General features: G+C 40.3%; 1 protein-coding gene and 1 long non-coding RNA gene across 4 annotated transcripts; both read right to left on the bottom strand.

The window, feature by feature from the left end:
* Positions 1-44,956: 44,956 nt before the first annotated feature.
* LOC134609198 (uncharacterized) lies at positions 44,957-47,034 on the bottom strand. The gene is made up of 2 exons (XR_010090788.1): positions 46,800-47,034; positions 44,957-46,758 (listed from the first exon to the last, which is right to left on the bottom strand). It is a non-coding gene; the product is annotated as an uncharacterized LOC134609198 (long non-coding RNA).
* Positions 47,035-52,797: 5,763 nt separating this feature from the next.
* On the bottom strand, positions 52,798-286,076 carry ADCYAP1R1 (ADCYAP receptor type I). 3 transcript variants are annotated; one of them, XM_063452737.1, is made up of 16 exons: positions 285,729-286,076; positions 235,147-235,312; positions 202,691-202,793; positions 156,607-156,714; positions 130,411-130,443; positions 114,118-114,156; positions 112,214-112,317; positions 111,542-111,639; positions 107,440-107,572; positions 105,378-105,531; positions 86,317-86,377; positions 84,348-84,417; positions 83,455-83,546; positions 57,409-57,538; positions 57,271-57,312; positions 52,798-54,101 (listed from the first exon to the last, which is right to left on the bottom strand). In XM_063452737.1, exons 2-16 carry the CDS (start codon positions 235,195-235,197, stop codon positions 53,874-53,876), a joined length of 1,446 nt encoding a protein of 481 aa, XP_063308807.1. In that variant the 5' UTR covers positions 235,198-235,312; positions 285,729-286,076; the 3' UTR covers positions 52,798-53,873. The 3 variants fall into 3 exon arrangements, with proteins under 3 accessions (XP_063308807.1, XP_063308809.1, XP_063308808.1); XM_063452739.1 differs by having other exon boundaries at positions 52,798-54,088; XM_063452738.1 differs by lacking the exon at positions 285,729-286,076 and adding an exon at positions 284,643-284,722.
* Positions 286,077-288,358: the final 2,282 nt, after the last annotated feature.

Raw genomic sequence — 288,358 nt, 5'->3', positions numbered from 1 at the left:
CTAGTTTTAATTTCACGATTTTTGCAATTCAAAAGAAGAATACAAGGGTGGGAAATAAATGGGTTCATTTTTGTGTTAAGTTGTCATATTGTTGTTTTGCATTATTGGGATGTTTTGTGCTGAATATGTGGGAAGAGTAGTGGCATTTGGATAACTGCAATAAAGCTAAAGGTTAAACGATTTGTAATTAATTGTTGAGTATAAAATAAATGTATTTAGTGCCATCTGATAGAGTACTGCAGCTGTGTGTAAGAGATAAAAATTGCTGCTAAGACATACAAAAGACTATTGATTAAATGGGATAGTTCTGCAGACTAAAAAGCTAATTTTAATCGGTCTCGCGTAGCAGATCCGTTATACGTGTGTGCTAGTATTTAAAAGTATGATTTATCACACTAATTAATACACTGCCTTGAATTATTTTTCATTTTATTTTTAATTATTTGAATTAAGTATTCGAATTTCTACATTCCGCTGTATTATCACATGGATTAAAAAAGATATGTATCATTTAATATATGTGTTAACATGTAATATTTTGCTGGGGAAAAAAATATTGCCTGTGAGTACGCACAATGTAACACAAAGTCATGCTAGCCCATAATATGTGTTACTCGTGATTATCATAAATTACACAAAGCAAAACAGAATAAAATCAAATAAATCTTCATTAAAAAAAGCTTATGGATAACATAACATAACATAACTGGAGGGCAAGTGCCCCTTTTAGCAAATTAATTCTAGTTATATTGGGTCCCAAGAGAGAATGACAACATTTATATATGTTTTGGTGTTAGTCTCGCCACGGAAAGTTTTCAAGTTTTATACAGATACCACTGGTCATACAGTGCACTTGTTTTTAAAGGGACACTATAGTCACCTGAACAACTTTAGCTCAATGAAGCAGTTTTGGTGTATAGAACATGCCCCTGCAGCTTCACTGCTCAATCCTCTGCCATTTAGGAGTTAAATCCCTTTGTTTATGAACCCTAGTCACACCTCCCTGCATGTGACTTGCACAGCCTTCCATAAACACTTCCTGTAAAGAGAGCCCTATTTAGGCTTTCTTTATTGCAAGTTCTGTTTAATTAAGATTTTCTTATCCCCTGCTATGTTAATAGCTTGCTAGACCCTGCAAGAGCCTCCGGTATGTGATTAAAGTTCAATTTAGAGATTGAGATACAATTATTTAAGGTAAATTACATGTTTGAAAGTGAAACCAGTTTTTTTTTTTTTCATGCAGGCTCTGTCAATCATAGCCAGGGGAGGTGTGGCTAGGGCTGCATAAACAGAAACAAAGTGATTTAACTCCTAAATGACAGTGAATTGAGCAGTGAAATTGCAGGGGAATGATCTATACACTAAAACTGATTCATTTAGCTAAAGTAATTTAGGTGACTATAGTGTTCCTTTAAATAAATGTTCGGGTTCCTTGTTGGATGCCAAAAAACAGCCTCTGCCCAAAAAGACACAAAATACACACTGTCATTCACCCATTTTGCAAACACATAGGTCGTAACAAGGAGGATGGGGAGGAGATTATTATTATTATTTTATTACTTATATAGCGCCAGGAAATTCCGTAGTTGCAGGTAAACACATTTTTAGGTCTTAGTTATAGACAAGGATTTTTTTTATTAATTGCAACTTTGTGACAAGGGGAGATTGCGATGCCAAGATATGATCGCCATTCAAGGAAGTTTTGGTGATATGGTCCAGGAGATCGGAAAAACCCTTAATCCCACCCATCAGTGTGCCAGAAGAAATGGAAGCAGAGGACATGGAAACCCAATGGCCCCTATCCCATGTAGTTACTCTTCTCAATGTATTTACCGTTAAACCCTACATCCTAATTTATATTATCCTCCATTTACACAGTATTATAAGTATTTATTAAGCACAACTTTTGTATGTTCTGTACCCGACTGCCAGCAAGAGAAAAGTGACCCTTATATTCTATTTATCCTAAGTACAATGTTATTCTTTATACTCTAACAGGTACTCAATTTTCTGAAAATAGTCTCTGTATTAAATTGAACAGACAGCATATGAAAATATAGCTATCAATATTATTATACCAAATTATTAAAATCTCAAGGGGGTTCCAAAAAGGAATGTGTTTCTTTAGATAACAGTAGGGTAATTTATTATCCAATTCAGAAATTAATTAAGTCGGCATTGTGCTTATTTTCCCAAGTCACCCAGAAAATAGCAGAAAACACAGAATTCAAGCAATATAGTAATAATAACCATGATTTTGAAATGTCTGCTTTTTATTGCGTAGCTATTTTAATTTGCTGGAGAGCGGATTTACAGTGCTTTTACTGAAGTAAGCTATTACCAGATTACAGCAGGATCAATTTTATGATAACCTCGGTGCAGACAGAGTGACTTTCACATATAGAGAAATCATTTGTTTCAGTTTTTATTTTTTAAAACTGAAGAGGGAACCCAATATGTCTAAAAATATTTTTTTATATATTCTGTGATGGCTAAAATTCCATTATACGACACACTTTTAGGAAAATGGATCACATGTTGAACATGTTTTTTCTTAGTTGTCTAGAAGTTTTATTTCCCTGAAAGATGAACAGTAATGATTTTGCCTGCTTACATTAAAGAAAATGTTGACTCTCCCAGTCAGTGAACTCAGACAAAACTGATTGCTAATGTAAAAAGCAGAACTTCTGCCACAGGAGGTACATTTAATATTGGCCCATTTAAAAACAGTTTGACAGTGGTTATCTTCTATCTGGAAACCCCAGTCTGGCCTCCTTTTATCCCACCTCCTTTCTTTCTCTCTCCCCTCTCTCTCCTTCGTCTCTTCTCCCTCTTTTCTCTCTCTTGTACTCCTACTTTCTTCTTTCCTCCCTTCTATCTAAGCTGTTCTATTCTCGAGTGTACGTTATATGGTGGCCCACTTCATGACACTGGAGGACATTTCTCTAAAAGAACAAATCCTGCGAATGGCAAGACATAGAGGTACAATTACCTTTGATGGCCAAGCTATACACATGTATCAAGACCTGTCCTGCTTTACCCTGCAAGTTAGGTGAGCCCTGTGGCCTGGTATCTCAGCTCTGTGAACACTTGGTTTGCCCTACTGTTGGGGCTATCCTTTGTCACTTTCAACCTGCCAAAGCAACTTCATGTATGTGATCCAGTGACTTTCTGACATCACAGAGTTCACCCCTGCCCTGGGTTTCCCAGTGCAAGACCGGCTTCCTCCATCAGCTCTCAGTCCTACATGCACTACTATAGCACCAGCTGGGACAACACTATGAGCCTGGCCCATTAGTTTGTAAAAGATCCAGCTTATTCTGAGTTTGGGAAGTTTAATTTTAAGGCTCCACCATCACCTGGACCTTATCCTTCTTATCCCCAAACTGTCTGAATAATTGTAGCATGGTCCACATATTAGGACTTCCTGGAAGACAGGATCAGTTAAAAGAGCTGATCAGGAGGACCTGCCCGTACAATTTGTGATTGGCTGAATTTATAGCTATTCGCAATGTGTCACTGAGCCTCAATCCAGTGAGATTTTTCAATTAATCCAAATTATTTCAACTCCCATAATTCTCTAATCTACTATTCTACATGGGTTTGTGTCAGCATTGATACACAAGGTTATGGGAGGACTATGGTTGGCTTGCTGCACACTTGCTGATTTGGAGAGAGTTCAGAGCAAAAGGGACAAATCCTGATGTCTTTGAAAAGAAAAAGAAAAACAGAAACTTTATTATAGATATGTTTTTTGTTTGTTTTTTTAAACACATTTAATCGCAATATCTACATAATGGATAAAACAAATGTCTTTAAACATAATTTAAAAATAAAATATATTTTATAATCTAAAAATGAAAAATAAAACTGCTGTGGGGTCAATTTGATAAATTGACACATCTGATGAATTCAAAACATTTTTGGGGGGGTAATTTAGATGTGTTTTGGACTGAATGTTCTTATTGCTTCTCAGCCATTTCGTTAATAAACCATTAATTACGGTATAGTATACATTTTGAGCTGTGGAATAGTGACGCAAAATGAACACACAGAGCACATTAGGTTGCATTAAATCTGCCAACACAGAGAATCTGACCACAGTTAAACATGCCTAAAGGCTATATCATATTGTTTTAGATGGGTCATAGCAGTGTTAAGATAACTAAAGAACACTCATATAGATCTAATAGCATTATCTACCATTTCTGTTTATTTTCGAATCACCTAGAATGGCTAAGTATTATTATACTGTTCTAAATTAGAGATTCAACATTCTAGGGCATTCTAAAAAGTTGAAAGCAAAGTTATAGGACGGGTTAAGCAAAGTTAAACTGATTCATTTAAAGGGGCACTACAGACCCTAATACACTTCTGCTTGTTGAAGTGTTTTATGTGTGAAGATTGTATCCTCTCTTTTCTTTCTACAAAAAGTGTACTTTTATAGATTAACCCCTTAAGGACCAAACTTCTGGAATAAAAGGGAATCATGACATGTCATGTGTCCTTAAGGGGTTAAGCTTGCATCCTATTTTTCCTTTTACAATAAATATTGGCACTTTTAAAAATATCACTTACACTCTCCATCCCCCCCCCCCCCCCCCCCCACCCTCACCCCTCCGCCCTTCCCATCTGTCAATCAGACATCCAGTCCTGTTAATTCCTGGTTTAGTTAGCTCAGTGGAACTAAACTCAAGAGGCAGTAATTGCCCAGAGCATCTGCCTTGCAAAGACTCCTCATTGAGCTGCATTGGGAAGTCTGCGATTGGACAGCCACAGGTAGTCAGGGCGGGGTCAGAAGGGGAGGGCTTGTAAAGGCAGCAGACAGTTGGATGTTCTAAAAAGCGCTACAGAAATAAAGTGTGCACAGTCTTATCTCCTCAAGTACATGGCTTCAGATTGTGATGTTTTTTTTTTACTATGACAAACAAGAAGATACCACAAGAAACAGTGAACAGTAAAATCTACAAACAGTGCCACCTACTGACCGAACTGTATATAACACTTGATATATATATATATATATATATATTTTAAACAATTTCCATATGATCCAGCGCACTCTCCTATTTACTAAACAGCAACTTCAATGTTGACAGATTTTATTAGTTTGTAAAAGTTTTTTTTAAAACACCTAATCTAGGCAAAAAAAATAATGGGGATTTAGTTACATTATATGATCATACATTGCATAAGCCTGCCACAACGTCAATGTACCCCATCTTTGGCAGGTCCTACTCTCACATTCTAATGTCTGAACATTGAAGTTGCTGTTTAGTAGATAGGAGAGTGCGCTGGATCTTGTGTATTGTTTATTGTATAAATGGCCCCCAGCAGCACCCCATTTAAGCATGTTTAGGTGAGTGCAACCATCCCCCCATGTTTCCTATATATATTTGGGAGTCTAGCCAACTCCTTGGTTTTGCACCCCTCCCTGTTACAGGTGCCTCATCTCAGGTCCCTATTTAGCCTTGTACTGCAGAGAGCCTCAGATGGAATTTTTTCCCAAGTAAGTGGGTTAATCTCATAAGAGCAGACATTAGACTGTGAGAGTAGGACCTGCCAAAGATGGGGTACATTGACGTTGTGGCAGGCTTATGCAATGTATGATCATATAATGTAACTAATGTAAGTTTAAAAAAACTTTTACAAACTAATAAAATCTGTCAACATTGAAGTTGCTGTTTAGTAGATAGGAGAGTGCGCTGGATCTTGTGTATTGTTTATTGTATAATATGGCCCCCAGCAGCACCCCATTTAAGCATGTTTAGGTGAGTGCAACCATCCCCCCATGTTTCCTATATATATATATATACGTACATACCTTTTTAAAACGTAGCTTGTTACAATAGGGCTTCTCATTCATTCCTCCTTTTTAAAAATTATTTATAGTTCGGGTAACCTTCCATTCTCCATTTTAAACTATTTCTTCAATGTTTTCAATGTTAATATTTTTTCCACATTCTATTATATAGAAGACAGATATCTTTTTTTAGTAGTCGTTTAAATGTTTTATACTTCCATTAAGATGTAGCTTTCTAAAGCAGCACAGATATAAGCAGTTTCCTCTGAATTGAGAAAAACAAGTTAATATTTTCAAGGAATAATCTATTGATGAATTGAACGTGTTTGCTGAAATCAAATTCCTCCGAGCTAAACCTCCTAATTAGAAAAGATGGATAAGGATGTAATGTTAATAAATCACGACTAATTATCCCGTGCATTACAAGTGTCAACCCCGCTTACAAAACAAGTAAACATACTTCTGCAAAATGTTCTTATCTCTGCTACATACGGCATTCAATTAATTCGATCTGAATAAACAGCATCATTAATTGTTCATGATATGCAAGTTGCCTAGAAAGTTAAATTATACTACAAAAAAAAAAGCAGCACTGCAGGATTGTTTGTTAGAGTATGGAGAGCCGTGGTCCATTAGCAAAAAAAAGAAATAGAAATGAACATTCCCCTTTAAGACTTGCCTAGATTGGGGTACTTTGATGCAGTGTTGGTTATAGTACAAGATGGAATTAGATATATTTTCACTTGAGGCAGACATTTTAAGTTGCATTAAAATGTTTAAAACTGTATTTTCATTTTTTTGTATCTGAAGTCTAAATAAATATTTTGGATGATTTTATGAATATTTTGGCAGGAGCAATAGTCGTGCATATCATAATGTTTGCTAATTTTTTTTCTTCTCTCTCTAAAATAGCACTAACCAAAACATTCCTTATTTAACCACACGTCCTAGCCCCAGCTCTCTTACCTCCCTGTCGCAATGGGTGAGAAGGGCAGAAGTGTGTCTGCCAGAAACCATGTATGTACGTAGTGGGGAATCGCGATGCAGCCTAGAACAAAATCTAACCCCATTAAACCCCCCAGTAACGACAGACCACTTAGTATGGATGAAACAGGCCACAGCATTTATTATCACAAACTAAATTACTGCATAACACATCCATAACTTTATTTATTAAATCTCTTCTTTTCTGTAACCAAAACATTAGACATAAATAAGCATAAATTAACATATATACATATATAACTCAACACATAGTGTTATACAGTGACCCAACCGTCCTTGCCAATAAAAACCTGGAGTGGTTCCTAATCACCACTCCCTCTCACCTCCCCCCTCATAATAAAAATCATATATTTCCAATGCCTACCATCAGCCGACCTTATCCACGCTCGATGGGCACGAGACCTCATGCAACCTAAAGTTTAACCTTTGGAGCAGGGGAGGTTTGAGACCTTAAAAAACTTGTTCATCTCATTCCATATACTTAAACGCAACCTCAAACTCAATTGGCAAGGACATACCCCTGGCTAGCTGCGACGAAATATACTATAGGGTGGGCGGGAGGGAAGCTGTTTGCTGGCCCGAATCCCAAGTGGCACTGAGGTAAGACCTCCCCCACACTGTCTTACACAGAACATAATCCCACCCACAGACTCTTTCCCAACCAATCCTATGCATCTATCCCCACACTCCTACATGTAGAAAAGACACAAAAGACACAAAAATGTACATACATACAAGTGGTCCCAGTATTGAGGTAGTAGATATAAACCTTAAAAGGATAAAAATGGAAACAATAGTGCAATATGCCAATGTATAATAGTACAATAGTGTAATAATTTAAAAAGCCAGTAGGAGGACCAACTCACACTTTCCAGAGCTGCTAAGAGCTCTGCTGAATAGCGCCTGGACGGTATAATCCCCGTCTAAGGATATGGTGGTGGTATCTGGTATCCGAGGCTCCACAGACGTATATACAATAAAAGCACAAAGAGAATCCAATAGTGTATTATGTATATATAAATAAGTAAAAGGCAAAGGGTAAATCCCCTACTTACAATTTCCAGAGCACTAAACCTGCTCCGGTGGTGAGTGCTTGTGGTGGTATAATCCCCACCAAGGAATATAAGCAGGATCCAAGGTGCACAGGAATGAGAGGTAGATCAAGAGCTGGAAACAAACTGCAATTTTATTATTAAAATAAAAAAACTTTGAATATAAAATCTCCAGTAAAAATTACAGACTTCTTCTTGCAGACTTCTTGACCCACTTAACGCGTTTCGCCCAAATGGGGGCTTCTTCAGAAGTATAGATACAGTATAGTTACATCTATGTACTATAGATACAGTATAGTACATCTATACTTCTGAAGAAGCCCCCATTTGGGCGAAACGCGTTAAGTGGATCAAGAAGTCTGGACTTTGCATTTTGGACTTTGTAATTTTTACTGGAGATTTTATATTCAAAGATTTTTTTATTTTAATAATAAAATTGCAGTTTGTTTCCAGCTCTTGATCTACCTCTCATTCCTGTGCACCTTGGATCCTGCTTATATCCCTTGGTGGGGATTATACCACCACAAGCACTCACCACCAGAGCAGGTTTAGTGCTCTGGAAATTGTAAGTAGGGGATTTACCCTTTGCCTTTTACTTATTTATATATACATAATACACTATTGGATTCTCTTTGTGCTTTTATTGTATATACGTCTGTGGAGCCTCGGATGCCAGATACCACCACCATATCCTTAGACGGGGATTATACCGTCCAGGCGCTATTCAGCAGAGCTCTTAGCAGATCTGGAAAGTGTGAGTTGGTCCTCTTACTGGCTTTTTAAATTATTACACTATTGTACTATTATACATTGGCATATTGCACTATTGTTTCCATTTTTATCCTTTTAAGGTTTATATCTACTACCTCAATACTGGGACCACTTGTATGTATGTACATTTTTGTTTAAATTATCTCCTATTATCGTGTGGCGCAGTTTACCACTTTGTTTTTGCACTCTTACATGTGCCCTTGTCCGCTTAGCTGCGCTATCTCCCCAGGGCCTATTTCGCTGATCTACATTATTGTGTATGGACAATTCTGATGTAGCCAGCTGATATAGGGCACAATGAACACAACGTATCATCAGAGAGTTTGTAGAGCTATTTCCTTTATCCTGCACAGTGGAATGCCTTGAGTTATTCTGCAAATCACAAACTCTGATTGGCTACTGGCATCACATCAATGCAGCCTTACGTATGGTAACTGTCATTAAGAAATTATAAAAAAAAAACAAAAAAAAAAACTGATGCAATAAATATTCTTACTGCAAAAAAATCCTTTCCTTTGCCTTAGACTAAATCTCCTTTCTTTCAGTCTAAATGTGTGAGCTTGTGTCCTACGTATAGTCTTATTTATGACAAACCAAACAATGGTATTGGACTTGAATACATTTGCATAATGCTATCATGTGACCTCAGAGACGCTGTTTTTCTAAACTCAAAAGAGTTTGAATTTGTTAACTTTTCTTCATAACTAAAACATGTTTTTCTAATGCCATAAAATCTTTCTTCAAAACAAGTGCCCAAAATTGCACAGAATATTATTCAAGTCTGCTATAAAAACACAATCCAGTCTGTATCTGTCATGATTCCAAAAATGGTATGCTTGTCCCGGGTAAAAATAAAAGTGAAAGAATAATGTATACTAGCATTGAAAGTGAGAAAATAAACATATTCTATCATGATGCCAGCAAAGGCAGTTCTGGAGGAATCTCAACAAAACTCAAAAAAATCCTTGATCTCGCTGAACCTTATGCTTGGCTACCATCTACAGGTTTCATATTTAAAATTGGGGTAAACGCTAGTGTTAGGGTTGGGACAGTCTTGTGGCAGGCGTAGATTTTCTTTAATCTTAGGGTAGCATTGAGATATACGTGTCTTGGTTATTTCCTGCTGATTTTCCTTGTTTAAACCCTTTCTCTAAGAAGATAAAACATATTTCTCTTACTAAGGTTTCCATGATATGGAATTACTGGCATGGAACAAGCCCTTAATACTCTACTTCTAAGATGGGTTCAAGTCAGATGGCAGATCTGATCCTAATCTGCATAGCATTCAACATCATGCCGGCTAATATACTGCATCCTCTAAGGATGACACTATATTCTCAAATAAAAGTGACATAAAGACCACCCTAGGAGTCTTTAAAAACTACTCACAGCAGATATTGGAATTCTCAAAACAGAGATCCAAACAATAGGAAACTGAGTTACTACAATGAAAAGGGACATAAGTGCCATTCAATTCCAGCAGATGGGATAAACCTCCCATATCAGCTTCCTTCGAAGTCCTTGAGACACTATTCAGACTAGATTGTCAAGGGATTTGAACGATTGATCAGTAGAATCCCTGTTTTGTGTGTGCTCTGAAAAACAAGTTCGATGTGTATTGTTCATGAAAGTATGCTATTCTATATCACATTTTAATAAAAAGAATATATAACTTTTTTTTGAAAGGCAGAAACAAATAATTTAAATAAATATCAATTTGTAGCCTTTTGTCATGTTCCTGGGCTCCTGATAAACACTATAGTCCTCTATATGTGACACATTTCCTTCTCACATGTCACAGTCCTCTTATATACGCTAGGATTCCCCCAAAATCAAATTAGCTAGCACCAAAACTGTAAAGTTACACCATTCTTGGTATAGTCCCATTGTGCCATTCTGTCACATCACTCCTTATATTATTACATAGAGCCCGTATTTTTCATGTGCCCCTATTTATTACCAGATGTATCACAACGCCGCCCCATTTATATTGCCAGAATATTGATTTTCAGCAAAACTGAAGGAATCCAATTTCCCCAAAATATTTGGATGGATCAATAAATAATTCTAAACTATATTTTAAAACTTGGGGTAAATGGTGACCTTCCGTCTGTATGAGCAACATAGCAGTGCAAAAACGCTGAACCATTTCCTTATTTTAAACAGTGATCGCAGAGTTTATGCCAGAGTTTGGACTTTAGCTAAAAGATTCCTAAATGGATGTTTCCCTTGGTGGAACATTAACAGTCTGATTTGACTGATACTGTAATCCTATAGCAAGGGTGAATTTGGTGTTAGTAGTACACACATATAACTGCTGCCATTGAACCTACGCTGACCTCACTAAGTGTCACTAGAGCCATGTCTTGTTCATGCACTGATTGCTACTGGAAACATCCCTGGACAGCACTCGCCATCACTAGGAACATGAATTCTCCGGAGACACATTGTAAATCTGAATTCTTTTCACTAAAGACATACCCTGGTCCACTTTATAGAGACATTCCTATTCAGTGCCGGCAGTCAATGGATAAATACAATTATCCGACCCTGATTAAACTGTAACTTAATGGTGTGATTAAAAAAAAAAAATAGTAAACTCAATTATTACGTATTGGGAATGGGAATGTATAGTCACCATTACAGACAGTGGACTATGAGCAGGCTAACGGTAACTCACATCTACTTTAAGCTACTCTTTAAAATGTCACATGACATTTAGAAAAGATAGAGGGTCACTCTAACCAGAAAAAAAAAAACGTGTTTTACTGAAAAACTGATTTTTGTTACAGTAACCCTTACTGTGCCGTTCCTTCCCACCTCAAAACAAAATCAAAAAGCTAAACCTTACCTCCATTTCAGCACCAAGGCCAAGCACGTTCTTCCAGTAACCCATTCCTTCTTCTTCTTTAGCAGAGGAGAAGGAATGTCCCAGAGGAGAGGGGAGGACATGGACAGTATGGAGGTGGTACCATGTCGCTAATGGTCTTCTGTCGCTAGCATGCTGATGACAAACATCCAATATGCACAGAATGAACATTAGCTAGCCCAGAATTTAAGTTACTTTTATGATGCTGCCAGAGGTTGTGCTATATCTTCAGCAGAAAATGACTTGATCTCTGTATGAGCAGCATTTCATAGTGAAATGTTGGTCATACAGACTCCACGCACAATGTCCACTTCAAATCACTGAAGTGGTGCTGGTGCCTGGAATAGCCATTTAACAGAAGAACATTAACTCTGTCCAGGGAATTCCATAGTAAAACAGCCACTTATAGAAAAGCCCAGCACTTACCATCATTTTTATTTGATATTTTTATTAGTGAGGGTCAAAACAGAAATATCAAAGAAGAGCGTGATGCTCTATCGCTTGTAAGTAGTTTTAGTATTGGTTTTATTGTGGTTTCACAGTCTATACTATCGGTGCTCCACTTATCTTTCACATATATGCGACTGGAAAGAGGATTCCCAGGATTCTTCTGCACATCCCAGAGAGAGAATTGTCCTGCTTAACACTGATTATTTTATCCTTGAGAAGCTCAGTGAAATGTGAGTGAATCGATATATAGTATTGGTACCCCTTTGTGTGTTTGTAATACACCATTATATATTCTTGTTTGTTTATATTTATGTTATAACTCATCTGAGAAGTGCCTTTTCAAGATTCTGCATACCCCACTCATCACTAGCTATATTGAGATTGGTGAAGCTCTATTAAGTGTGAGTGCGCATTTATTGCTATTAGCTTACTATTCATCCTTTTCATTTTTTTATACTGCACTATAATCAGCATTTTTCATTTTTCAATGCACCTTCGTGCACCTTTCCTTATTTTTTTCTTTTCATACCGTCTCTCTCTCTCTCTCTCTCTCTTTATATATATATTTGTGTGTGTGTCTGCCTGTCTGTTATTGTCTCATATATGATCTACTTTTTATATTTTTATCATCAGTGACATCATTGAAAATGCCTGCTGCAACTAGAAGTTTATTGAAAGTTTAGAGGCATTGGCTTTCCCAAGTTCAAACAGTAGTTTGTATGAGTCAGAGAAAGCAAAATGTGGAATAGAGCTGCCAAGTTATAATACAGCCAGAACCACAGCTCTCCCCCAAGGGATCTCATAGTATGCTTCTTACAGCTGCCTTGATTGAGGAATTCACCTGGAAGCTTCTGAGTCCCTAGTCACCAGCAGCAATGTGTTACAAAGCCTGAAATGAAAAGAGAGAGCTGCCCTTTTGCATGAATGGAGCGCTTTTCACAATCGTTTTAGCACTGGCTGCATACATTAAATATATATCTACATATATATAGACACGTAAGCATGCATAGCAAATCTCACCAGGGTTCATTTTATAAAAAGCAAAGATTAACCATACATAAAGGACATTTAACTATTGATCGAGCAAACTGAAACGTATTGACTTATTTTCAAATTATCCACTAAATTTCACTTATAAAATACAAAGTAAAAAATTGAGACCCAGAATTCCGGCTTGGGGCTCAGTGATATCCATGCATAAATAAACAATGTCACGCTATTTAGGTTTAACTAGAAAATGATCAACTAAACGTGATGAAAACAGGATTTCAATGGAGAATAGAGATATTAGTGTCTGCACACACTTTGTGCATGCCCATGAATTGACATATAGATAGATAGACTTACAGATTAATGGAAGGATGCAATATCTATCTGTCTGTCCGTCCGTCTGTCCATCCTTCTGCCTGTCTGTTGGTCTGTCTGTTTGTTTGTCTGTCTGTCTATCATCCATTAATAATTTTATATGTCTGTCTGTTTTACTGTTTGTCTGTTTGTCTGTTTACCAAAAACCACCATTAGTCATGACTATGTAGTTTGTGATGAATAATGTTGATTTTTAATAAATAATACAGTTAATACAGCCCAACCCTTCTCCAGTGATATTCCTCCCCTTCATCGCAGGTAGAAGGATTTCAGAGAGGATAGAAAAAGTGGACGATAGGGAGATGTAACTCTATTAGTCATCTGTCACCAGCATGCTTTGTGTTCTGAGGACCGATGCCAAATATGCACAAAATTGACAGTAGCCAGCCTGGAACTATTGTTCAGAGGTTGAGTTTCAGCAAAGCGCTTTAACTCTGTATGTGCAGAATTTACTGGAACACTGTGTAGATGGACTCCGAGCGCCATGACAATTGCAAATCACTGAAGTGGTTGTGGTGCTTGGAATATCCCTTTAGGATGACGGCCATACTATGTGAGCTGTAAAAAGAAACAACAGGTAGAAAATTATGAACTTGAGTAAAATACATTTTGAAGGGGTAAAATCATTTTAGGAAAAGTGAAAATAGAAGTAGATTTTACATTTTTCTACTAAAAATTGATACCATCAACACCGATCACTATTGAGAATTTCCTTTCTTTCTTCGGATCCTTCTCGAGGTATCTGGAACATTTATGGTTTTATTAAAGAACAACACATGAAAATATATAGCACAAATACCAATAAACACAGAACAAATGTTTATTCAACAAAAGGTCTGGTAGGTAAGCAGGGGTTCGTTTAATAAAATGTCTGAACTCAGGATAAAAGTCTGTGGCACAGAAAGGCTGGAGGGGAACACAGGAATAAAACATGAGAGAGGTGTTGGAATACTTGCAAGAAGAGGTGAAAAAAAGGCTTTTTGGGGGATGGGTAATAAACGCATGAAAGCCTGGAACATAAACCTGGTTTATCACTAATTTCGATTTCTGCTGCTATGTTTGTTACAGGACGAGCGATGTCCTGGGCAGTCATGCACAGCACAAAGTAATCAGCGTGCAAACTGGAATATTTGCATTTCCAAACCCTGCTGTGAATGGGTCTCCTTTAAAAAATTAGAACGTGTGCAGGTTTTGTCTGAAAAACAGTTTTCCTGGTTTCTAAGGTAACTTCAGTTTAAAAAAAAATACCCATTCCCACCGATAAAGAAATTAGCGTTTTAGCCTAGTGGTTGTTTTGATGATAACATATACTATTTGATTAGTTAGTCGTAATTACATCCATTCAAATCGACAAGTAATGGGATCATAAGTGAATTTAAAAAAAAAATAGAAAATGATTGGGCTATTGTTAGCAAGAAAAAATAGTTCCACTTGAATCAAAGTAGTATTTTTATATTATATATTCAAGATGTAGCATTTTTATATTTTACATATATACAATGTATATCTTAATTGAACAATGTATGACTATAGACATCAAGTGGAAAGATTGGATCATTTATGTAAGCTTGATTACGAGCGGTACAAAAAAACTGCAGGATCAACAGCGCTCTCTAGTGGAATATGCAAAAAATGTCAGTAAGTAATTATAATTGTTTTACAACTGTTTAACACAAAAAAAAGGTTTTATTTACTAAAATGACAATTTAAAGTTAATTTCAAATTGTAGGCCAGAGTAGATGAGCTGAATTTTTTTTTTTTGTTGTGACTATTTTAATCTCAAATTTAAAAGTCTCTTTGAAATTTCATTTTTGAGAATAAGCCGGAAAAGATGTTCTTAAAATTAAAGAGGAATCCCATAATACAGAAAGAAAAAGCTAGAGTAAAGCTGACATATGTTAACGTGTTTTAGTGTTGAAGAAAAGAGTAAAAAAATATAGGGCCCTGTGTCAATTTACACGTTTTAAGTTACATGTGCTTGCAAATACCAGTGAAGATAATAGAACAATTTCATAGTACATTGGCACACTCTAGTGGTAGTAAATATAACACAATTATAAATCCTCTTCACTTGATTCAGTAATTGGTAATGGCATCAGTATTACCAATTCAGTACAAAACAATGTGAAAATCCTTATTTAGGGGGGGGGCATGGCCAACCACCAAGCTGTATGGAAGCTCACTAGCGGAGCTTAGCCCTGAACAGGACAAAATCCCACTATTAGGAGGGCATAACCACTCAGTTGGGGAACCAAAAGAGGTCCCACACATCCCAGATGCAATCTGGAAGAAATCCATCAGGAAAATCCGGGTCAGAAATTTGGATGATCTCCATGGGGTATCCTATGACAGCATCATGGTGCCCGCACTTACCCAGGAAGGTCTCTTGCCCCTGAGCCCAACACTCGGCTTCTTAACATCAAAAGATACAGAGTTATGAGACTTACTGAAATATCTTCACTCCAAGGAAGATCTGGCATATATGTTATGAAAGTTTGTTGCCACATTTCAGGGAAAATTGGACAGCACAGGAGCGGATATTCACCATTTTGGGGGCCGGGGACCGCCATAGAGAGCTTGAGGATGACAGAGATCTCTTGATTTAACAGGTACAACAACTAACTATTATACTTGAGGCTCATGTCACTATGTTCAGTATTATCCAGAGATCTCTTGATGATCTAGACAACCGTGGATGACACAACAGCCTCAGAATACAAGAGTAAGGTAGAGGGATGGGATCTATAGAGAACTTACCTTTGTTTCTACAACAATTGTTTAACCTACTTATTAAGAAACCCACAAATCTAGTGGAATTTGACCCAGCACACAGGTCTTTTAGACCTAAAGGTACGATTAAAGATGCCTCTAGAGATGTCAAATAGAGATTACATTACTAGAAGAAATTCTACACTGTTTGAGGGACACTACACCCCCTTTACTGTTTTATGGGAACAGTATAAGTACAAGTATTCGCGGACTTATCCTTGCACACCTTAAAGGCAAGAACTTTAAAACCCATTAAAGAACACCTTTGGACCCATAACATAAAATATATATGGGGCTTCACTGTAATTTCAAACACAAAGGCAAGCAGCATTCCTTTGCCACAATATACAGTGTCAACTTATTGTTAAAAGCTGTGACTGCCGGTCACTTCTATCACAGATATCCTACCATCCCCTCATGCCCCCACTTCTAAGCTACCCCAAAGGTAAAAATTGTAACAACTACAAAAACTATAACAACTACAAAAAACACACAGATACACACACTGACACACAGATTCACACACTGGCTTCCCCGGGGACTTATGTTCTGAGTCGGCTGTCTTAGCCATTGGGTACTCCAGGGCTGTTTCCAATGTGGATGGGTCAATGTGGCTGTACTGTCGGGTAACTTGCTTCCTATTTTTATTATTTCTGATACTCATCTAAATTACAGGGATTTTTTTTTCCCTTGCAATTTTATTTATAATGCTACTGGGTACACAGTATACTGCATACAATTTTTTTTGGTTCCCTATATTTATCCTGCTTGCTACTTTCTATAAATTTGTTCCCCAAAGTGGTCTACGTGGTCTGCAACAATCTCTAGGTAGGTGGTGTTATGAACGCACCCTACTTCAAGAGTGTGTGAGACGTAGTTGTGTTGGTGAAAGGGTTAAAGTTCACTAATTGTCTGCACTAGACTGGAAATAATGATAAAATCCCCCTTAACACCACCCACACTTAAGCATAATAATATAAGTATTACTATTTTAACACTGACACAACCAAGGCAATTTATAAATGGGGTGCCTTGGTCCCCCAGGTAACTTAATAATAAAAACCAACCAAATATAACACAATATTTAAGCAATTGCAAAACACTAATTAGTCTCTTCAGATAACGTGATTGTTTACCAGACAAAGGCAGAACTTAACAAAGGAAAATTTATTATGAGCAAAAAATTGTCACAGTGCATACAAAACTATAGATTATAATCAAATGAGTTACACCAGCAACAGACAAAAACAAAAGGGATAAACTAATAGAAGTGCTAACCACTTAGTCAGGCTTTCAAAGTAAAACTTCTGCCCAGGGGGTATCTGGTAAGAAAGGTGGTGACTCACTTAGAATTAGATTTTGGCCCCCAAGCAAGTACAAGTACACATCTCAGTATCATTGGATATATACCCTGTGGATTACCATGCCTCGACCAGAGGTGGAGTTAAGGCGTATCTATAGAGACAATAAGTGACCACCCCCTTGTGTCCCAGACCCACATCAATCCAAATAGAAACTTTTCCTTCTATCTCCTCTTTTGTACTTGCCACAGAAATAATAGTTGCCTCTATGAATTTGTTACCATTTCTCCATTCCATAGCTATGTCACACTTCTTATTCATGACCCAATATAGCAGACATCCCAATCCCTTCCCCGATGGTTAAGTTATGCCAATCATGTTTGGGCTTGTTTAGAAGATGGCGCTTTTCCCATTCCAAATATAATAAAAATGAGGCTTAATTATTATTCTGTCGATACATATTAATGTTTCTTTTGGATATTATACTTGAACACAAGGCTAATGATTATTAACATTTCCAATAAATTAACTCATCAATTAAGAGGCAGAGACCATATGGCTGAAGGCAGTTAGTTTACATTGGAACTAGACTTCCAGGCCACTTATGTGTGACTTCTCAAACCTTACAGAGCCATTGATTAATCAAAGGATCAATCCATGTTGTAAACCATCTGACTCCTTTCACATTCCTATGCAATTTACATTATCCCTTCTGTCATCTGACCTTGAAAGCCAGGACCCATTCCCAGCAAAACATTGCCCAGAGCATAACAGTGCCCCCACTGGCCTTTCTTCTTCCCATAATGCATCATGTTGCCATCTTTTCCCCTGGTAAATGACACACATCAACCTGATGTAAAAGAAATATGATTCATCAGATAAGGAAATGTTCTTATATCACTGCATGGTCCAATTCTGATGCTCACACCACTTTTGAAGGCTTTTTTTGCTATGGAGGGGGGTCATCATGGGTACTGTATACGGTTTACAGCTACGCAGTTCCATACGTAGCAAACTGCAATGCACTGTGTGTTCTGACACCTGTCAATCATGGCCAGCATTACCTTTTCAGTAATTTGACCTACAGTAGCTCTTCCGTATAATCAGATTACATAGGCTTGCCTATGCTTACCATTTGCATCACTCAGCCTTATGAGCTCAACAAAGAACCACACTTGTGCCTCATAATTCCACTTTATACATGGATTCCTTAGAGTATGTGTCAGGATCGGGACAGGGATCCAACACGCAGAGTACAAACAGTAGCCAGATACGTATACCGGACCTTAGAATGGCCGGACTAACGTAAGTAGTACAGTATAGAATGGTCAAAGACAAGCCGAGGTCGAGGGTAACAGAAGACAGGTAAGCGAGAGACAAGCCGAATCAAGGGATAATAGAATACACAAGCACTGAGTGATTAGAACAAGATAGAACCACGACAGGGCAATGAGCTAATGAAAGAAGCTCTGTTAAATACCCTGTTCAGAGCAGTAACCACGCCTCCGAGGCGTCCTGATTGGTCCTGCAGCAATTAAGTGACAGGTCGTTCCGGAGGAGCGTCCTGATGACAACTTCCTGCCTAGATGCTGTAAAAGGCAGTCACTCCCTCGCGGCCGGCCTTGCATGACCGGATAGACCGTGGAGAAGGGAGCCATCAGGCCGTCTGGATGGAGGAACAGCTAAGTCTCTACCTCTTTCAGAGGTAGAGACCACAGGTACCCTGACAGTACCCCCCCTCTCAGATATGCCCACCGGGCGGAATACACCAGGGCGAGAAGGGAATCGAGAGTGAAACGCCCTGCGGAGACGGGGAGCATGCACCTCCTCCTGAGGTACCCAACTTCTCTCCTCAGGACCATAACCCTTCCAATCGACCAGATATTGCAGTTTCCCCCGGGAGATTCGAGAATCAACGATGGAATTGACCTCATACTCCTCTTGACCCTCCACCTGAACTGAGCGGGGAGGGTCGATCGTGGAGGAGAACCTGTTACATATTAATGGTTTTAGCAAGGAAACATGAAATGAATTAGGAATGCGTAAGGCATTAGGCAACGCTAAACGATACGCAACTGGGTTAATTTGAGACAGTACCCTGTACGGTCCAATATATCGAGGAGCAAATTTCATGGACGGCACTTTTAACCGAATGTTTCTAGTACTTAACCATACTCTATCGCCTGGAACAAACACCGGTGCTGCCCTTCTACGTTTGTCAGCGTGTTTTTTAACCAGCGTAGAATTGTGCAGAAGGATTTGTCGAGTTCGATCCCACAACTTTCTTAAATTGGCAACATGAACATCCACCGACGGTATCCCTTGAGAATAAGACTCAGAAGGAAGGATGGAAGGATGAAAGCCATAATTCAAGAAAAAAGGGCTAGAATGCGTAGAATCACAAATGAGATTGTTATGTGCAAACTCCGCCCAAGGAATCAAACCGACCCAATCGTCCTGGTGTTCTGAAACGAAACAACGTAAATATTGTTCAACTTTTTGGTTAGTGCGTTCAGCAGCTCCATTGGACTGAGGATGATAGGCAGAGGAGAAATTCAATTTGATGCCTAGTTGGAAGCAGAATGATCTCCAAAAACGGGAAACTAATTGGGAGCCTCTGTCAGAGACAATTTGGGAAGGTATCCCATGCAAACGGAAAATCTCCCTGGCGAATATCTCCGCTAACTCGGGCGAAGATGGGAGTTTAGGTAAGGGAATGAAGTGAGCCATTTTAGTAAATCTGTCTACCACAGTGAGGATGACAGTCTGCTTTTTAGAGATAGGCAAATCAACAATGAAGTCCATTGCCAGGCAGGACCAAGGCTTTTCAGGAACCTCTAAAGGGTGCAGAAATCCGCATGGAAGCGAATGGGGTAGCTTGGTCTTGGTACAAACTTCACATGCCCCGATTAATTCTTTAATATCCTTGCGTAAGTCAGGCCACCAAAAATCTTTAGAGACCAGCGCATAAGTCTTGCGGATGCCTGGATGCCCAGCCACCTTGCTGTTATGGAGACAGCGTAGCACCTCCAATTGGAGAGCGGCAGGAACGAAGTGTCGATCCCCAGGGGTCTGTCTGGGTGCCAAATGCTGAAACTTCATGATCTCAGAAAGCAATGGAGAGTGAATCCTGAGATTCGTGTTCGCGATGATATTCGCCTTAGGAACTATGGAGGACAGAAGTGGTTCAGTTATAGTGGATGGTTCATATTGACGAGACAAAGCATCGGCTTTAGAGTTCTTAGAACCAGGTCTATACGTAAGTACATAATTAAAGTGAGTGAGGAACAAGGCCCAGCGAGCCTGCCTGGCGGACAAGCGCTTAGCCTCCCCAATATAAGACAAGTTCTTATGATCCGTTAGAATAGTAACAGGGTGTAGTGTCCCTTCCAGTAAATGTCTCCACTCCTTTAAAGCCTTAATGACCGCTAACAGTTCCCTCTCCCCGATGTCATATCTGCTCTCAGGCCCAGAAAATGTTTTAGAGAAGAAACCACAAGGGTGTAACGGTTTATCCACCCCTAACCTTTGAGACAGAACAGCCCCAACTCCTGTCTCAGAAGCATCGACCTCGAGCAAGAAAGGCAGAGTCGTATCAGGATGAACTAGAATGGGAGCTGTGGCAAAAAGTTCCTTGAGAGTCTTAAAAGCACCAAGAGCTTCCTCAGACCAGAACTTAGTATCAGCCCCTTGTTTGGTCATATTGGTAATAGGCGCAATGATAGAGGAGTAACCCTTAATGAAGCGCCTATAGTAGTTGGAAAAACCAATAAACCTTTGGATAGCCTTGAGTCCTTTGGGCAAAGGCCAGTCTAAAATAGATTGGAGTTTACCAGGATCCATTTTAAAACCTTCCCCAGAAATCACGTACCCAAGAAAGTCTACCTGAGACTGATCAAAACTGCACTTCTCCAATTTGCAGTATAGACCATGTTGCAGAAGTTTGTGTAACACCTTTCTGACCTGTCTATGGTGAGTCTCAATCTCCTTAGAGTGTATTAGTATCTCGTCCAGGTAAACAATAACACAATCATGCTGAAACTCCCTAAGTACCTCATTAATCAAATCCTGAAATACTGCAGGAGCATTGTGTGGCGAACCTAGCCACTTCTGAACTATATTCATCACAGGTTGTCCGTAGGCTGACTGCATAATGTGTACCGTTAAATGTATATGTGTTGTATTATGGCCGTTCGCATGCTGGCAGCCGTCCGCTGCCAGCATACAAAGCATTCGTACGACGAAACACGGCTATCTTGGCCGTTCACCGTACGAATGTGGGCTCCCCAGGTCGACCACCCATTCACAGGTCGTGTGGCACCAATTAACCGATTGCAACATTGTTGCAATCGGTAATTAAGGGCTCTCCTAGGTGGCCGTTGTTCGACTACCGACCATGCGGCGGTCGGCCATCTTGGATCCTTTGTCTCTGCAGCGGTGTTCGGTCGTCGAGAGCCTGGAACTGAAAACGGCTACTCAATGATCCGAACACCGCTGGACTTCCAGAGCGTTCGGGAGTTCCGCGTTCGGTACATTATGTTCCCCGTACTTATTCGGTACTTTTAAACTAACTTCAATGTTTAAATGTATTCTGTGCGGCGTTCGGTTAGTTCAGCTGGGATCAGAGCGGTATTCTCACAAAGTATGCGCTTCGACCCCAGCTACCTACCGAACGTTCGGTTATTCCAAAGTACCGAATATTGTGTGAATTATGTATTTTAAAGCAAATTGTCAGTTTTGCTGCACAAGGGGATAACCCACTTAATCGTCCATTTTAGTGGGAGTATCCTTCTCGTGCAGCAATGCCTGCTGGGAAAGTCATATTGCATGATGGGAGAAATCCCCTGGATTTACTGTATGGAAACCCCTTGCATGGGGAACTGTATAAATATGCCAGCTGTGAATAAAGCCAGTTAGTTGACTCCCAAACTGTGTTTCGTCCGGTTATTGGGAGGATTGGGGATATTGCCGTGCTTTCTACTCTGACTGTGGATTTCCTGAGGATACCAACGGATATCGTGTATTATTATACTGCATTCCGTTACACATTGCATAGTCCAAATGGCATAACAGGTATTCGTAATGGCCATACCGGGTATTGAATGCCGTCATCCACTCGTGACCTTGCTGGATTCTCACCAAATTGTAAGCCCCTCTGAGATCTAACTTGGTGAAGATTTTGGAGCCCTTAAGACGATCAAATAACTCGGTAATCAGTGGGATAGGATAGGCATTTCTGACAGTTATTTTATTCAAGCCTCGGTAATCGATACAAGGTCTCAGCGTGCCATCCTTCTTCTTAATGAAAAAGAACCCCGCCCCGGCCGGAGAAGAAGACCTCCTGATGAATCCCTTTTTTAAATTCTCCTGAATATACTCTTCTAGAACCGAGTTTTCCTGAACAGACAAAGGATATACATGGCCCCTCGGAGGCATAGTCCCGGGTAGAAGCTTAATTTTACAGTCAAATGACCTGTGTGGTGGCAAAGAATCGGCATTCTTCTTGTCAAACACTGCCCTTAAGTCTAGGTAAAGGTCTGGTATTTGTCTTTCTGTGGACTGAGTAGGATTCTCCTGTATGTTAATATTAGCTAATGGAGAAACCTTGCACAAACACCGATCCTGGCAGCCCTGGCCCCACGAGAGTATCTCCCCTAACTCCCAATCGATAATAGGGTTATGTTCTTTCAACCATGGATACCCCAGAACTATGGGAACGGACGGAGACGAAATGAGCAGAAGAGATAACTTCTCCACGTGTAGGATACCAACATTTAAATCAATGGGTATGGTCTCACGAAAGATAACAGGGTCTAGTAGTAGTCTACCATCTATGGCCTCAACGGCCAAGGGTGTCTCCCTTAGCTGGGATGGGAAATTGTTTTTACTAGCAAAGGCTTGGTCGATAAAATTCTCAGCAGCACCGGAATCTATCAAAGCCATAGCCCTTACTACTTCCCTCCCGCAAGTTAAGGAAACTGGTAGCAGAAGCCTGTGATCTTTATAATTAGGAGTAGAGGACAATATAGAAACACCCAAGGCCTGTCCTCTAGAGAGACTTAGGTGCAAGCGTTTCCCGGGCGGTTAGAACAGTTCGAGAGTAAATGACCCTTAGCTCCACAATACATACACAAACCCTCTCTTCTCCTGTACTGTCTTTCCTCCTCAGAGAGGCGGGTATACCCTATCTGCATAGGTTCAGGAAGCAAAGATACCGTGGAGTCAGGACTTGGAAAAGCGGGGGCTAACCTAAAAGAAGGTCTCCGGTTCCTCTCTCGAGTGTTCTGTCTCTCTCTTAAACGTTCATCTATACGAGAGATGAACGAAATTAAATCCTCTAAATTCTCGGGGAGTTCTCTGGTAGCAACCTCATCAAGGATTACTTCAGATAAGCCATTCAAAAATACATCCATATACGCCTGCTCATTCCACTTGACCTCTGACGCCAGAGACCTGAACTCTAGTGCATAATCCACCAGTGTTCGATTCTCCTGTTTCAGACGCAACAGTAATCTGGCTGCATTAACCTTTCTACCTGGAGGGTCAAATGTTCTTCTAAAAGCAGCTACAAAGGCGTTATAGTTATAAACTAATGGGTTATCGTTCTCCCATAATGGGTTGGCCCATCTCAGAGCTTTCTCAATAAGTAGGGTGATAATAAATCCTACCTTTGCCCTATCTGTAGGATAAGAGCGAGGTTGCAATTCAAAGTGGATACTAATTTGGTTTAAGAAACCACAACACTTCTCAGGAGCCCCACCATAGCGTACTGGGGGGGTAATGCGAGAAGAAGCACCCACTGTGGCTACCTCTAGACCTGAACCGACAGGAGAAACAGGGGTATTACGTATCTCCTCTGGTGGGTTATTGGCACGAGATAATAGAGCCTGTAGCGCAAGCGCCATCTGATCCATTCTGTTATCCATGGCCTCAAACCTAGGATCAGGAGAAGCCAGCTGACTGTTTGTACTTGCAGGATCCATTGGCCCTGTCGTAATGTCAGGATCGGGACAGGGATCCAACACGCAGAGTACAAACAGTAGCCAGATACGTATACCGGACCTTAGAATGGCCGGACTAACGTAAGTAGTACAGTATAGAATGGTCAAAGACAAGCCGAGGTCGAGGGTAACAGAAGACAGGTAAGCGAGAGACAAGCCGAATCAAGGGATAATAGAATACACAAGCACTGAGTGACTAGAACAAGATAGAACCACGACAGGGCAATGAGCTAATGAAAGAAGCTCTGTTAAATACCCTGTTCAGAGCAGTAACCACGCCTCCGAGGCGTCCTGCTTGGTCCTGCAGCAATTGAGTGACAGGTCGTTCCGGAGGAGTGTTCTGATGACAACTTCCTGCCTAGATGCTGTAAAAGGCAGTCACTCCCTCGCGGCCGGCCTTGCATGACCGGATAGACCGTGGAGAAGGGAGCCATCAGGCCGTCTGGATGGAGGAACAGCTAAGTCTCTACCTCTTTCAGAGGTAGAGACCACAGGTACCCTGACAGTATGTGTCTGCTGTATACAACAGCTTTGAAACACAACTCAGGAGGAGCAAAGCCAGTGAACCACTCATGGAGTACATTTGCATATGCCTACCCAGAATCCCTTGCAGTAGTGAGAGCACTGTTAAAGTGGGATTTATGTGGGAAAAGGAAGTCTTATGGCTTGACTGGTGTGTGTATTTGTGTTTAGCAATGCATTAACTATCCACTTACGTCAGCTGGAAGGGCTTTTCATCCACACTTTTTTCCCCACCACTGTGGTGGTATGCACTATATATATATAGTTCTATAATAATGTAGTCACATTTACTTGAGCAGTAAAATATTGGCTTTAGTCACAAATGTTGTGTGTTTCTTTCCCAGGTAGCACTCTCCCTAATCAATGTGGTCCATCATGGAAAGAAACCACACTTGTGTAACATACTTATAGTGTATAATGACTTTAAATCCCACAATCCTCCTGCTCACATTGTAAGGAGCCCAATTACACTATTCCTATTTCTGTTCTTTCCACCTGTGTTGGAAGTGGAGTGCTTCCTGTGCGAGATTCAAAATCTTTTACAGCTCAAATAAATGTGAGTTGTTATGCTATAATATATTTACATCCCCTCCATAAAGCTGTATTTGTTTGTTTAAAAAATTCTCCAGGTATGGCCCTCCACATTTTTAGTTTTCACCTTCACTTATTATTTTTTAATTCATGAAAATGCACCCAGACCATTTCATTTTAATGAAGAGTATGTACACCAGCTTCCTAATACTCACAAAACTTACCTTTAAAACCCTTGCAGGGGTGGGGAGTAGATACATAAGTAGGTAGGGCAACACTGTAGCATTAGGAGTACATTCTTGTATTTCTAATTCTATGGTGTTCCGTTAATTACTTGGCTGCTTCTATTAGCTTTAAGTAGAGCACGAACTACCTTTGCATCCTTTCCTTCTGTCCTTCAGAAACCGTCCAACATCAGATGCATGTTTCCAATGTTTTTTAACACTGTGAACCCGAGCTGACATCCACAATTCGCAAGAACTGGAATACATTGTCATCAGATCCATCTCTTCCTGAGATTTTCCGTCAAAAACCTATGATTTGAAGAATTTGAAGGATCTACTGGTTCAGACTGACCCACGACACTGTTATAGTCCAGTCCAGAAAGAAAACACCAACCTTGGGTGTGTGAGGTGTTTGGGATGCGTGACGTGTGGTCATCTAATCCCTTCCAAAACCTTCACACACCCATATACTGGCAAGATATACAAAATCAAACAATGTATTCACTGCCGGACTGATTTTGTTATCTATAAACTAACGTGCCCATGTGGTCTCAATAACGTAGGCAAAAGGAGGAGACAGAGGGAAACTCTTATTACAAGGAGTTATTACTGGATTTGCCAGTTGGGAACCCTGTCGCCGAGGGGCCTGAATGAAAAGTGCTCATTCATAGCCCTTTTGTAGGGATTCTCCCTCTGTAAGACTCAGCGTCAATATTTGCAAACCTTGTATAAGTGTCTTATTTATAATTTTCCTTTTGATATTCCTGTCTGAGATTGCCATATAGTCTCTCGGGCCCATGTTCTACTGATGTGCAATTATTTTTATTTATAGAATATTTTTTTCATATAATTTTTCTTTTTTCTTTTTTCTACTGTTGACTATCTTTCTTAAATGTTTTTTTTTTAATTCTTTATTTTTGCGTGCATGAGAGTTATATATATGGTACAACATATGCATCACATGAGAGTATAGCAGATTACAACTTTAGATGTTTGATGCATTCAGCCGGTTTCAGCACAATTTTTTGTTACTTGTATGAAATCCTAGGTATAGTGTGTAGTTTTGTAGGAGTGTAGTTGAGTTAGTCATTTGTGGGTTTGTTACCTAGGTGTTGGATTGGTGGTGGATGCCTGGGCCCATCTAAGCTGTTATCTTGTTGAGTGAGGTTATAGCGCGTTGCAGGGGCCTGGGTTGGTTCATTGAGTGTTGTGTCGTCGGTCGGTAAGTCGCATGAGTAGCCCTAGTGATTGTTTCTACGCCCCGTGTGGGTTTAATGAGCCAGTGTCAGTTGAGACTACTAGTGAGGGGTGGTGGCCCTAACCATGGGGCTGTCGGGGGGGTAGGTGTCGTCTTGAGCTGCGGTTTTGTGTACTGGTGGTGCAGTTGCGCGTCTGCTAGTATCCGCTAGTCTGTGATAAACAGGTGTATTAAACTTTGAGGTTATAGTGCGTGGAGGGTGGGGAGAAAACAGAATGCATTAAACCTTAAACATGGCGAAGTAGTGTCGCCTTTGAGCGGACAGGAGCAAGAGACTTCTCCCCCCCCTGTCCGTCAGGTGGCTTGTGCATTGGTTCTCTGTCTTCTCGGCACAAATGTTTCTGAGGTTGCCGGGTTCCAGTCATGGGTTATGCCCTGGGCGTGCAGGTTCTGTAGGCCCAATCTTGTGAGGAGTTCAGGGGCCTCAGTCCCAGAGGTGAGTTTATGTGTTGCCCCCTGGTGGGTGACAAGTAAGGAGCGTGGGTTTCCCCACCTGTATGGTATTACCGCTGTGCGCAGTTGGCTAGTGAGTTCAGTAAGTGATTTCCTCCATTGGAGGGTGGCTTTGGATAAGTCCTGGTAAAAGGTCAGTTGGGCTTCCTCAAAATCAAGCGGGGTCTTGCCCTTGATCGCGCTCATGATGTGCCCATTATCTTGGGGTAGGGCGCAGCGAATGATGACTCCAACCTCCCTCCCAGCATCCATTTTCGATTCATTCTGAAGCTGCATGCTTAGTGAGAGGAGGGAAAGTTTAGCTGCTGCTGATTAGATAGGGAAATTGATAGCTAGGCTAGGGTATTCAGTGTCCACTACAATCCTGAAGGACTCATCAGATCTCTGCTGTAAGGACAGCACCCCAAAAAGCCCTTTTTAGGGCTATAACATCAGGCTGCTTTTTTTTTTTTTTTTTTTCCTGTGTAATGTAATTGCAGGTGCCTGCCTGCCAGCTTCTGTGTGAGGTTCACATTGGATACTGTGCCTACTTGCCCAGTGCCACCACTCATATCTGTTTTTACAATAGGTTAAGCTTTAGATTTTAAAGAAATAATTTGTTTTCACTGTAATAGAAGAGCAGTTGCCTGCCTGCCAGCTTCTGTGTCAGGTTGGATGCCTTGCCCATTTGCACAGTCAGTGCCACCACTCATATCTGTTTTAACAATAGGTTAAGCTTTAGATTTAAAAGAAATAATTTTTTGTCACTGTAATAGAAGAGCAGTTGCCTGCCTGCCAGCTTCTGTGTCAGGTTGGATGCCTTGCCCATTTGCACAGTCAGTGCCACCACTCATATCTGTTTTAACAATAGGTTAAGCTTTAGATTTAAAAGAAATATTTTTTTTTCACTGTAATAGAAGAGCAGTTGCCTGCCTGCCAGCTTCTGTGTCAGGTTGGATGCCTTGCCCATTTGCACAGTCAGTGCCACCACTCATATCTGTTTTTACAATAGGTTAAGCTTTAGATTTTAAATAAATATATTTTTTTCACTGTAATAGAAGAGCAGTTGCCTGCCTGCCAGCTTCTGTGTCAGGTTGGATGCCTTGCCCATTTACACAGTCAGTGCCACCACTCATATCTGTTTTAACAATAGGTTAAGCTTTAGATTTAAAAGAAATAATTTTTTTTCACTGTAATAGAAGAGCAGTTGCCTGCCTGCCAGCTTCTGTGTCAGGTTGGATGCCTTGCCCATTTGCAGAGTCAGTGCCACCACTCATATCTGTTTTTACAATAGGTTAAGCTTTAGATTTTAAATAAATATATTTTTTCACTGTAATAGAAGAGCAGTTGCCTGCCTGCCAGCTTCTGTGTCAGGTTGGATGCCATGCCCATTTGCACAGTCAGTGCCACCACTCATATCTGTTTTTACAATAGGTTAAGCTTTAGATTTTAAAGAAATATTTTTTTTTCACTGTAATAGAAGAGCAGTTGCCTGCCTGCCAGCTTCTGTGTCAGGTTGGATGCCTTGCCCATTTGCACAGTCAGTGCCACCACTCATATCTGTTTTTACAATAGGTTAAGCTTTAGATTTAAAAGAAATAATTAGTTTTCACTGTAATAGAAGAGCAGTTAGTTGTCTGCAAGCGTCTGGGTGTCAGGCCTACTTCAGCGTGTGCTCTGCAGACCTGTGCCAGCGTGCTTTGACAGTTGCCAATCATATCTGGTGTCTCTTTAGCATGCTTTTACAAAGAAAAAAGGTTTCCAGTGTAAGCTAATAGCAGCCAGTCAGTGTCCTTCAAGCGGCTCTGTCAGGCCTTCCTTCAGCGTGTGCCCTGCACAACCCTGCCAGCGTACTTTGACAGTTGCCACTCATATCTGGTGTCTCTATAGCGTGCTTTTACAACCAAAATTTTGTTTCCACTGTAATAGAAGAGCAGTTGCCTGCCTGCCAGCTTCTGTGTGAGGTTCACAGTGGATACTGTGCCCTCTTGCCCAGTGCCACCACTCATATCTGTTTTTACAATAGCTTAAGCTTTAGATTTAAAAGAAATATTTTTTTTTCACTGTAATAGAAGAGCAGTTAGTTGTCTGCAAGAGTCTGGGTGTCAGGCCTACTTCAGCGTGTGCTCTGCAGACCTGTGCCAGCGTGCTTTGACAGTTGCCAATCATATTTGGTGTCTCTTTAGCGTGCTTTTACAAAGAAAAAAGGTTTCTAGTGTAAGCTAATAGCAGCCAGTCAGTGTCCTTCATGCGGCTCTGTCAGTCCTTCCTTCAGCGTTTGCTCTCCAGAACTGTTCCAGTGCACATTGCCAATCATATCTGGTGTCTCTATAGCGTGCTTTTACAAAGAAAAAAGGTTTCTAGTGTAAGCTAATAGCAGCCAGTCAGTGTCCTTCAAGCGGCTCTGTCAGTCCTTCCTTCAGCGTGTGCTCTCCAGAACTGTTCCAGTGCACATTGCCAATCATATCTGGTGTCTCTATAGCGTGCTTTTAAAAACAAAATTTTTTTTCACTGTTATAGATTGAATAGCAGTTACTTGTCTTCAAGCGGGTGTGTCAGGCCTACAGTGTGTGCTCTGCAGAACTGTTCAAGTGCACATTGCCAATCATATCTGGTGTCTCTATAGCGTGCTTTTACAAAGAAAAAAGGTTTCTAGTGTAAGCTAATAGCAGCCAGTCAGTGTCCTTCAAGCGGCTCTGTCAGTCCTTCCTTCAGCGTGTGCTCTCCAGAACTGTTCCAGTGCACATTGCCAATCATATCTGGTGTCTCTATAGCGTGCTTTTGAAACCAAAATTTGTTTTTCACTGTTATAGATTGAATAGCAGTTACTTGTCTTCAAGCGGGTGTGTCAGGCCTACAGTGTGTGCTCTGCAGAACTGTTCAAGTGCACATTGCCAATCATATCTGGTGTCTCTATAGCGTGCTTTTACAAAGAAAAAAGGTTTCTAGTGTAAGCTAATAGCAGCCAGTCAGTGTCCTTCAAGCGGCTCTGTCAGTCCTTCCTTCAGCGTGTGCTCTCCAGAACTGTTCCAGTGCACATTGCCAATCATATCTGGTGTCTCTATAGCGTGCTTTTAAAACCAAAATTTGTTTTTCACTGTTATAGATTGAATAGCAGTTACTTGTCTTCAAGCGGGTGTGTCAGGCCTACAGTGTGTGCTCTGCAGAACTGTTACAGTTCACATTGCCAATCATATCTGGTCTCACAGTAGCTTGCACGCATAGTACCACTAATCCCCAAAAAAATGACAGGCAGAGGCAGGCCACCCCGCAGGGGCCGTCGCGGTCGTGGTGCTGTGATTCCCTTTTGCCCTAGAATAATGCCCAGTTTTCAGAAGCCACGTACCCTGAACTTGAAAAGTTCTGAGGACATAGTTGACTGGCTAACACAGGACACCCAATCTTGTACAGCCTCCACTCGGAACCTTGACGCACCATCCTCCTCCAGCTTAGCTTCAGGCACCTCTCAAGATACCACTCACCCGCCTGCCGCCACCACCAAAACTAGCACCACAGCCGCTTTACTTGGTATGTCAGAGGAGTTATTCACACACCCGTTTGAAGAAATGAGTGATGCGCAACCATTATTGCTAGAGGATGTAGATAACAGGGATATGTCTCAGGCAGGCAGCATTAAACACATGGAGGTACGGTGTGATGATGATGATGTTGTACCCGCTGCTGCTTCCTTTTCTGAGTTGTCAGATACAAGCGAAGCGGTTGATGATGACGATGCGTCCATGGATGTCACGTGGGTGCCCGCTCGGCAAGAAGAAGAACAGGGCGAAAGTTCAGATGGGGAGACAGAGAGTTGGAGGAGACGAGTTGGAAGCAGGGGGGGTCGTCGCAAGGAGCTTGTGGCACAGTCAGGCAGCATGCATTGGCACCCGGGGTCAGCCCGACAGCACGCCAATCAACGCATGCTGTGTCCACCACCAGAATGCCGTCATTGCAGAGCTCAGCAGTGTGGCATTTTTTGTGTGTGTCTGCCTCGGACAACAGCGATGCCATTTGCAACCTGTGCCAAAGGCAACTGAGTCGTGGGAGGTCCAACACCCACCTAGGTACAACTGCTTTGCGTAGGCACATGATCTCACATCACAAACGCCTATGGGATCAACACATGAGTACAAGCAGCACGCCTACTCTAAGCCGCCATCCTCCTCCTGGTCTAGCATCTTCAGCCACGTCAACCACTGCTGTCCTTCTTGCCCCCTCTCAACCATCCGCCACTCCGTCTCCCGCCTTGAGCAGTTCCCGCTCATCTGCCCACAGTCATGTGTCTGTCACCAGCGTAAGAAGCCAATGTCACCAAGTCACCCCCTTGCCCAGCGTCTGACAGCTGGCTTGTCCGAACTATTAGCCCGCCAGCTTTTACCATACAATCTGGTTGAGTCTGAGGGGTTCAAAAAAATTGTAGCTATTGGGACACCGCAGTGGAAGGTACCCGGCCGGAATTTCTTTTCACAAAAGGCAATCCCCAACTTGTACTCGATTGTGCAAAAGGAAGTCATGGCATGTCTGGCACACAGTGTTGGGGCAAGGGTCCATCTGACCACTGATGACCACTGATACCTGGTCTGCAAAGCATGGTCAGGGCAGGTATATCACCTGCACTGCGCATTGGGTAAACCTGCTGACGGCTGACAAACAAGGAATGCGTGGCATTGCAGAGGAGTTGGTGACACCGCCACGAATTGCAGGCAGTCCTGCTGCCACCTCCTCTACTCCTCCTACTCCATCCTCTTCCATAACCTCCTCGGCTGAGTCCTCTTGTGCTGCTGCATCTTGCTCCACATCAACGGCACCCCCCAGCTCCCCAGGTACTATTCCACATCCCGGATACGGCAGTGTCACGCCGTCTTGGGTTTGACTTGCTTGAAAGCAGAGAGTCACACCGGACAAGCACTCCTGTCCGCCCTGAACGCACAGGTGGAAAAGTGGCTGACTCCGCAGCAACTGGATATCGGCAAAGTGGTGTGTGACAACGGAAAAAATTTGATAGCGGCATTGAAGTTGGGCAAGTTGACACATGTGCCGTGAATGGCACATGTGTGTAATCTGATCGTACAACGCTTTGTGCATAAGTACACAGGCTTACAGGACGTCCTCTGAAGCAGGCCATGAAGGTGTGTGGCCATTTCAGGCGTTCCTACACGGCCATGGCTCACTTTGCCGATATCCAGCGGCGAAACAACATGCCAGTGAGGAGCTTGATTTGCGACAGCCCTACACGTTGGAATTCCACACTCCTAATGTTCGACCGCCTGCTCCAACAAGAAAAAGCTGTTAATGAATATTTGTATGACCGGGGTGCTAGGACAGCCTCTGGGGAGCTGGGAATTTTTTATCCACGTTACTGGACGCTCATGCGCAATGCCTGTAGGCTCATGCGTCCTTTTGAGGAGGTGACAAACCTAGTCAGTCGCAACGAAGGCACCATCAGCGACATCATACCATTTGTTTTCTTCCTGGAGCGTGCCCTGCGAAGAGTGCTGGATCAGGCTGTAGATGAGCGTGAAGAGGAAGAGGAAGAGTTGTGGTCACCATCACCACCAGAAACAGCCTTATCAGCATCGCTTGCTGGACCTGCGGCAACGCTGGAAGAGGATTGTGAGGAAGAGGAGTCAGAGGAGGATTGTAGCTTTGAGGAGGAGGAGGAGGAGCAAGAGCACACACAACAGGCATCCCAGGGTGCTCGTTGTCACCTATCTGGTACCCGTGGTGTTGTACGTGGCTGGGGGGAAGAACATACCTTCAATGACATCAGTGAGGAGGAGGAACGGGAAATGAGTAGCTCGGCATCCAACCTTGTGCAAATGGGGTCTTTCATGCTGTCCTGCCTGTTGAGGGACCCTCGTATAAAAAGGCTGAAGAAGAACGACCTGTACTAGGTGTCCACGCTACTAGACCCCCGGTATAAGCAGAAAGTGGCGGAAATGTTACCGAATTACAACAAGTCGGAAAGGATGCAGCATTTGCAAAATAAATTAAAAAGTATGCTTTACACAGCGTATAAGGGTGATGTCACAGCACAACGGGAATCTAACAGGGGGAGAGGTGGAAGTCATCCTCCTCCTCCTCCCACGACCACGCCGGCAAGGACAGGACGCTTTAAAGACGTGTTGTTGATGCAGGACATGCGGACCTTTTTAAGTCCTATGCATCGCCACAGCCCTTCGGGATCCACCCTCAGAGAGCGACTCGACCGACAGGTAGCAGACTACCTCGCCTTAACTGCAGATATCGACACTCTGAGGAGCGATGAACCCCTTGACTACTGGGTGTGCAGGCTTGACCTGTGGCCTGAGCTATCCCAATTTGCGATAGAACTTCTGGCCTGCCCCGCTTCAAGTGTCCTGTCAGAAAGGACCTTCAGTGCAGCAGGAGGTATTGTCACTGAGAAGAGAAGTCGCCTAGGTCAAAAAAGTCTAGATTACCTCACCTTTATTAAGATGAATGAGGGATGGATCCCGAAGGGACTGACACTGGGCGATACATTCGATTAAAAAAGGCCTGATGAGATGAGCTGCCTTGGGCTAAAAATGGTCCACACGCTGCTGTATTTTAGCTCTGAATGACGTTTGACTTGCGTGACTTATCCGCCACCAACTAGGGTTCAAGCCGCCATGTTTTAGGGCACTTTCTGCCTGTGAAACAAACATCAATTTTTCTGGCCGCTGCTACAGCAGCGGCTGCAACAATACCAAATTTTTCAGGCATGTGTACATGCCTAATTTTTAGGCCCACTGGTGCAGCACTGTGGCTTCAAAAACCAAACCAAAAAAAAATCCTCCAAGATGGCACCAATATACCAGTGGTCTAAGCATCTTCCCACCTTGGCCTAAAAAGGGGAGGTGATTCAACAATTAAAAATCTCTGCCATTTACACGTCCACTGATAGGAGACGCGGAAGGTATTAAACTGATATGAACAATACTAAACTCACCACTCCTATCTGGTGGCACATTAGCTTGCCCGCGCAGTTCAAGTAAGAGGACCGACCAAGCATCTTCTTCCATCTCCCTGTTACATAAATCAATGCCATATCCATAGAAATTGTACATAATATCCAGGAGAGTTTTACAGGGCCAAATCTTGTCGCCTGTTGAAGAGGTGACCTTGCTCGGGTCCCAGGTGTGCGGTTCCTAAAATGGCTGCCATATACATGTCCACTGATAGGAGACGCGGAAGGTATTAAACTGATATGAACATTTAATAAACTCACCACTCCGAGTGCTGTTATTTATTTAATTTTTTTGTGGTGAGACTTTACAGGACAGAGTGCTTCTCCACGGGACATGTTAACTCACGGGCAGCTGGCTCATCAAGGAACCAGAGCAGCTTGAACGAGGTGACCTTGCTCGGGTCCCAGGTGTGCGGTCCCTAAAATGGCTGCCATATACACGTCCACTGATAGGAGACGCAGAAGGTATTAAACTGATATGAACAATACTCCACTCCTATCAGTAGGTCCGTCCCATTGTGATTTATGCCCCCCACCCACCGCGCAGGGATGGGGGCCGGGGGGGAGGAAAGTAGGCCCCCCCATTGTGATTTATGGCCCCCACCCACCGCGCAGGGGTTGGGGAGGACAGTAGCTCCCCCCAGTGTGTATCATGGGCTTTGAGGACAGGTGTCAATCCATACCTGCCAAGTGACCCTATGTAGGGGGAACAGTCCCTATTCTGCTCTGTGTCAGTGTGTATCATGGTCTCTGTGGACGGGGAACAGTCTCTATTCTGCTCTGTGTCAGTGTGTATCATGGTCTCTGTGGACAGGGAACAGTCTCTATTCTGCTCTGTGTCAGTGTGTATCAGGGGCTTTGAGGACAGGTGTCAATCCATATCTGCCAAGTGACCCTATGTAGGGGGAACAGTCCCTATTCTGCTCTGTGTCAGTGTGTATCAGGGGTTTTGAGGACAGGTGTCAATCCATATCTGCCAAGTGACCCTATGTAGGGGGATCAGTCTCTATTCTGCTCTGTGTCAGTGTGTATCAGGGGTTTTGAGGACAGGTGTCAATCCATATCTGCCAAGTGACCCTATGTAGGGGGAACAGTCCCTATTCTGCTCTGTGTCAGTGTGTATCAGGGGTTTTGAGAACAGGTGTCAATCCATATCTGCCAAGTGACCCTATGTAGGGGGAACAGTCTCTATTCTGCTCTGTGTCAGTGTGTATCAGGGGTTTTGAGGACAGGTGTCAATCCATATCTGCCAAGTGACCCTATGTAGGGGGAACAGTCTCTATTCTGCTCTGTGTCAGTGTGTATCAGTGATTTGACTATCTTTATTCAGATTCAAAAATTACAATTCCAGGAAAAATTTAACAAACATTTACAAGAACATGTTATGCACATCATAGAAACAACGTGAACCTCTTTAAAGCCACAAACTTAAGACAAAAAGTACGTACACACAATGTGTAAGGGTTTGAAAGAATATTCTGAATCCTTACATGTTTACTTTATCGTTTGTTTGATTTTTGTGAACCATATATAAACTACAAGCAGCGTGAAAACTCAAGTGGCCATGCTGATCAAATTAAATAGTATGCTTTACACAGCGTATAAGGGTGATGTCACAGCACAACGGGAATCTAACAGGGGAAGAGGTGAAAGTCATCCTCCCCCTCCCACGACCCCGCCATATCTGCCAAGTGACCCTATGTAGGGGTAACAGTCTCTACTCTGCTCTGTGTCAGTGTGTATCATGGTCTCTGAGGACGGGGAACAGTCTCTATTCTGCTCTGTGTCAGTGTGTATCAGGGGCTTTGAGGACAGGTGTCAATGTTAGGTGATTTCTGCCCTTTATTGATTAAAAGCAGACTCTGCATCAACTGTGTAATTTTCCATGGAAGTTTTGCCATGGATCCCACTCCGGCATGCCACAGTCCAGGTGTTAGTCCCCTTGAAACAACTTTTCCATCACTTTTGTGGCCAGAAAGAGTCCCTGTTTGTTTTAAAATTCGCCTGCCCATTGAAGTCAATGGCGGTTCGCGCGGTTCGCCGGTTCGCGAACATTTGAGGAAGTTCGCGTTCGCCATTCGCGAACCGAAAATTTCGGGTTCGCGACAACACTAGTGGCCAATTAACGTTGCCTGCCGGCTTCCCACGGCTCTGGGGAGGTTAAGAAAGGGATGTTTGTTCAGTAGATAGAATCTACCGAACGGCTGTGCAGAAAGGAAGGAATACATCTTTCTGCACAGTAAAATTAACCGTTTAACTGCCGGTCCATAATCCAAAGGCAGCAGGCGGGAAACCAGGCTTCTCCAGTTCACAGTCGCGAGGTTGGTTTCACCACACTTCTCCCCTTTACCAACTAGACTAACAGGGTATCTGACCTCCTACCGGTCCGTGCCCTGGTTAGTCCGGCAACCCACCCACAAAACAGAAACAGCAGTACAGCCCACGCACAATAACTAGTTACTACACCTGGGTAAAGTAGCAACTTGTCCATGTCCAGGTGCCTCACAACGGCTGTGCGGGGAACTGGTAGACTGCCTTGGTGGGTTGCTGAGTGGGCAGAGACCAGCGGTACTCTGCCCTGGTGCCAGCGCTACCACGGAAGTAGCCTGGTTGGAGCCTGGTTGTGGGAGGGGGAGACCGACTGTCTCCCCTTTGGATACATCGCTCTGTGGCTGGGGGACTGGACAGACCATCCCTACCCCTTGTGCTGCAAGTGCAGAGACTACGGTCCAATCTGCACAGTTGTGGGCCTTAACATCTCCCCTTGGTGGGTTAGGCTGCCGCTGGAGAGAGGGTGTAACAAGCTCCTCTCTCTGAACTGTAGACTGCCGCTGGGGAGAAGGGGTAACCCGCTCCTCTCCCTGACACTCCTCTCCCACTGTCTCCCCTTTCAATATTTTGTCCTGCGGCTGGGGTGTGACACTGACGGTCTCTGCTCCCTGTAGGACACTCTGCCGCTGGGGAGGAAGGATGGCACCTTCCGCTCCCTGGGGTACACACTGCTGCTGGGGAGGAAGGACGGCACCTTCAGCTCCCTGAGTAACCACTGCCGCTGGGGAGGAAGGACAACACCTTCAGCTCCCTGGGGTACACACTGCCGCTTAGGAGGAAGGACGACACCTTCAGCTCCCTGGGGTACACACTGCTGCTGGGGAGGAAGGACAACACCTTCAGCTCCCTGGGGTACACACTGCCGCTGGGAAGGAAGGAAAACACCTTCAGCTCCCTGGGATACACACTGCCGCTGGGGAGGAAGGACAACACCTTCAGCTCCCTGGGGTACACACTGCCACTGGGGAGGAAGGACAACATCTTCAGCTCCCTAGGATACACACTGCCGCTGGGGAGGAAGGACAGCACCTTCAGCTCCCTGGGGTACACACTGCCGCTGGGGAGGAAGGACAACACCTTCAGCTCCCTGGGGTACACACTGCCGCTGGGGATGAAGGACAACACCTTCAATTCCCTGGGGTACACACATCTGATGGGGAGGAAGGACAACACCTTCAGCTCCCTGGGATACACACTGCCGCTGGGGAGGAAGGACGACACCTTCAGCTCCCTAGGGTACACACTGCCGCTGGGGAGGAAGGACAACACCTTCAGCTCCCTGGGGTACACACTGCCGCTGGGGAGGGATTTCAACACCTTCAGCTCCCTGGGATACACACTGCTGCTGGGGAGGAAGGACAACACCGTCAGCTCCCTGGGGTACACACTGCCGCTGGGGAGGAAGGACAACACCATCAGCTCCCTGGGATACATACTGCTGCTGGGGAGGAAGGACGGCACCTTCAGCTCCCTGGGGTACGCACTGCCGCTGGGGAGGAAGGACAACACCTTCTGCTCCCTGGGGCACACACTGCCACTGGGGAGGAAGGACCACACCTTCAGCTCCCTGGGCTACACACTGCCGCTGGGGAGGAAGGACGGCACCTTCAGCTCCCTGGGGTATACACTGCCGCTGGGGAGGAAGGACGACACGCTTCTCTCCCTGCAACTTGCTCGGCCACTGGGGTCTCTCCCAACCTGCCAACTTACGTGCCCGCCCTGCTCCGACCTGCAGGTACTCTTCTACCTGTCTACTCATGAGCTGCACGTATTTCTCCGGGGGTTTCGGTCCAAGGAAAATCAGCCGTGATCTCAGCTCTTTGTCAAACTCCTCCTGCGTGTAGCTGGGTGCCATGCTTGTTCTCCTGAAGTTGGTTCCTTTGTAGATAGGGGCGCTGTACGGGTACTGGCGTTGCCTTCAATTTGTAATCCAAGGAATGGTGTTGCCTGTAGCTGTCTTTCTGGGTTGTGTAAATGATCCCGTCGCTTGCCACCAATTGTAACGGACCGTTTCGCTCTCAAGAGGATAAAAAACGTTTAGGCGATAATCCCCTTTCAGATAGACCAGCAGCTACTGCAATCACCGACCTCCCAAACTCCAAACTGCATGAATCCCCCAACTCCCGAACAGGAAACACACGAACCCTGGAAGCAGCCGAACAGGAAAAGCTATACAAACAGCTTACACTCCTGGCAATCGGCATACAGTCAAATTCCCCCCAAGAATGAGATGACACTTCACTTTGAGGGTTAAGCAGGAACTCCCTGATTTATTCACACAACTGTCTTATAAAGGATTCTCCCATGCAAGGGAGGGATTTACAACAATTACACAATACACCAATAACACATGAGTTACCTCCCACAATGCCTCACAATCCCTCCCCTCTGGCCTGGAGATAATTGGGGAAGGAATCTTATTATCTCCAAGGACAGAGGCAAAACTCCATTACCCACATGGCAGACAAAAAGACAGTAAAATACCTAAAATTGCATACTGATACATTTAGTACCTAAAACACACATTTCTACATATCCCCAGATAGCTTAGATCTGAGCACACATTATTAGGTGAATGGCACTCAGATCACACAAATACAGTTTAATTGCCATGGAGCCAAAGTCTTTAATTACACGAATAGGCTCCATGGCATAGCTATCTGGGTTAAAACATTCCCCCAACATAAAATACAGAGTTTACATACATTCGTTAGATCGGTACGAATTGGAACCGGGGGCTGGAGGCTCAGCGGTGCTTAGCTGACACAGTGTCCGGGATTGGCGCATGAAAGCCGGGCAGAAAAGCGCTGGCTGCCCGGGGAGCTCCGGAACACCGCCATCGTGTGGCGGCTAGGTGTAACCGCGACCACCCAGTAACAGTCAATTAAGCTGCGGTTAACCGCAGCTACTGGGTGGTCAATTGCCGGCACACGCGCGTTAAGCCGCGGTTAACCGCGGCTTCAGGGAGGTAGATGGAGGACACACGTCAGCTTCTGGGTGGCCAATTAACGTTGCCTGCCGGCTTCCCACAGCTCTGGGGAGGCTAAGAAAGGGCTGTTTGTTCGGTAGATAGAATCTACCAAACGGCTGTGCAGAAAGGAAGGAATAAATCTTTCTGCACAGTAAAATTAACCGTTTAACTGCCGGTCCATAATCCAAAGGCAGCAGGCGGGCAACCAGGCTTCTCCAGTTCACAGTGGCGAGGTTGGTTTCGCCACATATATATATATATTATAATTTGTTTACTACGCTTCACATGTTCTTGTTCTATAATGTTGTGTAGAGGGAATTAAGTATGGAAACTTAGAAGAGATGCAGGGAAACAAAAATGTGTATGAACTGACTGACTATAAAATAGTTAACACTCACTTTGCACACTGTGTAAATGCTCTCATTGTTTCTATGTCTCTAACAGTATTGCATGCGCCCTTTCTACTACATGCACTACATCCACCTCTTTCTCTGTCCCAGGCTGCACACAAAGAGCTCTGCCAACTAGTAAGAAAGGAAGGAGAGGAGCAGGCAGTGAGTCCTGAAGGAGAGGACTCAGAGTTTGTAGTTAGTGAGAGAGGGAAGTTTAGAGCTGTGGGGCTTGTAAGACAGACAGATAGACATGAGTTTGAGAAATGAACCTCAGAGCATAGGGCATGGGTAGACAACATTTTAGCAGCACTGTATCAAACAGGATGCTATTCCACCATCTTGCTCAGGTTCTCTGGTGTCCTGCATTTGGGGACACTAGCAAACTGCCCTGAAGAACCCCAGTGCGAGGGAATTAATAGATGTGCTAGGGTTGTGCTTCAGCAACACTCTCTGCATGGTCTTGAAGGCAGGGGGGCAGCCAGACAGCAATAACTACCACCCTCTCCTTTTCTGTACTGACCTGCCACTTTTTTTAAATAGCCTGTAACTTCTATAGATGGGCCCACCCATTATGGGTGTCGCTAGTGGTGCAGGTCACATCAATGGCATTGTCACCTCAGGCTTCCGATTCCCCTGTCCCGATTGTTGGCAAGTATGATTTCCTGAATGCACATAATTGTTTGGCAGCACACGAATATGATGCCCTGCAGTATTTAGATTTTATATGCTGTTCGATTCCTAGTCGATTTATCAATACATACTACTGGCCAGCACTTACCATATGTGGGCTTTCAGTTTCTATAAGTGTATGTATCCTGGTGGAGATGGCAATCCTATAAGGACTTTGAAAGACTCTGCCTCCATTCTCACACACTCTAGAATCAGATTTACTCACCTTGTGCCACCCACTACGATTTAAACGTCAGGGCCCTTAGGTTGCAGCAGGATTCGGTTAGATGACAGCATTACAGTGTACTCCATCAGACCTTCCATTTTATTTATTGCAGTTATGGGAGTCAGTAAAAAGACACATGTTCCTTGTTTGTGTTTGTAAATATAAATGCTGTTTATGAATATACCAGCACATCAAAGAATAAAATGCAAACAAAAAAAAAAAAAACAAGCAAAAATTACACATTTTTAAATTGTATTTATCTGCTATTTGTAAGGTGCTCCTATTTATAGCAAAAACGTATCAGTTCTGCTGCTTCTGTCATTTTGCCATTCACTAATAAATACCAGTTTTAATCACGCCATGTCTCTTCTCTCCCTCCATTCTTTCTCAGGGCTCTTTTCTTTCAATTTACTCTCCAGTTTTCCAGTTCCCTTTCATCTTTTCTTCCACCTGTTCATTTTTCTTTCCTCGATAAAGTTCTTATTGCTCCATTTTCACTCATCCATATTTGTGACAATACCTCAGCAATGTAGCTCACCGTTTTTACTCCCTTAGCTTATAACTTCTACTCCTATTTTTTTTTTTCCATTTATCTCTGTCTCAATCTCTCTTTCTCTTTCCCATTTTTTTTCTCTCTTTTCTCTCTTGTAATACCATTCCTCTTTTCACTGGTCTCAGAATTTAATTTTTGGCCATTTTTCCGGCAGTGTATATGATTTTAACCCATAGATGTGGATTGCACATTTTATTAATGTGACTGATGTTAGAATTGAGCCCCATCATCCCATCACTTTTTTCCTGATGTTAGTTATCACAAGAACCTTTCTCTTACTTTGTTAAAATATCTAGAATCAGAAATTAATTAGGCATGTTTTGATCAGAGGACAAAGTTACTTAAAGGGATACCTCAGATCCCATGTATTTCATTTTACAAAGATTTTAATAGAAATTGGCACTTTTATAAATTAACCTTACACTCCCCTGGATGTCAATTAGACAACGAGTTCTGTTACTTCCTGGTTGTTTAGCTCGGTGTAACTAAACTTAAAAGGCAGGTAATTGTTCAGAGCACCTTCTTATTAAGCTGCATTGGAAAGACTCTGATTGGACAGTCAACTAAAGTCTGGGCTGGGGAGAAGAGGATGGCTTGCAAAGGCTGCAGATATAAATCTGCAGCCTTTGTTTTATATATATATATATATCCCCAAAGAAAAATACATAATTAAATGCATACATGTTTTCAAGAGACAGAATTTGCCCAGATCACCTGCCTTTCAAAGAATTATCATTGATGTGCATTAGGAAGTCTATGATTGGACAGTCACAGCAAGCCTGGGAGGGTTAGAAGGAGAGGGCTTGCAAAGGCTGCAGACAAGAAAACTGCAGATTTTGCAAAATGTTTTTTAGATATAACCCCATGAAAAAAATGCATAATTAAATGACAGTAATTTGTATTTTGTTTGGAATTGGGCAGTGGAGCGTCCCTATAAGTATGTTGAACTGGAATCAATTCAACAATGCACAGGGAAATTTATATTTCTCCAGGGGAATCTAGAATAAATAGGAATTCTATTTAAAGAACATGGCCAATAAATAGTGTGTATATTACTATATTCTTATACTTTACTTTTAATTAAACAAATTCTTTCTCAGTAGCGTTGTGCATAACTACCTATTTCCCGAGTAACTCAAGCCACCATTCTAACACATTCTGGTAATCAAAATCTAAATTTCGCTCCCATCTCTTCTCACCAACCATTCAATTCTTCGGCCGAGAGATTATTTCACCATCTGCCAATACAAAGTGACACAATGAAGGAGAGGTTCAGTAGACACACATTGTTACATACATTGTTTATTCTTTAATGTTTATTTATTTCATGTTTATTTTTCATTTCAGTTTATTTTCTCTGTTGCCTGCTAAGGAGGTTGAGGTTACAGCTGTTATTGCTTGCCAAAGTGTATGTGATGATACTGTTAATCAAGGAAGACCGGGCAAGGAACATCAAGGTATCCACCTGTCAGCCATCAATCCCAGGAGATCCACTGAGCAGATTATATTAGCATATTTGCTTTATTCTCCATCAAGAGAGGTTTTTGTCATGCCATTGTAGACAGCCTAGGAAAGATACAGCTGCTATTTATGTTAAGCCTGAAAAAGCATTGTCTCTTTTTATCATCTTTTTATCAGTTCTATTCATTTCAAGTCTTTTTATAATTTTCTCTCAAATGGACAGTCTATCCACGACAAATTGTGTTGCATTGTGATTGGATTAACTTTTGCAATGCCAGTTGAAATTCTCCTAAAAGTTAACTGTTCACTTTTTACCCCCACCACCCCCCTCCCAATATTCCCATTGGGACACTCCCGACTTTGGGGTTCTGTCCCTTGATCACGATTTTGTTTCCTTGTGTCCCACATTCAAGGACACCAAGGAACATTCCACAGGCAGCACAGTGCAAGAGCAACAATATATGCTGCTGTGAATGCACACTAGGACCCTGCAGAGAGCGATTCAGCAGTCTATCCTGATCTCACACCCCCTTTCTATTCTCCCCATCCAGACTATAAAACAGGTTCTGTTACTTCCTGGTTTGTTCAGCTCAGTGGAGCTAAAACCGTGAGAGGTTTGAAAAAGTGGTTTAATACAACTGCATAGACACAGAAACTAAGAAACTTGCATGTTCACATTCTGCAATGACATTCATGCTTCCTACCCAAAAAAATCAATTAAATGGTTCTGTCCCTCTGTATTGTCAACAGGATTGATGGATGGATGTCCTGGTAATATATATATATATATATATATATATATATATATATATATATATATATATATTTTTTTTTTTTTATTATTATTATTTTTATTTATTTTTAAAAACAACTTGGAATAAAGTATTTTGTCATTTTCTGGTATCCCACGTCTATGTAGGTGTAGCTTTGATACATTTCTAATCTTTCCTTGTAATTAAAAATAGTTTTGCATTTACATTCAACCAAAACTATAGAATAATAAAATGCAGGAATACTTTTCTGTGGCATTTAAAACAACCACAACTTTAAATTAATTTAAAATAATAAATAAAAGTGAAGCATACTACAAAACAACTATTAATTCTACAGTATAAATGTAAAAGCTCTACCCCCGCCTAGATAATGAAGAATCCATTGTTATTAGATAGACATTTATTTCGTGTCCAGGGAGACACAGGGTTGATTTTTGTTTTCATCAGGCAGAGCAGGTACCTGTCTAGAGGTGCAAGTCCACTTGGGGCACCTGTTATTAGCCCTTCTAATGTGCCTTTTGGGAGTTTAAGTGTGGTTGGTGGGGAGATGAGTACTAGGAGCTTGGCCAGTGTCCTCTGTACCTCAGTCAGCCTTCAATGCTCAATAGCAGACCTGCAGGAACAGTTATAGAGGGTAAAACTTGGTGCTGTCCCAGATCCTTCATTAGCTGTGTGTGAGGCTGGACAGGAAGTAGAAGAGATAATTTTCCCATCTGCCCACTAACAGCCTTGCAGGAGATGCCTTGCAGGAGAAGCAGGGACAGCATTGAGTGATGCACACTGTATAACAGCTTCTGATTCTCTGTTGGAAATTATAGGAGGGTGACTGAACATTCAAACTCCCAGGTTTATCTTTTAAAACCTAAACACCCTCTGTAACCCAATACTAAATTTAACTCCCCTTTAACCCTAAACCCAATTATCCAAAACACCCATTATACGTCAACTGTTAACACGCTCAAGCATTTAATCATCTTAACACTCTATGCAATCTAGCTCTATAATTAACCCCTTTCTAACCTTAAACCTACCTTTATCCACAAAGAGAGCATTCATTCTAAATATGTAAGATGAAGAAGATGACTCAATTGTCATTGTGTATTACTGTAAAAGAAAAACTTCAAGTGATGTAATGTATTAATGATTTCTGACTGCATGATGAAAATAAAGACAAAGACACTTTTCTTTTTAACAATTTACACCGGATTTATAGTTAGCAAACACTCTTTAGTAAGTTGACAATTTCTGTAACAAAAGAAATTTATTTTTTAACCCCAATGGCAATATTTATTTCAATATCTCAAAAGTTAAAAGGATGGTTTACATAAATTAGAATAAACAACGTTCCCTCACATTTTATAAAATGATTTGTGATATTACATTAAGAAGCAATGTATGTTAAGTTACAATACGATTCACTTTATCTAATCTTCTACTTTATCATAAATTTCTACGGAACATAAGAATTCATAAGTCTACAAGACTCTAGATACCGCTGTCAAAATTGAAAGAAGGAAAAAAAAACGAAAGCACTAGCTGTTCACTAGATTTGTTTTTTTTATCAAAAAATGAAAATTAAAAAAAGCACGTTAGTATAATAAAAAGAAAAAGACAATATAGAGCACAACATACTTTTAAAAAACGAGATCTAACTATATTAAAGTACAATATACATTTAATTCAACTGTTCTTTCTAGTACAAAAAACACATAACTTTACACTACAACATCTTTAGACAGCAGAGCATGCTGAACACGTCTAAGTTAATTTGGCATTGACTACTGTACAAGACATCGCAACAAAAGGACTTGGCACATTATTTTTAAAGCTGTAGCTATCTTACGGACATCTAAAAGTCATTGGGTCAATGGCACAGGTGTTTACATGTTTTGGAACACTTTAAAAATGCAAATAATTTATGATAAATCTGTAGTTGCAATAAGGCACTCCAAATGTTGGGTTTCCGTTAGAGATAAGCAAAATGTCTATGCTATAATTCACACTTTCTAAATATTTTTAAATGGGGGGCAAAGGGGGAAGGTCTGACCTCACTTGGAAGACACATTGCTCCAGAACTTCCAAGCTCTTGATGTACTTTTAACATAAAAGATCCTAAAATCAACTCATAAACACTGACAAACAATACAAACAATGGTTTTAAATGAGAAACCTCCAATGAGCACCATGGCTGAGAAGATCTCCAATAACACTACTACTAATTTCGAAAAGGAGGACTATTTTAGCATTCCAGCTCAGGAGACAGCTGTTCTCCTTCTTTACAAGCTAAGAATCCCCAAAACAAGACTCCAATCAAATATTCCACTCCTTATTCTGACACTACCTATATGCTTTCATCTGGCAGACACAGTTCATGTAGCGACAATTTACATTGGGAGAGCAGGCCAAAATGGCAGTACTTTAGCACAGTGTATTAGAGGCTTTGATTGAAACTGATCAGTAGAACCCACAAACAAACACTGACAGGTGGTTTCCCATCTCACCCTTACATTCTCATGGATGATATCTTCTGAAGGTCCTATTTCTTTCCTCCCTTCAAAACATGACATAGAAACCCCTCCATACCATCCAGAGTTCAGGAGGACAAGATCATTTACTCAATGGGTCCTGTCATTACAAACTTCAAGGTACCTACTAGACAAGGCACTGATCATTTACCAGTTAATGCAGGAACCTTTCTAACATGTTGACTGAGCAAAAATTCAGATTCCACACATTAAATTTTTTTCAATGAAGAGCCAACCCACGTGATGACTGTCGAGTCTCAGATGTCTCAAATATCCTGTTTGGCATTGGATGACTACGAGACTCTAATAAAGGTGACGAAGGTCTCGATTTAATAAGCAAATGATATAATACTGTAAGAAAGCTTTCTGAATGACATCTACAAAAATACCTGTAGATTTTGAAGGTGACTTCTGTATATACAGAATTTGGGTAGTTTTTCTAACAGTATTGAATCATTTAGAAAATATACTAAATTGAGGCTTAAATCTTTAATATTTTGCAAGCTCTTATCATCACAATTTTGCATTTATTTGTCTCTTTTTATCATTACTTAGTTTATTGTAATTACCTTCTTTACAAAGACATTGGGCTGAATTTATCTTCCTCATGCATTTAAGGTGTATTCATATTTAGTAAGGGGAAATTAGATTTTGGCTGTTAAAATATTAGTTTATAAAGTGAATCCATTGTCTACAGATTGAATATTCGCTAAAAAATGAATAGTCAAATCATCTATTGTATTTCAAGTATTTTTAATGGGCATCTGAAAAGATACACATTTTTAAAAAATATTGGATTCAACCAGATACAATCTCCAAATTATAATTGTTCAATGATTAGGAAATATACCCATATTCCAATCAATGCTAAGGTTGAAATAATAAACATATTATTTTTGAAAAAAAATTATTACACCGTCATAAAGCAAAACTTTCAAAATATATCCAAATGTATGAAATGTATACAAAATCTCCGTTCTATCACAAAAGCTTAAAACATTCTAATTTCCTATGAGTGACCCATTTTACAAGCAATAAACATGTTTCACATTGCATCAAGCATAAATAATACAATCAATATAACTAATATTTTATTGTTATACATGATTTGTATTTTTGGATTTTTTAAATTTATTTTTTTATGTATTGACACATGATGTCACTTTCATATATTGTTTTTCAGTATTATAATTATTATAATTAGAAAGAGATTATGTTTTATGGATGATCAAAAAGTCAAAATTCATAATATTGTTTCTTAGTTTACTTATCAAACATTTTCTAACAGAAAAAAACGAGAGTTTCAGCAAGCTACAAAACATAGGCTACATTAGACTAATTATCTCCAGTCAATTTTCATCTTGACGCAGCTCGACTTTATTAAAAAAAATATATATAAACTATTGGTGTCTAAAAGAAAATGTATATTTTATTATTCTTGAAAATAAAATATTACATGCTATATGGACTCTTTGAAGGAGATGCATCAACTCAAAATAGATGCTGCTCTGGGTGCAATGTGATGGACCTTGTTTAGTGCGTTGCCTATGAATAGGTTTTGTGCAATGCATATGTGTAAATACCTATTTTTATTGATCTATTGGCTTACTCTCAGCCACACTTATCTGACCAAAGGCTATAGAGGGAACTGGACCTTGAAGCCCTTTCATGAAGTCAATGCTATGTCCAGGCACCAGACATTGTCCACTGTCTCAGATTGTTTCAGAATTTTGGAAAAGTTTAAAAATTTTACTTGACATATGTTCAACATTTACTAGGGTTTATTGAACACTCATGCACATTAAATATTTAACTGTTCTTCAAATGCAAATTAATACAACCTAAGAACCATTTTGGTGTTTCTTTAGACCATGGTATTTTCTAGCACTGTCGCTTCAACCTTGCGAAAGTTAATTCACGGTCAGCTCAAAATACTGGCATTCAATAACAAGTGAACATCTAAAGGAGGGACCTATTTATTCACTGAATAGTAAATTGGGTGGCTTGCAAGCTATTATGAAAATAGCCTCATTAAATAAAAAGTTATCATTTTAAAAGTATCACTTTGAATCAAAAGCTAGCTGTCAACGCATGACAAATGACCATTTAGTGAATGAACCACAGAGTAAAAAATTCATATAAAAGTAATAATTTTGTGTATTTAAATTATCTTTCATCAAATGGTATTTCATATAATATTATACATAGTTGCTGTAGCATTAACAATAATTTGTGTGGTTTGTGAAAGTAATTTTAGACAAAGTCATATATTGACTTTATATATTCCAACCAATAATATTTCTTCTCCTTTCCACTTATGCCATCAACTCTCATCATTACAGGTAAATTGAAGTTACATTTTCTCTTCATTTACTGTACATTATGTTTCTTACTTTTTTCTCTATATGATTTTATGCATGTAAGGCAACATTAAACTGTACAATTTGTGTTAAAATGCTGTCGTTTTGGGGGTCTGGAACAAATTAATCAAATTTACACTAATTCTTATTGGAAATGTTGATTCGAATCTCGAACAGCTTTCTGGAATGGATTAAGTTATTTTTCCGAGGTTCCATTTCAATGTGTGATCACGGCAGAATATTAAATTACATTGTGATTAGAAGCTGTCATAATCAAGGGACCAAAGCTACTTAAAGAAAATTCATTGTGGAAACAAAAAGGTGACCTACAAATTTCATACTATTTTGTACTATTTAGTAGACTTGTGCACAGTGTAAAAATTTGGCTCAACCAAATACATTTTTCCCAATTTGTATTTAGTTCAGAAAGTTTGACACTTGTTTATTTGACAGTTCAACTTGTCAGAATATCGCGCATAAAAACTTTTTGGGAAAACAACTTGGACTAACAAAAAAAGAAAGCAAAAATGGCGAATCAGTGTATCACATAATATATACACTGATCAGCCACAACATTAAATTCACCTGCCTAATATTGTGTCTCCCTCCTGCTGCCAAAACAGCTCAATGTGTCGAGGCACGGACTCCACAAGACTTCTGAACATGTCCTGTTATATCTGGCATTAATACATTAGCAGCAGATCTTTTAAGTCCTGCAAGTTGCAAGGTGGTGTCTCCATAAATCAGATTTGTCCCAACTGAGATCTCAGGAATGTGGAGGCCACGGAAACACCTTAAATCTTTGTCATGTTCCAAAATCAATTCCTGAACAATTTTCACAGTGTGGAAGGGTGCATCACCCTGCTGATAGAGGCCACTGCCACCAGGGAACACTATTACCACAAAGGGGTCTACATGGTCTGCAACAATATCTAGGTTGGTGGTACATCTCAAAGTAACATCCACATAAATGCCAGGACACATGGTTGCCCAACATATCACTGCATCTGCTGGCCTGCTTTCTTCCCATAGTGTATTCTGCCGCCATCTCTTCCACAGGTAAACAATGCACATTCACCCAGCCATGCACCTGAAGAAAATATGATTCATCAGACTTGGCGACCTTCTTCCGTTGCTCCATGGTCCAGTTCTGACAATCACATCCCCATTGAAGGTGCTAATGAAGGTGGACAGGAGTCATCATGGGCACTCTGACAGTTATGTGGCTACGCACCCCCATAAGCAGCAAAACTGCAATTCCTGTTTGTTCTGACACCTTTCTATCATGGCCAGCATTATGTGTTTCAGCAATTTGAGTTAAACTACCTTGTGATCAGACCAACCAGGTGAGCTAGCCTTTACTACCCACGTGCTTCAATAAGTCTAGTGCACCCATGACACTGACACCGGTTATCCTTTCATGGATCACTTTTAGTCGGTACTAACCACTGCATACCTGAAACACCCAACAAGACTTGCCATCTTGGAGATGCTCTGACCCAGTTGTCTAGCCTGCACTATTTGGCTCTTGTCAAAGTCCCTCAGACCTTTTTGCTTGCCCATTTTTCCTGCTTCCAACACATGAAATATAAACACTGACTGTTCACTTGCTGCCTAGTATATCCCACCCCTTGACAGGTGCCATTGTAACTATATAATCAATGTTATTCACTTATTCAGCTGCTTATTCAGCTGTCAGTTGTTTTAATGTTGTGGCAGATTACACAACAATTAATATTTAGTATATATTGTGCAGTATATGGATAGGCACATTTTCCCACCATTTGGTTCACAGATCAAGTGAGAAACAGTAACCAATAGAGGGGAAAACAGGAGGGTCAGTAATAAAATCTATATTTATATAATAAATATATAATATATAAATATAGATTTTATTATACTGCGCCTCCTTTTGCCCTTTATTGGTCAATTCTCATACCTGTCAATAAAATCAACATTTAGTGGTTGACCTTCTCCTGACCTGCCTAAAGTCGGATGAATAGCAAACGGCTAAAACCAAATGCATACGTCTATTATTTAGCTAAAAGTGTTACAGTTTTCCTATAATTCTATTTAACGTGGATCAAAGTTAAAATTGCCGGCAAATATATTTTAGAGTAATACCGTTATCACATTTTTTAAAAAGGTGTTTCCTTCACAAAAGGCTTGTGTTTAGAGCTTTCTCCTTAGGAATATGTAATTTGAATAGATTTTGTTCTGCATAGGCCTTTTTAAATTATATAATTAGGTGAGGTTTATACAAATGTCTCAAACAGAAAACTAGGACGGAGTGTGTCAATCACCATGGAAACCAACAGAGTCATCAAAAATAATCATTAAGTGTCAATGGTGATTGCTTATCTTTTAGAATTATGACATTAATGATAGTTTTAGAAGATCTCCTAGAGAGCCTAAGAGTTATTTACATATTTAGGGCTATTTACAAAGAACATTTAAAGAATTAAACATTAAGCTATCACCATGACAACCAAAGGAATGTCACCACTGATTTCTCCATTTGTAATACTTTGCCTAACATGTATCATAAAAAGGAGTACGTGATTCAATGTTCACATCAAGACATGAAATAAGCTTTCTTTTTCAAATCTTTCAAATGAGTGAGAAAGATGAATAAATGTAAATAACATCTACATCTAAATATAATGTAATAAAATCTAAAATTTGTACACATGTGATTTAAGTTACAAAAGTATAAAATAATACCTGTATATTGCTCTAAAATATAATGATGCTAAAATGACGAGAATGGTATAAGCTGCCCAAATGTTCTCAATTATTTTAAATATGAATATGTGATAAGAAAAAAAAAAAAAAAAAATATATATATATATATATATATATATATATATAGCCTGTTATATTGTACTGTATATGTGTTTTGTTTTTTTAGTTAAAGTCAGTGGGAAATTCCGTAAATTAATCTAGAGATCGATAAATAGTAATTAATTGACTCTACCAAGGGTGACCATTGACATCCATTTTGATGTTAAAGTGGATCTCAGATCCAAGGCTGGTAAAGTATTATGGCAAATTTAATTTCACAAAAGCTGTAAAACTACCCAATGGTCCATACCTAGTTCTCCAAACCGAATATCCAAGTTTTAGGAATTTCTCTTCTAATAGGTCTAACAATAACTGGACTGTTAGTTTATGGACTGTTAATGTTTTTATATAGATTCAGAACCACAAGATAAGAATTAACTTTGCTAAGTAAAAATGTTGACATATTATTTAAGCATCTTTCCGGGCAGTGTTTTATACTTCTTAACGTATTTAAAGTTGCAAACAAGAGTGAAGGGTCACTTTATTTAAGATATGACATGGATGTAAAAAAACAAACAAAAAAAAAACAAGCTTTTGTTTCTATAACTTAAGTTATGAAAAGGCACTTGAGGGACCTTTGCTGTTTAAATGAAAACATTGTACAACAGTTATGGATGCCTTGTAGGTCTATAACTGCTGTCCGACTACATCATTGATATTCTTTACCACGTGCTCGTTGGCTGGTACTCAAGTATAATCCAACAATAGCTTCAATGCAACAGAGTGACCACTCTTATTTCAGAAAGTTATGGAAAATCAAGTGTCGATATATAGATGACATTCAGTTCTCTCATAGCAGAAACATATTTTTGAGTGACTTTTGATACTTTTACCAGGCATTAGGTTGGAATATTAAAAAATGTGATCATAAGCACCTGTAATATGTCAACGGAAAATGTACATTCACCTGCAAAGTTTTATACAAAGAAATTAATCATAGTATAACTCTGTCAGTGCAAAACAAGTTGAACTACAGGATTACACTATAAACGACACTATTGATACCTTGCACATTAAAGAAAAATGTTTTATATACTGAAACAAATACTGTATGTCAAAATGGCTCATAATATCAGGATGCATATTATTATTATCTATTTCTTTCAATGTCTAAAAAAAAATGTATGATTTTTTTACATAAAAAATATATGAACTATACACATTCTGCATTTAATATACACATTCTGCATTTAAATAGGCTGTGCCTTGGTTATGACATTCACAAAAATAACTATCATTATTTTTATTTTTTACATTAAAAGAACCAACGGCATGGCATGTTTTATCGTACTTCTCTCTCAACGTAGAGTTTTTATTATTATATACCAACGTATACTTAATTAAAAAATAAGTAAAGTTATTTATAGATGTATAAGTCTCCAGTATCTATATTATTATTTTTATATTTAGTATTTAAAACTAAACTTGATTTACTAGTGTTGATATGGTCTTTATGCATTGCATAAAGTCTTTTCAGAGTTAATTGACATCATAGTAGTTTGGCATACGAAAATATGTACTTGTTACTCTGAATACAAGGCAAAGTAGAGTAGAACTGTCACAAAATAGGCATTCATATATTTTCTAAATTGGTTAAAAATATTAATTAATGGTATACTGGTATTCTAACACATCTCATGAACCTTCCAGTTTTTTACATTGTCACAAACAAAAAGACTATAGCAACAAAAAAATTACCCGTGTAAGCTATATGCTTACGCTAATGCTTACGTAACCACACAAACCAAAAATTGTATCAAGATACAAAGATTAGGTTTTGATAAGGTAAGTTAACATCAAACTCTGTGCAGGAGTTCCTGCAGCCATCCATATAGTCAGTGCAACTATGTACATGTTTTGTATTTAGTCGGTTATTGACATTTAAATTGATTTATACAGTAACATTCAGTCTAATGAAAACAAAGTATGTATTCGGTAAAATATAAAATACAATTTCCTTTCTAAGGATAAAATATTGAGTACAAGCTGCCACACTAATGACTTTGTAAACAAATATTAGTATATATGCACGTCATTCCTCCGACAAACTATAATGCTAATCAAGTGCTTCAAAAACGTTCTTGTAATGGAACGTTACCATTTTTCTTTTGTTTTCATGATAATTTGATGCAAAACGAGAAGCGGTTATTGTTACACAGTGATATTTTCCATGGATGCATACAATGTACCTAGATGATGAAGAATGATTCTAATAGGTAACTAAAGTTGTTGTTATTTGCCATGAATTCATGGACAAGGTCAACATCGATGTGACTGATTTTCCTTGGAGTGAGTTAAAAGATGTTCTCTGTAACAAAACGTTTTCCCTCTTTGATTCTTAAACTTAACATCTTAAAACTTTTTTTTTGTTTTTCCTGCTTGCTTTAGAATGAAAAGTAAAACAAACAAAAGAAACAAAAAAAAAAGAAAAGAAATAAAAAGTGATATTCAGTGTGTTTTAGCAGTAGGGGGGCTCATGTCACCAGATTCTCTGCATTTATGCTCGACATCCTGATCTGTGAACTGCTCTTGCTCAGAATGGACAGTTGTGTCCCCCCGTTCACACCGCTGCTCGCCAACGATGGGTGACGATGCTTGAAATCCACAGCAAAATACCGGTTGACTTTCCAACTCCGCCACTTTCTCTTTATTTCTGATTGCACCTTTAGGGAGAAACTTTAAAAGGTCATTTTTTTATGTACTTTGCTGTTATGGCACATGTTGGTCAAAATCACAAATTAATACAATTCCTGGCATTTTTTTAGTTAGAAACATGCAAAGCAAATGCACTCCTCACAACAATTGGGAGGGGATTTTTGTGAGAGGTTGGACAGGGCACTGAGGGGGCATCATTAGTGATACCCATAATGGGAGGACTGGGAGGGCCAGCTAGGCTGTCTGGCTTGCCCTCAGCCTGCAGAAACATTCAGGGAGCACTGCTGACGTACTCTTTGCATGGTTCTAGTGCCCAGAGCGCTGCTTGAGCACATCTAATGATTGTCCGCTCTGTGTTGCCCGGGGACAGTTCCCTGGTGTCCCCAGATATGGGACACCATGGAATTAAAGCAAGACTGTTTGGAGGCTTGCAAATGCGTGCAGTGCTATGAATCCAATTCACTACTTACTGTGTCACTGAAATGATTATGTAAATCAGTAGTGTATTTGGATAAAAAATACCTATCATTATAAGAGATAAGCAATTTGATTTGTGTAACTTTTATATTTTGTTTTCTATATTCAACCCGAAATGGAAAAAAGAAGAATTTAATCTGTTTGAATGTTTGATGTTAGAAACAGAGATTGGCAAAAATAATATTCATATTTAGGAGCACTAGCGAAAAATGTAAGTTTCTGTGTTTTTGCCACGTGGTGCTCATGCACTTTGCATAGAAGAGTACATAGATAAATATTTCCATCTCGTTGTTTCATTTTTCAGAGAGGGCAAAGCTGGCAAAATCTTCTTTCAATTATTGTAACTAAAAAAGTGGCCTTCAAATTAAAAATAAATACAAATCACATGTCCCTCAGTAGTTGAGACATTTCCAGTAGTTTTTACCACTTAACAGCACGTTTTAATTATTTTCATTTTAATAGTCAATTAAAACTAGTAATGTTCATGTACAACAATTTTATCTAAACTCATAGTTTAGGCTTGATTGATTGTTTTGGCATTCTAACTACAGGAAGAATCTCTCATACATGCCACTAAATCTCTCATCTACCACAAGCAGAGTTTGCCTATGTCCACTTATTTTATTGCTAGACTCTTTCATTCATTTGAGAATCACCAAGAGTTATCTGCATTCTGTTTTGTTATGGAATGGAAATTGTAGTTTAGTTCACATTTAACAATATTGAAAAGCATGTTTGTTGATTTATGCGGAGGTATTGAAAATGCTTGTTGGTTCCAATGTAATGTAAAACATAAAGTGTCACAATGAAATACAACTAAACATGTCAAGTTCTATGTTTTACCCCTGGATTCTATATACCATGTCCCAAATTCTTAACTAGATTCTGTATTAGAAAGATAGCTTGATTCCTGCTTTGTGAATATAATTTTAGTTTAGATAGTTTAACAGTACAAATGGGTATCTTTTGAAGTGCAATACACTCAATACATATACTCATTCCTAAATACTCTAAAGGTTTTTATGTTAAAATATAAATATTAATAAAAGTATATATAGACATTGTGTTATTGCTATTTTGTTTTTAGTTCAAAAACTGCTAGTTTGTGACATCACAGGAAGTGAGGTGAGGTTATGAAGCAACGTCAGAGATATGTATGGACGGTAAGATATAAAAAAAAATAATATATATGAATGCAGCGTTTTTATTTTAATTTGCATGAGTGAGCAAACAGCAAAATGTTTACGACAGATGAGAATACACATGCCACCGATTTAATGTTTTTGCCTAAGCGTTTCAAACGATTTAATTTTTTTGGATAAACTTTTAAATGCATTTAATATTCAGACAAATGTTTTAATATTTTGATTTATTTTTACATATTCATATTTTTATATATATATATCATATTTTTGATATTTTGACATTCTGAAAAATAACTTTAAAAGTTTATCCAAAAATATGAAATCCTTTGTAAAGCGTATTTATGCATGTGTGCAAGATGACCAAACAACAACAACATATGTGTGAGAACAAAATGATCACATATGTATGTGTTGGACTATAATGAGATCATTAGATATGCACAAGATCACATCTATATACATAAAATATTCAGCAAAAATGAATTGAGTTGAAGTTAATATAGTGAACGGTAACTATGGAATAAAATGATCTCCTACTTTTGTTATGCATTACACAAATTATGCACCCCAAAAAAAACTAAAACATTTAATGCATTTAATTATTATTATTTTTTTAAAATTTTCCCTTTTTAGTGTTTAATAGGTTTGACAGCTGTCCTTTATCAGGATTAAACTCTAATACCATACAGCATTACAAAAGAGTTTATCTACAAGAGCAGTTCCACCAATTAGAACCAGATGTTGCTCTGAGAGTGTCTGAGTACGGCTTAGCACTTTCTCCTGGGAGCAAAGTCAATAAGTGGTGGGTCTGGCAAAATTACCACCGGCAACTCAGAACTCTTGGTCCAGGCTGCTGATTGGCCACTTTGTGGGGATGGCTTATAGCTATATAATTTGTATAAATTGCTGCAATTCTAAGACAATCTCAGAGTTGAGAGTAGACTTAGGATGCTCTAAATCACCATCACTTCTGCCATTAAGCAAAAAGTGACCCTTTACGCTAAAGATCATAGATGTTGTTTCAGGTGATTCAAAGATTCAAAGAGAAGGATCAGACCGTCAGGTGTAGCCTAATCATTTTTCCCCAAAGTTAGGGGCAAGACGCTTGTTGCTCTATTGCTCATGTATGAACATCTCGTTTTCCTAACTGTGAAAACTCTGTGCATATATTAATGGGAACTGTACAACTATGTGCTTCTATCTCCTATCTTCTTGAAGTCAATGGTGTGGAAATATGCTGCTGAAAAATTTCTGGGCTTTCGTTTTTCAAAAGAAGTGCATCCAGTATGAAAAAAATAGCTGGATGTTTTGTTTCTCTGCTCACTGCTTTGTGAGATGCATTTTTGTACTTTTATGATCTAAGATGCCCCTTTAATTAAAGTGTAGTGGGAAAAAAAGCACGTTGATTACAGATTCATGAGTCCTTCTGAAGAGAGAGCTCGCAATAGTGTAGAAATAATAAAACGTTCTTATGTTAACAGCATGAGCTTGAGATGAATAATTATGATTTCAACATGAAAACATAAAGGAAAAAACATAAAAAAAAGCAAAGATTAAAGATATCTTACCTCTCCATTTAGGAAACAATAGAGAATCGCAACAACAAAGCCCTAGGCAAAAAAGAAAAAGAAAAATATTATTATATTTTTTTAACATTTAAAATACACACTTTATTTTAGTAATGTTTTATAGCTGCAAATAGTTACCTGGAAAGACCCGAGACCCAACTCAAACACCAGCCTCTCCCGCTTGCTAACATTTTCGGGTGAAAAGGCGAAGACAGTATAGTGGATTCCAAATAACGGTATAAGCAGCAATGTGGATCGAGCGAGTCTCCTGCAATGGAATTGAGGTGAGAGCTGGTTAAATTTTTAATAGTATATGTTAGCAATGTATAACTCCAGTAAGATATATCCCGTATAATTAGCTATGTCTATTTTTATTCTATTTTCATTTCTTCTGGAGCAATACTGTACGATTATATGTTAAACAAAAAATAAAAAAGAAGAAGAGAAAACAAACAAAAAAATACTGCTTACATAAGTATTCCCTGTCCTCTAAAATCTCCCTGATAGCCAAAACAGAAGGAATACCTTCGTCATAAAAAAGCATTTTGCCCTAGCTAGCAAAGGACCATGGAGTTCAGAGTTACAATAACACAAAAACAGAGATAAGTAGAATGTAAGATAATGTTTTAACTTTTTGATAACCCTAGGGAGTGCATTTAGATCATTAAGGAAGTGGATGCTTTATCACACCATTATCAAAATAGCAAGAGAATTCCTTAGAATGAAAGAGTATTTACAAAATACACAATTTGGGCCAAATGTAATAGGAACAATAAGTTCTAAGTTCTAAGCATTTTATGGGGCTCACAATGACCCGTACTATCCCACAGGTGCTGCTCTCCCTTCTCCATTCTTCTCGTTCTATGTGTAGCAGCCAGGGCCACTTTATACAGGTTATATGTGTTAACAGTAAGCAGGATCAGCAGCTACGTGGATCATGTAACATGACTCAAAGTGGATTCCTGCTCAATGCAGATTCTTACATGGAGTTTGGATATTAGTGTGCCCCAGGACACCATAATGCATAGGCCCTTGTCGTGGAGACAAAATAATTACTGGTAAAGAGACTAGTGTTAGTGATATAGAACATTATTAGCTAATTCCTGGCATTCATTGCCACAATCTGCTTATAGAGCTGGGCATGAAAAGGCTGGACATGAAAAGTGGGTGATTAAAACTGAATAAAGTGGGAAAAAGAACAGGTAGGAGCGTGTGGACTGGCAAAGAGAATAGACAGAGCATGTGGACTGGCAAAGAGAAATGATGGTTTTGCAAAAAGAAAGAATGAGATTAGACAACTAATGCCAATTGGTGCATAAAGAAGGGTGATGGCAAAGAGAACGGGGACTGACAGGAAAGGAGAGTGGTCTAAAAGAAGTCATCAAAACAAAACAGGGAGTATTGGCATAAAGATGGGAACCTAGACTAAACACAGTGTGTACATATTAGGGATAGACTGTCAGAGAAAAATAGTAATTAACTAAAGAGATAAGGGGTGCCTAACAGGGGTGTTTCTAGGTTCCGGAAACACATGGGACTTCGCCCAAAGGTTATTCTCAGTGATACCTGCACTAACACAGAGGTGGAGATATGTCTTGACGCATCCCGACCTTGCAATGTTATGTCACCTCCTCTGTACCATCTAACCGTGTGCTTCTGATGTTCTCCAGGATGTAAATGAAAGCATGGATAGTGTGAAGGACTACTTAGTGAAACATATATCTAAACTGCAATTCATTATTCGTGGAATGTACTTTTAACATACTTTTCGTGGAATTGTTATGTACCAAGTGTCTTGTGTTTAAGAACAATCTGACCGCAATGCCCCCATACTCATAGATAAGAAGAATACGCAAGCTGTTACGTTATGCTCTCGATTACCAGTTATTGATTACGTAGACACTGTTCTGTTTTTTGCACAAAACCCTTTGCTCTCCCATTAAATTGCAGAAATCAACTTACACGGACAACCTGTGTCTGCGTGTCTGATTTCCTGAGCGCTCGATATTCTCTAATCTGGAAACCTTGAAGTATATTATTCAGGTCTTTTCCCTGACAGTAGACACGCACATGCTGCACATCCAGGTATTCAACATGCTATCCTGCCATGCTACAGAGGTATTAGAGGGGTGTGCAGCAAATTTATGTTTTTTAAAACCCCTTCTGACAGTATACAGTAATTGGTGGCTGTTTTGAGAAGCAGCTGCCTAAAGTAAAATTTAAAAAAATAAATAAATAAAATAATAAACACTAATAATATCTTTCTGCCCCTTCCATCAACTGTAGAGATCAAAGACCCAAACCCACGTCTTCAGCCCCCAAAGTCTCCCAAGACACATCTGTACTGGCAAAAAGAGTGTATTGTAACAAAGAAAGATAATTGGTTAAATATGAGGCAATGCTGGCACAGTTAATCAGATTTTGCACAATATGTCATATTATCATGTGATATAAAGTAGTATAATTTTAGAACATTTTTATTAGTCCTGATAACAGAATGATGTTTGAATATTCAGTATGACAGCTTCACATACAGTAAGGGAAAAAAGTATTTGATCCCCTGCTGATTTTGAACATTTGCCAACTGACAAAGAAATGATCAGTCTATAATTTTATGTCAAAAAAGTTATAAATTGATTTGCATGTCAATGAATGAAATAAGTATTTGATCCCCTATCAATCAGCAATATTTCTGGCCCCCAGGTGTCTTTTATACAGGTAACGAGCTGAGAATAGGAGCACTCTCTAACCGGTATAAAAGACACCTGTCCACAGAAGCAATCAATCAGATTTCAAACTCTCCACCATGGCCAAGACCAAAGAGCTGTCCAAGGATATCAAGGACAAGATTGTAGACTTACACAAGGCTGGAATGGGCTACAAGACCATCGCCAAGCAGCTTGGCGAGAAGGTGACAACAGTTGGTGCGATTATTCGCAAATGGAAGAAACACAAAATAACTGTCAGTCTCCCTCAGTCTGGTGCTCCATGCAAGATCTCACATCGTGGAGTTTCAGTAATCATGAGAATGGTGAGGAATCAGCCCAGAACTACACAGGAGGATCTTGTTAATAATCTCAAGGCAGCTGGGACCATAGTCACCAAGAAAACACACTACGCCGTGAAGGACTGAAATCCTTCAGCCCCCACAAGGTCCCACTGCTCAAGAAAGCACATGTACAGGCCTGTCTGAAGTTTGCCAATGAACAGCTGAATGATTTAGAGGAGAACTGGGTGAAAGTGTTGTGGTCAGATAAGACCAAAATCGAGCTGTTTGGCATCAACTCAACTCGTCATGTTTGGAGGAGGAGGAATGCTGCCTATGACCCCAAGAACACCATCCCTACCATCAAACAGGGAGGTGGAAACATTATGCTTTGGGGGGGGGGGAGGTCTGCTAAGGGGACAGGACAACTGCACCAAATCAAAGGGATGATGGAAGGGGCCATGTACCGTCAAATCTTGGATGAGAACCTCCTTCCCTCAGCCAGGGCATTGAAAATGGGTCATGGATGGGTATTCAAGCATGACAATGACCCAAAACACACAGCCAAGGCAACAAAGGAGTGGCTCAAGAAGAAGCACATTAAGGTCTTGGAGTGGCCTAGCCAGTCTCTAGACCTTAATCCCATAGAAAATCTGTGGAGGTAGCTGAAGGTTTGAGTTGCCAAACGTCAGCCTCGAAACCTTAAGGACTTGTAGAGGATCTGTGACAAAATCCCTCCTGAGATGTGTGCAAACCTGGTGGCCAACTACAAGAAACATTTGACCTCACCCAGGTTTTGCCACCAAGTACTAAGTCAGAGGGGTTAAATACTTATTTCACTCATTGATATGCAAGCCAATGTACAACTTTTTGACATGTGTTTTTCAGGATATTTTGTGTTGTTGTTATTCTGTCTCTCACTGTTAAAATACACCCGCCATTAAAATTATACACTGATCATATCTTTGGCAGTGGGGAAACGTTCATAATCAGCATGTGATCAAATACTTTTTTTCCCTGCATATCCTGTTGAGGCCAAACTCAATTAGTCATTATTCAGATTTCAGATCATAGAACCCTGTGCTAGTAGTGCTTCGCACGGGGCAAAATGTTGGTAAAGCAACAAATATTATCTAGGTATGAAAAAAAATAACTACTATAATTCAACATACACTGAACAAAATTATAACTGCAGCACTTTTGTTTTTACCCCCATTTTTCATGAGCTGAACTCAAAGACTTTCGGCAACAATCGGTTTGCATAACCAAAGCATTTCTGCACAAACTGTCAGAAACCATCTCAGGGAAGCTCATCTGCATGCTCGTCATCCTTATCAGGGTCTAGACCTTACTGCAGTTCATCGTCGTAACCGACTTGAGTGGGCAAATACTCACATTCAATGGAATCTGGCACTTTGGAGAGGTGTTCTCTTCACGGATGAAACACAGTTTTCACTGTACCGGGCAGATGGCAGTCAGAGTGTATGGCGTAGTGTGGGTGAGCTGTTTGCTGATATGTTTATGATATGGGCAGGCATATATGATGGACAACGAACACAGGTGCATTTTATTGATGGCAATTTGAATGCACAGAGATACCGTGACAAGATCCTGAGGCCCATTGTTGTGCCATTCATCCACGACCATCACCTCATTTTGCAGCATGATAATGCACGGCCCCATGTTGCAAGGATCTGTACCTAATTCCTGGAGGCTGAAAACATCCCAGTTCTTGCATGGCCAGCATACTCACCGGACATGACACCCATTAAGCATGTTTGGGATGTTTTGGATCGGCGTATATGACTACGTGTTCCAGGTCCTGCCAATATCCAGCAACTTCGCATAGCCATTGAAGAAGAGTGGAGCAACATTCCACAGGCCACAATCAACAACCTGATCAACTCTATGTGAAGGAGATGTGTTGCACTGTGTGAGGCAAATGGTGGTCACACCAGGTACTGATTGGTTTTCAGACCCCCCCAGACCTCCCCAATACAGTAAAACTGCACATTTTAGAGTGGCCTTTTATTGTGGCCAGCCTACGGCACACCTGTGCAATAATCATGCTGTCTAATCAGCATCTTGATATGCCACACCTGTGAGGTTGATGGATTATCTCGGCAATGAAGAAGTGCTCACTAACACAGATTTGTGAACAATATTTGAGAGAAATAGGCCTTTTGTGTACATAGAAAAAGTCTTAGATCTTTGAGTTCAGCTCATGAAAAATTTGGGCAAAAACAAAATGTTGCGTTTATAATCATGTGTATATATATATATATATGACTGGTCATCCATGTGAAAATTATTATTTAACTTTTTCACATATTGAAAAAATTAGAATTCACCATCTACATTCGAAGCTTTAATTGGTAACACAAAATAATTGAAATTAACTCACTTTTTCATGCAAAAGGCATTTATTTCTAGAGATAAAAGTAAGCTTTTTTTTGCAACTTTAGACTTTCAGAGATTTTTGAAGCCGTGCCTTCTGTACAGTGAAATAGGTCTGTTGTGGCAACACACTGTTGTAGTGGTTGTCATCAGCAGTGAACGGGCATCTTGCTAATTTACACAAACATAATACATAGGATTCCTGCAAAAGAATCTGCTTCTGTCAACTAAAAATTTAAATTCAGAAGTAAATTCACCATGAGAAGGAAATGATCACACATACAAGGTGCAAAGCAACATAGCATTAACTGCATAGCCAATACTGTGTCTTGTTCCCAGAGGAGCTTGAAAATCATAATGATGTCCAACCCATCTGAACAACAAAACTCTTTTCAATCGGGAATTACCAATAACAAGCAGTGATATTTTGTAGCATGAAAACATCTACTAGTTGCAAACATTAACACTCATTTTAATGAACAGTGGCTTGTGGGTAAATCGTAAGAATGGCATTGGAAATGATCCCATAGTGTGTTCATTCCAGCTTATTGCACCCCATATAACTTTCAGTACTTTACTTTCTGCTCCTTGTTATGGCATAGAAGCAAACCTATCAGCCTTCTCACACAAAGATCGGCATCTCACTCAGAGACCCATCCTTCCAGCAAACCTAGCAGCCTTCTCACACAAAGCTCGGCATCTCACTCAGAGACGCATCCTTCCAGTAAACCTAGCATCCTTCCCACACAAATCTCGGCATCTCACTCAGAGACGCATCCTTCCAGTAAACTTAGCTGCCTTCTCACACAAAGCTCGGCATCTCACTCAGAGACCCATCCTTCCAGTAAACCTAGCATCCTTCCCACACAAAGCTCAGCATCTCACTCAGAGACGCATCCTTCCAGTAAACCTAGCAGCCTTCTCACACGAAGCTCGGCATCTCACTCAGAGACCCATCCTTCCAGTAACCCTAGCAGCCTTCTCACATGAAGCTCGGCATCTCACTCAGAGATGCATCCTTCCAGCAAACCTAGCAACCTTCTCACACAAAGCTCGGCATCTCACTCAGAGACGCATCCTTCCAGCAAACCTAGCAGCCTTCTCACACAAAGCTCGGCATCTCACTCAGAGACGCATCCTTCCAGCAAACCTAGCAGCCTTCTCACACAAAGCTCGGCATCTCACTCAGAGACACATCCTTCCAGCAAACCTAGCAGCCTTCTCACACAAAGCTCGGCATCTCACTCAGAGACGCATTCTTCCAGTAAATCTAGCAGCCTTCTCACACAAAGCTCGGCATCTCACTCAAAGACCCATCCTTCCAGTAAACCTGGCAGCCTTCTCACACGAAGCTTGGCATCAGAGACCCATCCTTCCAGTAAACCTAGCAGCTTTCTCACACGAAGCTCGGCATCTCATTCAGAGATGCATCCTTCCAGCGAACCTAGCATCCTTCCCACACAAAGCTCAGCATCTCACTCAGAGACGCATCCTTCCACTAAACCTAGCAGCCTTCTCACACAAAGATTGGCATCTCACTCAGAGACGCATCCTTCCAGTAAACCTAGCAGCCTTCTCACACGAAGCTCGGCATCTCACTCAGAGACGCATGCATCCAGAAAGAATTCATAAATATTACCAACATGGAGTCACTGAAATGAGCTGCGTTTTTGTACCAGGAAACAACCATGTCTGTAATACAGTGCTAATGTTTACTTGCTCACTTTGTATTTGTTTCAATATATGACCCTGTATTGTATTTAATGTGTATTTCTGAACATACCCAAAAACAAAAAGTTCCTAAACAGTATTTGTGTTTTTTCTGGTTATATACATATATCATTATTTGCATAATTTATAAAAGTAAGTGTAAGGTCAGAAATTTTGTTATTTATACATTAACATCTCTGGAATGTAACTAGTAGAGTATAATCTATATGTTATATTACATTATCTTTTAACATGCTTGAATAATAACATTGAGGGAGATATATCACAGGAGACTGAATGGATTAATCTACACCAATCGTAATTTGTGCATTATATGTTTTTGCTGATTGAAGAATATATTCTAATATTCCCCCTCATATAAACTGAGCTACAGAAGGTAATTTTTCATGTAGAACTAACCATTTTAGAACCAGTGCTATGACAGCACAGGATTTACCCATGTTATTTGCCATCCAATCCTAGAATATTCATCTTTTCACACCTAGGGATCACGAATGAGCCACAAAGACCAAATAATTATCTGACCACATTCCAGTCCACGGTTTCCCAGAATTAACCAGTTACAAGGTTTCCTAGAGAACATTGCCCAGAGCAAAAACACTGCCTCCGCCAACCTGACTTCTTCCTACAGTGCATCCTGCTCCCATCTCTTCCTCAGGTAAAAGACATACAACCGGCCATCCGCCGGATCTAAAATAAACCGTGATTCGTCAGACCAGGAAATCTTCTTCCATTGCTCCATGGTCCAATTCCGATGCCTTTGTCCCATTGAAGGTGCTTTCAACAATGGACAGGAGTCATCATGGGGACTCTGACTGGTTTGCAGCCCCATATGCAGCATACGGTGATGCACTGTGTGTTATGACACCTTTCTATCATGGCCAGCATTACATGGCCAGCATTTTCAGCAACAGTAGCTCTTTTGTGTGATCGGACCAGATGGGCTTGCTTGCATCAATGAAGCTTGGGTGCCCTTGACCACAACAACAGGCCACTGGTTCTCCTTCCTTGCACCACTTTTGGTAAATACTAACCACTGTATTCAGGGAACACCCCAAAAAACTTGCTATTTTGTAGAGGCTCTCAACCAGTAGTCTAGTTGGCCATTGTCAAAGTCACTCAGAACTTTTCACTTGCTTATTTTTCTGGCTTCCAAAACATGAAATTCAAGAACTGACTGTTAACTTACTGCCTAATATATCCCACCCTTTGACAGCTGCCATTGTAACGATCTAATCAATGTTATTAACTTCACCTGTCAGTGGTTTTACTGTTGTGCCTGATCAATGTATACAGTTGTAATCAAAGTTATTTAACCCCCATTGAAAAATTTTTATTTGCTGATGTATACATATAAAACGCATATACATAAATAGATAATTACATGGCTAACATATTAACATATACATAACTTGACACACACCAACCTATTAACAACATGTTAAATATGTAATAATATATATGCACATATTAGAACACACACCTAAACACAAACTCACACATACATCATATACTTGATACTGATTTGATTTTCCCTGCTGGTGCATTGAGGAGATGGAGAAAGGCTCAATGTCCAGTCTTTTGTATCTAGTGTTGAAGAAACAATAGATCCATACACCAGTCAGCACAGCGTTCCCTCCTGCCCTCGGCCCATTGCAAATTAACAGGCAGTAGGTAATGTAATATAATTTCATATCCCAATATCTGTTCCCTGTCCTAACACTAATATATGGTAGGGGCTCCAACAGGTGGCCAGCTCACCCCATCCAAAATGATGGCAGGCACAGGGAATTGTGACATGATACATATAATACATAAAACACTCCAATCACATGAAGCACATACATCTTGCTGAAGTGCCCTATGTGTGAAAAGTGTGTCCTATTTTTTATTTTATAAAAGTGTTGATTTCAATAGAAATCAGCATTTTTAAAAATGAACCTTGTTACACCTTCCAGCCTGTCATTTACACATTCGGTCATGTTAGTTCCGGGCTGTTTAGCTCTGTGGAAGCAGGTCATTGCACAGAGTACCTGTCTTGCAAAGACTTCTCAATTAGTTTTAATACAGACTATGATAGGAGAGACACAGAAAGTCTGGGCTGGGGAAGAAGAGGAGGGCTACAGTAGCTGCAGATATAGCAAGCCAAGATTTCATATGCTCTCAAAGATAACATACAATTCAGACTACATGCATATTTTCTTTGGAGTTTTACTGGCTAAATTGTTATTCTTATTTTGTAATAGAATATTCCTTTAATTAAAAGTTTAATCATCAGCAGTCACTGATTTTTCTAACACAATGGAAGAACAATTGAAAAAAAAAGTGAACAATCGAAAAGAAAGTGCTCAGCACAGACTGCATCAGAATTTGCTCCACCAATGGAACGTGTATCATTGATAGAACGTGCAGAACAAAGTTCCAAAGTTTTCAATTCCTTCACATGGAAATCCCAAGCAGGATTTTCCCAATGCAGACTACAGAGACATGCTTGTATCCTTAAAGGATAGTGTAATTATGAACAAATTCACAGCTTCTTGGCCAATTTAAACCCTGAAGTAATGAATTGCTCTTGTAAGATCCATCCTGGCACATAACTAAAGGTGTAAACGATGGTCACAAAAAGGACACATACGCCTTTATTATAGACTGTCACATAAAACAGCTTTATGTGTCAATACAAAACCCATGTCTTCCCATCAGGAAGACAGTTCAGAGGTCCTTGTTATTGAGCAGTGGACCTCACTGAGTCCTTGTTATTGAGCAGTGGACCTCACTACATTCTGTAGTGGAAGGAGAGAACATATGTTCTTCACGGTTTCAATAGATCTTCCCTCAACATGGAACATGTTAGATTTAGGTGTGTGAATTATTTTGAAGATGAAGAACAAACCAAGGTGGACGGAGATCATTTAGGTTGTCTAAGGATGATACTACAGAAACAATGAGTTACTAAAGTACATAATCTTCCTCACTTCTTGATGGATTTTGTGATGATGAAATAACACTGTAACCAGTGCAATAAATTGTGATGTTACAATATGCCATATTCACTAAATACGCTGTTATAGTCAAATGGGCTGTAATAATACCATTGGCTGTAGTGGCTATAGTGCTTAGAGTTTTCCTTTATGCAAGTTGTTAAAGCCAAAAATACTGTGTATTCCTTATTATTTTGTAGAACCTAATCTTACTTTAACTTGTTACCGAAACAGTGACACAAAATATTTTTGTGAAACTGGTACAAGTAAATATGGTTGTCAAACCCACCATAGTGCTTGATACACCATATTAAATTTCATGTTTAAATTGGATTGGGTGTGGGGTGTCTCAGTTTTTTAGTTCTTGGAAACCCATCATAAGGCTCTAATTCACATAACCTGTCAATTAACAATAGTTTTTTGGAACTGACTTTTACCAAAGATTTTATCTTATTTGCTGATTTTGATTTATTGTTTCTAAATGAATTGAATAGAATTGTACATATTTATTAGGGCATTTGGCACCATAACTTCAACGCCCATCATGTCATTATCTTTCTTTTAAAATAATAACATGTTTGGGGTAAAAATGTAAATAACTACATGATCGATTATACTTTTCACAATATAAAGACTGTAAATGCGCTCATGTATATGATAATTCATTATAATTACAGAATATCTTACATTTTACAAATTAAAAAATTAAAGACAATACATATACCTGTTATTGGTGCACACAAAGTGTAAGAATCTCACATTTAAATGTATAATTTTTTTTTTTAAAGATGATATGAGTATATAAACATCAGGGTGCAATTTAATGGAAGGTGTTTCAATGAATTTGTTATTTTCAGGATGTACAATCATAAGGAGTTTGGATGAATTATCCAAATATAGGAGAACAAAAGTCTCTATACATTGGAGAAAGCCTGTGAGCTGCGTCTCTTATTGTGGTCCATGGCTCGTCTTGTTTATATGACTCAGGGCTCATATTTTTCGCATAGTCCACGGCTTATATTGCTTCATGGTCCATGTGTTAATTAGTTTATATGGTTCATGGCTTTTATTGTTTATATGGTCTGAGTCTCTTACTTTTTATATGATCCGTGTCTCATATTGTTTGTATATTCCAGGGCTCATACTGTTTTTATGCTCCGGGTCCCATATCATTTATATGCTCATGGTTCCATATCGTTTGCATGTTCCAATGGCTTGTATTGTTTATATGATCCAGGTCCCATATTATTTATATGGCCTGGGTCTCTAACTTATTATATGATCCAAGTCTCATATTGTTTATATGCTCCAGGTCTCAAATCGTTTATTTGCTCCAGGTCTCATATCGTTAGTATGCTCTAGGTTTCATATCGTTTATATGGTCCAATGGCTCGTATTGTTTATATGATCCAGGTCCCATATTATATATATATGGTTTGGGTCTCTTACTTTGTATATGATCCATGTCTCATATTGTTTAAATGCTCCAGGTCTCATATAGTTTAAATGGCCCAGGTCTCATATCGTTTATATGGGCCAGGTCTCATTGTCTATATTGCTCTATATGTGTATTTGATCCGAGTCTCATATTTTATATGGTCCAGGGATCATATTTTTTAAATGTCTCAGGGCTCATATTGTGTTTACTATCCAGGGCTCATATTATGCCTATGGTCCATGGCTCAGAGCTCTTATTGTCCATGGGTTTAGTAACTTTCATATATGCTAGCCTTTACAATGGTTGTGACTATTTTGACATACTTTTCCCAATGTTGCCATTATCAGGCTCTTCTGATTACAGTAAAGATGTGGCTTCACCATGTTCTGTTGTTGATCTGCTTCTCTTACTCCTCTAGATAAACATTCTCAGATACAAATATTAACTACCTCTTGCTGAGCTTTTCACATCATGTTCAGTCATTGTCTTGACTTCTTGATATCTGTTGTCATGGCCTTTAGTTTGTCGAATCATCACTAAGTTGACGGGAAAATTTATACTTGAGAAGAAAAGCATCTCTCTTCTACAACTAGGTAGCCATGAAAGACATACATGATCCTTTGTTTAGTTTGTGAAGGGAAGTTTCTTGTTTTTTTGCTGAAAATTTCTTTCAGAGAAGTAGGAGTGTAAATCTTGAAGGAGTGATACTTCTGAGACTGAGCAAGGATTGATGGACCTTGATTTGCAGAAGTAGATCGTAATATTCCAGCTGGGTCATTATCCACCATGGTTACACCAGTCATATGACCTATCCAATAGAGAAGCTCACCCCATTTTATTCTGTTATTTAAAAAGTAATTCTTCAGGGCTCTTTTAAACCTCATATTTTACCCCCCTCAGTATGGAATGTTTAAGCAAGATGCATACCCAGTAGCATCAAGAGGTGCCACTGACCTGACAGCAGATGCATGCTTGCTCCAAGTTCCTTTGGGTTCTGCTGCTGCTTGACCAGTCTTCTCGCCTGCCCTCTGGTGAATTCCCAATACAGATGCAAGGGGTGAGGGGCTAAGGAGCAAAGAGCAGTGCGTGTGAGAGGTATAAAAAGAATGACCCTTGGAGCAGAGGCTAATGTACGGTAAAACAATTAAATGTATATATATATAGGAAAGATGACAACACACTCACAATAAGGAGAGCTACTAAGAACGTTGCATTATATTTAATTATTTCTTGTTTTGTGAGATTCCATTGATTAGGTTGGATGTTATCTGGTGCTTGGTCTCTGTTGCATTATAAAGTATAATGTGTATGAGTGCGGAAAATCTTTTCTACAACAGATTTTCCAACAATTTGTTACAGGCCATAATGTCTAATTAATTTAATGGTTTGAATCATTTCTGTAATTATTTCTACTTTATAATAAACAGGTACTTTCAATATGTTAGTTTAGTCCTTATATTCCCAATGATACTAGAGAAAGACAAAAAGTCTCAGTGTATTTTGGGATGAAGTTTGGAATACTTACCTTTTTTCACTCTTTTAAGTTCCCTCGATGGACATGATGTCCTCGTTAGTTTCATGCCAAATTCTTCAATGTTTTCAAGTTATGGCAAATTCACTTAAAGTGATCTTCGTTCAGTACCATTAGGGTCAGCCGTGGCTCAGAAGATGCTCCAGGCTAGGTTTTAAATGTTACGTTGCCAGCAAATTCTAGGCAGAGAGGTATGAGAAAAACAAGCTGACCACAAAACTCTGTGACATGTTTGTTACAATTCCTCTTCTTTCATGGATTTAGTAATGCAAGATGCTCTATATTTGCTGATGTATCCTATTTCCCAGAGATTTACATTATCAAGTGTAGAGCATTCCAAAAAGAGAAAAGAGGGTTTTGAGTTAGCCTAAATCATCATCTCAATGTATTTCCTTTCATTAAATGTTTTCTTGGGTCAAATACCATGCTTGAAGGTGAACAGAAACTGCCAGTTCTCTGGGTAAGCAAATTATCCCTGCTTCCAGGTGATTCAATGTAGATAAGGACTATTGAGAGATGTCATAGTTGGTTTATTTTTTTATTGTTGATGACGTTACTGTAGAAGGACCACTAGTAACTGTAAATCTTTAAGGAAAATATACATGCAGTACAAAGCAATGATGTGCAAGGCGTCTATATCCCGCTAATTATGTATTTTTTTACATAATAAAGTATTATGTTGGATGAGCCATTTATCGAGATTTCCTGACTCACAGGATGGCCAGACACGTTTTCTATGAACTCCTTCCAGCGCAAGCTTTACCTCAGCTAAAACTGCACATAAATAGAGGCTTATCATGCAGAATTCAGTGCAGCAGGCATCTCTACCAAAGGGACACTGAGGATTTGGAACTAATTGTTTTTGCTAATATATTCTACTATCTGCCGGAGACCACTTGGTGGATCAAAGATGGCCACCGCATCAAAGCCTCCATACAGCGAGCGGACCCTGAGCCTGGATTGGGTGCAGTGCTTTAAGGCCAAATTAAAGGGACACTATAGTCACCAGATCAACTACAGCTGTAGTAGTTGTTCTGGTGATTATAATAGCTCCCTACAGGCATGTTTATGTAAACACTTCCTTTTCAGAGAAAACAGTGTTTACTTTGCCTCTAGGGACACCTCCAAGTGGCCACTTCTTAAATGGCCACTGGAGGTGCTTCCTGTCTCAGTGCTGCACAGTAGGCAGCCCTGCCATTCAGCGTCCCCACGCTCTGCATGGAGACTCTGAATTTATCTCATAAAGATGCATGGATTCAATGCATCTCTGTGAGGAGGTTCTGATTGGCCAAAATGGCGAGATCCTGACGCAGTGGCATTGGTGTGGAAAATGGAGGCAGGTGCCTAAAAAACTGTATCGTCCCCAATGGCCCGGTCATACTGAGAGCTTCTACCATCCTAAGACAACCAATCGGCATGGGACATCCCCATGCTCATCGCCTACACCCTCGGATATCCCTTACCCATCGTAATATGATGAAGCCTAGCAGCGGACTCCAGGATCAGCGAGAGATGTGTGAGGTAGCTAAGCTGGATTGTACTTCGGCTCAGGGCTGGTAGGGTATAGTTAGGTGAGTCATCTGTGATCACTCTCCCTGGGTCATTGTGCATTATTTGTCGGGCACTGGCTGAGCTTAATTGCTAACAAAACGTTTGTTATATAATGTGATGCAGGCTATGATTTCACCTATTCTTTTCTTACCCAGTGATATTTGTTTCACACTATATAGGGCTAAATGCAGCAACGTTATAATAATTCATATCCCAGTGGTTTTTCATGTTATAGCATGGATACACTCCTGGACATGATTGTAATATTGAGCACACAAACTCTTGTTTATTACACCTGTGTCCACCACACTCACGCTAAGTTTCTCAGATATAGTTCAGTTTTTTCTAATGTTAGGACACGTCTGACTACTCTGCTGAAGCATTACTCAACATAGCCAAGAAAGGCCTATCTTGCTTCTCTTATTATATATTGCCTCAGAAAAATGTGCAATGTTATAAAATGCCATACAATCGTTATTCTATGTATTTTGTAATGCTTGCTTGAGCTATTGTGGCATTGCAAGCATGTCTGTATTATTAAAGCACAGCTATAATAAAGAGTTTGAAATAATTGTGTTTTCTGGAGAAGTTTATTTAACATAGTTGGATAGGACTTATAAGGCCACGTTTTATGATCAACTTAATAGGATTCTTTACAAAGCTAGACTATTGCGTCTACATGTGTCATGCAGATTGTTTTTTTCTTTAGCATTTTAGGTAGGTACATTGCTAATTTTGCAGTGCCCACTATCAGCATGTTTTCACACACTTTATACAAACTATTAATATTTGCAGGGAATATCTACGCATTTATGTTACTTATAACCACTAATACTGTGTCCATTCTATGCAGGATAAACATGCCTATTGGCTTAAAGAACATAGTTCAATATCCTCTGTTTGTAATAATATTCCACCATCGCAGTTACCTTCCTAAAACAATGTAATATTAAATATATAACGTGAGAAAAGCAGGGGAATCAGTACATGATAAAAAAAGGCTGAGCTTCATAGACCCAGAGGGATACAGTATAGATAATGTTAATATATAACACGGTATAAATGGTTGGAGATATTCATGTATTTGCCATACGTGCCAAAAGTGAAATTTGCATTAGTTTTTTTTTTTCAACTCAATATTTCAATTTGCATTGATATTAAATGTATAATTGTTTTAGCAACTGTTTTGTCATCTCAAATGAGATAAAAAAAAACACAGGAATCACAACAAAATGAGCACACAACACATCAAAAAACAAACATTTTTAAAAGGTCCAGCATTTCAGCATCAAAGGAGCTAAAAGAAGAGCTAGAAATGTTTATACTATATCCTGTAAAAACAAAACAAGACAAGTATTTTGCATTTCATTTTAACACATGGTGACAACATACATAAAAAGACACACGAACAACATAAACTGCGGGACATTATGAAACTACATATTAATGACACCTTTAGTGTCCATGGCGGAATTAATAAAACATGGTTAATCTTCTATCATAATGGGAAACATGTATCCTATTCCCTAACATTACTAGTGTTTATATTATTCATTACTCGTTTCTCTGTGTCGTCACTGGATTACGGTCATTGCAAGATTTTGACCTGCAATGTAGAATAGAAGGAAACACATGTCCTATAAGGTGTTTCTAGGCTGGGTTTCATTAGATTGTGTTCATTTTTTTTAGCTCGTCAGATGTGCTGTAACTAAAGTCCACCACACCCAGCTTTCCCTATGAATCTATCTGTGCGATATTTACCCCAATCACAATAACAACCTCTCCCTATTTAGGAGGGACAGTCCCTATGTTGGGCCCAAGACCCTCTGTCTCTCTTTTATTTCAAGGAGCTCCATATTGTTGGTGTGTCAGAGCTCCACAGCAATAATACTCCCAGTAATGTGTCTGAGTGTATAACAGAGCTTCACAGTAATAATACTCCCAGTAATGTGTCTGAGTGTATAACAGAGCTCCATATTAATAATACTCCCAGTAATGTGTCTGAGTGTATAACAGAGCTCCACAGCAATAATACTCCCAGTAATGTGACTGAGTGTATAACAGAGCTCCACAGCAATAATACTCCCAGTAATGTGTCTGAGTGAATAACAGAGCCCCACAGCAATAATACTCCCAGTAATGTGTCTGAGTGTATAACAGAGCTCCACAGCAATAATACTCCCAGTAATGTGTCTGACTGTATAACAGAGCTCCACAGCAATAATACTCCCAGTAATGTGTCTGAGTGTATAACAGAGCTCCACAGCAATAATACTCCCAGTAATGTGTCTGAGTGTATAACAGAGTTCCACAGCAATAATACTCCCAGTAATGTGACTGAGTGTATAACAGAGCTCCACAGCAATAATACTCCCAGTAATGTGCCTGAGTGTATAACAGAGCTCCACAGCAATAATACTCCCAGTAATGTGCCTGAGTGTATAAAAGAGCTCCACAGCAATAATACTCCCAGTAATGTGTCTGAGTGTATAACAGAGCTCCACAGCAATAATACTCCCAGTAATGTGTCTGAGTGTATAACAGAGCTCCACAGTAATAATACTCCCAGTAATGTGCCTGAGTGTATAACAGAGCTCCACAGCAATAATACTCACAGTAATGTGTCTGACTGTATAACAGAGCTCCATATTAATAATACTCCCAGTAATGTGTCTGAGTGTATAACAGAGCTCCACAGCAATAATACTCCCAGTAATGTGTCTGAGTGTATAACAGAGCTCCACAGCAATAATACTCCCAGTAATGTGTCTGAGTGTATAACAGAGCTCCACAGCAATAATACTCCCAGTAATGTGTCTGAGTGTATAACAGAGCTCCACAGCAATAATACTCCCAGTAATGTGTCTGAGTGTATAACAGAGCTCCACAGCAATAATACTCCCAGTAATGTGCCTGAGTGTATAAAAGAGCTCCACAGCAATAATACTCCCAGTAATGTGTCTGAGTGTATAACAGAGCTCCACAGCAATAATACTCCCAGTAATGTGTCTGAGTGTATAACAGAGCTCCACAGCAATAATACTCCCAGTAATGTGTCTGAGTGTATAACAGAGCTCCACATTAATAATACTCCCAGTAATGTGTCTGAGTGTATAACAGAGCTCCACAGCAATAATACTCCCAGTAATGTGTCTGAGTGTATAACAGAGCTCCACAGCAATAATACTCCCAGTAATGTGTCTGAGTGTATAACACAGCTCCACAGTAATAATACTCCCAGTAATGTGCCTGAGTGTATAACAGAGCTCCACAGCAATAATACTCACAGTAATGTGTCTGAGTGTATAACAGAGCTCCACAGCAATAATACTCCCAGTAACGTGTCTGAGTGTATAACAGAGCTCCACAGCAATAATACTCCCAGTAATGTGTCTGAGTGTATAACAGAGCTCCACAGCAATAATACTCCCAGTAATGTGTATGAGTGTATAACAGAGCTCCACAGCAATAATACTCCCAGTAATGTGTCTGAGTGTATAACAGAGCTCCACAGCAATAATACTCCCAGTAATGTGTCTGAGTGTATAACAGAGCTCCACAGCAATAATACTCCCAGTAATGTGTCTGAGTGTATAACAGAGCTCCACAGCAATAATACTCCCAGTAATGTGTCTGAGTGTATAACAGAGCTCCACAGCAATAATACTCTCAGTAATGTGTCTGAGTGTATAACAGAGCTCCACAGCAATAATACTCCCAATAATGTGTCTGAGTGTATAACAGAGCTCCACAGCAATAATACTCCCAGTAATGTGTCTTTAACCCCTTAAGGACACATGACATGTGTGACATGTCATGATTCCCTTTTATTACAGAAGCTTGGTCCTTAAGGGGTTAAACTACAATACATGTGTTTAAAATGCAGTCCATGTAAATAAGATTCATTGCTTTTGTTCTAAGCATATTAACTGCATAAATTGTTAGTACATTATATGGACAAAAGTATTGGGACACCTGACCATTGCACCAACAGGAACTTAACAGCTTCCACTCCTATGGGAAGGGTTTCCACAAGATTTTGGATAGTTTCTTTGGGAATTGTTGCCCATTATCCAATAGAGCATTAGTGAGGTCCCACACTGATGTTGGACGTGAAGTCCTGGCTTGCAACCGCCCTTCCAGTTCATCCTAAAGGTATTCAGTGAGGTTTAGGTCAGGGCTCTGTGTGGGCCAGTCAAGTTCTTCCACACCAAACTGATCCAACCATGTCTTTATGGACCTTACTTTGTGCACTGGGGCACAGTAATGCTGGAATAGAAAAGGGTCTTCCCCAAACTGTTTCCACAAAGTTGGAAGTACAGCATGGTCCAAAATGTCTTGGTATGCTAGGCATTAAGATTTCCCTTCACTGAAAGTAATACCTGAAAAATAGCCCCATATGATTATCCCCCCGCCACCAAACTTTACAGTTGGCACAATGCAGTCAGGCAGATAACATTCTCCTGGCATTCACCAAACCCAAACTCGACCATCAGACTGCCAAATGGCGAAGCGTGATGTCACTCCACAGAACACATCTCCACTGCTCCAGAGTCTAGTGACGTGTTGCTATCCACCACTAGATCCAACGCTTGGCATTGTACTTGGTGATGTGAGGCTTGCATGCAGCTGCTCGGCCATGGAAATCCATGCCATTAAGCTCCTGCTGAGCAGTTTCCACTTTTCAGTAATACCACTTACAGTTGGCCATTGAATATGTAGCAGGGATGAAATTTCACGAATGATGCATTTCTTCAGAATACCCATTTTTTTTCACAAATCTTTCTAAATTCAGACTGCGTGGCCAGGTGCTTGATTTTATACACCTGAGACATTGGGTCTGATTGAAACACCTTAAATCAATTATTAAGAGGTGTGTCCCGATACTTTTATCCGTATAGTGTAAGTCACCTAACATTCCTCAGAACAGCACTGCTCCTCAATCGCCTAAAATGAAAGTGTCCCTCTTTGAAATGTTAAGACGTAAGACAGCATGTTCTACAAAGGGTCTCTGAGATGTACATCCAATGCTATTGTCACTCAGGTAACTATCACAAAAAATCCTTTTTATAATTGAGTATCGAGTCTAAGCAACCGATGACCACATATAAAGATCAATAAGGATTAATATTTAGTTACATGAAAACAAAAATCAAATCTTCTGCAGTTCTGTACTAGACTTCTGCTTTAAATGCCACTTGAAATGCCCCATTATATAGAGCAAAAGGGTTTGTTTAAAAAAATATTTAAATGAACAATACGAATAATAATATCTAATCAATCATTTTTGGTTCTCTAAATATTCATATGTTGTCAATGTCTCCTGACCTACCTTTCATATATATTTCAAGATCCTTATATGTTTCAATGTGTTGTATGTTTATATTTGTATATAAATTGTAATATTGGTGTCAATTCATCGCAGGTCATAGTGGATTAAAGGAATAAGCTCCCTATAATAGCTCTTAAAGCATAACAGCATTTTTACTATTAAATGGGAATTTTATTATGTTTCTAATTGTTATTTTTTTTTCACACACAACATTGATATATCATGCAATAAGAAGCCCCGGGTCTTACATACATAGATGACAAGTAAATATTTGGATCATGCTTCACAAACACAGGAATGCCACAGAAGCAGGTACACTTACAGTGTAATGACGGACAGTTCAGACATCTTGAAAGAGTGCTGTCTAGCCCTCTTTGTCTTACAGTAGCATTTCTGAAAAAAGCTGCTGAACATGACAAAATGAGCATATTTCAGCTTTGTATGAGGCTGGCATTCAGGCTATTTAACACAATTCACAGGACATAATACAGCATGGACATCTCATCAGACAATGGACATTAATAATCATGAACATACACTTGACACAACAAGAAGTGATGGTGCAGCAGTATTGTATCATTAGACATGAAAAAAGGGGAATATCAAGTAGCCCAGATGGCTAGTTACACCCAACAGCAAATAGATAATCAATGTTCCTTAAAGCAGACTTACATGAAACTCCACAATAGAAAGGGTTAGGAAGGATAATATACAAATATAAGACCCTGGACTGTTATACTTAGTGGTAACAGTGGATATTACAAGGTTCACATTGCATATTATTGTACATGATAAAACAAAAACAGGGGTAGTTAGAAAGCTCACAATTGATTAAAAAACAACAAAACAAAATAAAACACAATTGAAACATACTAGGGTAATTTAGAATGTAAATTTTAGACATCGTTCACTAAATATATTAAAAATGTAACCAAACGGCATCTGATTTTATTAGGAAATCAAAGCTGCAAATCAGAGCCTGTCAGGATCCTTTCCATTGTCCCAAAAAATAGCTCTCTTGATGTAAAATGACTCAAATCATGAACAATCATATTGTTCTCCTGTGATATCACACCAAGCTATGGTATCAATTGGATCTATCCAGCAAATTACATTAGGCTAATCCAGATACAATTACCAAGTTAGATTTACTGTTTTCTATGTGGTGACTTTTTTAAAAATTTTGTTTAAGGAAAATAATAATTGTTTTTGTAGAGGATGCACATCTGTTATTTTATTTATTGAATTTTTAACTATTCGCTCACTATATGTAAGCTCATTTGAGCAGGGTCCTCTTCAACCTATCGTTCCCGTAAGTTTTTTGTAATTGTCCTATTTATAGTTAAATCCCCTCTCTCATAATATTGTAAAGCGCTACGGAATCTGTTGGCACTATATAAATGGCAATAATAATAATAATAATAATAATGTGGAATCTCCAAATCGGCCTCCGACTGTGCCACCTCGAAATATTTCGTGCTGACCGAATGTCAGAAGGAACTATATCTATTTTTAGTATGCACTGAATTGTACCAAAGATATTGAAGTGTATATTGAAAATTGTAAACAAATTAACTAAAACAATTAACATTCCCAGGAAGGAAAGGTGAAGCACAACATATGGTTTCATTTTCTGATACATTAGAAAGTTTAAACAATTTTGAATATCAGCTCAAGAAAATGTGACTTTATTGTGTCCAGATATTGATTAACTGATGCTGTTCATCAACAAATGATGTGCACCCTATAACCAATCCTCGGCAATCAATGACTAATCACACATCAATACTTTAATTAAGGTTTAATCAAAGTGAAACACCATGAACAAGATACACCCACAAATAAATTCTATCAATGATACCTAATCAAATTCTGTTCTACGGCGAGGGCATTACACATCTCTAGACCAGTGTTTCCCAACCCAGTCCTCAAGGCACACCTACCAGTCCAGGATTTAAGGATTACCCAGTTTTGTCTAAGGTGTTTTTTCTTTTTTTTTCTAAAAACACCTTAGACAAAACTGGGTAATCCTTAAATCCTGGACTGGTAGGTGTGCCTTGAGGACTGCGTTGGGAAACACTGCTCTAGACTATATTTTATTCTCTTCATGTGGTTGCATCAGGGAAAAGTGGGGAAGGGGTTATGTAATTGTTACCCTCATCCACAAACATGCCAGGGTTCAAGTGAAAAAAACCTTTTAATATATTATTATTACTACCCGTGAATTATTTTTTTTTATACATCTGTAAAATATTTGAAATCTTTCAGTCTAGAGGATGAAAGGCTGGGTCACCTCAATATAATTGAGATAAAACATTTGAAAATTAAGATATTTTAAATTGAAATAACATTAAAATAAAGGACAGCTTATTTATGATCAGGTAAAAGAAAGAATCACATTGTTAAGTTAGCAACTGCTGGTTGCTGATAGTGCCAGAATTATTCCTATTTAAAGCAAAAAGGATACTATCAAACATCTATGGTATACGTGGCAACAGGAATTAAAGTTTTTATTGAGAGATAAAAGTCAAGAGCCACCGTTACAATCTAATGAATTACAGGTTCAAAAAAGAGATCTCATAGACAACTGAAATAATAGATTGAAATAGTCAACTAGGATTCTAAACGTTGCTACATACAAAGAAAAAACAAAATATCAATTAATCAAAAAAAAGTGAGATGCCTTACTCTTATAATGTTTAATATGTGCTCTGTATTTGCCTTTCAGGATGTTATATTAGAGTGCTATTTGTGACGCTATGCTGGAATAATCCACAGTACACATAATTCAATAGAATTGCCACATGGTGGCACTGTTATACCTACATTTTTTATATCAACATTATAATATTACACTGGGTTTTATAATTACTTATAAAATCTAACTCAATTAATCAATTATGTAGCAAACTATTTACAAATATACATATTTTTCTTGTATCTTAAAAGTGACCCAGACATCATAAATGTGATAAATATGTAAGGAAAAAAAATATAATTGAAAGCTTTAATTGCCTTTATCTGTAAATAGAATTTGCTAACTTTGACTTTAGACATATATTATAAGAAAGATTGTGAGCAAGAGTTATGGGAATACAATAGTGACAGTCACCACGATGATCTATTGTTGACACCTTGAACTACAAAGTAGCCATATTATAATTTCTCAGGATGGCAGAAACAATTTGAAAACACCGTTAAAGGAACACTATAGTCACCTAGCCCGCTTCATCTCAATGAAGTGGTCTGGGTGCAGTGATGCTGTCATTTTAACCCTGCAATGTAAAACATTGACGTTTTTACAAACTCATTACAGGGTTAAATCTACCTCTAGTGGCTGTCTTCATCCCAGCCACTGGAGGTGCTTCCTCCTCTATACAGAGTAAAACTCTGACTGTGAATCAAATGATGCTAATAGAAGCATTTGATTGGAGGAGCACGGCCTCTGGTTGTGTATGCGTAGATCCAAACTATTGCTGTTTTATGAGAAGCAAATGACAGGAGGAGATTATGAAGCTGATGGTGGAAGCTGATTAGGAGGAAATGAGGTAAGGAATATTTATTTAACTTTCATTTTCATATGCAAAGGGGTGTGGGCAGGAGGGATCCTGTAGTCCCAAAATATATCCAACAAATGATTGCTATTTCCAGAGCTATAAGTTCCCTTTGATATAAGTGGACAATATGACTAGTGTAAGCAATACAAATATTGCAAAGGAAAACATACTTTCTGGACACTGAATCAAAGTGTAGTAAAATGTGAGATAAAAACTGCATTGCAGAGGAGAACGGCAAAACCCCCAAAAATGGCGAGAGAAGGCAAAGTTTAACGATGTATCATGTTATCTGCCAAGAGGAGCAAAGAACCCCCGTTCTTATCCCAAACCTTGATACATATCAGTCATATAGATTTATAATAATGCAGTATTTAAATAAACAATATTCATGTCCCGTGTGTACACCATGTGAAAGCTACAAACAGCAATCATTTGTATACCATTGTCTTGTATAATATATCAGTATGTCAGTGTCCCTAAAATATAACCATAATGCCAGCCATGTACACTTTTACAATCATGTTTCCATATACAAGCAGCCTTAAAGGGACACTACAGTCAACAAAAACTGAAGCGGTTTTAGTGTATAGATCATGCCCTTGCAGTCTTACTGCTCAATTCTCTGCAATTTAGGTCTTAAATCATTTTGTTTCTGTTTATGCAGCCCTAGCCATACCTTCCCTGGCTGTGACAGACAGCCTGAACAAAAAAAAAGTTGAATTTTCAATCAGATGTTAACTTGATTTAGACGTTTTTATCTCCTGCTTTGCAAATTTTACTTTAATCACACACAGGAGGCTTCTGCAGGCTTTAGAAGAAAATGTATCAAGCAAAAAACAAAATACAAAACCACCGGTGTTTAAGTGATTTGTGCAAGAAATGAAATAAAATAACTTAACTTCTAGGTACACAGCTTCCCAAGGTTACCTCCCAGTTGATAAACATACAACATAAATGTACAGAAGATAGGTTATTTAGGGATCCTCCTTATGTAGTACCCAGCAGTGATCACATAAGGAGGAACCTTAACCCCCCCCCCCCCTTCAACATCGTGGGGAGGCATCTATAAAACACTCTGATCATCTGGAATTTGTGAGTGTAATATAGCACCATAACATACAATAATTCCAGACAATATTGCACCATGTTTTATCCTTTATTTTAGGTACATGAGCAGGATCCCTAAATAACCTATCTTCTGTACATTTAGAAGAAAATGAACAGAGCAGGATATGAGAATTTATAAATTAACCAGAATGTGCAATAAAGGAAGTTTAAACATTAGAGCTCTCTTTTTCAGGAAGTGTTTAAGAAAGTAGTTTAAGTCACAGGCATAAACAAAGTGATTTAACTCTTACATGTCTGTGAATTGAGCAGTGAGACTACATGGGGATGATCAATACACCAAAACTGCTTTATTAAGCTAAAGTTGCTTTGGTGCCTATAGTGTCTTTTTAAGAATTTGCTGCATTAAAACACTGAAGGCAAGTCTTATTTTTTCTATTGCACCAAATATGTTCCATCCTTAAAATGTTCAAAATCTCTCACTCTCTTTCTTGAATCTTCAATCACGCAACTTTCACTCCCATCCTATTTCACTACTGAATCGCAACCCTGCCTTACCCATATACCTCTCCAAGCTTCTTGAATAGTGGGTGCACTGTAAACATTAATAGTTTTTAATAGAGAACTTTGTTTAAGTTTCCTGATTCTTGCATGCTACTTGACCATCCACCATCTGATTTTTGCTTTTCTAACTAATGAAACAACTGTAGGAAAAATAATGATTTCGCTGCTACTAAATCAAAAGATGTCATTCTAAAATATGAACATTCTTTACTGAATCTCTGAGTAAAATGCTGACAGTTAATGTAATTTAATAAAGCCTTCACAAGCTTGTCCAGCATTATTTGACTCATTTCTGGTTAACATCGTCCTCATTATTTTGTCAGTACATTCTGTCCTGTCACATCACCCCCACTCCTTGTTACAGATTTCAACTGAAATATCTCAAAAGCCAATGTTCATTTTACAGGTAGTCTCTTTATGACCACATAACTTGATTTGAATTCCAATAGACCTTAAAGTTGCTGAAAACTCTCCTTTGTCATTTTCTATTTCGGTCGGTTTTGCCACCATCCATCTTTCGGCACCTGTGCACTGCCCTCTCTTCTACTTCTCAGATTTTGACAATATCCAATCCTGATACCTACATGTAAACCGCACAGCTCACATTCACTCTTATTCCCACAAGATACAACCAAAACGACTGCTCGTACACTTATTATATCTCATCTCAATTGCTGTAAGCACCAGTTATTGGCTTGCCATATGCACATCTCCCCTTGTAAAGTCAACAGTAAATGCTGCTATCAGGCCTGTGTTCCATACCTGTTGTTCATCTAACAACTACTACCTGTCAACCATGGCTACCACCATCCTTATATACTCAATGTATAATCCTGGTAAAAGCTCTACAGCTGTACTCTACCACTAAGTAAACACAAGCCTTCATTGTCCCTTTTCTTCTCCAAAATCTCTGACTGCGTTGCCTTTATCAACTTTTCATTTTACAAAGATAACTTTTCTATTATCAGTAACTCCCACTGTCCATGTTACTAGGGAGTTTATCCTCACGTTATGCACATGTTGTTTTCTTTCATTAAGATGATATACTTACAGATAAATGCTGGATTCATTGCCCCCTATATCAGGCGACTGAAGCTTTTGAACGAGGATAATGATGATCCCAACGAACAGCACAAAGTTGATCTGTAGAAAAACATATGAAGATCTTAGTGTTTTCCTAGAAATGGACAGATTGTGATTTTCTTTAAGTATGAGCTGAGGTAAAGACTGGGTTACTACTTAACTTAAACTACTAAACTCATTTTTCCTTAGAAGAATGAAAATCTACAATCTCCTTCCAGGAGATGAACTTGCAATCCCGAGGTTTGAACAGTCTTAACTTTCTTTTAGAGTGAAATATTGACTGTTATTGTAAGGCCTGAATTCATTCTTCTGGATACGCTTCTCAAATGAGTTGATATTTCTGGATAAACATTTAAAATGATTTATAATATTTTGAAAAATATGTTGACATTTTTTGGTATATTGATATATTTCTATATGTGATATATTTTTTATATTTTAATATTTTGACGTATATTTTTTTTTAGGTTTATCCATAAATATTAAATTAGAATTTTTACACTACTCATTAGCATTGATATATGTATCTACAGCTTTCTTTAAGGAAAACAAAATTGTAACTTTCATCTCAACAAATTTAATTTCTAACGGTTTGGTAAGTTACATTTCTCAATTAATGTCTTCTTCTAGAAAATTTATTTGACAGGGCATCAAAAAAATGTAATTATTGGTTTATTATCAGCATTCCATATTGGTTAATGTAGTCTTTCAAAATAGCAATAGTTGGTTTGTTCATTCTAACAATCTTATCATTCAAAAAGTACATTTACCAACATACATATTTAATTAATGCAATTAAACTTAACTTGTTATCTACCAATTAATTTTACATCGCTTAGGAGTGGTCTTAATTCAACTTACCATAATTGAAACAATAACGGGACCCTTAATCACCCACCACAAAGCAGTTTTGTTATTCATATCCCAGCAGCTAAAAAAAATAAAAAATAAAAAAAAGAATAGAATGGAAAAGTAAAGAAAGTTGATATAAATGTGTTTTATTCAATATGATAAAATGGATGAGCATATAAGTACATGATACAAATACATTTTAATTTGGTTATATGTAAAATGTTATTTAATCTACAAAAACTAGAGAGTAGTCAAACTCACATGCTCCTAAAAATAACATATAACAATAACATGTACCAAATAGGATGGAAACATTCAGAAGGGCCAGCATTCTATCTTAAGCTACGGACATGAAGTGCCCCATCTGACCTGACTCTGGGCAAGCCAACAGCCCATCTAGCGACCTCTGTTCCAAATTAAAACAAGGTGAAAAATGATTTAAGCAGATAAAAAAAAAAAATGTTTTAAATAATTTGTTTAGGACTCAAAATGAATAAAGAGTCAAAATCAGTCATTAAGTGTCAGTTTTATTAAATGTTCATTCTCTCCATGCTCTATTGAGATTCTTTTATGCTCACTCTTATTTAAAATATTGACACTTTTTTTTTGTTTGAGTATATTTTTTTTGTATGGAGTATAGTTTTCTCTTTTGTCTATAGGCATCAATAAAATAAAATGTTATGAAAAAACATCTTACATAAATATTTGATACATATGAGACATATATTTGTATATATATATATATATATATATATATATATATATATATATATATATATATATATATATATATATATAAATTTGTGGTCAGGGACAATAAGCTGAGTTATAGTAGTGGCATTGTAAGTCAGTTGTGTTGTGCCGAAAACGACGTTCGAGTAGGCCTATAAAAGAGGGCCCACCAAAATTGAATGGCTTGATAAAGGTGGGTGGGCGGAACCAGGCAGTATTGGGCCAGAAGAAAAGGAGGCCTGTGTATAAGGCCGGGAAATCCCTCCCACAAGTACAAGCTCCACCTACAGATTCATCCTTTATATATATATATATATATATATATATATATATATATTTAATACTATGTTAAACAAAAATCTGCACACCAGTCAAGCCACAAGACTTGCGTTTCACACAGAAATCACAAATTTGCAGTGATGTTACTACCGCAAAGGGTTCTGGGTGGGGATATGCAAATTAGTTTAACAAAGAATCACATTTTTGCCTCATTCCATTTTAAACATGGATTCCTTTGAGTCTGTGTTTGCTGTATACAACAGCTTTGAAACACAGCTTGGGAAAAGATGCAAAGCCAGTGAACCGCTCATGGACAGTTGTTTCATTGTTAATGCAACTCATCAGCATGAGGTTGGTTACTGGTTTGCTATTGAGGCTTGGTAGTGCTAGGGAAGCAACAACCAAAAACAATGAAACAGCTGTCCACGAGTGGTTCACTGGCTTTGCATCTTTTCCTAAGTTGTGTTTCAAAGCTGTTGTATACAGACATTAGGCTGATAGAGCAGACATTAGGCTGTTAGATTAGGACCTAGAGAAGGACTCCTTGGTTTTTCACCCCTCCCTGTCACAGGTGCCTCATCCCAGGGCCCAATTGAGCCTTGTTCTGCAGAGAGCCCCAGATGGATTTTTTTTCCCAGGTAAGTGGATTAGTCTCATAAGAGCAGACATTAGGCTGTTCGAGTAGGACCTGCCAAAGATGGGGTAACTAAATGGGTAACTAAAACCCCATAATTTTTGCCTAGATGCGGTGTTTTTAAAAATAACTAATAAATTGAAGTTGCTGTTTAGTGGATAGGTGAGTGCACTGGATCTTGTGTATTGTGTATATATATATATACACACACACACAAACACTATCGTGTTACTAAGTTAGCGATCTGAATTTAATAGAGGTACACAATGCATTTTATCTGGGTGGTTTATTGTTCAGTAGTATTAATAACAATGAAACTAATTATAAACATACCCCAAATTATCAAAATGAAGTCTTAGCACAGCCCATATCGTGACACAGATCAGTGGTGTACCTGGAAACAAAAAAGTAAAGATCTTTAGCGTCTTAAAACAAACACATATTAACATAAGAAAATTATAATATCCTGCTAAAGTTCCAGTCACTTTGACTCTGGTTTCCTTTTGTTAAAATAACAATACAGTATATTACATGTCAAGTAGTACATATTATAGTTGTCATGGTAATTTAAATGACATCATGTATGTAACCAAAGAGCTGACAAATTTACATCGGGATCACATGAGTTTGCTTCAAAATCTACGTAATAAAATAAATAAAATATGTGTTTACTGAGGAGTCCCCAAAAAGGGTTCATCCAAATCATAATATGTGCATTGGCACAAAAAACTATTCTCTAACCTCAAAAACTTCCCATGTTTATGAGTATATTTCTTACACCATTTGTAGAAGGCTGACTCAAGAAAATCAAAGATAAATAGTCTAGGGTTCTTTTCTCGTATTAAAAAAGCCCTATAAAATAATGATAATATACAGCAAAAATGTCAGATTAAACTTATTCTAGGATTGATAGGTTTATACAATTTTATATTTGAGACTAATAAAGATTAGTTTATTAAGTTTAAATATTTTTGTAACAAATACGTGAATTCAGAAATCTAAGACACCATTTCAAAAATAAATTTGGCAAGGTTTTGGTAAAGTAGTTGATAGAAAAATGTCATGTTTAATGGAAATTTAGATAGACAAAGGGAAGAGTCAAACATTAAGAAGATCAGACAAGGTATTTAAATAACAATTATTATTATTCAGTCGGGAGAGAGACATACGACGTAATTGACGCCAACGTCGGGAGGCGGGGCTAGGACTAGCGGTAAAATCCTGACACCTTCTCCCAGCTATTGCAAGTTTTGAGCGGGGAACCTCCAAGTGTTGCTGGATTCTGAAACCAGGTGGCGTGGAGTGAGGAAGCAGCAGCCGGTAGTGTCCACGTGGTGGAGTGGAGCAGCTGCTGGATGCTGAGTGAGAGAGCCCAGTGGTCTCAAACACTGCAGCACTCACACCCAAGAAACTCGGAGGGGGAAGCAGACACGTGGACGCTGAAAGAGTGGCGTGGAGTGAGGAAGCAGCAGCCGGTAGTGTCCACGTGGTGGAGTAGAGCAGCTGTTGGACACTGAACAAGAGCGTCCTGTAAACTCAAACAACGCAGCACTCAAACCTAAGAAAACCGGAGGGGGAAGCAGATACGCAACTAGATTCAGATAAGTGTTTAAAATAGTTTCCCAATTACTGATAAGAAGAGTTATAGGGACAGGTCGAGGGGAAAATGGAGAGGACAGAGAAGAGTAGGGTATGAGAGCCGACCCTTTTTAAACTATTATAATACCCTGTGTAAGCGCACCTTAACTAAATAAGGGTTAGAAGACATCCTATGATGTATGCTTAATCTCTGATACAGGTAAGATTTCTGAAAATATCAGTGGAAAATACAGTGGTTAATCTGAATACAATACCAGAAGTAAAAGCTTACTAGCAACTTATAACAACTGATAATAACATTGGATCGCTTTGTTTTTGTTTGTTTTTGTTTTTTGCAACATGGCTACCAAATCCCAGGATGAGAAGAAAAGGAAAGAGAAGAAAGATATGAATCCAGATAAAAGGCTTCTGTTTTTTTTTCTCCAACTCAAAAATCACAGTTAAGTACTGACAATTTAGAAGATCTACCCAGTGTACATACGGCAGATGTCACAGAGGTGCCGGTCCAACTGACACTAACTAAAGAACTACTGATGAGCTGTTTGGCGACGCACTCAGATACAATTAGAAATGTTATGGCAGCTAGTACTTCTGCACTTAAGCAAGAAATAAAAAGCATACATGACAAATTAGCCATAATGGAAATCAACATGCTTAAATTAGAAACTCAATACAATCAGCTGCAAGAATCTTCCATGGCATTAACCAATAAAATCAATATACTGGAAAAGAAACTTCACGATTTAGCAGATCGTTGCAGAAGAGCAGATATTAGAATCAGAGGAATTCAAGAGACCATCAATAGCCTTAATTTAAGTAGTTTCTTACAAGAATATTTTGGCTCTTTATTACCAGACAGAGAAACGCATGACTATTTGATGAACCGTTTCCATCGACTACCCAGGCCTTATAAAGTACCAGAGTCTTCTCCCAAAGATGTAATAGTGAAATTACACCACTACCATACAAATGTGAGAATCGTGACTGCAGTGAGAAATAACCCACCTCAAAAACCTGAGCATATTCCAAGACTTGTCTTACCACACTAGAACATGGAGAAGCAATTTTAAACCATTCTTAAATAACCTGAGACAACAAAATATCCTTTATAGATGGGGATTCCCCACAACGCTTAGCGTCATGTGGAACGGCAAAATGGAAAGTTTCGATTCACCGGAAAAGTTGACATCCTGGATAAAAGCTTCCAAAATTTTATGAATAAATATTCAAAAGAGAGAAGAAAAGAAGCAATTATATGAGAATAAAAGAAAATGGAGAAGAGGTGAGAAATGTAGTAATTTTAATTCAAATTTATTTATTTATGTATTTTTGATCCTTTGTGTTTTACATACTAAAATAAGACACAAAATGTTATTACATAGTGGGCAGATATCTATATGTTTGTTTTATTTATAAGTGCATAGCTTGATATTTTTTGGCTAAAAAGTCACACAAAGTAGTAATTAGAAGAATGCAATTGTGATTTTTTTTTGTGTGCTGATGACAGTTGGCTATAAATGTAACTCAATATCGTTATGTTTGAACTTAGTGAAACTTAAAGCACTCACAATTTGATGTTGGGTAAAGAATGTGCTTAGCAGGGTGATATAAAGTATATGCCTTTAAATCCTCTTTCAAAGTAAAAAATTATCATTTATTTATTTTTATTTATTTTTGTGTGTCTTTTACAGGGTTATTAAAGATAAAATACTCAAGACAGAGAAGATAATTTTTCAATCCTTCTCTCTCAAGATCTCTCCTATATTAATGCCTTGCAGCATACTTCTATTTCTACCTTGTGTCCCAATTTGGGACACAAAAACCAGGTTGGGATTGATTCAATTTGAACGAGAGGCCTCACCATTCTTGTATGTTAGATAAGACATATTATTTAGGTCTAGTATGTATGTTTATATGTTTAATTCCGATTGTTGTTATTGTAAGCACACTGCAGAAGGGCCTTGTTTTTTTTGTTCTTTAATTTAAAAGATGGTTAAATTATATCAGTTAATACCCAGGGTCTGAATTCACCATATAAAAGATCATTGGTATACATTTTTCTGTCAAAAGAAAAAGTAAAGGTGGGTTTTATTCAAGAAACCCATTGGAGAAATTATGAAAAAATTAAATGGGGAGGCACTCAGTTCCCCATCATTATACAAGATTCTTTAAAAGATAGAATGAAACGGGCGTTGATATTGTTTTTGCCCATTCTGTAAAATTGGAAATTGTATATCAATATATAGATCCAGACGGTAGATATTTGATAGCTATATGCAAAATGAATGAGATCACGTACACAATGGTTAATATATATCTCCCAAATCATTCCCTGGTTACAACATTGAACAAAATATTGGAACAAGTTGAGTCATTAAACACTGGACTATGCTTAAAAGCAGGAGATTTTAACTGTGTGCTAGATCCTTGCAGAGATAGGAAACTACCTGAGCATCAAACTCTTGATAGGAAACGTTTCGAGACAGCTAAATCTTTAACTGATAGTATGAATAAATTTGATTGTTTCAACATAAGGAGATGTCTACACCCAGATGAAAGAGAATATACTCATTTTTTGAGAGTTCTTATTCTTGTATTGATATAGTTTGGGGCAATTCTGTCTCTCTTGAAAACATAGAATCTATTAGAATATTAGAGAATACATGGTCAGACCATAACATTATTGTCTAGTCCATGAAAGATCAATGGTGGATTAATAACAGAAGTACATGGAGTATCAATGGCTTTCTCTTGTCCAATTCAAAGAATTTAACATATCTAAAAAATCAAATATAATTTTTTTTTTAAAGAAAACAAGCCACAAGATACTTCATATGCTATCAATTGGTGTGCTTTCAAATCGACCCTAAGAGGTAACTTGATCAGTCTAAATTCACATCTTAGAAATAATAATAATAAGTTGAACTGTCGACTTTATATTCTGAACTAGAAAAAGCCTCTAGAAGAAATAAGGACTCTCCATCAAAAACTAACTTAGAATCCATAAAGAATATTCAGAAACAAATTAACAAAATAATTTTAGAACGAAATGCTAAAATTATGGAGAGGTTAAGAGTGAAGTCATACGCAGAAATTGAGAGACAGGACTGAATCAAATAAAATCACTAGATTAGTAGCTTATAATGTTATACACTTGACCTCTAAATCAATAGGCCAATGCTTTAATTCATACTATGGGAAGCTTTATGATCTGCATCTACCTAATCTTGATATTGAAACCTACTTAGATAATATGTCCATTCCGTCAATTTCAGTAAATCAAAAACATATTATAAATCAACCTATAACAGTGGAGGAATCGATTTCTAAATTAAAGAGTAAAAAAACACCTGCCCAGATGGGTATTCAAATCTATTTTATAAGACTTTCAAGGAGCTATTAAGTGTACATTTAGCAGACACATTTAATCAAATTGTTCTACAAGGCTCCTTCCCTCAGGAAATGTTGAGAGTGAATATTTTGCCCATTTTTAAAATAGGGAAAGACCCAACCAAAGTAGAAAGTTATAGACCAATATCATTGATAAATGGGGATGTCAAAATATATTCTGCGTTTTAGCTAACAGATTGAAGGAAACCCTAAACACTATTATCAACCAAGATCCAATTGGATTTGTTCCAGATCACACCTCCACAGATAACACCAGACAAATTTTGGATAATTTAGATTGCGCAAATATGAAACAAATCCCTTTGGTACTGATGGCAGTGGATGTCGAGAAGGCTTTTGACAGGGTCGGTTGAGAGTTTTTGAGCATTTTTATTTTAAAGTTTGGAATTCAGGGATGGATGCATCGGGCAATCCTATCATTCTATTCTTGTCCTGCAGCTATAACGATTGGACCAAATATTTGCTCTTAATGGTTCACCTTACATAAAAAGACCAGACAGGGTTGCCCGCTGTCTCCAATCATATACCTTATTACAATGGAAATCCTAGCCATCAATATAAGACAGAATGAGGGCATTAAAAGCCTAGCAATAAAACACAAAAACCTTAAACTGAATCTGTATGCAGACGACCTGCTGATGACCCTAACCGACCCTGTTAATTCGCTGGAAAACTCTATGAAGGAGATAGAGAGTTATAGCGCTGTTTCTAACTATAGAATTAATGTAAATAAGTCAATTCTTATGGACATTAATGTAAGTAATAAGGATAAGAACTATATTAAAAAATGATGACATCATATGGGCAAAAGAATTGTTCACGTACTTAGGTATAGAGCTCACACAAGATCTAGCAAATACAGTGCAGAATATTTTTTTAAATATCTCAAAGCTATGAATCTATCGTTAGAAAAATGAAAAAATATACAAGTTACTTGGTGGGGGAGAATGTATCTGATTAACACTTATATTCTACCGAATTGGTCCTACGTATTCCGTATGCTTCCTTTAAAAATACCTAAACCATGGTTAGACATGATCCAAAATAATTTTTCAATCTTTATTTGGAAAGTGGAAAGACAAAGAATTACTTGAGAGAATAGGCGATTTATGCCCCATAAATTGAAAGGGACACTGTAGTCAGCAGGTCATTAGAGCTTAAGGCTGCAGCTGCAGGCTTTCCAATTTAAATGCTGCCTTTTCAGAGAAAAGGCAGTGCATTACATTGATGCCTAGTAACACCTCTAATGGCTGTCACTCAGACGACCATTAGAGGTTCTTCCTGTTACAGTGCTGCACAGTGTGCAGCACCTATGTTCAGCATTTCCACGCTCTTCATGAAGATGCTAAGTGGTGCAGTGTGGCATTTTGCTGCACATGCGCAATAATCTCCCAATGCTTTGCTAAGTTACCTGGCACCTAAAAATTGAACAGATAACTATAGCGTTAGTAATACGTTTGTTAGGTCAGTGTGTTTTCTATAAATTCAAGCTCTATGAGAGACAGGAGTCTATACAATTTTCTATGGATTTCTAAGGAAAAGATGAGTTTGAAACTATTTTAATAAGTGATGTTAAAAAAAATCCTCAGACTATACTGAACATTTACACTTCCACCCTATGTTTCTTACCTCACCAATAAGATCCTGTTAGTTGGTAGACTAATTAATTGACTATATCCCAGACCCACTGTCTATTGTGTTAGCAGCAAGCTTGTGTTTGTGACACATATTATGTAGAGGGACTGGCAAATAAAGTTTAACTCAAAAACTTTGCTTGCTTTCACAAGGGTATTCTCACAATTTATCACCTAAATTAAATATACAATTCATGATGAGGAAGCTTACATACTACCAACTTGACACCAATGCAAAGTGACATTATAGAATCGTCTAGTGTTACATCAATAAGAATATTCAATTAGCAGGATTTACTTCTCGAAATGTTTGAAGTTTCTACAAAGGCACTAACATAAAAGTGAATACTTCTTGCTTTTATTTCACAGCAATGTGGAATGAGTTCAAAAATCAACTGGAGGTTAAATAAACTCTGCTGCTTTAAATCAAATCTACAGTCCTTTCAAATGAACAGATCATAGCATCATTCTACGTGGGAGAAATCTTTAATCCCACAAATGTCATGTTATATGCAACACCAGGTTATTATTAGTCCACTTCCTCTCCATCCCTGTCTTTTTACTGGCAAACTATAATTTTTGCTTTATCTTTCATTGCATGATTGCAACTTTATGTTTTATTACCGCTCACTGTTCTGGCTGTGTTGCCTTGTGTCTCTGGTTGTCCCATTGTTTCGTGTCAAATTGTTTAGCAGTACAAAAACCCAGATATCTGTGGCCCCTGGAGATGGAGCCTCCTCAATTTTATTCCGTAGGCGGTATTTACATTTCAGCATTGTCATTGTCAATTCCGCCCAAACAGGATGGCAGTAAATGCCATCATAGTATCTAATGTAAACAGGTTTTTGATTCGGTATCCAGTGATGAATCTGTTGAATATACTGAGAGCTCGGCTGTATGAATGTTTGTTGTTAGCTCAAGGTGCTGTTTGTGCCAGTATTCTCCCATGTGCCATTAGTATTGCTAGTCCAGGATGAGTTCCTGGAAGAGCAGTGATCTGTTTGGGATTCTCTTGGCTGTGGGATGCTCTTGATAGAAACCCTGTTGGTTGGAACGAGAGAGGGCATCAGCTGCTGTGTTATGATTGCCTGGTATATGTTTACAGATCAGGTGAAAGTGTTGTGTTGCTGCCAACCACGTGAGTCTCCTAACAAGACTCATGATTGTCAGGGTACAGGATCTTCCTTTGTGAATTATTTCACATGCCACCGTGTTGTCTGTGTAGCATTTTATAGTCTTTCCCTTCCACTGGTGGCCCCACACTAGAGCTGCTGCCACTATCGGTTAGATTTCGAACAGGGCAGTGGTACTCTTGAATGATGGCAGAGTTGCTGTCTCTATTGGCCATATGTCACTGAACCATTCGTCACTTAAAATGGCTGCAAACCCTGAGTGGGCTGCTGCCGCTGTTCTTAAAACCAGGGAGTTTTCTGTTAAAGGTGGGATGAACATGTTGACCCCGTTCCAGTGCGCCAAGAATTGGCTCCATATGGTCAAATCTGCCCTAGCCTGTCAATCCAGTGTGATTGTACTGTTGTCGTGTGGTAGGTTTGGTAGTAGACTAAGTAGTCTTGAAATAAACGTGCAACCTTGTGGGATTATCTTCATGGCAAAGTTCAGAGAACCCAGGAGAGATTGCAGGTCTTTCCGAGAAGTGGTCCCTCTGATGAGGAACAATTTGACCTCTGCCTTGATTCTCTGAACTTTGTCGCTGGGGAGACTAGCTTGCATCGCAATTGAGTCTAGACATATCCCTAGAAACGTCAGTTTGGTGGCAGGACCTACAATTTTCTCAGCCACTACCGGCACCCCTAATGTGGAAAATAGCGTTACTGTCTTGGCTATACTCTGAGGCATGGTACTGGGGTTTTCTACTGTCAGAAAGTCATCCAAGTAATGTACTAGGACTGGACAGCAGCTGACATTCAACAGGAGCCAGCACAATGTTTCTGCAAAAAGATCGAATAGTTTGGGGCTACTCTTGGCCCCGAAAGTTAACCAGCTGGCAAAATAATAAAGACCATTCAATTTTATTCCATGCAAATGCCACAGTGATGAATGTATCGTAAGCAGCTTTAGGGCATTGGAAATGTTGGTTTTGCCAAGCCAAGCCGCTACCCCAGCCTTCAAGATTGCCTGTATGGCATTGTCTACCGTGGCATATTGCAATGAAAATTCCTCAGAATGTATCAGTTAGTTTAGGCTTGGTACAACAACAGAATGTGGAGCAGACAGGTCGATTATCAATTGTTTATTTTATTGTTATATTTTCCGGTTGCAATACCCAAGGGGTTGGTTCGCCAACATGTGAACGGTGAAATTTTAAATGGCCCAAGCATGAAGCCTTTCTCTACTTCTGTTCGTAACAGGTTGTCTACTATAGTTGGTTCTATAATGGCTGATTGTAGGTTGTTACACTCGAGTGTGCCTGTTGGTAGTGCGATTAAGCCTGTGTGGAACCCCTCTGTGAAACCTGTGATTAGGGATTGTACTAAATCCTGTGAAGGGTGAGAGTTAAGGTAAAAAGCCAAAGTCCAGTTGACCTGGACTTCGGTCAGTCATTTCCTGGGGAAGAGGCAGTTTGGGCACATGGTCTTAGCGTGGGCTCAGTAACAGATGGAGCAGACATGCAACAACCTGCAGGCTAGGGGTGGTGTATCTGGTGTTGGGTAAACTGGGCTCTTTGGAACACAAATTGGTAAAGTGAGAGTTTGAAGAGCAAATTGCACAAGCCGGTGGTACTAGCCCGGAAGAGTGGTGACAGAACAATTCAGTGTTCATGTGACTCCAATCTATGCTGATGTTGAACTGCACAAAGGTTGCCGCTGCCTTGCCTCAAAAAATAATTTGTGATAATCGTAAAAATTGGTACTACCGTACTTGTTCCCCGGATCTACCAACTTGTGCATGTACAAGTCCAGTTACTCTCTACGTTGGGGAAAATTGAAGCATATTACGTCTCTATATAACTCGAAGGCTAGTACAAAGTCTGGTATGGTCAACTTTTTACCTAACCTAGGATCTTTGGCTTTGAACACCACTGACAGGTCACCGTAGTTGTACATCTTCTTTTCTACTATGTCTTGTGATGTAATCAGTAATGACATGAGGTTTACGTCCTTTCCCTCCAATATGTCTTTCTTGATGTTGGGAGGGACCATATGTGCTGGTGTGATGATATGTGTAGCGGAACCCTGTGAATTCTGTGTACCTGTGACATTACCCTGTGAGAAAGTTTGGTCGATGATTTGTGTAGGAGGGATATCTGGGGGACACATGGTAGCTGGTGCTGGAGATTCCAACTTTTCCATTCTTTGGTTCAAATTATTGATGGATGCCAGCATGGCTGTCATTGTGGTCTGAATCCCTGTAAGGGTGTCATTAATGTTATCTTGAGTATTGGACCCTGGCTGTGGATTATCTGTACTTGTCATCATAATTCCGTATAACTCTGCCTTCCTGGTGGTGACAGGATAAGGTATCCCCCTACGCCTCAGTTCTGCAGTGATCTTTGGAAACAGGGGCTTGAAAGGTCTTGATTCTCGCCTGATGTAGGGGCTGTAGTTGGAGTGCTGGGTAGGGAGAAGTCCTCTGTTTGGTTTGACACGTAAGACACGCTATAATGAAATTTAAATGTGAGACTTATCCCGAAATGGTTATTTGTGACTTGTGTTAACTGGCGTCTCTAAAAATGCCGGGTGGTGAAGAACTTAACTACTTGTGAGATGGTGAGGCCCTTCTTATGCCAAGTGGCTGATAGAGGCGCTGTCTATAATTTGGCCCTGTGCTGTGCCATTAAAACGGAGGCAGGGTGTAGGCCTCTGGGGAATTTGATAAGCGATAAAAGGATAAGGAAAGTGACATCATTTCTAAACCGCTTAGCAGAGTGTTGCGAGACTATAGCTATGATTTGGACCCATGGGCGAAAATACCTCTATGTGAGGATGGGTGTTGGTCTTGCACAAACTTCTACAGTACCTTAACCTGTATACGGGGCCATTCCAGTACCCTAACTGTCCGTTAACGATGCTTGAAGTAAAAGGTATGAGGGATATAGCATACCTGTTAACTTATTGTTTTTTTTGAGTGGGTCTTATGGCTTGACAGGATGTGTGATTTTATTAGTATGTACCACCTGTTGATAACCAAGACTATGGTTGGTAACTTCACCCTGAATGTGTGAGCGTTTAATATTAGTTCAAAGTGATACATACCTGGGTAAACCGATTCTCCTCTTAAGAGGTTGTATGTATGGTTGGGTTACTTCTGGACCTATAAAGAAAAAGGGGAAAGTAACCGCACCCAAAGATTATGTACCAATCTGGTGGGCGCGGTTACTTTCCCCTTTTTCTTTATACTCTACTATCTACAAGGTCTGGGAATCCTTGTACTAGTTACTGCAGCCCAGTTGCATCCTGTACTATACTGTAGTGAGCGCCTATTATCGTTTCTTTTTACTTCTGGACCTAGCAGATTAAGGGGGTGAAATTAAGCTTATGTTTAATTTTTGAGTAATTAGGTGTGGTAGAAATATATGATTGACTATTTGTACTTGGTAAGTAGATTGTTTGTACGTATCAAATTCTATGAGCTGTGTGCAAACGTTTGATGTAACCTTGTAATTGCCCTCCTAGTATGTTTGTGTGGTTACGTATGTTTGTTTTTTTATTTGATTTATTGTAACATTGTAATATGTCTTTTACGTAATAGAGCAAAGTATGCTTGTAGCTGTAGTACTATGTTGGTTTACGTGAATATATAGGTTGTTCTATTTAAAGTTATTCTGTTAGTGTGGATAATTTACGTAACTTTTGAAAATGTGTGTAGCTTACTCTAATGGCAGTGTTCTGTAGATGCCAAAAATAGGTATAATAGGGAATTTAACTTACTGGTCTGTATTTTTGGTACAGGTCGCGTATTCAGGTAAATGCGAGTGTACCCGTTTAAATAAGAACTGACGATTGATAGGAGTTCTGACTGGAATTTAATCGTATCGTGATATGTCAAGACTCTTTATCGTGTTTTCACCTAGTGTTCTTTATACTGACATTAACCCCTATGACGAAAGTAATAAACATTTAGAGCTAGGTTTATGTCCAGTATCTTATTATCTAACTATCCAGGTTGTGACGAGACCAATCTCGCCACTGTGCATTGGAGGAGCCTGGTTGCCTGCCTGCTGCCTTTTGACTATGGACCAGCATTTAAATACTTTATTTTCCTATGCAGAAAGGTCTATTCATGTATTTCTGCCCTGGCATTCGGTAGATTCTCGGATTTACTGAATTAACTCATTTAACCCAGATAGCTATGCCATGGAGCCTATTCGTGTAATAAAAGACTTTGGCTCCATGGCAATTAAACTGTATTCGTGTGATCTGAGTGCCATTCACCTACTAATGTGCGCTCAGATCTAAGTTATCTGGGGATATGTAGAAATGTGTGTTTTTTGTACTAAATGTATCAGTATGCAATTTTATGTCTTTTACTGTCTTTTTGTCTGCCATGTGGGTAATGGAGTTTTGCCTCTGTCCTTGGAGATAATTGGATTACTTCTCAATTATCTCCAGGATAGAAGACTCTGTGGAACTAGTTTTGGGCACAAAACCCATGCTTCATTTAATCACAAAGGACTTCGATCTATCTTTTTAACCAATGGACCAATTTTGACATATGTTTGTATTTGGAGTATGCTGATTCTGAAAATGTAAGTTTTATGTGTATGTGATGCATACTTTTAAAGTTATGAATAATGTGGAAAAACTGTATTTCTCTGCCTGTGATAATTACAATACCCATTGTGTAAGGTAATCTAATCACAGGCAGAGGGGAGGATTTTGTGTGGAAATGTCTGAGTGTATTGTACGTGTTTATTGGTTGTTTTCCAAAACCCTGTGGGTGGTACTAATGTGTAAGAATGTGTATATAAGAACAATAAACCCACAACTCTGTCTGTTCACTGCTTGACCCTCAACACAGAGCTTTGTCTCGTTCTTTGGGGGATTTACTGTATGCTGTTAGAGACTGATTGCCAGGAGTGTAAGCCGCTTGGGTGCTTTTCCTGTTCAGCTGCTAGCAGCTATTCGTGAGGTTCCATTTTGGAGTGCTACTTTGTATCCAGTTTGGGAGTTTGGGGTTCTGCGGTAGCTGTGCCTGTGTCTCTGGTAGGGGAATATCTTCCAAACTGTGGTTTAACCCCTTTTATGCCTGGGGTGCTATTACACAGGTTATGACTGCAACATTTCCCCCCCACTCCCTGCCTAGAATCCGCACGAATTTCAACATACCGTGTATACAAGACAAATCAATGTGACAGGATGGAAACGAGAGAGTATTGATCTGAATTCTGAAAGTACATAATGACAATACGAGCGTATTTTTGTACATATAAGGCAATTCCCGACTGATTGACCATATTCAGCCTTTAAACGTACTACTAATTTTAGCCTACATGATGTTCACTATTTGACTAGTGCAAAACACATTTAAACAAAGCGTAATTAAATAAAGCATAATTAATAGATTTTTACTTAATTAATCGCCCCATGCCATAACTGCATCCCTGTTTGCCCCAATGAAACCATTTATAATTATCACCGCATTAATGTATCAGTTTAGGATTTAAGCGTAGTTAGCAATTTTTGACAGTAGATGGCGGTGTTGGTGCATGTTTTTGTATTGCGTTTGTAACTCTGATTTAGCCGAATGGAAAGCTTGCATTTCTCATAAAGAGGTGAGAGTGGCCTTATGCGTTTCGTCTAAGCGAACTACTACGTATCAGGAGAATAAAGTTAGGTTTATGTTAATGTGTAATTGCATTTGTGCACGTGTCCCCCTTTTGGTAGTTAAACCGCATTAAACCGCATTTGTATGTACTCACTGTTACCGGGTACCTGGTAGCCGACCCGAAAGTTCAGTGGTGCTGGGAGCGACCGTGTTCCTGTGGTTTGGAGCTGGTGTCGTGAAGCGCGTTGGTGGAGCCACGAGGGAATTCTTCTTGGCGAAACCGGAACCAGAAGTGACTAGGCGACGTCAGCCCAGTATGGAGGTAGGTTTGGTTTTTTATAGGCCAGATGAACTCCTCCCACAACTACAGGCTCCACCTTCCCATATATGTTATATTTTCCAAAATGATCAAACATTTCTAGTATTCACCAGACCTACAGCAGGTGACAACATTTGTATCTCTGCATCTATGTTGCTATTTCGGACCTTGTATGAAATATTACTGGGGAAGGGATTGCCTGATAATCAATAAAATATATTAAGATTTCTGTAAAGGATGAACAGACAAATAAATAAGTAAAATTGTGTAAATTTGCATACTTTTTTGTATTCCCAAATATTTAACTGTCCTCAAAACTCCTGGTTTGTCCTGTGTTTCGCACTAGCTAACAATCTTTAAATAAATATTATATTCTTTTTTATGAAAATAGCTTGCTATGAAGGGGTTGTTGGAAATAATAAAAATGAAATTAAAAATGCTTAAAGTTTTTTTTTAGGAGGTCAAAGGAATATGGTAAAATTAAAGGGACACTCCAGGCACCCAGACCACTTCTGCTCATTGGAGTGGTCTGGGTGCCAACTCCCACTACCCTTAACCCTGCAACTGTAATTATTGCAGTTTTTCATAAACTGCAATATTTACATTGCAGGGTTAACTCCACCTCTAGTGGCTGTCTATTAGACAGCCACTAGAGGTCACTTCCTGGGTTCTAGCACAGGTTTCCTGTGCTAGAGCGTCGCTGGACGTCCTCACGCTGTGTGAGGACCTCCAGCGTCGCTCAAAACCCCATAGGAAAGCATTGAAATGATTTTTCAATGCTTTCCTATGGGGAGACGTAATGCGCATGCGCGGCATTTCCGCGCATGCGCATTAGGTCTCCTCGGACGGTGAGCGAGATTAGTCTCGCCCACCGGCCGACGTAATCACTAGGAGGAGCGTCGCGGAGGCGGAGACAGCGGCGAGGGACATCGCCGCTGTCCCAGGTAAGTGACTGAAGGGGTTTTCACCTCTTCAGTAACCGGGGATTGGTGGGTGGGAGGGAGAGGGACCCTCCAGTGCCAGAAAAACGGATCGTTTTTCTGGCACTGGAGTTTCCCTTTAACAGAGTACACAATACATAATGTTATTAAAATGATTTTGAATAGTTATTTTAGTCTTTTCATACACATGCAAAGAAATATATTTTTATTTTATGTAACTGCTCACCATTACAAAAAAATAGGACTGCAATACCCTATTATTTTGTATTAACAAATATTTATTTTATTTTAAACTCAAATAAATCTACACATTATTAACCTTTTCACGATTAAGGTTTGGCAAATACCTTGTTATTATAACATTCGTGATGCGAATTCAGTGCCGAAAGAGTTTGGTTTGGTTTGTTTTTTTTCAACCGGGCCAATAGCAAAAAGTAAAGACATGTGCATTGGATACGACGAATACATAATAATAATTCTTGGAATAGATCAGAGTTGCAATGCAATTCCAGCAGATATCTTAAATTCAAAGGGCCATTGAAAAATGGAAAGGCTGCCCAATGGAAATTAAGTGATCTAAGAGCATCAAAAGGGTCCTTGAAACCGAGTAGCAGGAGTTGGCAGGTCTACTTTGAAATGCAAAGTTTGTGCTATAGGATTCTCTGGAATAAATTGTCTGAGGCAGAACTCAGTCTTTTGATAAGAGTATGTAATTAAAATGCAAATGAATGTCAGACGGTATTATCCCCACTTGAAGGCACTCAATGAAATTAATTATCAATCAGACTGGCAAAAGAGAAGCTATGGAATGCATACTGGATTAGAAGAAACACTGTATAAATATTCCTTTAATAAGCGGACGTTAATTTCTGAATACCCAACAATGAGCATTTTAGAGAATGTCATTTTAGAGAATAGCTGAAGTCATAACCAAACATATTTTATATATATTTATGGTTTGACTGGCGTGTGCAGATCTGTGTTTAAAAATGTACTGATAAGTGATGTACTGACTATCCACTGACTTCAGGTGGAAAGGGTTTTCAATCACTATTTTTCCCCACCATAACGTTCTTGTTTTTTGCTTCGCAAGTGACGCCAAGTCTCAATAGCAAGTCAGTAACCAACCTCATGCTGATGATTTGCATTGACAACAAAACAGCTGTCCATGAGTTGTTCACTGGCTTTGGATCTCTTCCTGAGTTCTGTTTTAGAGCTGATGTATACAGCAAACATAAACTCCAAGGAATCCATGTTTAAAATAGAATATTGAGGCAAAAATTTGATTCTCAGTTGAACTAATTTGCATATGCCCACCCAGAATCCATTGCAGTAGTAACATCACTGCAAATTTGGGTTTTCTGTGGGAAAAGCAAGTCTTTTGGCTTGATTGGTGCGCAGATCTGTGTTTAACAATGTGATGACTAAATAAATATACATATAAATATAAATATATATACACACAGTCCACTGAATATTTTTCTTTAACAATTTAGTAGACATATCTCCAAAGAAAACATGCATATATATTTTTTCTGCATCTTTTTATGTTTGGATGTACACAATAGCTAGGAAAAGCTGAAGCCCTCTTTTCTTTCCCAGACACAGACCCTCAGTTTGTGCTGAGGAATAAACCAATCAGAGGTTTCTCATTGAGAAGCGCCTTTGCTAAAGCTGCGAGTTTACACATGCAATCACAACTTTCTTATGCTACTCAATTTTTCATTCAGTTGGAGGGAAGGCAGGCACGCTCTAGATCTGTACGTCTGCCACCTCTAGGTCTACCCCCAGTTATACACGCATTTCTATTGAAATCAACACTTTTATAAACTGCCACATATGGCAGGCTCCAGACATATAAATAATTTCTAGGTGAACAATTTGTAAACTATTTGTAAATTATTTAAGAATAATTCCTTAAATATGGTCCAGTTGTGCGGATCCCAAAATGTGTTTGGAAACAGTTTACTCATTTCTAATGACAAAACATTTACCCATTGATTCTAGAAAAATAAAACTAGCTATACTTTGGGAATTGCAGGCAGCTCACAATAAAATAAATGTTAGAGCGACCTAGCAAAGCAAGAAAAACAATTGGGTTGCCCAGTTTTGGAAATATGCAATTTTCTTGACACTTTATTTAAAGAGTTTGATATAGTGGGTGTGATAATCACATCAAACTTTGTGTGCTAGTTTTTGTGTCAGTTCAATAAAAGGGACACTCCTGTCCAAAAATGTGTTGGCTTTCTTTTTTAAATGCATATAGTTAATTGTAGCAAAAATATGCATTTGCTAAAACTAACATTTCATTAGTTGTGGAACTGACCTCTACTACTAACGGAGATCCCATCCCTTCTTGTCACAATTTACTTCTTTGTTAGTGCTTAGCATTGTCCATTCAAATGCTTCTCATGTGACAAATCTCCAGTTTAAGGTTTTCATAGAGAATGATGGATGGTTTTACAGTGATTTAGGATTCATATAAAATATATATGCTTCAGGGCTGTGCTATTTATCCTGGAAGTGCCACACACTCGCTGACACTAATTAGATAACTTTGACACATTTGGTCACCTCTGATATCGGGATTTTCAAAAGTTGACTCCAGCAACTGAGGCCCTAGATATGCTCTCGGCCTCGAATCGCCACACGAGCCACAAAAAAACAAACAGAAATGACTCTGCTTTAAGTCAATTTGACTTCTCATTCATGGGATAATGAGTTAGGATGTGCTATGCAATTTAGTGACTTACAGACTCTTGGGCAACAGTTGGTAAACATGCTAAGCAGGATTGTTCATGGACCTTGGGAAGAAAGGTGGAACCTAACAAGGAGAGGTATGGCAAACAAGAAGAAACTAAACAGTTTTAAGAGTTCTAACTAACTTTAGGATGGACTATTTCTCCATGGAGGTATGTTTTCATCCTGTCTTCATGAGCTGCTCGTATGAAATCTATCTGACTCTAGTACGGTTCCACATTCAGCAACTTAAATATTATTGATATAATTTTAAATAAGGAAAACAATCTAATGTATCCTGTTATTACACATTTAATTCCGTCCCTTGTACCTCCATAAATCCACAGTTATTATGTCTTTAAATTGCAAACTTGTTAAGTTTCTAAATAAAATGATATAATCTTAGTTTAAATAACACTGCTACTATTTTGGAACAAATTGTACATTGTTAGAATATAAAGGAACACAATTCGCAGTGACTGCGTTGGATCTAGAACTGAATTTCCGTTGGTCCCAATCCTTGGAATATCTCCCATAATGCATCTCCCATAATGCTATGCCAACTATAGTCTGTCAATGAAGAATGTAGGTTGTCATTCTATCTGGTTAAGCGGTGAGATTACACACCATTCAAGAGAAGATACCAGGGCAGTAATTTATTTTGTACAAATAGTTAAATCAGTTTCTGACCTGAATTCAGAATCAGATGCCTAAAAGGGGGTTATCTTAAAATAAAAAATAGTAGTTGTGTTTTTAAGATCATAAATACAAAAAGAAAAGGCTGCGCTCACTCCCAATCATTCCAGCAACGACCACAGTACACATCAGCTCCAATACATATAGTAAAAAACAAAGAAATAAAGTTACCTGTGCTCTCTCCTTAATCCCTATGTATATTTAAACAAATAGAGGTCATTTAGTTACTCCAATGGCCACTGGAGGGAATGCCCGCCTGCCAACGTCAAGGCAGACCCCCCTAAGCGGGTCCTAACACTGACCCTTCAGCCTGTTTCCTTGAGCTTCTGGCAAAGATATCTCTAATGAGACAGAAAGGGGTATTTTTTATATACACCCCTATATACTTATTAACCCTTAATAGGGAACACATGGGATGGGCAGCAGCATTGTAACCAGGCTGTGTGATACAAAAAGTGTATACAAATACAAAAAGAAAAGTGCTGTGCTCACTCCCATCACTCCTGGGTGGCAGCAATGACCACAGTCCACATCAGCTCCAATACATATAGTAAAAACCAAAAAAAAGTTACCTGTCAACGTCAAGGCAGATCCCCCTACACAGGCGGGCATTCCCTCCAGTGGCTATTGGAGTAACTAATTGACCTCCATTTGTTTAAATATACATAGGGATTAAGGAGAGAGTGCAGGTAACTTTTTTCTTTGTTTTTTAAGATCATAGCCCAACATGTTACAAGGATTAACATGTTACCCATGTTCTGTACACCTAACCTTCAAATGTCTCGCTAGGACAAAGTCATCCAACAAGAGAGTCATCATTAGAACAAAAAGATGTGATATGAAGATACTAAGATAAAGGCGGACGATCTCCATCTACCATTAATTATGATTTTACAAGAATTGTCCACACTTAGCATTTCCCTGAATGGTAACGTCACGATAACATCTTTTTTAGCAGTTCGTGGTTATGAAAGGGAGCAATAACTGCAGCAATATAATCGAGCAGAATATATATATGGAGAAACAGCAATTGCACATTCTGCTCCTTCACGATTCATAGAACAAAAACTACTTGAAACTTTGTTTTCCGAGAAGAAAAATACCCAAAATATCACCAAAGGGGACAAAAAAAAACCCATGAAAAGTAAAATTATTTATTTATTTAAAAATACTGTCCTGGAGCACAACAGTGCGTATGGTGCTGGTGCTGAGTGTTGATGATACTTATGCATTTCATGCCTTAGTGGCACTTCATCGGATACTCTACATTCATCTAGTGTAATAATAAACAAACATATGGACATTGTTATTATTTATTATAATACATACCCCATCCAATTATTGTGTACCAATAAAAATATCTCCTTTCTGGAAAAAAAGTTTCAACAAGGAGTGTGAACAGATAGAGTCCTTCTATAAAGAGCCAAAAATAATTGGACATGACGCAGTAGTGGAAAAACACCATCACAGCTTTACATTCCACCTAGAGGGAAGATACATATTACATGATAAGAAAAAATAATTATAACTGCAGTAAATACATGCCACCCATTAAAAAAGTCATGCTTTTTCTATTAATCTTTATATGTTGCAGCCTCTATAGAGAATGCTATGCTATATCTTCTGAAATATGTTTTACAATAATGATATACCAAATCAAATAATTAACCAGTGGGTGCAACGGGTGTGCACCAAACAAGTGTACTGACAACTGTAGTAAAAAAAAAAAAAATGATACCATATAACATGTTTAAATCACGATTATAGATATAAGCCCTTAAGGACACATGATGGAAATATTCCGTCATGATTCCCTTTTATTCAAGAAGTTGTGTCCTTAAGGGGGTAATGGACAAATGTAGCATAAACAATAATAAAAGTAATATGATAAAACTCCATTTACTTATACTTCTTACTTTATTTATTACCAAGGCTGCTTACAGTTAATTAAACCAATAATTACCGTATTTATCGGCGTATAACACGCACTTTCTCTCCCTGAAAATAGGGGGAAAATGATGGGTGCGTGTTATACGCCGCGCTGTGAAGGTAAGTAATTATGGGACAAGGGAAAGTGCACTATGGGACAAGGGGAGGGGGGACACTATGGGATGAGGGGGGGAACACTATGGGAGGAGGTGGAGAATACTATGGAAAGGGGGGGACACACTATGGGATGAGGGGGGGGACACTATGGGAGGGGGTGGAGAATACTATGGGAGGGGGGGAGAATACTATGGAAAGGGGGGGAGAATACTATGGAAAGGGGGGGACACTATGAGATGGGGGGACACTATGGGAGGGAGTGGAGAATACTATGGGGGGGAGAATACTATGGGAGGGGGGGAGAATACTATGGAAAGGGGGGGTAACACTATGGGATGTGGGGGGTAACACTATGGGATGAGGGGGGGGACACTATGGGAGGGGGTGGAGAATACTATGGGAGGGGGAGAATACTATGGAAAGGGGGGGGACACTATGGGATGAGGGGGGAATACTATGGGAGGGGGGGAAGGAATTTCCTTCTTAAAATGAGGTGCGTGTTATACGCCGATAAATACGGTATATATATTGTCTTTTTAATATACAACCAATATCACCAAGTCAGTGACTTTGCACCCACAAAAGCCTTTTTACAAAATTGAAAGGATGCCTGGTTTAGAGCGATATTTTTATTTCGGCAGAACTACAAATGTATTCAAAAATATCTACTGTATAATATCTACTTATCTACTGAAATCATTACTTGTGTATGCATTTTATTTTTAACCTTTTTGCTCTGATTGCCTAGGTCGCAACCATAAAATAGTTCATGTCTCTTGGACACAACTGAGGCGAACTTATGCAAATGTCCTTTCAATTAAAAAATTCCTTATCTACCCGTACCATACAGGCACGATTTGGAGAAGTACAAAAGGACTGTTTAATCTAATGACCTGGCCTGCTCCGTCTCCAGACTGTAATTTACTATGTTTTTCACGAGTGCATTTATATGGCTTGTTTAGTACGATACAATACTTCTTTTTTTTATTTAAAAGAATCTCACAAAATAAAATGTATCTGACATATAACAGCAGGCAATAGATGACAGAATAGGACCTGACAGAAGTGTGTGAGGCTTATGCATTTTATGATCATATAATGTAACTAAAGATCTGCTTTTTGTTAGTTTAAAAAAACAGTTTTTGAGCTTTGAACTTGGTGTTTAATGAGTCGGTAAGTGCGCTGGTTTGCTATTGTAATCTAATATTCATGTGAAAATGAATGACGATTATTCTAAAAAGAACACCATGAATAGTATAGATAACTGTATAACCAGTCGATAAACTATACTAGAAACCCGTTAATGGCATCGTAGGGATGAAGTGAGACAATGTACTCAATTTACCGTGGAAACGTGGCAGGGATTCCCATCCAGTTCAGCGTAAAGTATCTCGTCTTTAATAAAGACAGATATTGCCCGCAGAATAAATGAAACAAAAAGATTCATGTGTATGAAGTTCCTGGTGCAGTGAAGCTTTCTGAAATAAGAAACGGTTTAAAACGTAATCAAAGAATATTCCTGTAAACCTTTCAGTGGTTTGCAATATTGTACAGTCTATTAACAGATATGAATTTAAGTTGCATATATGCGGTGGAGATTGTATATATGTAAAGTATTTAGAAAACATATAGGCCTTGATTTAATATTGTTGTAAGAGCTTTCTAACAGCATTTCATTTTATTAATAAATTGCTTTTTTTTTTAATTCAGAGTTTTTATTGTAGAGTATCAATAGTGTAGAACAATTAGTTATCACTTGGTACAAGAAACTGTAACATCTTTAGACTAGTAAGGAAATACACACGGGATATTTACGAAATAGCACGAACGTACACAGATTACTCTTCACAAGGCTGTCCTAGACATAAATCCGGAAGTTATGGTACCACAGGATTTATCATGTGTAAAACCCATACATCGTCTGTCTCAGTCATATGAAATGAAGAATAATTTAAATACGAATCCAAAACTAACTTATTAACTAAGATTTCTGCAGTGTATTCTGTGTATTCTGATTAGTGAGAGAGGGTTTGTTATTCTCCGCAGAGTATAAAACTTTACTCGTGGGCAGCACCTCCCCCAACTCCTCCCGGTCCCCAGCCGAGGATCCTTCTGGCTCCCCCCTCAGTGCAAGTACAGTAGGGAAAGACTGTGAGGCCGACCTGAGTGGGTCCCTCCATGCGGGGGTAGAAGGGTCTCCCCCCCCCATGCTCCTTAAATGTCCAGGAGGTTAAAAGAGAAAGTCGGGAGCCAGCAGTATTGAAGGGAGAAGGAAAGTGGAAAAGAAGAGACCATGAGTGAAGGAAAAAAAATGTAGGGGGAAGGGTCCGTAGTAGTAATTCCTCCTAAGTTAGATAAACTTTTAAAATAATTTAAATCTTTTTAAAAATATTTTAATATTTTTGGTATATTGATATTTTTTTTATACAATATATTTTTTGATATGTTAATATGTTGATTTAAAAAAAAAAAATACAACTTTTAGCCAAAAATATTAAAGTTAGGCCTTAATTGGGGAGAATACACTTTTTGTGTTTTCTAGTGTTTCCAAGTATTAGCGATGGAGCGATACAATGAACAGAAAGCAAATAAAATCCAGACTAAAATAGTCAGGCTGTGACCTCTGCCAAAATGTCGCAGTTCAGTTTTCAATTTGCTGCAGTTTGGGCTTTAGTAAATAAACATATCCTGTTTTGCAATTTCCACATTAATCAGTTTGGAAACCATTAATTGAAGTAAAAGCTTTGCCACCTCTTTTTTGCTTTACTGAAGAAATCTTGTTAAATATTAACAACAAATAATTGTTTTGACAAATGACAATCATAGAAACATTTTTTTAATTACCCAGGTTAACATAAATGAGGACATATGACAAGTTAAACAAAATATATATTGATGATTTTATGTTTTTTTCCAAAAAAAGCTAAATAAATCAAAAAGACAATTCAATAAATAAAAATCTAGTTTCAGTTTGTCCAGGGTAGAATTTTTGCTTATCAAAATTTCATTTCTAGGCATCACTGATGGTCTTGTACGACCTCTTACATAAATTCAACAGGTCCATTCTGTCATCTCTTGATAGATCGTAGATCATGTCTTGAGATTGTTTGTGGGAAGTCTCTACAGTGTGAATTTATTTTGTAAGCCTCCGAGAATTTCTTATAGGTTGTTCCTTTGACTATGAAAAACCCACATCTTGTCCACTTATATGCCTTCCACACCCTGGGGCTGGGGGTCTACGATCGTATTTTTAGCAAAGTAGTGTGTCAGGGAGGTTAGCGCGGCTTAGTTAATGAGCAGGGCTTCATTAAGCTTCCAATTGTCAGGTTAGCATTTTCTATCCAGGTCGTGGTTCTGAGTTTTACACTCTGTAGCATTGTCAGGTAGTAATATGAAAGAAAAAAGTAATCAATGTGTGAGTAACTGGCATGGGGAGTGGGAGTAGTCTCTTCCATCCAGATGCATGGGCACCAGTAGTTCATTAGACGGTGAGTGTGGAGCAGTTTGCGAGTTGCCAGGTGTATATGTTTAGGCGTGGAGGAGGTGCCCATTGCACTGTCCATTTTTAGGTTCAGTGGACAGATGGAATAAAAACCTGCCTTGTTGCGCATTCGGGCATATATGTTTGCCGGTGTGTAGGTCTGTTCCATTATGGAGCCTGCCCACCTGCCAGAGTATCAGCCAGTTGGAAGGGGATTGATTTATGAATGTGTTTTTAACTATGTGCAAATTGTGAAAAATACTGAAATGGCCTCACTATTAAAGCTCTGAATGGCATCTACAGATGTCACTGCAAAAGCTGTTCAACCTGAGCGCTTAAAGAGACACCGTAGGCTCCATTCCATCTTATTGAATTGGCTATAGTGCCTGGAGTCCTCACGTGCTGTCCCTCCATTCAGTGATATTGAGCACTTTAATACTGAATAAGGGTACCTGGCCACCAACAGCCCAGCCCCCACTGGATGTATGGATAAGGAAGATTTTAAACATTTCATTCCTATTATACCAAATACAGCAATGAGCGGCTATTGTCAGCTGACACTCTCAGCCAATCTCTGCCACCCATTGCTGTTCAGGGTAATGCTTCTTCTGTAGTCCAGCCATGGCAGAGTGGGTGGGGTGCTGTGGACTTTTGTTTAGCATTAAATCATTAAAAAAGAGTTTAGCACAGCGCCACATATCTACACAAGCTACATTGCCAAGAGTGTCCCTTTAAAGCAAAATTATTTTCCAGGATTTGTAATTTTAAGAGGGACTCTAAGTACCTGTAGCGGTACTTACCTTATCCGGGGGCCGGCCGCAGTCCTCTCTTCAAGCCGCGCGCGGTCCTGCGACTGCACGAGCCGCGCGCGGCTCATCCGACTCTCCTAACAGGAAGACGGGCAGTGACCGCGAGATGCGGTCACGTGTCCCGCCTGCAGCTAAGAGCGCACCGCGAGTCTCGGGCGCGCTCTTAAAGAGACAGTGGGAGCCTAAATTGCAAAAAGGCTCCCATTGGCTCCTGTCATGCCAATCACCCCATACACCTACCTGTTGGGGGTGTGGAAGTGACAGGAGCCAATCACAATAGTTTGAAGGCTACTTATACTCACCCTTTTCCCTTAGTTCCTTGCCCTATCGTGGTTTCTGCTACAGTTCCCTTTAGTGCTTGTTGTGTTCAGTTGTGTTTCTCCGTATTTGACCTTGGCTTTGTATTCTGACTTCGTCTTCGCTTTATCCTTGTCTGTACTGTTTGCCGGCTTGCTGATTCCTGTGTACCAGACCGCGGCTAGTTCTCGTTTACGCTGTCTCTTTGTGCCCTTGACCTCGGATCGTTCCTGACTCTGTACTTCTCCTATTACGTCGAGTCCGGCCACTCTAAGGTCCGGTAGACGTATCTCTCCTCTGTGCTGTCTTCTGTTTGGCTGGATCCTGCGTGTAGGGGTATATTCTCGTTACAGTACCACAATAAATTTAGCTTAATGAAGTGGTTTTGGTGTATCGATAATTTTCATGCAGTCTTCATGCTCAATTCTATGCCATTTAGGAGTTAAATCCCTTTGTTTATGCAGCCCTAGCCATGCCAACCCCTCCCCCCCCCCAAGCTGAGTGTACTTCAATACCTCAAAAAGAGGCTGCATTATTTTAGCTACCCTTATTGAAAGGTGTATTTAATTTAAAATTTTCTGCTCTGTTATTTGTCTGATAGAGCCTGCAACAGCCTCCTGTGTGAAATAAAAGTTCAAGTAACAGAGCAGGAGATAAGAATGTTTAAAGTAAAATAATATAGATATAAAAAGAAAGCTATACAGCTGTCTGAAATCTGTGACAGGCCGTCATTCTGGCATGAATATATAAACTAATTTTAAAACTTCAATATCATTTTAACTGAACTGATCAAACATAATGAAAGGAAACGTCAAAACATCCATAGCTAGAACAGATTTTATTGGAATCTGAATACTTACCTAAAACGACACAGAATTACCATTGCTGTGGTGAGGGCAACAAGTGATGTACTGTACCCCACAGTGTATAACGCTTTTACAGACAGAAAGTAGGGATCCTGTAAATTGAGAAATTTGCTTTAGAAACAAAGAAAATTGAGCTGCAGGAACATATATAATAAAACATGTTTTTAGGCATTGGAATACTAACATCTAGCAATAACAGGAGACCAATTCTCTTTTTGCAGAATTGCTCAATTATACAATCTTTTATCTGTTATTAATACTAGTGTCGAGCGTCAAAGAGGTGAGGTTCTCCCTCACCACTGAAGGGGAAGGGATGTTTAAAAGGACTGGACATCACGAGGAGGGGGGGGAGAGGCCATGTTAAAAATGCACCAAATTCAGTGCCATAAAATGCACAGAATTCACATTTGCCATCTCAGAACTCTTATACCAGGCTAGCATATTTTAAAAATTATATAATAGGATAGTTGCAATAAACGTATTAAAAAATATATACTAAAGACTACTTTAAATCAACAAAGTAATACAAGTATAGAAGACATACAATACATAAATTAAATTAACATGGACTTCGTAATGTATCACAAGAAAATGCCACAAGCCCCATTTTAACATTGGATTTCACATTATTTATTTAGTACCAATTTAATGTTTTCAGCTTCCTACCTCAATAGGGCCTGTTTCGTTTACATCAAAGCCACAGGCCTCGGAGTAATGAGGGAATGGATCAGACCAGCCATTTTCTGTGCAGTTTCTGCTAATAACGCCCTCTGGAAAACGACACACACAAGGCATTCCAAATCATATTCATGAGAAATGTCAAGTATTAATACACTGATCACTAGCTCATGGTTTCCAGAAACCAGAGACGAAAATTAGTTCATTCAAACAAAGATTGTTTTTAACACTTTATCTACAGCAGTGGATCTTTGTATTAAAACGTCAGAGAAAACATAAACAATATGTCATTGCAGGACATATTTAACCCCTTAAGGACCAAACTTCTGGAATAAAAGGGAATCATGACATGTCACACATATCGTGTGTCCTTAAGGGGTTAAAGTGCAAAAAAGCAGAACTAATGTCATAATAAGGACTGTGAACACACTGCTAGCCGCTTCTAACCTGCCTGAAATTAAACTGCAGGTTCAGAGGGACTGTTCCAATAGAACTCCCAACGGGATTGATTTACAAGTGAAATGTTACTGCGATTTGGTATTGCCAGCAAGTGTATCTTACCAGAGATATCAGCTTTAAACACACTCCTCTGTAAAGCCCAACAGAAAAAAAATACAACCTGCACCATAAAGCCTAATTTATGGAATCGAGTAAGAAGTTATGGGTATAAAGTTACAACGATTTCTGGTATAAATCCTATGTTTCTCTGTGAATATACGCAAACCAAATTGCACGGATCAGAAATACAAATGAGCAAACATACTGGGTACTAGTGTATGCACCAAAATCACACACTGAAAGGATATTTACTCCCTCAACAGCCATCAAACACATATAAACCCCCCATATACACAATACATTCATACTCCATGCCTGCTACTCATAAACACTTGCAGGCCACCATCACACGGACCTAGAGTACCAGTTCTCCCTTGCCTTGAAATGCCATATTTCACCAAACAAATCACATCATATACAGGCTATATCTATACTACAGATTACAGACAATCAAATACTACATTCCACCATAAACACATGTATTACAGGCAAGGTGTGATTGTCGCCAACATAATCTTGCCTCCACAGAAGTTGTAGGACATCTAGAGACTTCTGTGGAACTTTCCAACCAGCTCAGCAACAGTAAGTAGCTTAGCCACTATTTTAGCTGCTGTTTTACCCTTCCCCATATATATATATATATATATATATATATATATATATATATATAATCATTGCTACTATACGTGGCTACGTTCTCAGTACAGAGTGGCTATGCTTTCTTCAGTGTCCAACTAATCATGGCATTGCACAGCATAGCTGTGTGAATGGTAGCAGTATAGTGCCACTCGTTGAGAAACTCTACAGTATGCCACAGAGCATTTGCACACTCAATAAAAACAAATCAATTATTTAAATGTGCCATTTAATTGCAAGAGCAATCAGTTTTAATATTTAAATACATAATGTACAAGCACAAGTAAAACCTGTCCGTTTATTATTATTAATTTAATCTAATACTTATTATTTCATGATAATTATTTTTTTTAATTATATTTAAAGATAATTTCTTCTGTCTTCCTTTTTACAGACAGCAGGTATTTCCTCGCAGACGCTTCAATTTATCACTTTGTAGAGAATGAAGGAAAAAAAAAATACACTTCTGTGATAAAATAAAATTATTTTGTTGAAATTCCAAGTCTATGAAGAGATATATTAAACTATTATTCTAGGGTCTCGTTTATCTATCACAAAGAAAGAATAAAAGAATGAATCTTTCATATCACGATTATATTAAATAACCTGTCAGTCCACTAGCAGTACATTTCTAAGAGTAATATTTATTAAAAATTGAATCTTTTCACGTTCACACTTATACAAATATTATATTTTACCTGACTGCAATTCTTCACTGTTTTCCAAACCCTCGAACTCTGTTAAAATAAAAGATTGCAATTAAGAAATGTCTAACCAAATGCATTAAAACTGGTTTAGAGCACACAGTTAAATAGCTAACCCCAGGTAAATGTATCTGTTGGATAAGACCAGTAATCTCACGGCATAGAGTAAGGGTACTCTATGTGTCTCCCCAGTTGGTTAAATAAGATGCTTGTCAATATATTTATTAGGTAGCATTGGAAGTGTAGATTCCAATCATACCAGTAGAATTAGAAAAAAAAGGACAATAAATACAGCTGAATGGTTAAAGGCGGGGATCTGAAATATGCTATTGGTGTCTGTATATGCAAAGAATGGGTCAAAATGAATACGCACCAAATTTTACTCTGTGAATAGTGATGTCCCGAACGGTTCGCTGGCGAATAGTTCCCGGCTAACATAGCTTGTTCGCGTTCGCCAAGGATGGCGAACATATGCGATGTTCGGTCCGCCCCCTATTCATCATCATTGAGTAAACTTTGACCCTGTACCTCACAGTCAGCAGACACATTCCAGCCAATCAGCAGCAGACCCTCCCTCACAGACCCTCCTACCTCCTGGACAGCATCCATTTTAGATTCATTCGGAAGCTGCATTCTTTTTTTTTGTATTATTTTTTTTTTTTTACAGAAGTGTGTTATATTTGAGCATGCTAGGCTGAACGTGCATATATCATGGCTAGTTGCACTGAGGGTATGAGTATATAGCAGTACATTGTTGTGAAAGATGGCTGTCATGTTTAGGGTGTAGCTTGCACGTCAGAGGCGGCTCTCTAATTAGGTGGTTTAGGCGGCCGCCTAAGGCCTCGTGTTGGCTGGGGCCTCGCCACTGACCGAGGACCTGACACCAGGAGGGGGCCTGGCGGCTTGCCCGGTATGCTGCCGGGTGCAAGGCCCCTCCTGGCTGCCCGGCCAGCCACTGCCGGTCTGCAGCTCTCCAGTGAGCAGAGCTGCAGACCATGTGTCTCACGAAAACCGGCCAGTCAGAGCGTTGCTGCAGGTTACCACGGCAACGCTCTGATGGGCTTGCGAGATTACATGGTCTGCAGCTCTGCGGAGCTGCAGACCAGGAGCAGTGGCCACCGGACCACCAGGGAGCCCACTGGACCACCAGAGACTAAAGGTAGGCTCTCTCACCCCCACCACACTCAGCCTCCCTACCACCCTCCCCACCACCCTCAGCCTCATCACCGCCCTCCCCACCACCCTCAGCCTCACCACCCTCCACACCACCCTCAGCCTCCTCACTCTCCTTACCACCCTCAGCCTCCTCACCCTCCCTACCACCCTCAGCCTCACCACCCTCCCCTACCACCCTTAGCCGCACTACCCTCCCCACCACCCTCAGCCTCCCCATCCTCAGCCTCCCTACCACCTTCAGCCTCACCACCCTCCCCACCACCTTCAGCCTCACCACCCTCTCCCCACCACCCTCAGCCTCACCACCCTCCCCACCACCCCCACCACCCTCTGCACCCCACCACCCTCAGCCTCACCACCCTCCCCAATACCCTCAGCCTCACCACCCTCCCCACCACCCTCAGCCTCACCCCCTCACCACCCTCAGCCTCACCACCCCACCAGCATCAGCACCCCCACCACCCTCAGCCTCAGCACCCCCCACCACCCTAAGCCTCAGCACCATCAGCCTCACCACCCTCCCCACCACCCTCAGCCTCACCACCCTCCGCCTCACCACCCTCCCCACCACCTTCAGCCTCCCTTTCACCCTCAGCCTCACCACCCTCCCCACCACCCTCAGCCTCACCACCCTCAGCCTCCCTACCACCTTCAGCCTCACCACCCTCCTCACCACCTTCAGCCTCCCCACCCTCCCCACCACCCTCAGCCTCACCACCCTCCCCACCACCCTCAGCCTCACCACCCTCCCCACCACCCCCACCACCGTCAGCACCCCACAACCCTCAGCCTCAGCACCCCCACCACCCTCAGCCTCAGCACCCCCCACCACCTTCAGCCTCACCACCCTACCCACCACCCTCAGCCTCACCACCCTCAGCACCCCACAACCCTCAGCCTCAGCACCCCCCACCCCCTCAGCCTCACCCCTCACCACCCTCAGCCTCACCACCAACCCCCCTCAGCCTCACCCCCCTCAGCCTCACCCCCTCACCACCCTCAGCCTCACCCCCTCACCACCCTCACCATCAACCCCCCTCCTTCTCACATCACCCCCTCCTTCTCACATCACATCACCCCCCTCACGCTCACATCACCCCCCTCACTCTCATATCAACCTCCCCTCACTCTCACATCAACCCCATCCTTCTCACATCACCCCCCTCCTTCTCACATCACCCCCTCCTTCTCACATCACCCCCGCTCACTCTCACCATCACCCCCCTCTCCCTCTCACCATCACCCCCTTTCCATCTCACCATCACACCCCTCACACCATCACCCGCCATACACACAACACACTTCAGTCTCAGACAAAAACGCAAACATGCTCACAGAGACATACATTCTCACACACAAGGATACTCTCTGTCAGACACACTCTCAGGACCATACACAGGTAAACTGTGCATCAATGTGTATATGTGACACTTTTTTGTTAGTGGGGCCTCATGTTTGAGTTTCGCCTAAGGCCTCATAACGTCTAGAGTCACCTCTGTTGCACGTTATCAACTGTGTATTTATATCAGCAGATCCACCACTAGTTATAAATCAAGTGTGAGTCTCCCCATGAGATGAGACTAGTGAATAACATAATACATGAACGGTTAAGGTAAAGGCATGTAAGGAACTACAACAATAAACTCTTTAGGAGGTGAAATAATGACATGTTTAAACGCTTGCTACTTTACGATTAGTTAATGTGCAGAGAGCAGTTCATGTGATCAAAGCATGGTGTGGAGGATCGGCTATAGTGGGGCATGCTTGGCAGGCTGCTGTTTACTGCTTGTGCTCATCCGATCCCTTCTGGGTGCCAGGTGCAGACCCTGGGAGTCCCTGATACCTGGAACAACAAAGGCAAGTCTCTGGCTGAGTGCCGGGTTCGCGGCTTGAGGTGGTGGAAGCTTGTTTTGTCGGGTGGTCGGATCTGTCCCGGTGGTGCTTCACGTCCGGTGCGGGATTGTGGTGGCTTAAGGTGGAGGCGAGTGCTTGACGTGGGGCAGGCTCTGCATTTCCTCCGGTCCCGTCTTCGACGCCTTTTGCGTTGGTGGATTTTAATGGGGACTGCTTCACTTAGCTGTGGTGGAGCTTGTTGGGGCTGTGGTGGAGCTTGTTGGGGCTTCCTGCTTGTTATTTGCTTCCAAAATTGATTAAAGAGTCTGTCCAGCTTAGACTCAATATCCTGCCATGCTTTGCTGGTACCAGGAGGACACGCGGCTGCCGCCATATTGGGAGAGTCGCAGATGAGTATGTCAGCCTGGGCGGCTGTGCTCTGTGCGTCCATTAGCTCCAGACAGTCTCTCAGGGGTGGACCGGGATAACCCCCACCAGTCCGAGGGGGGGGTAACGGAGCTCCTGCCGGGAAGTAGCTGCTCCTGGGCATCCCAGGATCGGGAGATCGTCCGCCTCTCTTGCCCGGTGAGCACCAGGCCACACTTGCCACGCGGAGGTAAGTAAGACTCTGTCGAGTTGCTGACTGCTATTAAGCATGTCGGGTCAGTCAGGTAGGAGCAACATTGCTGGGTCATCCCCTTCTGGGGTGAAATTCGCTTGTTGATAGCTGCTTAAAGTGAGATATTGAGGGAGCTCACACGAAGTGCGTCTTTCCTCCATGACAGCTAGGCCCCGCTCCCCGGAAGCTGCATTCTTAGTGAGAGGAGGGACAGTGTAGCTGCTGCTGATTTAATAGGGAAATTGATAGCTAGGCTAGTGTATTCAGTGTCCTGAAGGACTCATCTGATCTCTGCTGTAAGGACAGCACCCCAAAAAGCCCATTTTAGGGCGGAGCCAAGCAGCGTACAGGAGCAGTCGCCATTTCCTACAGCTCCTGTGTGCACCAGCCGATAACGCTGAATATCGCCAGCATCCCGCGAGCCACAAACCCCTAGATACCGGTGCTGCATTCAGGGCTGTCAGGGTACCTGTGGTCTCTACCTCCGAAAGAGGTAGAGACTTAGCTGTTCCTCCATCCAGACGGTCTGATGGCTCCCTTCCCCGCGGTCTATCCGGTCATGCTAGGCCGGCCGCGAGGGAGTGACTGCCTTTTACAGCATCTAGGCAGGAAGTAGTCATCAGGACACTCCCCCAGAACAACCTGTCAGTCAATGGCTGCAGGACCAATCAGGACGCCTTGGGGGCGTGGTTACTGCTCTGAACAGGGTATTTAACAGAGCTTCTTTCATTAGCTCATTGCCCTGTCGTGGTTCTAGCTTGTTCTAGTCACTCAGTGCTTGTGTATTCTATTATCCCTTTTGGTTTTGACCCGGCTTGTTTACCTTACTCTGCTTATCTCTGTTACCCTTGATTCGGCTTGTCTCTCGCTTACCTGTCTTCTGTTACCCTCGACCTCGGCTTGTCTTTGACCATTCTATACTGTACTACTTACGTTAGTCCGGCCATTCTAAGGTCCGGTATACGTATCTGGCTACTGTTTGTACTCTGCGTGTTGGATCCCTGTCCCGATCCTGACATTACGACAGGGCCAATGGATCCTGCAAGTACAAACAGTCAGCTGGCTGCTCCTGATCCTAGGTTTGAAGCCATGGATCACAGAATGGATCAGATGGCGCTTGCGCTACAGGCTCTATTAGCTTGTGCCAATAAACCACCAGAGGAGATACGTAATACCCCTGTTTCTCCTGTCGGTTCAGGTCTAGAGGTAGCCACAGTGGGTGCTTCTTCTCACATTACCCCCCCAGTACGCTATGGTGGGGCTCCTGAGAAGTGTCGTGGTTTTTTAAACCAAATTAGTATCCACTTTGAATTGCAACCTCGCTCTTATCCTACAGATAGGGCAAAAGTAGGATTTATTATCACCCTACTCATTGAGAAAGCTCTGAGATGGGCCAACCCACTATGGGAGAACGATAATCCATTAGTTTATAACTATAACGCATTTGTAGCTGCTTTTAGAAGAACATTTGACCCTCCAGGTAGAAAGGTTAATGCAGCCAGATTACTGTTGCGCCTGAGACAGGAGAACCGAACACTGGTGGATTATGCACTAGAGTTCAGGTCTCTGGCGGCAGAAATCAAGTGGAATGAGCAGGCGTATATGGATGTATTTTTGAATGGCCTATCTGATGTAATCCTTGATGAGGTTGCTACCAGAGAACTCCCTGAGAATTTAGAGGATTTAATTTCGTTCATCTCTCGTATAGATGAACGTCTAAGAGAGAGACAGAACACTCGAGAGGGGAACCAGAGACCTTCTTTTAGGTTAGCTCCCGCTGTTCCAAGTCCTGACTCCACGATATCTTTGCTTACTGAACCTATGCAGAAAGGGTATACCCGCCTCTCTGAGGAGGAAAGACAGCACAGGAGAAGAGAGGGTTTGTGTATGTATTGTGGAGCCAAGGGTCATTTACTCTCGAACTGTTCTAACCGCCCGGGAAACGCTCGCACCTAAGTCTCTCTAGAGGACAGGCCTTGGGTGTTTCTATTTTGTCCTCTACTCCTGATTATAAAGATCACAGGCTTCTGCTACCAGTTTCCTTAACTTGGGGGAAGGAAGTAGTAAGGGCTATGGCATTGATAGATTCCGGTGCTGCTGAGAATTTTATCGACCAAGCCTTTGCTAGTAAGAACAATTTCCCATCCCAGCTAAGGGAGACACCTTTGGCCGTTGAGGCCATAGATGGTAGACCACTACTAGACCCTGTTATCTTTCGTGAGACCATACCCATTAATTTAAATGTGGGTATCCTACACGTGGAGAATTTATCTCTTCTGCTCATTTCGTCTCCTTCCGTTCCCATAGTTCTGGGGTACCCATGGTTGAAAAAACATAACCCTATTATCGATTGGGAGTTAGGAGAGATACTCTCGTGGGGCCAGGGCTGCCAGGATCGGTGTTTGTGCAAGGTTTCTCCATTAGCTAATATTAACATACCGGAGAATCCTACTCAGTCCACAGAAAGACAAATACCAGACCTTTACCTAGACTTAAGGGCAGTGTTTGACAAGAAGAATGCCGATTCTTTGCCTCCACACAGGTCATTTGACTGTAAGATTAAGCTTCTACCCGGCACTATGCCTCCGAGGGGCCATGTATATCCTTTGTCTGTTCAGGAAAACTCGGTTCTAGAGGAGTATATTCGGGAGAATTTAGAAAAGGGATTCATCAGGAGGTCTTCTTCTCCGGCCGGGGCTGGGTTCTTTTTCATTAAGAAGAAGGATGGCACGCTGAGACCTTGTATCGATTACCGAGGCTTGAATAAAATAACTGTCAGAAATGCCTATCCTATCCCACTGATTACCGAGTTATTTGATCGTCTTAAGGGCTCCAAAATCTTCACCAAGTTAGATCTCAGAGGGGCTTACAATTTGGTGAGAATCCAGCAAGGTCACGAGTGGATGACGGCATTCAATACCCGGTATGGCCATTACGAATACACTGTTATGCCATTTGGACTATGCAATGCTCCTGCAGTATTTCAAGATTTGATTAATGAGGTACTTAGGGAGTTTCAGCATGATTGTGTTATTGTTTACCTGGACGACATACTAATACACTCTAAGGAGATTGAGACTCACCATAGACAGGTCAGAAAGGTATTACACAAGCTGCTGCAACATGGTCTATATTGCAAATTGGAGAAGTGCAGTTTTGATCAGTCTCAGGTAGACTTTCTTGGATACGTGATTTCTGGGGAGGGTTTTAAAATGGATCCTGTAAAACTTCAATCTATTTTAGACTGGCCCTTGCCCAAAGGACTCAAGGCTATCCAAAGGTTTATTGGTTTTTCCAACTACTATAGGCGCTTCATTAAAGGATACTCCTCTATCATTGCGCCTATTACCAATATGACCAAACAAGGGGCTGATACTAAGTTCTGGTCTAAGGAAGCTCTGGGTGCTTTCAAGACTCTCAAGGAACTTTTTGCCTCGGCTCCCATTCTAGTCCATCCTGATACGACTCTGCCTTTCTTGCTCGAGGTCGATGCCTCTGAGACAGCAGTTGGGGCTGTTCTGTCTCAAAGGTTAGGGGTGGATAAACCGTTACACCCTTGTGGTTTCTTCTCTAAGAAATTTTCTGGGCCTGAGAGCAGATATGACATCGGGGAAAGGGAACTGTTAGCAGTCATTAAAGCCTTAAAGGAGTGGAGACATTTGTTGGAGGGGACCCTACACCCTATTACGATTTTGACGGACCACAAAAACTTGTCCTATATTGGGGAGGCTAAGCGCTTATCCTCTAGACAAGCTCGTTGGTCCTTATTCCTGACTCACTTCAATTATGTACTGACTTACAGACCTGGTTCTAAAAACTCTAAAGCCGATGCATTATCTCGCCAATATGAACCTTCTACTGTACCTGAACCAGTTCTTTCTTCTATAGTTCCGAAATGCAATATCATTGCTAATACGAATCTCAGGATTCATTCTCCATTACTGGCCAAGATCATTAAGTTGCAACATCTAGCACCTAAACAGACTCCTGCGGGCCGTCCTTTCGTTCCTCCTGCTCTTCAACTGGAACTTTTACAGTGTTTACATAATAGCAAGATGGCGGGACATCCTGGTATCCGCAAAACTTACGCGTTGATCTCTAAGGACTTCTGGTGGCCTGCTTTACGGAGGGACATTGAGGAGTTCATCGCTGCATGTGAAGTTTGTACTAAAACCAAACAACCCCATACGCTTCCATGTGGATTCCTGCAACCCTTGGAGGTTCCAGAAAAACCATGGTCCTGTTTGGCCATGGACTTTATTGTCGATCTACCTATCTCTAAAAGACAGACTGTTATCCTCACCGTGGTTGACAGGTTTACTAAGATGGCACACTTCATTCCCCTGCCTAAACTCCCGTCTTCTCCCGAATTGGCAGAGATATTCGCTAAGGAGATTTTTCGCCTACATGGGATACCCTCTCAAATTGTATCGGACAGAGGCTCCCAATTTGTTTCCCGCTTTTGGAGGTCCTTCTGCTCTCAACTTGGTATTAAATTAAACTTTTCTTCTGCCTATCATCCTCAGTCTAACGGAGCTGCTGAACGTACCAACCAGAAAATTGAACAATATTTACGATGCTTTGTTTCTGAACACCAGGATGATTGGGTCGGTTTGATTCCTTGGGCGGAGTTTGCACACAACAATCTCGTTTGCGATTCTACTCATTCAAGCCCCTTCTTCATGAATTATGGTTTTCATCCGTCTATTCTTCCTTCGGATTCCCCTTCCCAGGGGGTGCCGTCGGTTGATGTTCATGTTGCCAATTTGAGGAAGTTGTGGGATCAAACTCGACAAATCCTTGTGCACAACTCTATGTTGGTCAAGAAACACGATGATAAACGTAGAAGGGCGGCTCCGGTCTTTGTTCCAGGTGATAGGGTATGGCTGAGCACGAGGAACATCCGTTTAAAAGTGCCCTCCATGAAGTTCGCTCCTCGTTATATTGGACCCTACAGGGTGCTGACCCGTATCAATCCAGTTGCGTATCGTTTAGCTCTTCCTAATACCTTACGCATCCCGAACTCGTTTCACGTTTCATTGCTGAAACCACTCATATGTAACAGATTTTCCTCCACAATAGCCCCTCCTCGCCCCGTTCAGGTGGAGGGTCAGGAGGAGTATGAGGTTAACTCTATTATTGATTCTCGAATCTCCCGGGGGAGAGTACAATATCTGGTTGATTGGAAGGGATATGGTCCTGAGGAGAGGAGTTGGGTACCTCAGGAGGATGTTCATGCTCCCCGTCTCCGCAGGGCGTATCACTCTCGCTTCCCATCTCGTCCCGGTTCATTCCGCCCGGTGGGCGTATCTGAGAGGGGGGGTACTGTCAGGGTACCTGTGGTCTCTACCTCCGAAAGAGGTAGAGACTTAGCTGTTCCTCCATCCAGACGGTCTGATGGCTCCCTTCCCCGCGGTCTATCCGGTCATGCTAGGCCGGCCGCGAGGGAGTGACTGCCTTTTACAGCATCTAGGCAGGAAGTAGTCATCAGGACACTCCCCCAGAACAACCTGTCAGTCAATGGCTGCAGGACCAATCAGGACGCCTTGGGGGCGTGGTTACTGCTCTGAACAGGGTATTTAACAGAGCTTCTTTCATTAGCTCATTGCCCTGTCGTGGTTCTAGCTTGTTCTAGTCACTCAGTGCTTGTGTATTCTATTATCCCTTTTGGTTTTGACCCGGCTTGTTTACCTTACTCTGCTTATCTCTGTTACCCTTGATTCGGCTTGTCTCTCGCTTACCTGTCTTCTGTTACCCTCGACCTCGGCTTGTCTTTGACCATTCTATACTGTACTACTTACGTTAGTCCGGCCATTCTAAGGTCCGGTATACGTATCTTGCTACTGTTTGTACTCTGCGTGTTGGATCCCTGTCCCGATCCTGACAAGGGCACTGTCCGGAAGCGGCCGATGCCTTTCTTTTCGACGCCGGGCAAGAAAAACCGCAAACGAGGCTTTGGGGCCTACCGCGCGGCCGGCCGGACGCACGCAACGGCAGGGGAACACTTTCTCTGGGGAGACCCGGACCTGTCAGATCTGCTACCACTATACCAGGCAAACGGAGAAATGGGGAGAAAATCCCAAAAAACGCCCGCGACCACAGCAAAAACACAGCGCGACATAGGCCAGATGTGGTCAGCCTCAACACCATCAAGAGACTCACAGGAGCCCTCTCCCACGAGAGACCCTACACCACAACAGACTTAAAGTGAGTACTCACCCCAGAGCCCACACCAGGCCACCCAAGACACAGCCAGCACACCTGGACACATGACCCCTGCCACAAAACAGGATATACAGGAGATGCTCATAAGCCTCCAATCAAACCTCAAGAAAATGTGGGAAGCTGATCTGGCAACACTGACCACAGAGGTACAAGCTGTTACAGTGCGCACCCAAGCTACTGAAGCGGATGTCGCAGCCCTGAAACAGGAATTCCAGGCACTGAGCGACAAGGTACACCAGTTACAAAAGGCCCAACTTGACACCAACAGACAAGTGAGCACCCTAGATGACAGAGGCAGGAGGAAGAACATAAAGATAAGGGGAGTCCCAGAAACCATCCCCTTGGAGGAACTGCCGCAATATGTGAGAAGGCTGGTGGAAACTCTCCTGCCTGCAAAGCGAGCTAAGTACTTTACGTTTGATGGGGTATATAGAATAGCCAAATCCCCCAGGGCCCCAACCGCAGCACCCAGGGACATAATCCTCAGATGCCAAACAGTAGCCGATAAACTAGGGCTAACAGCAGCGTTACAGGGAAAAACCCCGTACAATTTTGAAAACGGCCACATATCCTTTTTTCAAGATTTAAGCAGGGCCACCCTGCAGTGGCGTAAGAGCATGCAACCTCTCACGAGGACATTACAGGCGGAAAACGTAACCTATAGATGGGCTACCCCAAACACCCTGTGGGTCACGAAGGACGGGTAATCCTATAAGGCCACAGCCCTGACGGATGCTCCTGCACTGCTAACAACGCTGGGCCTACCCACCAACGGAACCCACACACTCGGAACACTTTGCTCCCGATCTGAAGCAACCACGCAGGAACTGAGAAGGAACACGAACCCCACCACCTGAATGGGACACTCATAGTCATATATCCCCCAAGAAGGAAAGAAGGGAAACCATTCAGCTGTTGCTGGAACTAATGGCCCCTCCAAAGCCGTTATTTGTTAATGTTGATATGTATGATTTATTTCTTATTATTTTTATTTTTTGTGGCAAACTCATAGCGAAGTAACTCACTTGCTGGTTCACCATACTCAAACACACGAGAGAGGCAACGAAATCTTTAAGGCCCTAGGCCTCTGATATACACGTCAGGCATAAAACAAATCCACAGATTGCCCCCCCCCCCAGGGAGAAGGGGTAGACACTAGAGGGATATAAGAGGGACACCATGTGACATTAGACCACTGTAGCACTAGACAAGCCCCGCATGGCAACCGACATCCCCACACTATCATAGTCAAGCAGCACGACTTATTACTTGCTCCTCGGACACGTAGCTTACACCGCCGTAACATATTGGAGCAATACCTTCATGACATACGCTACATTACTATACCCAGCGACTACAGACTAGCTCATCACGAGCTCCAAATAGAACCACACAGGACATGGCGGTACTATACAAACAACTAGGTCACCTCGTTATAACCACACAGTCCACCATCTCAACAAAATGTGCAAATTGAATGCCATACCTGATGTATAACTGTTACACTTTGACCACAAAGCAGTGGCACCTATGTATATTATGCTATGTTTTACGCAACATGCACCAAAAATAAAGAATTAAAAAAAAAAAAAAAAAACAGCTAGTGCAGCTTCACCATCTAGCAGATTTACCTTCTACTCCTGGCAACAAAACTGGTCTATATAGTCCAATAGTAAGGGAATGTGGTCAACCTGGTCTGTGTACAATTCTCGTGCTTGTGTGGAATTCTTTGTAGCATTATGGGAAAGTTAGCTGCAGCCAGAAGCAGAAGTAGATGGGCTAAATGGACCAGGCAGTAAAAGATTCATGGCTGCTGATCATCATCACTTAGTATAAGTGTAGCTGTGAATTAATTTAAAATCTGAGTTGCTTGAACTACATGTAGGATGGTTTAGTTGATCACTCAAATTGTTGTTTAAAAGATTCTTTCCTGCATTGATAAGAATAAGGTGTTTCACAGCTTTTTCTGCAGACAATAGATGCATCCTGTTTTGATGCCTATGGTTGACGTGTGATCATCTTTATGTGCTCGTAATCGTTTGATTCCTGTATACCGAAAATGTGCTGTAAATTTATTGCCAAGTCTTTTTTTTTTTTTAGATTTTTCTATCATTGTCTCTTAGTGTGAGTAGGGGTGTTAACAAAGGATGTTATTTTAATAATTTATTAACATTGATGCCTTGTTCCCTAAGAAGGTATGTGCATTCTTCGTATTGCCTCTTGATTATTAAGTAGCCCAATTACAGTAGAACATATCATTAGAACATATGTTATGACTTTTTTATTTTTTTTTTTGTTTTTTTTGGGTGAAATAGCTTTTTCTCAGAAGGCGTCTCTGCAGACAGCCGAGATACAGGAAGTGGGTTTAGAGAAGGGCGGTGTAGATAAGTAGCGCAGACCACCAGAGACAGTAGACCAAGGTGTGAGATGTGATGTGATATTTTCCACATATCGTGAGAGGCCATTGTGGCACAGCTCTAAAGTGTTTTTTGTTTTTTTTTACTCGCATACGTGTATGCGTGTGTTATATTGTAAGTCTTCACATTTACTCAATTCCAAGAATAATGGTTTTATAATGTGTCTTTACATATTCTTCAATAAAATATTTTGTTTATATGAAAAAAAAAAAAAAAAGCCCATTTTAGGGCTAGAACATCAGTCTGCTTTTTTTTTTTTTTCTGTGTAATCTAATGCAGTTGCTTGCCTGCCAGCGTGTGTGTCAGGCTCACAGCATATACTGTGCCCACTTGCCCAGTGCCACCACTCATATCTGGTGTCACAATAGCTTGCATTAAAAAAAAAACTTTTTTGACTGTAAAATAATAGCAGTCAGTTTCCTTCACACGTGTGCGTTTCAGGGCCTGCCAGGGCACAGTGTCACACCAGTGCAACTCATATCTGGTGTAACAGTAGTGTACATTAAAAAAAAAAACTAGAAATTTGACTGTGAAATAATAGCAGTCAGTTTCCTTCAAACGTGTGCGTTTTAGGGCCTGCCAGAGCACAGTGTCACACCAGTGCAACTCATATCTGGTGTAACAGTAGTTTAAAAAAAAAAATACAGGGGGCTTGTTGTCACCTTTCGGGGACCCTTGGTGTTGTACGTGGCTGGGTGGAGGAAGAGACCTTCAATGACATCAGTGAGGACAAGGAACGGGACATGGCTAGCTTGGTATTGTGCAAATGGACTGTTTGCGGTTGTTTGCAGTGTGTTAAACGGGAAATTTGGTCTGTCACTGTGAAGCGGGCGTAACCCTTACACTACCTGATCGATACAACATCATACCTGATGTTTTAAAGCACGTTATTCCAAACAATTTAGGAATGTTAGGTGATTTATGCCCTTTATGGATTAAAACCAGACTCTGCATCAACTATGTAATTTTCCATGGGAGTCTTGCCATGGATCCCCCTCCGGCATGCCACAGTCCAGGTGTTAGTCCCCTTGAAACAACTTTTCCATCACTATTGTGGCAAGAAAGAGTCCCTGTGGGTTTTAAAATTCGCCTGCCTATTGAAGTCTATGGCGGTTCGCCCAGTTCGCACGTTCGCGAACATTTGCGGAAGTTCGCGTTCGCCATTCGCGAACCGAAAATGTTATGTTCGCGACATCACTATCTGTGAAGTATATTGTTTGTATCACAGTATTATAATAAAATAGAATATTATTAGAAGGATATAAATCTAAAAAAGTGGTAGCAGAGGGAAAACATTAGACTTGGGATTAGAATTTGGGCCAATCAAGTGTTTTGTCGAATTCCTGAACTCCGAGCCAGGTATCCAAATTGCAGCCCACCTGAAAGGCTCAAAGCAGAATCTGTTTGGGTTGGCTCGTGATTCTGAATGTTGCCAAAAAAATCAGAAAAAGAGATGCCCGATAGGAAAAAAGATGATTGATGATAAGGTGAAAGAAGTTAAGTTTTATTCACATAACAAGTAAGAAGTAAGCAAGAGTGGTAAAAGAAAGAAACAGTAAAAAGGTCTATATTTAAAGGAACACTATAGTCACCTAAATTACTTTAGCTAAATAAAGCAGTTTTAGTGTATAGATTATTCCCCTGCAATTTCACTGCTCAACTCACTGTCATTTAGGAGTTAAATCACTTTGTTTCTGTTTATGCAGCCCTAGCCACACCTCCCCTGGCTATGATTGACAGAGCCTGCATGAAAAAAAAAACTGGTTTCATTTTCAAACAGATGTAATTTACCTTAAATAATTGTATCTCAATCTCTAAATTGAACTTTAATCAAATACAGGAGGCTCTTGCAGGGTCTAGCAAGCTATTAACATAGCAGGGGAGAAGCAAATCTTAATTAAACAGAACTAAATAGGGCTCTCTTTACAGGAAGTGTTTATGGAAGGCTGTGCAAGTCACATGCAGGGAGGTGTGACAAGGGTTCATAAACAAAGGGATTTAACTCCTAAATGGCAGAGGATTGAACAGTGAGGCTGCAGGGGCATGTTCTATACACCAAAACTGCTTTATTAAGCTAAAGTTGTTCAGGTGACTATAGTGTCCCTTTAAATATTATTATTGTTATTATATTTTATATAAATACAGATTTTTTTGATTTTATTTTCCCTTCTCCTCCTGTTTTTCCTTTTGCTGATTTCTTTCCTCACTTGATCTGGGAAACCAATGCCGGAGATGCTCCTATTAGTGTACTGCTAAATATTTACATAATATAATATTTTGTTTGTCAGTTTGGCTCATTTCAGCACCCTCGTTGTTTGGTTCCTGAATTGGAATCCTGGTTCTGAAATTCTACCAAGCTAAACCGATATCTAGCCGGTTTTGCAGAAAAATGTTCTAGTTTTGGAGATAAGGGTTTGGCCATGCCAAATATTCTCGCCGTGCTCAAGTCTAAAAATCATTGCTATTTTTAATAATAACATAATAATAACAGCAACAAACACCTAAAGATTTACCTAGTTCCAAAATGAATAAATAAATATATATTTTGTCTCTAGTACTGCAGGGGATTTAGTTCTCCAATATAAAAGATTTTAGGATTTTTGATCCACTTTGGCTCTCATTATGTCATCATACAGAAAATCTGAGAAGTCAATCATTACATTGTGCTGTTATGATTGCACCCTACAGAGGCCTTTATGCTGACCATTTCTGGTCCCAGGGATTGTCAGCTTAGGGCCTTCTTAGCCACTGATTTCTATTGCTTTTTCAGCCCATTGTCGCAGGTAGGGAGAGAAAAGGTTGCCATTACCCATCCTTAGTTTAGTTTCCCGCACTTAAGAGGAAAGGATATTCATTGTTTGTTTTTCTGAGGGCTCATTTGTTTTTTAAGAAGGGAAAATTATACTGTAGGTCCTAATTTAGGGCTAATTTAGTCAATTCTACACTGGTTGTGGAAATGTGGAGTTGGCCTTAGTTTGTATGGATCATATTTTTATTGGGTGCTCGGAGAGTCAAGTAGTTTAGTAAGAAGTAAAGGGGGTGCCAGCTATATTGCAGTGAGAGGGATACTATAGTCACCAGAACTACCACAGTTTTATGTAGTTATTCTGGTGTCTATAGCCTGTCCTTGCCATCTTTTCAATGTAAACATTGAATTTTCAGAGAAAAAGTAATGTTTGCATTGCTCACTATAACAGCTCTCTGTGTTTCACTCAGAAGGCCACTAGAAACCCTTCCAAGTATTTCAGCCATGCAATCAGTCCACGCTATACATGTAGACACTGAACACTCCCCAGAGAGAGCCATCTCTATGAGGAGATACTGATTGGTGCTGCCCCCAATGCTTGCCTCTGGGGAAGTATAGAGAGATCATCAATATGGAGTCTCAATGGATGATCTCAGTCAGGAAGGTAGGCTAGCACTGTGGAGACCCATTATGAGTAAATCTATCTTTTTTATAGCCAGCTGGGTAGGAGACGACACAATAGCATTAGGAATACATGTTTGTATACCTAACATGTTTATTTAAATCTCCAGAATTTGTCAATTAGACCTGTACTAAAAAAGTATGAGATATGCTCACAAATGAATGGCAACGTTTTTGACCAAGTGTCAGAAACTGTAAAAGTTTTGCCATCTTTGTGAATTCCTGCAAAAATAATTAAATAATTCCACTAGTTTGTGGAATCTTTAATCTCAGAGAAATAATTTAGAAACCAGTGCATAATGCAGAGTTTGCTGATAAAATGTGCATTGCGATTACAAAACATTTAAAAATGGATACATTAGCTTTCTCTAGCAAGAAGTCTATCAATGGCATTGCAATTGCAAAAAAATATTTCTCATGCCTTCGAACACCCCAACCAATTGGGAATCAACACGCCAAAGTTCTGTAGGAAACAGTCTTTTTCCCCCATCACTTGTTCTCATCTAGAGGAACCCTTAAAACACACTGATACAAATGGGGTATTGACACAAGGAACTTATGTAGTAGCTACAAAGTGCAGATCTTCTCACCTAGGTGGGATTGTCTATCCATGAGTTCACCATCTGCAAGAAAACCGAAAGACATACGTTGAAAAATCAGCATCTACAGAAACACATTTTCTTTGAATCTCAATATCAAATGAAAACATTGTTTTGTGATTTAAATTAGGAGTTTGATTCAAATAATAGAGTACACACTTGTAAATAAAACTTGAATTGAATAAAGATCTACACGGCTTGATATTAAAGGTACAATATAAGGAAATGGTTCCACATATAAAACTCTTTTTCACAGTTTTGAAAGAATTATCATCTAGCATTTAAGGGAAGGAATGCCAAATTTACTTTTAATATCTCTCTTCTTAGTGTGTTAAAGAGGATTATTGGACCTTTGCAGATTTTTACATGTTTATAGTCTACATACAAATAAAATATAGTGAACACGGATAGCAAAGTAAATTTTAAAAGTATATTTATTTCTGCACAGGTCATATTTAACAATTTGCATATTAGAACTTTTGATGATGCCCATGCTCAAAAAGTTGTAACATTCCAGATTTCCCAGGTACACCAACCTTTCCTAGACACTTATCACATCTTGATGATGAACAGAACATGAAGACGGTGTTATGTAGAACTTTTAAAGGAACACTAAAGTGTTAGGAGTACAAACATGTAATGTTAATTCTATAATGTTCATCTACATATAGGTGGCCCCACTGTAACGGTTTAAAAGGGGAGATTTACTTACCATTACTCCCTCGCTGTACTGGTCTCATCGCGGTCATTGTGCCTCTTGGCTTAGATCACCAAGACTCAGCAGCCAAGTTTAACTCAGTTTTGGTGGCAGAAGTTCCCCTAGAGGTGCATTTAACTCTTCTATGTTAACATTACAGTTTCCACAAAACGACACACATAAAAATGTAAAAAAAAAAAAAAACATATTGAAATAAAGTGGTCTTGGTGATTTTAGTGGTAGAATGCTTGACAAAAGCCCTTTTAGTGGTCGAAACGTTGCGGTGTCTCACTTGTCCCAATAAACACATTTGAAAATACTTAGCGTGCCTGGATCCTCTTTCTACTAGTGCTACCTACTCCTGGGGCTGGTGCTGGCCCTTGGTTCAGTTTAGCACCCGGATCTTCATGTGATAGGAGTGTGGTTCGTTTTTTCTCTTTTTGCAAATGGGTGATTTTAGTGGTCCTTTAATCAACAGTTTTTCTTCCTAGCTACAGCATACAAATTCTACATAATGCAGTGGAACACTTCTTACAAAGCTAATCATTACAGAGAAATCAAATGTATAAAGGAAAACACGGTTGATCTGGAAACACCAGGTGATACCCAAGGTGGTGCAGATAGTGGCGAACTGCATTTCCACTGCTTGCAAAAGAAAGTGAAATTTCTAATGCACAGATATCTGCATTGTGAATCGTAGGCACCAACATCGATATCCTACACATTATAATAACATGCTGTCTTTGACTGGCAGAGCAAGAGTTAAAACTTGACATGATTATCTCAAATTGCACCAGCAAAAGCTGCCAAGTATAAATAGTTACACACCCTTAGTAATAATTATCACATTAATAGGACAGGTTCGTGCATTCAAGGCCAATTACATTAACAAGCAGTCGTATTCTATCAGTGCTCTAAAATATTAAAAAGGCAGACCAGCAGATCTCCAGGAAGAAATTAGAGAAATAATTTAGTTTCTAAATACATTATTCCTGTTTTATAAGCCATTATATTTTTTACTGAAAATATGTAATAAGAATTGATGTGCATAACATGGTGTCTCACACAGGTCTTGATCCAAGTCAACAGCTTGTTACCTCGACCTATTCTTCCTCACTGTATCATTGTGGCCAGAAGATGAGTCTGAAGCAAGGCCAATGAGAGAAAAAATATTCTCAGCTCTGAATGGAACTCTTACGTTCTAATTAACCACCTGATATCCACTCATATCAAGAACTAAAAGAGATCTCACAGCCAATTTCTGGTCTATGATTACTTTCCATTATGAAATCAGTATGCATGCGCATGATTAGTTCCTGCACTCTATCTTTGGGCCCATGTGCAATCCAAGAAGAATAATTGTAATCAAAACCAAGTATTTCTCGTTTGTTCTCTAACCTTTTGTGTAGAACAGTATCAAATGCCTTAGTAAAATCCAAATAGATCGCATCCAATGACACACTATAAATCATACTTCTACTGAATTCTGCATAGAATACAATTAAGTTAATCTAGTATTATTGGTCTTTCGTGAAAAGGTATAAGAAGGTATGTACTTTTCACGCATGTTTTTTTCTGAGAAGCTAGTAACAGTGTATATACTAATACTTGATCCTATCACCAGCGTCCAGTCCGAGACTTCTTCAGTGAAGCCAAGGACTTGGTCGGAAAAAAGGAGGTTGAAAGGTCGGGCGCCATCTAAACAATTTTCTGTTTAAACCACTGATGACCACTGATATATGCTCTCAGGAAAGGGAGAATTGGCAGTTATAGGCTGCATCCCCAAATAACCCCCAAAAGATCCAATTCAGATGCTCTAGAGAGGCACTGGAAAGGGGAGCTTAAAATTGTTGAACAAGGCAAGAAACAGTGAGAACATGTAATTGTTTAGAATTTCATTAGATTGGGAAACTGAAAAAGATTGGGCGTGATAGATAGTGTTATGACTTGAAACTATTTGATGAATCAAGGGTAGAGTGGGCCTGTAATTGGTCATGAAGCAAGGGAGTATGAAAACATAGAATTTACTGGAGAATCAGGTGAATGGAACCTGGAGATTATAAAGTACAGAAAGCAGCATGAGGATCAAAAATTGGCTTAACTTTATGGACTTGAGCCTTTTTACAGCCAATCTTACTATGTAACTACCGTATATACTCGAGTATAAGCCGACCCGAATATAAGCCGAGGCCCCTAATTTTACCCCAAAAAACTGGGAAAACTTATTGACTCGAGTATAAGACTAGGGTGGGAAATGCAGCAGCTACTGGTAAATTTCTAAATAAAATTAGATCCTAAAAAAATTATATTAACTGAATATTTATTTACAGTGTGTGTATATAATTAATGCAGTGTGTGTGTGTGAGTGCTGTGTGTGTGTATGCAGTGTGTGTGTATGCAGTGTGTGTGTATGCAGTGTGTATGAGTGCAGTGTGTATATAATGAATGGAGTGCAGTGTGTGTGTGTATGAGTGCAGTGTGTGTATAATGAATGCAGTGCAGTGTGTATGCATGAGTGCAGTGTGTGTGCATGAGTGCAGTGTGTGTGCATGAGTGCAGTGTGTGTGCATGAGTGCAGTGTGTGTGCATGAGTGCAGTGTGTGTGTGTATGAGTGCAGTGTGTATGAATGCAGTGTGTGTGTGTATGAATGCAGTGTGTGTGTGTATGAGTGCAGTGTGTGTATGAGTGCAGTGTGTGTATAATGAATGCAGTGCAGTGTGTATATGAGTGCAGTGTGTATGTATGAGTGCAGTGTGTATGTATGAGTGCAGTGTGTATGCAGTGTGTATAATGAATGCAGTGCATGTATATGAGTGCAGTGTGTATATGAGTGCAGTGTGTGTGTGTATGAATGCAGTGTGTATATAATGAATGCAGTGCAGTGTGTGTATGAGTGCAGTGTGTGTGTATGAGTGCAGTGTGTATGCAGTGTGTGTATAATGAATGCAGTGCAGTGTGTGTATATGAGTGCAGTGTGTGTGAGTGCAGTGTGTATGAATGCAGTGTGTTTATAATGAATGCAGTGCAGTGTGTGTATGTGCAGTGTGTGTGTGTATGAGTGCAGAGCATTGGTGGGGGGTGGGCATTTTATTAATTATTATTTAATTATTATTTTAATATTTTTTTTAAATGTTATTTTTTTTTAGGTAACTATTTTTTTTTATTTTATTATTATTTGTATTATTATTTTTATGTTATTATTTTAATTATTTTTTGTTTTATTATTAATATTTGTATTTTTTCGTCCCCCCTCCCTGCTTGTTAGCTGGCCAGGGAGGGGGGCTCTCACTCCCTGGTGGTCCAGTGGATGGGCTGTAGGAGGGGGCTGTCAGGAAGCTGTTACTTACCTTCACCGCAGCTCCTGTCAGCTCCCTTCTCTCTTCTCCGGTGCGTGCAGCTCCCAGGTCAGCTCCCTCTGCAACTCTCGCGGCCGCGCGGAGCGTTGCCACGGTAACCCGTGGCAACGCTCTGACCCCGCGGCTCTCGCGAGAGTTGCAGAGGGAGCTGACCTGGGAGCTGCACGCACCGGAGAAGAGAGAAGGGAGCTGACAGGAGCTGCGGTGAAGGTAAGTAACAGCTTCCTGACAGCCCCCGGTCCTTGTCTGTATTATGGCAATGAAAATTGCCATAATACAGACAACTGACTCGAGTATAAGACGAGTTAGTGTTTTTCAGCACAAAAAATGTGCTGAAAAACTCGTCTTATACTCGAGTATATACGGTATGTAAGTATGAGACCATGTTAGCCTGTATGCAAATGGAGAAGGGGTAAGAAGAGACATTATTGAAAATAATCCTCCAAAAATAAAATAATCAACCATCATACGTATCCTGATCTGGCAACTTCATTGGCCCCTGATATTGCAGTTCACCAGGAAATATTCAAGTGGTCGGGTCACAGCCTGTGGAGGATTGCTATTACAAGTCACCAGTCCAAGAAGTATGTGTCAGGAATGTAGAGAGTCCCAACATGCAAATGTATGATAGCAAAGAAAAAAGCATGCATATCAGTCCTTAGATGTGGCCAGGTGAAATGTGTAAAACAGATATAGAATGGTCAAATAGCAAACCGTGGTCAAAGGAATACAGAAACACAGAATAGCGACAGAATGAAAAAACAAGCCTAGATCAGAACAGGAGAGATCAGCGATCAAGGTACAAGCCAAAGTCAATAACCAGATAATCAAATAACACAGGAAGACACTTTCGGGCAACTAAAAACCCCAACAAGGCATTGAGCTCTGCTAGAAGAGTTCAAAAAGGGCTAGCACCTGACATCATATAAATGGCACCAAAATATCATAGAACGGCAATGCTGGAATGATGCCATGTTTGCGTTATTTTTATACTTTATATTTGATACTATTTGATACTTTATATACAGTTAAAGATAATGCATGCTGCATCATTCTGGTTACTGATGCAATGCACAAGGTCAATATGGAGATGCTGGTTCAATGGTGAACATCTTGCATCATTACTGACGCCTTGAAGGCACAAGGCATTGCTGAACAGTAAGTACTGCTTCAATATTGATGCATGAATGGCGCGCGTCGCTATTGAGATGTCACTGGTTAGGAAGCCCTGTGTCAATATTTATGCAGGAGTGATGCACAGTATTGTTAGGCTAGGTAGAATGACGCTGGTGTGAGAAGGGAACCCTTACAGCATGTTAGCAGCACTGGAGACAATTGTCCCCCTGGTACCCTTGCCAGACCTCCTTGAATGAAATTCAATACATATATATGTAAAAACATATATATAAAATACTATACTTAAAATTGGACTCCTGCAAGATTCCTCAGCTATGCACCCACTGGGAACAGCTTAAAAATAACAATGTTATTTTTATAATGCAATTACGTGTGAGCCTTTTGTAACATTATGAAAAAAAAGTGTATCATAGTCACATCAATATTGTATGAGGCTAAGATTCTGTGCGCTCTACCTCTATCCTATGTTCTTTCATTCCATCTGACAAAATAATATATTCAACACTGAAAGCGAATGAAGAATGGGAAGAGGTGATATCCAACAGCAGGTGCAAAAGAAATGGATCAGCACTGGGATTTGACATTTTTCAGTCTTGTTCTAGACCAGGGAGCCTTTTGCAATGTATTTTTGTTACACTGTCAGAAATCTGCTCGACTATCAATCTTCAGTGTAGAAAGAAATCTGTCACACTTTAGACTGGCGACAATTGGCAAAATATAGAACTGCAGTCCGTGGAGAAATGTATTGGATTTCAACAAAGTATTATAACGATCTGCTCCGATCGTTAGCTGACTCCCTTTCACTTCTTTACATTAACTTGTGAAGCACTGCTCAATATTTTGGTGCTATATAAGGTGATACTAAATATAAATATCATTTTTACTATTGATATATAGAAACGGGATTATCGCATTGTGTACAATTCAGTACCAGTTCACAAGCTGATGTTTTGGCACAGGAAAGTGTTCAAAGGTGATCCACAATTTTATGACAAAAGATTACAAAATCTGAAATTGACACTAGAAAGAAATAAGCTTGTTAGAGAGAATATTATAACATTATACTGGTTTAATACAAACAGCTGCGTATTCACTGCAGTAGCGTCCAGGGTCTAACGTGACTTTTTCCTTGAGAATTATATAAGTAAATATGTAATTAATTATTATAATTATATTAGTTATATAACTGTTCATCTCTGCAGTTAAAATAACATTGTAAGTACTATAACAGCTGAAGTCGTGAGTTGCACCCAGCCGATTCAAGATAAAAAACTGTTTGCTTACTTACAATGGAGAGCCCATAGACACTATTGGCTCCATAACAACTGCAGTGAGCTGTCGTGATTATTGTGCTCGGAGTGTTGCTTTAATGGGAAGACTGGGCCATTAACACCTTTACAACTGCTCTATTGTTTTTAAGAAAATTATTCACATAACATTTTTGAAGCATGTGTATCTAGCTTATAAACACAAGAAAAAAATGGAAATTTGTATATAGAACACGCTTTCATTTTTATTGTGCAAATACATATTTTACATGTATAAGCAAAACATATTTCTTTATAATGATTCTTTAATTGTATTTTTTTTTTAATACCAAATAAGGTATATTTTAAGAGATGCAATAGGTGAATTTTGATTAACAGGACTGTATGGAGGAAAAGGAATCGTCCATTAAGAATTGAGGAAAGGAAATTTTACCTAAAGCGATGACAATGATTCCTTATAATTAGAAGAAAACAGAGATAACACTCACTGCCTAGAGAAACTGTGCTGTCAAAATCTATGCATTCCCTTAAAAGATGCCAGATTTTGATAAATCCAGAAATTAATTGATTTGACATTTTGGACTCAGGAAGGATTTTCACCCCTTTTGAGGCAAAACTGGAAAGTGACTCAATTTGTCAATAATTTTGTTATTTTGTTTTCACATGACACAAAGCAATATACACATTTGATCTAGTCTGTGTCTGTTTTAATCCTAAATTGTTATATTACTATTACGTGATAAATTTTGCAGAAGCTGTATTAGTCTAGTGATGAACACACGGTGTAAATGGAAACAGGTACAACGATTGAATCATATATTATTAGCTTACAGAAAATATGTCCTTTATTAAGATAAAAACTTGATCATAGAAGGACTTAACATTGCATATACAAACTTGTCATTAACTGCCATAGACCATGTGTCCAAGACATGGGGCCACTGGTTCAAAATTATACCAGAGTTGAATTTTGATTATTTTACTATAATTTGTTTGTATATTGATAATAACAAATATTTGTTTCTCAGAAATATACTGACTAACATTGAAGATTTGACGACTGTGCCACAAGCTTACAATCTAAAATGAAAGGAAGCAGGCGAGACTTGTCAGCACAGAGTGTGGAGCAGAGTAAAAATATAAAAATGGGTTTGCTAAATGGTTTATATCAAGGGGCTATTCATTCTGGGACTAGTGGAGTCATTTATAAACGTCTGTGAGTTTTTAGGTAGCATTTGAAGGACAGAGGTAGAGAATCCATGGGAAAGATGTAGAGAGTGGGCAAGAAGAAGGTAGAGAATTAGAAAGACATAAATAATCCGAAAGTGAGCCAGAGATATGGTTTAGGGCAGAACAAGTCTACATAGGGAATCGGATTTTGTAAGAGAGGTGGATAGTCTTGGAGAGAACAAGATCAACAGATTTTACTTATAAGTGAGGGTCATGAAGTGGAGTCAGTGAAGAGAGTTTCAAATTCCAAAGTGGATGAGAGGACAAGAATGAGATGAGATTCATACATGTGCTATCCCATACCTTAAAAAACCCTGTTTAGGAGGGACAGTCCTTATTTTGGACCCAAATCCCATTATCCCTCTTTTCTACCCTAATATTACGTATATGGATTTTCAAGGCATGTTGTGGCGGAACCTACCTCGCCACTGGGCATTGGAGGGGCCTGGCTGCCTGCCTCTTACCTGCTGACTATGGCCCCTGGAAAATTGGTACAGTTAAAGATTTATATTTGGGCATATTGTACTGTATATTGCTGCTACTGGCCCTTTTAACAGCATCTATGGACACATTGGGACTTTTGGGACTACTGTCCCTTTAAGACTGTGAAGCATGTTCTAGTGTGCTGCCTGTAATATTGTATATGTATTCATGTGTTAAGTTTAACCTGGGTGATATGTATGCAGCATTCACCTGATTGTTCGGTAGAATCACTCCATTCATTATATTGAGTGAAACTACCGAACAACCAGACCACCCAGGAATAAGTGTGCCTCCAATTACAGTTTGCAACAATGTTGCAAACGGGTAATTGGCAATCAGTGTAATGTATTCTTTGTCCTCTGGGTGGCCGCCATTCGGGAAACAAACACGTGGCGGCGGCCATCTTAAACTACCGAACAGCGGTGTTTTGCCGTCGAGTGTCTGGAACTAAAATCGGACACTTGACTAGGCAAACACCGCTGAGATACTTCCAGGAATTCGTATAGAAACTACCGAATGACCCGCCGTTCGGTAGAAAGAACCCCACAAACAAGGGAATTCATTCAAACCCTCTCTAGGCTCTATAACACAGGCAATTCGTCTGTTTTCATTCCCTTGTTTGTGACCGACCGCAGGGCCAAAATGCATGGAACTGTTTTCGGATACTTTACCCATGCGGTCGGTCAAATCTTTGGAAACCCATATCTGCCGAACTGTTCATCCGAATGACTTGAATTTTGGATATGTTTCCCCCCTGAATAAGGGCTATCCAGCGATGCTGGATTTAAATGTGTACCCCCTGTTTTTGGGGTGCATCCAGAACTTGGCTGGAAAAGTGTACCGGATAATTGGGTTTAATGTTATCTGAGGGGAGGGGATGTGTGGGCTGAACCATGTATGTGATTGGTTATTTTATGCCTCCCCCTGGGTGTGGCCTGTATGTGGATTATTGTAATAAAAGCCAGGCTGGATGAGCCAGTCCAGAGTTCCTGTTTTACCCTCAAAGTGATGTGTCGTCTCATTATTGGGGGGAAGGATTTATTGCATGCTGTTCCAGTTGACTGCTAGGAGTACAAGCCTATTCGTATGGTTCCTATTCAATGGTCTACAGCATTCATATGCTTGGGAGAATTTAAAAGGTTTCTCGGATTCGGTGATTGTGGTGTCTGCCAGAGTGCTTGGAGTCCTCAGGAAGCACTAGGAGCATCCATTAACGGAGGTACCCAGTCGGGGTGCCAGGTGATCCGTTACACATGTGATTTAAAGGGAAAGGGAAAAGCTCTCTGGCTGTGGCCAGATCATTGGGACACTGAGGGAAAGTTATAAACTATCAAAGAAGGAATGATTGTATAGAAAAGATGTAGGAGGTGAACTCTAGTCACACTGACCCCTAGTGGACTAAAAAGCAAGTGTCATTTTATTTTTTTAGGGTCTCCAGAAGACAATCACACTACCACACTTTACTGTATATTTATATATGTACGACAATTGGTATGCAGAATAAATGGAGAGTTATAAATATTCTATGTATGTTTTTATATTCCTAACACATTCACTTTCCTATATTCTGTTTTATGCACTGAATCACTAGTCTCATGTATTGTGCTTCTGTATTCTTATTTCAGTTACCCTTCTCTGCATCTCTTCATTTTAACACCACATGTTCCCATCTATTCCCTTTTTATTCATTCACTCTATTTTTGCTTTGAGAAAGTGTAATGGCACCCCAGGTATAGAAGGGGTTAAAGCCGTTTAGGAGATATTCCCTTTCCAGATAGGAAGGCAGCTACCGAATACACCAATCCGCCGAACAGGAAAAAACATACAAATTATTTACACTACGAGACGAGGCTCTGTATTGAGGGTCAAGCAGGAATCTGGTTTAATGGGGCTAACTGCCCGGTATTTATGCAGGTCTCCCACCAGGTGGACACTTCCAGAGGGGATCTGGTGGAAAACTGTGACAACTTACTACAATAACCAATCACAGTAATACACATAGTGAAACACTCCCACAGGCACATTGTAAACCCTCCTCTCTATCCTGGAGATAATTTCGAAGTAACTCAATTATCTCCAAGGATAGAGGCTAAACTCCATTTTACAAGCAGGGAGAAAAATGCATAAACATATATAATACTGAAACGAACGAATGAGACATGCATGTTCAACGTATCCCCAGATAGCTTAGATCTGAGCGCACATTATTACCGAATGGCGCTCAGATCACATATATACAGTTCAATCACCATGGAGCCAAAGTATTTCACACAGTCTTTCGGTATACGAATGGGTTCCATGGGATAGCTATCTGGGGAAGCTCTGGTCACATAGCCAAAGTCCCGAATGGCCCGGCGTTCATATAAACAAATGAATACAGGAGAAGGGAGGTCGGCGGCTTCAGCGGTGTTCGTGAAGAATAGTGTCCGTTTTCAGTTTCATAGTTTTAGAGATGAACACTGCTGGCCGTTCGACTGTTAAAGATGGCTGCCGCCACGTGTTCGGCTATACGAACGACGGCCATCCAGTGTTCGACAATTAAGCTGCAGTTAACCGCAGCTTCTGTGAGGTAAATTGCCTGCACACTCTTTAAACAGGTGGTCCGGCCATTCGTATCTTTGTTCGGTAAATTTTATTTACAGAACGCCATAGCAGAAAGGCACGAACAAGTCTTTCTGCAGGGCAGAGGCAACAGTTTAATACAGGGACCATAGTCCTGAGGTAGCAGGCGAGCAACCAGGCTTCTCCAGGACCCAGTGGTGAGGTTAGTTTCGCCACAGAAAGTATACCTTATTTCATTGTGTATGGCTATTTTTTTTTCTTTTACTAATTGTGTGCCCTTCCTTAGAAATGGGAAGTTTTGAGTGCCTCTTTGCTTTGTCCTGTGCCATTTTGGACTTAAATAGAAGCTGAACTATTTGAGCATATTAAGCAGTGTAGCTGGTATGCCCCACTGGGATCAAATGAAGGGAAGTCGGCCTAAAGATGGGAGAAGGGGCAGGAATGGGACAGTAGGCATTGCCGTAGACTGGCCATAGAAGGGCTTTTGGTAGACAAATTGAAAGAATATGATGGGAAGGAGTAATACACGCAGAAAGAATAAATAATAATATTTTACACCAGTAACATGCTAAACCACAGCTTTAAGACTGGACACAGCTGCACTTTAGCAGAAAGTATCAGATGAACACAGTATCGCCTTGTGTTCTTCTGTGGCTAATGCTTGGTTTGTCTACGGATGTAAATGAAATGAGGCTTAGCTGAACACAGTCCCACGGCAGCAATCATGGAAGGTAATGCAATCTGCTGGCCTTTACCATGAGTGATGCTTTATGCTGCGGTTTAACCACTGACTTCCTCTTACTGCAATTTAAAGATGCAATCCAGGAAAGTAGCATTGAGTCTTAAAACTTACTGTACTTATTGATACACCCAACCCAAGACATATTACTGCCTGGCTCCTACGAACAATACCAGCTACACTCCCACATAACTGGCAACTCACTGACACACAATAAATATTGTGATAAAGTGAAGGCAGAGAAGCCATTTAACCCCAGGGTGAGTATATGTAGTTTGTGTTTTGTACAACACAAAGCGTTGTTTAGTTATGGGCCCCTGGGGTGGAGTATTTGGAGAGAAGGGAGGGCCAATGCTCCACTCCACAGTTTAGTGGTTTTCATGGGAGACATAGATCCAGGCCAGGGTTTTTGGACTGTCTCCAGCCCACTGCTCAGCTGGAGATGATCAGCTGTAGCAGTGGGAATAAACCACTCCCTGCTAGGCAGGTAGAGGGGGATTGCTGGCTTCCTCTCCGGAAGCAGGTAGGAGAGAGGGTGTTCTCTCCAGTAAGAGAATCAAGGAGACTAGGCACTGGGAGTGCTGGCTTGAGGCACTGGGAGTGCTGGCTTGGAGCACTAGGAGTGCTGAGAAGAAGCAGTCAAGGCTGGCTTAGAGCACTGGAGTGCTGAGAGCAGACAAAGACTGTAGGTTGGTGAATCCAATATTGTTTTGTTTAGTGTAACCCCTGAGAGATAGGGAACCTGATATTAGTTAGTGCTCAGACGAGCTAGGTTTTTGTTTAAAGGGATTTATATTTTCATTTACTGCTGTCTCCTGTGTGGATTTACAATAAAGTTGCCTGGATTATATAAAAGCCAAAGGACTGTGCATGTTTTTGCCCTAGAGGACCGTGCTATCTACAGACAAGGATCACAATATGGTGGAGAATGCGGGCACAGTAGCACATTGAGGGTCTGTGGGTGTGCCAGTCATCCGTTGGTCTGCTTATTGAGGACTTTTATTTTGTCAGACCTGCTAATCGAAAAAAAAAAAAAAAAAACACTGTACCTTTAAGACTGTTACCTGTGTGGTGCTATAATGGAGGACCTGCTGAAGGCTCTGGTACAGACAACTGCTGTACAACAAGAGGCAACCGCTAAACAACAAGGCACAAACAGTTTCCTGGCTGCACAGGTTAAGAACCTGAGGGACGCTCAGCAGGAGCATAGAGCTGCCCTTACTGAGGATTTGCAGATTGCCCCCTGCAGGGAGCATGGGGACAAGGGACCCCGTAACCAGGCTACTGACATCCTGCATAAGATAACAGAGGCAGTAGAAGAAGTCTTTAGCAAGCTGAAAAGCATGGAGGAAGCAAAGCGTTATGTTGAGAAACACGCAGAAGAGTCAGAAGGCAAGAAGGATATAATTGAGCCTGAAAGTAGTGATAATGTGGAAGAGGGTGAAAAGGCAGCTGGATCCTCCAAGGAACAAAAAGCAAAAGAAAAAAAGGTAGTAATGAGACCAGCAAAACTAAAGGACAAAGCGGAATTGTCAAGAGGCAGTGATGGTGACACTGATGACATGCGCCAAAGTAGGAAAGGTCAGAGGATTCCGAAGGGAGAACAAGACAAACTGATTACTGAAGTTGACAAGTGTTTATATGAAAATCAAAACATTGCAGCTTCACGTGAAAGCCTCAAACTTGCTCTGAGTGACATCACAACAGATGAAGTCTTAGAAAAAGAGTTGGAAACTAAAACATTTTCAAGCTCAGACACTGAATCTTGCATGTTTCAAGAGAAAGCTGGAAAGGCATTTGGAAACAGAAAGGTACTGAGAAATCTTCCCAAGGCAACAAAAGGAGAAAGAAAGACTGTGACTGAGGCCAGCAGTGTCAAGCCGGTTTGTGTAATAAAAACTGAAGCAGAAGCCGCTGATGTACACCCAAGTGAACAAGTTAAAGCCATGAAAAGCAGACTGACTTGGGGAGTCAGAGAAGACAACAGCGAAGGAGCTGAGCTTAATAGAGAGAAGCAAGGCACCCCAGTTGAGTATAACAATGCGGTGCACTGTTTAGTAGCCGAGGCTACCCAAGAATGTCGACCAGCTGTTGGACAGTTTGGCAGCCAAAAGCAAGGCAGAGAAGTAGTGGCAAAACAAAGTCAGAAAAGGAAAGGCAAAGTAGCCGCCTCTGATCTAAGCCAAGAGAGAGCGACAGTTATAGAACCAAACTGTGGGAATAAGATTGGCACGTCCGCACCTAAGCCCAACCAAGTCGAAAGAGACAAAGTAGGTGACATTGGCGTAACAGAATTAAATATTTCAGAGACACCTGGTATTGCTACAAAGCCTTTGAATGATTGTCTGGGAGCCGTAGAACTGGATCTACTGGCAAAGACTACATCTACAATGCCTGGGCGCACTGAATACCTGGAACAGCTGCCAGATTCTGGAAAAACCATAATGGAATTAAAGGCGGGGCTTGGACTGCCTGACCGGCTGTTTGATACCGGGGCTGTCATGACCCAACGAGGGGCCATGACTGCGTCCCTGGACACCCCCGAGGGAGCAGGGAGACCGCCAGACAGCCCAGAAGACAGCATTGCTGACATTGGGAGGTGGCCACTCAAGGCCGAGCAAGCAGAACTGATGGAGGGTATTGTGGAGCCCTTCATGGAGGGACTTGTTCCAGTGAAGGATGAGCTGGTGACAGAAGAGCTTGAGCACCTGGAAAATTCAGCTTTTGAAAGTAACTTGGACGAGTTAAAGGTGGTGTTCAAACCCAAAATGGATCCAAGACAACTGTCGGTGATGCTGATGTTAGCGCAGAGTAACCCTCAGTTATTTGCTTTGAATGGAACAAAAGCCAACATATATAAGGAGCTTAATCGTATCGAACGCTACAATAAACTGCAAGAGTCCAGTGAAGACCAGCTACTGAGTAATAACCGTGCACTCTGGGAAGAATGGCTTCACAAGTACAGCACTCGGTTGTCAAAAGACCAAGCAACTACTGGGGATAATGATACATTTGTGGCTGAACGTGTGAAAATAATGGACTCTAACAATCCGGCATTTGTGCTCAGAAATTATATTGCTCAAAACGCAATTGATGCAGCTGAGAAGGGAGATTTCAGCGAGGTACAGCGGGTATTGAGAATGTTGGAAAATCCATACGATGTAGAAGTCTCTTTCCAACAATCACCTGATGAGGCAGGCGATGAAGATGATGAGCTTGAAGAAGAAGCTGACTGGATATATAGAAATACTTTTGCAACACCAACAATATCTCAACAGAAAAGCACGGACTACCTGGAACGTGGACAAGTTGGAGCCACCTTCAGCAGGAAGGGTCCAAGCACTATACAGAAGATCAGAGAGGCCCTAAATTTCATGAGGAATCAGCATTTTGGGGTCCCCTTTATTGCATTCTACAGAAAAGAATATGTGGAACCAGAACTTAACATTAATGACTTGTGGCTTGTGTGGCAGTGGGATGAAAAGTGGACCCAGCTGAAGATTCGAAAGCAGAGTCTTATCCGCCATTTCCAGAAGATGCAGGCTTACCAATATGACCAAATATCTGCAGACCCTGACAAGCCTTTAGCTGATAGAAAGAGGCTAATTACACACCAAGCCTTTGTAAAGTTTGCGCTTGAAAGTTACTCCGACGTTGAGAGATTATCAAATCAGAAGCTGCGGATGTGGAAGCAGATGATGATGATGATTGAGCGGAACTTGGCTGCTAAGGAGCCACACCGTATTGAACTTCAGCCTAGATCCGCTAACAACCATATTAGCGGGGAAACTGGAAAGAAAGGAGAAAACCTGATCCTGAGCCTGGGACAATATAAATATGATGGTAGAGTGTACCCAAAAGTCCCATTATGGCTACGAGACCAGACTGAGAAAAAGCTCAGATGCTTCAACTGCCACCTGCAAGGACATATTACATATAACAGTCCTGAGAGTGAAGAGACAATACAATGTGACATAGTATTAAGGGATCTGCATAGGATTGTATTGACCTGCTTAAAGATGTGTATGGCGACTGGTGGTGATGTTACAGCACAGTTAAAAGTGGTGATGGTGGAAGGGAATTGTGCACAAGCACTAATTGATTCAGGGAGCGAGGCTACTTTGAAAAGTGTTCTGCTTCAGCCAGAGAAATGTGATATAAGACAAATGTTTAATATTGTATGTACACATGGTGACACCCGCACATACCCCAAGGCAGAGGTAGAGTTTGTCACTGAGGTTGTAAATGTTAAATGCCCTGTAGTACATTCAGCTCAAACGCAAGAGCGTATAAGTAAGGCCAGGTATCTGAGTACCTTGGACCTGGTCATAAGGTATTGGCAGGTTCCCCTGACAGAGAAAGCAAAGGTAAGGACAGCGCTTTCTACTACCGAGGGATTATTAGAACATAAAGTATGGCCATTCAGGTTGCGTGGTGCACCGGCCCTATTGTTGCATATGGTGAAAAGGATTCTTTGGCACCACAGAGAGTATGCAGCTGCCCACCTTGGTGATGTGGTGATTCACGTGGTGGACTGGGTAGCACACCTGATGAAGGTCCAGTTAGTTGTGAGTAATGTAAGGGCTGACGGTTTGACCGCTAACACTGCTAAGCGTTATCTGGGATTTGAGGTAGCTAACTATTTTGGTTATCCACTTGGGCGGAGGTTCCTTAAACTACAAGGGGGCAAGGTAGCAGCCATCTACAATAGGCCACTTCCTGTAACTGAGGAGCAAGTCAGGGCTGGTACAGCCCTAGGTGACGTGAATGTTCACGGTTTGTGTTTTAAGGCCGCTCGACCCGATGGGTCTGAGCTGGGGGGGAGGATATGTGATAAAGTGAAGGCAGAGAAGCCATTTAACCCCAGGGGGAGTATATGTAGTTTGTGTTTTGTACAACACAAAGCGTTGTTTAGTTATGGGCCCCTGGGGTGGAGTATTTGGAGAGAAGGGAGGGCCAATGCTCCACTCCACAGTTTAGTGGTTTTCATGGGAGACATAGATCCAGGCCAGGGTTTTTGGACTGTCTCCAGCCCACTGCTCAGCTGGAGATGATCAGCTGTAGCAGTGGGAATAAACCACTCCCTGCTAGGCAGGTAGAGGGGGATTGCTGGCTTCCTCTCCGGAAGCAGGTAGGAGAGAGGGTGTTCTCTCCAGTAAGAGAATCAAGGAGACTAGGCACTGGGAGTGCTGGCTTGAGGCACTGGGAGTGCTGGCTTGGAGCACTAGGAGTGCTGAGAAGAAGCAGTCAAGGCTGGCTTAGAGCACTGGAGTGCTGAGAGCAGACAAAGACTGTAGGTTGGTGAATCCAATATTGTTTTGTTTAGTGTAACCCCTGAGAGATAGGGAACCTGATATTAGTTAGTGCTCAGACGAGCTAGGTTTTTGTTTAAAGGGATTTATATTTTCATTTACTGCTGTCTCCTGTGTGGATTTACAATAAAGTTGCCTGGATTATATAAAAGCCAAAGGACTGTGCATGTTTTTGCCCTAGAGGACCGTGCTATCTACAGACAAGGATCACAATATGTTAAATAATATTCAGTTTAAATCACTTGATCTCTGTGTGGATCTGTCCAACAATCAGTATCAGTTCTGCTCTAGAAATCAGTGTTTTCAGAAGAGTTTTGTTTTTTACAGCCTGTGATAGGGTGTGGACGGATAATGACGCATGTTTGATGGACTACCAATTTTGTTAATGAAAGTGTTGTCACAAGATCTGACTCCCTCTGGAAGATCTGCAGTACGCTCAAAAATAAAACATAAAGAGAAAAGTACATTGTTCACCAAACTGACACTTGGGAATTGGGAATTATTTTAAATTTCAAATGTCCAGCATAGCTAAATTTTAAAATATCTAACCAACGCTCGACTATTTCTTGTTTAACATTTGAATTTCCCATTTAAGTGAAAAACCTTAAACAATGAGAATAAATAAGAAAAACAAATCAAAGGTCAGAGATTAAAAAAAAGACACAGTATTGTATTCTTTTGGATGCAGCGAATGCACGAGAATATTCACCCATTCTGCTAAAGATTTCTGTGAAACTTTTAGTTTTATAAAATATTGAAAGTTAAAGGGTTTCTAATAATCTGTAAGTAAAGGATGCAGCAAAAAGCATATGATGAGGTATAATAAAACACAAGGAAATGAAATCAAATAAATTATGAATTGAAATCACTGTTACTTTGTTTTTCTTCATAATAATTCAAATGTTGTATTTTATTCTCGATACAGGCATAGGCAACCTTCGGCCTGATGTATAGGACTACACCTGCTCACCTGCCATGATGCTTTGTCAGCATTATGTGTGTAAGAGTATTAGGGGGGAATGTCGTTCACAACATCTGGAGTGCCGAAGGTTGCCTATCCGTGTTCTAGAAAATCATTAATTACATTCATGTTTCTTCTTCAATGCTGTACTCTTCAACAGTCACTAGAGGGCAATGATGTAGCACTTTGTAATGAGACTTATGTCAGACTGAGTCACAGTTGAGTCATTGCTGAATATTGTAGACATTTATTTGTCATTCTAACCCTTCGAGGCCCAGAGTAATGAGCAATCAATGACCCCACAGTATTTATACTCACATCTCTGAGGCTACACGGGAAGAATTTTGATTTCATTGGATATTGTTGTTATTGAGAAGTTCTGATGGGTTTATAGAATAGATGCGAATGCTGCGTACAATCACAGAATTACACTTTCTCAGTAAATACAAAATGTTTTGAAACACAGTAAAGAGTAGGAGATAGCAGAATGGTCAAGTGAAGGATGGAGCAGCTATAACTATGGTGCAGTTAGTATAAGAGGTACTTGGTCCTGCGAGAGTAGGCCTGAAGCGAGGTAGGTAGGTAGCTGGGACTATGGCAGTAAGTCCGTGTTAAGGGGAAAGCTGCCTAGTGGTCATTTGTCCAAATGTGCAGCTTTGTACCTGTGTATCCCTAGCTGCCCGAATTGAGTTTCCTAAAAGGCACAGTCAGGAAATGTTTGCACTGTGTACTTTCTCATTACCCATGCTAAAAATTGTAACATCACACATATTAAAAAGGAACATTTCCCCTTTAAGTTTATCCATGTCTAAACCTTACTATGCAGGCACGCATCGCTAACCAACCCACAGTAAGAGATTCAAATGAGAGTGGAATTATGAATCTCTCAGCTGCAGCTCTGAAAAGAAACATGCACAAAACATGTAAACATTTATAACATTCTTTTAAAATGTAGGCAACTTAAATAAATTTTCCTTTTATGATGGTTGAAGTAAAAGCCATCAAGAGCCTGTGCAATCATACAGCCATTGCCACGTGCACTCTAGATAAAAACCTTGGTATATATTAACTAGTGATGTCCCGGACGGTTCGCTGGCGAATAGTTCCCGGCGAACATAGCTTGTTCGCGTACGCGGCGGTGGGCGAACATAAGCGGTGTTCGGTCCGCCCCCTATTCGTCATCATTGAGTAAACTTTGACCCTGTACCTCACATTCAGCAGACACATTCCAGCCAATCAGCAGCAGACCCTCCCTTCTAGACCCTCCCACCTCCTAAACAGCATCCATTAAGATTCATTCGGAAGCTGCATTCATTTTTTTTTCCAATTTATTCTTATATATATATTTTTATTTTTCAGTGCATATAAATGTTACAAGCAGATACTCCCCCCAGACACTCTGTGTTACTGCAGATACTCCCCCCAGACACTCTGTGTTACTGCAGATACTCCCCCCAGACACTCTGTGTTACTGCAGATACTCCCCCCAGACACTCTGTGTTACTGCAGATACTCCCTCCAGACACTCTGTGTTACTGCAGATACTCCCTCCAGACACTCTGTGTTACTGCAAATACTCCCTCCAGACACTCTGTATTACTGCAGATACTCCCCCCAGACACTCTGTGTTACTGCAGATACTCCCTCCAGACACTCTGTTACTGCAGATACTCCCTCCAGACACTCTGTGTTACTGCAGATACTCCCCCCAGACAATCTGTTACTGCAGATACTCCCTCCAGACACTCTGTGTTACTGCAGATACTCCCCCAAGACACTCTGTGGTACTGCAGATACTCCCTCCAGACACTCTGTGTTACTGCAGATACTCCCCCCAGACAATCTGTTACTGCAGATACTCCCTCCAGACACTCTGTGTTACTGCAGATACTCCCCCAAGACACTCTGTGTTACTGCAGATACTCCCTCCAGACACTCTGTGTTACTGCAGATACTCCCTCCAGACACTCTGTGTTACTGCAGATACTCCCCCCAGACACTCTGTGTTACTGCAGATACTCCCCCTAGACACTCTGTGTTACTGCAGATACTCCCCCCCAGACACTCTGTGTTACTGCAGATACTCCCTCCAGACACTCTGTGTTACTGCAGATACTCCCTCCAGACACTCTGTGCTACTGCAGATACTCCCTCCAGACACTCTGTGTTACTGCAGATACTCCCCCCAGACACTCTGTGTTACTGCAGATACTCCCCCCAGACACTCTGTGTTACTGCAGATACTCCCCCCAGACACTCTGTGTTACTGCAGATACTCCCCCCAGACACTCTGTGTTACTGCAGATACTCCCTCCAAACACTCTGTGTTACTGCAGATATTCCCCACAGACACTGACACAGAGCAGAATAGGGACTGTTCCTCCTACATAGGGTCACTTGGCAGATATGGATTGACACCTATCCTAAGGATCACTGATACACACTGACACAGAGCAGAATAAGGACTGTTCCCCCTACATAGGGTCACTTGGCAGATATGGATTGACACCTGTCCTCAGGGACCCTGATACACACTGGGGGGGGGACCTACTGACCTCCCCCCCGCCCCCACCCCTGCGCGGTGGGTGGGGGCCATAAAAATAATGAGGGGGGACCTACTGTCCTCCCCCCAGCTCCCACCCCTGCGCGGTGGGTGGAGGCCATAAATCACAATGGGGGGGACCTACTGTCCTCCCCCTGCCCCACCCCTGCGCGGTGGGTGGGTGGGGGCCATAAAAATAATGAGGGGGGGACCTACTGTCCTCCCCCCGGCCTCCACCCCTGCGTGGTGGGAGGGGGCCATAAATCACAATGGGGGGACCTACTGTCCTCCCCCCGCCCCACCCCTGCGCGGGGGTGGGGGCCATAAAAACAATGAGGGGGGGGACCTACTGTCCTCCCCCCCGGCCCCCACCCCTATGCGGTGGGTGGGGGCCATAAATCACAATGGGGGGACCTACTGTCCTCCCCCAAGGCCCCCACCCCTGCCTCGTGGGTGGGGGCCATGAAAATAATAAGGGGGGACCTACTGTCCTCCCCCCCTGGCCCCCACCCCTGCGCGGTGGGTGGGGGCCATAAAATAATGAGGAGGGGGACCTACTGTCCTCCCCCCTGGCCCCCACCCCTGAGCAGTGGGTGGGGGCCCTAAAAAAAAATCCCCTCCACAAGCCCACAAATCAGAGTGCTCTGTGTCATTTTACACAGCGTGGGAAACTTCTTTAGAATACTCCCACGCTGTGTAAAATGACAAAGAGCACTCTGATTGGCTTAAACCAGCCAATCAGAGTGTTCTTAGCCTAATTGCAGGGCGTGGCAAGGCTTTAAAAGCCTTCCCCCGCCCTGCAGAGCTCAGTCTGCGCGGAGCCCTCTATGGGTGAAGATGGATTATTATTTTTTGCGCTCGTTTTTTTTTTTTTTTTAAATTGCGTCGGTTCTTATGGCTTTTTATTTGGCCTTTATTGGGGCTGAAAAAAGAAGATTTTAGAAAGAAGAAGACGTCAAATGGTAAGTTGAATTTTTCTTTACAGGTTAGTTATTTTATTCCCCCCTCACTATTTTTTAGGGTGAGGGAGGTAGGTAGGGGGTAACTTCTTTTGGGGTGGGGGGGGTGGGTGACTAGGGGCTAGGGGACCCCTAGTCACCTTTGATGGGGGGGGTTATTTAGGGCCCCCACCCACCACTCAGGGGTGGAAGCTGAGGAGGGACAGTAGGTCCCCCCCTTATTGTTTTTTTTAGGGCCCCAACCCACCGCTCAGGGGTGGGGCCAGGGGGGGAGGACAGTTATTTTCATTATTTTTATGGCCCCCACCCACTGCGCAGAGGTGGGGGCCGGGGGAGGACAGTAGGTCCCCCCCTCATTATTTTCATGGCCCCCACCCCCCGCGCAGGGGTGGGGGCGGGGGGAGGACAGTAGGTCCCCCCATTGTGATTTATGGCCCCCACCGCGTAGGGGTGGGGGCCAGGGAGTAGGACAGTAGGTCCCCCCTTCATTATTTTTATGGCCCCCACCCACCGCACAGGGGTGGGGGCCAGGGGGGGAGGACAGTAGGTCCCCCCTCATTATTTTTATGGCCCCCACCCACCGCGCAGGGGTGGGGGCGGGGGGAGGACAGTAACCCCCCCCCCAGTGTGTATCAGGGTCTCTGAGGACAGGTGTCAATCCATATCTGCTAAGTGACCCTATGTAGGGGAACAGTCCCTATTCTGCTCTGTGTCTGTGTGTATCAGGGTTCCTTTGGATAGGTGTCAATCCATATCTGCCAAGTGACCCTATGTAGGGGGAACAGTCCCTATTCTGCTCTGTGTCAGTGTGTATCAGGGATCCTTAGGATAGGTTTCAATCCATATCTGCCAAGTGACCCTATGTAGGGGAACAGTCCCTATTCTGCTCTGTGTCAGTGTGTATCAGGGTCTCTGAGGACAGGTGTCAATCCATATGTCAAGGTGTCAATATGTCATATGTCAGGTGTCAATCCATATCCATTGTGATTTAGGAATGTTAGGTGATTTCTGCCCTTTATGTATTAAAACCAGACTCTGCATCAACTGTGTAATTTTCCATGGGAGTTTTGCCATGGATCCCCCTCCGGCATGCCACAGTCCAGGTGTTAGTCCCCTTGAAACAACTTTTTCCATCACTATTGTGGCCAGAAAGAGTCCCTGTGGGTTTTAAAATTCACCTGCCCATTGAAGTCTATGGCGGTTCGCCCGGTTTGCCTGTTCGCGAACGTTTGCGGAAGTTCGCGTTCGCCGTTTGCGAACGGAAAATTTTATGTTCGTGACGTCACTAATATTAACATTACACCAAAAATGTGAACATGGGAATATTCTGCGAAATTCTCATTGAGATCTATGGGAAAGCCGGGATTGTCTGAGATTTCTTGGCCATTTCCTTGTACAGGGTCAGGCACTCCAGGCATTGTGGACTACATGTCCCCTGATGCTTCATCAGATTTATTGGCTGTAAGAGAATTATAGGAGAAGTAGTCCACGTTATCTGGAGTACCAATGCCTATCCTTGTCTTTCAAGGCAGGACTGCAGAAGGGGGGCAGGTTCTAGAGGTTATCAACTTCTTTTAGGTTCTTCTATCAAACAATTATAGTTCATCATCTATTCCTCCTCTTTCAGAAATATGTACTAATAAGAACATGAAAATATGTGCCGTCACTAAGTAACCCTTTATTATTTAGGTCTCGATTTCCAAATGATTCCTTACAGTTATCATTTCCAAATGATTTATCTACAAAAAAAATCTCATCGACTTTAATGGTGATATCAGGAGATAAATCATTCGGAAGTTATTTCTAACAGTATTGAAGTATTTGGAAGGCTTATGAAATTGAGGCCTTAGTATAATAAAATGATTATCATTATTAAATAAAATAAAAAAATTAGACGAAGATATTTTGATGTAAAAACATGCCGTTTTAGTGTTCCTTTAAATGTATGATGCTAGCATAGCAAGCTTAGTAATTAAAGAGCATTCCTCCTTAATTAGACAAATAATGAAAGATGTGAAAAAAGGCTTGGCACACAGAGAACATCTATGTTGTAGCCATGACAACCAAGAAGCTATTAAACATCTACAGAAAATATCACACAAAAAATAGACCTCAGTTGGTGTTTGTTTTGTGTTCATGTTACCCTGGAAGCATCTCAAAGCTTAAAATGTGTTTAAAGGAGTGTATAGCAAGATAACGGAGTCCATGACGGCAGGTGTTATTTTTCCAGATGGTAATTCAATGTTAAGGGAGGTTGTGTGACATGGAGGATATGGTCAAAATGTTTTCAAGCCGATTGACAGAAAACAGGAATTTCTCTGGTATCCAGAACAGTAGGCTGATAAGGTTATGATGTATGCAGAGGCATCCCTAGGTCACCTGGGGCAAAAATGTATGCATGCTGCTTTTAACATCCTATCGATAAGGAAATTACACACACAAGCATTCACATTTATATAAGCACATACTGACACACACGCTCACACACATTCACATTTATAAATATACATATAAAAACGTTCATACACGGGGGGGCGTGGCTAGCAGAGCAGCACACTGGACATGTTTATGTGGAGCTCCTGCTTCACTAATCTAAAATTGACCCAAAAGCAACAAAAACGCTGACCCGAGACCCAAAAACCAAGCAGCAACAAGCACTAGAGAGAGAGAGAGAGCACTACAGAGAGATGGGGGAAAAAAAAACAAGAAAACCGCCCGCCTAGAGAGCCCCCACCAGCCTGACATTAGGCGATCCTTTGAAAGGCCGCAACAAGCTCCACAGGCCAAAATGGCGCCGAGTAGGCCCCGAAGCGACAGCGAGTCTGACTCGTCCGTGGAGAGGGAGAAACCCCAGACCACAACCCCGATAACCGCGTTATATGGGTCGGAGACGTCAGACTCGGACGACTCACCTTCAACAAAAGGTGATATCAAGAAGCTCCTCCTAGATCTCCGGGAGATGTGGAAATCAGACCTGGCCGGTGTGAAGACGGAGGTTACTGGCATGAAGGGGCGCCTGGATGCAATAGAAACGCGAGAGGGTAAAAGAGACGACTCGCTGACAGTTACCAGAAGGCAAGTGGAAGCTCTGACACTCCAACTACAGGGGCTCACGCGCTCGGTTACGGCGATGGAAACACGCCACCGCAAACGTCCGCATACGCGGAGCCCCTGAAGACATAGGCCCAGAGGCCTTACTGGACTACACAAACAAAGTGGCAATGACAATGGGGGCGAAAACGGACGGGGACACAAGGCCAATAATGGCTGCATTCAGAATCCGGAAATCCCCGACCGCCCCAGCGAATGCCTCGAGAGACATTATAGCTATTACCCAAAATGTCACAGTTAAAGCGGCGCTGATGGCCTACTCCAGGAAAAACCCCACCCAGGGCCGGCGCTACCTGTAAGGCGACCTAGGCAGCCGCCTAGGGCGCAACTTAGCAGGGGGCGCCGGATCCCTGTGCCCAGTGTGGCTCCTCATGCTGCGCCGCCTGAGGCTTGTAAAAGCGCTGCTGCATGGAGGGCGGCCGGGTTTGAGTGACCGGCAGGAGGGAAGCGCAGAGCGCTCCCTCCTACCGGTCTCTCCATGTAGCGTGGCCGGGCGGCGCGGAACGCGGGACAGGAACCTCTCTTTCCTGTACCCGGCCGCCAGCGGAATGACAGGAAGTGCTCACTATGGGGTGGGAGTTTTTTGTGCGAGAGGCATAGGCTACCCTCCCTCTGGTATTAGGGACCACTACCCTGGCCCACAAGGTTATCACCTGCGGGTAATAATTTCCTTTATGTTATCATTTCCTTTTTGTGATTTTACTGTGAGCGTGCCCTACAGCACTACTTGATCCTTTAAGCTATTTTCGTTAACATGTATATTCTTAAGTCCAAATCATCCTAAAATACTGCCCTCACCTTATCCAGGTAGCGCAATGTCAGTGCCATACCCAGCAGGTAGGCTTTGTAAACCCATTATACCTGCTGCAATATTATCATAAGATTTGAGCTGGCCTACACTGGACCAAGCCATAGCCTACACATGTATAGGAGTTAAGCCGGTAACCCGCCTAGCATGCACTAAAAGAATGGGACGGACTGAGCCTGCTCGTATATAAACGTTAAACGACATGATTGCCACTGTTATGTTGAATGTTGCCTGCTACTAACTAACACTACTTTCTGTACTTTCTGTACTGAGCGCTTACTGCGTAAGCTAACATGTCGTCTTCTATATATCTTCACCATATTGTTTCTTAAGCTTTCGTCAACAAGACAAAAAAAGTGCTAATAATGTTTGCCATGATACTGTATAAAATGTATTATCACACCGGCTTGTACCAGCTATCGTGGCGTTACAAGCGTGTCTGTTAAATCTAAGCACTGTAAAAATAAAGAATTAAAAAAAAAAAACGCCCAGTAGGCAGATGCCTATTCTAGGGAGAGAGGGAGCACTACTCTGCCTCCAGCCATTCAGGACAGAACTTCCCCACCACCCACTGGTTAGAACACCGCAGGGTGGATGGAGTATGCTTTTAATATATGTGGATCAGAGATCGATTTAAACAAAAAGTTACCAAAACATGTCATCTTCAGCTTTGTGTCAATTTTGACTTCGGCATCAAAAAAACTATTTTGAGCTATTCTAGGATACTACATAAATTCATGTAACCTATGTTCATCACAAACACCAATTACTATTCTCCCATGAGCCCCGTTGTCATACTAAGAGGTTTATATATTAAAATATAGATGTCGCAAGCAGGTCATTTGTAAAAAGAACAAAAAATCTCCAAAACGAATGTTAGAATATATGTAGACCTACATGGAATGTTTTAGTTAATGTACAACAACAATATAAATTAAAGGGCAAACCTCCGAATGACATTATAATGCATAAATTCATCCTTGCATGACAGCTATTTTCACAGACAAAGTGGGGTACTTACCATCTTCAGAACCTATCATATTGAACAATTCAGGGCAGCGAATAAAAGCTACTTTTCCCACCACGGCAGGCATCCAACAGGTTATGTTATCCCACATTCCTGGGCAACCTGAAAAAGGGAAAATATATCATCAATATATCATACATAGCCGAAAAGAGACTTGCGTCAATCAAGTTTAGCCTTTTTTCACGTCTGTTTTTGCTGTTAATGCAAAATAAGGAAAAAAAAAAAGTCTGAAGCGCTTCCAAATTTGCAACAAACTAGGAAAAAAATTCCTTCTTGACCCCAAAATGGCAGTCTGATATATCCTTGGATCAAGAAGCTATTATCCCACTAATTAGAAATGATATCCCTGTATATTATGTTTCTGCAAGTATTTATCCAATTGCTGTTTAACTATCTGTATGGGCTCTGATAAAACCACATCCTTATTTTATTACTGTAAAAAAACTTTGCCTTAAACTAAATCTCCTTTCTTCCAGTCTAAATGCGTGACCTTGCGTCCTATGTAAAGCCCTCTTTATCGCTTAGCATTGTCAAACTACTCTGCGTGTACAAATAAATTATGATAAGTCAACCAATCATACTATAAATTAGTTTTAAAGGAGCACTCTAACACACCATAATCACTGAATATTATTGTATATTTTACAGTGGAAAGAATCCGGGTGCGGTGCATCTACCTGTTTGTGACAAATAGTTTTGGAGCTCTGTTACAAAAGCTGGCGCTGATTCAGAAACTGAAACCCAAGCTCTCTGTTTGGCGAATGGGAAGTGAACTTGTGTATTAGTTGTCCCACTTTGGATTTGCTAGTTTGTACCAGTAATAGTTCACCATGGTGCTGCCGATGACTTTAATCTATATATGTATATATACAGGCCGGCTGAGTATCCCCTTTCTATAATTGGCGGAATATGTTGGCGCTGAAGTAATAATAATAATAATTATATCATGGAGTGTGTTTGAAAACAACGGTCTTTACAAAGCATGATAGAAACAACGTCTGATTAGTGATGTTCCGAAAAGTTCGCTGGCGAATAGTTCCTGGCGAACATAGCTTGTTCGCGTTCACCACGGACGGCAAACATATGCGATGTTCGGTCCGCCCTCTATTCGTCATCATTGAATAAAATTTGACCCTGTACCTCACAGTCAGCAGACACATTCCAGCCAATCAGCAGCAGACCCTCCCTCACAGACCCTCCTACCTCCTGGACAGCATCCATTTTAGATTCATTCGGAAGCTACATTCTTTTTTTTTTTTTTTTAGACAGAAGTGTGTTATATTTGAGCATGCTAGGCTGAACGTGCGTATATCATGGCTAGTTGCACTGAGGGTATGAGTATATAGCAGTACATTGTTGTGAAAGATGGCTGTCATGTTTAGGGTGTAGCTTGCACGTTATCAACTGTGTAGTTATATCAGCAGCTCCACCACTAGTTATAAATCAAGTGTGAGTCGCACCATGAGATGAGACTAGTGAATAACATTATACATGAACGGTTAAGGTAAAGGCATGTAAGGAACTACGACAATAAACTCTTTAGGAGGTGAAATAATGATATGTTTAAACGCTTGCTACTTTACGATTAGTTAATGTGCAGAGAGCAGTTCATGTGATCAAAGGCATGGTGTGGAGGATCGGCTATAGTGGGACATGCTTGGCAGGCTGCTGTTCACTGCTTGTGCTCATCCGATCCCTTCTGGGCGCCAGGTGCAGACCCTGGGAGTCCCTGATACCTGGAACAACAAAGGCAAGTCTCTGGCTGAGTGCCGGGTTCGCGGCTTGAGGTGGTAGAAGCTTGTTTTGTCGAGTAGTCGGATCTGTCCCGGTGGTGCTTCACGTCCGGTGCGGGATTGTGGTGGCTTAAGTTGGAGGCAAGTGCTTGATGTGGGGCAGACTCTGCATTTCTGTTTGTGCCTCCGGTCCCGTCTTCGACGCCTTTTGCGTTGGTGGATTTTAATGGGGGACTGCTTCGCTAAGCTGTGGTGGAGCTTGTTGGGGCTGTGGTGGAGCTTGTTGGGACTTCCTGCTTGTTATTTGCTTCCAAAATTGATTAAAGAGTCTGTCCAGCTTAGACTCAATATCCTGCCATGCTTTGCTTGTACCAGGAGGACACGCGGCTGCCGCCATATTGGGAGAGTCGCAGATGAGTATGTCAGCCTGGGCGGCTGTGCTCTGTGTGTCCATTAGCTCCAGACAGCCTCTCAGGGGTGGCCCGGATAACCCCCACCGGTCTGAGAGGGGGTAACGGAGCTCCTGCCGGCAAGTAGCTGCTCCTGGGCATCCCAGGATCGGGAGATCGGCTGCCTCTCCCGCCTGGTGAGCACCAGACCACACTTGCCACGCGGTGGTAAGTAAGACTCTGTCGAGTTGCTGACCGCTATTAAGCATGTCGGGTCAGTCAGGTAGGAGCAACATTGCTGGGTCATCCCCTTCTGGGGTGAAATTCGCTTGTTGATAGCTGCTTAAAGTGAGATATTGAAGGAGCTCACATGAAGTGCGTCTTTCCTCCATGACAGCTAGCCCCCCCCCCCCCCCGGAAGCTGCATTCTTAGTGAGAGGAGGGACAGTGTAGCTGCTGCTGATTTAATAGGGAAATCGATAGCTAGGCTAGTGTATTCAGTGTCCACTACAGTCCTGAAGGACTCATCTGATCTCTGCTGTAAGGACCAAAAAGCCCTTTTTAGGGCTAGAACATTAGTCTGCTTTTTTTTTTCTGTGTAATCTAATGCAGTTGCCTGCCTGCCAGCGTGTGTGTCAGGCTCACAGCGTATACTGTGCCCACTTGCCCAGTGCCACCACTCATATCTGGTGTCACAATAGCTTGCATTTAAAAAAACAAAACTTTTTTGACTGTAATATAATAGCAGTCAGTTTCCTTCACACGTGTGCGTTTCAGTGCCTGCCAGGGCACAGTGTCACAACAGTGCAACTCATATCTGGTGTAACAGTAGTGTACATTTAAAAAAAATTTTTGGACTGTAATAGATTGAATAGCAGTTAGTTGTCTGCAAGCGCGTGTGTCAGGCCTACAGCGTCTACTCTGCCAACCTCTGCCAGTGCACAGTGCCACTCATATCTGTTGTCACAGTAGCTTGCACGCATAGTACCACTAGAATAATGCCCAGTGTTCAGAGGCCATGTACTCTGAACTGGAAAAGTTCTGAGGACATAGTTGACTGGCTAACACAGGACACCCAATCTTCTACAGCTTCCGCTCGGAACCTTGATGCACCATCCTCCTCCAGCTTAGCTTCGGGCACCTCTCAATTTACCACTCGCCGCCTGCTGCCACCACCAACACTAGAACCACAGCCGCTTCACTTGATCTGTCAGAGGAGTTATTTACACATCAGTTGGAAGAAATTAGTGATGCACAACCATTATTGCCAGAGGATGTAGATAACAGGGATATGTCTCAGTCAGGCAGCATTACACACATGGACGTACGGTGTGATGATGATGATGTTGTACCCGCTGCTGCTTCCTTTGCTGAGTTGTCAGATACAAGTGAAGCGGTTGATGATGACGATGCGTCCGTGGATGTCACGTGGATGCCCGCTAGAAGAGAAGAAGAACAGGGCAGGGGCGTATTAGCCGCGAGGCAAACAAGGCATTTGCCTTGGGTGGCATTTTCCAGGGGGCGGCAAAAAAAGCCGCCCCCCAAATGCCCAAGGCAAATGTCTTGTAAGCCTTGCGGCTAACAGACATGCTGGGCGCTGCTGGGCGGTCCGGCGGCGCTGCTGGGCGGGTGGCGAGGGAGCACTTCCTCTGAGCTGTCTGCTCAGCTCCCTCGCACGCCGCAGAGTGAGGCAGGGAGCCGGAATATGACGTCATATTCCGGCTCCGCCTCCCAGCCTCACTGTGCGGCGCGCGAGGGAGCTGAACAGACAGCTCAGAGGAAGTGCACCCTCGCCGCCCGCCCAGCAGCGCCGCCCGCCCAGCAGCCACTGGACCACCAGGGAGAAAGATGACTCCCCCCCCAGCATTCCCAAAGGTAAGGAGGCTGGGGGGGTTAAAGTAAAAAAAAAAAAATGTGAATAAGAGTGAGTGTGAGTGTCTGTTAGTGAGTGTGAGAGTGTGAGTGTCTGTTAGTGAGTGTGAGTGTGTGTGTGTCTGTTAGTGAGTGTGAGTGTGTGTGTGTCCGTTAGTGAGTGTGAGTGTGTGTGTGTCTGTTAGTGAGTGTGAGTGTGTGTCTGTTAGTGAGTGTGTGTGTCTGTTAGTGAGTGTGTGTGTCTGTTAGTGAGTGTGTGTGTGTCTGTTAGTGAGTGAGTGTGTGTCTGTTAGTGAGTGTGTGAGTGTGTGTGTGTGTCTGTTAGTGTGTGTGTGTGTCTGTTAGTGTGTGTGTGTGTCTGTTAATGTGTCTGTTAGTTTGTGTGTCTGCTAGTGTGTGTGTGTGTCTGACTGTGTGTCTGTTAGTGTGTGTTTGCCTGTGAGTGTGTGTGTATGTTAGTGAGTGTGTGTGTCTGCTAGTTTGTGTCTGCTAGTGAGTGAGTGTGTGTCTGTTAGTGTGTGTCTGTTAGTGTGTGTCTGTTAGTGTGTGTGTTTCTGTTAGCTAGTGTATGCATATCTGTCAGTGAATGTGTGTGTGTGTATTTAGAATGCGGGGCGGGGTAAAGGTTGGGTGGGGTGGCGCGCGAGGGGGTGGGGGGGGCGCCTGAGTTTTGTTCTGCCTAGGGCAGCACAAAACCAGGATACACCACTGGAACAGGGGGAAAGTTCAGATGGGGAGACAGAGAGGAGACGAGTTGGAAGCAGGGGGAGGTTGTCGCAAGGAGCTAGTGGCACAGTCAGACAGCATGCATCGGCACCCGGGGTCAGCCAGACAGCACGCCAATCAACGCATGCTGTTGCCACCACCAGAATGCCGTCATTGCAGAGCTCAGCAGTGTGGCATTTTTTTGGTGTGTCTGCCTCTGACAACAGTTTGCGGTGTTTGCGGTGCGTTAAACGGGGAGTTTGGTCTGTCACTGTGGAGCGGGCGTAACCCTTACACTACCTGATCGATACAACATCATACCTGATGTTTTAAAGCATGTTATTCTAAACAATTTAGGAATGTTAGGTGATTTATGCCCTTTATGGATTAAAACCAGACTCTGCATCAACTATGTAATTTTCCATGGGAGTTTTGCCATGGATCCCCCTCCAGCATGCCACAGTCCAGGTGTTAGTCCCCTTGAAACAACTTTTCCCTCACTATTGTGGCCAGAAAGAGTCCCTGTGGGTTTTAAAATTCGCCTGCCCATTGAAGTCTATGGCGGTTCGCCTGGTTCGCCCTTTCGCGAACATTTGCGGAAAGTCACGTTTGCCGTTCGCGAACAGAAAATTTTATGTTCGCGACATCTCTATGTCTGATCCCATCATAGCTCTATTAAAAAAAAAACGTTTTATTCAGGCATACGCAAAAACATATACATATTGATAATTAGTTCAATAATAAAATACAAAACCAAGTTGCAGCAAACCAGTCATTAACTAATGTTATGAACAATACAATCAAAAGAGCCCGACTACGAGGCGGCAAATGGAGCTCATTTAAAAGATGTCATCTTCAGTACATAGTCAAAAAAATCTCCATGCATTAAGCATTCGTTTTCTGGAATATCATTGACTTTGAAAAAATCGAAGGGTAAGGGGGTACCAAAGTAGAAAATCTCCTGAATGGGGGTTAACCCCTAGTGCAAGAATATAGGTAGGACACTCTACCATAATTCCTTTTCTTCTGTTTTTTTTGTCTCTTCTGGTTATCATTGACATTAATTCAATGATAAAAAAAAATGGTATTGACTCCTCAAACTCTATTCCCCAGTATATACATGCAAATACAAACATTTATCAACTAAATATAAATATATGCATGTTTAGATAAATGCATACAGTGTATATGAAATCACCTGTTTATTTTATGCACAAAAAGATTAGATATGTTTGTTTGTTTGTTTGTTTGTTTGTTTGTTTTTGCAATATACGCACATAGGGATGTTTTTTTATATATATATATACCGTATATTTAAAATGTCCAGTTTATAAAAATATAGAATTATAATTTTATATATGATTTCTAAAATAGTTTTTATACAATGTTATATTTTCGGGAGTTGATGGGATGAGATGAGCACTTGAGAACATTTGTCTACAGGATACTAAGATGTAAATAAAATAGAATTATATATTTTTTAAATCATTAAATATTTAATGCAATAAATAGACATATGATGGATGGATGGATAGATAGGTGAATCGATAGATGGATCCTCCAGTCTTTCCATGGCTCTTGTCAAATTAAATTCTCTATCTTCCACCTGCCTAGCTAACTACCTAGTTAAAGAAGACTAGTCTGTAAATTAAATTGTATTCATGTAAATTAACTCTTTAAATGTCAGAAAGACAAGCAGTGAATGTCAGAAAGGTGGGAATTTCCATAGCAACATAGATACATGTAAAATATCGTATCATTAGGATTAATGTGCAATTTAAAAACTAACTAAAAAGGAATGTTCTAAAATGACAAAAGGCAGAGCTATTAAGGTAAAGTCCAAATTAGGTCCTTGTTTACCAAGCATGAAGCTATAATTAAATTTTACACGGAATCTTTGTACTGACATTGTTAAGGTTCACTGCATCAACCGTTTAATTAAAACTCTGCTTTAAATCATAACAGGATGAATATTCTCCGGGATTGCGAGACAAGTCTAAAAATACAAATAAACAGAATGCAGAATGCGTGTAGAAGTAGGTGGTATCTCAGTAAGATAGAATTCAAAGAAAACAAAAATGACAGTTCCTCATAATTATTTGAGAACATATTTGTAGAGTTAGCACATGTATCCTTTCATTTAGAGTGACTATGGTGATTTGAAAGTATAGTCTTCTCAACATTAAAAATGCTATAAATACCATTCTGCAGCTCAATCAGATTCTTCCACAATGAGCTAGAAAATGTATTTATGTATGGACCATGTTGAATATACTTTGAAACCGGTGGGTCATATTACTCGGTTTGTGTATTACTTGGTTTGGGCATTGCACATTGATGAAGGATCCTAGACGCAAAACGTTTCATTATTGTAAACATCGTTCAAGAAATCATGCAATCTTTTTGCGCAAGTTCCATTGCCTTTTTTTTTTAATTCAGATAAGGTACAGAGATACAGCCATGCCATTCAGTAAATTGCCTATGGAGGTCAGTTGTCTTTCTTAAATGAACACTATAGGGTCTGGAACACAACCATGCAGCACAGCCCTAGGAAGCACCTCCAGTGGCCATCTGTGGAGTGGCCACTGGATGTGTCCCTAGGGGGCAATGTAAACACTGCCTTTTTCTCTGAAAAGGCAGTGTTTACATGAAAATACCTGCAGAAAATTATTAGACTCACCAGAATAACTACATTAAGCTGTGGTTGTTATGGTGACTATAATGTCCCTTTAAGTAATAGTGGGAAATTTGATATTCTGATATATATTTTCCTCTGGTCGTTATGTTTTTGGGGGATCAGATGGGCATCCAGCATTTTTGCATTTTTTATTGTTCTTTAATTGAGTTATATTAATTGCCTCTCTAATTTCGTTGCTGAATGGAATTGCTTGCCTGGTGATGTACTGTTGGGGTTAAATTTAGACGTAAAATTAGACATAGAAATATGCTCCTTTTGCATTGTATCACAGTGAGGTGAGTCAAGTTTTGAAATTCATTAGCACAATAACATCTGTTGTTTAATACAGGTGACAAAAAAACTTTGAGGACATTTTTAATGTCATTCATGTTTTCAGGATATAAACATTGAGTTTTAAAACTATTAGATTGTTCTATTATGAATTGGAAATCAATGTTTTATCTATTGAGGGAAACTTTAAATTAGGTCACATCATAAGCTTTTTTTTTCGATCAAGAAAAAGAAAACATTCAGAAACTAACTGGATGCTTTCCTATTTTCCTGTTAAACCTTTTCCACATTCTAATTAAAAACTAAAGTTACCAAAAGACAGATGGTTAAATTACCTATCATTCAGGACAGTTATCTGTGTTTCTCTGGTTTGGGAAAGATAACTGCTTTAGAAAAGAACATGACCAGAATTATTTCAGAATTGTCATTTTAATTGTAATGCATGTGATTAAAAATGCCCATTCTCGTTTTTGATTTTGGAATCAATTGCCCCCCACCCCACCCCCTCTGCCAATTTACAAATTGTTGATGAGCATATAAAAAGTAAAATTCTATTTACAGAGATCATGGCTAATTTTCACCGCAGAGAACATGTTAGCATGTTAAATTGCTGGATTTTAGCAATTAATATCTTTAGGAGAGCTAGCTAGGTTAAGCAAGTGTTTCACTGTTGATATGTTCAATTAGGTGAGAGGGTTGAAGAAGAATGTACAATATTTGAGGGTATAAAGTCAACTTGTCATCTGAACACATGCTTCACTATATGAACAATGTTAAGATTAGGAGTGCCAACACACACATTGGGGCTCTAGCAATTTAACCCCTTAATGACCAAACTTCTGGAATAAAAGGGAATCATGACATGTCACACATGTCCTGTGTACTTAAGGGGTTAAATAAAACATGGGAATGGTCCATAAAACATAAAACAACAGCTACTTATCCTAAGCAAAATATGCTTTAGAATACCTAGTTTAACTTAGAATCATTTGCAAATCTTATCCAAAAATATTAACCCCTTAAGGACTGGACTGTTTTTGCGATGTTGTACATTTGCGACCAGGCCTCTTTTTACACTTTTGTGGTGTTTGTGTTTAGCTGTAATTTTCCGCTCTCTCATTTACTGTTCCTATACAAATTATATATTGTTTTTTTCAGGACAAAAAAAGGCTTTCTTTACATACCATTATTTATATAATCTCATGTAATTTAATTTTAAAAAACAAACACATATGATGAAAAATACATGTTTTTTTTACTTTTACTTGAAAAATCTTTTACTCATCTACAAAAGCGAATAAAAAAACTGCTAAATAGATTAAAAATATTGTCCTGAGTTTTAAAATACCCAGTGTTTACATGCTTTTTTGCTTTTTTTTTTTTTGCAAGTTATAGGGTTATAGGTACAAGTAGGATATTGCGATTTCAAAACATATATTCTTTCAAATTTATCAATAGTGACATTGTAACACTATTAGCTGCCTAAAGTCTCCGAATAACACCCCACATGTACATATTTTTTTTAAAGTAGACAAACCAGGGTATTCAATATAGGGTATGTCCAGTCTTTTTTAGTAGCCACCTAGTCGCAAACACTGGCCAAAGTTAGCGTTCATATTTGTTTGTGTGTGAAAAAAGTAAAAAACTAAATTGAACGCTAATTTTGGCCAGTGTTTGTGACTAAGTGGCTACTAAAAAAGACTGGACATACCCCATTTGCAATACCTTTTGTTGTCTTCTTTTGCAAATGGTATGCCATCATGGGGGTAATTCTCATTCCTGGGCTACCATACGCTCTCAAAGGCAACATAACCAACCTGGCCATTTTCAATGTAAAAATATTTGACCCATATATTTGACCCTGTAACTTTCAAAAACGCTATAAAATCTGTACATGGGGGGTACTGTTATACTCGGGAGACTTTCTTGAACACAAATATTAGTGTTTCAAAACAGGAAAACATATCACAACAATTATATCATCAGTAAAAGTGCTGTTTGTGTGTGAAAAATGCCAAAAAAGTCACTTTCACTGACAATATCATCGCTGTGATAGGTTTTGCTGTTTTGAATCACTAATATTTGTGTTCAGTGAAGTCTCCCGAGTAAAACGGTACCTCCCATGTACAGGTTTTAGGGTGTCATAGAAAGTTACAGGGTAAAATACAGTGCTAGCAAATTAAATTCTCTGGAATTTCGGCCTGAGTTGGCAGGCAGGTCCCTCAAATTGCAATTAATAAAATTACTTAATTATGTAAAAATATTACATAAATATGCACGTAGAATTTAAATATATATGCATATTTATATATTTGAAGTCTACGTGTATATTTATATAATTATTTATGTAATTTTGTATATGGACATATGTATATTTCGTTTTATATTTATTTATTTATATATACATAGATATATATACAATTTCATTCTAAGTGTATTTTGATATAAATATATATATTTTAATATCAAAATACAGTTAGAATGAAATTGCATATAGATATGTAATTTTTTTTAATTTGTATTATTATTTTTAATTTTTTAATTTAATTTAATTTACTTATTATTTGTATTTTATAATAATATATATATACAATATATAGAGTTATTATATATCTATTATATGTATACGTGTGTAATTTAATTATTAGTGTATTTTTATATTAATATATGTACATATTAATATAAAAATACACTTAGCATGACATTATATATATGATATATAGACGTATATTATATAGGTATAATATACGTCTATATATCATATATATATATATATACACATATTTAATTTTTTTTTTTTTTATTAACTTTAACTTTAATTTTTTAATGGTTTTACAGCAGCAGGGAGACTGCCTGTCAGCACAGACAGTCCCTCTGCAGGAAGGCACATGGACACCTATTGTGACCATGTGGTCGCCCTGTTGGGCGATCACATGGACACAGGGGTCCTAATCCGCCATGGGGAGACTGTCTGGGCTGCAGGCAGTCTCCCCACAACGGGAGCACCACCGATCGCCGCCGGGGGAACGACGGCGATCAGGTAAGTACATCTGACCGTCCTCGGTCGTTAAGGGGTTAAACCTGTATCCGTATCCAGTCTTCATGATGCTCTGAGACAGGTTGTTGAGGCCTATGCAGACTAGTATTGGAGATAGCGCATCACCTGGGTGTATGACGCATTTGATGTTTACTGATGTTCTAGAGTTGTTCTCCACTTGCCCACCAAATTATTGATTAAGACTCTTAGTATCTAATTGACCTTGTACACAGCCAAGTAAACCGGTATCCGTGTGTGGCATTGTGTCATAGGCTCTCTAGCAGTCTTGGTCTGTCTGTGTTATGGTCCTGACTGCTTCACATATGAGACCAGTAGTTACATACAACCTTGCTTTATTACTGAACATTTGCTGTATTGTCAGGCTCACTGTAACTGACAGGAACTTAGAAGTAAAACATCCTCTATTCCAGCACTGCAACACACTCACTGACTTAAGATGGCTGCCATGTTCTCTGACCTGTGAGTCATCATAGGGGTGGAGCCACTAGTTAAAGTGAGAAGGAAGTGAGGGGCAGTGTCCTACATTCCAGATATAACAGTCTGATCTTAGAATCCCGCATGACCAGCTGTCTACCATCAGCTGGAGTTTTGAGATTCTGGCGTTGTTTACAATCAACTTCTGAGTAATGTTCATGTATTGAGTCAATTATTAATCGATCTTGGAGGCTATGATGTCTGACAGAATGTTCAATGTTTCGGCTAGGCAAGTGATTTGTTGGTCGTTAGATGGTGCATATCCCTTCTTAGAGTCCTTCTTTACCAGTATTGTTCTGGCTTGTCTCAGCCAGTTGGATACAGTTTCTTGTAGCTGATTAATATGTGCTGGTAGGTGTTCTTGCAAAGTTGCTAGGTTTTTTTTTAACCAGTAGGTGTGGATGATGACTGGTTCTGGTGCTGACCAACTCTTTATGGGTTCTATTTCTATTTTTTGTTGGGTATCTCCTACTGTGATGGTGACTGATTCCTGTTCAGGTCTAATAACCACTGGGTCTTGATGTTATGTGGTGCTTATTTCTCCCAGATGTTCTTCCAGTACTGTTCAATCTCAGCTCTGGGCAAGTCAAGGGTGGATATGTTACACTGCAGCTGTCTATACACCTTGGATGGTTCTTTGGTAAACAGACCATTTATTTGCTTTCTCTGGGTTACCAGTACTGTGAGCTTTTGCTTAACAGTTTCATATAGACATACCCTCATATTTCCTCAGTAGCTGGTTTCTATCCTTGATTTTTCCACCTTTGTGAAGATCATCTAGTTTACTAACATCCTTAAATGTTGACAATATATTCGCTTCCAGTCTTAGTCACAATTTGTGGATACGGTTTTCAAAAGATTTAATATGGTTAGACATACTATTTTTTTTTTCATAGTATCAAAAAATATATGATATAGAAATATATAAATATATTAAAAGTATTTAAAACTTGAAATCATTTTAAAAGTTAAACCAAAAATATTAAAATGTATTAAAAACGTAAATCAGGCCTTGGTCTCCATGGTGGGCATGGTTTCTCTCTCAGCCCTGACATTTGGAGGACCTCTAATGCTGTGACATATACAAGCTTGTTGATCTCAGTGCTGGTGTTGGTTGGAAGTGTAGACGTTTCACGCATACCGTCTGGTGGTAATTTTCCAGTGACCTTATGGTGCTCAAGCACTGCTAGCCTTTCTATGATCATCCCTATTAAATCTGCAGTTATGCCATAAGGGGCACAGATGCAGGTTGCCAATGCTCTAAAGGTAAAGGCGTGGGTTTGGGAGTTTCTTCCTACCAATGGCTCGTGTATGAGGAAAGCAGTGTTTACATTGCTGCCTAGTAACACCTCTAGTCACAGTCACACAGACGACCACTAGAGGTGCATCCTATCTACCTACGTTCAACATCTCCAAGATCTGTATGGAGATACTGAATGCTCCCCTTAGAGATGCATTGATTCAAACTATCTCTATGAGGAGATGCTGATTGGCACAGCGCAATGTTTTGTCATGCATGTGCAATGCCCTCCCAATACTTTCCTATGAACATCAAGACTGATGATCTCAGCCATGGAGTTAGGGCCAGTCATGGTGAAACTAGCCATGGTGATACCAGCGTGGAGATGGAGACAAAGTAACATACATTTTCACTCCACTCAGAGGGGTGCCAGGGACATAAACTACTATCCCAGCACTATACATGTTTGTATTCTGAACACTATAGTCTACCTTTAAGAACTGCAATAATTATGCATTAATTATTATTGTACAATTACTGTTTGTGTTCTATATTTGTATTATTATGTGTTGTTTAGTTGACGTACTCTGGTAATAGTACAACAGACACACAGACAGAGATAGACGTGAATTAATGGAATTCTGTTTCAGATGGAAGGACAGGAATATTTAAGATATGAACACAGCCCATGCTGGCATGGATGGCATACCAAGCAGATATCTTGTTGCTGGAAGCCAAAATGAAGTGAAAACAAAATCACGAAGATGGTTCAAGGCCACGTCTCCAGGGAAAATCCTTCAGCTGGAGTCACGGCTTTTAATTCAGTCATTCGACAGGAGACATTAAGATGATATGTTGCCTTACTTTGCAGCTTGTATATAAAGCTCCTGTCAATCAATCATTTACTGTGGGTGACGGATTCTGTAATCGTTATTATATGTCCATGAAAGAGCCTCTAAAAGAACGTATTCATAGGAATCTAGAAAATAATGTATATTAACTTTTACAAGTTATAAAAATAATAATAATAGACATTGAAAAAAGAAGAGGGTTAAGTTTAGCTTACTTAAAATCTTATTATTTGCTGTTTTATTAATGGATGTAAGGTGGTATTCTGCTACAATATTTTACAGATGGTGTCAATGCGTGTGAAAGTGTGTGTTTGTGTGTTTATATAAACAAACACACACACACACACACACGGGTGCTACACAATGTTTCTTTCTTTTAGTTTTTAGTTCCTTTTTATAAGACAAATTATGTTTTAATGGAAGAACAAAATATACAATATAGGGACACATATTACATAGTATAGAATATATCAAGTATTGTTTTGGTTGGTTCAATCTACATATCTCTCTCTCTCTATCTAGCTGTCTATCACTCTGTATATCTTTCTCTCTCTCTATATATATATATATATATATATATATGTCTATCACTGTCTATATCTTTCTCTCTCTCTCGCTCTATCTATCTATCACTCTCTCTCACACACACTCTATCTATCTCTCTATCTCTCTCTCTATCTATCTATCTGTCTATCACTCTGTATATCTTACTCTCTCTCTCGCTATATCTATCTATCTGTCTATCACTCTCTCTCTCTCTCTCTCTCTCCATCTCTCTCTCTCCATCTCTGTCTATCACTCTGTATATCTTTCTCTCTCTCTCTCTCGCTCTATCTATCATGCTCTCTCGCTCTATCTCTCGCTCTATCTATCTATCACTCCCTCTCTCGCTCTCTCTATCTATACACTTTGTATATCTTTCTCTCTCTCTCAGTCTCTCTTTCTATCACTCTTTCCCTCTCTCTCTGTCTATCTATATATCTAGCACTTAAACAGGATAAGGATGACTGTAACAAAAGTGCTAAACAAAAAAAAAATGTTAGGCAATGGGTTGGATTGTTTTACCAATAATTTTTAAATAAAAGCATTAAATTTGGCGAGCCAGTTTGTCCAAATAAAATCCTTGTTCATTAATACCAAAACAAATCAACACAATTGATCTAACTTGTAGACTCCAAAGGTTAAACCATAGGGGAAATATTTTTGAATCAATTCATTCAAATTGTATTTGGATGGACTGGCTTAAAATTATTTTTGCAGACGTCTATATTTATATAAAAATCAAGAAAGTTATGTTGGGTTAAAATAGTGATTGAAAACCCCTTTCACCTGAAGTCAGTGGATAGTTAATACAATGTTAAACACAGATCTGCACACCAGTCAAGCCGTAAGACTTGCTTTCCCCACAGAAATCTCAAATTTGCAGTGATGTTACTACCGCAAAGGATTCTGGGTGGGCATATGCAAATGAGTTTAACAAAAAATCACATTTTTGCCTCATTCCCTTTTAAACATGAATTTCTTGGAGTTTATGTTTGCTGTATGTGGCAAAGCCAACCTCGCCACTGTGAACTGGAGGAGCCTGGTTGCCCGCCTGCTGCCTTTGGATTATGGACCGGCAGCTAAAGGGTTAATTTTGCTGTGCATAAGGATTTATTTCTCCCTCTCTGCACAGCCGTTCGGTAGATTCTATCTACCGAACAAACAGCCGTTTCTCAGCCTCCCCAGAGCCGTGGGAAGCCGGCCGGCGCTGTTAATAGGCCACCCAGAAGCTGGAGTGTGCCTTCCATTAACCTCCCTGAAGCTGCGGTTAACCGCGGCTTAACAAGCGTGTGCCGGCAATTGACCACCCAGTAGCTGCGGTTAACCGCAGCTTAATTGATTGTTACTGGGGTGGTCGCGGTTACACTTAGCCGCCACACGATGGCGGTGTTCTGGAGCTCCCCGGGCAGCCAGCGCTTGTCTGCCTGGCTTTCCTGCACCAAACCCGGACACTGTTACGTGCAGGCACGCTGAACCTCCAACCCCTGGATTGAGCGAATGCATGTTAATTCCGTAGTTTATTTTATGCGAATGTTTTAACCCAGATAGCCATGCCATGGAGCCTGTTTGTGTAATTAAAGACGTTAGCTCCATGGCAATTAAACTGTATTCATGTGGTCTGAGTGCCATTCACCTAATAATGTGCACTCAGACCTGAGCTATCTGGGGATATGTTAAATGTGTATATTTTCTGTACCATTTGTCCTATTGTATATTTTAAAGTTATATACTATATTTGTATCACCTCGTGCATAATGGAATCTTGCCTCTGTCCTGGGAGATAATTGAATTACTTCTCTAATTATCTCCAGGACAGAGGGTTGGAAGCCAGGATGCATTGTGGGAAAGTATTGGGGCTGTATGTACTAAAGTGATACATGTCTGTCTGCTGTTTCAGTCTCCCATTTGGTCCCTTAGGGGAGTGTCCACCAGGTGGGAGACCTGCATAAATATTGGGCAGGTAGCCCTCAGTAAAACAGATTCTGCTTGACCCTCAAACCGATGTGTTGTCTTGTTTTTGGGGGAATTGGATTGTATGCTGACTGCCAGAAGTGTAAGTGGATTGTATGCTTTTCCTGTTCAGCTGATTCCAGGGTTCGTGTGTTTTCAGTTCGGGAGCTGGTGAATTCGTACAGTTTGCAGTTCGGGAGATTGGTGCTTGCAGTAGCTGCTGGTCTATGGGAAAGGGGATTATCGCCTAGACGATTTTTATCCTCTTGTGAGTGAAACGGTCTGTTACACTGTATATAACAGCTTTGAAACACAACTCAGGCAGAGATCCAAAGCCAGTGAACCACTCGTGGACAGCTGGTTTATTGTTAATGGTTACTGGATTGCTATTGAGGCTTGTTGCTACTTGTGGAACACAAACCAAGAAAGTTATGGTGGGGGGAAATAGTGATTGAAAACCCCTCCCACCTTAAGTCAGTGGATAGTCAATACATTGTTAAACACAGATCTGTACACCAGTCTAGCCATAAGAATTGATAGTATCTAAAAAAATAAAATAAAGTTGGAACAGTAAATGCAGATAATGGACAAAATGAGATACAGATTCAATGCAACTAAAGTTGCCAGAACCACAGGGAATTGTATGAAGTTGGTGGATTTTTGTAAATATTTCATATAAAGCGGTCACTTGATACAAACAGGACTTAGTAAATCCCATCAAACAAAGAATACAGTATAACTATGCTTTAACTAATGAACGCAATACGAAACAAAAAGTCACATAAATGATCTACTGGATAAGGCAGCATATAGTAGCTTAAACATCAAAAATCCTTATTGATCACCAACAACTAGAGCCTGGATATATAGGGGAGAGTAGGAACAAAAAATCAGAGACGTGCTTGATCATAGGATTAATGATGCGTAGACAATCATTATTCAAACAGACAGCAATTAACATGTTTACATTCTTAAAGATACAAAACAAATATAACACAAAAACAATCAAACAAATAAAAAAAATCACAGCTTTAACCCCTTCAGGACGGAGTCAATAGTGCACGTTCTGATCAAAACAAAACGTAAACAAAACGGGAATTTGCGCTATATGTCTGTTCACCAGTAGTTCCCCTCTTTCAAATTATATGCACCCACACTTATTATATATCATTTTGTTCAGGAGAAACAGGGCTTTAATTTATCATTAACTATTCATATATGGAACATAATTTATTATGAATAAATTTTTTTTAAAAATGTGAGAAAATAAGATTTTTTTTTAAACTTTGCATTTCCGTCTGACATTTTAACTGTGAATGTCATAATACTGTTAGGTTTTACTGCAAAAAAATGCACATATTTGTAATCAGCGATGTGTCACGAGTACAACAGTACCCCCCATTAACAGGTTTTATGTTGTTTTGGAAAGTTACAGGGTCAAATATATATTAATATATTTAATTTATTTTTACACGTTTTATTTATTTATTTTTACTTTCCTACCAGCAGGGGGACTGTCTGATATTTCAGACAGTCCCCCTGCTGGCAGATCCATAGCCAGCTATAGGGGGGCATGTGATCGCTCTTTGAGAGCGATCACATGGCCCCCGGGGGCCTCATTTGCCGGAGGGGGGCTGCCTGGAGGGGGGCTGCCAGAAGAGGATCGCGGTGGAGGTGAGTACACCTCACCTCCTGGGGCTGCAAGCCGTTACGGCATACCATTCCGTCGCAACGGCTTTAAAGCCCATTTAATGCAGGACGGCATGGTACGTCGTAACAGCGTTAAGGGGTTAATCTGTGAAATGTAATGACTGGCAGAATAAATACATTTACAATCATCATTAAAATATTTCCCAAGGCAGTTTCGATGAATCAGTAAAAATGGGTTAATTTTAACTGTAATTTCCAAATTTAGAAAAAATATATATTTGTTTCTTTTATTTTAATTTACATGCTTTTCCAGAGGTAGCCTGACATGCGTATCCCTGGCACTGCTGTAAAAAATATAGCGCACGGAGAGTGTCGAATCGGGAGCACCTGTCTGGGTTCTCTTAGCAGAGCAAATGTTTATTGTGTTGTATTGAACAGTAATGCCTCCACTGACATCTATAGGAAAACTGTTATTCTGTAATTATAAAAGAGTTTAAGCATGCGTGGGATAGGCATAAGGCTATCCTAACTATAAGATAAGGCCAGGGACTAATGAAAGTATTTAGAAAATTGGGCAGACTACATGGGCCGAATGGTTCTTATCTGCCCTCACATTCTATGTTTCTATGTTTCTATGTTAATTAGAGCAAACTCTTACTTCGGGACAATCCATCATACTAGATTATCTCTGAACAAAACAAATGTTATTTTGTAACTTATTTTTCAAGTCTGTTTTTTAGCTGGTAAATTATTCTTTAACATGTTATAGCTTGGTAATTGTAAATGCTGGGTGCACACTCTAATAAAAATAACCAGATCTCGAATAATATAGATGGCAATTCCAAAATAAATGTATTAAAGGTGATAGATCCATCTGTAAAGGTAGATTGATTGTGTTTATAGACTCTTAATTTGCCAGTTTAATCCTCTATTAGCGATTAATGATTTATTTTTTTTAAAGAAGATTAGGCTTTTCCCACTTACCAGTCGCTGATCAGACTAATACTGCATACAGTCGGAAAGTAAACAAACAGACAATCTGCATATTAGATATTTTAATCTCTAAGTACTGTTAAATAAGATCGTGAATGGATCTTGGTTATGTCTGTAGGATTTTACAGCTAATCAAGGCATAAAAGCCAGGACTGTGAAGCGATGGAATTCCTAGAATAGACATTGACAGCCATTTTGTCTATCAGCGACCGTTTTGCTGTTTATTGCTTATGAACTTTGCTTCATTTCATTTTAGACCAGGTGCATGTAAGGAGAATATTAGGTGGATGTGAACTGCAGTTATCTCTGAGCAGCTATGCTTGCCCCTCTTTATCGCTCTTAGGCATCAAGAACAGTTTAAGAAACAATTCAAGTTAGACGACTGTACAACCGATAAGAAGCAAACGTATATACTTAACCAATGACATGCATACTTTATGATTTCCTGTGTAACCATGTGTCTCTTTATACAGCCCACAGACAGAATTCTGTTATTGAATTTTCTTTCTGTTAAACAGGGGGCTTTCTTTCCTGTGTTAACATTAATCAATAAATGTTTCTGAAATTCTCACCGCACTTTTCATTGTACATGATTAGTTTGGAATATATCTGTGAACATTTAGTACATTTTTAGATCAAGGTATTACTAATTGGATAAAATCTAAAGGAGAGGGTTGATTCAAAAATTAGAAATGCTAAAATGTAAAATAATAATAATAAAAAATAACGATAAATGGATTGGACCATTCGAAATTCGAAAGAACTGTTTAAAAACAACCTCTCCGGCTGAGAGAGAGAATAAAATAAAATATTGACCTGGGCTGAACGCACCATGTATTGTCTCACTTTGTGAGAGCCCAGTACAAGGATGGGTGGAAATTGCTCGGCACAAATACAGCAGCTAAACTTCAAAGATACTTTGATACAAATACTTCACCAGAGTAAATGTGAAAGCAAGGCTGATAGTGTTAGCCTCCAGCTGAGCAAATTAATAGCAGCGAAGCCTCACCATTTAACAGCTGAATTGGGAATCAAACTAGATGTATTGCAATAACTCTGTGAAATCATCTGTGTACAAAATGCGTCTGGCGTCTCTGGTGCCCAGCCGGGTCATCCGCTCTTAGGAGATGCTTTTTAAATTCCTTCTATTTTCAGACTGTTGAATCTAGATTGTTTACCTCCCTCCCTCCCCCCACCCATTTTATTTTGGGTTGGGGGGAATCTTGTTATTATATCTTGTGCAAGGCATTATGGGAATAAGTAGATGTGATGACACCCATGGCAGACGTTATACAACTTTTACCTCTATGTTGCTCCAAAATATAACAGTCTAAACAAAGTATTATGGTAAAATGCTCGTATAACAGCACATTTAACAAAATACAACATAGAGATAAAAAAAAACTCCTGTAAATTGCAATCTAGTCACAAATGTGTGGAAGGTACACTTTGAGCATTGTATGTCTATCCAGAGAATACACTCAATTATATATATTGCATTAATAAATGTTATCGTAATAAATAACAGCATTTGACAGGCGCACAGTCGGATTTGCCGGCATATGCGCTAACCTTACCCAAACCCCCATTAAAACACGGACACAGGTTATAATGTTGGAAATAATTAGTCCACAGCTTTATTAAATTATTAATAAAATAAAAAAGGAATAACAAATGGGGTCAATGCCAACAAATCTTATTAAAGTTAACATCCCCCCATATACATAACATACCCCTAGCAATGACCCCACAATAATAACAATAAATAACAATCTAAAAACATGTTAATACAGAAACTGGCTGCCCAATATGACCACATTTCCACCAGGTTTAATTGTACGGGTGTATCGAGACACCGCTACCCACCATATCCATTGTAGGGGTGTACCATGACACCGCTACCCACCAGTTCCAGTGTAGGGTGTACCAAGACACCACCACACCCGCAGGTTCGGAGCCACCAACGGGCTCGAACCTACCAACCACGTGCAACACTGCCCAATCCACACTAAACCTCAGGATGCCCACTTTCTCCTCCATCTACCCTCCGATTTAACCAGGCCATTCCCCGCTGCTGTGAAAAAACGTGAAATCAACTAACCTTACCAAATACAGGGAGGGTGGGAGGGACAACTGACAGGCAAGCTTAGGTTCAGTTAAAATGGCCACTTCATATAACTGCTGGTATAAATATTCCCCTTATGGCTCCGCCCTACCCAGCATGCTAGCTGTCACTAACTTCCTGTGGCTGCTATGCCTACCTCCTGGCTCTGTCAAGGCCTATTCCTCTTAGCTGCGCTGATCCATGGGCTACAGACCAAGTCCTGTGGGTTTCCATAATGTTTTTTTATTTGGAAGCCAGTAATTTGTGGGTTTTCTATCTCCATTTTAATTCACTGTCTAACCTCTAAATAGCTTTGTAAATCCACACAGTGGAAAATTCAATTGAATTGTTTACAAGGCTATGTATGAAATATAGGGGTAACTCGGTGGTTCCTGCAGTGGCCTTATCACAAAATGTTATATCTAAACCACACATAATAAACCACAGATAATACATTAAAGCCATGCAACGTATGCACTTATTAAACGCTCACCAAACCGGGTAGTGACCAAAACATAGGACTCCAAGACTAACCTCTACCTCACATACCTGTCTCTTGCCCTCTCCTAAAGGGCAGCCCACCTTATTTGACTGCAAATTCCTGTCCTAATGTGTTTTACACCCCACCTCCTATAGAATGTAAGCTCGATTGAGCAGGGTCCTCTTCAACCTATTGTTCCCGTAAGTTCATTTGCAATTGTCCTATTTATAGTTAAATCCCCCCTCTCATAATATTGTAAAGCGCTACGGAATCTGTTGGCACTATATAAATGGCAATAATAATAATAATAATAATAATAATAATAATATGTTAGTCCTTTCAATACTTTCAAAGTGAGAAATCAGCACATCCATTGATTTTTAGCAAGAGGGGATTTAAGATATGCTCCATGCTCACCGTGTGTGTCCATCACCATGCCCTACTTGTGTGTTCCTTTCAATGCCAGCATTGGATGTGTGGCCTTCATCATGTCCTCCTTGTGAGTTACTCTTCATGTATTCTTCTGTGCTCCTCTCCATACCCCTTTTTGTGTTTCCCTATCCTTGCCCCTCTCCTCCCCCCCCCCCATGTCTGCCCATCTCCAATCACCCTATATCTCCTCCTCTACATGACCCTTTATGTCTGGGTCCTACATGTAACACCTGTGTTTCCTTCTCCACATACCCCATGCCCTCGAATGTCTGCCCTTCTATGCTGTTCTAGTGTGTTTCTATATGTATACCCTACATTTCTACTCTGTGTTATGTTTGCCCCTCTACATACCCTCTTTTCATGTCTCTCATAATTCCCCAAACATTGTAGTGTGGCCAATCTATATGCTGCCCCTTACTTGACAGCTCTCACAAATTGAGAGGGCAGAAGCATGGTGCTTTGTAGACTCCGTCACACTATGATGGTATCTAAGTAGCAGAGACACATCAACTGTTAGTATGTAGCAGCTGTGTCTCCCGCTGTTGCATACCCTGTGAACTAGCAAAGCATTTGGCAGCCCTCCCTTTTACCCCCTAGGCCACTCCTGATTAGTTCATCAGAACAGTTCTTAAAACATCTTCAGAACTCCCTGCTCAAAAACCCTTTACAGAATCAGGACTATTTCTACTCCTATTGATAAAATCAGGACTGATGGACTCTGGACAGTCAAGGTATACACTGAGATTATTCCGATTATATTCACGCTAACCCAAAACGAATGCAAAGAGCCAACAGAGATTCAGGGAAGAGATTTTGCCAATTATTCAGGTGTCTACAAGCATACCTAACACACCCCTTGTGCGTACCTATAGTTTGCTGTGTTATATTTAAAAAGGAATAATAAATAACAACCTGGGGCTCTCAGATTGTATTGGTGTGTCATTCATATGACACACATCTTCGAAGATCAATGTAAATGTGCTACAAAGTGCGACATTTAAAGGGACTCGGGTATCAATCGATACCTGGAGCTCCCCTCTGATAGCTGGGTTCATATTTAGTGACACCATACTGACAGACAATCTGTATGCAGCACTCAAAGAGAGCACTGCATACAGCTCTTTATAGCCCTAAAGAATCTGACAGAGTTTCCCTGCATAGCCCTCGGCTGATAGTGATCACACTCTGTACTGTGTGAGCTAGGAAATCCCTCTTTTAATGTCAGTACGGACGTCATAACAGAGAATCCGTGTAAATCAGGGACACTGTAGGGTTAGGGGTGTCCGGGTAGGTGTATGGTTAGCTAGTGTAATATAAGGGTAGGGTTAACGACCAAAAAATAATTTAGATCCTATTTATCAATCAAGACTGATTTGTTAATATATTTTGAGTTCTTTTTGTTCAGTTTCATTGATGTTTAAAAACCATTATAAGCCAAATTGTGTGTCTGTTTGTTTGTTTGGGCTTTTTAAATGTATTTATTTTTTCATAATAATGCTGTATTAGGTATAGGATGTGAAATAAAGCAATCTCTATCCCTTTAAAAACGATATATTATATGTGGGGGTGCATTTAAAGAGAAACACTTAAATTACAGTGGAACAAACACAGCACAATTTCTAGGTTGTAGGTTTTTGGTGCTTACATGGTCCTTTTAAGAACATAAATGTCCTTTTCTTATTTTACACTCAGAAAATATCCACGATGTAAAGATTTAAAATCTTTCATGCAAACTATTAGTGTACAATTCTTTGCACTATTTTTTGCTGTTATTTTTCCTTTGGATGTTGTTGCTGTTTTTCATTGTTGTTGTATTTCTTTGTACCTTTCTTAATGTGAAGCACAGCGGGGACCTATTTGTTAATTACAGGTCAGAGTCAATACATCCCGCGGGTCGGTGTCAGTTTATTTGGGCATGTATCACAAAACAACTGCTATTGCTTCCCGCTCCTGCTGTAGTTGTTTGTGTATTGGTTTATCTTAACATTTTACTGTAGCTAGTCTAATGAGCCATGCAAGTAATTTGGGATTACTTTTTCTAAATTACAGGTATTTTGAGTAATGACTTAGTGTGTGATTGCACAGTTTATACTCCAGCAAATAGGGAACAGGGGAAAAAAACTCCACTTTTCACATAAATACATCCAAGTTCTTAAAATAAGGCGAGAAATTAAGATTCTTAATAAATAAAATGAAAATGGAAAAAACTCATAAAGCTTGAATTAGTATATGCACACAATATGCAGGTCAGTTTATTTAAAAGCATGTCACTAACACTGTGTTGTGTCTTTCAGAAGAGCTGTATGGACTTTGACAATGCAAAGCGCTAATTATTTAAAGGAATCCTATAGTGTTGGGACCCCCAACTGCAATACAAGTCCTAAAAAAAAAACTTTACTTAGTTTTTCTCCAGAGCTGAGACTTTCTCAGTGCCGCTGCACGCTACAGCTATTGCAACATCATCTGGCATGCAGCGCTTTGTGGCCAATGGTCCAATCCAATGCTCCTCAGAGAGGAGTGCTGTGGACTGATGCACATGCGTGGCAACTGCTGCATGCACATCCAGTCAAATGCAACTCATAGGAAAGCATTAAATGTAATCTTTAAATGTAATATATTGTAGAGGAAGCACCACTACAGGGAGTGCAGAATTATTAGGCAAGTTGTATTTTTGAGGATTAATTTTATTATTGAACAACAACCATGTTCTCAATGAACCCAAAAAAACTCATGAATATCAAAGCTGAATATTTTTGGAAGTAGTTTTTAGTTTGTTTTTAGTTTTAGCTATTTTAGGGGGATATCTGTGTGTGCAGGTGACTATTACTGTGCATAATTATTAGGCAACTTAACAAAAAACAAATATATACCCATTTCAATTATTTATTTTTACCAGTGAAACCAATATAACATCTCAACATTCACAAATATACATTTCTGACATTCAAAAACAAAACAAAAACAAATCAGTGACCAATCTTTCTTTGCAAGGACACTCAAAAGCCTGCCATCCATGGATTTTGTCAGTGTTTTGATCTGTTCACCATCAACATTGCGTGCAGAAGCAACCACAGCCTCCCAGACACTGTTCAGAGAGGTGTACTGTTTTCCCTCCTTGTAAATCTCACATTTGATGATGGACCACAGGTTCTCAATGGGGTTCAGATCAGGTGAACAAGGAGGCCATGTCATTAGATTTTCTTCTTTTATACCCTTTCTTGCCAGCCACGCTGTGGAGTACTTGGACGCGTGTGATGGAGCATTGTCCTGCATGAAAATCATGTTTTTCTTGAAGGATGCAGACTTCTTCCTGTACCACTGCTTGAAGAAGGTGTCTTCCAGAAACTGGCAGTAGGACTGGGAGTTGAGCTTGACTCCATCCTCAACCCGAAAAGGCCCCACAAGCTCATCTTTGATGATACCAGCCCAAACCAGTACTCCACCTCCACCTTGCTGGCGTCTGAGTCGGACTGGAGCTCTCTGCCCTTTACCAATCCAGCCACGGGCCCATCCATCTGGCCCATCAAGACTCACTCTCATTTCATCAGTCCATAAAACCTTAGAAAAATCAGTCTTGAGATATTTCTTGGCCCAGTCTTGACGTTTCAGCTTGTGTGTCTAGTTCAGTGGTGGTCGTCTTTCAACCTTTCTTACCTTGGCCATGTCAATGAGTATTGCACACCTTGTGCTTTTGGGCACTCCAGTGATGTTGCAGCTCTGAAATATGGCCAAACTGGTGGCAAGTGGCATCTTGGCAGCTGCACGCTTGACTTTTCTCAGTTCATGGGCAGTTATTTTGCGCCTTGGTTTTTCCACACGCTTCTTGCGACCCTGTTGACTATTTTGAATGATTGTTCGATGATCACGCTTCAGAAGCTTTGCAATTTTAAGAGTGCTGCATCCCTCTGCAAGATATCTCACTATTTTGGACTTTTCTGAGCCTGTCAAGTCCTTCTTTTGACCCATTTTGCCAAAGGAAAGGAAGTTGCCTAATAATTATGCACACCTGATATAGGGTGTTGATGTCATTAGACCACACCCCTTCTCATTACAGAGATGCACATCACCTAATATGCTTAATTGGTAGTAGGCTTTCGAGCCTATACAGCTTGGAGTAAGACAACATGCATAAAGAGGATGATGTGGTCAAAATACTCATTTGCCTAATAATTCTGCACTCCCTGTAGAGGAAGTGCCACTATTGTCAAGAAGACAGCCCCTAGAGGTGTATCTAACCATACAATGTAAACATGGCAGTGTCTACAAAACTGCAATGTTTTACATTACAGGGTCAAAGTACTGGGAACATCCCACTAGACTTGCCGTTTTGGCGATGCTCTGACCCAGTTGTCCAGCCATCACTATTTGAACCTTGTCAAAGTCACTCAGATATTTTTTGCTTGCTTATTTATCCTGCTTCCAACACCTGGAAATCAAGCACTGACTGTTCACTTGCTGCCTAATATAGCCCACCCGTTGACAGGTGCCATTGTAATGATATAAATCTGGATGTTGGGCTAAGGTAACATCCCCAGGACGTACTTGGAAACCAGTTACCAGAGTAATCAGAATGTACCTTTCCTGGTTAAATACTTTGTTATTATTATTTACTTCACCTGTCAGCAGTTTTAATGGTGTGGCTGATCAGTGTATATAAGGCTATTTAGAGTAGACTGGAAATAAACTTGATGTATAGACAAATGTGGGCTCTAGAGTCCTCCTTCCCCTCAGATGTTTGTGTACACCCTTTACTGATAGAGCAAGTCAGTGCCATGGTTCTGGAAGTGGTGTTATCCTAAGCCTCTCATTCTTCTGGCGTCTACTTAAGAAACAATTTGGCTCATTGAGAAGGTAACTGTTTGTATGCTTACATACTTTCTTCTAAACTTAAAGGAACACTATTGTGCTGGACTACATGTTTAGGTGACTGCCCCCCCCTCAAAATGGAGTTAAAAGGTAGTTTACTTACCTTTACTCCATTGCTGTACTGGCCCCACCTCCATGGCAGAGATCATAAATCTTAATGATCTCAGCCAATCCAATGCTTTCCTAATGCGCTGTACCAATCAACATCTCCTCATAGACATGCATTGAATAAGTGTATCTCTATGGGGAGCATTCAGCATTTCCATGCACACAATGCAGCACTGAGATAGGAAGCACCTCTAGTGGCCATCTGAGTGGCTGCACCTAGAGGTGTCTAAAACGTTTTTACATTGCTAGGCCTGCAGGAACAGACTATACTCACCAGAACCAAGGAATGAACCCGTGTTTACATTGCAAAGCCTGCAGGAACAGACTGTACTCACCCAAACCACTGAATTAAGCTGTAGTGGCTCTGGTGACAATAGTGTCCCTTTATTACATATACATACATACATACAGTGTTCTGTAAACATATGCCAGCTCTTGCTGTTTGCACTCAGGAAACTATGAGTGTTAAAGAAGTATCTGATTGTATTTCATCTCTTTTATGAATTGAGGATTCAATTCCACTCCCTTCTCACTTTTTATAATTAAATGATATGATTATGTAAGAAAAAGTACAGGTAGAAAAATCCCTTTAATAATGTGTTTTTAGATTGCATTGTGATAATAAATCATACAATTTACGGGTAACCTTCGATTCGTGTCTTAATGCTTTCTGCAGCGTATGATGGACAGGAAGTCATTTTTTTTTCATGTATCAAGAAACAGATCAGCTCGGTTAATTCCTGACACACGAACAGATTGGATTATTCGTATTTGTTTAACTTGCTTTATTCTGCATTGACTGTCTACATGCATTCCACTGTCTCTTGATTCAAAAAGTCTAGAGAGTTGACAAAATTTAGGCTAAAATTAGAAAAATGCAGGTACATAGATAGACAGACAGACAGACAGACAGGCAGACAATCTATTTAGATTATGATAGATTTTACCATAATGGGACACTCTAACCACCAAAATCACTACATCTTAATGGAGCAGATTTGGTGCATAGAATCTGGCCCTGCATTCTGGCAATTGTAAACCGTGCTATTTGCGAGAAATGGCAATGTTTGCTTTTGTCAATCAGAATGTCTCTAGTGGTTATTGTGACGAACCCTACTGCATAGACCTGTATTGCGGGTTCATCTGTTTCCATGGGATTCGTGGATTTCCTGTCCGTACGCTATTGGTTTTTCGTTTCCTAAAGTACCGAATAAAACTACCGAACATCGGCCACCCAGGAGAGGAGTGTGCGGCTCATTAACACCTTGACCACAAATTAGAACGCTGTGGTTAACCGCAAACACCTCTCCATTCCATTTCATACGGGTGGTCGTCGTTCGTATGCCGACCACGAGGCGGCGGCCATTTTGGACACGAGGCGAATCAGCGGTGTTCGGTGCAAAACCCATGGATCTAAAAACGGACTCTTTATCTACCGAACACCGCTGGAGACGGCCGTCCCTCCTTCTATTCCCTTGGAGGCATACGAACCCTGTTCCGTTCGGGGGTTTTCTTCATCCGTATGGACTTACCCAGATAGCCGGCCCATGGAGTCATTCGTACACCGAAAGACTTATGAGAGACTTTGACTCCATGGCGATTGGACTGTGTACTTCGGATCTGAGCGCTATTCGGCAGGAATATGCCTTCAGATTCAGGCTATCTGGGGATACGTTGCACGAACACTATATCTTCGGTATTTCGGATTTTATGTATTTTATTGCATTTTGTATGTTTGTGTTTAAAATGGCGATGGTTCCTATCCTCGGAGTTAATTAGATTTCTCCCTAATTATCTCCGGGATAGGAAGAAATGTCTTATGGGTAAAATGGGGAGGGCTTGTGTTATGGCCACTGCGATTGGCTACTGTTAAATATATTTTACAGTCTTCCAACAGGTCCCCTAGGGGAGTGTCTACCTGGTGGAGACCTGCATAAATACTGGGCAGGTAGCCCCCATTAAACACATTCTGCTTGACCTTCAAAACGGAGCTTTGTCTCGTTTGTGGAGGGATTGACTATTGGGACAGCGTTTTCGTTTATTTCTAGCTGTGGAAGGATTTCGGATGGATTGCTGATCGGGGGTTGCCGCATTCGTATGCTCCGGTCGGGAGTCTTATGATCGGTTATGCTGGAACTGCATTTCTGGAGAAAGGGGATTATCGGCTAAACGGCGGCTTCACTCTCCAGGCGGCGAGTGTCGTAACAACTGGTGGCAAGCGACGGGATGAATCCCACCGCCCTGAAGGCCAGCTACACACCCCGGATTGGAAATGCAATATGAGGAGTTAAGGCGTGCTACCCTTAAAGACATTTTGGAGCGCAGAGGACGATCAGCGAGCAATCTCAAGAAAAGAGAGATTATTGCTATATTGGTGGAGATGGATACAGCACAGGGAAGGGAGATAGCTAATGTGCCTGGCCTGCTGGATCTAACACCCGAGGAAATAGCGTTTAACCGGGCAGTTCAGATCAGGCTGGCACACTTTGGCCCCAACCCTGCAGCGGATATTGTGGTTCAAGTACAAGCCGCAGTAACAGCACAACAGGCGCTCCAGAGAAGCGGAGCTGCAGCAGCAGAGGTACCCCATAATAACAATGGGAAGAAAAAGGTACCATTTGCTGCTTTTAAAAACTTTATTGAGACTGAAGGAGAGATAGACGGGTTCCTGGCGGACTTTGAACGACAGTGTGCTTTACACCAGGTACCCGCAGAAGAATGGGTTCCTATCCTCTCTGGGAAATTATCCGGCCGGGCTAGTGAAGCTTTTCGGGCCATCCCAGAGGAGGAACTCACTAGCTACCGGACAGTAAAAGATGCTCTTTTGACCCGGTACGCTGTTACCCCTGAGGCGTACCGGAGGCGATTCCGGGACAATAATAAACAGGCTGGTGATTCCTATGTGGAATGGGCATGCCGGGTACACCGCACGGCAGCCCACTGGATGACAGGATGTCGAGCGGTAACTGGGGAAGAGGTGCTGCAAGTGTTCCTGCTAGAACACTGCTTTGACAAATTACCTGCAGGAGTTCGAGAGTGGGTCAGGGACCGTAAACCCGCTACCTTCCACGAAGCTGCTCGTCTGGCTGACGAATACACTGATGCCCGTAAGCTCGATCAGACAGCAGCCAAGGTCCCTGCCCGAGTGGAATACAAACCGGCAGCACCTCCAACCACCAACCTATATCACCCCCCAGCACAACGTACCCCCGCTATACCGCCAGCAACCAACCATGGGCAGTCAGCCCGATTCAACAAACGGGGTTACTCCAACCAGGTCCAGTGCTTTGGGTGCAAGCAGATGGGACATAAAAAACCAGAATGCCCTTTAAACCACGCCAACCAAGCACCATCCTGGAGAAACCCAGCCGGCGGAGCCCAGCAACCACCTCAGCCTTCTGCTCACTGCCTGGAGCAGGAGGAGTTTTGGGGTTTCCTGCACGAAGCAGACCCAGTTCACGCAGCTCAGCAGGACAACCGCCAACACCACAGACAGACCGTTAAGTTGAACGGGAAAGAGGTCACTGGTCTAAGAGACACCGGGGCTACGATGACCTTGCTCCAAAAGAACCTGGTTTCGGAACACCAACACACCGGGAACACTGTGGCAGTAAGGGTGGCAGGAGGCGCCGTGTTCCGTCTGCCTGTTGCCCGGGTTCATTTGGACTGGGGAGCGGGAGCTGGACATGTGAATGTGGGGGTTATGAAGGACTTGCCTGCCGATGTTTTGCTGGGAAATGATTTGGCCCCTTTGATTTCCGCCTATGCTACTATGGGACCTGGCGAAGCCAACCCAGTGACTACCCGTGCTCAGACCCGTGCTGCTGGAACCGGCCCACCTGCTGCTGAGACCCAGGTAAGGACCGATTCCCCGACTGACACCCCAGGGCCGACGTTAGCTAGTTGGGATTCCCCGGAGGAGTTCGGGAGGGAAACCCAGACAGACCCATCTCTCCAGAGGTATAGAGGCAGAGCAGACACTGGAGAGGAGGGAGCAGAGGGGGAGCGGTATGAGTGGGTAGGGGACAGGTTATATCGGATCCCTAAGCCATCCCAGAAAAGTGTTGCCCCTCCGCCGAATCGACAGCTGGTAGTGCCCGCGAAATACCGGCGAGAGATTCTGCGGATAGGGCATGATGTCCCGCTAGCCGGACATCTAGGGTCCCGCCGCACAGGCCATAGGATTATGCAGAATTTCTTTTGGCCAGGAATTAACCAGGCTGTGCGGATATATTGTAGCACGTGTGACACTTGTCAACGGGTAGGGAAGCGGGGGGACCACCCAAAAGGTAGGCTTATGTCGATGCCTATTATTGGGGAGCCCTTTGCCCGCATAGCCGTTGATATTGTGGGTCCACTGGCCAGGGCTAGTCCATCTGGTAAGAAATACATTCTCACCGTGGTGGACTATGCCACTCGCTATCCAGAGGCAGTGGCGCTGTCTAACATAGAGGCAGAGACAGTTGCTGATGCCCTGGTTAGGATTTTTACCAGGGTCGGGTTCCCTCAAGAGATTCTCTCTGACCAGGGAACCCAATTTACCGCTGTGCTCACCCAGCAGCTGTGGAGGGTATGCGGCATTAAACCGATACTTAGTTCCCCATACCATCCACAGACTAACGGTCTCTGCGAGCGATTTAATGGCACCCTCAAACAGATGCTGAGGACCTTTTCTGACACTTGCCGAGACTGGGAGCGATTCCTGCCTCATCTGTTGTTTGCCTACAGAGAGGTGCCCCAGGAATCTACTGGGTTCTCCCCCTTTGAGCTGCTTTATGGGAGAAGGGTCCGCGGACCTCTAGATCTCATTAGAGGCCACTGGGAGGGGGAGACAGAGCAGGAAGGTACCCCCATAGTACCGTATGTTCTGGAACTTCGGGACCGCATGGAGAAACTGTCTCTGATGGCAAGGGAGAATCTCCGGGTGGCCCAGGGGAGACAGAAGGAATGGTATGATCGGGGTGCCCGACAGCGAGTATTCCAGGTTGGGCAGAAGGTACTAGTGCTCAAACCTGTGAAGGCGAACAAGATGCAGGCATCTTGGCAGGGCCCGTATAAAGTATTAGCCCAGGTGTGCGATACTACGTACCTTATAGCCAGCTGTTCAGATGACAGGATCCAGCGATCCTTTCATGTGAACATGCTAAAGGAATATCAGGAACGACCGGAGGATATAGCCGCAGTGTGTGCCCCCGCTGCAGACGATACCGAAAGCCTACCCCTACCCGACCTATTAGCCAGAGGTGCCCAGACGGATCTGACTGAGCTCGTACAGCTAGGGGACAGGTTAAGCCCCACGGAGAAGGAACAGGCGAAACAGCTTCTGTGGGAGAAGCAGGCGACGTTCTCCCAAGAACCCGGCTACACTACCCTAGCTGTACATAAGGTAGAGACCCCTGGACAGAACCCCTTACGACAGCCCCCTTACCGTATCCCTGAAGCAGTCCGAGAAGGAATGCGGAAGGAGATAGAGGAGATGACCCAGCTTGGGGTCATCGAGCACTCCGATAGCCCTTGGGCCTCCCCTGTAGTCCTGGTGCCTAAGAAAGATGGGACCACCCGGTTCTGTGTGGACTACAGGAGGCTCAACGAGCGGACCACCACTGACGCCTACCCGATGCCACGGGTAGACGAGTTATTAGACCGCATTGCCAGGGGACGCTACCTGACCACCATAGACCTGTGTAAGGGCTACTGGCAGATTCCCCTGGCCAAGGACGCCATCCCCAAGTCGGCCTTCGTCACCCCCTTTGGCTTATACCAATTTAAGGTTATGCCATTTGGGATGAAGAACGCCCCAGCTACCTTCCAACGAATGGTGGATAGGCTCCTTGATGGCTTCCAGGACTTTGCTTGTGCATACCTGGATGATATTGCGATCTACAGTGAGTCCTGGGAGGAACACCTGGTACACATAGGGGTAGTACTGGATAAAATTCGGGCCGCTGGCCTGACGTTAAAGCCAGAGAAGTGTCATCTAGGTATGGCTGAGGTACAATACTTGGGTCACAGGGTAGGGTGTGGGAGCCAGAGACCAGAGCCGGCCAAGATAGAGGCAGTAGCGAACTGGCCCACACCTATAACCAAGACCCAAGTATTGGCCTTCCTAGGGACTGCAGGGTATTACAGACGCTTTGTCCCCGACTATAGCTCGATAGCTAAACCCCTGACAGACCTGACTAAGAAGAACCTCCCTAAGCAGGTCCTGTGGTCTCCAGCTTGTGAAGCTGCGTTTCAAGCACTTAAGCAGGCCCTCATGAATGCCCCTGTCCTGGCTGCCCCACTTCCTAACAAACGTTTTCTCGTCCATACAGATGCTTCCATGTATGGACTGGGGGCTGTGCTAAGCCAGGTCGGGGAAGATGGAGGAGAACACCCTGTCGCATACCTCAGTCGAAAGCTGTTACCCCGGGAAGTGAGTTATGCGGCAGTAGAGAAAGAGTGTTTGGCCCTGGTCTGGGCATTGAAGAAATTGAGCCCCTATTTGTATGGACAGGAATTTTCCCTTATCACGGACCACAATCCCCTTGTTTGGCTTAACCGGGTCTCGGGAGACAATGGTAGACTGCTGCGGTGGAGTTTAGCATTACAGCCATATAACTTCACCATCAGTTACCGACCCGGTAAGCAGAATGGGAATGCAGATGGGTTATCCCGGCAAACCGACGTCCTTGCTACTTCCTAGTCCGGTCATCCCCACGTTGACCCGCTAAAGGGCCAAGCCGGGTCTGCCGGAGTGTTCCACAAGGGGGGAGCCGTGTGACGAACCCTACTGCATAGACCTGTATTGCGGGTTCATCTGTTTCCATGGGATTCGTGGATTTCCTGTCCGTACGCTATTGGTTTTTCGTTTCCTAAAGTACCGAATAAAACTACCGAACATCGGCCACCCAGGAGAGGAGTGTGCGGCTCATTAACACCTTGACCACAAATTAGAACGCTGTGGTTAACCGCAAACACCTCTCCATTCCATTTCATACGGGTGGTCGTCGTTCGTATGCCGACCACGAGGCGGCGGCCATTTTGGACACGAGGCGAATCAGCGGTGTTCGGTGCAAAACCCATGGATCTAAAAACGGACTCTTTATCTACCGAACACCGCTGGAGACGGCCGTCCCTCCTTCTATTCCCTTGGAGGCATACGAACCCTGTTCCGTTCGGGGGTTTTCTTCATCCGTATGGACTTACCCAGATAGCCGGCCCATGGAGTCATTCGTACACCGAAAGACTTATGAGAGACTTTGACTCCATGGCGATTGGACTGTGTACTTCGGATCTGAGCGCTATTCGGCAGGAATATGCCTTCAGATTCAGGCTATCTGGGGATACGTTGCACGAACACTATATCTTCGGTATTTCGGATTTTATGTATTTTATTGCATTTTGTATGTTTGTGTTTAAAATGGCGATGGTTCCTATCCTCGGAGTTAATTAGATTTCTCCCTAATTATCTCCGGGATAGGAAGAAATGTCTTATGGGTAAAATGGGGAGGGCTTGTGTTATGGCCACTGCGATTGGCTACTGTTAAATATATTTTACAGTCTTCCACCAGGTCCCCTAGGGGAGTGTCTACCTGGTGGAGACCTGCATAAATACTGGGCAGGTAGCCCCCATTAAACACATTCTGCTTGACCTTCAAAACGGAGCTTTGTCTCGTTTGTGGAGGGATTGACTATTGGGACAGCGTTTTCGTTTATTTCTAGCTGTGGAAGGATTTCGGATGGATTGCTGATCGGGGGTTGCCGCATTCGTATGCTCCGGTCGGGAGTCTTATGATCGGTTATGCTGGAACTGCATTTCTGGAGAAAGGGGATTATCGGCTAAACGGCGGCTTCACTCTCCAGGCGGCGAGTGTCGTAACAGTTATCAATCAGACAATCAATCAGTTAATCAGACAGCTACTGGTTGGCTGAGTGTGATGATTGCCGCGCATCCACCAAAAGGACCCAATGTTGAGAAGCATTAGAAACATAGAAACATAGAAACATAGAATGTGACGGCAGATAAGAACCATTCGGCCCATCTAGTCTGCCCAGTTTTCTAAATACTTTCATTAGTCCCTGGCCTTATCTTATAGTTAGGATAGCCTTATGCCTATCCCACGCATGCTTAAACTCCTTTACTGTGTTAACCTCTACCACTTCAGCTGGAAGGCTATTCCATGCATCCACTACCCTCTCAGTAAAGTAATACTTCCTGATATTATTTTTAAACCTTTGTCCCTCTAATTTAAGACTATGTCCTCTTGTTGTGGTAGTTTTTCTTCTTTTAAATATAGTCTCCTCCATTACTGTGTTGATTCCCTTTATGTATTTAAATGTTTCTATCATATCCCCCCTGTCTCGTCTTTCCTCCATGCTATACATGTTAAGATCCTTTAACCTTTCCTGGTAAGTTTTATCCTGCAATCCATGAACCAGTTTAGTAGCCCTTCTTTGAACTCTCTCTAAGGTATCAATATCCTTCTGAAGATAGGGTCTCCAGTACTGTGTACAGTACTCCAAGTGAGGTCTCACCAGTGTTCTGTACAATGGCATGAGCACTTCCCTCTTTCTACTGCTAATACCTCTCCCTATACAACCAAGCATTCTGCTAGCATTTCCTGCTGCTCTATTACATTGTCTGCCTACCTTTAAGTCATCAGAAATAATCACCCCTAAATCCCTTTCCTCAGATGTTGAGGTTAGGACTCTATCAAATATTCTGTACTCTGCCCTTGGGTTTTTACGTCCAAGATGCATTATCTTGCACTTATCCACATTAAATGTCAGTTGCCACAACTCTGACCATTTTTCTAGTTTACCTAAATCATTTTCCATTTGGCTTATCCCTCCTGGAACATCAACCCTGTTACATATCTTAGTATCATCCGCAAAAAGACACACCTTACCATCAAGACCTTCTGCAATATCACTAATAAAAATATTAAAGAGAATGGGTCCAAGTACAGATCCCTGAGGTACCCCACTGGTGACAAGCCCAAGCTTCGAATATACTCCATTGACTACAACCCTCTGTTGCCTGTCACTCAGCCACTGCCTTACCCATTCAACAATATTGGAATCCAAACTCAAAGATTGTAGTTTGTTGATAAGCCTTCTATGTGCAACAGTGTCAAAAGCCTTACTGAAATCGAGGTAAGCAATGTCTACTGCACCACCCTGATCTATAATTTTAGTTACCCAATCAAAAAAATCAATAAGATTAGTTTGGCATGATCTCCCTGAAGTAAACCCATGTTGTCTCTGATCTTGAAATCCATGTGTTTTTAGATGTTCAACAATCCTATCCTTTAACATGGTTTCCATTACTTTCCCCACTACTGAAGTAAGGCTTACTGGCCTATAGTTGCCCGACTCCTCCCTATTACCTTTCTTGTGAATGGGCACAACATTCGCTAACTTCCAATCTTCTGGGACTACTCCTGTTATCAATGATTGGTTAAATAAATCTGTTAATGGTTTTGCTAGTACACCACTAAGCTCTTTTAATAGCTTTGGGTGTATTCCATCAGGTCCCATTGACTTATTTGTCTTTACTTTTGACAGTTGAAATAGAACCTCTTCCTCTGTAAACTCACGTGTAATAAATGACTCATTTATCCTTTTTCTTAACTGAGGTCCCTTTCCTTCATTTTCATCTGTAAATACCGAACAAAAATATTCATTGAGGCAGTCAGCTAGACCTTTATCCTCATCTACATACCTTCCTTCTTTTGTTTTTAATCTAACTAATCCTTGTTTTACTTTTCTTTTCTCATTTATGTATCTAAAAAAGGTTTTGTCCCCCTTTTTTACTGACTGTGCTATTTTCTCTTCTGTGTGTGATTTGGAAGCTCTTATAACTTGCTTAGCCTCTTTCTGCCTAATCTTATAGGTCATTCTGTCTTCCTCACTCTGGGTTTTTTTATAATTACTAAATGCTAACTTTTTGTTTTTTACTATTTTGGCTACATCTGTGGAGTACCACAGTGGTTTCTTGAATTTTTTGCTTTTACTGACAAGCCTAATGCAATTTTCTGTTGCCTTCAGTAGTGCAACTTTTAAATAATCCCATTTCTTTTGGACTCCATTTAAATTGCTCCAGTCTGATAATGACTCCTTTACACATATTCTAATTTTGGAAAAGTCTGTTTTTCTAAAGTCTAAAACTTTTGTTTTTGTGTGGTGTGACTCAGTCACTGTTCTTATATTAAACCACACTGACTGATGATCACTGGATCCTAAACTTTCACCTACAGTAATATCTGATACCAAATCTCCATTTGTTAACACTAAATCTAGTATGGCCTCTTCACGAGTTGGCTCCTCAACGACTTGTTTTAGAGACAATCCCAGTAGGGAGTTTAGAATATGTGTGCTCCTGGCACAAGTAGCTATTTTTGTTTTCCAATTTACATCAGGAAGATTAAAGTCACCCATGATGATAACTTCCCCCTTCATTGTCATTTTAGCTATTTCTTCAACTAGTAGATTATCTAACTCTTCAATTTGTCCTGGGGGCCTATAAATCACACCTACACGAGTTACTGTGTGATTACCAAATTCTAACGTAACCCAAACTGACTCTATGTTCGCCTCACTAACCTTTATTAGGCTAGATTTTATGCTATTCTTTACATACAGGGCCACCCCTCCCCCTTTCTTGCCTTCCCTGTCTTTTCTATATAAAGAGTACCCTGGTATTGCTATGTCCCAGTCATTTTTCTCATTATACCATGTCTCAGTAACAGCGACTAAATCTACACTATCAGTTGCCATTATTGCCACAAGTTCATGGATCTTATTCCCTAAACTGCGAGCATTTGTAGACATGACTCTAAGCTTATCATTTTTTAACACACTTGCTACAGGCACCTTCTGTCCTTGTTTTGGGGGACAATTGGATTGATGTTTTATCACCCTTTTGCCCCCCCCTCCTAGTTTAAATACATCCTAGCAAAACCTCTGAACTGCTCACTGAGAACATTTGTTCCCTTTTGAGAAAGATGCAAACCATCTTTTTTGTTGGACATAGATCTTCAAAAAGTTTAATCTCAGAAGAAGTGGAGTGGTTGCTATGGCACGGAGTAAAAGGTGTGTGTGTTGAAGGCCCTTATTTTACTTTACCAGGGGGACCCATTAATCTAAAGAAGAAAAGTAACAGCCAACTATACAACCGTATATTTATTTATAATGTTAGAGTATTTATGTTATATTTCATATTCTGTTATGATGGGTGTGTTGGTGTATTTTTAACTTATTGTGTCACTACTTCCATGTTTACATTAGTTATTTTCCCTTTACTTTGGGGATTGGGAGCAGTTTTTGTAAGATTTGCGTGCCCTGCACTTTTACTTAATTACTATTTATTAAAAAAAAAAAAAATGTAAAAAAGAATCTGTCACTAGAATTTAATTCAGGTCAATTGCAAGAATTGGGATTATATCTGCTAAAATGCAGAGCCTATGTTACATAGGATAATTAATATAAACATCAGTGACATTTCTTAAAAGGGAACAATACAATTATTTTTTTTCCCCTAACAAAATCAAATAAGACATTCACATGCCTGAAATCTCTAATGCCACTTAATATTGAACTAAGTAAAAACCCAATTTTCTCCCTGTCATATCGCACATCAGTCTTAAAGAAACATTTCAGAACGTTCAATCATTTTTTCTTCTATAGTTTAATCCAGTCTCTGAAAAATGAGGACATAATAGGAAGTCTGAAATACTGACTATTGAAACCCAGCAAGTATATTTTATATAATCAACACCTGCTACATTTTTGACTTGAGGTTTCCTGGAGATATTGTAGCAACGTATCCCACCCAAACAATATTTCCTTTAATCATTTGTTAAAGGGACAGTCTAATCACCAAAATCATTTCATCTTAAAGTGTCACTGTTATTTTTTCTTCTTAACGTTTTTCTTTCTTTATGCTCCTTTATTTACATTTATTATCTTTTCTACCTGGTGTCAATACCTGGGCGCCTCCATGTTGTTTTCCTCTGCCCATGATGCCTGCAGTTTGCCTTTGTGGGGGATTGTTTTGACTGATGGATTGTGGGTAGAATTAGCGTAGCAACTGAAATGGAGCTCCACCCAGTGACAAAAATTGCCTCAATATAACAAAAATAAGAAAAATTAGTTCCCACTTTTTTATGCAGAATTAAAAAAAAAATGAAGGGGTAGGAAAAAAAGTACGAATAGAGGAACAAAAAGTATTAATCAAAAAGCAAAGCCTGTGAAGTGACAGATACACTTTATGAAGTAATTTTCCACTGCTCACATCTGGAATCACATTTTTTTTATTCACACACATGCGGAGACACAGCCATACATACAGAGAGAAACACATAGACAAATGCAGATACACATACACAGAATGATACAGCTACTAACAGTGACACACATACAGATACCTAGGGGCACACACTGACACACATGCAGACAGATACACATACACAGAATGATACAGCTACTAACAGTGACACACATACAGATACCTAGGGGCACACACTGACACACATGCAGACAGATACACATACACAGAATGATACAGCTACTAACAGTGACACACATACAGATACCTAGGGGCACACACTGACACACATGCAGACAGATACACATACACAGAATGACACAGCTACTAACAGTGACACACATACAGATACCTAGGGGCACACACTGACACACATGCAGACAGATACCCATACACAGAATGATACAGCTACTAACAGTGACACACATACAGATACCGGGCACACATTGACACACATGCAGACAGATACACATACACAGAATGACACAGCTACTAACAGTGACACACATACAGATACCGGGCACACATTGACACACATGCAGACAGATACACATACAGACACGCATGCAGAAAAAAGAGATACACATACAGACACACATATGCAGATACACATACATACACATATGCAGACAAGCAGATACACATACAGACACAGTACACACAGACGCACATGTTGATACACAGACACACATACAGACAGACAGATACACATATAGACATGCATGCAGATACACAGACACACTTAATGACAAACATACAGATATAAACTGTGACACACATACATATACCTAGGGGCACACACTGACACACATGCAAACAGATACCCATACAGACATACAGATACCCATACAGACAAACAGATACACATACAGGTTCACATGTAGACAAACAGATACACTTACAAAGAGATATACATACAAAGAGATATACATACAACGAGATACACATTCACACACACGTACGTATATATATTCAGATACAGACAGACATTCACACATACAGACACACAGATACAGACATTCACACACACATACACACATGCAGACACACACACACATACAGACACACAGATATACAGATACAGACATTCACAAACACATGCACATACAGACACACACACATACAGACATACACACACACACACACAAACTGTTAAAAATTGTAGTCACCCTCCTGTTTCCAACCTTTAGGTGCAGGAGGGTGACTTCCCTGGGGCCTAGTGGCTGCTTAATGCTGATGGGAGTCAGATCTCCCACTCTGACTCCCTCCTCTCTTTTCCCTGCGTTCTCCTCCTGCGCGGCTCTGTGTATGCTGGGAGGAAGTGACTGCTTCCTTTCAGTGGGCGCTATGACGTCATCAATTGAGCCCAGTTGCTCTCTTAAAGTGCAGCAGCGCAGACCAGGCCCCACGAAACCCAGTAGGTCCCTTCATTACGACCCCGGTGGTTGCCCCGCATGGCCGGGGCCGCACCACAATGCCGACAGGCACCCTGGTCGTAGGGGTCGGCGTGCTTGTTACAGTGTATGCACTTCTATGAAGAAGTCTGCACTTTATATGCGCTTTGTTACATTAAATTTTTACACTTGATTTTATGAAGCAACTTTCCTTACCTATCACCACTTAAAAAAATATGTTGTGGTGACCTACAGTGGTTCTTCATATTTGATCATTATGCTTTGGGATGGATGGACATTTTTCCCTTAAACTCTGCTGTCTTTGCTTCTATGTATTTGAATCTGTATTTATTATGCCTTTTCCTGATGCACACACTGGGAGGTGTCCAAGCCAATGGTAACCTGTGGATTTGATTATTCTGATGCTGGTCTTCCATTGCATGATTGTTTACAAGCTGAGAGTGTTAAAGTTAATTATGTTATCATTATATTCCCTTAATTTGATAATTGGCTGATTGTATGGGGTGATATAGAAACATAGAATGTGACGGCAGATAAGAACCATTCAGCCCATCTAGTCTACTTTCATTAGTCCCTGGCCTTATCTTATCTTATAGTTAGGATAGCCTTATGCCTATCCCACGCATGCTTAAACTCCCTCTCTGTGTTTACCTCTACCACTTTAGCTGTAAGGCTATTCCATGCATCCACTACCCTCTCAGTAAAGTAATACTTCCTGGTATTATTTTTAAACCTTTGCCCCTCTAATTTAAGACTATGTCCTCTTGTTGTGGTAGTTTTTCTTCTTTTCAATATAGTCTCCTCCTTTACTGTGTTGATGCCCTTTATGTATTTAATAATAGAAATTCACTTGTTATTTAAACTTGACAAAAATCACAGGAGAAGCACCGAAACGTGTTTATCTTTCGCACTCCTAAATAAGACTGCCACTCTTGAAGCCAACAGTTGTGCCTAGACATTTGTATTTCAATATATCAATTCGTAGTAAGGACTCAGGATTTTGGTAATAAAGATTTAAATGGATAATTTATTAGAAAAGGGGGGAACACTGAATCTAAATGGATACAGAGAGGACAAAAAAAATACCTTTTGCACTTTTCCTTTAAGCCATAATCGGTATATTTTGCCCCGATCGCATCAGTAGTTGTGATTTAATAATTTTCACCCAGTTAGGGTAGTAACCACCAGGGCCGGCGCGTCCATAAGGCGGCACAGGCGGCCGCCTTAGGGCGCACGGGCTCTGGGGGCGCAAAATTTCAGTGACCGACAGGAGGGAAACTCTCCCTCCTGCCGGGCCACCATCTCGGCCCCCGGTGCGGCATGCGGCTGTGCTGTAATCAGACGCGGCGAGGGAGCTCTAACCTCTCTGCTCTGCTCCCTCGCGCGCTGTCTGCTGATACCGCGGGAGCCGGAATATGACGTCATATTCCGGCTCCCGCGGAATCAGCAGACAGCGCGCGAGGGAGCAGAGCAGAGAGGTTAGAGCTCCCTCGCCGCGTCTGATTACAGCACAGCCGCACGCCGCCCAGCAGCCCCACTGGACCCCAGGGAAGGATTCATCATCCACACCAGCTCTCCAGGTAGGGAGGCTGGGTGGAAAATATTTATTTGTAAAATAATTAGTGAGTGTATGTGTCTGTATGTGTGTGAGTGTGTGTGTGTCTGTGTATGTGTGTGTGTATGTGTCTGTGTGTGTGTGTGTGAGTGTATGTGTGTGTGTGTATGTGTCTGTGTGTGAGTGTGTGTGTGTCTGTGTGTATGTGTCTGTGTGTGTGTGTGAGTGTATGTGTGTGTGTGTCTGTGTGTGAGTGTGAGTGTATGTGTCTGTGTGTGAGTGTGAGTGTATGTGTCTGTGTGAGTGACGGCGTGTGCGTCTGCGAGTGACGGCGTGTGCGTCTGTGAGTGACGGCGTGTGCGTCTGCGAGTGACAGTGTGCGTCTGCGAGTGACAGTGTGCGTCTGCGAGTGACAGTGTGCGTCTGCGAGTGACAGTGTGCGTCTGCGAGTGACAGCGTGCGTCTGCGAGTGACAGCGTGTGTGTGTGTGTCTGTCAGTGTATGATGAGTGTGTTTGTCAGTGTATGATGAGTGTGTTTGTCAGTGTATGAGTGTGTGTCTGTCAAATCAGTGAGAGTATGTTTGTCATTGAGTCTGTGTGTGACTATCAGTGTGTCTGTCAATGAGTCTGTGTCTGTCAGTGACGTCTGTGTGTTTGTCATTGAGTGTGTGACTGTCAGTGTGTACAGAGTGGAGCGGAGCGGAGCGCGGTACAGGAGCTTCTGTTTCCTGTACCTGGCCAGACTGACAGGAGGTGCTCACAGAGAGAGCACTCCCTGTCAGTTCGGCCGGGTACAGAAAACTGAAGCTCCTGTACCGCGCTCCGCTCCGCTACACTCTGTACACACTGACACACCAGGAAGGGGAGTGTGACCACTAAAGGGGTGTGGGGTGCACCAAGGGACAGGGAGGGAATGAGAGAGAAACACCAAGAGACAGGGAAAAGAGGGGGGAGGGGAGAAGAACACTGAGGGACAGGGAAGGGACCAGGGAGGGGCTGGTTAAGAGGCACATAGGTGAAGATGTTTTTTTTTTGGGGGGGGGGGGGCGGAAAAATGCATCTTCGCCTATGTACTTAAAAATCCAAGCACCGGCCCTGGTAACCACTAAACCCTTTATAGAGTACTAGCACGATTCACTAAATAAATCTGATGTTCAGTTAACATCTGATCTAACAAAAAAAAAAGTCTGACAAAAGAGCTGATAAAAATATTCTTCACTTGGGTCATAACTACTTGTTATTTTCCAATATCTGCACTTACTGCACTTACTGCAGTTCCATCTACTTCTGGAGTCTAGCAAACACCATCATTGTATATTTTCTTTCTACCAGCAATAAATTCTAGAGGGGGCAGTAGATGTTCCAGATGTGCCATGTTTCTTTGTACGTATACCGTCTACATACTGATAAAATGTTCTGCCTTGGGGTAAACAGAATTCATATTCTGCAGGAAAAAAATCAATGAATCAAGATGGATGCCAAAGGGACTGTCTTGATTAAACAATTGATTTATTTCCTACATTTGCTGCTCATCAGCTGAAGAGGTTATATGAGTTGAGAAAAACACGTCAGATCTGACAATTTGAGAACGGGCTCCTATGGAAAAAAAATGAACTTTTGTGTCACACACTTATCAACACAGACAATATCACTGAACTTGTCAGTTACAAAATAAAACTCACAGTGACTGTCCTTTAATATGAGCTATTTTTACACCATTTGTTCTTTAACCTATTTTATCACATTCCTTACTTTATCAAATACCTATTTTAGGGTAGATATTTAGGGTAGCTATAACTAGACAATGTGTTTTAATATAATTTATAATAGAACACGCCCTTGTTACTTTTTGTATACTATCAGCTGTTAATAGCAATTACTCATTTTGCATTAAAACTCAGTAATATCCTGTATTAAAGGACCACTATAGTGCCAGGAAAACAAACTAGTTTTCCTGGCACTATAGGGTCTTTAGGTCCCCCCCCCAACCTCATGACCCCCCTCCCGCCGGGCTGATGGGGGATGAAGGGGTTAAATACTTACCTTTGTCCAGCGCCAGGCTCTCTCAGCCCTGGGGAAATCTCCTCCCTCTCCCGACGTCAGCTTTGAATGCGCATGAGCAGCAAGAGCCGCACGCGCATTCAAACAGTCCATAGGAAAGCATTTCTCAATGCTTTCCTATGGACGGCAGTGTCTTCTCACTGTGATCTTCACAGTGAGAAGCGCGGAAGCCCCTCTAGCGGCTGTCAGTGAGACAGCCACTAGAGGCTGGATTAACCCATATGTAAACATAGCAGTTTCTCTGCAGTGTTAAAAAGAGATGGACCATTGAGCTGAAATGGTCTGTGTGTCTATAGTGGTCCTTTAAGCACTATATATATATATAGATATATATATATATATATATATATATATATTTCAGGTTTTGCAGCCCACTCAGTAAATCAAAGCATACAATAACGATATAATAAATTATTTACTTTTATGTAACAATGTAATTACGAGCACTTATTGACTACCATGTCAATGTAAATTGCCTTATAATATCATTAACGAGAAACATGTAATAATGCTGATAATTGTCCTGTAACTAATTTGGTTAGTGACTAGCATTTAACATCATTATTACTGGCTAGCATGTAACAGTCTAATTAGTCTAATTTATAACTGGCATGCAGGAAGGATGATTCATGTAGTGGTCAAATATGTTGAGGTTTTTAATTTTTGGAGATACGGAAAAGTAACATAGAAAAGAGAGACAACTGGAAGGAGATTTTTTTATTCTTTAAAAAACGGAATTTATATTAAAGGTATCTCTTAAGAACTTATATATGAATGTATAGATATCTGCATAATTTATACAAGTTGTACGATTTGGTTAAAGTCAGCCTATAAAGTCTAGTCCATAATGTTACCTAAATCTGTTGACTTGTGGCTGATTTTTGTTTTGCTTTTAGTGACTGGTTTACCATGCCACTTGGAACACAATTGTATGGTTTATTTATATTTTTATTATACAGGATTAGACACAGATGTGATGATAAAAGTATCCACGTTTCTGGAATTAATTAGCATTTTCCAGTGGGATTTCCATTGAGATGAATGTCTTGTTTACTTGGAGCTACAGACATGTGCAGCACATTTGATTAGGGTGTGCACCCAATTAATCTTTTCACATGAGAAAATGTATTGAAAGTTTTCAACTGCACAATTTCTATTGCTCAAACAATAAAATGACTAAACATTCTTTACTTACTAACTGAACATTTATACGTAAAATAAAACTTAAAGAAACAGCCAAAAGGTTTTCACTAGTCATTAAGATAATTTACAAGCAGACACACAAGCTTATTTATTTTCAGGTTTAAGGTTAAGATTTGGGAGTTGGGGTTATTTGGGGCTATTTGGGATCAAGGCACTTGGAAACCTTGGTCATATTAAGCTGGGTGGTATATCATTTTATTATTTGGGTAATGACGGGAGGAGGCAGAACAATATGGTTATTTTAAGTTAAATGCTGTGCCGAATTGTATGGACCCCAAGTGACTGTGGTTGTTGTTATTTCTAATGTGACAGAATGATTAATACAAACAGTAGAGATGCTTCTATTGTATCTATAATTTACTACTTGTGATAAAGAATGTTTCTGCCCCAGATCTATGAGTGGGCACCATACTTTCTTACACTGGAAAATGTGTGCTATACTAGGAAGTCATTTTTTGACCCATAACAGTAAATAGCACAGAGTTCCTTTTATATACTTTATTATTTTTAACAGTCCCTAGTAAATAGATCCCTTGGAGTGGCCTTTTATTGTGGCCAGCCTAAGGCACACCTGTGCAATAATCATGCTGTCTAATCAGCATCTTGATATGCCACACCTGTGAGGTGGATGTATTATCTCTGCAAAGAAGAACTGCTCACTAACACAGATTTAGACAGATTTGTGAACAATATTTGAGAGAAATAGGCCTTTTGTGTAAATAGAAAAAGTCTTAGATCTTTGAGTTCAGCTCATGAAAAATGGGGGAAAAAACAAAAGTGTTGCATTTATAATTTTGTTCAGTGTAGTTACATGGGCTGAAAAGAGACATGTGTCCATCAAGCTCAGCCTTCCTCACATTTTTTTTGCTGTTGATCCAAAAGAAGGCAAAGACCCAGTTTGAAGCACTTCCAATTTTGCAACAAACTAGGGGGGGGGGGGATCTTTCTTGACCCCAGAATCTCCTTGGATCAATCAGCTATTACCCTACATTGAAAAATTATGTCCTTGAATATTTTGTTTTTGCAAGTATGCATCTAGTTGCTGTTTAAGCATGTGTAAAGATTCTGATAAAACCACCTCATCGGTTAACAAAGTAATAATAGCCACATACATACCAGGTACAGTGTCATTCCAGACTTCTGCCTCGTATTTCTGAATCTTCTCCAGACACGCATCGTGCTCTTTCTTTATTATACAGTATGGATGCATTGCAGCAGCCTGAAAGAAAAGGTTTCAAGAAATGAGGCTAAATAAATGATTTCATAAACTCATTCATTGGTTCATATAAAACAGGAATCTCTATCACATGCTTTATTTCACAAAAAGAATACGCTGTTTTGCTAACCGATCTCATCTGTGACCCAAGAACATAACATAACTGTGTATCATAGCATGAATATCGCTTTGGGTACAATAAAAGAAGCACCCACAGTGGAACTGTCACCTATTGATCATCTAACTCTTTCAGTCTTCTGAAGTCAATACAATAAGTGCCATTATAGAAACATAGAATGTGACGGCAGATAAGAACCATTCGGCCCATCTAGTCTGCCCAGTTTTCTAAACACTTTCATTAGTCCGTGACATTATCTTATAGTTAGGATAGCCTTATGCCTATCCCACGCATGCTTAAACTCCTTTACTGTGTTAACCTCTACCACTTCAGCTGGAAGGCTATTCCATGCATCCACTACCCTCTCAGTAAAGTAATACTTCCTGGTATTATTTTTAAACCTTTGTCCCTCTAATTTAAGACTATGTCCTGTGGTTGTGGTAGCTAAATATAGTCTCCTCCTTTACTGTGTTGATTCCCTTTATGTATTTAAATGTTTCTATCATATCCCCCCTGTCTCGTCTTTCCTCCAAGCTATACATGTTAAGATCTTTTAACCTTTCCTGGTAAGTTTTATCCTGCAATCAATGAACCAGTTTAGTAGCCCTTCTTTGAACTCTCTCTAAGGTATCAATATCCTTCTGAAGATATGGTCTCCAGTACTGTGTACAGTACTCCAAGTGAGGTCTCACCAGTGTTCTGTACAATGGCATGAGCACTTCCCTCTTTCTACTGCTAATACCTCTCCCTATACAACCAAGCATTCTGCTAGCATTTCCTGCTGCTCTATTACATTGTCTGCCTACCTTTAAGTCATCAGAAATAATCAACCCTAAATCTTGGGCAATGCTGTTAATTTGTGTAATAAAAACAAGGTTCAGACACACACATAAACGGATAACTTAAGGAATTATTAAAATCTCACATATATGCAGTAAATATGCTGTAACTTATATAGAAAGCAAACATATGTATAGGTCTATAGTAGCTTTATTAGACCAGTGACACGGATGCAGTATCGTGGAGTAATTAAGTACCGGTAGCTTCAATGCCAATAACAAGTACAATTCCTGGATAAAGTATTATCAAAAGCTCAGTAAAGCAGATATTGGTGGAGACACTAACATTTTCCTATACAATATATTAGACTTCACCAAACTAGTGACAGTGTCTACATCTACTAAGACCCATAGACTCAACATTATTATGTCCCTTAACCAGGTATTAACTGCTAATGACAATTTAGATGCTTTGAGAGTAACACACAGCTAACACCTTTGACTCCACTGCTCACACCTCTTATTCTCACATGGATAGATTTTGGGGTATGTGACTCCACTGCTCACACCTCTTATTCTCACATGGATAGGTTTTGGGGTATGTGTCCTCTATTCCACAAATAGAATGGGTGGCTATTAGCCTTATTTCTTGGTTGAACAGTACTCCAATCGCCCTTTCCCTTAAAGAACAATTCCCTAATAAAGGCTGAACGAGCAGTTGCTTGCTGATTCCATAGTGGTGAAGGCTATCAAGGATGAATTCGCCGATTGTTTGAAGACTAATTATAGTAAGACACACTCTATAAAAACACTGTGGCTAGCATGCTTGCTACAGGAAAAAACAAGATTTAAAGATTTTTAAAAAATACTTATAAATAAGCAGACGAATATCAAGCTTAAGTTCCCTTAAAAAATGTGCCCTTCAGCACAAGTTGTCACACAATTAAAAGCAGCAGATGCTCAATTACTAAAGCTAGAGTTGTAGAAAACATCCTATTTCATGAGATGACTTACAGATAAACATTTTGTGCAGGGAAACAGAGCGGGTTCAGTACTGTAGTCCCAGTTTAAAAAGAGGGTGATATAAATATATCATATATCAACTCTTCCCAAGGCACTAAAATTACAAACCCCATGCAAGCTATAAAATCTTAGAGGATACTGCTGTGTCATGAGACCTTTCAATGAAGGTGAAGACCTTGTTGAAGGTGGCTTTAAGGTCACTGCTTGCACAGAAATCTTCTGGGCCAGATGGCCTTCCAGCTCAGTACTATCTAAGATGTGCTAGCCCCACACCAGCTAAAATTGTGTAAGCAGGGATTTAGAACCGTTGTCCTCCCTAAAGAGATGCTACTAGCACTTATAATCATGCTGACAAAGCCAGGTCAACAGCCCAATGCTTGCTAAAATTTCTGACCCATTTATCTAGTTAATACAGATTCTAAAATTTATGCAAAGCTTTTAGCAACTAAATTGGCTCCTCTCATCTCATCTCGAGTGCATTGTGACCAATCAGGATTATACAAGGTTCAGAAAACATTATACATATTTTAAATATTTTACACAGTTTACAGACTACCAGTTTTGGATGCATACTACTAGCATTGGACACAGAAAAAGCCTTTGGCTGAGCTGGCTTTACATGCGGAAAGGGCTAGAGAAGTTTGGTTTCCCACGTGAGTATCAGTGGGATCTTAATTGTGTACAGTGGACACAGATTTTCAAATCAGGTTTTACCTCCATTCACTTTGACATATCAGATATAATTGGACGAGGCAATGATGTCCTCTGTCACCTTTGCTATTTGTACTCTCCCTGGCAGGCCCGGACTGGCCATCGGGCAAACCGGGCAAATGCCCGGTGGGCCGCGATGGCCACGGGCCGGGGAGATCCAGCCGGTCTATGCAGGGCCGGCGCTATCCGAGCGCCGGCCCCGCTGTGTTGCATGAAAAGATCTGTGTTGCATCAAAGATCTCCCTCACCGGCCCACATGCAATCAAACGCGGCCGCCGGCGAGGGAGAGAGGGAGGGAGACAGCCTGCCTGGAGAGAGGACCCGGCGGAGCTCTAACTTGCAGCTCCGCCGGGTTTCTCTCGCGAGATCCGTCCGTTGCCATGGCAACCGACCGGGTCTCGCGAGAGTGAACTCTAGCCCCAAAGGGCTAGAGTTCACTTACCACGAGGACCACCAGGGATGGATGTCAGCAGCCCCCCCTCCCCTCCAGGCTATAGGTAGGAAATTAAGGGGGGTATAATGTCTGTTGTTTTTTTTAAAACTTTTATTATAAAAAAAACACATCAGTATTGGCATTTACCTGCCTCCCCCAACACATTAGTAATACTAAGGATTTAACTACTGGAGGGGTTAAAATATATGTTTATTATTATCATTGTATGAGGGTGATGTGTGTTAGGGTATTATTTAGGGTACATCACCCTCATACAGCATCCTAACACACATCACCCTCATACAGCATCCTAACACACATCCCCCTCATACAGCATCCTAACACACACCACCCTCATACAGCACCCTAACACACACAGCGTCCTCACAAATCACCCTAACACACATCACCCTCATACAGCACCCTAACACACACAGCGTCCTCACAAATCACCCTCTCACAGCACGCTAACACACACAGCGCCCTAACACACACAGCGCCCTAACACACACACCACCCTAACACCCAACACACAGCACCCTCACTCACACACACAGAACCTTCACACAGCACCCTAAAACACATCACCCTCACACAGCACCCTAACACACACACACCACCCTCACACAGCAGCCCCCAAACACGCTGCACCACTCACACACACACACACACTACACACCAAACATATATGTATATATACTACAGAACCCCTCATACACATACTGCACCCCTAAACACATTAAATTCCAGACAAACCATAGATACCTACCCAACTCTGGATATCTACAGATATACACACACTAAATCTCTATATACACTCTGAATCCTCTATACACGCACACACACACTCACTAGATCTCCTATACACACTCCTGAGTCCTTCAAACACACACTAGATCCCCTACACACAGACGCTGCACCACCTACACACACACTACATTTCTGACATACACACTCTGGATGCCCTATGCACACACTAGATTCCATGTAAGCAAACACATAGTGTCTCCATAAATGGGATACAGTGAGTATCCCAATTATGGAAACCCCTGAGACAAGTTTCAAGCAAACAATGCAAGCATGTTATTAAATTTGCTTGCACTGTGCAGAACAAATACAGGGCCTTTTTCTCATGCCCTGGAAGAGCATTGAACCAACATGCTCACTTTGACATGGGGCGTGCTTGTCATTGGGGATGACAAAACACACCCTATCTGGCCCCGCCCCCTTTTCAGTGGGCCGCTGTGAACAAAAAATGCCCGGGCTGAATTTTTTTCCCAGTCCGGCCCTGCTCCCTGGAACCTCTGGCGGAGCATCTGAGAACAATCATGTTAATAAAGTGTCAGGGTAGATACGAAATGCGTAACCTATCTTTTTTAGCCCCTCTTCCAGCAGGCACAGATTCCATTTTTCGACTGGTGATTGTTTTTTGTGGAATGTCTATTGCTTATTCAGTATTTTGGCATTTTGGATACTCTGTTATTTATGAGGTTTGCCTGCTATTTCGAAGTCATGTTTTACATTTTATGAAATATAAAGGCACTATTTACGATTTACCTCGTGGATATTACATGGATGACAGCAATTTCTGACCTTCTGCAGTGATCTACTGAGAACAAGCCCTAATAAAAGCATAATCTGTCACTCTCTGCACACAACATAATATTAACACTCTCCAATCAAGTATTGTCTATCCTAGCCTTATTTGTTGCTGGCCTCCTACAGTGAGGTATCTTATTACAAGTTGAATGCTAACGAGGCACAAACACTACCTGTAGACATCCCAATGCAGATGGTTAACAGTCTTCAGACAAACTTTTGAATGGCACACTGAACAAATTACATATTTGTGAGTAAATATCACAAAATCACTCTCTACACTGTATAAACACAATCATGTAACCTCACTCCAATCCATTATACAAGAACTTCAGGAATGGAGGTGTAAAATTATATCATGGGCTAGACACAAGCTTGTCTGTTTGCACTTGTCACCCCATGGCACCATTACAAGCACTGTCTGCCATATTATCTTGGCTGAATATAGATGCATGGTTGGCACATGGAATCACAAAGATATCTCAGATGTTAAAAGAAGGGACAATGACCCCCTTCCTCAGCCTCCATATAAATATTCTAAATCTAAATTCATTTTTTTGTAGCTGCCTGGGAGGCAGAACTCCTCTAGTACTATAGAAATAGATTTTTGTTTTAAGGAGATGCAGAGACTTATCATGAAAACCTTAATCATTGTTCCCCTGTCATGAGCATCTGATGCAGCCTCACACTAACAAAAAACTTAAATACATGAGACGTTAGGAAAGCCAATAGGAAAGAGAGACGTCTATTAATTTACTTCCAGAGCATTGGATTCAGCTAACTAATGCACTGAAAGGAGTTATGTAAGTAATATGCTATACCTTCCCATCGTAAGCTTATATACAGATGGTATTTAACCCCAACCACTTCCACAAAGCATATCCTTCGGTATCACCAATGTACTGGAGGTGCCAAGCATTAATACTCAATATGTTTCATATATGGTGGAAACGCCAGGAGCCACAACCCTACTTGGAGATGGTTAAGGGGCTCTTCGATAAGCTAGGCCTGGGATGTTCTCTGTAAACCAGCAGAATATCTGTGGCTGGATTTACCAGACTGACTCTCGTTTATTCACAAAGCCATAGAGTCTCACATACTGTTCGCATCAAAATATCTTCTCCCTTCCAGATCTACTTCACCAGTACTGCCAATATCTTTTACATTGTGCTTGTTCGTTGTTTTGACTGTTCTCTGTTATTGTTATGTCATATCTTTTTCTGCACGGCTTGTAATGTTTCTTTTCAAGCATAGTATACAGATAAAGAAAATCTCAATAAAACGCAAGAATAATAAAAAAAAAAGAATTGCTTAAATCAGTGGTTTCCAAACCAGTGCTCAAGGGACGCCTACAGTCCACGATTTAGGGATTGACCAGTTGTGTATTTTTTTTTTCTTACTTTCTAAAAACACTTTAGACACAGCTGGGTTATCTATAAATCTTGGACATGTCATTTGTTGCACAATACTTTTTTTGCATTAAACTTACTATTTACTTTGGACATGTGTATTAAACCAAGACTTTTGCATATTTATATTATTAATTTCATTTAAAAGTTATCATTCAAATTTTCCATTGCGAGAATATTAATTTAAAACGTTTTTTCTCTTCTGCTACAAGTTGACTTAATTCCATTTCCCAGAGTTTGGAGCAATTTGTTCCATGGCATATGCTTTTAATGAATCATCATCATTATTCTGAAAAAGCCCAACCTTGATCCCAACTCCCCATCCAACCACCGCCCTATCTCGCTACTGCCATTTGTCTCCAAGATCCTCGAGAGAGTTGTGTATGCCAGATTGACAGACTTTCTCGAATCCAACTCTCTGCTTGACCCCCTTCAGTCTGGATTCCGCGCTGGTCACTCTGTCGAAACTGCTGTGACCAAAGTATCCAACGACTTAATTGCTGCTAAATCTCGCGGCCAACACTCTATCCTAATCCTCCTTGATCTTTCTGCCGCCTTTGACACTGATGATCATCAACAGCTTCTTCACATTCTCTGTAACTTTGGTCTACGGGATACTGCTTTATCCTGGTGCTCCTCCTACCTCTCCCAGTGCTCTTTCAGTGTTTCTTTCTCTGACACTGCCTCTTCTCCCCAACCCCTCTCTGTCGGCGTCCCCCAAGGTTCTGTCCTCGGGCCCCTACTGTTCTCTATCTATACTACCTCCCTTGGTAAACTCATTGGCTTCCAATATCATTTATATGCAGATGACACACAAATCTACCTGTCCTCCCCTGATCTCTCTCCACCCACCTTGACTCGTGTTTCTGACACGTGTGACATGTCATGATTCCATTTTATTCCAGAAGTTTGGTCCTTAAGGGGTTAAACTCAACCTGTCCAAAACAGGACTTCTAGTTTTTCCTCCCTCAAGTGCTGCTACTCCTGTGTCTGTCTCCATCCAAGTCAACGGCGCTACTATCACTTCTACCTCGCAAGCTCGCTGCCTAGGAGTTCTTCTTGATTCTGACCTCTCTTTTACTCCCCATATCCAATCGATAGCAGAATCCTGTCGCTTCCAACTCAAGAACATAGCGCGCATCCGCCCATATCTAACGCCGGACGCAGCGAAGGTACTGGTTCATGCTGTTGTTCTTTCTCGCCTTGACTATTGCAATCCCCTTCTCACCGGTCTTACAAGTTCCCAGCTTGCACCGCTGCAATCTATAATGAATGCGGCTGCGAGGCTTATTTTCCTGTCCGGTCGCACCTCCCACTCCTCCACGCTCTGTCAGTCCCTGCATTGGCTTCCAGTTAGATATAGGGCCCAATTCAAAATTCTGGCGCTTGCTTACAAATCCCTACATAATGCTGCTCAAACATACCCATCCTCCCTCATACACAAGTATGTCCCGTCGAGACCCCTGCGCTCAGCCCAAGACCTACGCCTATCCTCTGCCCGGATCCCCACCTCTGATGCTCACCTTCAAGACTTCTCCAGGGCTGCACATCTTCTGTGGAACTCCCTTCCCTCCTCAATCAGACTTAAACCCAGCCTCCACTCCTTCAAAAAATCTCTGAAAACTCACTTCTTCATTAAGGCGTATCAATTACACTGTCAGCAGGTTTCTCATCCCCCACCCCATGACGCCTTCCTGCAACTGTCAAAAATGACCTACCAAGCACTCAATAAACCCTTCTCTAACAAACTATTTAATTCCCCTACTTTAACCCTTTGTGTCACTATACCCCACTCCCTCTAGCATGTAAGCTCATCGAGCAGGGCCCTCAACCCCCTCTGTTCCTGTACATCCAGTGGTCTGATCTCAACTATGTGTCTGTTAGTCCACCCATTGTACAGCGCTATGGAATTTGTTGGCGCTATATAAATAATAAAATAATAATAATAATAATAATAATAATATGCATTGCTTGGATATTGCATTGATGGTATTCTCACAATATAGTTTCCATAGTTATATCGTTTGTTTTATTTTCCCTTTTAGTCTTTTACAGCAGACTAAGTAAATACGGATACAATATTAGGGATTTCAGTGAAATGCATTCAGTCTCTAAGCATTTTAAATGGTCACATGTTAAATATGATACGCTATTAAAAACATGTTTTTTTTTCTTTTTCCTCTCTCTCCCTCTTGTTCAGCCTCGATTTCTTGATTCTCTGATGTCCTTCTTCCTCGTTCTTTTCCCTCCTCTTCTTTCTCTTAATCTCTCCAGAATCAGGGGTTACAACATAACTTCTTGAATACTTTGGAACATATTCTTTATTGAATTTCACATTGTTTTAAAGCTTTACATTGGTTCTTTCATTGATTGTTCTATGTCCCCCACAGTGATGCTTATTCTTTTTTCTTTTTGTCCTGTGCTTTTATGACCCTAATAAGACTACTGACTACCTAACTGCGATTTTATTTTTTCTCTCATCTCAATAAAAATTACATTATAAAAAAAAACCAATTTGCAGTTGGTTATATTGACCCCTCAAAAAGAACCTCACCCAAACCCCAAATATAAAGGAGAGATTTTATATTCTATTGTATGTGTTTCTACTTGCAAGTTTAAAGTTTAAAGTCCTTTTTATGAATAAATATCTTTCTTTGAAGAATTATTCTTACTCTGTATGTATGACTTCATATGAAGAATCCCTTAGAGTAGTACACAATGTCAGCATTTTATGATATATTAACATTAATGTATATATTTGCATTAAGTCATTTATGTTTCACAGAATGTAATTTCTCATATAACTTTTCAACATTTTATATGGTCTTCAAAAAAACATTAATATGGGAAAAACTCTAAGATTTAATCTAAGATTTAATCTAAAGAGAAATCTAAAGTAGAAATAACGGTAGAAGCAAAATCCGTGCACCTTATATTACACACAGAGCCATTATGTGATGATAGCTGAGATCCTACAGCAGATCAATGGACTGGGATTGAAGCGGTGCCCTTGACTTAATATTTTTGGGTAAGCATTTCAACTGATTTAATATTTTTGGATGTATTTAACAATATAAAATATGTATAAATATATATTTAAAATATATCAGATAACAAAATATAAAATCATTCTAAATGCTTATCCAATTTTTTTTTTTTTTCATTTTAAAAGCTTAACCAAAAATATAAAAATTGAGTCCTAGGTTGCTTTAGGAGTATGTGAAGTCTACACATCACCAGAAAATCTAAACATCTAAACCTGAAGAGGAAAATAAATCAGTACAATATATATGATTCCTTAGTTTGCGGCAGTCACATGGACCGGCTTGAGTTCCATAACTTTATGGGATTGATAGTATTGTAACACTTTGCTCAGATGGTGAGTTGTTAATGGAGATTGTAGGACATACCTCTAATGATGTTGTTTGACTTTAGTCAACCAATGCAGTCATACAGTCAAGCAGTCACACAGCATAACAGCTGGTGAGGATCTGTGTTAAGTAATTAAAACGTACTGCATTTTGAGTGTACACAGCACAGATGTTGACAAATATTTGTCATGTTCTTTGGGAGCTAGCTGAACAAAAGGTCATCTTATTATTAATTTCAAGCATGCCTTTTACTTTATATATAAACCAAAGAGAAGATCATGTTTACAAGATATATTTTATACTTTCCTCTTTATCTTTTTTTTTTTTTAATCTTTCTATACATGTTTCCTGATAAGCTAGAAAACAAGGGAGGCTGGCATAGCCAGAATGATTAACGAAAGAGTATTCGTATGTTCAGCAATACTGGCATGTGTGAGCCTATACTGAAAATTAAGGCCAAACTCCCAGATGTAAAACTTATACCCCTAAATTAGACAGTTACACATGCATTCAGGTCACCGAGTCCCAGTCTCCTCCTGGAACAAACAAAGTGAACCGGGATACATCCCAGACATGGCTGGTAGATGTTGATGGATTTGGCCTCGATAGGCCCAAAACCTGCAGGATAGTCGGAGCCTCTGATGGTACCGTTGTTTTCCCATTGCTCATGACTGAGAGAGATCTGGGTAAAGTCCATCTGCATTGGCTCTCCTTGGGCAGTCATGCCCTGTTTCATGTCAATTATGTCTTCCTCAGAAACTTGGAATCTGTCAGTTACAGCATGCATTTCTGTTTTCACCACATTTAATTCGGCTGAGAACATGTCCTGAAAGTGTGCCAACAGGTCATGGATAGTGATGTCCCGAACGGTTCGCTGGCGAATAGTTCCTGGCGAACATAGCTTGTTCTCGTTCACCACGGATGGCGAACATATGCGATGTTCGGTCCGCCCCCTATTTGTCATCATTGAGTAAACTTTGACCCTGTACCTCACGGTCAGCAGACACATTCCAGCCAATCAGCAGCAGACCCTCCCTCCCAGACCCTCCCACCTCCTAGACAGCATACAATTTAGATTAATTCTGAAGCTGCATTTTTTTTTGTTTATTATACATTATCCTCCATAGCCAGTAACCTGTGTTTATTATACATTATCCCCCATAGCTAGTAACCTGTGTTTATTATACATTACTGTGATACTGTGTGCAATACAAGGACTATTGGAGAAGGGCAGTAAATGTAATATAATAGAATTAAGGAAGGAAGACATGGAGAGGGGGGCAGTAAATGTAATATAATAGAATTAAGGGAGGACGACATGGAGAGGGGGGCAGTAAATGTAATATAATAGAATTAATGGAGGAAGACATGGAGAGGGACATGGCACTAAAAGACTGTGTCCACTCCGGGCAGCAGCCAGCTGACCCTTTGAGTCAGGCTGGGGCTGCCGGGAGTGGACAAGGGGGAGATATGTGGCGGGACATCGCCAATAAGTGCCATGTCCCCTGAGTATTCAGAGGTTTGTGTAACGGACCGTTTCAGCATAAAAGGGGAAAAATCCGTTTAGGCGATAATCCCCTTTGCTAGAGACAGGCACAGCTACTGCAGAACACCAAACTCCCGATCTGGATACGAAATAACACTCCGAACTGGAACAGCTGAACAAGAAAAGCATACAATCCGCTTACACTCTTGGCAGTCAGCTTACAATCCAATTCCCCCCAAGAACGAGACGACACTTCATTTTGAGGGTTAAACAGGAACTCTGGACTGGCTCATCCAGCCTGGCTTTTATTTCCAACTCACACATACAGGCCACACCCAGGGGGAGGCATAAAAGAACCAATGACATAGATGTTACCTTCCACACATCCCCTCCCCTTAGTGTGACACATAATCCCATTATGCATACAGAGTAAAATATACTTTTACACAACTTTCATAACTTTAAAACCATACATCACATTCACATAAAAATACATATCCACAATCAATCCATTCAGGGGAACAACATATTAAAAAATGGCATGAATCCGACCAGGGGTTCAAAAGTTACTAAAAGTATCTTTTGGGCCCTGGCTTGCAGCATGGCACAATCTGGCTCAAACAGAAGTAAAACATCCCCCACAATGCATCCCGGCTTCCTCCCTTCTGCCCTGGAGATAATTGGAGAAGTAATCCAATTATCTAGGACTAGAGTCAGACTCCATTAACCACATGGTTGCAAAAAGACAGTAAAATACATAAAATTACATACTGATACATTTAACACATAAAACACACATTTCTACATATCCCCAGTTTAACTGAACACATAAATACCTACATAATATGTAAGACAGTATTACTGTGATATGTTACAAAGTCTTAAAGGGACATTAGTCCCAAAAGTCCCAATATGTCCATCGCTGATTTTAAAGGGCCAGTAGCAGCAATATAAATTATTACATGCCCAAATATAGTGTTTATAGAGCAATATGTCCATGGGCCGTAGTCGCAGGGCAGGAGGCTAGCAACCAGGCTTCTCCAGTTCACAGTGGCGAAGTTGGTTTCGCCACAATTCTCCCCTTTACCAATTAGACTAACAGGGTATCTGACCTCCTGCCGGTCAGTGCCCTGGTTAGTCCAGCAACCCACCCACAAAACAGAAATAGTAGAGCAGCACACCCACAATAAAAAGTTACTACACCTGGGTGAGGGAGGATCTTGTCCGGGTTCAGGTGCCTCACCACGGCTGTGTGGGGGGCTGGTAGGCTGCCTTGGTGGGTTGCTGAGGGGGCAGAGACCAGCGGTACTCTGTCCTGTTGCCAGCACTACCACGGGAGTAGTCTGGTTGGAGCCTGGTTGCTGGAGACCGACTGTCTCCCCTTTGGATATATCGCTCTGTGGCTGGGGAACAGGACCGACCGTCCCTACCCCTGGTGCTGTAAGTGCAGAGACTACGGTCCCATCTGCACAGCTGTGGGGCTTAACATCTCCCCTTGGTGGGTTAGGCTGCCGCTGGAGAGAGGGTGTAACAAGCTCCTCTCTCTGGATGGTAAACTGCCGCTGGGGAGAGGGGTTAGCAGGCTCCTTTCCCTGGCACTCTCTCTGCTGGTGGAAAGGGGAACCAGCTGTCTCCCCTTTCATTCTCTGGTCCGGCTGCTGGGGTGCGAGACTGACTGTCTCTGCTCCCTGCAGGACACACTGCCGCTGGGGAGGATGTACGACACCATCAGCTCCCTGGGGTACACACTGCCGCTGGGGAGGGAGGACGCTGTTCTCCTCTCCCTTCACTTCACACTGCCTTCTTGGCATATCACTTTGCTGCTGGGGGGCAGGAACAACTACCTCTGCCCCCTGTAGCTCAGCCTGCCGCTGGGGAGGAAGGACTGCACCTTCGGCTCCCTGGGGTACACACTGCTGCTGGGGAGGATGGACGACACCATCAGCTCCCTGGGTTACACACTGCCGCTGGGGAGGAAGGACTGCACCTTCGGCTCCCTGGGACACACACGGCCGCTGGGGAGGATGGACGACACCATCAGCTCCCTGGGGTACACACTGCCGCTGGGGAGGGAGGACGATGCTCTCCTCTCCCTTCACTTCACACTGCCTTCTTGGCATATCACTTTGCTGCTGGGGGGCAGGAACAACTACCTCTGCCCCCTGTAACTCAGCCTGCCGCTGGGGAGGAAGGACTGCACCTTCGGCTCCCTGGGACACACACGGCCGCTGGGGAGGATGGACGACACCATCAGCTCCCTGGGGTACACACTGCCGCTGGGGAGGGAGGACGATGCTCTCCTCTCCCTTCACTTCACACTGCCTTCTTGGCATATCACTTTGCTGCTGGGGGGCAGGAACAACTACCTCTGCCCCCTGTAACTCAGCCTGCCGCTGGGGAGGAAGGACTGCACCTTCGGCTCCCTGGGACACACACGGCCGCTGGGGAGGATGGACGACACCATCAGCTCCCTGGGGTACACACTGCCGCTGGGGAGGGAGGACGCTGCTCTCCTCTCCCTTCACTTCACACTGCCTTCTTGGCATATCACTTTGCTGCTGGGGGGCAGGAACAACTACCTCTGCCCCCTGTAACTCAGCCTGCCGCTGGGGAGGATGGACGACACCATAAGCTCCCTGGGCTACACACTGCCGCTGGGGAGGATGGACGACACCATCAGCTCCCTGGGGTACACACTGCCGTTGGGGATCTGGGCCGACTGCCCAGCATCCCTGTAGGGCCGGTAGAGAGACCTCGGTCCCATCTCCACCTGCCTGCTGGGGGCCTTTCCAGTACCACTCCATGCAGTCCTCTACTTTGGGTTTCTCTGGTTTGTGTTGGAGGAGGATATCGGCTACCTCATCTTCTTGACCACGACTCACCATTAACAGGATGAAATCGTGCTCGAGATCACGTGACCTCTGGTTCTCTTCAAGCAGTTGCTGTATAGCTGCATCAACAATCACCTTCAGGGGATTCGGGCCATATTTGGCTATTCTCCTCATTACCTCAGTAGCAAACTCTACGGCTTCATATCGATAGAACATGACTGCTGGTGGGGACGCTGTACGAGTACTGGCATTGCCCTTACTTTGTAATCCAGGAATGGTGTTGTCTGTAGCTGTCCCTCTGGTTGTAGGAATGATCCCGCCGCTTGCCACCAATTGTAACGGACCGTTTCAGCATAAAAGGGGAAAAATCCGTTTAGGCGATAATCCCCTTTGCTAGAGACAGGCACAGCTACTGCAGAACACCAAACTCCCGATCTGGATACGAAATAACACTCCGAACTGGAACAGCTGAACAAGAAAAGCATACAATCCGCTTACACTCTTGGCAGTCAGCTTACAATCCAATTCCCCCCAAGAACGAGACGACACTTCATTTTGAGGGTTAAACAGGAACTCTGGACTGGCTCATCCAGCCTGGCTTTTATTTCCAACTCACACATACAGGCCACACCCAGGGGGAGGCATAAAAGAACCAATGACATAGATGTTACCTTCCACACATCCCCTCCCCTTAGTGTGACACATAATCCCATTATGCATACAGAGTAAAATATACTTTTACACAACTTTCATAACTTTAAAACCATACATCACATTCACATAAAAATACATATCCACAATCAATCCATTCAGGGGAACAACATATTAAAAAATGGCATGAATCCGACCAGGGGTTCAAAAGTTACTAAAAGTATCTTTTGGGCCCTGGCTTGCAGCATGGCACAATCTGGCTCAAACAGAAGTAAAACATCCCCCACAATGCATCCCGGCTTCCTCCCTTCTGCCCTGGAGATAATTGGAGAAGTAATCCAATTATCTAGGACTAGAGTCAGACTCCATTAACCACATGGTTGCAAAAAGACAGTAAAAGACATAAAATTACATACTGATACATTTAACACATAAAACACACATTTCTACATATCCCCAGTTTAACTGAACACATAAATACCTACATAATATGTAAGACAGTATTACTGTCATATGTTACAAAGTCTTAAAGGGACATTAGTCCCAAAAGTCCCAATATGTCCATCGCTGATTTTAAAGGGCCAGTAGCAGCAATATAAATTATTACATGCCCAAATATAGTGTTTATAGAGCAATATGTCCATGGGCCGTAGTCGCAGGGCAGGAGGCTAGCAACCAGGCTTCTCCAGTTCACAGTGGCGAAGTTGGTTTCGCCACAGTTTGGTTTTATATTTTGTGTCTCCAATATGTACTGTGATGGTTTTCCCTTGTGTATGTCTTGCTATTACTGCATTGCAGAACATTTAAAAGTTGACAGTTGACAGTTAACTCCTGGAGCCATGAATAAAAATTGTCAGTTGACTCCCAGGCTATGTGTCGTGTGGTCCTTGGGAATGGGAATTATGCGGTGTGTCCTGCCTTCTGTATGATGAATCCTGAGTACCAGCGGAGAGCCCTTGGATTAACCCCTGCCGCTCTGCTACAAGGCTCCCATTGGCCCAAGTCATTCCAGCACCCCCACACACGAACGTTTTGGGGGTGTAGGCATGACGTGGGCCAATCACTGGTGTAACAGTAGTGTACATAAAAAAAAAAAAACTAGAAATTTGACTGTGAAATAATAGCAGTCAGTTTCCTTCACACGTGTGCGTTTCAGGGACTGCCAGGGCACAGTGTCACACCAGTGCAACTCATATATGGTGTAACAGTAGTGTACATTTAAAAAAAAAAAATACAGGGGGCTTGTTGTCACCTTTCGGGGACCCTTGGTGTTGTACGTGGCTGGGTGGAGGAAGAGGCCTTCAATGACATCAGTGAGGACAAGGAACAGGACATGGCTAGCTTGGTATCCAACCTTGTGCAAATGGGGAGTTTGCGGTTGTGCAAATGGACTGTTTGCGGTTGTTTGCGGTGCGTTAAACGGGGAGTTTGGTTTGTCACTGTGAAGCGGGCATAACCCTTACACTACCTGATCGATACAACATCATACCTGATGTTTTAAAGCATGTTATTCCAAACAATTTAGGAATGTTAGGTGATTTATGCCCTTTATGGATTAAAACCAGACTCTGCATCAACTATGTAATTTTCCATGGGAGTTTTGCCATGGATCCCCCTCCGGCATGCCACAGTCCAGGTGTTAGTCCCCTTGAAACAACTTTTCCATCACTATTGTGGCCAGAAAGAGTCCCTGTGGGTTTTAAAATTCGCCTGCCTCTTGAAATCTATGGAGGCTCGCCCGGTTCGCCCGTTCGCGAACATTTGCGGAAGTTCGCTTTCGACCTTCGCGAACCGAAAATGTTATGTTCGCGACATCACTAGTCATGGATGTTTTGTGTAGTTACTGGTGCCCAGGGGCCTCTTCTGCACCTGGGTTGCAAGCAGTCTGAGCATCCGGTGGTGTTGTTCCCAGGGCACAGGAAGTAGAGGCCAGCATCTGGTTAATGTCTCCAGTTGTTTCTAGTTGAGGCCTTAATTGGTCTCTGTGATTTGTGGTCCATCATTGTACCAGATGGAGGGGGGCTCTCAGCTAGGAAGGCTGAGTCAGTGCCATCACTTTTCCAAAAGCCATCGTAGATCGGTCGCAGGATTCCCACGTGGTGGACCCGAAGCCCTCAGCACCAGGTGCTTTCAGTGTATAGAAAAGGCATCCACCGGATTGGTTTAGCTTATCCAGTGACAAGGTAACAGTTATACCCCTGGACGTGACGTATAAAGATGAGTTTTCAAGGCTAGGAGAGAAATGTGGTCTGCTCCTTATTGCTGCTAGCTCTGCCCCCGAAAACATAGTTTTCTAAACTCATAATTAATACTTTAAACAGGGCTACTTCTATTGTATGGTTTTATACATACTCACATACATTTTATATGTTTTTACATCAGTGTAATTAAAATGCATAAGTATTTAGCACTCTGTACTGAAGGGCCCCATTAATTTGTTAAACTAATATATAGTTTTATTTACTTTATTTTAATTTCTGGCATTTTTATTTTTACCATACAATGCTAACAATCATCCTTTTTATTGAAAAATTGTTGAATGAAAACTAAACAGTGGAATGAAACTTGCATTATTTTCAAATAAAAGTTCACTGATCTAAGACAGTCCAAAAAATATATAATTCTAAGCTAACTGTTAAAAAAAAATATCACTGGACTGTGTGGGAAGATTCTGTGAGAAAATCATATCTGTAAATTTGGACTATTTAACCATGCCACATATTATCTGTTGTTACATCTTTTTATAATTATTCTGATGGATATGTCCTAAATGATTGCTTTATGTTGCAAATTACAAGCATATGTTGAATGTGTGATTATTTTTGGATGGATTCCCAATTCCACTCCCTTTTGCCCATTTATTTTTATTGTTATTATTGTTTATAAAACAAATTTTAATTCTTTAATCAAATCTATTTGAAAAAGAAGATCTGGTGTCAAAGATCAATTAGAACCTTCAAGAGAGACAGAAAAAGCATAAATAAAGAATTTGGCAAGTGGGTGAATTTGAGGACAATAATAAGAGCATTTGAAAGACGAGGAAAGGGTGGCATTGCTAGAATGTCCACGTATTGCAAATTTTGTCAAAGTGCTCCAAATTATTTTAGGAGACTTGTTATAGGAAGGATTAAGCAGGAAGGTGCTTCTATCAATTCTTCACTATATCTATTTGAGCTACAGCACAGCTGTGAAGAACCAGGTTAAGGGAAGTTGGAGAGAAACTCTGCAATTGACAAGGAGGAGGAGAACCAGTCAAGGGGACTGATGGAATAGTAATAATCAGAGCATGGCTATAGACTTGTGCATTCAGTTTCAATTGAGTTGTCTGAATTTGGGCAATCCGTGATTCAGCCGAAATTCCAAACTCTGAGACGCTACATGGGTGAATCACAAAACAAACAAAACAGACAAGGGACAAAAACATTTTGTTTCTTGATTCAGAAAAAAAAGAGGATTGAAGCCATTAAATGTTTATTTTATTTAGAGATCGAGTGAGACGTAAACAATGGGTTAGAACATACAGCGGTATCTATATATTATTTTGTAAGTAAATAATATATAATAATATATATAATTTTCTTTTTACCGCGCCTCCTCTTTTCCACTCTTCTTCTCATTTGATCTGTGAACAAAATGGTGTGAAAATGTACCTATCAATATGTTGCAAAATATATAATTATATTTTGAAGCTCACTGATTGGTCAATTTTCTTGCCATTTTGACTGACTGAATCCTAAATTTCTCGAAATGATTGCACGAAAATGATTGCATGAAATTCATCTGAACCAAAGCACCACATGGATAAATCGTGAATGACCCAAACACAATTTTTTTCCCAAAAAATCTATTCGGACAAACCAAGTCTAATTGCTAATAATTTCAAATACCCCCACAACAGACAATAAATATAGGTAAATTAACTATATATATATGCAATTTGGTAGCGGATAGGGTTACAGCTGTAAAGTGGAATATAATTCTAATAATTATTAATTGCCACCAGTTCTTATGTTTTGTACCCTAAAATTTTCTTAGACTGGATAAATATCTGAGAGCAAATTATTGCTCCTTCTACATGTAAGTAAAATATCAAAACTTATTTTTTTCAAAAATATCATTTCAGATTTACTTTGCTGTTGTTAATATTTCTATTGTCAATGTCCCCTCTTTACAATTTCAGTATACAGTATTTGGTTTTAAACTACTTAGAAATTGAGCTGTTACCTACTAAACAAAATACAATAATCCTTAATTTTTCATCTAATCTACAATTTGCAAAACATGAATAAATAAACCATGTGAATGAGCCTTGGTGTTATGTTGTATTTTATACAAAATGTATATTTATAATTTGGGTCAAAAGTGTTCATGTTTTTATTTATATTAAAATTATTTTAAATTATTTCACTAAGCTCTTTCTAAATGCTTAGGAAATAAATTGTGATTGGGAACAAATTAGAGATCAGGTACACGTATTTTGACTGCTTTGCCAACAAGATCTAGGCAAGCTTTGCATTATATTATGAGATTATATTTATGTACCTGCGTTGGATATACACTGTCAAAATATTGCACAGGTTTTCCTTTAGTGACTTGATTCAGATCGACTTTGAGCCTTATCCTCTAATACAGCATGAAGCATTTTAAATTACAGTCATTTCCCAAGCACTTAGATAAAATGAAAGAACAATCTAGTGGTATCACATCTATAAAGTGGTTTTAGTCATTTTTTATTACTTTCTGACAAGGAAAAATCATATAATTTAGAAGAGATTGCACTGATTTATTCAAATAATCTGTCCTTAAAATGCAATTGGTGAGTCTAAGAGATAATACTTTTTTTTTTTTTTTTAAATCCTACATTTTATTATGTTGCTATTAATACTTTGTGCCATAATCAGCCATATTTGTGTATTGGTCTTTTTATTATAACACTAGAGTGTTATTAACTTGTTGACAATATGATTACTTTGTTTGAACAATATAAAAATATCCATGAGCATGTATCCACTGAAATAAATATTCTAATTAATCCATTATATATTGTGATATTTATTTGCTTATTTTTTACTGTTAATATATTGAAAGGTTGATTACATCTGTATCACTCATTAAAGAGACACTATAGTCACCAGAACAACTACAGCTTATTGAATTTGTTCTGGTGAGTAGGACCATTTCCTTCAGGCTTTTTGCAGTAAACACTGTCTTTTCAGAGAAAATGCAGTGTTTACATTACAGCCTAGTGATAACTCCACTAGCCACTTCTCAGATGGCTACTATAGATATCTCCTGGGGCAGTGTTGCACAGTGAGCAGCACTGCCATTCAGTGTCTCTACCCTCTGCATGCAGACACTGAACTTTTCTAATTGAGATGCATTGATTGAATTCATCTCTATAAGAGTTGCTGACTGGCCAGGGCTGTGTTAGACTTGTGTTGGCTCTGCCCCTGATCTGCCTCCTTGACAATCTCAGCCAATCCTGTAGGGAAGCATCCCTTCTGATGATGTCAGCAGACAGCAAGCAGGTGAGAGGCAGACAGGGGCAGAGCTAGCAGCGGCAGACTTGAATACAAGTAAGATTTTACTATATTTAGGGAGGCATGGGAGAATGGAGGCTAGATTGTAGTTTTAACACTATTGGGGTCAGGAATACATGTTTGTGTTCCTGACCGTATATTGTTCCTTTAAATAAATTCAAGGCGTTAACTATATGTATTTTAATTAACACAACAATTTGCTTAGACTAAGGTTACAATATAAGAATAATTCACTTTTTATTTTCTTAAAATATATATAAATTGTTAAGACATTAATTTAGCTAGTACAAAAATGTAGATTAAACCAGCAACAGTTATATTTTGGATAGTTGTCCAGGGATACCTAAATATTAAATACCTATTGCATCCAACTGTTATGGTATGAAATGTTTTAGAAATGATATAGTAATAATCATCATCTTAAAATATTTCAGACAGAATCTGAAAACGTATAAAAACATGAATCCATTTTTTTGTCACACACAGTAAGTGTAACAAAACAGATAAAAGCTAATGGTTAAATACCTTACTTATGGGTATTTGTAAAGTAGTTTTTTTGTTTGTTTTTTTTCCGGAATGTAACTTCCATAAAATGCCATGAAACCATAAAGATGCACTCAGCTTTTGTGAACTGTTAGGTACGCCATGGGTTTCAATTGCCCAATTTAATGATGGGGCAGCGGGGGTAGTGTGCATGTGTTTAGAAGTATTCAACCTGACGATTGTGTTGCTTATTGTGCTGTCTTCATATGTGTAATCTGTACACCACAGTGCTTTGTGATTAAGGGGTTAAAATCTTGTCTGATTAACTTCAGTGCTTGAATGACTTTCATTTAAAACAAACATACAAAATTAAGCCCTGTCTGCCCGGATACATACCGTGAGAACTCTTTCAATAACTGATGTTTTACCTGCTAGCTAGTTTAACGTATGTAGCCATATCAGTTTTCATAATCATATGATCAGTATGAACAGCCTGTTAATTATTGACCAATTACTGACCAATCCTGCAGTCAGCTTACATATCCCACTTATTTCCCTGCTTATTGCAGTTACTAGCCCTAGCCATTACCCCAAATGTACTACGATATGTTATGCCTGAGGATTGCCTTTGGGCCTGTATGTACTACCTATATGCACTGAAAAAATACAAAATTAAAAAGAATAAACAAATTAAGCCCTGCACTCAAACTCCTACTACTCCTGGGTGGCTGCAATGACTATACAACACATCAGGCCCAATACACACAATAAAAAAACAATAAAAAAATAGTTACCTGCGCACTATCCCAATCTCTCTGCACATTTAAATAACTGGATGTTTTTTGTATCACTCACAATGGCATTAAAGTGTAAGCTCGCCTACATCAAGGCAAAACCTCTTCTGCAACAACAATTCACCTTGCTGCTTTCAGCTAAAAAGTAAAAATATCTCTAATGAGACAGAGGGGTGTTTTTCTAAACCCCTACACACACATTAACCCTTAATAGAGATTTGGGATAACGCACACGTAACCTCTTTCTTTGGTTTTGTATTTATTGGGGCATATTTTGATGAACATATCCGGGCATTGCTTTGTTGTTTGCTCGGCTTACGTTCTCATAGAGCTTCAGAGATACAGAATTTGGATGAAACCGAATGCTCAAGTCTACCACTTCACTTTATTTATTAAGGCACACAGGTTACTGTAAGGCTTGGGAGAGGCAAGTAGCAACATTATTTACACCATCTGTGTAAGATAAATAGGCTGATTGGATCCTTGGTGGCTCAACTAATGTCTCCTCCAGAAACCTATACTACAACAAAGATGACAGTAAGTCTGTTTTTCTTAGAATTTTTTGTACACTGCTCAGCAAAATAATAGTAACATGGGGTTGGGAACGAATTGGTTAAACTTGTATTTTTAGTCTTCTCCTTTAACATGCAGCGCTGATGAAAACATTTTTGAAAATACACGGGATAAAATGAGTTACATAAAACTAAATATTACATTATAATAAATGAACTCAGCTTTCATTTCCAGAGAAGTTTCTGTTTTGTGTACAACAGTCCTCTAAATTAGATTGTAGATTGTAGTGAATTGATGTGAGATTGGATTTCTGATGCAATGACGAAAACAGCATGGGAACAAAAATAATAATGAGGAAAAAAGAGATTTTTACAATGCTAAAAATGTATACTTTCTTCTTCTAATTTACCATTTGATTCCATTTTTTTTTTTTTATTGTGACAGAATGTGATGAAGTGAAGTGAATGTCGCCCGTAGGCTTTACCATGTCCGTTTCACTTGTAAAATCTTCTCGGCTCCAACTGAGCACAGCTCGCCTACGAGAGGAATTGTAACAAAGTGTCTTTTATAACAATACCATCCATCCGAGACGACAACATGGTACACAACAAAGAAAAAGATGGGGAAAAAAAGAGAAACAAAAATAAAAAAGAGTTGCAAAATAATAGTAATAATAAAAAAGTAAAAACAAAAACAAAACTTGAAGCTAACCATAAACCCTACAGCTGCTGTTACTGTTATGGTGCCAAAAGTGCCCATCTACCGACCTACAGCAAGTAGTCAAATTGTTTTAGTACATTTAGACAAGTTACCTGTGCCACATCTGTAGTGGTTACGATGCTTTGAGTGGCCTTAGAAAAGTATATTATGTCACACTGTCAGTGTTTGGCTTGCCAGGAGTTCACAGTAAATTCAAAGAGGATGTATTGTGCTTAAAATGTTAATAATGAACACTACCTGGGGGGTTTAGGGAGAATACTGCTGCTCAGCTTCTGATAGGACATTTAGAAAGGTAGTTTAAAAACTTCAGAAACAGAAAAAAATATGGTTTGTTTTAAAGCGGCACTGTCACCCTCTCCCCCCAAAAAATAATACAAATTTCATATAGATAGAATCTTTCTGAAATACTAATTTGGACTGTGTTGGAATTTCACTGAAAGTACTAAAAGTACTTTATCTCAATATATTTTGATATATCTGACACTTCTAGACACTGGACGGGGTTAGGGATAATGGCTGCATGGAATAGGCTATGTCTATTCACGCGGGATCATCCACAGAACTCAATGCTATACTCTTGTGCATGCTGGAGAGGAACCGCCAGAAAAGATGGCCCCACCCACAAGGGACAGGTTCATGTAAGTGAAACTTACCTTTACCTGCCGGACCCCCAGCAGCGATGTCATCAATCGGGGTCTTTGGGAATTATGCAAAGTCCAAAGACTGTGACAGTGCTGCTTTAATGTGTATTATCATTTCAAGACTACTTCCAGACAATGAGCTCAAAGAGCTGTCATATAATAATTTAATGATTGATTAGCCATGGTAAGGCAAACATTATCTCGAGAAGCACAATCAAAATAAGTATTAAATATCATAGCCCCAAAACCTCCCATGGGCTTTTTAATATAGAGGAGAGCAATAGATATCTTACATTTTCTCCAAAATGTGTTTGATTGCTTATGAAAAAGAAATTGAGTTTTTGTGTTGGGTAGATGAGAGATTTAGGTCATTTAATGTTTGTTTGTTTTTTCCCAGATGATTATTTTACTTTGAAATTCATATCATTTTAGAAATCCAAGGGGATTATATATTCATATTACTATCATTTTTAATCTATCATTGAAATAAAATAAATTAAAACAAATAACAGATGGTGTGTGGAATGAATCTGAAAGTGAACTCAAATATATAGATATATATGTAGATTGTGAGCTTGTACTTCGATAAAATTGCCATCAAGTTGAAACCAATTTCTTGATGGTCACTTCATCTAACTTGAAGGTGGTGTCTAGCTGTGGTATATCGTTCATAATAGAACAAGACAGTGTTGTATGCCGCCCCCATTTCTGTTTTCAGAGTGTCTGTCAGAAATTTTGGGTCACTTTCCTTCAAGGCCTAGGCCCAAGTTCTCCAGAATCTGAGTCTACACACAGGGTTCACCCCTGAGTCCCTCCTCACAAGGATAAGTAAAGTGGGTGCATATAGTGAAATAGTGAATAAAGGTGTGTTTGCAAGTGTGTAGTGGATGCAGCGAGTGTGTGTGTGTATGTGTAGTGGATGCATTGTTTGAAAAGGATGCAAGGTGTATTTTCCCACCCCCTTCCTTGGTTCTCACTGGGCCCCCATTTCCTCAGAAGTACATATATTCACCTATCCCTTTATCGTATCCCATCTGTAGGGTTCACATACCATCCACTCCAAGCAATATCCTCCATTTTCACTAAGCACCCTGGTTTCTGCTTCCTTTATATCACACCCTTCAAGGTTTCTGGCAGGGTTTCTTTTCAAGATTAGCAGACTACAAATTATCTGAGGTTCCCTGTTCATTACCTTCAAATCCTCCCATTCTCCCTCTTTTTTTTTCATGTCCCCATCATAACCTGTAGATTGTTCACAAGCTGGTTCTAGCCTAGTACTTGGTATTAAAGATACACTCCAGGCACCCAGACCACTTCTGCCCATTGGAGTGGTCTGGGTGCCAACTCCCACTACTCTTAACCCTGCAGCTGTAATTATTGCAATATTTACCTTGCGTGGTTAACTCCTCCTCTAGTGGCTGTCTACTACACAGCCACTAGAGCGCTCTTCCGGGTTTATGTGCTATAGCGTCGCTGGACGTCTTCACGCTATGTGAGGACCTCCAGCGTCGCTAAAATCCCAATAGGAAAGCATTGAAAGCATTTTTCAATGCTTTCCTATGGGGAGGTCTAATGCGCGTGCGGCCGTCCCTGAACCAGCTCCGAGGGACATCGGCGCTGGATACAGGTAAGTCACTGAAGGGGTATTAACCCCTTCAGCAACTTGGGATGGGGGGTGGGAGGGAGAGGGGACCTGCAGTGCCATGTAAACGGTTTGTTTTCCTGGCACTGGACAGTCCCTTTAAGTGGCTGTAAATGCTAGAGCTCGTTGGCACAGCCCTCTATTTCTTTTGTCCTGCTTTTGTCTACAATATCCTGCCTATTTTACCCCAGCTGTACTATGCTGCAGAACATGTCAGAGCTTTATAAATACGAGTGATAATATTAATAATAATTGTAATACTTTACAAATAAACTTGTTTGCATAATTTAATGACAGTTGGACAGAATTTATACTTCAGTCACCCATGCATATTAATGTAAATGTATTTGTGAACTTTTAATAAAATATTAAAATAAACAAAACAGATTTTTCTTCCTAAAAAGAAAAAGCTTAAAGGGAAACTCCAGTGCCAGGAAAACAATCCGTTTTCCTGGCACTGGAGGGTCCCTCTCCCTCCCACCCCCCAATCCCCGGTTACTGAAGGGGTGAAAACCCCGTTAGTCACTTACCTCAGGCAGCGACATGTCCCACGTCGCTGCCTGCTCCTCCCCCGCCGCTCCACCTTCTTCCTCCGTCGGCCGGTGGGCGAGACTGATCCCGCTCACCGGCCGAGGAGACCTAAAGCGCATGTGCAGCAATGCCGGGCATGCGCATTGGCGCACCCCATAGGAAAGCATTGAAAATGAATTTAAATGCTTCCCTATGGGGAATAGAGTGACGCTGGAGGTCCTCACACAGCGTGAGGACGTCCAGCAACGCTCTACCACAGATAATCTGTGCTATGATGCAGGAAGTGACCTCTATTGGCTGTCTATTAGACAGCCACTAGGGGAGGACTTAACCCTGCAAGGTAATATTGCAGTTTATAAAAAACTGCAATAATTACACTTGCAGGGTTAAGGGTAGTGGGAGTTGGCACCCAGACCACTCCAATGAGCAGAAGTGGTCTGGGTGCCTGGAGTGTCCCTTTAAGTTAATTTTAACATTTACATTTAAATCCAAGGAAGTGAAGCTATATTCCCCAGCTGCTGCTGAATTAAAAATCTACGATTATCGGCTACTGCCTTAATTACTGCCTTAAAATGTAATTTAAATCGAGGGTAGCCAAGTGTCAGCCTCGTCCAGATGTTGCAACAACTTTGCCTGTTTGAACATCCTGGGAACTGCAATTCAACAATAGCTTCAGATCTAAAATGAAAGAGTATTTAAAAAAAAAAAAAGAATGTCTAAATAGTCTAACAATGGTTTTCTGTGTCAGACCAAATGCAATCATGTCCTTTTCTGCTGATGTTATTGATACACGGGAGATTTGCAATCATTTCAGATAGAGCCTGGGACGTAATTCCGGCTGATGATTATGTGTGCAATCACAGAAGCATTGTGTCCTAAAATTGTACTGAGTTGGCACCTAGAGTGCGCTTTTCATGGAGCACAAAGAAGTTGAAAATAAAAAGCATGTGACATCCCATGTTTATTTTTGCTTTCATCAGTCTTAGTGGAAGAATTGTTGTTAGTTGTTGATCCATCCATTGATTTTCATCCAAATTTCTTTCTTGAAGATTGTTTTTGTCGTATAGAGTTATCACCTACAGCAGTGGTTATGTTTATGTAGCATTGTGTACGTCTCCTGTGTTTTTATTATGATTTTGCTCGGATTTCTCCTGCTCTTCAAAATTCCCAGAGGATCCAATTTCGTATTGAAAAAACACATTAAAAAAAAAGGCCAAGTATTATAATGAAGAGAATAGTGAGTTTTCATTGATTTTTTTTTTGATGGAGTGGAGACTGAATTAAGTCTCACGGAGAGGGGAAGGGAGTTCCACAGAAGAGGTGCAGCCCTGGAGAAGTCTTGAAGGCGAGCATTAGAACTGGGAGTACGGACAGAGGATAGACGTAGGTCTTCAGCAAAGCGCTGGGGCCTTGACAGGACATAATTGTGTATTAGGGAGGATAGGTGGGTTGGAGGACATCCTGGGTTGTTGTCACGGCGCTGGTGGATCGTATCTGCGTGACTGCGTCTGATCAGTTCAGTCACACCGATACTTCAGCTGCAATTAAGTCCCCAATCGGGTCCCGGCTGGTGCGGCATTCTAAGGGACGCCAGCCGCTGTGGTCCCGTTCTAACAAGTGTGTTGCACAGTGCCCACAGTAAAGAAGGTGCCTGCCTGTGTGTGATGTCACGCAGTCAATGCACATGCATGTTTTAGGGTCAAAGGCCACGTACTGACCAATCACAGCACTGAGAGGCATATCTAAACACTGTAATGTATTTTCTCAGTGCCCTGTCGTGGTTTCCACTTGTTGGTTGTCAGAAAGAACGTTCTTGGTAATATTTTCAGTTTTTTTAATTTGGCTTGTATTTTGACGTTCCCTACTTCTGGTATCCTGACCTTTGACTAGTATTTTAGTATTGTCTCATTCTGTATCCCTGACCTCAGCTTATTTATAGACCTTTCTCTTTAACATTAAGTCCAGCCATTCTAAGGCACAATATGTGTTGTTTTTGTTATCATAGTTTTGCGTGTACAGTAGTCATGACAGTTGTTCATTTGGAGAAGAAAAAAAAAAATCAAACTCAGCTATATTCACAGCATGGCTATTTTAACAAACAATTTTGCAATTAAATTTTTCAGTCTCTACAATTTAGTGTATATTGTATGTCTAATTATTTTGCGTTCTTGCTTTATCGTCAAAATGTCTTGTTTTGGGCTGTTTTTAACTACTGCAAGCCTATAACGCACCCATTCTTCCCCAACACATATACTGTACATCTCACCTTGGTTTTAAATTCCTCTAGTGTATCCCTCTACTTTGGCACATGTCTGTGAGATTACTGTAAGATCTGTGTTTCTACAAATCACTGTAACTCACAGTCATGTACTGCTTCAGCGACTTTGTGTTCATTTAATACCCACGAGATTCTTTCCATGCGTAGTGATCACGATTTACTCCTTTAGACAAGTCTGGCTGGTACCATTGCATGTTTGATGTTTTCCCATAATCAAGAGATTCCATTCAAGTGATAATATAATCAGTAGTGTTAAAAGGGTTAGTTACCAAGTACAGAAATAGACACTGTAAACAGAGTGCCATGGTTAACCCCTTCACAAACATCCCCGTTGTGCATCTTGTTTTGATCAAAATTAAATTAAACTGAAAATCTTCCCTTTATTCTATGCTGGCTGATACTTTTTGGACAAACACATTTCTTAATTAGTGCCTCTTTCAGAACTTCCCACAGAGCTTTTGATATTTTTTTTTTACTAATAATTTCATTGTCCGTAGTTATGCAAGAAATAAAAGAGAAAAAAAACTTTCATTTTAGGTGTACCTTTCCAATTTAAAAAAAAATGTTGCACTTGAATCCTTTTCCCCAAAGTCACATGAAAGAAACAATAGGACATGATTGTGGAAAAGGAAGAGATTAAATTGGCGGTACCTATCATTGAGATTAGAACACATTCACAGACGCCTTTAGTCTGGTTTTATAATGGATAAATTATAACACATTTTGTTTTGTACGAGTAAGGATTAAAACTTTTTATTGGATGACAATAAATGTTCAATTTAATATTTTAAATGGTTATTGGAATTTATTAAGAGTCTGAAGGAATAACATAATTATTGAGATGATAAACAACCATAGTCTTCGAAATTGTCAATTTTTACGTCCTATGTATCTATTGCTCTCTTCTATTACCAAAAGACTGGCGTCTCTGCACAACTAAAACAAGTCAAGAATTAGCTGTAGAAACAGCTCAGGATGAATTATTAGTGATGTCTAAAACACCTGCATTGCAGTCAAGTTTAATATTCGCTTTTTACACTGAGAAGATTTTATGACATATATTTCATTGTTTCTTGAGTGCCTTTCGCAAAATAATAAACCCAAAAAAAAACTACTACCCCAGAAGGTTGCATAGCTTACTGAAGATTACGGAGGCTCGCATTCAAGATAATTATTGTACTTGCATGGTCAGAGCCCACGGAGAAGCAACAGGAATCAAATCAGTAAAGCTTTTCTAGAGGAAAGAGGAGGCAGATTGCTGACGTATGAGACAGTGTAAGAGACGTGAAGAACATAAAAGCATTGATGTAAGCTCCTGTGATTCAGTGAGGCTGAATTCTGTCCAATTACGAAGGTAGCAAAGTAGGAATCAGTATGAATTCAGTCTGCAGTCTATGGACACTTTATATACTCTTTATTTGGGTGACCAAACACTTACAGCTATCACAATACCTCTCCTCTTTATATTGTAATGTTTAATTTTGGGCAGTCTGACTTGGATCCACGGTGATGATTTCATAAGAAAACCGATCACTGCTGCCCTGTGTCACATTCATCACTCTTAGGAAAACTAAAGGCATAGTAAAAAGGCATCAAAAAAGTAAGAATTCTGAATTGACGAGCTTTGGTAAATTGGTTGGATCACAAGATATGGAGTAAATTATAGCATGGAATGTAGAGCAGAGCTAAATGAGTAGTTCTACATTATTAGTTTGATGATGATGATGATGATGATGATGATGATGATGATGATGACGACGACATGTTTTTATCACAACAAAATTATTTGAGATGCAGTTAAGTTCCATTAACTATAGAACTAAGAGTGGATTAAGAGACAGAGCAACAAGAATGGCAACAGAGTATGTACTTATTTAAATATGTTACAATTTAAAACATTTCTCTTTTCTCTTTTAAAGGGCAGGTAAGATATACTTTAACAAATTAAAGGGATACTATAGTGATCCTATAGGGCACAATCGCTCCCCCTGCCTCTCCCCTCCCTCGCGCCCCACCCCCCCAGTAAATAACAGGTTAAGAAACCTTTATTTACTTACCTTGTACCATCGCACGCGTATCAGACCTCCCCATAGGAAAGCATTGAATCAATGGTTTTCATATGGAGAAAAATCTGACACTGGATGTCCTCATGCAAAGCGGGAGGACGTCTAGCATCAGATACTGGATCAAAGGTCTGTTTCGATCCAGTAAGCTCCCCAGTGGCTCTCTGGGAGACAGCCACTGGAGGCAGACTTAGAGCTGCAATGTAAACATTGCCGTTTATCTGGAACTGCAATATTTAACATTGCAGCACTAAGTGCAAAAGGGACACAGCACCCAGACTACTTCAATTAGCTGAAGTGGTCTGGGTGCCTACAATGTCTCTTTAACATTTTGATATTTGATATTATGAGTGTTACAGGAATTATGTAGACTGTAAATAATTTTATTCCCTATCCCTGCTTTTTATCTGCTGCCCGGGAGAGGGGATATCACACTCCCAGGGGGTCCAGTGGCATTGTGCAGGCTGCCAGGTATCTGTTGCTTGGAGACTTGCAAGATTTGGAAAGAGGAGCTGCCGGAAGCTGAAGATGTGTTGGGCCAGCTCTTCTCTGTAAATTATTGAGCTGGTGGCCCCGGGGCAGGGGTACATACCGATAAAAAGTGGGGCCTTGGTGGCTGTAACCCCCTGATGGCGGCCATGATTACAAGATCCAATGAAAGACACTTTGGAGATCTCCCTGGGCCCTTGTCTGTTGGATGATCGCACTAGACAGTCACAGTGCTAGGTCTGACAACAATTTGCCGGAAGAGAAGATGCATTATCTACTGACATCATTAGGATTTATAGCAGGAATTAAAGCAGGGAAAATGTTTCCCTGCTCTGTTCTCTATCTGATTTTGGCTATAGATGCTGTGCTTGGGAGAGCATAAAAAACATGTGTTCAGAGTGGGAATTTGGTGACTGGAGTCCTTTCATTTGCGTTAATATCATCTTCATTGAATAATACAGGAAAAGTTAATTAGTGTTGTCCAAAGCGTGGACAAAACAAGTAGATGTAACAATGCTTCCATCTATGACTAACCTAATAATGACTATTAGGTATAACAATCTACCTTTTCCAAACCATTATCTACCTATATTTACATATATAGCGTATTGGGGCTTAAAGAGGTATACATACTCTATATATCTACTGCACTACCTATAGTGTTCATGTCAAATTGATATTTGTTTACCAAAGTCTCAATTTAATATTTTTTGATACTTTTTAAAAACAATTCAAATCTGTAAGAAAAACTTTCCAAATGATTTATCTTTAAAATATCCCATAGTTATTAACCGTGACATCTGTAGATAAATCATTTGAAATTAAGTGAATGTACAGGGTGGACCTCCTAGTCGAAGGGTGGATGGAGACACATCTATGAGTTGTTGTGTGACAGGAATTGAAGCAGCTCACGAGAATCCAAGTAACACTCGGTACGTGTGGACCCGAGGTAAGCCATAGGAGCTGGAGCTGTAGGAGCTGAAGGAGAAGGTACCTGCAGCAGAAGGGACAAGTGGACCAAGAGGGGAGATGGGACCCACGGTTCGGAGTGTTGGAGGGGAATCACAGTCGACAGGCAGGAGAGAAGGTGCAAGTTTGGAGGTCTCAGAGGGGAACTAACACAATAACACATAAGTGTTACATAAGACAAAAGGAATTGTGTGCCGTAAGACAAGAAACATCAACCAATGTATTGGTAAACAGAAACCCTAAAAAATAAAATAAAAAGTACAGCAGAGAAACGGTAAGATTCCATAACTGTGAGTGTTGAAAAACCTAATATTGCTGCAATATATATATTGGAGAAATGGTGAGGACCCCAAACCTAATGCAGCTACAATATATGAAATTTAATATATATATATATATATTTCACCCTTTACAAAGATCTTGCAAATTAACAAAATTAGATATATATGGGAATTTTCCACAAGGATAATCCCTACATATGAAAGCAAAAAAACACCTTGGATTCAGCAAAGAAGATAAAACAATGGTTACAAGACTAGAATTTAACTTAAACCCAAAGAGAAATACTAAATGGTATTAAACGAGACAAAGGTACCTTTGTAAAGAGTGGCTGACTGGATGTGTTCTTTTTTACTATTATTATTACTATTATTATAAATATTATTGCACAAAGGGTATGCAAAGATAAAGGCACTATAGTAATAGTTCACTTAACAATATAAGAATGAAAGAGGCAAGGAAAATCAGAAATTAGAAAGAGACTAAATTAATCACACTATTTGAAATAATAGATCACAATAATAAATATATTTTAAAAATTGTGTTTTCTCACTGAAATACAAAATGCTGGGTACTATGCCCAATCTTGTAACTTCGGAGATTGCTATGAAAGTGACCACAAGTCAATATAAATAAACATTAGAAATCTGAATAATTATTTCACTTTAATTATGAGTTTAAAAAATATGTAAGACAGGAAATGTGACTCAGACTTGAGAAAGGGAGGTTCTCCCGAAAGCTTGTCATTAAAAAATTCTGTTAGTCCAATAAAAAAGGTATTACAAGATACAAATTGTATCTGTTTTTTACATCTACATCACTGGACTAATACGGCTACAATCTCTCTCTCTCTCTCTCTCTCTCTCTCTCTCTCTCTCTCTCTCTCTCTCTCTCTCTCTCTCTCTCTCTCTCTATATATATATATATATATATATATATATATATATATAAAAATCTAACCATAAATACTTTTAAAATGTCTCACCCAAACTGTGACACTTACCATAGCAGTGCTGAAAATGAGAAGCAGATTGACTTTGCTTGTGGATGCCATTTTCTCCAAGAAAGGTATTTGTCAATTTCTTTCTCAAAATAACCTCGATTGTTATTCACACCAGACGAAAAGTATGTATCCGTTCAACAAGTGCCTCCAGTTACAGTCCTGAGATCTGTTGGAAAGAAAAGACAGAGTTATTGCACAGAGTCACAAAATGATACCAACACAACAGATACTGTGCCAGAAAAATGACTGTGAAATTGATCTATAAAATATTATATTTTTCTTTTGAATTCGCGTTGGGACATAAGTGTTCATGAAGGACAGGGTATAACAGCAGTCGCTGGAGAGACTAAGCATACTGGCGGCACTGATGGTTGATTTAGGTTTCCATACGTATGAATCTTGACCCTTAATTATTTCTGTCGTCAACACATACCCTTTCTAGAGAGTAACAGTTATGCCCTGTATATTTTAACTAAAATAAACACCTATAAAGCTTGTTTTATACCCTTCTAGCATACGGCTTGTGTGTGATTTCTTTTATATATATATATAGTAAAAGCTAGCTGTTTAAAAAGATAATTCATGTGAAAAGCAAAAAAAAAAAAACACACAAAAAAAAGATGTACAGATAAAACTTTAAAAAGTATTTAATTATTATAAAACATTAAAAAGCTGAAACATATGCTTTACATATTAATACAAATATCGCTTAACAAAAACTGTCCTCCTGATACTGTTCTGATATGGCATAATCAGAATTAAATCTAATACTAAGAGTAGTCCTAAAATGCATTCCCTGAGTGAAGCCCTTGACTGGCTGATTGCCAGTGACATGATCTACTGCTGGGGTTAGCCTCCCTCACTGTAGAGTGTTTAGAATTAATAACAATAATTTCTAATATATACCATGGTATTGTTATCGTTCTCTTTTTTAGGGTGGAAAGGGGAGGCAGGTCCAACTTGAGTTCTCACGCAGACAATCATATAATTTCCAAAATTAAATTAACAATGTAGCTTTAGGAATTAATATATGAATCCGTACCTAGTTAAACAAATCTCCATAGTATGTAATATCATTGAAATTGGTTCATTAATTAAAAAAAAAAAGTTGTTGACTCAAACCCTACTCTGAATTTTGGCCTCCCCTGTATAATTCGGAGATTGGTTAACTGGTTCATAAACTGTTTGCTGTAGAATAAGCAGTATTTATCTTGTATGGCTTCACATATAGGCCCCAATTAATTATTTTTGATTTTACATGATATCTTTTGGATATTTGAATATTTTGACAAAAATATATTTTAGAGGTTTCATCCTAAAAAAAAATATTTTAAGTGGGCCATGGTGTCAGTTGGCAACTGGAAATATTTTGTTTGACCTTGTACTTAACACATCTGTGTTACAGGTTACAGATTTGTGTTTGTATTTTTTAAATAATTGTTACTTTATCTACTGATTACGTTTAGGGTTGGAATACAGGAAATTAAAATCCTGTAGATTAATTCAGAAATATAATGTAGAATAACTATGTTAATTTTATTTTGAGCCTTGCTTATTTCATGGGAGCATGGCACGTGGCTATGCGAACATATTGGATGATCAAACTCAATAGGCAAATGGTTGCTCTGCGTAACGCTTTCTGAACCCGCTTCCATTCTGGAAAAAAAACAGCACTGGGTTCCAAGGTATCCATAATATACATTTCTATAGAATACTAGTGTACTTATTAGCTACCAGGTGACTATAAGCCATGAATAGGTTGTGATGAAGAATGCATTCAGAAAAGAGAGTTGGACACAATTAGAACTTATGTTTAAGAAACTATTCTGGAGCAATATTCTTAAGACTGATCTATACTGGAAAGTTAAATATGACTCACTTTTAGAACATTGCCAAAGAAAGTCTCTATTTAATGAAAATAACTCCTACTGCAGGTCTTGAATATCTGCTTACCCCATGCCACAAAGGGTTTCATAGTTAAATCAATAAATCACCTCATTATAAGACCTCGTTTTAAGACACGGGTGGGTCTCTTTATCATCTAAACATTTTGTAAATGTGAGGAACTTGTAGGTTTTAAGAGGGGAGAAGACACATAACTGGAAAAGGAGTTTTATTGGGAACAGGTGATGAGGCAACATCATTTTTGGATTCCACTAGCAAGCTCTTGTTGTTTATAAATATCAGAAACCATTTTTTTTTTTTAAAAATGTTATACATAGAAACATAGAATGTGACGGCAGATAAGAACCATTCGGCCCATCTAGTCTGCCCAGTTTTCTAAATACTTTCATTAGTCCCTGACATTATCTTATAGTTAGGATAGCCTTATGCCTATCCCACGCATGCTTAAACTCCTTTACTGTGTTAACCTCTACCACTTCAGCTGGAAGGCTATTGCATGCATCCACTACCCTCTTAGTAAAGTAATACTTCCTGATATTATGTTTAAACCTTTGCCCCTCTAATGTAAGACTATGTCCTCTTGTTGTGGTAGTTTTTCTTCTTTTAAATATAGTCTCCTCCTTTACTGTGTTGATTCCCTTTATGTATTTAAATGTATCTATCATATCCCCCCTGTCTCGTCTTTCCTCCAAGCTTTACATGTTAAGATCCTTTAACCTTTCCTGGTAAGTTTTATCCTGCAATCCATGAACCAGTTTAGTAGCCCTTCTTTGAACTCTCTCTAAGGTATCAATATCCTTCTGAAGATATGGTCTCCAGTACTGTGTACAGTACTCCAAGTGAGGTCTCACCAGTGTTCTGTACAATGGCATGAGCACTTCCCTCTTTCTACTGCTAATACCTCTCCCTATACAACCAAGCATTCTGCTAGCATTTCCTGCCGCTCTATTACATTGTCTGCCTACCTTTAAGTCATCTGAAATAATTACTCCTAGATCCCTTTCCTTAGATGTGAAGCTAGGACTGCATAAAATATTCTGTACTCTGCCCTCAGATTTTTATGTCTAAGATGCATTATCTTGCACTTATCCACATTAAATGTCAGCTGCCACAACTCTGACCATTTTTCTAGTTTACCTAAATCAATGCTAGAACGTAAACTTAGCATACAACCGTAATTTTGCTTGTAGATTGCTGTTCAAAAATACAAACAAGAATGACATAAATTATGTATTTAGTGGATAATTAACATGGTTGTATTAAACATGAAATTAATTAGATGATCTGTTTACATTTAAGTGTATATTAAAGATTTATCAACATACATGCCTACACAATATGGCCTGAGTTTAATAAAGGTTCCAAACCTCCAAATTAAATATCTACAAGTATCCCCATGGAATCTAATGGTGACTTCCATAGACAAATCATTTGGAAATTTTTGAGCAGCCTTTTTCCATATCTTTGGTATCATTACGAACATTGCTAGTGGGTGAATCCATCTTCTGTTGTACTAGATCTCACCCACCTCTGCCACCTTCCATTACATCTGTGAGATAATGACACTGGGATAGTAGATGTGAAGCCGACACTATTATATTATTATCTAAATAAATCAGTTCTTTTTATTTTACATGTATATATCCCTCTATAATTGATTAGAATATATATTATTGTATATAAAAATATATAATTCTGCCAAATAATATGATCCGCAAGAAGAAATACTTTTGTATTTTAGTGAAATAATCTAAAGAAACTGTCAATATTTAATAAATAGTATATTTTATTACGTGACAAAATATATTTTTTCTTCTTGAATGCCAAAACATATAATTTCATGCTCTATAAACGATGAGCACTGAGCAGAAAGTAGTAAGCGATGTATGATCGCCTTCTATAAGAACGGTATGTAAAAGGAAGTCTCTGTATGGAGAATGCATTATAAATCTCTATTTACATGTACAGCCTCCAAGAATAAATCACGATGTTTAAGCATGAAACACTTTGAAAACTTCATATAAACGATACTCCCTGTAGCTCATCTACCAACCATCTGTTAAAGCTAAAATGATGCCAAAAACGTATCTTAGAAAATAAAAATGAATAAATGAAGGGTATCAAATATTTATCAAAAAGAATGACTAAAAAGAGTCTTTGCTATCAGATATTTTATTTGTAGCACTGTAACTTTTCTAAACAAACTATACTTTGGGTTATTAGTTTTAATCAGTCTAATATTAAATAGATTATTTCTATTTAATTTCACATTTTCATTGCAATACCGGCACGTCCAGGCAGCCTCAAATACCGGCTCTGCCAGTAAAATACCAGTCAGGTGGCAAACCTAAGAGTAGTGTGTAAAAAAAAAAATTTTTTTTTTTTAAATGGGCCTTTTCCATGGGCCTGGAGCTGCAGCTCCATCAGCCCCTATGTTAATCCGGCCCTGACTGTGATACTAACCCTATTGGCAATCCGACAGCAAGCAATAATATAAACGGTGTATTTATTAAACTGCGAATTGAGAAGAATTGAAAATAAAATATGAAAATTGTATTCTAAAGTGATGAGCTGTTAAACCAGTCAAGAGTGTTTTCTTTTTGTTTTTTAGTTTTGCTTGGGGGTGGAACCGGAATGTAGTTGACTTTTTTTACAATGTGATTCCTTGTGGCTGAACTTTCTAGTGTCGATTTTCCATAATTCCCAGTTTAGTGCATATATAACCCAAATTAATCTACCAATTAATATCAAACTCAACTCCAAAGGGCCAGTGTTCGCTATTTATCTTCTGAAGACATGTATACAGACACATTATAAATGAGAAAAAAAATAAAATAATAACAATGATTATAATGAACAGCAGTTCACTTGTTTGGAATGCTGGCAGAACAAGCACTCCTTATAGCTTCATTGTGATCTCTATATCTTTTATAATAATAATAATAATAATAATAATATCTCATTATATAGCATTACATTTATTAAAAGTACGGTATGATTTTTAATTGGTCGTTTATGTGTACAGTCACATATTAATATAGCTTGTAAAGACTCAAGTCCATAAAGATTAGCCTTTTACACATCACAGTGACTATTGTTGGTGAAGAAGAAGGTCATAAAATGTAATTTCAACTGGGTTTCAATTATTCTGCAAAAACAGAAAATAGTTTCTGACTAAAAGTGGCCCTCAGACACACTCTTGATGAACAAGAGATTAACACCATGTATATTAACAATTATAGCGAAAGTTTGCCAAAGAGGATTACAGAATTTTTATATTTAAAATCAGACAAAATGACATCTTCACACAAATTATTACCAGGTTTTAGTAATTTACGGACCCTTACATGTGCTGGCTGTCATTGTATGTTGTTACCAGTTTTCTATTAAAGCATTAAAGAAATACTGTCACTTTCCAAGATTTTTTGTTTATGTTATCTTTGCAATGTTGTCTTGGCTTTGCCCTGCATGGCCTAAATTGTGATGTCATTTGATTTTATCTTTAGAGGAACACTCTGGTTAACCAAAGCAACTTCACTGAAATCAGGTTGTTATGGTATCAGGAGGCCGTTGGTGCTTCGCTAACTTTAGGGATTAAACCGTTCACAAAGGGTTTAACCCCAAAGTCCACTCTGCAGAGCTGTTCCTCTCTGTCCCCATCCACATCTGCGTTCAAAAATTCTTCTAATGGAAGTTTCGAACGGAGACCGCCGGGCAGGGGCAGCGCGTCAACTGATGCTCTAAGCCAATCAGTAACTCCCCGTTCATAAAAACTGCTTAATTATAACATATGTATGTAAGTAAATGGTTTCATCTCCTAAATGGCAGAGAATTAAGCAGCAATATTTTACGGCAATGTTTATGCGCCAATACTGCTTTTAGAGATAAACCAGTTATGGTGTTTAAACTGACCCGTTAATTTATCTGAATCCCTCAGCAGATAAGTGATATCCTGGCTCTTCTTGCTTAGCGCCATCTACAAATATTGACGTGGCTTTCGATGTCCATTTTAGTGTAAATTTCTCTTTATTGAAATATTTTTTTGTTTTTTAACATTCAGAAATACATAAAATTACTTTAGTTACCATTAATGTATATAAGAAAAAGATTGCAATTACTTAACACGTAACAAGACATACTTAACAAACATAGCAATCATTAATAGTTATTGGTTGAAGTCTATATATTTGACAAAAGAAAAATTGTTTGAAGAAAAAAAAAACGATGTTATCTGTTATGATAAGGAGAATGAATATGTATTGGAAACGTTCTTTAATCTTTTTTATCCAATTATCAAAATGATGTATGTATTTTCTATTATTATTTAAACATGCAACTCCTCTCTCCATCTCAAGCTGGAATAACAATTGAGCTATAAACTGTTTCCTATCTGGTGTGGTTATTTGTTTCCAAGTTCTTGCTATTAGTATCTTTGCCACAATAAGGGAGTGGATGGTCAATACTAATTGGTCTCTTGGGAGTCTATCCCAATTAAGATGGAGTAGACCTGCCTGTGGGCATTTTTTTTAACTTTAATGTTGAAGAACTCCCAAAAAAGATATACTGATTCCCATAAGGTGCTAATTTTTGGGCAACCCCACCAGATATGTAACATGTCTCCCTCATATGTTAGACATCTCCAACTAACGGAGGAATTAGACGAGGATATCTTGGCCAACCTTGTTGGTACTAGGTACCACCTATGAAGAACTTAAAAAAAAAAATTGATTACATTTAAGCAATGTATATGTTTTCTAAGTAATTTCATAGGTGAGCACCAAGTCTTATCAGATAATTTAAAGGGACACTATAGTCACCTGAACAACTTTAGCTTAACTAAGCAGTTTTGGTGTATAGCACATGCCCCTGCAGCCTCACTGCTCAATCCTCTGCCATTTAGGAGTTAAATCATTTTGTTTATAAACCCTAGTCACACCTCCCTGCATGTGACTTGCACAGCCTTCCATAAACACTTCCTGTAAAGAGAGCCTTATTTAGGCTTTCTTTATTGCAAGTTCTGTTTCATTAAGAGTTTCTTATCCCCTGCTATGTTAATAGCTTGCTAGACCCTGCAAGAGCCTCCTGTATGTGATTAAAGTTCAATTTAGAGATTGAGATACAATTATTTAAGGTAAATTACATCTGTTTGAAAGTGAAACCAGTTTTTTTTTTCATGCAGGCTCTGTCAATCATAGCCAGGGGAGGTGTGGCTAGGGCTGCATAAACAGAAACAAAGTGATTTAACTCCTAAATGACAGTGAATTAAGCAGTGAAATTGCAGGGGAATGATCTATACACTAAAACTGCTTTATTTAGCTAAAGTAATTTAGGTGACTATAGTGTTCCTTTAATATTAAGATCTTTTTCCCATTGCTTTTTAGCTGTAGTGTGAATGTCTGAATACACTTGTTTGATCAAATCAATAGCAATGGAACATATTGATTGGTTTCATTTTTGTAAAAAATTCTATAAACCAAAGTATTTATATCGCCTTCATTTCTTAATAAAGAATATGTCCATTTTAAGATTATTAATAAAAAGAGCAAACAGAAGTGGACACATTACTCTCCATGACCGTCTTTTTTCCTTACTGTATGCTAGAGAACCACCTGCCTTTTTCCAGTACTCATTAACTAACACACCTATATGAGATATAAATAGAGTGGAATATTCTACTTACTTTCATATTTTAACATTGTGAAAAGTGTAATTTAATGAACTTGTGAAATCTCTTTTATAACTTGTATTGTGAACCCTACAGAGTAATGTGTAAAAGTGAATGATATAGTACAAAGGGAACCGAGACACGATTTTAGGTAGTTTGTGACCAGGAATCAATGCTATTATAGAACATTCTCGTTCAATTCACAACCTACAAATAGCAATTTGGTAGATAAAAAGGTATACAAATTGTCCATATAGTCATACACATTATAAAATCCAGACCTGTGAGGTCATCCACTATACAATCCAGACCTGTGAGCTCATACATTATAGAATCCAGACCTGGCTGTGAGCTCATACATTATAAAATCCAGACCTGTGAAGTCACACACTATAGAATCCAGACCTGTGAGCTCATACACTATAAAATCCAGACCTGTGAGCTCATACATTATAAAATCAAGACCTGTGAAGTCACACACTATAGAATCCAGACCTGTGAGCTCATGCATTATTGAATCCAGACCTGTGAGCTCATACACTATAAAATCCAGACCTGTGAGCTCATACACTATAAAATCCAGACCTGTGAGCAGGGCCGGCCTTAGGTGTTCAGGCGCCCTGTGCGAGCTAATTTTGTGGCGCCCCGCCACCCCCACCCTTACCTAGTCCCCTGCCCCCCTTAATTAGACCCAGGGTCACCCATATCCAGTCCCAGTCCCCTGCCCCCCTTAATTAGACCCAGTGTCACCCATAGCCAGTCCCAGTCCCCTGCCCCCCTTAATTAGACCCAGTGTTACCCATAGCCAGTCCCATTCCCCTGCCCCCCTTAATTAGACCCATTGTCACCCATAGCCAGTCGCAGTCCCCTGCCCCCCTTAATTAGACCCAGTGTTACCCATAGCCAGTCCCATTCCCCTGCCCCCTTTAATTATACCCAGTGTCACCCATAGCCAGTCCCAGTCCCCTGCCCCCCCCCTTATTTAGACCCAGTGTCACCCATAGCCAGTCCCAGTCCCATGCCCCCCTTAATTAGACCCAGGGTCACCCTTACCTAGTCCCCTGCCCCCCTTAATTAGGCTCAGGGTCACCCATATCCATTCCCAGTCCCCTGCCCCCCTTAATTAGACCCAGGGTCACCCATATCCAGTCCCAGTCCCCTGCCCCCCTTAATTAGACCCAGTGTTACCCATAGCCAGTCCCAGTCCCCTGCCCCCCTTAATTAGACCCAGTGTTACCCATAGCCAGTCCCATTCCCCTGCCCCCCTTAATTAGACCCATTGTCACCCATAGCCAGTCGCAGTCCCCTGCCCCCCTTAATTAGACCCAGTGTTACCCATAGCCAGTCCCATTCCCCTGCCCCCCTTAATTATACCCAGTGTCACCCATAGCCAGTCCCAGTCCCCTGCCCCCCCTTATTTAGACCCAGTGTCACCCATAGCCAGTCCCAGTCCCATGCCCCCCTTAATTAGACCCAGGGTCACCCTTACCTAGTCCCCTGCCCCCCTTAATTAGGCCCAGGGTCACCCATATCCATTCCCAGTCCCCTGCCCCCCTTAATTAGACCCTGCCCCCATTTAATAAAAATAAATAAATAAGAATAAATAAGAAATAAATAAATAAGAACAGCGGTACTTACTTTGAAGGCTGCTGCTCGCCTGCTCCCCCCTCTCCCTGTCTGCAGAGCACCGGCCGCCGCGCCGCCCTCACACATTGAGCGGATCCTTCTGCGGCTCTTTGTGAAGGCGCAGCACTTGGACGCTGCGCCTGTGCATCTGCGCCCCCAAGCTCCTCCTCCACGCTCCGGAAACTGACCGCGGGCGCGGCTCAGTTCTCACAATCTCGGGCCGGCCAGTGACAGAGCGACTGCGAGCTGTGTCGGCCGCCCGGTGCCCATGTTGCCATGGCGCCCTGTGCGGCCGCACAGCTCGCACACCCCTAAGGCCGGCCCTGCCTGTGAGCTCATACATTATAAAATCCAGACCTGTGAGCTCATACCTTATAAAATCAAGACCTGTGAAGTCACACACTATAGAATCCAGACCTGGCTGTGAGCTCATACATTATAAAATCCAGACCTGTGAAGTCACACACTATAGAATCCAGACCTGTGAGCTCATACACTATAAAATCCAGACCTGTGAGGTCATACATTATAAAATCCAGACCTGTGAGCTCATACATTATAAAATCAAGACCTGTGAAGTCACACACTATAGAATCCAGACCTGTGAGCTCATACACTATAAAATACAGACCTGTGAGCTCATACATTATAAAATCCAGACCTGTGAGCTCATACACTATAAAATCCAGACCTGTGAGCTCATACACTATAAAATCCAGACCTGTGAGCTCATACATTATAAAATTCAGACCTGTGAGCTCATACACTATAAAATCCAGACCTGTGAGCTCATACACTATAAAATCCAGACCTGTGAGCTCATACACTATAAAATCCAGACCTGTGAGCTCATAAATTATAAAATCCAGACCTGTGAGCTCATACACTATAAAATCCAGACCTGTGAGCTCATACACTATAAAATCCAGACCTGTGAGCTCATACACTATAAAATCCAGACCTGTGAGCTCATACATTATAAAATCCAGACCTGTGAGCTCATACATTATAAAATTAAGACCTGTGAAGTCACACACTATAGAATCCAGACCTGGCTGTGAGCTCATACATTATAAAATCCAGACCTGTGAGCTCATACACTATAAAATCCAGACCTGTGAGCTCATACACTATAAAATCCAGACCTTTGAGCTCATACATTATAAAATCCAGACCTGTGAGCTCATACACTATAAAATCCAGACCTGTGAGCTCATACACTATAAAATCCAGACCTGTGAGCTCATACATTATAAAATCAAGACCTGTGAGCTCATCCACTATAAAATCCAGACCTGGCTGTGAGCTCATACATTATAGAATGCAGACCTGTGAGCTCATACACTATAGAAATCCAGACCTGTGAGGTCATACATTATAAAATCCAGACCTGTGAGCTTGTATTATAAAATCCAGACCTGTGAGGTCATACACTATAAAATCCAGACCTGTGAGCTCATACATTATAGAAATCCAGACCTGTGAGGTCATACATTATAGAAATCCAGACCTGTGAGGTCATACACTATAAAATCCAGACCTGTGAGGTCATACACTATAAAATCCAGACCTGTGAGCTCAAACACTCAGATACACTGCAAAATACATAGAAGGTGGCACATAGGGATTTGTGCCTCTGAAATACGGATATCTAGGAGATAGTTTCAAAGTTGAAGGAGAACCTAGTGACCTTCAAAAAATGGTCTGTTGGGTTTATGTATAAAAACCACAACTATTATGGTTAGGAACAAAATGTACAGATACAAATAAAATAAATAACATTTTATCAATTTTGAAGTTTTCACTTCCCAGCGATTGTTCATTCTAAAGGTGAGTGTCTCCCAACAGATATTCTTTGTCTTTGAAGTCACTTAGTTTGATTTAAAAGAAGGTGAACGTCTTTCAATTCTCGTACAGAATCAAATTATTTCCTAACTGCAATTTGGCAAGGTATGAAAACAGACGGGCATGTTCAAAGCACCCGGCACAAGATTTCCTGAGTGACATTCACGGAAGTTTTGATTCATGAGACTAATTTCATTAGCAGGATTCTATGCACATATAGCATCACAGAAAGAAATGCTACGAAGGTAATGTCATGCGACTAATGAACAAAGCGAAAGATAAAATGTCATCCTATAGGAAACCTCTCAAATAAAAATAAATAAAAAATAAATACGGCATTCGTTTTATGGAAGACGGGTTACAATGGAAATACAGTGGAAATTAAAAATAAATAAACACTCAAAAAATCCTCAGTAAACTGTGGTGAAAACCTAATTCCTCTCCTCTGGTCGTTGTCAATGTTAATATGAAAAGGTATAAATAAAGGATTTTGTATACTGTAAAGAGGAGTGCTGGGTTGTATTTCTCGTTGGGATCGTGTAGAAGGTTTAGCAGGGCCTGGGTATCTGCAACCTTCTGTGCAGTCTACATACCTCCCAAGTGTCCCCATTTAGGAGGGACACTCCCTATTTTGTGTCAAAATCACTCTATGCCTCTTTTCTATCCTTGGTGTGTCTGAGTGTATAACAGAGCTCCACAGCAATAATACTCCCAGTAATGTGGCTGAGTGTATAACCGAGCTTCACAGCAATAATATTCCCAGTAATGCGTCTGAGTGTATAACAGAGCTCCACAGCAATACTACCCCCAGTAATGTGTCTGAGTGTATAACAGAGCTCCACGGCAATAATACTCCCAGTAATGTGTCTGATTGTATAACAGAGCTCCACAGCAATAATACTCCCAGTAATGTGTCTGAGTGTACAACAGAGCTCCACAGCAATAATACTCCCAGTAATGTGTCTGAGTGTATAACAGAGCCCCACAGGAATAATACTCCCAGTAATGTGTCTAATTGTATAACAGAGCTCCACAGCAATAATACTCCCAGTAATGTGTCTAATTGTATAACAGAGCTCCACAGAAATAATACTCCCAGTAATGTGTCTGAGTGTACAACAGAGCTCCACAGCAATAATACTCTCAGTAATGTGTCTGAGTGTATAACAGAGCCCCACAGTAATAATACTCCCAGTAATGTGTCTGAGTGTATAACAGAGCTCCACAGAAATAATACTCCCAGTAATGTGTCTGAGTGTATAACAGAGCTCCACAGCAATAATACTCCCAGTAATGTGTCTGAGTGTACAACAGAGCTCCACAGCAATAATACTCCCAGTAATGTGTCTGAGTGTATAACAGAGCCCCACAGCAATAATACTCCCAGTAATGTGTCTGAGTGTATAACAGAGCCCCACAGGAATAATACTCCCAGTAATGTGTCTGAGTGTATAACAGAGCTCCACAGCAATAATACTCCCAGTAATGTGTCTGAGTGTACAACAGAGCTCCACAGCAATAATACTCCCAGTAATGTGTCTGAGTGTATAACAGAGCCCCACAGGAATAATACTCCCAGTAATGTGTCTAATTGTATAACAGAGCTCCACAGCAATAATACTCCCAGTAATGTGTCTGAGTTTACAACAGAGCTCCACAGCAATAATACTCCCAGTAATGTGTCTGAGTGTATAACAGAGCCCCACAGTAATAATACTCCCAGTAATGTGTCTGAGTGTATAACAGAGCTCCACAGAAATAATACTCCCAGTAATGTGTCTGAGTGTATAACAGAGCTCCACAGCAATAATACTCCCAGTAATGTGTCTGAGTGTACTACAGAGCTCCACAGCAATAATACTCCCAGTAATGTGTCTGAGTGTATAACAGAGCCCCACAGCAATAATACTCCCAGTAATGTGTCTGAGTGTATAACAGAGCCCCACAGGAATAATACTCCCAGTAATGTGTCTGAGTGTATAACAGAGCTCAACAGCAATAATACTCCCAGTAATGTGTCTGAGTGTATAACAGAGCTCCACAGCAATAATACTCCCAGTGATGTGTCTGAGTGTATAACAGAGCTCCACAGCAATAATACTCCCAGTAATGTGTCTGAGTGTATAACAGAGCTCCACAGCAATAATACTCACAGTAATGTATCTGAGTGTATAACAGAGCTCCACAGCAATAATACTCCCAGTAATGTGTCTGAGTGTATAACAGAGCTCCACAGCAATAATACTCCCAGTAATGTGTCTGAGTGTACAACAGAGCTCACAGCAATAATACTCCCAGTAATGTGTCTGAGTGTACAACAGAGCTCCACAGTAATAATACTCCCAGTAATGTGTCTGAGTGTATAACAGAGCTCCACAGCAATAATACTCCCAGTAATGTGTCTGAGTGTATAACAGAGCTCCACAGCAATAATACTCCCAGTAATGTGTCTGAGTGTACAACAGAGCTCACAGCAATAATACTCCCAGTAATGTGTCTGAGTGTACAACAGAGCTCCACAGTAATAATACTCCCAGTAATGTGTCTGAGTGTATAACAGAGCTCCACAGCAATAATACTCCCAGTAATGTGTCTGAGTGTATAACAGAGCTCCACAGCAATAATACTCCCAGTAATGTGTCTGAGTGTATAACAGAGCTCCACAGCAATAATACTCCCAGTAATGTGTCTGAGTGTATAACAGAGCTCCACAGCAATAATACTCCCAGTGATGTGTCTGAGTGTATAACAGAGCCCCACAGGAATAATACTCCCAGTAATGTGTCTGAGTGTATAACAGAGCTCAACAGCAATAATACTCCCAGTAATGTGTCTGAGTGTATAACAGAGCTCCACAGCAATAATACTCCCAGTGATGTGTCTGAGTGTATAACAGAGCTCCACAGCAATAATACTCCCAGTAATGTGTCTGAGTGTATAACAGAGCTCCACAGCAATAATACTCACAGTAATGTATCTGAGTGTATAACAGAGCTCCACAGCAATAATACTCCCAGTAATGTGTCTGAGTGTATAACAGAGCTCCACAGCAATAATACTCCCAGTAATGTGTCTGAGTGTATAACAGAGCTCCACAGCAATAAAACTCCCAGTAATGTGTCCGAGTGTATAACAGAGCTCCACAGCAATAATACTCCCAGCAATGTGTCTGAGCGTATAACAGAGCTCCACAGCAATAATACTCCCAGTAATGTGTCTGTGTATAACAGAGCTCCACAGCAATAATACTCCCAGTAATGTGTCTGAACGTATAACAGAGCTCCACACTAATAATACTCCCAGCAATGTGTCTGTGTATAACAGAGCTCCACAGCAATAATACTCCCAGTAATGTGTCTGAGCGTATAACAGAGCTCCACAGCAATAATACTCCCAGTAATGTGTCTGAGTGTATAACAGAGCTACACAGCAATAATACTCCCAGTAATGTGTCTGAGTGTGCAACAGAGCTACACAGCAATAATACTCCCAGTAATGTGTCTGAGTGTACAACAGAGCTCACAGCAATAATACTCCCAGTAATGTGTCTGAGTGTACAACAGAGCTCCACAGTAATAATACTCCCAGTAATGTGTCTGAGTGTATAACAGAGCTCCACAGCAATAATACTCCCAGTAATGTGTCTGAGTGTATAACAGAGCTCCACAGCAATAATACTCCCAGTAATGTGTCTGAGTGTATAACAGAGCTCCACAGCAATAATACTCCCAGTAATGTGTCTGAGTGTATAACAGAGCTCCACAGCAATAATACTCCCAGTGATGTGTCTGAGTGTATAACAGAGCTCCACAGCAATAATACTCCCAGTAATGTGCCTGAGTGTATAACAGAGCTCCACAGCAATAATACTCACAGTAATGTATCTGAGTGTATAACAGAGCTCCACAGCAATAATACTCCCAGTAATGTGTCTGAGTGTATAACAGAGCTCCACAGCAATAATACCCCCAGTAATGTGTCTGAGTGTATAACAGAGCTCCACAGCAATAATACTCCCAGTAATGTGTCTGAGTGTATAAGAGATCCACAGCAATAATACTCCCAGTAATGTGCCTGAGTGTATAACAGAGCCCCACAGCAATAATACTCCCAGTAATGTCTGAGTGTATAACAGAGCTCCACGGCAATAATACTCCCAGTAATGTGTCTGAGTGTATAACAGAGCTCCACAGCAATAATACTCCCAGTAATGTGTCTGAGTGTATAACAGAGCTCCACAGTAATAATACTCCCAGTAATGTGTCTGAGTGTATAACAGAGCTCCATATTAATAATACTCCCAGTAATGTGTCTGAGTGTATAACAGAGCTCCACAGCAATAATACTCCCAGTAATGTGTCTGAGTGTATAACAGAGCTCCACAGCAATAATACTCCCAGTAATGTGTCTGAGTGTATAACAGAGCTCCACAGCAATAATACTCCCAGTAATGTGTCTGAGTGTATAACAGAGCTCCACAGTAATAATACTCCCAGTAATGTGTCTGAGTGTATAACAGAGCTCCACAGCAATAATACTCCCAGTAATGTGTCTGAGTGTATAAGAGATCCACAGCAATAATACTCCCAGTAATGTGCCTGAGTGTATAACAGAGCCCCACAGCAATAATACTCCCAGTAATGTCTGAGTGTATAACAGAGCTCCACGGCAATAATACTCCCAGTAATGTGTCTGAGTGTATAACAGAGCTCCACAGCAATAATACTCCCAGTAATGTGTCTGAGTGTATAACAGAGCTCCACAGTAATAATACTCCCAGTAATGTGTCTGAGTGTATAACAGAGCTCCATATTAATAATACTCCCAGTAATGTGTCTGAGTGTATAACAGAGCTCCACAGCAATAATACTCCCAGTAATGTGTCTGAGTGTATAACAGAGCTCCACAGCAATAATACTCCCAGTAATGTGTCTGAGTGTATAACAGAGCTCCACAGCAATAAGACTCCCAGTAATGTGTCTGAGTGTCTAACAGAGCTCCACAGCAATAATACTCCCAGTAATGTGTCTGTGTGTATAACAGAGTTCCACAGCAATAATACTCCCAGTAATGTGTCTGAGTGAATAACAGAGCTCCACAGTAATAATACTCCCAGTAATGTGTCTGAGTTTATAACAGAGCTCCATATTAATAATACTCCCAGTAATGTGTATTTAAACTACGATACATGTGTTTAGAAATCAGCCTGTGTAAAAAACATACGTTCCCTCTTTGTCTGTTTGAAATGTTTGGAGGTGTAAGTGCCTATTACTTCCAGGTCATCTTCAGTGTTCTAATAAAATATATTTTCCCCAAGTGTACTTAGTGTTTAAGACGTCCAAGCAATAAATGAACGACTTGAGTCTGTCCTGGAGATAAATTATAATTTTTACATTTCTTCATTGCTTCAGGGTTTCAAAAAAGGGGAATTAAATAATCCCCCAGTAAATAAACAAATAAATGGACAAGTATATTGTTCGTGTTGATGGTACATAAAAAATATTGTATTAAAAAAGTGATAAACCTACATGAGATAAAGAAGTCAGAAGTATGAGTCATATCATATCGTGATTAGCTCGGATTTATTTTCTAATTATATGTCAAAATACACTGAATCATTTTTGAAGCATAGCCAAAATCATATTTTCTATCTTCTTTACAGTGAAATTCTGCTTGTTATTAAAAACAGATATTGAGTATTGGCAAACTCATTCTAACACACCAGATACATTTAGGCCTAAACTGACCGCTGTGCAAGCCGGACAAATGTCTGAGGTCCACTGACCGAGAAACAAGTCCATGTGTGCACGATGCAGAGGGAATGCATGCACATATTGCAGGAGGAACATAAGGTTGTGGTGATGGATGAATGCACGTATTTGACAAAGCGATCCTTTTACAGCAAAATGGCTATCGTTTGTATTATATGGTTGTGGTTACTGGTTCTTTTGGATCATTGCCCATGGTTTGTGTCTGAAATACGATGCATGTCTGTGTTCATTTGCATATCAAGCTGGGAATTCTGCGAGAGTTGTTTAAACATGATTTCGGACGCTGAAATATATCTCTTTCGTTCTATTTAAATGTATATGTAAATTATCGTTAAGGTCCCAGTAATCAATGAATATACGAGTGCAAGGAGCACACTGAAAAATTCTATTTAAAAGTATCCAACATAAAAATAATCTTTCTAGTTAGAATTCAATGTGTGATATGTACTACTCTGACCTTGCATAATTCCTTTTGTAACCGCAAAGAAAGCAATTATGAATCGGAAGAAGACGTGTCGGTCAATATGTAAAACTCAGCACACTGCTTGGTGTAGAAGGAAATAATAAGCAGAAAATGGAAATAAAACAAATGTGCTAAACAACTGCAAACTGACATAATACACAAAATACAGGAAAATACGGGAATGCATGTTAAATGAGCAGCATGGCGTTAAAGAGGACTATATACCATTTTAGGAGAACAAAGCATCCCTCTTTTGGGTGTGGTGCCCGGAGCGGACCCCATACTTGTCAACATTTCCTGTTCCCGTTCTGGAACAGAGGTGTCAGGGAAGAGAACAGGTATGCAGGGGGCATTCCGTCATCAAAGGGGCTACGTCCATCCATCAAAGGATCCTTCTAACTTGAGTGTGACTAGTCTGACTGACAGTCTGATCCTCAAGGAGACCATGCACAGAGTGCTGCTGAAGTGATCCATCTATAGTCCTAGTGCCCAGTTCCCTCCTTCATTTTTAAATCTGCTGGCCAATTTCAAAACATGGTACAGGACCCTATATTGGCTGGGACAGTACCCCAAAACCATGGTACTCCTAGTCATATTAAGGACTAGGTTGGAGATTGTAGCCAATATCGTTCCCAAAGGGGAAATGCCACCCGGTGGTAGGGACTTCGAAGGCATGCCACTGTGTCTCAAACGAAGAATCATTTAAGACATAATAGGGAATTTTAAAAATGACAGACAAGTAAGTATGAATATAAATATGTATATTTCCAGTAATAATCTAGTAATTCACATGTTAAACTGCATAATACAGTGATAGTATTTCCAATGAACGACAAACACTTATTAAAAGACAAGCTTTCAATGTAATGGAATTTTTTATTTGTACCTTAAGACACGTGATAAACTGATTTGAGAGAGGGGTGGTGTGATAAATAGCGTGAGAGAGTGAGAGAGTGAGAGAGTGAGAGAGTGAGAGAGCGAGAGAGCGAGAGAGTGAGAGAGTGAGAGAGCGAGAGAGCGAGAGAGCGAGAGAGTGAGAGAGTGAGAGGAAGCAGTGACAATAAGTCAGGCTAGTACTAAGTTAGTTGTGGTGAGGCCAATCATGATACAATTCCCTAAATCTATGCAAATTCGACAATTACTTTATGTATGGGAAAAGTCCATCACTTTGGGTACATTCATTCTGAGAAATCCACAATTCTCCCACAATTCCAAGCTTGATATGCAAATAAGCACAACCGGGCATTCATTATGTTTTAGACTTTATTCTGCAATTCTGAATGCACCCTTAGCAACTTTTGAAATACTTTGCTACATGCTGACAAAAATACTTCAACTACTGCACCAAAACCTGTGCCACGCTGTTAAGACCTAAAAGGTTCAAAACTGTATAGTCATTGATTAATGGGCTTCTGGTCATTGTAGATCACAGCTCATGGATGCCATTAGCAAGTGAACGTTTAGCTCTGAGAAATCACAATTCACCCCTGGTAAGTGTGCCATAGACCATTCTGGCTTGCAGTGGCAAGTAACATTAAAAGCTTGACTAGTAGTGTAGGACTTTACACTTTAATCCTCTTTCTATCTATCTATCTATCTATCCATCTAGTAACTGGTGGTAGTGATGTCCCGAACAGTTCGCCAGGAACCGTTCGCCAGCAAACATAGCGTGTTCGCGATTGCGAACACGCGAGATGTTCGGTCCGCCCCCTATTCGTCATCATTGAGTAAACTTTGACCCTATACCTCACAGTCAGCAGACACATTCCAGCCAATCAGCAGCAGACCCTCCCTCTCAGACCCTCCCACCTCCATGACGAATAGGGGGCGGACCGAACATCACTACTGGTGAGGTGTAGAAAAGAAAAGATACAGGCACAAAGTCACAATAACACAACTGGTGAGGGATAGAAAAGATACAGGCACAAAGTCACAATAAATGCGATTTTATAAATTAACAAGAACAATTACGTTGTTAATCCTCTAACAACCAAGAAATAAGCCTTTCATTGTAACAGAAATATTTTATTCTTCTGCCACATTCTGTCTAGGAAGGTTCCCTCATTAGGACGCTCATAATGTATTCACAATGTATTTGGGAGTTAACTCCTTATGAACCAGAAGGTACCTTTCTCAACCATTCAGAACTCAAAGAGTTACTTTCATCCTTGTGTAGAATAAGCATTTAATATTCCATGTGGTCCTGGCTTTGCTTGTTACTTAGCAACATCATCCTTAATGTAGATAACATTTATAGCAGCACCAGCTGTGTACCTCAGCTACTGCAGGTACCGCACAAAATTATGCGTGTGCATGTCTATATATAAGATTATTTGAAATTAATGTGTCCCATACCAAATAAAGAAATGGAAATACAACTAATTAAAAAAAAATTTAACGAGGGCCATGTTATTGTTACTAGTGGGACATGTTGCCTGTTTCTCTGTGTGGCTTGTAATTGTTTTCTTGTTACATTGTGATATACGTTGAGTAAAAATTATTTTGTTGCTGAAAATAAAAATCAATAGATAACAAATTAAGGTGAAATAAAAAAAAAAAATTGCTCAGAAGGTTCTCCTTGCAATTTTAATAATGAAAAATTAATTTATGATTTGCATCAGCAAATTTCACCCGTAGATCTGTTGTTGTTTTTTTTGTTATTGACGTGGATGGATTGTTCAGGTTTCAGAAAAAAATTATAAATCCTCTTGGGATGAATGTACAAGTCTGCAGTATATCATGATCCATGATGACTGGTTGAAATGTACACCACAAATAAATATTGCAAATAAAGTAATGCCAATGTCTGGGTGTCTCTACCAGCACGCTCACATGGTGGGACACTCAACTAGGGAAGCCCACTATGGAAATTTCAAGCAAGAAGACATTGAGGACAAGTAATGGACGATGCCTGTTCTCTATTGGTCCACAGATCATCGCTTTGATTAGCACTGTTTCCATGGATTGAGAATAAACTATTTACTTTTTTTTGCCAATCCATTGCCAGGATTCGTATGGAAAGCCTATGGATCAACGGTTAGGACTTTGTGTTTATTGTTGTTCGAAAGGCTGGTCTGGTAGAAAAGCTATGAAAACACTGTGGGGTGTTTTACAAATAATGTACTAGCTATTTTCTTGCACTCTTCACTGTGCCTTTAATAACTCAATAAACTACGATAATACGAGTATTTACTAGAAGTGAGCACACAACCATCGTATCAGCTTACTTACTCAGCCGTTATAATAAGTTTTAACAGGACAAATGAACTAATCATTTCTGTTTTGACCCTTCACGACAGAAGTCCAATTATTGACTAATTACACAGGACATCAAATACATGATGACAAAGATCAAATTAAGCAGACGAGCAGATAAATCACATACAGAGTAGTGACATACAGACAAAAGGACACAGAGATTTGATTCTTGTATAACTTGTAATTAGGAATGAATTTATCTGCCATGATTAATTTGATCAAAGTAATCTGTTGAAGGAGGAAAAAATTTGACTTAAAAATAAAGGTCCCATGACTTGACAATTTCCTGGCTGCTTCCTTCAGTCAGTCATAGAATGCACAGAGCTACACAGCAGGTAAGCAGAGTTTATCAGAGTGATGGCTATACCTTAACGGCCAGGAAACAGGAGACAAGAAGGACACATGATAGTTAAACAAAATGTAATACAAAATGTAATACAAAATGTAATACAAGACTGGGCTTTCAATGCATATTAAAGGTGCCCCAATTGTAAAAATATATTAGAAATGAGAGGTTTTAGTTATATGATTCAAGATATGCATAATGATCATCACCTGCTATGCCATTGCCCCGTAGTGTAAGAGCAGAATCTTAATGTAGTGGATATTCCAGATGGTAACCACCAAAACTATTTCAAGAGCTAGCATGAAGATTTAGTGTCTGCCAGGATTTAACAAATGTGTGTAGCTAGGCTTGGACATGACAAGATCATTTCGGCTCAGCTGAACCAATAAACTTTTTGGGAATACTCAAATTTCAGCCAAATGAATGTCGTAACTGAGCTTCTTTTTCAGAAACCAAATTGTTGTGCTGCAAAATATACTTAATATTATGTATATATTTTGCCGTAAACTGATAGGTGCATTTGTCAGCCATTTGGTTCACAGATCGAGTGAGAAAAAGAGGGAAAAAAAATAAATATATATATATATATATATATATATATATATGTATATAAAATCTTTTTTTTTGTTTTATAGATTTCTTGCCTAGAAATATACATTTACTCCTCCATTTTTCCTCATTGCCCACTTTACCCTTGATCTGTAAATAAAATCAACATTTAATATTTTTCCCCTTACTATTATCGATCAATCATCTCTTTTTTTTGGCCCAACGTGTGGAATTCACAGAATCCTAAACCAAAAACAAACATATTGTGCGTTTTGGTTCATGGTTCAGGTACATTCCAGCTCAGATTTCAGGAATTCAGCCAAAATGCAGTGTTCAAACTGAAAGTCTATCTGTCACCATCTTTAATCCTAATGCTTTAACATTAGACATTTTTGCCTTTTTTGATCCAGTGGTTTCCACAGCTTGGTAAGAAGTGCTCACACGTCTGAGATAATGCAGCTGGCCTACTATCTCTTGCATGATCATAACAGCATGCATGTATTAAGGTATATGGAAGAGCCTCTTTTATTGGAAATGCACATGTTAATCAATATCGGTTAAGGATATGGCCCAAAGCATCTACCCAACCATCGATCTGTTTTATATATGAAAGCTACATTCATTCTGCTTTAAACTCTGCATTATGAATAACCCCCTAGCAGTTTCTATACCCTACTCCCAATCTTTTCTATTACATATATACTTTATTGTAATTGTACGTAATCCACGGTCTTTAAGACACTCGAAGTGCAAAAAATAGCCTTGCTTTCATCCCAATAATGATGCCTCCGTGTAATTAATATAATGAGTCATTAGATGCACATCTCGTGGAGCTTCATTAAAGAGCAGCAGAAGCTGCTATTGACAGTTGTTCAGTCCAGATACGGTTACGGATACTGTGACTCATTAATAATACTGCTTCCATCCTCCACCAGTACAGAGACACCTCCTTTCCTGGCTAGAGATTCAGACTCTAACGTTCTACGCAGTTTGGATTCTTGATAAGATTGGAAATTCACCTAGAAATGAACATATAAATCCTTATAATTAAACTAAATTGCTTGCTTGGTAGGATTTGTCTACGTTGACAGAGAGCAGAGAGACAGTGGTTATATTATAGCCAGGATTCTATTGTCCATTATGTTTACACAACATATTCATCACCATGTTTTTTAACCAGTATTTGGCTCCACATTACATACATCAACATTTCCCGGTTTGCTCAAACCTACAACATATGTGACAGATCCTGTTATAATGCTCGTATTTGTAACTGTTGCACTTTTCTTGCACGTTTATTAACAAGAATTTTCATAGTGACTGGATTTTTACTCTGCTCCTTTAGATTGTCTTTCATATTAGGAAAGGATGCTTATTACAGGTTGACAAGGATTATCCAATGTATCTGTCCCTTCATGAGAAGTTTGTTTGTTCCAGATGTTCTTTTTGGACAGCCCTGTGATACTGATAGTTTACCACCTTCTTGCTGGGTTTCCTCCAGGCAGGAATGTGATTGTCTATGCCTGTTCACTGGGAACCCACCAAGATCTCATCGCTCTTATTCTAGTCAAGGTCCTGCTGCTCTACAAGTCACCATAAGGTGACTTAATCATTCGTACAAAGTACACAAGGCAGCTCAGTTCAAACAACCGATAAATATTTTCCAATTATTGAGAATTAGAATGCAAGACAGCAAGATGCAATTGCTGCTGATAGATCAGAACATGCTTCTCAACCACAACAGTCCTGGTCCTGGAGGGGCCATCCCAATTTTGAGGTCCTGTCCTGCCACTCCAGGCAAGTTCCATGGTGTTCCCAGATGCAGGAAACTATGGAACTTCCCCCAGCAAACTCCACATGGGTGATCATTAGCTGTGCGTGGATTGTGCTGAACGGTTTATGAGCAATGGGACCATGCACAGCTTCAGCAGAGCTCTACGCATGATCTGCCCTGAATGGAGGCATGCAGCCAGAGAGGTTGTCACTCAGCCTGGCATGTCCACTTTATTTAATGGTTCCTCCACCTTTCCAGACAGGACTGCCCATTTTGAGGGTCATCAGTGACACAGATTGAGTCACTCAAAGTAGATGGTGGGAACCGCACTCAATCCCAGCGGCCAAGGGTGCTCCGGATCAGGACCAGCAATCCCAGAATTATACACGAAAGAAGAAAGGACCACAGGCACTCCAAATTGAAACCGTATGCAGATTTATTAGGAAAAAATGCAACGCCAAGCAACGTTTCGACCAACAAAGGTCTTTTTCAAGCAGATTGAGTCACTGGCACAATCCCTAGGCCTGTCCCCCCACCAGCCCTTATTTCATACCTCCCAAGCTATGACCTCAGCTCAGACTCTATGATACTTCTATGATACCTTCCTGATACTGTGTCTACATTCATCTTATGAAAGACAGCAGTTTATGCATTTTACTTTTTTTGAAAATCTTTTAGTCTTTCTTTTCCTAGTATTATAAATCATCCATTTCCTTTTTTAAGTAAATATTATGTTTTTGCTGTTTTTCTCACACCCACTTTATTTCCTAGTATTTGGAATCAGATGATAAATCAAACCTTAAACTATCCGATCAACAGACCTACAAAATGTATATATATGAAGACATCATGTATCCTCCAGAATGTCAGCTTGTTTTGTTTCAAGATATACCACATGTCTGGAGGGCTCATTATTAGTAAAAACCTGCCTGAGCAAATTCTGTATAATAAACATGGAAAAAATGAATGTCTGACTGTAAATGTTTTGACTCCGCACTGAACAACTGAATTGTATGAAAAGTACCGAATATACTGCAGCAGTCAAGTCTATTGTATGCTTCCATCAATGGTGAGATGCCAACCATAAAATCATTTACCTACCTAATATATAAAATATCATCTAGAATACGGAACCCAAATAAGTTAAAATGATTTATTCCTAATGCATATTATAGCTATTTGTTGTGATGTAGACAAGTTTTCCCTACAAAATTATAATTTGATTATAAATGATTAATTATGTTTTTTTTTTGTTTTAGTTTTGACTGTGTAAAATTATACTGGACAGTCTGTTGGTGCTTTATGAGATATCATGGGTACCTCTTGGACATATGTAATAAATATGTATATGTTAAGGGTGATTGTAATGTCTTTTTTTTTTTGCATATATCTTCTTGTATTAATAGCTCGCTGTAATATATTTCTATAAAAAGTAATCTGACGTTCTTTATAAAGAACATACATTTATTCTACTCAAAATGCAAACAGTTTAACAGATTAATGATGTCACAGAGAGAGATCTGAGATTGAGAGGAATGATCTTTGGCCAGTAGTCAGGGGAACAACTGAAGAGTAGTAGAATGTGTTACTTTGTCTACTGTTCCTTTATAGACTTGACTATAATGACGTCAGATCTTTTAACTAAAGTTCAAGCCATATAAGGACATATAAGAACCTCAGTCCTCGCATTATACACCAACATTTCAAAGTTCTCATGGTACCACATAGCAAATTACCATCTGCTCTTTTAAACCCATTAGACATCTGTCACGATTACCAGTGTGGTCCAACATGCAAAACTATGAAACACCTACATAGAATATAGAAGATAGACAGAACGAAAGCCAGTCCTTAGAATGGCCGGGTTAATACGTTGAAAGACAGAGAATGGTCAAGGGAAAGCAAAGGTCAAGGAAGCCAGAAATACATGAGATCGATAAGGAAAGCCAAGTTATGGAAACCAGAGATAAGAGTAGCCAGGAATAGCCAAAGTCAAAATACCGGGAAGATCAAATAACAAGAACAAGGAAAACACACTCTCGGGAGCCAGGAACTGAAACCACGACAGGGCAATGGGCTAGGGAACTGCATGTGCGTCAACTTTGTTTTTTTTCTACCTCTATATCTGCACACTATGCTGGCGCAACGCATTATTGGGCTGGTATAGATTTTTTTTCCAGGGCTACTTTTAGTTTCCAGTCTGGCCCTGGCTGCACTCCTCGCACAGAGGGTCCCAATGCCCAGGGATCAGGATCAGGTGAGGCACCAGCACACCTATATGCCAACTATGTATGTCATCCTACTGGTGCGCGGTGACTATATTTGCTGTTATTTCAGCTAAAATATCTAAAAGCTGCAGGAAATATGTTTTAGTTTAGGAAAAATTACTCAATAGCAAAGTTGCATTTTTTTTTAAGTTGCAATAAATTATGGAAACTGCTCGGCAAAATTATTATTTTTTTGCTTTTTGACAGTTCAATGTCCTAGCTGAATTTAAGTGGTTTTATGTGTTCAACTATTTTCACCAAACGTACGTATGGAAAGACCTACTACTATCCCCTTTATGCTGAAAAAGTATATAGATTAATATGCTTAATTAAGTAAATGGTGACACAAAGTGATTTATTTACTAAATTGGGAGTTATGGAGAAATAACATGGGGAACAAGAGGAATTTTAAAGGAATAATCTAACACTATAGTCAATACTGCCACTGTATTATTTCTAAGTTTCTATGTAGTGGTTATGGTACCAGACGTTTGTTGTTAGTGTTCTACTTCTTGCTTAATGACATCGATAAAACTTAAGTTCATGATGAAAAAAATTGGCAATTCTAAACCAGAACATCTCAGACCATTGATTGGGTAAGAGGGCCAGCTGACTGTCCCAGAATGTCTGTTCTAGCCACATCGCACAATGGACCCAGGTAAGTATCAAATCATTCACAGATAATTTCACCCCTCACTGAGAGATGGCGCTAGAAGACTCCTGTAGTATGGGTGGTAGTGGTTATGGTGCCTGGAGTGCACCTTTTAACTAAAATAGCTCGTTTAGAACAATGTCTAGACTGTTTATTTTGCCACTCAGACATTTCAGGCTAAAATTGACTGTTCCCTTGCTATTTCTACACAATTGTCAGTTTAAAGAAATATCCTAGTTGTTGATATTTCATCCGTAATGAACTTATTATTGCTTTACATTCTATTAGCAGGTTAGTAGCAGAATACTTTTAAAGGAGCATACATATGAATTAAATGAAATCAGTTGTTGTACTATATAGATACCACCCTATTGTATTTGACATTCTTCCAGGAAATGCCAACGTAAAATAATAAAAAAATTTCTTCTCTTTAGAGAAAACAATATATTCTTTAACATAGTCACAGCTGGTGACTAAGCTGGATATAATGAATGACCCAAGACTCACCCTTAATATATCACGACTTAAGGCAGATCCAGGGCTGGAGAGAGCACAGAATTCATTTATGAGCATTTGAAGTGGAACCACCTTTACACAGTGAAATACAGAGAGGCAATGAGGGTAAGAATTAAAAAATATTTTACCTAGTGGAGAAGAACTGGCTTTATTTTTATCCACCTCTGCTTGTATCAAAATGAATAGTTTTAAACCACAGATCTTGGTATACAACAAAAGAAATTGTGAAATGAAGACAATTAACATCCTTGCATGTATTACACGCCATAGGTTCATGTCTTCTCTGCAATATGTACAAGAATGTCCGGGTTTCTCTATTTCAAGGACCCAGGGGAAATATTACAAATATCTGTAATCAATTAGTAACTTCTGTGCCGTCCATTAAACATATTGCAACAAGAAATTGAACCTGTTGGACTTTTACTGGTATATTTTTTCACATCTTGCATCTCACTCCATCATTTATAAATATGTGTCTTTTCTTTTTTTTTATCTAGACAATGAGTTGACAACAAATTACTGTCAGTTAAAATGTTGTAATTAAATGTTGGAGCAACTGCACGTTGGATATTATGTAAAATACATGTACAGTAACAGACAGGGTGATGTCAGTGGCAATGTAGCACACGTTCTGCTCCCCTGTATCAATTAATACAACACAACTAGCAGGATTGACTAAGCCTCGGTGATCAGTATTATAACCTGTTCAGGAAATATTTCTAAAAATCTTGTTAGGCGTGTACCTATAGATGAATTTTAAATTGTTAGTAAAAAAAATAAAAAATACATATATATTTATGATCTTTTACTGATGTCATTTTGAATTTTTTTATTAGTTAATTATTAGTATTCTGAACTTTATAATTTGGAAAATCCTGTTTTTGGAAGTTTTGGAAGTTTGCAACTGTACCCTTTTCTGGAATCATGGATACTCAACTTACAGGATGTGACCACTCCATGACCTAACTAAGTCACATATCATGTCAAAATTAGTGCTTTGTTATTCTAATGCCTTGGGCTGTAGAGACCCAGCACTTTTTTGTTCCTGTTCTCAATCCTTTTCTAAAACCCTGTACCCATCCCTAGCCATTCCACCTTCAATAATAAAAATCCTATCTAATGCATCCTATTATTTCCAGAACTCATAGTCCATAATGAGACACCATACTTCCAGAAGAATCCTGCACAACAAGAACGTCTTTGTATCTTGAGATGATCCAGCAATCAGAGGAGAAAACCATGTAGCCAAAACTACAAACCATCTAAGGTGGACCCTCTAAGACTGGGTATTCAGATGCCCTCGGGTATAAACCCATATACGGCCGAAATTACTGAAAATGCAAGGTCACAGGTCAAGTAGGTTCTGGTCAACAGAATGCAGATTATTAGAAAGACCCTGTCTGGTAAGATTTCCTTGCTGCGTCAAGGGTGGTGGGTGCAGCGCTATAAGAAAATAGAATATCCTACGAATAAAATGAACTAGTAAATATATTTTGTGGATGTTTGTATATTTGTAAAAGTGAAAAAAAAATATTTGCTAATGCAAAAGTGTACAATGTCATGAGAACAGAAAATAAAACAGCGATGATGTTCTCTCAGAAAGCTCCATCACTTGAACAAAAGCAAAATGTAGAACATGGTTTATAATGGAACCCAGTTTCTAGTAATCATTTTTCAGCTCAATTTTCCTCCCTGGGTATCGCTATTGTAACTCAGGTTTAACAACAGCAGGAGTATTGTAACCATTATTTCATCACGCAGCTCTGCAAAGAAAAGCGCTGTGGAAACCTGATGGACACAAAACGTTGAAAATGTGCTTGAAAAATTCAAGAGAGGTTTTTTGTTTTTTTTTCAAATATATACAAAAAGAATGCCACCAAAAATAAATAAATTTGATACGAAAAATGTAAAAAAAAAAAAGTAAAAGAGTTTCTTTAATTAATCCGGTTCTACCCACCAGGTTTTTAAAGACGAGGAGAAGCATTGTTTCTCTTAGACTGGAAACATGATAGGTTAATGTAGTGGGGGTAGAGCTTGGGAGAGCGTTGACATTTTTGGGGACTTTGAATGATGCTACATGTACATCTACCTACATGGGTGGGAAAAAGTAATCTGCTATGAGGGTGGAGAAAGTACCACATCCTTTCTCCTCACGTATAGCTCCCAAGAGGTTATAAATGAACTGGATACGTTTTTGCTGGGATTTGATAAGATATCAGGGATTTTCATCACATGTGCAACATGGACATGGATGCAATCACAAATTATAATACATGCATATGGGGTCGGAAATAAATGACCGTCCTTCTACCTCTTATTGCAGTTATAAATGTTGCCACTGCACATGTGGTATATGGTGTAAAAGACACTGGTAAGGAGTTATAAAATAAGTACTTTAAATCCAAAGCATTAACCTTAACATATGAATGGGTAACATGAGTATTGTTAGTTCCAATTAAAAGATTATTCCCTCATGTCTTGTGAAAAACGATGTCATATTCGTACAATTTCATTAATTAGCATTGGTTTCCTTGAGACCCAGCATTAACATCAGCATGTTGTTGTAAACCTCTACCCCTAGGTACCCCTGCTTTTTTAATAGTTAGATAATAAAAAAAAGTACATATTAACACTTTACATCCATTATTTTGTAAACACTACAAAGTGCTACATCAGGTCTATGATACATGACCTGTAGTCATGTTTTATTTCACTTCTCTTAATTAATCTACCAGTTCTGGTAATTATATCATATATACATATAATTATTAGTCTTCTTGAGGAATGCAGAATCCTTTCTCAAAAAATACATGCCTCACAATTCTTGTTTTACATACTACGAAATCTAAATCTAGACTCTTGGGGACTTTTTTTTCACTGTCTTGACACAATAGAGTATCATCACATTCCACCCTCATATCTACTCTGTTCCCATGACCTCAGCTCCTTTTGTTAAGCGATTAGTTCAAACTTCTTTCACGCTACTTGAAAAGCTACGGCAAGTCTATTCCATTTCCCATCTTCTTTCTTTAATTTTGCTTTGACAGACTGAAACTGCTGATATCTGACCGGCCCCACACCCAGGACTCTTTCACCTACTCTAGACCTCCATTCTTCCTAGCTGGCACATGTGACACTAGAACGCTCTTTCCTTTGTTTTGATTTGTTTTAATTTTTTCCCCTTAGCGCTTCCTTTATCCATTCTCATGCTACTTTTGGTCAAACTAAAACTTGCCAATAACATGCCCATAACTAGTCGACTTACCCATTGACTCTAGAAGCTTTCATCACTGGTAACATTATTATAGTAAATAAAAAATAAATGTGGTGAACACATACTTAGGAAAGATATCATACAGAGAGGTGGACAATGTTATGGGTTTCGTAGTCCATAATAAGCAGATAAAGAAATGGTGCAGCAAATTTCCAGTCTAGACAATTGTTCCGTTACTGTGATAGCAACCTTAATTACATCTTTATAGATATATATATATATATATATATATATATATAGTTTGCGATGTGGTAATGTCACTGGTTTAGAAACGGAATAGCTGTCAGACCACCTCACAAGTAAGGGCAAGACATATAACAATATATATCCTGCCTACCTCAATAATATTAGAGTAACATGGACCTAGAGAGTAATGCCAGCTTGGACAGTGCCTGGATTAAAAAGGTCAGCGCCAGATACTAGGGAGCCAGGTCAGTCTGACAATAAATGGACTACTGGTACAAACTATTCCTGGACACAGAGTGAGAACCTAGACTTGCTTGACTGTTACTACAACAGCAAACCCAATGAGAAAGGCTACATTAAACAAATGTGGGAATTGTAGATTATTACGAGCATGATATCTACCCTAACACCAAAACAGCTAGTTACACAATGTTTAAACATTGTAAAGAGGAAGCTAGTATCACAATTATGATTACACTAAACATCATGCAGGAGTCATGAAATTCCCTTACCCACACCTACAGAGGGTTGCCAATCTGAATCTCTGCCCCAAGATGGAATGCAACAGATGTATCCTGGCCAAGAGAATAGCTGGTCACCATGGATGTCAAAATCCAGAAACTACTTACTATAAATGGAGGATTCCACCTAAAATGCAGCGCTCAGAGACTGCACAGGAAGGAAGGAGATCAGGCCCTGATGAGTCTAAAGACCACAATCCTAGATAATTCACAAGTACATCACGAACATAGCTCCTAAAGACGAAGTGCTAATGAAATGCCTGAAAAAAACAACAGATAGAGGAAGAAAAGGAGGAGATTCAAAGTGAAGACAAACCTCTTCCTGCCAGTATGGCACATAGTTGATGTGGCTCACATTACAAAATCCTACCAGTGGTTGGAAAAGGTAGGACTGAAAGACTGCAGTGAGGCACTAATATTATACAAAAAAAGGGGGAATAGGTACCAGCGCTGATATTCAAAAAAAGTAAAGAGGTGTATATACAGAGAAAATTGGAAAATTAGCTGCTAAACACTGAACAAAGTGGCTTCCCATAAGACACAGCGAATACAGTAAACGAAAAAATATATAGATAGTGTAGTGCTTCTACGAATATAACTTAAAAGTAGTAGTTACCTAAAAGGTGGATGGTAGTCTACATCCAAATACAGACTTATAGGTGTAATGGATCAAATAAAATCAGGCTCTGTAATAATGTAGAAAAAATATCCACATAGTGTAAAACCATACTGACATAAAGACAATTAAAAAGTAGTAATAGGAACACTCACAAACATAGAGCTATAAACCTAGCTCTGGTGTGGATAGCTTTGGGTCCGTTTAGGCAACCCACCCCTATATTGGAGTTCTGTATGTGGTCCTAGGAGAGTGGGAACAAAGGGAGACCGCAATAGGGTAGCACAGTATATATCCAAATGTAATAAAATGGTATGTAAGAAATATACTTACAAACCTAGAGCCCCTATGGCTCTGCAGTCTTGTAGTGTGTAGTAAGGGACTACACTCCCTAAGATGCAAAAAGTCACCGGTCACCAGGATAGAAAATGAAATACTTTTATTTGATACACTTTAAATATAATAAAACAATAAAACGGAGCAATGTCCACAGTGAAATCCCAGTGAAATCACTGTGGACATTGCTCCGTTTTATTGTTTTATTATATTTAAAGTGTATCAAATAAAAGTATTTCATTTTCTATCCTGGTGTCTTTATGTCAGTATGGTTTTACACTATGTGGATATTTTTTCTATATTATTACAGAGCCTGATTTTATTTGATCCATTACACCTATAAGTCTGTATTTGGATGTAGACTACCATCCACCTTTTAGGTAACTACTACTTTTAAGTTATATTCATAGAAGCGCTACACTATCTATATATTTTTTCAGGCACTAATATTAGCAGCAGAGGAACAGGCTCTCAGCACTCGACAACACCCAAGATGTATAAGATAAGGTGTGGAAAGAGGCCTCCAAGACAATCCAGCACATAGTAGCCAGGTGCAAGATGTTAGCAGGGACAGCATACACAGAGAGGCACAATGCTGGGAATGTGCACCAAAATATCTTTACAGCATATGGGCTGAACCTGCCTAAGACCAGATGGGAGATGCCACAAAGGGTAGTTAAGAATGACAGGGCTAAGATACTGTGGAACATTCAGATCCAGAAAGACAAGCAGGTAGTGGCCAACCAACCTGACATTGTGGTAGTGGACAAGGCATGGACGGCTGCAGTGATGGTGGATGTGGCAATACCCAGTGACTAGAACATTAGGAAGAAGATGAGAACAAAATGAGAACAAATACTAAGAAAGAGCAACTAGACATGATGTGGAAAGTGACTCCCAAGTGGCTTCAGCAGATTCCATATCTATATATATCCATCCAAAATAATTGGAGTATTGCAGTGTGCAACAAAACCTTTTCATTTTTTAACCAGACGAGCAAGCTTTTAAGAATTGCTATCCCTGCAAAGTTTGACCTTTCAAAGTGATCTTCATAATTTCAACAACATTTCACAGTATGAAATGATACTTCCCAAAATTTCAAATGCACAATGCCCCTACAGAAAGTTCTGAAGATTGTGCTCTTTCTAATCGTACTACTTTAAAAAAAAAATAAAAACAAGTTGTATAAAAAAAAAAAAAAAAATACTTATATTGTAAATGTAGATATTAAAAAGCAATTCATGCTGCTGTAATAAAAAAAACACTTTAGATTGGTATTAACTGTGATGTAGGTTTTGGCATAGTAAGGCAGTGTTAGGTGGGCATCTAAGCTTATGGAGAACTTGGTGTTACTGTTAGAAATCATATAGTTAAAAGGGATCAAAATGCATACTAGACTTTGAGATTCATTTGGGTTGAATTGCAATTTGGATAAATATGGCACAATCAGGTGTACGACTGTATTCCCAAAATGTACCCACATTACAGACCACTCAAAATGTGCAATGTGGAACATGTTCGATACGATTAAGTCAGGATTCTGCCTATGGTACCAAAAAAAAGAGGTGAGTGATGGGAAAAAGATTATAAAATATGTGCATATTTTGCAGTCCACTTCTTATTGGCACATATTCACTTCGCTTTTTTTATTTAAAATCTCTGCTCTGACATTCTTTCGAGCCCAACTTGTATTTGGACAAAATTCACACATCCGAAAGAATTTGCCAGTTTCAGGAAAAAATGGTTCAGTCAAGCCAAATGTTATCACTGTGGTGTCTAAGGTATATTGTTCATAATGAACAATCCTGATCAATTGAATGCATTACAAAAATCAATTCACTTTATAGCGGCTCTTGTAGTAAATGCCAGTTCAGTCCTTAGAAAGGCGAATAGACTTGGCTGTAGGAGCTGTATCGCTGTTCAGAAAGGCTAGACAGATGGCTTGGCTTCTATATGTCAATATCAAGGATTTGTGTGTGTGTGTGTATGGATGTGTGTGTGTATAAATGAATGTGTGCATGCTTAGCACTAAGCTGAAAACTGTACATTTTTCTAAATACATCTTTTAAAACATTATTTCCTAAAGGCACCAAATCTCTCTCCATCTCTTATTTTTCGTGTTTTTTTTCTTTGTGTATAATAACCGTGTATAGATATTGCGGTAACACTAATGATCCTGCACAGATCAAGTGAGAAGAAGTAACCAATATAGGGGAAAAAAGGATGAGCATAAAAATGTCTATATTTCTAAATTACATTATATATTTAATAAATATGTAATATAAAAACGTACATTTTTTTTACCCCCTTTTCTTTTTCCCCCCTCAATTGTTCTATAAATAAAATCAAAATTTAGAGGCTGTCCCCCAACCATTAATCATCTTTTTTTTCATTTTTTTTCCCATCAATAATTTTTTTGTTTGTTTTTTCACGCCAGAGTCAGTCTTACAAAATGAAACTGTTCGATCATCACCTGTTTAATTTGTTTCGTGATTCATATGGCGATTCAGAGTTATGGAATTCAGACATAACTGATCGGCCAAAACTCCAATCGGCCAAAATTCGGAAGAAGCCCAATTCATTTGAAGCAGAATATACAAGTGTATTGATTTGCACAATGGGGTGGCCAAAAATAAAGTACAGAGCTATCTTTTATTCATGCCATAATGTCCTTTTCTAGCAGATCTATCTGAGTAGATATGTCTGTTTGTTATTCTGCACCAATTTCCACAAACAGAAGATGAGGATTAGAGGACTTCATAGAGAATTTTTCCAATGAAGTAGCTTTCAAGACTATTGAAGATGCTCCACCATCTTCATATTTATTAAAGGGATACTAAAGTCACCATGGCCACTTCATCCCCATGAAAAGGTTTCGGTGTCGTGCTTCATTCGTTTTAATCCTGCACTTTTTTCTAGAAATTGCAATGTTTTACATTGAAGAGCGATAGACTACTTGGCTCTGTTTATAGACTACTCTGGTCTCTGAATCGCAGACTTTTGATCTGTTTCTCTGTACTCCTTGAACCGGTCGCTGTTTATGCTATTGTTATGTTTCTCAGACTGTGTTCTATACTATTCCATGTTAAGCCTAGCCATTTTAATGATCAGTAATTCATTTTCTATCTGTTCAATAGCTTTGCCTACATGTACCTGTCTTGACACCTATTCAGTGTATTTCGCCCTAATCTCAAGGGAACGGACAATTAACTCTACAACAATCTCTCTCTGTCACACACTGCGCTAACCTAGGACTCCACTGCAGACAAAACCGCATTCAGAGGTGAGTCATGGTTGAAGATTACCCCCAAGGGTCTGCTAGTACACAACATGGATTTGGGGATAGTATTCGATCACCAGCTAGAAAATCAGTATGATTCAGATTTTTTCCACAGAGATAACTCAATAACGAATAATTCAGTTAGAAGAAAAAGAAAACAAACACAGTGTTTACGATCAATGCCTTTCCTTTTTTTCCTTTTCTGACGCATTAAGTCCACAGAGAGCTAAAGAATACATTTTATTAGAAATGCTTATCTTTTGACCTGGGTGTAATACAGAGGTCCCAAACTCTAGCATGCTTTTAACATCTGCAAACTCCACTAAGTATATAGAAGGAAGTCAGAAGTCCGACACCTGCTCTAAACCCTGTGTATGCAAAGAGTTAGATTGGTTTTTCAGTGGGAAACAAATACCTGATATGAACCTTGCCTTCTATACTATACCTCCATCCAGTGAACAAAGCTATTCCCACTGTACAACTCACTTTCTACCATGTAAGGAGAGGATTTGGTATTACTTCCCCACACTGTACATATGTTGTACATTCTACACTCCCACACTATACACTGTTTATTCCCACACGGTACATTCACAACCATTCACACACTGTACATAAACTGTGCTTTCACCACTCACACAATGTACATGAGCCGCACATTCTCCATTCACACACTGTACATTCACACACTGTTTATGAGCTGTACATTCTCCATTCACACACTGTACATGAGCTGTACATTCTCCATTCACACACTCTACATGAGCTGTACATTCTCCATTTACACACTGTACATGAGCTGTACATTCTCCATTTACACACTGTACATGATCTGTACATTCTCCATTCACACACTCTACATGAGCTGTACATTCACACACTGTACATGAGCTGTACATTCTCCATTCACACACTGTACATGAGCTGTGCATTCTCCATTCACACACTGTACATGAGCTGTGCATTCTCCATTTACACACTGTACATGAGCTGTACATTCTCCATTCACACACTCTACATGAGCTGTACATTCTCCATTCACACACTCTACATGAGCTGTACATTCTCCATTCACACACTCTACATGAGCTGTGCATTCTCCATTCACACACTGTACATGCACTGTACATTCTCCATTCACACACTCTACATGAGCTGTGCATTCTCCATTCACACACTGTACATGAGCTGTACATTCTCCATTCACACACTCTACATGAGCTGTGCATTCTCCATTCACACACTCTACATGAGCTGTGCATTCTCCATTTACACACTGTACATGAGCTGTACATTCTCCATTCACACACTCTACATGAGCTGTACATTCACACACTGTACATGAGCTGTACATTCTCCATTCACACACTGTACATGAGCTGTACATTCACACACTATACATGAGCTGTACATTCTCCATTCACACACTCTACATGAGCTGTACATTCTCCATTCACACACTGTACATGAGCTGTACATTATACATTCACACACTCTACATGAGCTGTACATTCTCCATTCACACACTGTACATGAGCTGTACATTATACATTCACACACTCTACATGAGCTGTACATTCTCCATTCACACACTCTACATGAGCTGTACATTATACATTCACACACTGTACTAACCCCTACCTCACATACCTGTCTCTTGCTCTCTCCTAAAGGGCAGCCCACCTTATTTGACTGTAAATTCCTGTCCTAATGTGTTTTACACCCCACCTCCTATAGTCTGTAAGCTCGATTGAGCAGGGTCCTCTTCAGCCTATCGTTCCTGTAAGTTTTCTTGTAATTGTCCTATTTATAGTTAAATCCCCTCTCATAATATTGTAAAGCGCTACGGAATCTGTCGGCGCTATATAAATGGCAATAATAAGAATAACTGTACATGAGTTGTACATTCTTCACCCACCAAAGATAGAACTGCCAGAGTTGCAAAGGTTGCAAGTGCGACAAGGCCCCTGGGGTGTTCCATGTGTCACAGGGGACCCTGTGCAATTGGTGACGGTCATGCAGCTGCACCAGGGCCCACAACTTGGGTGGCCCATCAAGTGGCCCATGCACATAGCGCTATCCAATGGGCATCTCTGATCAGGGACCCATTTAGGCGCTGTAGGCCTTTAATAGCGCGACTATGAGAGGGAAGAGAAGCTGGGCCAGAGACAGAGTCCCATTAGTTTTAGCCAACATCTGTGGAAGCCAGATCACACTGGACCACAGGGAAGCCACCCTCCTACACTCAAAAGGCATGGAAAAAGGAGGGCAAATAAATGTCCTAAAATAGGAAAATGATTACTTGTATAAGAATGTTTGTCAGTGTGTGTATCTGTATGTGTGTCAGTTTGTGTATATATGTGCTTGTTTGTCAGTGTCTATGTTTATCAGTGTTTATTTGTGTTAGCATGTGTGTATGTGTGTGTTTTAGTGTATGTTTATATGTGCATACATCCCAGCATTCAAATGTCAACACTACATACAAAACCACCCCTGCTTTTAAACACAAGCACACCACTGTATCCAAATGCAGTGCAAATAATTGCAGGTGCATAAATGCATAATATGAATAAATATAATGTATATATATATATTGCATAAATAAAAAAAACAACAACTTTGTTTTATGATCCGCTTTAGGGTAAACAAACCTATATTTGGTATTGGCAATATGAGAACACCGATAGCGAGAACCAGGGTTTATACATAGATATAGCACATTCATACAAAATAAAAATGATGGAAACTATTAAAATAGGTATTGAAAAATAATACTCCCAGTAGTCTGTGTAAATAAGATACATTGTTCTTTTTAGTTTGATAAATTGTTATAACTTGCCTGAATTGTCTCACAACATCTACAGATACGTATTCCTAACACTATAGAATCCCTTTAATCCTGTGATGTAAACATTGCCATTTTACAAAACAGTGATGCTTTGCATGAAAGGGTTAAAAGTGCAGGACTTTCAGGGATAACGTGGTCTGGGTGGCTTTAGTGGTCTTTTAACCAAAAAAATGAAAAAAAAAACCACATTTCTGTGTACTTTATTTTGTAACTTTCTCCTGAATTAGAATCTGTACTCCGTAATCCGGGTTTATACTTATTTCCTGTGTTAGCTTTGCAATCACGGTTTAAAATAAAAGTCACGTATTACTTTGAATGACACCTTGCATAAAAAGGGGGATCAGAAGTTAAATTTTTTCATGATTTTGGGAAGCGATCAGTAATTAACTCGTAGACCTTTGTATTTAGCCAGAATCTACTATCCCAGGGGGACTGCAAAGTACAGCCATTAAATACATTTACAGCCACTAAACTCTTAACATTAAACACCGTATATGTGACAGATCCCTGAATATATATATATATTAAACCAGGGGGATGCACTCACCTGAACATGCATACATGGGGTGCTGCGGGGGCCAATTTATACAATACACAAAATCCAATGCACTCACCTATCCACTAAACAGCAACTTCAATGTTGACAGATTTTATTACCGTATATACTCGAGTATAAGCCGACCCGAATATAAGCCGAGGCCCCTAATTTTACCCCAAAAAACTGGGAAAACTTATTGACTCGAGTATAAGACTAGGGTGAGAAATGCAGCAGCTACTGGTAAATTTCTAAATAAAATTAGATCCTAAAAAATATATATTAATTGAATATTTATTTACAGTGTGTGTATAATGAATGCAGTGTGTGTATAATGAATGCAGTGTGTGTATGAGTGCAGTGTGTGTATGAATGCAGTGTGTGTGTATGAATGCAGTGTGTGTGTATGAATGCAGTGTGTGTGTGTATGAGTGCAGTGTGTGTGTGTATGCGTGCAGTGTGTGTGTGTATGAGTGCAGTGTGTGTGTATGAGTGCAGTGTGTGTGTATGAGTGCAGTGTGTGTGTATGAGTGCATTGTGTGTATGAGTGCAGTGTGTGTGTATGAGTGCAGTGTGTGTGTATGATTGCAGTGTGCTTATGAGTGCAGTGTGTGTGTGTGTGTGTGTGTGTGTGTGTTGCAGAGCCTTGGTGGGGGGTGGGCAATGCTTTTTTAATTTTTTTTATTATTTTAATTTTTTTTATTATTTATTATTTTTTTATTTAATTTAATTATTATTATTTTAGTATTATTATTTATTATTTTTTATTTAATTTAATTATTATTTTAGTATTATTATTTATTTAATTATTATTATTATTTTTTCTTCGTCCCCCCTACCTGCTTGATACATAGCAGGGAGGGGGGCTCCTTCCCTGGTGGTCCAGCATTGGTAGTTCAGTGGGGGGGAGAGGGGGGCTGGCAGAGCTGTAACTTACCTCTCCTGCAGCTCCTGTCAGCTCTCTCCTCCTCCGCGCCGTCCGTGCAGCTCCCTCTGTCAGCAACCAGTGTAAGTCTCGGAGAGGTAAGTACAGCTCTGCCAGCCCCCCTCTCCCCCAGTCTGTATTATAGCAATGCAAATTGCCATAATACAGACTATTGACTCGAGTATAAGCCGAGTTGGGGTTTTTTAGCACAAAAAATGTGCTAAAAAACTCGGCTTATACTCGAGTATATACGGTAGTTTTTTTAACGCAAAAATAATGGGTGTTTAGTTACATTATATGATCATACATTGCATAAGTCTGCCACAACGTCAATGTACCCCATGTCTGGAAGGTCCTACTCTGACAGCCTAATGTCTGCTCTTATGAGTTAAACCCACTTACTTGGAGAGAAAAATCCATCTGGGGTTCTCTGCAGTATATATTGTATATATAGCTATAGTCACAAACTAAAACCAGTGAACATTTTGGCCAGATAGCAATAACATTTGTAAACATAATCAATATAACACATAAAATATTATTTATTGTTTTTTCTCTCGGTTTGATATTAAAGGAACACTTTGGGCACCACAGCAACTTCATCATCATTAAGTTATTGTGGTGCTAGGAGAGTCACTAAGGTGGTTATTGACATGCAGGGAGAGTCACTAAGGTGGTTATTGACATGCACGGAGAGTCACTAAGGTGGTTATTGTTGTGAACTCAACGTGAATGTCACATTTTAGACCAAAGGAGCTAAATTTAGTAAATACACCTGACAGTCTGCTTTAAAAGTAACCAAACTATGTCCGACTTCAACTGCTGTTAACACCTAGAAGAACCAGTCGACATCCTTTGTTGTCATAGCAATCTGGTCTTTAATTATCCAAGTTAGCTTGACAACTCCTACTCATTCCGTGCCGGCTTTATACTAATTATGCAGGGTATTCCCTTGTAGCATAGGAATCTGCATGAAATCTATTGTCTTCATGGGTGGGGGGGGGGGGGGGGGGGGGGATGTTGTTAGGTTTTAGTATTTGAACTATAAGAGTCCAACCAGCTTATGGGGGTACCAAAAGTCACAGCCTGGGGAGGATATGATAGAAAAAAGGAGGAGACTATATTTAAAGGAAGTAAAACTACCACAACAGGAGGACATCGTCTTAAGTTATAGGGGCAAAGGTTTAAAAATAATATCAGGAAGTATTACTTTACTGAGAGGGTAGTGGATGCATGGAATAGCCTTCCAGCTGAAGTGGTAGAGGTTAACACAGTAAAGGAGTTTAAGCATGCGTGGGATAGGCATAAGGCTATCCTAACTATAAGATAAGGCCAGGGACTAATGAAAGTATTTAGAAAACTGGGCAGACTAGATGGGCCGAATGGTTCTTATCTGCCGTCACATTCTATGTTTCTATGTTTAACAGTTAAACACCTGCATTCTGGTTACCCCACTGGAACAGAGGTGATATTTACATAAGATGTTGGTGTTTTCTACTTTATTCACTGCTATATAAAGAATATAAAAAGAATGAAAACACCAGAATAAAAATGATTTATTTGCTTTGAATATTATAAGTTTACGTGTATATAGCCGCTGTTATCACGGTGCCAGTTATTACTGTTATAGTCCAACATGTTACAGAGCTATTCAGTAATTGACACTGTCCACTATAATTGTATCTTCACCATCTCTCTCCACGTTGCTTATCTAACCCACCATTAAATTACCACCAGCCTGTCTTTCTTTTTTTCTTATTTTTCTATATCAATCTCTCCCAGTGCTGACCCAGAAAATCTTTATCCTCCAACCCTCCATATTGACATTGTCCTGGTTTCTCCAATCCAAATCAGCTCCATTAATAGGTTCCTCATATTGTGAGCATGATAATGCTGTTATCTTTCATATATTTTGTCATTTTTCCATCATTGCCAAGTCTGTCTCCTGTTATTGTCAATGAAATCATATAACACTTGCCTATTCTCTATGTGATCATCTCTTCCACCTACACCAAATGCTTACATCATCGTACACATCTCTCCCAATGTACTAACTATACCATTACCTTTTCTTACACATTATCTCTCCAATTATCTCTACTCATTATATCTCCCATTTTTATTCAACACCGGTCATTAACTCTCATACAATATTTGTTATCCTAACACCATATAACATTTTATCCTACCCTTCACTGGACAGTCTCCACTACCTTTCTGGTCTATTCTTGGTTTTCCCTCCTCTATTCTCTAACACCCCACTATATCTCTACCTCTCCTTATTTCCACTCTTGTTATATATCGACGCTACAATTCCAAACAGAATGTTTTCCACTCACTATGGTTTTTATCAGCCATCTCTCTCCTCCTCGGCATATCTTCTAGATAAGTCCATTATCCCATTTCACTAGCTTTTCAGCCGTATTGCAAAAATGGAAAAGGAACCGCACTCAATTTACTTAAGGCAGTGTGCTTAACTGAACCAAGGGCTAGCACAAGCCCAGAAGATAATAAATATTAGAAAATGGGTCCAGGGACTCCCAATGACAAAGACTCCATTGGGAGTCGAAACATTGCAGGGTTCCACAAGTTCCAATAAAGGTGCCTGAAGACATTGGAGTTCCTGGACCCTTTTTATTACACTGGTATTTATTATCTTCTCAGCCTTGTCCTGTTAATAATTGTATCCTCATCTTTCCAACTCTGTTTTAATGAAATGTATCCTTCTCGGTTTAATATAAATCATTGTATCCTCCTATTAAAATAAAGTATGTTTCTTTATCTGTGAATATGCTTTGTTTATACAGGTTTGTCATCATTTCTGATTGCCGTTGGATGCAGGATTTGTGAAGAATTGTGTCTGATTGTAAGTGGTAAGGGATACGCACTGTCATTAATCCTATCCCTGAACTGTTGCAATGCCGAGAATTCGCAAGATCCCCCGCTGATTCTCAACATTTCGTTCAATGTCTGTTCATGTGACAGCTATCAAATGTATGGCAGTGGTACACTATGCATCATATTAAATGATTCCATTATAACAGTCATTGTACAAGATATTGCAATATTAATATAGAGAAGCATGCATGTTATTTTTTATTATAATCGTAGTTGTAACGGACCGTTTCACTTACAAGAGGGTAAAACCCATTTTAGGCGATAATCCCCTTTACAGATGCACAGGCAGCTACTGCAAACACCATTCTCCCGACTGGAGACACACGAACACTGAATCCGAGAAACCTTTTAAATTCTCCCAAGCATATGAATGCTGTAGACCATTGAATAGGAACCATACGAATAGGCTTGTACTCCTAGCAGTCAACTGGAACAGCATGCAATAAATCCTTCCCCCCAATAATGAGACGACACATCACTTTGAGGGTAAAACAGGAACTCTGGACTGGCTCATCCAGCCTGGCTTTTATTTCCAACTCACACATACAGGCCACACCCAGGGGGAGGCATAAAAGAACCAATGACATAGATGTTACCTCCCACACATCCCCTCCCCTTAGTGTGACACATAATCCCATTATGCATACAGTGTAAAATATACTTTTACACAACTTTCATAACTTTAAAACCATACATCACATTCACAAAAAAATACATATCCACAATCAATCCATTCAGGGGAACAACATATTAAAAAATGGCATGAATCCGACCAGGGGTTCAAAAGTTACTAAAAGTATATTTTGTTCCTTTCTGGCTGGCAGAAAAACATCCCCACAATGCACCCTGGTTTCCTCCCTTCTGCCCTGGAGTTAATTGGAGAAGTAATCCAATTATCCAGGACTAGAGGCAGACTCCATTAACCACATGGTTGCAAAACGACATAAAACACTTTAAAATACATAAAGTCACATTTACACATAACACACAGACATTTCACCTATCCCCAGATAGCTGGGATCTGCACGCACAAAACTACCGAATAGCGCGCAGATCCTACTCACACAGTACAATTGCCATGGAGCTAAAGTCTTTCCCATAGTCTTTCATTATATGAATAGGCTCCATGGTATGGCTATCTGGGGTATCACATTCCCATAAAGTCTGGTCCATAGTCCAAAGGCAAGAGGCGGGCAATCAGCCCCCTCCAAGGACACGTGGCGAGGTCGGTTTCGCCACAGTAGTGTATAATAAACTGCTGCATAATTTTGGTTTACACAATCACCAACTTAAAACAGTGTTTAACTGCGTGCATTACCGATATGTCCACAATTTCCGTTATAGATTATTTTTACTGCACGATATAATGATATATATAGTGCTGAAATCGGTTCTATAGATATAAAGGAAGTATAATTATAGGCTCATTGAGATATACACATTTTCACCTTTCCCCTTAATCTTGTTTTCCTTTCTCCCCTTATTTTACATCACATTTTAACGGTTTATAATTTTGTTTCAAAATTTTGTTTTGTTGTATCTTTATAAAAATAATTTATTAAAAATAACTTTATTATTCGTTAAAGACAACAAAAATGTGAGCCTATAGTGAGTGATGGTTTGATATTTAACACTTAGTTTATGGCATTTTGGGTAGAAGATTTACTAGCCAAGATGTACCATTTATGCTTACATTAATCCCAATGCTCACCCTGTCAGACAGAGAACGATTACTGCAAAAGTTAAAAAATATCATGATTTTGTGCGCTAAGAATGGCCACTCCCATACTGGAAAACATGTCCATCTTTTCAATCTTTTTAAAATCGATTAATTCTATATGTATGCACAGGAGCAAACCTATAAGGACAACATTAAGGGACACTATAGTCATCAAAACAACTTTAGCTTAATGAAGCAGTTTTGGTGTATAGATCATGTCCCTGCATTCTCTCTGCTCAATTCTCTGCCATTTAGAAGTTAAATCACGTTGTTGATGCAGTCCTAGTCACACCTCCCTGCATGTGACTTACACAGCCCTCCTAAACACTTCCTGTAAAGAGTCATCTAATGTTTACCCTATCTTTATTGCAAATTCTGTTTAATTTAGCATTTAGATGAAAGCAGATATCTTCTGCTCTAGGTTGCTAGAATCAGCAAGAGCCTCCTGTATGTAATTAAAGTTCAATTTACAGAGCTGGAGATTCAAACTTTTAACGTAAGTTACATCTGATTGAAAATGAAACCATTTTGCTTTCATGCAGGCTGTGTGAGTGACAGCCAGGGGAGGTGTGTCTAGAGTTGCATAAACAGCAACAAAAGTCATTTAACTCCTAAATGGCAGATAATTGAGCAGTGATACTTCAGAGGCATGATCTATACACCAAAACTGCTTCATTAAGCTAAACTTGTCTTGGTGACTATAGAGTCCCTTTAGTATAGCAACTTAAAGTGACACTCTGAGCACCAACACAACCTTAATGAATTTGACAGGTTTGGACTTCATCAATATGCTGTATTTATTGCATGCTGAAATCGTCATCTTTTTTGCACAAAGCAAAATAAATGTTTTGTTGAATGCTGCACCATATGCCTGCCTCTTTAGCCACACCCCTTCACTCCAGAAAAAGACTTCATTATCAAATAAATGTACACAGCTCAGTCACTGACAGTACTGAGTAAGCTAAACTACAAAACAACCTGCATTGGAAGAAGACAACACACAGAGAGACATATAGTAAGGATATCACTACCTGTTTATAGTGAGTAGTAAAAAAACACATCTGTGCTGAGTGGTGCCTGTAACTGCACTTCCCTGAATAATTGGGAAAACCCTACTACAATAACCATTTACAGAACAATAACCACATATAGAACGATTCCTGTTAATAGTTCTAAGTCATAGTTACATACATAGTTACATAGCTGAAAAGAGACTTGCGTCCATCAAGTTCAGCCTTCCTCACATATGTTTTTTGCTGTTGATCCAAGTCACTACTGGTTTATAAATTTCTCTGTCTGCAGCCAGGCTATGAATTAAAAGCCTCCCATTCAGAGCTGCCGGGGCTGAGTCTGTGTACACACGTTTGATAAGGAAGTATCTCTGGTACAAGGGGGTGTGGCTAAGGGGGCGGGCTTACGGTCAAGCATTCTGCAAAACATTTATTTTCTTATTAAGCAAAAACTATAAAGATTTGAAGATTTCCAAAAAAATACAGCATATTATTGGGGACAAAAATCTATCAAATGCAATATAGTTATATTGGTGCCTGGAGTGTCCCTTTAATATTACCACTCCCTATTTTAGTCTGAGCCCTACTAGTACCATGTTATATTCTCAACATTACAGCTTACCTGTTATCAAGTAACACTCTGTTCTTATCACTGTTGCTATTCTCTGCCCATTTTGCATATTATTTGTTAATTCTGATTGATGTCCTTATGTGATCATTTCAGTTTACTTTTCATTTGTTTCTTGCTCTCGATTTAAAAGAACACTAGTCTAACTTAATAAATGCATATTTTTAATGCATACAAATAATGTTTTGCAAAATAATAAAATAAAAAGAACAAGCTTTGCTACATACTTACCCTGCATTAGCTGCAAATCGGACTTCTACATTTAAATGTATCTTCTCCTTTCCTACCCAGCACAACTGTCCATGTTCATGCTGGGCAGCTTTCAATCAAACAACACTCGCTGTGCATGCGCGTTAGATTCCCCCTGGCGATGATGTTGGAAACGGGTAAGGGTTTAAAAGGTTTTTACCCCCCATTCATTGCCACAGTGGGGGGAGGGTGGAGGGACACGATAGTGTAAAGAATACAGCTTTGTAATCCTAACACTACAGTGTTCCTTTATGTCTAGTCTTGACCATCTTGCATCAACAGTCCTCGAAAATTGGCATTTCACATTAGAACTAAAAAATGGAACAGGACAGCTAAAAAAAAATATAGTTCATCCCAAATCTTAGCTGTTCCTTGATCCCTGTTTCCAATTGCAAGTTAATTCACTAGCATCTGCATTCTTGAAATCTGTGTGCATTCGCACCGCGCACACCACAAACACTAAATAAAGAAAGGGTCACATTAGGTAAACACCATAACAACTTGCAATATTTAGCTATCACTTAAAAAAAATGTAATGTCAGTTCTTTCCTGTAGGGTCCCTATAGAGCAATTTCTACACACAGTATGCGCAGTTAGAAACAAGGTAAAGTAAGACTCTGAAACACAAAGTGATTTTTATTTTTTTTACTGGAGCAAAGCCAATTTTTTTACGCATGGACTAAGAAGGTATATATTCACAGGCGCCTGCTGTTTATATGAATGACAGATAATATATGCTTGCTGTAAAACTAGCAACATCGGTTCATCGACTAAAATAGATCAATGGGTCCATTTACTAAACAGAGATTTGTGGAGAAGAAATCCAGTTGATAATTTAAGTTGGAGTATTCGCCGATTTATTTATTTATTTTCATCTCACAGAAAGCAGCCAGCAAATTACAAAAGAGTGGGGTACAAAGAAAAATTTGTTAGATTTACAATTAGTAGGTGTCAATATTACTCAAATTAAAGATACTCGCTTTACTGACGAGGACAATGAAGGGTTCACAGCTGAGATGGCCTGTGGGTAATAGAGATTTTTCAATCTACTAAAGTGAGGATTCAAAGAGAATTTCAAATTTAAGACCAGAGAAGCCCAAACTGAAAACATGGGTGAATTAGAGAATTTTTATAATTCAGCTATTTTGACCTTAAATTTGCAATTCACTTTAATTTCTCACTTTGGTGAATAACCCTGAGAGTTTAGAAACATAAATCCCCATACTTGTGTGAACTCATACATTAAACTTATAACGAACTAACAAATTAACTAAAGACGAGAGAAAAAAAAAAGTTGCAATCAAAAGGTTAACCTTTCTAGTATATGCTGTAGACTGCTAGAATTTGTAATGTATTCACTTACTGGGAGGTGACTGCAACCTCTCCACCAATAATGGCTCTCCTATTATTATCTACATAAGTGCTGGGCGTATACCATAAACTACTACCCATCACGGGCTAGGAAACACATAGCTTAGTATTATTCAGCAGTTTCATTCATAAAGAAAAAAAATATATATATAAATGAAATTCCAGCGTCAAGGTTAAAAGAAGCCACAGCAAAGCTTTATTCATATAATTCCCTGCAAGCTATGCGGAAGGCTGTCAGGGGAGGTAATAATTGTAATGACGTAGGTGCAATGCTTACATTTTGGCATACAAGTACTTGTACTGGTTGGAGGAAGCATGTTTCTCCCCATGACATATTTGTTTTGGGGGATGGGAATATAGTAACAACGATTTTTACAAAATCACTGCAATTATATGCGACTGATTTCAGGAAAGCAGAAACCATGGCAACGAGTACAGGTTGTTATGGTGCTTGGAGCATCCCTTTAACCATCCATCTCATCTCTCTCACTAGTTTATGTATGACCATTAAACAATGCAGGACTATCGAGATGTGTCGTACGCTCAGTAACAGGGATTGTACAAAGCTACAACCACTGATGAAACGTTGCCTGCCTTTAGAATGTCTTGGCATCACGAGTTTTTTAGTTCTAATATGTATGCATATTTACATGGTGGCCTGCAGTAGCGTATTTTTTTATCAAACTAAGATGGGTTTCAAAAAACAGTTCATCAGCACTGCATACCTAAGGCTTCTGGGGATGCTAATCCTAGCAAACAAACGGAGGCCAAATTTGCAAATTCAATGGAAAAGGAAAATCTACATGCATACCCAGCACACAGTAGAAAAAGCTTATTAAGTGTAATTCTGGGACAAAGCATTCTGAAAGTGGAACAATCACAGTGGAAGCCAGTGATATTTTATTGCAGATTTCTAAACTTTCCCCACTGTGTGCCAGTATCACCATCAATGCGTATGGCCCATTGAGCGTAAGATTGCAAAACAACTGCATTTTCATTAGACCTATAAAATGCCTTCAATATGCAGGAACTGATTCTCCCGGTTTATTCACCTAGAGAATGACTGCGGAGAGATTATTACCATCTTGGAAAATTAAAAAGAAAGTAACCAAGATGTAAAATTAAATCTCAGACTTTTTATTATTATGTGGATATGTTGGCCTTAAATTTTAAAAGTTGGTTGCCAACAAATCACTGTGTAGTGAGTAAACCCCTGCACTGTCAAATGTATGAATACTCAGCCGAGAAGCTGTAATCATTACAATAACGCTCATTCAAAGAAGATTAAGATGTGTTTTATATCAGAATAGTTCTTTACAATTCTCTAAGTCAATGATTTAAACCTTTTATAGAGCGTGTTATTACCGTGTAAACTATTTCCACATATGATGATTGTAACGATGATCAAGAAATAGACGATGATAGATTATTTCTTTCATTACATCATAAAATATTTTGGGGACATTTTATAGAAAGTGATAGGCTGAGAAACGAGAATCGGACTGATTATTAAAGATCAAATTCCACCCGGTGTAGAGGCAGATATGGCAAAAAGTAATCATACCCACTCTCCACATCGCAGTATGCACCATGTACGGAGGCTGCTCTGTTACAATTAGGATTGGGTGGGCTATGGCGCATCAAATTGGAAGAATTAGAAAAAAAAATGTATTATGTACATGGACACAGATAACATTTACTGTCATGTCTACATTGCTAACAGCAGCATGTCACATCCAGCCTGACCTGCATAATGTCAGATAATTAAATTTTTATAGAAGGACAGGTCGTTTAACTTGTTACATTGTCTTACGTTCAATGAGTCCGTCAACAGCAATATATATTATTGTAAAATAATGCATTCAGAGCAATAATAAAATGCATTATGCAAGTTCCACTGCGCAACATGAATCAATACGTACATATCGGAAGATAAAACATTATATCAGTTGCAATAAGAAATTTGCTTAGGCTTTACACACACACACACTATATACAGGTATATATATATATATATATATATATTTGGAGAGAGAGAAATTCTAAATTTATTTCAGATAGATAGATAGATAATTTTGTTGGATTGCTTGAAATTTGAAGGAAAAAAAATTCTTATGATAATATCTATATTCTTCTTCACTAATGCTTATTGATATTTTTTTTACTGGAGAGAAATAAAAAAAAAGTCTATATGTATTACAATAAGGCATAATAAAATGAAATCTGTCATTGATGTTATCGGTTCGACCAAAGTTGTACCATCCGTCCATTCATCTGTCCATCCACCCAACCTTTCTTAATTAGTGTTGGACCAAAGCTAGGCAGACTCTCAATAATCTGAGCTCATTCCACATGGACAATAAAGAACACAAGGTCAAGCGAACAACAGCACACAATATAAATGTCATAAATCAAGATACAAAGGGTCATTCAATAGAATGGCATCAACAAATAAAACTCACCGTAGCGCACCATCCTTAGCACTGGTAGAATGTGCAAGATATTTGATGTAGTTGCTGTGCTGCCCTATCAGAATATTGCACGGATATATTGATCCTGTGACATTGCAGCAGACATTCCAGTCTGCATAGTGTATTTAAAAGCATTTATGCTGTGGGCTTTTTCTGTGTATATTTTAAATCCAATCATCTTCTTCAGCTTTTAGAATGAGGATGGTGCATCCTTAACCAATCATTTTCTCTTTAATATAAACTTTAAAATAAATCACCGGGGCAACAATTTTTAGCAAAGTCTTAAAATACTTACAAGGTAATTGGAGTAATGAATTTTTCATTTTTATTTTTTTCCCCCAAAAAATATATTTCTACGAACAAAATGTGGAAAATCTGCAATTGCATGCTTATAAATGAGACTTATTGTAATGAAGATATACTCTGATTTAGTAATCCATGTTTAAAAATATATATTTAACACCAGGTCCAACTCTATCAATTAGCCTGCCTTCACAGCCATGTTGCAATACACAATACGTGATTCTCATCAACAATTGTGGTAGTGAGCTGGATTGCAGTGCAGTGTAGAGAAACTGGAGGGGGCAGCTTGCTTTAACCTACTTTTAAAGAAAGGCTAACCAATGGTCACTTTGTGTCTTTTAACAAATCATCTTTACAGTGAAACAGAAATCATAAACACACACAAACAAAAAACATCAACATCACCTTTAAGATTTAGGTTTAAATGAACATTTTCTCAGATGCTGTTTTGTTTTTGTAAAACCCCTTGCAGTATGTCACTGTTACTGCAGCAATTCACATCGACAATGACAACAAGCAGAGATTATTCCAAACAGGTTGCAGCAGGGAATACAGATACACACAGACTGTGATCAGGAGAATTCTAGATAATGATGTATCTGCATTTAGAAATTATTTGTAAGAAAGATACTTAATGTTTGTAAACAGAACCAGTAAACCTGCAGTGACTGTTAAGAAGCCACATCTGCAAACACATTGATCCTATACATTGTATCACATTTAGTGCATGGATCTATCCCCTGGCTTTCATTAAGACAGTATTGATTGACTCACCAAATGCAGGCACACCATCAGTTTAGGAGGCAGGCAGATTGAAGTTTTGTGCAGGTGTTGGCAGGGACCAGTAGATTTAGAATGAGCTGCACTAATTAAAGAGCTTTGTATCTGCAGATTTTCTCTCCCTCACTCAAAATGCAGATAAATAAAGTACTGTATGTGGTGTGCATTGCAATGGGGGATGAAAGAATTCCCTCACACAGGGCATCTAGCACATGGTATCCAACTCAGAATCAGGGTAATCCATGGGGGTGCCTGGGACCTGGCTGTGTGAGGATGCTGTGATTTGCAGCTCCTTGCTCCTTCAATAGACAGAGCATTGCAAGACTAGCAGGTCCTGCTGAGATGAAGACCACCCTACAGTGAGGGGGGGGACACAACCCAAGCCAATCACATCCATTCCACTCTCCTGATACATATTCAGATATTGCACTTGGCCAATTAGGGGATGGCTGGGATGGGTCTGCTTTAAATGACACTAAATCAAACCCAGTCATTCATCTCCAGAGAGAGAGGAGCAGGCTCCCTGAGATAGATACAGAAATGTCAGCTGCTGGTGTGTACTGGACTGAGCTCTGCAATACAGCAATCACAGGACTGCAGTGCAATGTGTTACTGAGGCGATGGCTAAGCGTTGCCACAGATTTTCCCATGATGCTCAGAGAGATGAGTGGCTGGCTGACATCATGGGGGTTGCACTCCCTCTACACCAGCTGAAGTGCCATAGCTTAGGCATCACAGCTATGGAGTTTAAATCACAGCCAGCCTGGGCTGGTACATGAGGTCAGAGACTCCAACTGCATGGTGTATAGTTTGCATGGTGATGGGAGTTAGAATCCAGAGTTCCAGGAGAGCAGTTGACAAATTACACAGGGACATGTGCAGGGCAATCCTGGCACCATAACCACTAAAGTGGGCTGTAGTATTTAAAGTGCTTGGCGTGTTCTTTTAACAATGCTTTTGTGGGTGTTTACTTACACATATCAGTTTTTATTGTGTCAATTTCCCTGTACTTCCCCTGCAGCTTACCTTTTGGTGGTGGAGGGGGGTAAGGGTGAGGAATGCCAGTAAGTAATGCACACCTGGTCTCCATCATTGGGAAGCAGGTCAAGGTAGTGAGTAACACAGACTCCTTACAGGTGCCAAGGGCATTCTGACTGCCGCTGCCTGCTGTGATAACGAGGTATTCGAGAAGGTTACAGATAGTAACGCAGCATACGACGCTGCCGAACACTTGGTGTCTGACACCTGGTCTGCCTGCATGGGGACTGGGGAATCAGCCATGGATAATACAAAGAAAGTGGTGACTGTTTCTCTGAATCCAAATGTCTTCCTGAGAGACTCCGTATAAATACAGGCATTCCTCACTTACCGACCGGGTTCTGTTCTTACGACATGGTCGTAAAACGAATTGGATGATAAGTGAGAATGCGCTAGCGAGCATGCGCAAGAGAGCAAGTCTACGACTGGGGGTAATTTCAGTGAAAGAAGGCACAGAGCCACACCATAATCAAAATGGCAGCCACTCACTGTCATGTAACTATGGCAACAGAGCAATGTATAGAGATGCAGATTGTAGGCAAAAAGAAAAGAGATAATTGTTGTAGCGGAGCTCCCTGTACCCCTGCTAAGGCCCGCTTTCTAGCTGGAACAAGGGACAAACCGCAGCACTTCTGCCCACAGTCGCCGTGGCTTGACTGGGGCCCTGGAACCGCTCCTTCCTGGAGCCGAAGGGGGAATTAGCTCTAGTCCTTACAAGGACTTTCCCCGTTGAATCTCCTGCAAGCTGGAACAGCAGACACAGGAGTAAATCTCCTTTCCCTCCAATAACAGGACGACACACAGTTTTGGAGTGTAAGCTGGAATAGATTTTAATGGTGCCACATATAGCCTTTTATGCAAGAGTTACGCCCACATGGACCTTGTTGGGGACAGGGAAACAATCTTCCAAACCAATAACAACACATTTACAATGTAAGGCACTCCCACACAAGGCAAACAATCCCTCCCCTCTGCCTGGGAGATAATTGGATCAGATACTGCATTAACCCAATTATCTCCAGGCAGAAAAACACACGTTTCTAAAAGTACCTAAGTACCCCAAAACACATGATATCCCCACGAATGTCATATCCCATGAAAGCCCTGGTTTGGGTGACCAACATATCCAAAAATCACCCAGAACAGTTCAGGAGTTCAGAAATTCTATGAAAGTCATTTATTTGACCGACCGCAGACATGGTCCCATGCCCAAAACAGTTCCAGAGAATCAGGGCTTGCGCTCAGTCTAGTTCAGTAGTTTGAAAACCAACCAACTACCGAACAGAGTTAATAGTCTTACCCCGGAGCTTGTTCCCTTTATCCAGACGAATGATCTCACTGAACAGGGCCCTTCTAAGTTGAATAAAACCGAACGCAGGCGATGATGGAAGTCCAGTGATGTTCGTGAGTTTCTGTATTCGATTTTAGTTCCAGGAGATTCATGCCCAAACACCGCTGCCTGCGTTCATGCTAACAAGATGGCCGTCACCTCGTGGTTGTCTATAGGAATTGCGGCCACCCAGACAAACAATTAGAATACTGAGGTGAGAAACGTTCCAAGTTGTTGGTAGGTGTTAACAAGCTCC

The sequence above is a fragment of the Pelobates fuscus genome, chromosome 4 (assembly GCF_036172605.1).
Source record: "Pelobates fuscus isolate aPelFus1 chromosome 4, aPelFus1.pri, whole genome shotgun sequence".
Lineage (NCBI taxonomy): Eukaryota > Metazoa > Chordata > Amphibia > Anura > Pelobatidae > Pelobates > Pelobates fuscus.
The sequence above is the reverse complement of the archived record's forward strand: the minus strand, read 5'-3'. Positions and strand labels throughout refer to the sequence as shown.

Bases quoted from the DNA above. Each gene is read 5' to 3' on its own strand.
- ADCYAP1R1 (XM_063452737.1), bottom strand. From the start codon at position 235,197: ATGGCATCCACAAGCAAAGTCAATCTGCTTCTCATTTTCAGCACTGCT. The intron at 111,640-112,213 runs GTAGGAAGCTGA...CTCAATTTACAG, and splicing joins ACGAAACAGGCCCTATTGAG to GATCCCTACTTTCTGTCTGT. The intron at 86,378-105,377 runs GTATGTATTATA...TTTTGTTTCCAG, and splicing joins GTACACAATAATTGGATGGG to GTACACCACTGATCTGTGTC.